Here is a 234,574-nt window from a genome sequence, read left to right as displayed (position 1 = left end):
CTCAAAAAGTTCTACAGCTTCACCATCAAGAGCATCCTGAACGGTTGCATCACCGCCTGACATGGCAAGTCCTCGGCATCCAACTGTAAGCTGCTACACAGGGTAATGAGTATGGCCCAGTACATCACTGCAGCCAAGCTACCTGCCATCCAGGACTTATATACTAGGCAGTGTCAGAGGAAGCACCAAAAAACTCCAGTCACCCAGGTCATAGACTGTTCTCTCTGCTACCGCACGGCAAGCGGTACTGGAGCACCAACCTATTATCCCACACCGTGACTGGGTACCGGTAGCCCCTGTATTTAGCCTCGTTATTGTTATTTTATTGTGTTACTTTTCATTTTCTACTTTAGTTTATTTTTGTAAATATTTCTTAACCAACGATGCAGTTCAATAGATAGAGTTAAGGGCTTGTATGTAAGCATTTCACTGTAAGGTCTAAAACTGTTGTATTCGGAGCATGTGAAAAATGTGATTTGATTTAACACATGTTAATGCAAAAATAACATGCAAAACAGGCAAACACCCACCACACACACACAAAGGTGGGACCCAAAACAGATGAGGCTCTGCCCCACCTGCCCTGAATGACGGGTCGCCTCTGAGCCCGAGACACTCAATATGTGGTCTCAAGACTGGTCTTGAGTACTACAACACTGCAACAAATATTATGGTTGAATGGAGCTATCAGAATTGTTTGGGAAGGTCTGCTCAATCCAAGATTACAACCAATCGATTACAGCACTACTCTAAAAATGGAGAAGGCAGATGGCAGTGGGAGGAGGTGGGGAACTGCTCTGTCTGCCCAATATAAAAGATCAAAACTGGCGGAAGAACAAAAATAGGATAAATAGGAAAGTTTACCAATGTCATTTGAGGACCAGGATGTTGACAGCTGTGCCATACAGATTGCAAAATAGCTGGGAGGAGATTTTTGATGTACCTATTCCATGGAACAGGGTGTATGAGTTTATATATAAAACGACGCAAGATTCAAGACTTTGCTTTTCAGCTAAAACTATTGTACAGAATTCTTGTAAGGGGGTCTAGGATGGTTGAGGGGCAGCTCTTGGGGGGGAACTGTGGGGGGATCTTGGGTGGTTGGTGGCTTGGCGGTCGGGAGCTTACGCCAGTGGCTGAGAGGTCGCTGATTCGGGTCCCTGATTCATCTTGGTGGGAGATCTGTTGATGTGCCCTTGGGCGGGGCACTTAATCAACCCTGGTTGCTCCTGTAGGTTGCTCTGGATGGAAGTGTCTGCTAGATGACTGAATGTAATATAAATGTTGAGCGACTTCACTGCAGGTAGATTGTATGTTTTTAAATTATATTTAAAGAAATGATATAAAATAGATCAATTTAAATTATTCTGTGACTATTTAAATTGTTCATCTTGATAGTTGGTAAAGAGGGCCTGCAGAAGTAGAGCCAAAGATTCCAAAGTATCCTAGAAACTGAAACTGTTTTGTGGATGTTGATACCCAGTTTAAGTACAGGCAGGGTTAATGAGATAGGACTTTAAATGTACACACTTGGTTTGCAGCTATATGCGGTTCACACACAGCCTTTGGCTTCCTCACGTACTGAAGTGAAAGAGTCTTATCAAATGTTTTTCAAAGCGTTTTGCTGTTCTCTTCAAAGTCATATTTTCATGCTTCCACAGATGTTATCATGTCATTTACTATGTAGGTCCATCTTTATAGGTGGGTCCATTTGTGTTGGTTTTATTGCAGTCTTCGATATAATTTTCAAGAGTAAAGGTTTTATGTCTATATTTTTGTGATATTGCTGCTTTGTGTTTTGATGGAAAGATAACTGTCATCTGAGAGCATTTTTAAAACAGAGTTTTTTTTGTTTATATGTGTCATTGTAGTGAATGTGTGTCCAATCCATGCTCAGTGTTTGCATGTCAGAATACGTGCATTTGTGCCTACATGGTCAGCAGCATGCATAGGCCTTGTGGATATCTGAGGCAGATAATGACATATACAATTGTGTGCCAGGAAACATAACTTGATTAGCAGCTAATGCTCCTTGCAGCGAGCCCATCGATCTTCATCACGGCCGCCCATACCCTTGTGCTGAGTATGTATTTGGACAAGTGTAGTTGGTATATGTAGAGAGTGAACAAATATAATAAACATGTAGATTAAAACCCATTTGAACCTAGCGGTTTTAAATTGAGATCTGATTGTTCATGAAAGGGATGACACTTTCCTATACAAGCTATATTTCTCTCACTGTTTATTTGAACCCACGCCGATTCATCAAGCCTTGTCAACTCAATCTCAAACAAGTTATGGTGAGGAGATTCAACTTCGATTCATAGAGCTATGAGTGTGAACCACACCCTTAAACCTACATTACGATATATGCCTCATTACCCCACCATTCACCAATAATAATCGTTTCATCCACCCATATATCTTCCCTGACAGCCCTCCATTTGACTACTGCGGCCTTGTCCCACGGAATGATGTCATGGAGTCTCTTCCTCGTAGGTGGTCTGGCAATTGGTTAGAGGAAACAGAGTAGCCAACAGTTGATTTTAGGGGTTACTGAATCCACACGATTCAGTGAGCTTACCTGATTACCTACAGTTTGGGTCTTGAGAAAGAAATTGACAGTCATTGGTGTTTCAGTCTGACATTGTGCACTATTGCAATTGGTCTAGTTGGTAGTAGAGTAGATCGGAAATATCACACCGGGAACACAGCATTCATCTCATTGAAGAGAAAAGTTATTGACGCAGAGAGCTTTCAGATTTGTTTCCCATGAAAATAGATAAGAATGAGAGGACTACATATTAGTGCTGGAGCCTAAATGTGGATCATGTTTTAAATCAAACACTTAGAGGGGTCAACAGATCATGCATTTGTGTGCCTTAGAAATTGAGACCAGAGTGTTGAACAGTTGAGCCAGTGGGTGACACTAGAACATTCAGCCATCTTGTTATGATTGTCTCAAGATCACCACTCTCTACAATTAACCAACGTTACAGTTGTTGGTTGAGGAGTTTGCTCTAGAGAGACTAGAAATGATTTGTAATATATGCTGATCATAAGGCTTAGAAGTCATTATGTTAGAGAGTGGTATCTCAGACCAGTAGAAGTGTGTTTAGATGTGAACTGAAATTGGTTTTCAATCATTTACTTAGTCACAATATTTAAATTAGAATAATATTGAGAAGGAAGATTGCCATATTTTAATCAAATGCATAACATTCAGGAAAATGATACATTTTGTGTGCAGCACATTTAATCAAAGAAATTCTTTCAAATATGAATATATGATGTTGTTTCAGATGCTTAGTTCTTGTTTGTTGATGATCGTCAGTTTAGCAGAGCCACGGTGCCTTACAGAAGGTCCTACAGAATTTGTCCATAGAGCTGAAGCCTAAATGGGCTGATGACCATTTGAGCTGAGCAGGCTAGGGAATGCAAACTCTTTTTCTCCTCTGAGGTTTTCAGCATGAGGTTTTATTTACACATCTGACCAAAATAATCCTATACACAGGAAATTCTTGTGATTGTGAGTTCCTCTCCTCAAATGGTGGGAAGTGTATTTATTTCTACAGGCATTCCTGATTTGCTCTCTCAAAGTCTACAGTGAAGGTTTCAGAGGAATATAAATGTAAGCTATATTTAGAAGTCTGAGTTTTTTTGTCATATGTTTCATGATTATGTTGTCAATAATGCTCTGATTTCATGCAGGTGTCATAGAAACCCCTACAAACCCACTGCTTATTTATACAGTATGAAACTTTACAGTTCAATACCATAACAACTTTAATTCACAGTAAATCACATGTGGCCTCAAGGAAACAGATGGCAATGCTCTGATTGATTCAGTATTTGTGTTAACAGCACTTTTTGCAATGGGGAATTTGTTTAACTGATAAACAAATGAATGTTTACTAGTGCCCATAGCTCTAATCCTGGTGTAGTATGCAGTGCAGGGTTATTAAAAATGTTTCACTTTTCCCTTCAGAATGTTGGTTTATTATTCAAAGGTGTAAATCTGTTTGAGGAAGAACATTGAAAACCAGCTGCAGGATTATATTTAAGCAACAAGGCCCGAGGGGGTGTTGTATATGGCCAATATAACACTGCTAAAATATGTTCTTATGCACAACACAACACGGAGTGCCTGGATACAGGTGCCCTGAGGCGTCTTATTGCTACTATAAACTAGTTTCCAAGGTGATTAGTAAAAATACATGTTTTGTCATACCTGACCTGTGGTATATGGTCTGATATACCATGGCTTTCAGCAAATCAGTATTCAGGGCTCGAACCACCCAGTTTATAATAGAGTACATGACTGTAATGATCTTTAAGTTTAATAGGCTAAGATTGAATGTGTTACTTTGTACTGTCCTTTCTTTCAATTTACTTATGTCTATTTTCATGGAATAAAATCAAGCTGACTTGCGATGTATTTTTTTAGTTTATTACACTTTTATTTTACATTCAAGATGGAAAAAAAATAACATTTTACATACGTTTTTTTCAGCTACCTTCTAAAAAACTATTTCCACTTTAACATCTAAATTCAACATCTGAGAAGCAGAACAGAATATAACACACACAACAGTCAAATGGCAGGCACTCAGATGACAAGCTCAGAGCTCCTACATATAAACCATAGTTTTCCTAAACATTTACATTTACTAAAACAACATCCGTACACTCTTGGGCGTTTATTAACTGTTCTCTCATGACGATAAATCAACTGAAAGACGAACTGCAATGGTATTTTATGCGCAGCTGCACATCGGAAGAGAAGTTAGCCTATAATAACAATAATCGCAATCATGTTTTAATCACAGTCTTTATTGGCGCCTGAAAAAGATAATTGTCGAAGTCATTTTCTCTCTCCCCACCGTATCAAAATGGTGACACTCGCGCGTAATATCTTGCAATATATATTATTTATTTTTTAGATATTCCCATTATATTATTATTCAGATATTACCTATTTTGTTTTTAGCATATCACTCTGCCTATTTAAAATGTAGAACTTTCTCAGGGCACGTGAGCGATAAGTAACTGCAAAGCGGGAATCCCATCAGCTTGAATTGGTGACTTTGGGGGTACAAGCCTGCCTCTGTTGTTACACCAACGCTGCTTTTGTGCATTTGGTTTCCCTTTTTTGATAGGATACTGTCTATGCTAAAACCTTTGGATTTGTCCGTTGCTCTGCTAGGGACAGTGGGTATAATTTCCATTGTTCTATACAGCATAGATGAGTTCAAGTTCTCCGTGCAACCGGACAGGATAGGAGGCCCATTCTCCCTCCCATCAAAGGCTAGTCTACTGTTGTCTGCTTCACTCGCATGGAGGGAAGACGCTCCTGACAGATGCGCTGTGTCCAAACAGACCCTGTGCTCCTGAACGGGTATGCACCTTGGACCGTGTAGCGCGTCAGCTGATTGTGTGCCATACATGTCCTGCATGGATTCAGTTTGGATTTGATTCTGCACATTACATTTTTGTCCATGGACAGACCCACTTTGCTGCATCCCAACATTGTTGAACTCACCAAGAACATGTTTTAAATCTGAACTACGTTGCTCAAAATGTCTATGTTGTTGTTTCACCTCCGTGCCCACCACAGCCCAATCTCCAGCTGACATAGGCCTACCCATCCTCGGGTGAGCATCAGCTGGAACGTTATGAATGGGCCTCTTATCCTGTCCTGACGGGTTCGTGGAGACTGGACCTCTTTTCCTCTTGTAAGTAGTTTTGTACTCTGCGGTCTCTTGGCCCTTTAGTTTTCTCTTCCTCCGTCTATAGTTCCCGTTCTCGAACATGTCTAGACATTTGGTGTCCAAAGTCCAGTAGCTGCCTTTCCCGGTACGGCCCTTTTCTCTCGGTACCTTGATGAAACAGTCGTTTAGAGAGAGGTTGTGGCGTATTGAGTTCTGCCAGCCCTGCTTGTTGTCATGGTAATAGGGGAAGCCGTCCATTATGAACTGGTAAATGCCGCTCAGCGTTGCGCGCTTGTCTGGTGCGCTCTTGATGGCCATAGCGATAAGTGCAATGTAGCTGTAAGGAGGTTTTTGCAGAGATTCCTGCCGAGTTGGGAGGAAGCCCAAAGCGGGAAGAATGGTACCGCCGTCGCCTCCATACAAGTAAATCAGGGACGAATTGGGGAAATTGAGCGCCGAGGGTGGAACTCCAAGCACTCGACTGTGGTAAAGGCTCATGATGCTGGAGCGCTATCTGCTTCCCAAGGAACTTCAGCTCGTGGGGAGAACTGCTCTTGGAATGATGGGATCCCAGTGTCTGCCTCACGAGTCAAACAATGTTAAATAATTGTTTAACATGTTTTATGTTGACTTTTCATTGGAAAATAAATTGTCTATCATAAACACTGGTTGTGTTCTCAGCCCACCCACATTAATTAAAATTTCATTGCTGAAAGCCCCAGCTCTCTCCCCGCGTGTCCCCTGCGTAGGCCTACCAGCCAATGGTGTTCTTGGTTATTCCCACATTTGTTTATAGAATTAGTCTGTTGATAAGTCTGCCCACCCAAGTTGAATCAAGCTGTGTTTATTTGGAAAAATTTCAGGGCACCCAATACATAAACGCACTGATCTGATGTTTGAAATATCACGTCCACCCTTGACGCTGAAAGTTGCTCACACAGAGAGAACAAGCAAACACGGCCGAGTTCTTTCTGGGAGTTGCTGTGGGTTACTTGAAATAAAAACAAAGTGTATAAAAGGAAAATAACTTAAACCTTTTTTATTTTAAAGGGATAGTTCACCCAAATTACAAAAGTACACATTGGTTTACAAAGTTACTGTTGAGTAACTGATTACATGTGGGGTGACACAAAACATTTGGTCAAAAATGAGGTAGACCTATGTGGATAATGGTCATGCTTAAACAAACAAACTATGAAGGGATATAAGTGGCTACAATCTACACTTTTTTTGTAATATAATTAAATGTGTTTGGCCAAATCATCCTCAAGTTTCTAAAAAATGACTGTGTATTTGTATTTCTTAAGGATCCCTGCCAAGGCAGCAGTTACTCTTCCTGGGGTCCTGCAACATTAAATCAGTTATATACAATTAAAAATATTTCATGACATGACATTTCATAACACTTTACCCAAAACATTTAGTTTATTCCCTCAGGCCACTACTCCACTATCACATATTTACAATACAACATCCATGTGTATGTGTGTGTCTTATCGTATGTCTGTTCCTGTGTGTGTCTCGTCACAATCTCTTTAAGGTCTATTTGTAGCTGTTTTTAAAAATCTGATTTTACTGTTTGCATCAGTTACCTGATGTAGAATATAGTTCCATGTAGTCATGGCTCTATGTAGTACTGTGCACCTCCCATGGTCTGTTCTTGACTTGAGGATTGTGAAGAGACCTTTGGTGTCATGTCTTGTGGGTAATGAATGCATGGATGTCCGAGCTGTGTGCTAGTAGTTTAAACAGACACCTCGCTGCATTCAGCATGTCAACACTTCTTACAAAAACAAGTAGTGATGAAGTCAATCTCTCTTCCACTTTGAGCCATGAGCGATTTACATGCATATTATTAATGTTAGCTCTCTGTGTACAGTTAAGAGCCAGCCGTGCTGCCCTGTTCTAAACCAATTGTAATTATTTTACGAGGTCTCTCTTTGTGCCACCTGATCACACAACTGAACAGTAGTCCAGGTGTGATAAAACTAGAGCCTGTAGGACCTGCCTTGTTGATAGTGTTGTTAAAATGGCAGAGAGCTCTGTATTATGGCCAGACTTCTCCCCATCTTAGCTATTGTTGTATCAACATGTTTTGACCATGACCGTTTAAAATCCAGGGTTACTCCAAGCAGTTTAGTCTCCTCAACTTGCTCAATTTCCACATGATTTATTCCAGGACTTAGTTGAGGTTTATGGTTTAGTGAATGATTTGTCACAAATATATTGTGTTACTAAATTAAGTTACACTATATATAGAAACATATGTGGACATCCCTTTAAATGAGTGGATTTAGCTATTTCAGCCACACCTGTTGCTGACAGGTGTATAAAATCGAGCACACCGCCATGCAATCTCCATAGACAAACACTGGCAATGGAATGGCATTACTGAAGAGCTTAGTGACTTTCAACAAGGCACCGTCATAGGATGCCACCTTTCAAACAAGTCAGTTCGTCAAATTTCTTCCCTGCTAGAGCTGCCCCGGTCAACTGTAAGTGCTGTTATTGTGAAGTGGAAAAGTCTAGGAGCAACAACGTCTCAGCTGCAAAGTGGTAGGCCACACAAGAATGGGGCCATCAAGTGCTGAAGCACGTAGTGAGTAGAAATCATCTGTCTTCAGTTACAACACTCACTCCCGAGTTCCAAACTGCCTCTGGAAGCAAAGTCAGCACAATAACTGTTTTGTCGGGAGCTTCATGAAATGGGTTTACACAAACATTTGAATGAAAAAGACTGGGTTAAAAATGGGAATCCTTCTGAGTAACATTTCCTTAGGAAAAGCTTATATTAGCATAAGGTTGTTGGTTGAAGTTTGTGTCTTTATCTCTTTGTTCAATTAATGTCAGTGGTATTCATAATTTACTCAAAAGTAAGGCTATTTTCCTGTTTTGCAAAAGGTTTAATGCAGACTTATACTTTCTACAAGAGACTCATGCTTGTTCTTCTGATCTAGCTTTTTGGAAAAATCAACAGGGTAACAATATCTGGTTATCATATGGCAACAACCACTCTGCAGGTGTAGCAGTTTTAAGAGGTGCATTTAAAGGGAAGGTCATCAATAGTAAGACTCACCACTCTGGACATTCGTTAATTTGAACAGTGAAATGTTTTATTAGGGAATATCTATTCAACAAAAACAAACAAAACAACATGATATTATTTGAAGAAGAGATGAATAGTTAAAGGTGTATTTCAGGTTATCCAAATTATCTTAGGTGGAGATTTATTTTAATTCTGGGGACTAATGTGATGTGACAGATATCCCCCTCCTAATGGAGCCAGCATGGTTAATTCTGAGTTTAATCATCTATGTCTTGGTCTTAGATTATTTGATATTTGGAGATCTAAATATTGAATAAAAAGGACTTCACCTTGTGTAACAAGGGCATGTCCAGACAGTAATGAATTCATTTCTGGTTTATTTCTAATTCATTAGATAACACTGTAAGCAAGCTATCCATTGAATCATCAATTCTTACTGATCATAAAGTTATATTCTTATCTGTAAATATGAATGGCTCTGAAGTTAATAAACCGAATCAGAGTTTTTGGAAACTCAATAGTAGGCTGTTGGAAGATGATAATTTAAGATGGGATTCTAAAGATATTATACAAGAAAATGTCAATCTTATGGGAACTATTGGGAATTAATCCAGCATGAAATAAGACAAACAGCCATGAAGAAAGGTAAATAAATTGCTGAACTTAAAAGATTGAGGCAATAAATACTTTCTCTAATCTCTATGGAGGACCTTGATGAATAGAGAAAGGGTCTGAATGTACAAAGAGAGAGCAAAAGGGCATTTGTATGATCAAAAAGGAGATGGTTGGAGGAAGGTAAAAAATGTCAACATTTTCACAATTTAGAGAAAAAAAATCAAAATCTTTCTTCTACTAATAAGCTTAATATAGATTGCAAAGAAAACGAAAACCTCTATTTTTGTAGGTATTTTTCTTAAACTGAATTGTTGGTTAAGGACGTGTAAGTAAGCATTTCCATGTAACACCTGTTGTATTCGGCGCATGTGACAAATACAATTTGATTTGATGTCTGCTTTTCATGACTCAAATACTATGCAAAATTCATAGAAAAAGAAGACTTCAATACTGTAAGTCTTGTGATTAATTTGTTTCATTTAATGAAATTTTAAAAAGAATCTCCAGTGAATGATGGCCTTATTAGGGAATTCTATAGATATTTTCATGAGGATATTGTTGAATTTATATGTAATGTCTTTAAGGAGGCAATTGATTTAGGGTTCCTGCTTGTTTCTATGACAAAAGGCCTCAGTTCTGTAATCCCCAAACCAAACAAAAATCCTATGATGTTAGAAAATCGGAGACGAATGACATTAATGAACAATGATGAAAAGCTACTTGCATCCATCTTTGCAGAAATACTTTAAAAAGGTATTAACCAAATCATTGATGATACCCAGTCTGGTTTTATGGAGGGCAGACATACAGTTGAAGTCTGAAGTTTACATACACTTAGGTTCGAGTCACCTGTTGCTCCTACCCTCTACTTTTTTGAACATTTTGTTAAAAATCGCACAACATTTCAGCGCCCTGCTACTCATGCCAGGAATATAGTACGTTCATATGGTTAGAATGTGTGGATAGAAAACACTCGGACGTTTTTAAAACTGGTTAAATCACGACTGTGGCTATAACATAACGTGCGTTACATCGGAAAGCGCAGGAAAACCTGATCACAGAAAATGGAAATAAATATCCTTGCGCCACTTCCAGCAATTGTTCACAGTGAGCCGAATTAGATAAGACCGAGGATTCAACTCCCACGGCATCCCCATGTTGTCTAGAGTCTTGTGAATTGAATCATCTTTGATTCTTGGTTGAACCGAATCAGGGGAACCACTTACCTCCAGTCTCCGCCCAGATCATTTGGAAGAGCTCTCTCGTGAAATTTTTTCCAAGACGACAGCTAATGATTTTTACATCGCCTCCTGATGATTTTTATCGCTTATTAACGTTTACTAATACCTAAAGTAGCATTACAAACGTATTTCAAGTGTTTTGTGAAAGTTTATCGTCTACTTTTTGAATTAAAAAAATGACGTTACGTTGTGAAAACGCTGTTTTTTTCGTTTATCACACAGTCTACATATAACGATATCTTGGCTTTATATGGCCCGATTTAATCGAAATAAAGACCCAATAGTGTTTATGGGACATCTAGGAGTGCCAACAAAGAAGATGGTGAAAGGTAATGACTGTTTTCTATTTTATTGTGCGGTTTGTGTAACGTCGAAATGCTAATTATTTTGTTTACGTCCCCTGCGTGGCCTTTGTGTTGTAGTGTATTGGTGCATGCTATCAGATAATAGCTTCTCATGCTGTCCCCGAAAAGCATTTTAAAAATCTGACTTGTTGCCTGGATTCACAACGAGTGTAGCTTTAATTCGATACCCTGCATGTGTATTTTAATGAACGTTTGAGTTTTAACTAATACTATTAGCATTTAGCGTAGCGCATTTGCATTTCCAGAGCTCTAGTTGGGACGCAAGCGTCTCAGGTAGAAGCAAGAGGTTAAAACTTGTTTTTCAACCACTCCAAAAATGTCTTGTTAAACAAACTATAGTTTTGGCAAGTCGGTTAGGACATCTACTTTGTGCATGACACAAGTCATTTTTCCAACAATTGCTTACAGATATATTATTTCACTTATAATTCACTGTATCAGAATTCCAGTGGGTCAGAAGTTTACATACACTAAGTTTGGCTGTGCCTTTAAACAGCTTGGAAAATTCCAGAAAATGATGTCATGGCTTTAGAAGCTTCTGATAATAATTTACATAATTTGAGTCAATTGAAGGTGTACCTGTGGATGTCAATTCAAGGCCTACCTTCAAACTCAGTGTCCCTTTGCTTGACATCATGGGAAAATCCAAATAAATCAGCCAAAACCTCAGAAAAAAAGTTGTAGACCTCCACAAGTCTGGTTTTCCAAAATGTCCAAATGCCTGAAGGTACCACATTCATCTGTACAAACAATAGTACACAAGTATAAACACCATGGGACCACGCAGCCATGATTCCGCTCAGGAAGGAGACGCGTTCTGTCTCCTAGAGATGAACGTACTTTGGTGCGAAAAGTGCAAATCAATCCCAGAACAACAGCAAAGGACCTTGTGAAGATGCTGGAGGAAACAGGTACAAACGTATCTATATCCACAGTAGAACAAGTCCTATATTGACATAACCTGAAAGGCCGCTCAGCAAGGAAGAAGCCACTGCTCCAAAACAGCCTTAAAAAAGCCAGACTATGGTTTGCAACTGCACATGGGGACAAAGATCTGACTTTTTGGAGAAATGTCCTCTGGTCCGATGAAACAAAAATAGAACTGTTTGGCCATAATGACCATCATTATTGAGCAAGCAGCATACCACCCTGCATACCACTGCTGGCTTGCTTCAGAAGCTAAGCAGGGTTGGTCCTGGTCAGTCCCTGGATGGGAGACCAGATGCGGATGGAAGTGGTGTTGGAGGGCCAGTAGGAGGCACTCTTTCCTCTGGTGTAAAACATATCCCAATACCCCAGGGCTGTGATTGGGGACACTGCCTTGTGTAGGGTGATTTTAAATGGGTGTCCTGACTCTGAGGTCATTAAAGGTCCCATGGCACTTATTGTAAGGGTGTTAACCCTGGTGTCCTGGCCCTAAAAAAATTTGCAGGGCCTCCCAGGTGGCGCAGTGGTTAAGGATGCTGTACTGCAGCGCCAGCTGTGCCACCAGAGACCCTGGGTTCGTGCCCAGGCTCTGTTGTAACTGGCTGCGACCGGGAGGTCCGTGGAGTGACGCACAATTGGCCTAATTTTGTCCGGGTTAGGGAGGGCTTGGCCGGTAGGGATATCCTTGTTTCATCGTGCACCAGCGACTCCTGTGGCGGGCCGGGAGCAGTACACGGTGTTTCCTCTGACACATTGGTGCGGCTGGCTTCCGGGTTGGATGCGAGCTGTGTTAAGAAGCGGTTGGGTTGTGTATCGGAGGATGCATGACTTTCAACCTTCGTCTCTCCCGAGCCCGTACGGGAGTTGTAGCGATGAGACAAGATAGTAGCTACTAAAAACAATTGGATAACATGAAATTAGGGAGAAAAAGTGGTAAAAAAAAATCACGGTCACCTAATAATCCCCAGTTTACAATTGGCTCATTCATCCCATCCCCTGTAACTATTCCCCAGGTCTTTGTGTAAATGAGAATGTGTTCTCAGTCAACTTACCTGGATAAATTACATTTAAAAAAATGTAATTATGTTTGGAGGAAAAAGGGGGAGGCTTGCAAGCCAAAGAACACCATCCCAACCGTGAAGCACGGGGTGGCAGCATCATCTTTTGGGGGTGCTTTGCTGCAGGAGGGACTGGTGCACTTCACAAAATAGATAACATCATGAGAATGGAAAACTATGTGGATATATTGAAGCAACACCTCAAGACATCAGTCAGGAAGTTTAAGATTGGTCGCAAACGCCAAGCATACTTCAAAAGTTGTGGCAAAATGGCTTAAGGACAACAAAGTCAATGTATTGGAGTGGCCATCACAAAGCCCTGACCTCAATCCCATAGAGAATTTGTAGGCAGTTCTGAAAAGGTGTGTGTGAGCAAGGAGGCCTACAAACCTGACTCAATTACACCAGCTCTGTCAGGAGGAATGTTATTGTGGGAAGTTTGTGGAAGGCTACCCGAAAGGTTTGACCCAAGTTAAACAATTTAAAGGCAATGCTACCAAATACTAATTGAGTGTATGTTAATTTATGACCCACTGGAATAAATCATTTTCTCTAATATTATTCTGACATTTCACATTCTTAAAATAAAGTGGTGATCCTAACTGACCTAAGAGAGGGAATATTTGCTAGGATGAAATGTCAGGAATTGTGAAAAACTGAGTTTAAATGTATTTGGCTAAGGTGCATGTAAACTTCCCACTTAAACTGTACATGTAATAATGTCTGACTAGTATGGGACTTGATAGACTACAATAAGCACATTAGAAGACAGCTTTATTTCATTTGTAGACTTTTACAAGGTTCAATATGGAATATTCCTGTAAAATATGTGATCACATATTTTGGTATTAAAGTTTGAAAAGATCAGAAAGAACCAATTAAAATGTATCCCCTATTGTAGAGAAAATTGGAAAAATATTTTTCCAAAATACTTTTGCCAACATCTGCTAAACACGTGTATGTGACAATTACATTTGATTTGATTTTGATTTAGCTAGCTTTAGCCCACCATTTAGCTAGCTAGTTAACGTTCTCACCAGTCGTGTAGTCAGACTTGCTAGCTAACATTAGTCCAGCACCAGGGCAAGGATAGTTGGTTAGCTAGAATGTCACCACTTACAAAAGTCTGACTACACGAACGGTGAGCTAATGTTAACAAGCTAGCTAAATATCACCAGGTTACCTAGCTAGTTAGACACCTTGGTTGACTAGTTATCTACATCAGCTAAAGTTGGCTAGCTAGCTCACAAAGGACTTGCGGGCTCAATGTTTCCCCATACATAACACAAACGTTTTTGTTCCATGAGTGCATCTGTACATGACGAATCAAATGACCTGTGAAGTCAGTTATACATATCAGCAGGGATATAAATTAAGCTAGCCCGAGGCTAGAACTTTTCTGACACAGCAGTAAAATACTTAGTAGAACATGTGCCAAACTAGCCTAACACAGCAGTGAAATGTTGCCTTTACAAACATCACATGCCACAGATTTAGGACCTGAATGTAGAAATCATGGTCGGCTGGCCGGTGCCCAAAATCCTTATGTTACATCCCTGCATGTCAGTCACTTCACAGCTAACGGTTTAAACTTTCCTCTTGAGAATTAGAATCAGAAGTACAGTTGTATATGTAACGGATGTGAAACGGCTAGCTTAGTTAGCTGTGGTGCACGCTAAATAGCGTTTCAATCGGTGACGTCACTTTCTCTGAGACCCTGAAGTAGTGGTTCCCCTTGCTCTTTTCTTTTTTTATCTTACAGATGGGCCTACCCGAAACCCAGTGACAACACTCGGGTCTGCAGCTGCCATTTTTCGGTGGGAAAGAAAAAGGGCCCTATATTTACCAGAAAAGGAAGCTCATCCACCATGGCAGAAGTGGAAGATCCAGACTGATGATTGGGAAACAAAAACAAACAATGAGGTATGAGGATTGAGTGTTGATGGACCACTTGGCAAATTGTCCAAGGGGGGTTTGTGTTATGATAAACAATGCATTTTCTGTCCAGATAAAGATGTTGATACGGCATTGAAAAATACCCATCATTGATTAAATGTATCTTTGTTTTTCCAACAGAACATCCTTTGGACCATCTGATGCATGGACATCCTGTGCCGGGGTGATCTGAGCATGAGCGTCCAGTTGTGGAGACTACAGCACATCGAGCCTGTGGACAGATAGGTCAATAACTCATCAGATACGATACAATATTGTGTAAAACATTGAATTTGTAGCTGCATCAAAATTCTGACTTCATGTCCCCTTTACCCCATGTTTTAGACAGGAGGCTTGACCTGCGGAACATCAGGCGCACCCCACGAGAAGCAGTGCACGATCAACACCACACTCAGCAAGGAGATCTGCTGGAAGTGATGTACTCTTTCATTCTGGGGGTAAGATATACAGTACTCGTCAAATGTTTGGACACACCTACTCATTAAAGGGATTTTCTTTATTTGTACTATTTTCTACATTGTAGAATAATAGTGAAGACATCAAAACTATGACATAACACATGGAATCATGTAGTAACCAAAAAAAAGTTAAACAAATCTAAATATATTTTACATTTGAGATTTGTCAAAGTAGCCACTCTTTTCCTTGATGACAGCTTTGCACACGCTTGGCATTCTCTCAACCAGTTTCATTGGTAGTAGTCACCTGGAATGCATTTCAATAAACAGGTGTGCCTTGTTAATTTGTGGAATTTCTTTCCTTCTTAACCTCTCTAGGGTACGTGGGATACTAGCGTCCCATCTGGCCAACATCCAGTGAGGTTGCAGAATGCCAAATTAAATTACAGAAATGCTCATTATAAAAATTCAGAAAACAAAACATATTTTACATAGGTTTAAAGATGAACTTCTTGTTAAACCAACCACAGTGTCATATTTATAAAATGCTTTTCGGCGAAAGCATACCTAGCCCAGAACATAGCCCAGTTGACAAATGATTACAAACAGTAACCAGCCAAGTAGAAGCGTTATAAAACTCAGAAATAGAGATAAAATTAATCCCTTACCTTTGATGATCTTCATATGGTGGCAATCAGAAGACATTAATTTACTCAATAAATGTTCCTTTTGTTCGATGAAGTCTCTTCATATCCAAAAACCTCTTTTTTGTTAGTGCGTTTTCTTCAGTAATCCACAGGCTCAAACTCAGTCAAAACAATCAGACAAAAAATCCAAATTGTATCCGTAAAGTTCATAGAAACATGTCAAACGATGTTTATATTCAATCCTCAGGTTGTTTTTTTAGCCTAAATGATCTATAATATTTCAACCGGACAATGACATCGTCAATATAAAAGGTAAACAAGAAATGCACATGCGCCTGAAAAAGCTCTTTGACACGTTAGGGTCCACTCGTTCATACTGATCTTACTCCCTCATTTATAAGAATAGAAGCCTGAAACAATTTCTAAACACTGTTGACATCTAGTGGAAAGCATAGGAACTGCAAATGGAGTCCTAAATCAATGGATACTGTAATGGCATTGAATAGAAACTACAAAACCAACAAAAAAAACTACTTCCTGAATGGATTTCTCAGGTTTTCGCCTGCTAAATCAGTTCTGTTATACTCACAGACACTATTTTAACAGTTTTGGAAGAGTGTTTTTAGAGTGTTTTCTATCCAAATCTACCAGTTATATGCATATCATATATTCTGGGCCCGAGTAGCAGGCTGTGTAATTTGGGCATGATTTTCATCCAAAACTCAGAATGCTGCCCCCTACCCTAGAGAGTTTAATGCATTTGAGCCAATCAGTTGTGTTGTGACAAGGTAGGGGTGGTATACAGAAGATAGACCAAGTCCATATTATGGCTAGAATGAAAAGGAAGAGCCAGAGTTACCTCTGCTGCAGAGGATAAATTCATTAGAGTTAACTGCACCTCAGATTCCAGCCCAAATAAATGCTTCACGGAGTTCATGTAAGAGACACATCTCAACATCAACTGTTCAGAGGAGACTGTCAGAATCAGGCCTTCATGATTGAATTATTGCAAAGAAACCACTACTAAAGGAAACCAATAATAATAAGAGAATTGCTTGGGTCAAGAAACACGAGCAATGGACATTACACCGGTGGAAGTCAAAATTTGAGATGGTTTGGGATGAGTTGGACCGCAGAGTGAAGGAAAAGCAGCCAACAAGTGCTCAGAATATTTGGGAAATCCTTCAAGGCTGTTGGAAAAGCATTCCTCATGAAGCTGGTGGAGAGAATGCCAAAAGTGTGCAAAGCTGTCATCAAGGTAAAGAGTGGCTACTTTGAAGAATCTAAAAAAGTATTAACACATTGTTGGTTTCTACATGATTCCATATGTGTTATGGAATCACAGTTGTGATGTCTTCACTATTATTCTACAATGTAGAACATTGTAAAAATAAAGAAAACCCTTGAAGGAGTAGGTAGCCTAGTGGTAAGAGCATTGGTCTTGTAACCGGAAGGTTGCAAGTTCAAACCCTTGAGCTGACAAAGTATAAATCTGTCGTTCTGCCCCTGAACAGGAAGTTAACCCACTGTTCCTAGGCCGTCATTGAAAATAAGAATTGGTTCTTAACTGACTTACCTAGTTAAATAAAGGTAAAATAAATAAAAAGGTTTATCCAAACTTTTGACTGGTACTGTAATTTAAACATCACAGATATACATCCCCAATGTGCCCATGATAACATGCAATGTGAATCGTGTTGTACTACTGAATGAAACTGAAACTTGCTACTTGCCTTCAGCAAGATGTACATTCCCAATGTGCCCATGATAACATGCAATGTGAATCGTGTTGTACTACTGAATGAAACTGAAACTTGCTACTTGCCTTCAGCAAGATGTACATTCCCAATGTGCCCATGATAACATGCAATGTGAATCGTGTTGTACTACTGAATGAAACTGAAACTTGCTACTTGCCTTCAGCAAGATGTACATTCCCAATGTGCCCATGATAACATGCAATGTGAATCGTGTTGTACTACTGAATGAAACTGAAACTTGCTACTTGCCTTCAGCAAGATGTACATTCCCAATGTGCCCATGATAACATGCAATGTGAATCGTGTTGTACTACTGAATGAAACTGAAACTTGCTACTTGCCTTCAGCAAGATGTACATTCCCAATGTGCCCATGATAACATGCAATGTGAATCGTGTTGTACTACTGAATGAAACTGAAACTTGCTACTTGCCTTCAGCAAGATGTACATTCCCAATGTGCCCATGATAACATGCAATGTGAATCGTGTTGTACTACTGAATGAAACTGAAACTTGCTACTTGCCTTCAGCAAGATGTACATTCCCAATGTGCCCATGATAACATGCAATGTGAATCGTGTTGTACTACTGAATGAAACTGAAACTTGCTACTTGCCTTCAGCAAGATGTACATTCCCAATGTGCCCATGATAACATGCAATGTGAATCGTGTTGTACTACTGAATGAAACTGAAACTTGCTACTTGCCTTCAGCAAGATGTACATTCCCAATGTGCCCATGATAACATGCAATGTGAATCGTGTTGTACTACTGAATGAAACTGAAACTTGCTACTTGCCTTCAGCAAGATGTACATTCCCAATGTGCCCATGATAACATGCAATGTGAATCGTGTTGTACTACTGAATGAAACTGAAACTTGCTACTTGCCTTCAGCAAGATGTACATTCCCAATGTGCCCATGATAACATGCAATGTGAATCGTGTTGTACTACTGAATGAAACTGAAACTTGCTACTTGCCTTCAGCAAGATGTACATTCCCAATGTGCCCATGATAACATGCAATGTGAATCGTGTTGTACTACTGAATGAAACTGAAACTTGCTACTTGCCTTCAGCAAGATGTACATTCCCAATGTGCCCATGATAACATGCAATGTGAATCGTGTTGTACTACTGAATGAAACTGAAACTTGCTACTTGCCTTCAGCAAGATGTACATTCCCAATGTGCCCATGATAACATGCAATGTGAATCGTGTTGTACTACTGAATGAAACTGAAACTTGCTACTTGCCTTCAGCAAGATGTACATTCCCAATGTGCCCATGATAACATGCAATGTGAATCGTGTTGTACTACTGAATGAAACTGAAACTTGCTACTTGCCTTCAGCAAGATGTACATTCCCAATGTGCCCATGATAACATGCAATGTGAATCGTGTTGTACTACTGAATGAAACTGAAACTTGCTACTTGCCTTCAGCAAGATGTACATTCCCAATGTGCCCATGATAACATGCAATGTGAATCGTGTTGTACTACTGAATGAAACTGAAACTTGCTACTTGCCTTCAGCAAGATGTACATTCCCAATGTGCCCATGATAACATGCAATGTGAATCGTGTTGTACTACTGAATGAAACTGAAACTTGCTACTTGCCTTCAGCAAGATGTACATTCCCAATGTGCCCATGATAACATGCAATGTGAATCGTGTTGTACTACTGAATGAAACTGAAACTTGCTACTTGCCTTCAGCAAGATGTGACATTCCCAATGTGCCCATGATAACATGCAATGTGAATCGTGTTGTACTACTGAATGAAACTGAAACTTGCTACTTGCCTTCAGCAAGATGTACATTCCCAATGTGCCCATGATAACATGCAATGTGAATCGTGTTGTACTACTGAATGAAACTGAAACTTGCTACTTGCCTTCAGCAAGATGTACATTCCCAATGTGCCCATGATAACATGCAATGTGAATCGATGTTTCCCAATGTACTACTGAATGAATGAAACTGAAACTTGCTACTTGCCTTCAGCAAGATGTACATTCCCAATGTGCCCATGATAACATGCAATGTGAATCGTGTTGTACTACTGAATGAAACTGAAACTTGCTACTTGCCTTCAGCAAGATGTACATTCCCAATGTGCCCATGATAACATGCAATGTGAATCGTGTTGTACTACTGAATGAAACTGAAACTTGCTACTTGCCTTCAGCAAGATGTACATTCCCAATGTGCCCATGATAACATGCAATGTGAATCGTGTTGTACTACTGAATGAAACTGAAACTTGCTACTTGCCTTCAGCAAGATGTACATTCCCAATGTGCCCATGATAACATGCAATGTGAATCGTGTTGTACTACTGAATGAAACTGAAACTTGCTACTTGCCTTCAGCAAGATGTACATTCCCACTGTGCCCATGATAAAGTTTTGAGCAAAGCTTGTATATATTATAACCTATTCTGGGAGCCTTGTGTGTGTGTTTGAACTAAGTGGAATATTTTTGGACCATTCACTTCCCGAAAACAGGTACTGACAGGAGGAGCAATATGAGTCTGCTAGAGGCTGTCATGCTCGATGGGGTGTGTGATGGAAGCTTTGGGGTTCCACACAACGAAGAAGCAGGTGTCCATTCCAGGGATGTGGAGCTGACCTTGAACCTGGTGCCAGTAAGGATGGTCTTCACGGATAAAATCCTTTGACTTCACTGCCTCTTCAATGGTAAGGTCCCTTGCACCATAGGTACACTTGACCTCCATCACTGCTGTGGAGTTCACCAGACCATCTGGTGGGGCACCCAGGATCCCAGATCCTGTGACCCAAAGCCCTGAATCCTGCACATGCATCCCTAAAGCCATGTTGAATGCCTTGATGCCCTCCTTTTTGTTATCTGAGCCCCACATTACAGACAAAACCCCTTCCAAAGACTGAGACTTTTTAGCAGCGATGGAGTAACGCTCTTGGCACTAACCACAGATTCATACTTGCTGGCCGTCGACCTCCTCCTCATTGTGTGCCAGTTGCGGTTGGTGCGCTGTCCAACTGTTGCCTGCCGTATAGCCTCCTACTGCTCCACTGAGAGCGCCATGACAGCCAGGATGCCTGCATGCCCCAGGTGCTCTTGAACAATGTCTGGTACAGAAAGGGATAACAAGGAGGGTAGCAGTTGTTCTGGCTCAGGTTCAATGAGATATGCCATTCCACTGAACCTGCCCCAGAGACGGTTCCTTAGCCACTGAAGATCCTCCTCTGTGGGCTCTCAGGACAGAGGGTTGTAGTCTTTGGCCAGGTACAGGTCCTCCATTGACGGCACCTGGTTGGGCACGGCTGGCTTCCTCCACTCGCATTCCACATCCATATGGCCGATATTGTGAACCGCCAAAATAGCTGCATGGCTACCTGTATGAGTTCCACGGAGGCATTCTCATGTGGTAGAGAGAATCCCCTGGTCACCTATAGAGACCTGGCAAGGGGAAGGATGTGCCACATGCCTTTCAATGTGTGACTTTGAACACATTACCGTTAATTGGTAAGAAATGTGCTATATAAATTAAGTTTGATTTGATTGATTACATTACAGATGTAGAATATTGAATAAACTGTCATTTTCAAGAGAACAAGTGCAGTTTTTCCATAAATGTATAATTGGTAACTTTGTCACGGCTTCAATAAGTAGTGAGTGCAGGAGTCAGGCGCAGAGAGCAGGGTAGTTCAAAAGATGTGGATCTTTAATATTCCAACAAAACCAGAGAGACGGTCACGCCACACACACAAGGGCGCGTAAAGTCCCAGTCCAAACAAACAGGACGAAACTGATCGGAAAAAACCACAGGAATAATCAAACACCATAAACAGAAAAACAAGCCCGCACAAAAGCCGGCGGGCCTACTGGGTTTAAATAGCCCACAATCAAAACCTAAACACGAAACAGGTGCAACAAATCAGACACAACTAAATGAAACAGAAAAGGGGATCGGTGGCAGCTAGTAGGCCGGCGACGACGACCGCCGAGCGCCGCCCGAACAGTAAGAGGCACCATCTTCGGCGGGATTCGTGACAAACTTGGGATTTTAACACTTGACTTATCAAACATATAGTGGGAAGGATTCTATAAAGCAAGATTGTGTGAATGCATGTACCACTCCGAATAAATAAATGCTTTGCCTTTGAAGATTTGTCTCTGGTCATGAAACTACAATACAGGCTGTATGTCTAAACAAAATCAATTCTGAATGTCAATAGATTTTTTTGATTCATTCTCATTAATGACAACACTCTGGTATCCATATCCTCTGGTTAATGATTATATAATTTATTAAAAATGTTGATAGCCGTATTCAACACATTGTGTTGCTAAGATGCTCAAACTGAACTTAATAGCTACACTCACCTACACAGGATAAACTTTATCCCTCATTCTGGCCCTGACCAAATCGTTAAGTTGCCCCTCACTTTAGCTGCACTTCTCCACAGGAGTAGACTTATAGTGGTCTTCTCCCTTTTTAAAGCTCTTATGCTCATCCTTGAAAATTGTCTTAAGGTCTGAAGTAGACATGGTTTACAAACAATCATCTAGGCTATTTTGTTTGTCTACTGCTCTGCTAACTAGCTAGCTAACGTGTAGTTTGTGGCTAGCTAAGACAGAGAAAGAGGACGCAAGAAGTTTAACACTTTATTCAATTAATTTCAATACAGCACATGGATTCATCATGGATTGGGTACAGGTCTCTGATCTGGTGGTGAACGTCAGCTGAAGTGCAGGAGCTTCCTGCAGGAATTTGTAGTCTTGCTGAGGTATTTTCTGTTGCTAATTAGCATTTTGACATTTGAGTAAATTGAGGCGAATATATTGATCAAACTTACCTTGTCCGAGAGAGAATTACACGGTTATCAAAACGTCACATCAATGTAAGCCTACACCAAAGTTAATTTGAAATGTTTGTAAAATTCACAATGTGAAAAATGAATGGCGGAAAAATCATTGGAACCATTTCCGTGTTGTTATGGGTACTGTGGCGGACTATATGGCCAACCGGTGGCTTCAAAGCCTCTCATCAGCAATCCAGGGTTTATATACATCATTGGTCAATGACATTCAAATCAGCATTGGAAAAAAGCACGAGTTTAAGTTTGTTCTACCTGAGCAAGTCTGACCACAAGTCAAAGACCACTATGATGACACACCAAATGCATTTGATCGATCCTTTTTTGTCTTCTTCTAATGTAATCCAAAAGTAACTGAAAGTAATCAGATTACATTACTGAGTTTGGGTAATCCAAAAGTTACATTACTGATTCAAATGTTGTAGAGGTAACTAGTAACTGTTACATTTAGAAAGTTACCTACCCAACACTGTTGGTTTAATCAGTCTATAGACAAGGTATGACAGCAATCAATGCTTTGGTTTTGTTTCCCTGGCACTGTTTCCACATGCTAACATTTTAACATGCCAAATCATGAGACCGATTTTAACATTGTTTGTGCGTCATGTCCAATTAATCCCTAAGTACAATATCTCAAATTGATTGTGAAGCTCAACAAAGTCACTTATAGATGATTTGAACACAAATGCTCAAATGTTAGTACGTGAAAACAGTGCCAGGTAAACTAAACCAAAGCATAGATTGCTGTCATACCTTGTCCATAGACTGCTTACAGGTTAAAGAAACCAATATTTCATTTTTTTATTTGGGTGAACTATCCCTTTAACCCATGTTGTGCAGATCCCCCTTCCATCTTAAATTAGGAATTTAAAAAGAGAGAAGGTATAGCCTATACTTTACTTACTTAATTCCCCGACCTGCTGTTTTTATTTAATTTATTACTATACATAAAAATATACTTCAGGTATTGTTTTATAATGGAACATATCCCTCTGCTATGTTTGATTTTTTTTATATACAGCGTTTTAACTGTTTTAGCAACAGATGAGTGAGAAAGCAGTCAACCACTGCCATAAAAGGACAACTTGGCAGGACGTCAAAGTAAACTGTATTATTTGTGCATGATGCTTTATATTATGTATTTTCCTGTTTATAAAACGGAAGAGGATTATAACAACTTTACAAGTGCACACAGCTGGCCGGTGCTTACATTACAAGTTTGGAGGTTTCAGCATCTAAACTACTGAGTTTTCCTGAGTTTGTCTTTTTTCCTCGCCTCACAGATGATGATTCATTAAGAAATCAGCCAACCAGTGGAGGCTGCTGAGGGGAGGACGGCTGATAATAATAGTTGGAATTGAGCGAATGGAATGGCATCAAACACATGGAAAGCATATGATTGATTTATTTGATACCATTCCACTGATTCCGCTCCAGCCATTACCACGAGCCCGTCCTCCCCAATTAAGGTGCCACCAACCTCCTGTGAGGCCATCGTGTCCAAAAGCAGCCTATAGCCTAGGTAATAATAATAACATGGGGGGTGCTTATATTTGTCCTGTTACACACTTGTACAATGTGTTTTTTTGTGTATCCCAACTCCACCTGAGACACCCACAGGGAGTGGGATCACGACCAGGGTCACCATTGTCCAGTGTCTCTGGAGAAATTTGGGTTAAGTGCCTTGCTCATGGGCACCGTGACAGGTTTTCACCTTGTCAGCTCTGGGATCTGAACCAGTGACCTTTCAGTTACTGGTCTAACGCTCTAACCTTGAGGCTATGTAGTCTCTCTCAAGCGTTTATCCCATACACTCATCTGATATTGGAGGGTGCTATTGCAGCCCATTCCGTTAATTGACCAATAACAAAATACGGAGGCACAACTTTCAGTAGGGACGGTGGGAATATGTCCCCCCCACATTCTGAAATTGCATTTTTGTCCCCCCCCCCAGTTTTATCATTGGAATGTGATACAAAATGAGGCGACGGTGTGCTTCAGGACCATGAGGACGCCTCTGAGCGGTGTTTGGAGTGTTTATCCGACTGGATAAACATTTATTTTGAATATTATGTCCCCTCCACCTTTAAAACCAAAGTTGCGCCCCAGACAAAATATATAGACATAAAGTCCGCTATAAGTGACAAATATTTAACATTTAAATATAATAGCTGGGGTAAATGCAAAAATGGAAATAATGCGGTCAATGAGCATATAGTCTACCTACAGTAGGCTATTTTTTCTAGGTTGTTTTGTGGACATCAAAAACTTGTCCTACACTACTCTGTTGGTTTGGTTAGTGGGGAGATGGCTCTTAGACAATTATAGTGTAACCTATAAGAAGTATTTATATTTTAAACAATCAATTGAGTAGCAAAACATTTACATTTGATAGAGAAATGGGCTACAGAGGTCACTATAAATATTGCATCGACAGGGACAGTGTTAGACACTATATAAATATTTTACCTCCAAAAGAGGTCAGAGCAACCCTGACAAGAAGGGTTCCAGATTTGGTTAAAGATAGTATCATACAGCATGTCAAACCCTAGCCTATGGACCTGGCATTCCCAGGAACAAAATAAAGACATTTGGCAACACCTAATGGTGAGAAAGAGAATCGTGTGCTTTTTTTTGCCTGACTTGTGAATTATATACATTTTTTAATAGTTTACTTATTCACACACACTTTAATACGGAAGTCCAGAACAGACATGAATAAAAAAGATCACAACATAACAAAAGTTCTCGTGATCACGACATAATTTTCTCACGGTCAAGACATAACAAAGGTTGTAATGTCGAGATTAAAAACATAACTTGTATTCAAAGAAAAATCTCAAAACGTATTTGATTTTACTCAAGACTTCTAAGGATTGGTCTTAGTGCACTTCCCCTGTACCTGACAAACACTCAGAGATTCTGTTCAATCCAACTTGCACACAATCGAAACACCCTATAAATAGGAGTGATTTTATAATTGCTACGCTAAGGGATGACACATTTCATGCTAAGATCATGCTTTAATTTGTGTTTGGAGCTCATTATCAGTTTATAAGTTAGAATGTTTGCAAGCTAAATGTCCTTACCTTGAGCTAAGAGCTTGTGAAAGAGCTAAGTAAGACCTGGTGGGGCATTTAAGCTCTGAACAATGCCTGACAGGCAGCTCTGTCTCTCAGGCTGTGTGCCACCCCCAAGACCACAGCCAAATCGCATGCAAGCAATGCAGCTAACTTGGCTAGTCTTGTGAGTGAGTGAGCTAGTTAGCTAGTTAGGTAGGTAGTTGTGTTACCTAGATAGCTAACTAGCTTGTTTATTATCAATGCTTTTTTTTAGCTTGCGTAACTGATATGTGTATAATTATAAGGGACACTTCATGTTTTATGGATAATATTTGCTTAAATGCCCTTCAAGCACAGCCACAGGGCTCTTTGATAAGGTGGTTATCGTGCATCTGATGGCGCCAAAGTTGATGGCTATTTTGTTAGTTTGTAACTAGTTTTTGTACATAATGTTGCTGCTACCGTCTCTTATGATCTAAAATAACTTCCGGACATCAGAACAGTGATTACTTACCCCAAACTGGAAGAAGCTTTTTCCTTTAGCAAGTCTGAAGAGAAGGATATACTGCTTTCCCGGGAACAGGCCCAAATCCGGATCATTTGCGTCAAGAAAAGATGGAGGAAAAGGGGGCGTAGGTCGGGCTGCCTTCTGAGAATCCGTAGGCGAGTGAGTAAACTCCCACTGCCATCTGTTCTACTGGCTAACATACAATCATTGGAAAATACAATTGATGACCTACGATTAAGATTATCCTACCAACGGGACATTAAAACTGTAATATCTTATGTTTCACCGAGTCATGGCTGAAGACGACACAGATAATATAGAGCTGGCGGGATTTTCCATGCACCGGCAGAACAGTGAAGCTGTGTCTGGTAAGACGAGGGGTGGGGGTGTGTCTTTTATTAAAATATATATATACATATTTATATTATATTGTTTTTTTTCTCCCCAATTTCGTGGTATCCAATTGGTAGTTACAGTCTTGTCCCATTGCTGCAACTCCCAAACGGACTCTGGAGAGGTGAAGGCCAAGAGCTGTGCGTCCTCCGAAACACAACCCAGCCAAACCGCACTGCTTCTTGACACATTGCCCACTTAACCCGGAAGCCAGCCGCACCAATGTGTCAGAGGAAACACCATACACCTGGTGACCGTGTCAGTGGGCATTGCGCCCGGCCCGCCACAGGAGTTGCTAGTGCGCGATGGGACAAGAACATCCCTGCCGGCCAAACCCTCCCCTAATCTTTGTTCTGGGATTTTTGCTCACCGTTCTTGTGATCATTTTGACACCACGGGGTGAGATCTTGCGTGGAGCCCCAGATCGAGGGAGATTATCAGTGGTCTTGTAGGTCTTCCATTTCCTAATAATTGCTCCCACAGTTGATTTCTTCAACCCAAGCTGCTTACCTATTGCAGATTCAGTCTTCCCAGCCTGGTGCAGGTCTACACTTTTGTTTCTGGTGTCCTTTGACAGCTCGTTGGTCTTGGAGTGTGACTGTTTGAGGTTGTGGACAGGTGTCTTTTATACTGATAACAAGTTCAAACAGGTGCCATTAATAAAGGTATCGAGTGGAGGACACAGGCACCTCTTAAAGAAGAAGTTACAGGTCTGTGAGAGCCAGAAATCTTGCTTGTTTGTAGGTGACCAAATACTTATTTTCCACCATAATTTGCAAATAAATTCATTAAAAATCCTACAATGTGATTTTCTGGATTTTTTTTTTCATTTTGTCTGTCATAGTTGAAGTGTACCTATGATGAAAATTACAGGCCTCTCTCATCTTTTTAAGTGGGAGAACTTGCACAATTGGTGGCTGACTAAATACTTTTTTTGCCCCACTGTAAATAAGTCTTGATCTTGACATAATGAGGGAATATCTGTTTTTATTCATATGGCCTCTCTGGACTTCTGTACTTTTATGTTATTGTTTTTCTACAGGCATATTGTTTTTCAGTATTGTTGCAAGCTGCTGCACAAGGATGGTATATACGAAAACCATCATAATTATTTTCCTTCAAAACGATCAGGTTTGGCTCATTCTGACATGTCTTTATTTATTGTTCTTGTTATATTTATTGTTTTTGTTCTATTTCTTGTTGATTGATATTGCTGCATAGTTGGAAATAGACACATAAGCATTGCACTGCACCACGAAAATATCTACAAAGCTTTGTACACGACCAATACATTTTATTTGATTTTGTGTCGGTTATTTCTTGCATATGTTTTATGAATTTCTGATATATATTTTTTTGGTGGGGGGTTATTTCTCTGGTCCACGCGCATGAGCAGGATGAATAGAGACGCCTCTGACTGCAGTGTGCAGTTCCCGGCTGTGCTCAATGTGGGCGGAGTCAAACGCGTTTAACCCGAACCCTTCCCGTCTCTTTCAAGATCACCCAAGTTGAGGTAAACGTCGAAGGCATCAACGTCAGCGAATCTTAATCGAACCTAACCTACATGGATAAAAATATCAACCATGGAAGTAAGTGAGACTGTCGTTATGCACGTTGTAATATTCATGTTATACCAGTGCAGTGATATATTTGTATATGACCAACTATCACACCGATGTTAGCATAGAGTTAATTAGCACCCATTTGCACCTGAGCTAGCTAATTGCTCACAATGAGGGAATCTTATTTGGTCAAGTTTTACATGTACAGTTATGTAATCGATTTGATCGTTGATTTTCTGTGTTTCTTCAATGTATGCCTTATTGTGTTTGGCTGGCTCTAAATGTGTGTCGTTGATGCCATTCCCTTAGGTACACAGCAAGTCTACACAGCATACACATAATATGTACAATAATGAAATCACCTGGTCCCAACATACATGGCAAGTCAAGAAACGTCTTTGTAACTTGTTCAAATAAATACAATTAAGTTAAACACATTTTACGAAAACATTCGCATTGCTTTGAAACAGTGTCCAAGGAAATATCTTTGGCATGTGAGTGCATTGATGTGAGAAATTGGGTTTGCAGTCGAAAATACATTTTCGGGTTCAACAACACCCATAATGATGTGAAAAATACTTGGGCTAATTCAGTTCCAGCTGTGTACAAAAATGTTATGCATGCTGGAGCATAAAAAGCTGTTGAATTGTACTTTTTCTTTACTTCCACATACACTGTTCACAGAAACATTGCTCGGACCTTGGACCTTGGATAACTTTTGGTGTGGATGATCAGGTTAGATATCCCTTTAAATGATTCCACTGAACTGTACCATTTGATTGTCATTCCTTTATTGACAATTGTACCTTCTTCACACCACAGGATCTACCAAAGCAAGGTTTCTCAAACAACTGTGGGGGTTTTGTTTTGATGGTAAGATGCTGGCTATTCAGTATATTATATTAGTCCTATTTTCTGTTATAACATATGAAAATATATTCTTATTTCTGTGCTTGTAGCATGCAAAGCACACTTGTTATTTCTCATACTACTTTTTCTTTATTATTCTTGACTCTTTTTTTTAACCTATTTCCTACAGTTTTTACACGACATACAATTCATACATCAAACTCCTGCAGAGCTGGATGCTGATGTGACATACTGTGACTTCTTGGCGGGGTGGTGTGTGTGTCTTCTACATCCTGAAATATATTCCTGGGGGGTGGTGGTATTATTATTTACTATTATCATTATTGTTGTTATTACTATCAAACTTAACAACCTACTATTTCTTAACTTACAGTATGCTCTGTACATTGCAATGGAAGCACAGTGTGATTTCACTGAGGTATGTATAAATTATGAAATTCTCATCACTAGTGGATATGTTTTTTGGGATCCCCATCCGACTGTGATTTTCTTTTTCAAAGGAAAACATGCAGCAAATTATGCGACGGTGGTGCCTTGTTCTGCAGAACTTTCCCATGCCGTAAGTCTTGAACATTATAAAAACTTTTTAATTTGCATCCTTAAAATCACTTGTTTCACTAGCCAGACTGACCTGAATATATTTTCATATTGAATGTATGTCATTCACTCACTAAGGTCTGAAGAAGAGAGGTTGAAAGATTGAAAAAGGTGGCGAAAACAAAACACATTACAGGTAGGTGTCATATGATGAGTGGTATAGTCTTAAACCAATGTTTAATGTCTTAAACCCTCCCTCCAATATATTTCAGGTTGATGTAGAAGATGTCCACCCCCCCAAGCATGTCACATCAGCATCCAGCTCTACAGGATCAGGTACTGTATTGGCTATTAGCAGAAGTAAGATGCATTCTTGTACACGCATCCCTAGAGGTTCCCTTACATTACTTAATGACCACAATCTGTTTTCTTTCTAGATGATACTGAAAACAAAATGCACGGACAACTGGGAGCTATGAACTGGCTATGTAGTCTACTGTATGTAAGGCTTGATGCATGGCAAGATATAATAGTTGTGATGACTTGTTGAGTAGTTATAGATATCACTGAACACCCCTTTAGTAATAGTGTTTTTGTTTGCATGGTGGTATTGTGAAAGTGGGGTGTAATTTGTCTTGATCACCCAATGAGGCACTGCTCTTAATATTTTTTCTTCAAGGAAGCAGATGTTATTCTAAGGGGCACCTTAGAGGCAGCAAGGTGGTGTGAACTCAACATATAAAGGCATTGTTTCCTTCCATAGTGTAATTGGGATGGAAGGGGAAGACCGCATTACAACCCTTAAAGAACTACGGTTGTATGATGGCCAGGATGAAGAGGAAAATATTCTCCTCAAGGAACCATTCATGTTACAGAGATTATGATATGTTCTATGTGGAGGCAGTTGACAACAAGAAAATTACTGTCTTTGCCTCTTGAGGAGCAGGAGTGAAGCCATTTTTGAGGAGTGGTCAAACCTTGTTTTTGTCTGCTGTTTTAATTGTGTTATGTGGTTTCGTAAAGATGACGTAGAAGTCACCCGAGTCTCTGATCTCTTTACTGGAGCTGGTATAACTTAATGTACAAAGCACATTCAGCTTGTCTATATGGTATAGTCTGTCTCCATTCTCATGAGGAAAGTAAATAGCATCAGGATAGGTAGTGTGTGTGTTCAATTAAATAATATAATTACAAAGTTATAACACTTATCAATGCAATTTTAACAGTATATGACATACATAACAAGTCTGTTCACTGCAACAATATCAGTAGCTTGTCTCAAATATAGCATGAAGCAAAAAGTGTTACAACACATCTGCTGGTACCACATTAAATAATATTTCTTAAGATCTTTAAAAATGAATTACGTTTGTATTGAACGTGTGCCTTGTGCAAACGTGTGTGTTTCTATTCAGTGTGACTGCCAAACTTCAGATGGACAAAAAAAGGTGGGTGGTGTCAAACTTTTGACTCCGCCCGTATGGAGCCGGGCCTCGATTTGCACACTGCAGTCGGGTACTCGGAGAAATATGCGCAGCTCGTATGCTGCGTTCACAACCAAGTGGGAGGTGGTATTTACCACAAACGACTGGGAAAATACACGATGCGCATCCAACTCGTCTATCATGCCACGTTCAAAACAACTGGGAACTCAAATCTCTGACTTCCGACTTTAGTGAGTTCAAAACAACTGGGAACTCTGGGGGAAAAATTAGCTCCGGCTGGGAGAGATCAATTTGAACGGTCACCCAACTCGGGGAAATCGGGCCTCTTTCTATAGCTTTCTGACGTGAACATTGCTGACTTCATGATTTGACCTTGTATTTTTCCTGAGTTCCCAGTTGTTTTGAATGCGGCGTCATCCTTCCGACTTCTCCCACATGCTGACTTCATGTCACCTACTAAGGAAATTACCTCAATAACAGCATTTTCGGCAGTTACATGTAACAGCAAGACATTCTATATACATACAAAACAATCTATTAATATGATTTTTGAACACTACCAGTTGTTTACAAGCATAATAGACATACTTTTAGTTAATGGTTGACACAGCTTGTTGGCCATCAGCCAATCGGCGTTTCTCAACGCGTTCAAAGCATATGAATGTATTTACGACTTCACCACTGGTAATTACTACCTTTTCTTTTGGTTATGAATGCAGCATTATTGCCTTTGACACATGCGCTTGGACCATTTGTGTGAAAACACTGTAGTGCTTTTTTTGTGGGCGCAACATGGGCTGATCCAAAATACAGTACATTTTGTTTGTTCGATTACTTTGAAGATGTATCCAACCTTTCTTCCTCGAGGTTTATATCTTCATATATAATGTAAATCAATGGTGCACACACTAATCTGTTTGAAAGGTGAAAGGAAGGATTCAACATATATATCTCGCAGGTCTGTGATTGCTCCAATTAATGTATGGTTTGCTCAAAAGGAAGGACATTAAACGTTTTTCATTGGAGCCTGCTGAAAGCTTCTTCACGCCTACTTTACAGAAACTCACCGTCTGCCTCTGATTTGTGGTGATCCATGCAAGGTAACGTAATGCTACTGTGAATTGGGACGCACCTTGTTCTTTGTCTATGTCTAGCCAGCTAGCGGTAAAGTAGGTTACTATTATAACGTTAGTTAGCTATGCATGTCGCCGAAACTGTCTGTTTTTATTGAAATGTGTGTGACCCTACCAAGTGTAACGATGTCACTTTTAATATTCAGCCAAAAATTCAGTTCAGTCATTACTTATTGCTACAGTAACTAATTTATTATGCTGACGTTAGCATAGCCTACGTAGGCTAATCCTGTGTGAAACTAACACTGGCCGGTTAAATTGATTTATTCTCTGTGCCCTCATCCGGGCAGCTGTGTTAATAATAACGGGGTTTTCATCTGTAGGTACACAATGTCCACCTCTGATCCAGTGGTTAGCGCTGCAGGTTCGGTGGTATCGGACCCACAACACTCTCAGAAACTTCTCAAGGCCCTTCGCTCATTTTGGATAGAACAATGCTTCCAAGACGCAGTGTTAGTACTGGAAGGGGAAAAGATTCCAGTCCAGAAAAATATTTTGGCTGCGGCTAGTCCATATATCAGGTAATCAGCTTTTGACATGCCATGGTTTAAAAAAAAATGTTGACAGGGCTAGTTGTGTAACATAGTTTCCCAGCTGTCAAGGGTGTGTCCCACTCTGTGCTTGTAGACTGTCAGTGCCCTTTCCTGTCATTCTGATACAGTATTCTGACATCCCATAGAACAAAGCTGAACTACAACCCTCCAAAGGAAGATGGATCCATGTACACCATTGAGCTCCAGGGAATCTCTGTCACTATCATGAAGCAGATCTTGGACTACATCTTTAGTGGGGAGGTAAGCAGTATGCAAATCTGTAGTAGGCCTACAGTAAAGTGAACACAAGTGGGATGGGTCAGATTACTTAACTGACCAGTACGTGTGATTCTTATACTGGTTTTTAAATTGCCAGTACCGATATTGTCCAGTAGGTTATATGCCTAACTCTTTTGAGAGAATTCATATCTATTTTAGAATTGTATAATATTCAAAAACATTATGATACCTAGAACAATCCTAATGTTACACTTCTCCTTCCATCCCGCTCCTTGTTGTCTGTGTGTAGATCAGTCTGAGTGAGGACACCATTCAGGACATGGTCCAGGCCGCTGACCTGCTGCTCTTGACAGACCTGAAGTCCCTGTGCTGCCAGTTCCTGGAGAGCTGCATTGCTGCAGAGAACTGCATTGGGATCCGTCTTTTCTCTCTACATTACTGCCTTCACCATGTTCACCATGCTGCCACAGACTTCCTTCAGACACATTTCTGTGATGTGGCCGTCACGGAGGAGTTTACGGAGTTACCTCCAGACCGGCTGTGCGAGATCCTGTCGATGGACAAGCTCAACGTGGGCAATGAGAAACATGTCCTGGAGGCTGTGGTGCGCTGGCTTGGCCATGACCTGGAGGAACGGAGGGTGAGGGCCTGTTCTACTGCTAGGGTGGTGGTGGTCCTGCCCTTATTTCTGTCTGTCTGTGTTATTTATTTAACTAGACAAGTCAGTTAAGAACAAATTCTTATTTACAATAAAGGCCTACCCTGGCCAAACCCAGACAACGCTGGGCCAATTGTGCGCCGTCCTATGGGACTCCTAATCACGGCCGGATGTGATACAAACGTCTGCCTAAAGCATGGCTGTAGAATTACTACAATTCTGGTCGAAGACTACTAAATAATTTGAAGGAATGTGTTTTTCGCACACAATTTGCCTATGCATTACTATTGGCCTTTTAGTTTATCCCCTGAGTAACATCTTCTTGGTGTGTCCCCCCCCCTCCCCTCCAGGTGCACATGAAAGAGGTGATGTCATCGGTGTGGTTCCAGGGGCTGGACCAGGGTTACCTGAGGGAGCAGATGTTAGGAGAGCCCTTGATGAGGGAGGTGATCCGGGATTACTGCAACACTCCACTGGGGGGCGCAACACTGCAGGGCGAGGCTCTGTTAGCCGCCTTCAAACCTCGTGGCTACTCTGAGTGCATTGTCACTGTAGGGGGGGAGGAGAGAGTGTGAGTATCTTTTAAGTCTCTTACTCTGGGACGATGTCCAGACATAAATGTCTATGATGTTGAATGTGTACAGTGTCTTCAGAAAGTATTAATACCCCTTAACTTATTCCACATTTTGTTGTGTTACAGCCTGAATTCAACACACAATACCCCATAATAATGACAAAGTGAAAACATGTTTTTAGAAATGTTAGCAAGTTCATGGAAAATGAATACAGAAATAACTTATTTACATAGGTATTCACACCCCTGAGTCAATCGTTTTTTAGAAGCACCTTCGGCAGCGATTACAGCTGTGAGTCTTTCTGAGTAAGTCTCTTAAGAGCTTTCCGCACCTGGATTGCCATTTATTCTTTATCAACATTATTTAAGCTCTGTCAAATTCATCTCCCAGTGTCTGGTGGAAAGCAGACTGAACCAGGTTTTCCTCTAGGATTTTGCCTGTGCTTAGCTCCATTCTGTTTCTTTTTTAAAATCCTGATTAACTCCCCAGGCCTTAACAATTATAAGCATACCCATAACATGATGCAGCCATCACTATGCTTGTAAATATGGAGAGTGGTACTCCTAACACTTTGTTTTCAGGGAAAAAAGTGAATTGCTTTGCCACATTTTTTGCAGTGTTACTTTAGTAATGCATGTTTTGGAATATTTGTATTATGTACAGGCTTCCTCCTTTTCACTCTGTCAATTAGGTTAATATTGTGGAGTAACTACAATGTTGATCCGTCCTCAGTTTTTTTCCTTTCACAGCCATTAATCTCTAACTGTTTAAAAGTCACCATTGGCCTCATGGTGAAATCCCTGAGTGGTTTCCTTCCCCTCTGCCAACTGAGTTAGGAAGGATTCCTGTATCTTTGTTGTGAGTGGGTGTATTGATACACCATGTAAAGTGTAATTAATAACTTCACAATGCTCAAAGGGATATTCAATGTCTTTTTTTATCTACCAATTGGTGCATTGGAGAACCTTCCTTGTCTGTCACTTGTTAAGAACATTTTTACTCCTGAACTTATTTAGTCTTGCCATAACATAGGGGTTGAAATTTCAGCTTCCCATTTTAAATGAATTTATAAAAGTTTCCAAAAACATCATTATACTTTGACATTAAGGGGTATTGTGTGTGTGTGTGTGTAGGACAGTGACAAAAAAAATCTAAATTTAATCAATTTTAAGTTCAGGCTGTAACACAACGAAATGTGGAAAAAGTCAAGGGTGTGAATATTTTCTGAAGGCATTGTATATGACTCATACAATGTGGTCATAACACATGGATTCTCATTTTGCGATATGCTGTGGTTTTGTGCACATGCTTGATAGATAAACAGTTTGTAATGGAAATTCATGCAAAACATTTAGATATCTGCAAGAAGAGAATGTATTAAGGACAGGAAGGGGAAAAACTGAGAATAGTGTGTGGTTGATCTACTGATAGAGCACATGGTGATTGAGGAGACTCTAGACAAGTAAGTAAAGTTGAAGGGGTGTTCTGGTGACACATAGACAGCGGATGAGGTTAGAGAAGGAGCCAGTGTGTCAGAGATAAAAACCAACAGGACTGACCACAATTGACGTCCTGTTATCTGGTTCCTGTTTAGAACGAGGAAGCCGTCAGCCATGATACGTTGCATGTGTCCACTCTACGACCCAAACCGCCAGCTGTGGATCGAGCTGGAACCAATGAGCATTGGGCGAATAGGGCATGGGGTGCTGGCAGCAGGTTGGTATTGGATCCAGACACAGTTTTACTGTTACATATGCACATACTTATACACAGTGCAGTTTTCATGGCAGCTAATGATTAGTTGATGGCTCCAACAATTCTCATGTAAGGCAAACCCAACCTAGTCTTAGTAATCAACAATAGATTAACCCCATTCTTTGTCCTCTCAGAGGGCCATCTCTTTGTGATGGGTGGCATGGATGAAACCAAGACAGTCCTGAGCAGTGGAGAGAAATATGACCCAAACACAAACACTTGGACCCCCATTCCTTCCATGAAACAGGTATTCTACAGTACTACTCCACACAACATTAAAAACTGCAATGTTTTTTTCTTTGCAATCCTTTCAACCTTTTCATTAGCACCATTCAACCCGCTTGGTTCATAGACATTTCAAGTGGTATCATCTGAAGTTCTCACTTCAATTGGTTATGTAGACAAAATAAATGTCTTCCACTGAACTAAAGTGAATATTGTGGTATGTACATACATGACAATTTATTTAATCTATCAAATGTTCCATCTGTCCTTTTTACTTGTATACTCCCACTGGTAGCCATTTGTTTTGTTCTTCTCTACCCTCCTAAAGTGTGTTATTGTTCCAAGTGATGCCACTAGGGGTCAATGTTTCTCAGTATTATTAAGGCTTCTGCCATTTTGTTTGGTCAGGCGAGGCAGAACTTTGGTGTTGCTGAGCTGGATGGGATGATCTATGTGTTGGGAGGAGAGGAAGAGGACATGGAGCTCCTGACTGTGGAGGTGTTCGACCCTCACTACAACACCTGGACTACCCAAACCAGCATGACCATGGTCCGCAAGGTGTGACATGACATGAACATTTCCGGCTTCCAACTGAAATGTATAACAAACACATTCACAAATTGCAAACTTTCCAAATCTCTCACGACTTGCCCAACGATCTCTCCTCTCCTCAGGTTGGCTGCTATGCCACCATGAAAAAGAAGATCTATGCCATGGGTGGTGGGTCATATGGAAAGCTGTACGACTCAGTAGAATCTTATGATCCAAAGACCCAGCAGTGGACTGCAATCTGCCCTTTGAAAGAGAGAAGGTACATAATCAAGTCAGTAGTTTGAATATACAGTATACAGTGGGGCAAAAAAGTATTTAGTCTGCCAACAATTGTGCAAGTTCTCCCACTTAAAAAGATGAGAGGCCTGTAATTTTCATCATAGGTACACTTCAACTATGACAGACAAAATGAGAGAAAAAAAATCCAGAAAATCACATTGTAGGATTTTTAATGAATTTATTTGCAAATTATGGTGGAAAATAAGTATTTGGTCACCTACAAAAAAGCAAGATTTCTGGCTCTCACAGACCTGTAACTTCTTCTTTAAGAGGCTCCTCTGTCCTCCACTCGTTGCCTATATTAATGGCACCTGTTTGAACTTGTTATCAGTATAAAAGACACCTGTCCACAACCTCAAACAGTCACACTCCAAACTCCACTATGGCCAAGACCAACGAGCTGTCAAAGGACACCAGAAACAAAATTGTATACATGCACCAGGCTGGGAAGACTGAATCTTCAATAGGTAAGCAGCTTGGTTTGAAGAAATCAACTGTGGGAGCAATTATTAGGAAATGGAAGACATACAAGACCACTGATAATCTCCCTCGATCTGGGGCTCCACGCAAGATCTCACCCCGTGGTGTCAAAATGATCACAAGAACGGTGAGCAAAAATCCCAGAACCACACGGGGGGACCTAGTGAATGACCTGCAAAGAGCTGGGACCAAAGCAACAAAGCCTACCATCAGTAACACACTACGCCGCCAGGGACTCAAATCCTGCAGTGCCAGACATGTCCCCCTGCTTAAGCCAGTACATGTCCAGGCCCGTCTGAAGTTTGCTAGAGAGCATTTGGATGATCCAGAAGAAGATTGGGACTAATGTCAGATGAAACCAAAATATAACTTTTTGGTAAAAACTCAACTCGTTGTGTTTGGAGGACAAAGAATGCTGAGTTGCATCCAAAGAACACCATACCTACTGTGAAGCATGGGGGTGGAAACATCATGCTTTGGGGCTGTTTTTCTGCAAAGGGACCAGGACGACTGATCCGTGTAAAGGAAAGAATGAAATCGTGAGATTTTGAGTGAAAACCTCCTTCCATAAGCAAGGGCATTGAAGATGAAACGTGGCTGGGTCTTTCAGCATGACAATGATCCCAAACACACCGCCCGGGCAACGAAGGAGTGGCATCGTAAGAAGCATTTCAAGGTCCTGGAGTGGCATAGCCAGTCTCCAGATCTCACCCCCATAGAAAATCTTTGGAGGGAGTTGAAAGTCTGTGTTGCCCCAAAACATCACTGCTCTAGAGGAGCTCTGCATGGAGGAATGGGCCAAAATACCAGCAACCGTGTGTGAAAACCTTGTGAAGACTTACAGAAAACATTTGACCTCTGTCATTGCAACAGGGTATATAACAAACTATTGAGAAACTTTTGTTATTGACTAAATACTTATTTTCCACCATAATTTGCAAATAAATTCATTAGAAATCCTAAAATGTGATTTTCTGGATTTTCTTTTTCTCATTTAGTTTGTTATAGTTGAAGTGTACCTATGATGAAAATTACAGGCCTCATCTTTTTAAGTGGGAGAACTTGCACAATTGGTGGCTGATTAAATACTTTTTTGCCCCACTGTATGTAGTGGGGTTGGAAATTGAAACCCTTGATAAAAATGACTATATAAAATAAGTACTGAGCTATATTATATGCCAAAAGTATTTTATACTAATACAATTGCTCAGAGAAATGTATTTTGTTTAACAAGTAATATAGGTTTTCTCTCCCGTTTTCAATTACTTTCAATATCTCACTTTGTGAGGATAACAGCACTGACCCTTTTTCTAAAATGTCTTATGAGTTCGAGAACACATTAGGAGGATCATAGACCATTCCTCCATACAGAATCCTTCCAGATCCTTGATGTCCTTCGTCAACTGGTGTGCATGGTCAAAGAGCTCAATTTTCATGTCATCCAACAAATGTAAATGCCTGGAGTTTGTTAAACGACATGGACACTTGGATTGGAACTAGTGCTTTGGTCAGATGACATTAAAATAGAGCTCTTTGGCCACGCACACCAGTGGTGGGTTTGGCGCCGAAATGAAAATGCACAAGCAGAAAATAACCCCATACCTACTGTAAAATATGGTGGTGGATCTTTGATGTTTTAGCATGTAAATCTTGGTGGGGGAAAAAAACATTAAGTGGGCTGCATGCCAGCAAAGCCACTAAACAATACATTAATTGTACAAACTATGGCACAAGGGGACAACGAGCGGATAAAAGGCAATCCGTAATTTCGATTTAAGACATTAATGAGGGAGCTAGGACGGACATAGTCAATATAACTATTTGTTCAGCACTTTTGAAATGTACAGAGTCAGAATTCAGAACATTGGCTGCTCTTAGAGTTCTCCCTGTACACCAATTCAGAACCGTAGGATAGATAAAGGGGGCCTATAAGCAGACAATGAAAGCGCTTACAATTTTCAATGATTACATTTCTCAAAAACAGGTCATATGTGCACCACCAAGTCGGAAGAGTAGGTGAAATTAAGAGGTGAAAATAGACCAAATTATTAGGGTGAGGCACATGGGCTACTAACAGCTTTACTGCACAACATACTCCTAGTATTACTTTCTTAGCTACAGTATACATATCTCCCTGGCATATTACAATTGATGCAGCAACATATAAGACATTTTTGGACTCACATTGTTGTGCTGTTCTCACGTGAACAGAGGAAGGTGGCGCGGCGGTCCTTGGTGGGCAAATTTTGTCATCAAACTCTGTCATCAGTCTGCCATTCTCTGGATTTATGGTGCTTTCAAGACTGGGAACTCAAAGAAAGAAAAAAAAGTTGAATCATGACAATGTCAGTGATCTTCAGGTCGTAGCTCTAGAAAAAAGGCTTGCGTTCCGGATTTACAATTCCGAGTTGGATGAAAATTCAAAACTTATTTTCCCAGTCTTAGCTAGTTTTTCCCGAGTTCCCAGTTCTCTTGAACTCCCTAAAGTCAGATTTTGCAGTTCAGAGTTAAGTTGTTTTGAGCGCGGCACAAATCATGCTTCATTGACCGCATGGCCAAAGTAGAATTTGTATCATTTTAAACTAGGAAAAGAGACCCTTAGACTTGGGACCACACAGCCACTCCACAGAATAGCAGGCTAATGATTGCTTTGCAATGTAGAGCCTAGTGGTTAGAGCATTGGACTAGTAACCGAAAGGTTGCAAGTTCAAATCCCCGAGCTGACAAGGTACAAATCTGTCGTTCTGCCCCTGAACAGGCAGTTAACCCACTGTTCCTAGGCCGTCATTGAAAATAAGAATTTGTTCTTAACTGACTTGCCTAGTTAAATAAAGTTTAAAATAAAATCAAAGCTACTGTAGATATAACGTGATTTGACAATTTTATGTGGCCAAAGACCTTGAGCCTTCTTAAATGGGCACTTCTAATGCAGCACCCAACGCGCGAGGATTTTCGAGGTCTACCCTTAGACTTGGCTCTGACGTAGTGTCCCCATGAGTGACAGAACACCGAGCCAATCGCTGCTCAATGCTCCATATTTGAACTGAGCGTCTCAGCGTTGCAGTGCTGATCTAGGATCAGACACTGTTTTCCAAGATGGCATAGCAGTTCAGACGTCTTTTGTCCTCGTCTTGTCGTGTCCCATATATATATATATATATATTTACAACTTTTTTCACATACATTTTATTTTTATTTTCCATCAACTCATCTTCAAAACACTCTCCTGCAACCTGCCTCACCAATTTATATTTATAAAAAAGTATTATTTACCTCAAATCTGTAATCCTCCAAGAAACTAGCCAGAAACTAGCCAGGAGCTAGCCAGAAGCTAGCCCAGAAGCTAAGCAGAAGCTAGTTCAGAAGCTAGTTAGCTTCTTTACTGGCAAATCGTTAGTATTCAGCTAACCACGGTTTGTGGTCATCAGCTATCCTTTAGCTCGAAAATCTATCGCCAGTTTTGTGCGGCTCGGAACAGAACATACCGGACCAATTTCAACTGCTCTCTGGACATTCATACCTGGATCTCACAGCTAGCTAGCTGCTATCCGTGTGACTATCGGCTTTCGTCGATTCCGGAGCAAACATCAATTATTCCGGAGCTAGCCAGCTCCGTCAATCACTCCTGAGCTGCAGTCACCTATCCGGACCCGTTTTACTGCCTACGCGGAGCCCCACCGGGCCTTCACAACTGGACTGCCAACGTTATCTACCCGAAGGAGTTATACGGCTGGCTCCTCCGTCGCAACGTTACCTGAACGCCCATCAGCGGCCTGCTAACCGTTAGCTGTCTTACCGGCTGCTATCTGAATAGACAATCGGACAATTAATTTATTTTTATTATTATTATGTTTTCTTCTTGGGCCTCTATAACTATCTATTGTTTTTATTTTTGTTGTTGTTGTGCGATTTGGATTAATCCCCTCTACCACACGGAACCCCACTAATCTACTGACGGAACGCAAGAGGTGGCTAATAACAGACCTCCATCCTATGCTAGCTTGCTACCGATGGCCTGGCTAGCTGTCTAAATCGCCGTGACCCCCAACCAACCTCTCCACTCACTGGACCCTTTTGATCACTCGACTAAGCATGCCTCTCCTTAATGTCAATATGTCTTGTCCATTGCTGTTCTGGTTAGTGTTTATTGGCTTATTTCACTGTAGAGCCTCTAGTCCTGCTCACTATACCTAATCCAACCTACTAGTTCCACCACCCACACATGCAATGACATCTCCTGGTTTCAATGATGTTTCTAGAGACAATATCTCTCTCTTCATCACTCAATACCTAGGTTTACCTCCACTGTATTCACATCCTACCATACCTTTGTCTGTACATTATACCTTGATGCTATTTTATCGCCCCCAGAAACCTCCTTTTACTCTCTGTTCCAGACGTTCTAGACGACCAATTCTTATTGCTTTTAGCCGCACCCTTATTCTACTCCTCCTATATTCCTCTGGCGACGTAGAGGTGAATCCAAGCCCTGCAGTGCCTAGCTCCACTCCTATTCCCCAGGCGCTCTCTTTTGACGACTTCTGTAACTGTAATAGCCTTGGTTTCATGCATGTTAACATTAGAAGCCTCCTCCCTAAGTTTGTTCTATTCACTGCTTTAGCACACTCTGCCAACCCAGATGTTCTAGCTGTGTCTGAATCCTGGTTTAGGAAGACCAACAAAAATTTAATTCCAAACTACAAGATAGAACTGCCAAAGGGGTCGGTGTTGCAATCTACTGCAAAGATAGCCTGCAGAGTTCTGTCCTACTATCCAGGTCTGTACCCAAACAATTTTGAACTTCTACTTTTAAAAATCCACCTCTAAAAACAAGTCTCTCACCGTTGCCGCCTGCTATAGACCACCCTCTGCCCCCAGCTGTGCTGTGGACACCATATGTGAACTGATTGCCCCCCATCTATCTTCAGAGCTTGTGCTGCTAGGCGACCTAAACTGGAACATGCTTAACACCCCAGCCATCCTACAATCTAAACTTGATGCCCTCAATCTCACACAAATTATCAATGAACCTACCAGGTACCTCCCCAAAGCCTTAAACACGGGCACCCTCATAGATATCATCCTAACCAACTTGCCCTCTAAATACACCTCTGCTGTCTTCAACCAAGATCTCAGCGATCACTGCCTCATTGCCTGCATCCGTAATGGGTCAGCGGTCAAACGACCTCCACTCATCACTGTAAAACGCTTCCTGAAACACTTCAGCGAGCAGGCCTTTCTAATCGACCTGGCCGGGGTATCCTGGAAGGATCTTGATCTCATCCTGTCAGTAGAGGATGCCTGGATATTTTTTTTAAATGCCTTCCTAACCATCTTAAATAAACATGCCCCATTCAAGAAATTTAGAACCAGGAACAGATATAGCCCTTGGTTCTCCCCAGACCTGACTGACCTTAACCAACACAAAAACATCCTATGGCGTTCTGCATTAGCATCGAACAGCCCCCGTGATATGCAGCTGTTCAGGGAAGCTAGAAACCATTATATACTGGCAGTTAGAAAAGCCAAGGCTAGCTTTTTCAAGCAGAAATTTGCTTCCTGCAACACTAACTCAAAAAAGTTCTGGGACACTGTAAAGTCCATGGAGAATAAGAACACCTCCTCCCAGCTGCCCACTGCACTGAAGATAGGAAACACTGTCACCACTGATAAATCCACCATAATTGAGAATTTCAATAAGCATTTTTCTACGGCTGGCCATGCTTTCCACCTGGCTACTCCTACCCCGGTCAACAGCACTGCACCCCCAACAGCAACTCGCCCAAGCCTTCCCCATTTCTCCTTCTCCCAAATCCGTTCAGCTGATGTTCTGAAAGAGCTGCAAAATCTGGACCCCTACAAATCAGCCGGGCTTGACAATCTGGACCCTTTCTTTCTAAAATTATCTGCCCGAAATTGTTGCCACCCCTATTACTAGCCTGTTCAACCTCTCTTTCGTGTCGTCTGAGATTCCCAAAGATTGGAAAGCAGCTGCGGTCATCCCCCTCTTCAAAGGGGGGGACACTCTTGACCCAAACTGCTACAGACCTATATCTATCCTACCGTGCCTTTCTAAGGTCTTCGAAAGCCAAGTCAACAAACAGATTACCGACCATTTCGAATCTCACCATACCTTCTCTGCTATGCAATCTGGTTTCAGAGCTGGTCATGGGTGCACCTCAGCCACGCTCAAGGTCCTAAACGATATCTTAACCGCCATCGATAAGAAACATTACTGTGCAGCCGTATTCATTGATCTGGCCAAGGCTTTCGACTCTGTCAATCACCACATCCTCATCGGCAGACTCGACAGCCTTGGTTTCTCAAATGATTGCCTCGCCTGGTTCACCAACTACTTCTCTGATAGTTCAGTGTGTCAAATCGGAGGGTCTGCTGTCCGGACCTCTGGCAGTCTCTATGGGGGTGCCACAGGGTTCAATTCTTGGACCGACTCTCTTCTCTGTATACATCAATGAGGTCGCTCTTGCTGCTGGTGAGTCTCTGATCCACCTCTACGCAGACGACACCATTCTGTATACTTCTGGCCCTTCTTTGGACACTGTGTTAACAACCCTCCAGGCAAGCTTCAATGCCATACAACTCTCCTTCCGTGGCCTCCAATTGCTCTTAAATACAAGTAAAACTAAATGCATGCTCTTCAACCGATCGCTACCTGCACCTACCCGCCTGTCCAACATCACTACTCTGGACGGCTCTGACTTAGAATACGTGGACAACTACAAATACTTAGGTGTCTGGTTAGACTGTAAACTCTCCTTCCAGACCCATATCAAACATCTCCAATCCAAATTTAAATCTAGAATTGGCTTCCTATTTCGCAAACAAAGCATCCTTCACTCATGCTGCCAAACATACCCTTGTAAAACTGACCATCCTACCAATCCTCGACTTTGGCGATGTCATTTACAAAATAGCCTCCAATACCCTACTCAACAAATTGGATGCAGTCTATCACAGTGCAATCCGTTTTGTCACCAAAGCCCCATATACTACCCACCATTGTGACCTGTACGCTCTCGTTGGCTGGCCCTCGCTTCATACTCGTCGCCAAACCCACTGGCTCCATGTCATCTACAAGACCCTGCTAGGTAAAGTCCCCCCTTATCTCAGCTCGCTGGTCACAATAGCATCTCCCACCTGTAGCACGCGCTCCAGCAGGTATATCTCTCTGGTCACCCCCAAAACCAATTCTTTCTTTGGCTGCCTCTCCTTACAGTTCTCTGCTGCCAATGACTGGAACAAACTACAAAAATCTCTGAAACTGGAAACACTTATCTCCCTCACTAGCTTTAAGCACCAACTGTCAGAGCAGCTCACAGATTACTGCACCTGTACATAGCCCACTTATAATTTAGCCCAAACAACTACCTCTTTCCCAACTGTATTTAATTTATTTATTTATTTTGCTCCTTTGCAGCCCATTATTTTTATTTCTACTTTGCACATTCTTCCACTGCAAATCTACCATTCCAGTGTTTTACTTGCTATATTGTATTTACTTTGCCACCATGGCCTTTTTTTGCCTTTACCTCCCTTCTCACCTCATTTGATCACATTGTATATAGACTTGTTTATACTGTATTATTGACTGTATGTTTGTTTTACTCCATGTGTAACTCTGTGTCGTTGTATGTGTCTAACTGCTTTGCTTTATCTTGGCCAGGTCACAATTGTAAATGAGAACTTGTTCTCAACTTGCCTACCTGGTTAAATAAAGGTGAAATAAAAATTAAAAATTAAAAATTTTGGCTGGCTTGCCCCAACAACACCCTGAATGCACTGAGCTAGGCTGAAACGCCTGCATTTTGGAGCTGCCTTACTCAAGAAAACAAAAAAGAGACCATGTTTGTATGCTGCTCTATTAACTCAATGATGTGTATATATACAGTTCCTTGCGAAAGTATTCGGCCCCCTTGAACTTTGTGACCTTTTGCCACATTTCAGGCTTCAAACATAAAGATATAAAACTGTATTTTTTGTGAAGAATCAACAACAAGTGGGACACAATCATGAAGTGGAATGACATTTATTGGATATTGCAAACTTTTTTAACAAATCAAAAACTGAAAAATTGGGCGTGCAAAATTATTCAGCCCCCTTAAGTTAATACTTTGTAGCGCCACCTTTTGCTGCGATTACAGCTGTAAGTCTCTTGGGGTATGTCTCTATCAGTTTTGCACATCGAGAGACTGAAATTTTTTCCCATTCCTCCTTGCAAAACAGCTCGAGCTCAGTGAGGTTGGATGGAGAGCATTTGTGAACAGCAGTTTTCAGTTCTTTCCACAGATTCTCGATTGGATTCAGGTCTGGACTTTGACTTGGCCATTCTAACACCTGAATATGTTTATTTTTGAACCATTCCATTGTAGATTTTGCTTTCTTTATGTTTTGGATCATTGTCTTGTTGGAAGACAAATCTCCGTCCCAGTCTCAGGTCTTTTGCAGACTCCATCAGGTTTTCTTCCAGAATGGTCCTGTATTTGGCTCCATCCATCTTCCCATCAATTTTAACCATCTTCCCTGTCCCTGCTGAAGAAAAGCAGGCCCAAACCATGATGCTACCACCACCATGTTTGACAGTGGGGATGGTGTGTTCAGGGTGTTGAGCTGTGTTGCTTTTACGCCAAACATAACGTTTTGCATTGTTGCCAAAAAGTTCAATTTTGGTTTCATCTGACCAGAGCACCTTCTTCCACATGTTTGGTGTGTCTCCCAGGTGGCTTGTGGCAAACTTTAAACGACACTTTTTATGGATATCTTTAAGAAATGGCTTTCTTCTTGCCACTCTTCCATAAAGGCCAGATTTGTGCAATATACGACTGATTGTTGTCCTATGGACAGAGTCTCCCACCTCAGCTGTAGATCTCTGCAGTTCATCCAGAGTGATCATGGGCCTCTTGGCTGCATCTCTGATCAGTCTTCTCCTTGTATGAGCTGAAAGTTTAGAGGGACGGCCAGGTCTTGGTAGATTTGCAGTGGTCTGATACTCCTGCCATTTCAATATTATCGCTTGCACAGTGATCCTTGATGTTTAAAGCTTGGGAAATCTTTTTGTATCCAAATCCGGCTTTAAACTTCTTCACAACAGTATCTCGGACCTGCCTGGTGTGTTCCTTGTTCTTCATGATGCTCTCTGTGCTTTTAACAGACCTCTGAGACTATCACAGTGCAGGTGCATTTATACAGAGACTTGATTACACACAGGTGGATTGTGTTTATCGTCATTTAGGTCAACATTGGATCATTCAGAGATCCTCACTGAACTTCTGGAGAGAGTTTGCTGCACTGAAAGTAAAGAGGCTGAATAATTTTGCACTCCCAGTTTTTGATTTGTTAAAAAAGTTTGAAATATCCAATAAATGTCGTTCCACTTCATGATTGTGTCCCACTTGTTGTTGATTCTTCACAAAAAAATACAGTTTTATATCTTTTATGTTTGAAGCCTGAAATGTGGCAAAAGGTCGCAAAGTTCAAGGGGGCCGAATACTTTCGCAAGGCACTGTATATATTTTTTTACATTGTTTGCAAACTGATATGTGACACGTATTATTGGTTTTCTGCCCCACCTGCCCTGAATGACGGGTTGCCACTGGATCAGTGTTTGCATTGCATTTTCAACTCTACCAGTAGTTTTGTCACAAATTGTTGCGTTAAATAGCAAATATGCCTACTCTGGTCTTGGCATGTGCACTCTAGCCAACAGCTCGCAGATACAGTGGTGGTAAGCTTGTCTACACGATGAGATTATGGATAAGTGCAAAACTGTTTTTATTTGTCAATTGCAGTCAAGCATTGTTCATCATCACCAGAATAAGATTCTCAACATTTATTGGAAAGGAGCATCAAGTTCATACCATGCACTTTCACCACCCTGTGAAGTTCATATTAACTTATTTCATCTGTAGCCTAATTTAAACTGCATGGTTTCCCGAGTCGTAGTGGAAGGAGCACACACCATATCATCGCGTGACTACAAAATCACATCGATATGATGGTTCACTATCACTATTTGCGCTTGGTTTCCATCACCATTTCTTGCATAATTTATTTTACAGACCAAAAAAATCTCATTGTTGAACGAACAAATTATCTGTCTGCATCTATGAAATTGTACACAGCTGTCATAATTTTATTTTATATGGTATAACTTTACTCGTATAAAAACTGTAGATGGAAACGTGGTTAGTAAGGTATTTAATTGTTACCCAGAAATGGTTTGATATTGATATAGAAATGTCTGCATTGGGCCTTTTTTTAAGGTCAATGGCATCATTAACTTTACCCAGTAGCAGGATATTTTAGGCAAAAACCTGGTTGCCTCTGCCAGGAGGCTGAAACTTGGCTGCAAATGGATCTTCCAGCAAGACTATTTGCCCAAGTACACATACAAATCCACAAAGAAATAGTTAATTTGGCCACAAAATCAACATTTTGCAATGGCCATCTGTCTCCGGACTTGAAACCCCATTGAAAACCTGTGGTTTGAATTGAAGAGGGCAATCCATAAGTACAGAGGAAGGATATCAAGGATCTGGAAGGATTCTGTTTGTATTGTATAAAAAATAACTTACCAGTTTCTTTTGCATACAATACAGCTCAGTATTTGAATTATTTATTTTATACAGTCATTATTGCTAATATTTTTCAAGGGTGTCAATTTATGACCCCAGTGTGTGTGTGTGTGTGTGTGTGTCTGTGTATATATTTTACCTGTCAGATGTCAGGTTTTACTTGAGAAATGATTCAACTTTATTGTCCACATTTAGATGAGAGGTGAAGCCAAATGCTATTTTCCAAGTAACACATTTATACATTGTAATAAAGTTTATTTGATTTGATTGCTTATGTACTATTTTCTAAACTCTTAGTACGAAACTCCAAACTGGTAACTTGTAACGCAGCCATTCTTACATTCAAAACCTTTCATCGAGCATTAATTTTGTTTGTAGACATATTTCACCACACAACCATTGATCCAAAATATGAGTTTACTGTGAAATATAATGAGTACATTGGTTTAAACACAACATAATGATATATTCTCAATTGAGTTATTTTTAACAACCAGTTAATCCAATAGCAAAACATGTAATGTAGCATGCTACAGTCCTGTAAATTACAGTACATTACACTGTTTTCACATTAGGCAATACACTTGCACAACTGAACATCACATTTCCATCATCTCTATCCCATGTGTGATCATCTTTCACAATTTTGATTTTATTTTGATTGAACCTTTATTTAACCAGGAAGGGCTCATTGATTTAAAATCTCTTTTTCAAGAGCGTCCTGGCCAAGATAGGCAAGCACCAAGTCATTACAAAAATTACAGACAAACAACATGAAAAGCTACAAGTAATCTAGTAAAAACCATAGAATTCACAGGAGTATAACAAAATCAAAAAGAGCAAATTAAAAACATTGACAGGTCAGGGAATCAGTCTCAAGATCATTCATCAGTGATTAAAAAAGTTCTTACAGTTTAAAAGTATTTTGCAAGGAGTTCCAAGACTATGGCGCAGAGTACATAAAAGCCCTTTTAACAAATTCAGTTCGGACATTTGGAACAGTTAGCAGGATAATGTCCAGCGACCGAAGAGAGTACCCACCACATTTCTGAACAATAAAATGACCAAATAAAAAGGTAGTAAACCCAAAATGGCTTTGTAAATAAAAGTATACCAGTGACTGAGCCTACGATTGACTAGAGAAGGCCAGCCAACCCTGGTATACAAAGTGCTTTGCAGTTTTAAAATAAATCTCAAAGTGCAATGGTAAAGGGTGTCAATTGATCTCAAACACTGAGCGGAAGCATTCATATATAAAATATTCCCATAGTCTAGTAAGGGCATAAATGTAGCTGATACTAGCCTCCTTCTGGCTTCAAAAGAAAAACAGGCCTTATTCCTAAAATAAAATCCCAATTTCAGCTTCCATTTTTTTTGTAAGTTGTTGAATATGCAATTTAAAAGAGACCGTCATCAATTAAAATTCCAAGATATTTACATGAGGTTAGTCTCAATCTCATTGCCCTGACAGGTAATAATAGGTGAAAAGTTCAGAGGTCTATATCTTGCTTTAGAAAACGCCATTAGTTTAGTTTTGTCAGTATTGAGGATAAGCTTCAATTGACACTAGGTATGTTGAACAGTATAAAAAGCAGTTTGCAAGTTCTGGAATGCTTTTGTAAGAGACTAGGCATAACAGTATCATCAGCATAAAAATTAAGTTGTGCATTTTGAACAATTTTGTCTAAATTATTTATATAAATAGTGAATTAGAGAGGACCAAGTACAGAGCCTTGGGGCACACCATTAGACAGACAATTTAACAGACATGAGCCCATCAAATTGAGTGCACTGAGTTCTATCAGACAGATAGTTAGCAAACCATGCAACTGCATGCTCTGAAAGACCTACACTCGATAATCTATGCCTGAGCATGATCAACTGTATCAAAAGCCTTAGAGAGATCAAAAAAAAAGTGGGACACAGTGCTGTTTTTTGTCAAGGGCTTCAGTGAAATCATTTAAAACCTTCATGGCTGCTGTGCTATGCCTCTTCCTGAAGCCCGATTGGTACATTGATAAAAATAGAGTTAGTAAATAACTCTTTTAGCTGTTCACTTACAAGGGTTTCAAGTATTTTCACCAGGGGTGACAGCTTTGCGATTGGCCTATAATTATTTAAAATAGTTTGATCTCCCCCTTTTTAAAAGTGGTGGGACCAAAAAAAATCCAAAGATCTGGAAATCAGCATTACATTCCAGGGTTAGATTGAACAGATGTGTAAGTGGTTCAGCTATGAAATCAGCTGCCAGATTTAAAAAGCAGGGATCCAGAAGATCAGGACCTGTAGGCTTTCTCTGATCTAAGGAGTTCGGGGATTTATGTACCACCTGCACTGAGAATGGCAAAAAGCAATGTAATCAAATTAAAGAAACATCATGTTTAGCAGACACTAGTTTGCAGCAAGCCTGTCTTGAGCATTTGGCCAAAGGTTCTCTCATCGAAATTGCAGTAAATATCCTCATTGTTCATGCACCTGGGGAAACCCCTTTTGGCATGGCGAGTCCAAACCTGACATGCACTGTAGGTCTGGATTGAAATCATTCCATGCCTCGTCCATGGCCTTTTGGATACATGTTTACTGTATAGGGGATGCATTTCTTTCTTGTTTTGGACTTTCTGGCTTATTTGAAATTGTAGTGACAGAAACACAAGCATTTTGCTGCAGCTGCTGTAACACCTGCTAATCTGTCCATGTCTGATCTTGTCAGATATGATTTTACTTGCTGTGGCAAGTTTAAAATAGTCATAGTAGTACATTCGAGTATATATCGTACGTTTTATGTTTATACATCAGACATACAGAACTAGTCAAAGGTTTGGACACTCCTACTCATTCCAGGGTTTTTCTTTATTTTTACTTTTTTTTTGTAGAGTAATAGTGAAGACAAATTATGAAATAACACATTTAATCATGTAGTAACCAAAAAAGTGTTAAACAAATCAAAATATATTTTAGATTCTTCAAAGTAGCCATGCTTTGCCCTGATGACAGCTTTGCACATTCTTGGCATTCTCTCATCCAGCTTCATGAGGTCATTATCTGGAATGCATTTCAATTAACAGGTGTGCCTTGTTAATTTGTGGAATTTCTTTCCTTAATGCATTTGGGCCAATTAGTTGTGTTGTGACAAGGTAGGGGTGGTATACAGAAGATGGCCCTATTTGGTGAAAGACCAAGTCCATATTATGGCAAGAGCAGCTTAAATAAACAAAGAGAAACGTCAGTCCATAATTACTGTAAGACATGAAGGTCAGTCAGTCCGGATAATTTTAAAGAACTTTGAACGTTTCTTTAATTGCAGTCACAAAAACCATCAAGCGTATGATGAAACTGGCTCTCAGGAAAGGAAGACTCCGAGTTACCTCTGCTGCAGTGGATAAGTTCATTATAGTTAACTGAACCTCAGATTGTAGCCCAAATAAATGCTTCACGGAGTTCAAGCAACAGACACATCTCAACATCAACTGTTCAGAGGAGACTGCGTGAATCAGGCATTCATGGTCGAATTGCTACAAAGAAACCACTACTAAAGGACACCAATAGTAAGAAGAGACTTGCTTGGGCCAAGAAACACAAGCAATGGATATTAGACCGGTGGAAATCTGTCCTTTGGTCTGATGAGTCCAAATTTGATATGTTTTGTTCCATCCGCTGTGTCTTTGTGAGACGTAGAGAAGATGAACGGATGATCTCGGCATGTGTGGTTCCCACTATGAAGAAAGGAGGAGGAGGTGTGGGTGTGCTATTCTGGTGACACTGTGATTTATTTAGAATTCAAGGCACACTTAACCAGCATGGCTACTCCAGCATTCTGCAGCGATACGCCATTCCATCTGGAATGCGCATAGTCCCACTATCATTTGTTTTTCAACAGGACAATGACCCAACACACCTCCAGGCAGTGGAAGGGCTGCATCAGATTCACATTTCACATTTAAGTCATTTAGCAGACGCTCTTATCCAGAGCGACTTACAAATTGGTACTTTCACCTTATGACATCCAGTGGAACAGCCACTTTACAATAGTGCATCTAGGTCTTTTAAGGGGGGTGAGAAGGATTACTTTATCCTATCCTAGGTATTCCTTAAAGAGGTGGGGTTTCAGGTGTCTCCGGAAGGTGGTATTTGACTCCGCTGTCCTGGCGTCGTGAGGGAGTTTGTTCCACCATTGGGGGGCCAGAGCAGCGAACAGTTTTGACTGGGCTGAGCGGGAACTGTACTTCCTCAGTGGTAGGGAGGCGAGCAGGCCAGAGGTGGATGAACGCAGTGCCCTTGTTTGGGTGTAGGGCCTGATCAGAGCCTGGAGGTACTGAGGTGCCGTTCCCCTCACAGCTCCGTAGGCAAGCACCATGGTCTTGTAGCGGATGCGAGCTTCAACTGGAAGCCAGTGGAGAGAGCGGAGGAGTGGGGTGACGTGAGAGAACTTGGGAAGGTTGAACACCAGACGGGCTGCGGCGTTCTGGATGAGTTGTAGGGTTTAATGGCACAGGCAGGGAGCCCAGCCAACAGCGAGTTGCAGTAATCCAGACGGGAGATGACAAGTGCCTGGATTAGGACCTGCGCCGCTTCCTGTGTGAGGCAGGGTCGTACTCTGCGGATGTTGTAGAGCATGAACCTACAGGAACGGGCCACCGCCTTGATGTTATTTGAGAACGACAGGGTGTTGTCCAGGATCACGCCAAGGTTCTTAGCGCTCTGGGACGAGGACACAATGGAGTTGTCAACCGTGATGGCGAGATCATGGAACGGGCAGTCCTTCCCGGGAGGAAGAGCAGCTCCGTCTTGCCGAGGTTCAGCTTGAGGTGATGATCCGTCATCCACACTGATATGTCTGCCAGACATGCAGAGATGCGATTCGCCACCTGGTCGTCAGAAGGGGGAAAGGAGAAGATTAATTGTGTGTCGTCTGCATAGCAATGATAGGAGAGACCATGTGAGGTTATGACAGAGCCAAGTGACTTGGTGTATAGCGAGAATAGGAGAGGGCCTAGAACAGAGCCTGGGGGACACCAGTGGTGAGAGCACGTGGTGAGGAGACGGATTCTCGCCACGCCACCTGGTAGGAGCGACCTGTCAGGTAGGACGCAATCCAAGCGTGGGCCGCGCCGGAGATGCCCAACTCGGAGAGGGTGGAGAGGAGGATCTGATGGTTCACAGTATCGAAGGCAGCCGATAGGTCTAGAAGGATGAGAGCAGAGGAGAGAGAGTTAGCTTTAGCAGTGCGGAGCGCCTCCGTGATACAGAGAAGAGCAGTCTCAGTTGAATGACTAGTCTTGAAACCTGACTGATTTGGATCAAGAAGGTCATTCTGAGAGAGATAGCGGGAGAGCTGGCCAAGGACGGCACGTTCAAGAGTTTTGGAGAGAAAAGAAAGAAGGGATACTGGTCTGTAGTTGTTGACATCGGAGGGATCGAGTGTAGGTTTTTTCAGAAGGGGTGCAACTCTCGCTCTCTTGAAGACGGGAGGGACGTAGCCAGCGGTCAGGGATGAGTTGATGAGCGAGGTGAGGTACGGGAGAAGGTCACCGGAGATGGTCTGGAGAAGAGAGGAGGGGATAGGGTCAAGCGGGCAGGTTGTTGGGCGGCCGGCCGTCACAAGACGCGAGATGTAATCTGGAGAGAGAGGGAGAAAGAGGTCAGAGCACAGGGTAGGGCAGTGTGAGCAGAACCAGCGGTGTCGTTTGACTTAGCAAACGAGGATCGGATGTCGTCGACCTTCTTTTCAAAATGGTTGACGAAGTCATCTGCAGAGAGGGAGGAGGGGGGAGGGGGAGGAGGATTCAAGAGGGAGGAGAAGGTGGCAAAGAGCTTCCTAGGGTTAGAGGCAGATGCTTGGAATTTAGCGTGGTAGAAAGTGGCTTTAGCAGCAGAGACAGAGGAGGAAAATGTAGAGAGGAGGGAGTGAAAGGATGCCAGGTCCGCAGGGAGGCGAGTTTTCCTCCATTTCCGCTCGGCTGCCCGGAGCCCTGTTCTGTGAGCTCGCAATGAGTCGTCGAGCCACGGAGCGGGAGGGGAGGACCGAGCCGGCCTGGAGGATAGGGGACATAGAGAGTCAAAGGATGCAGAAAGGGAGGAGAGGAGGGTTGAGGAGGCAGAATCAGGAGATAGGTTGGAGAAGGTTTGAGCAGAGGGAAGAGATGATAGGATGGAAGAGGAGAGAGTAGCGGGGGAGAGAGAGCGAAGGTTGGGACGGCGCGATACCATCCGAGTAGGGGCAGTGTGGGAAGTGTTGGATGAGAGCGAGAGGGAAAAGGATACAAGGTAGTGGTCGGAGACTTGGAGGGGAGTTGCAATGAGGTTAGTGGAAGAACAGCATCTAGTAAAGATGAGGTCGAGCGTATTGCCTGCCTTGTGAGTAGGGGGGGAAGGTGAGAGGGTGAGGTCAAAAGAGGAGAGGAGTGGAAAGAAGGAGGCAGAGAGGAATGAGTCAAAGGTAGACGTGGGGAGGTTAAAGTCGCCCAGAACTGTGAGAGGTGAGCCGTCCTCAGGAAAGGAGCTTATCAAGGCATCAAGCTCATTGATGAACTCTCCGAGGGCGATAAATGATAAGGATGTTAAGCTTGAAAGGGCTGGTAACTGTGACAGCATGGAATTCAAAGGAGGCGATAGACAGATGGGTAAGGGGAGAAAGAGAGAATGACCACTTGGGAGAGATGAGGATCCCGGTGCCACCACCCCGCTGACCAGAAGCTCTTGGGGTGTGCGAGAGCACGTGGGCGGACGAAGAGAGAGCAGTAGGAGTAGCGGTGTTGTCTGTGGTGATCCATGTTTCCGTCAGAGCCAAGAAGTCGAGGGACTGGAGGGAGGCATAGGCTGAGATGAACTCTGCCTTGTTGGCCGCAGATCGGCAGTTCCAGAGGCTACCGGAGACCTGGAACTCCACGTGGGTCGTGCGCGCTGGGACCACCAGATTAGGGTGGCCGCGGCCATGCGGTGTGGAGCGTTTGTATGGTCTGTGCAGAGAGGAGAGAACAGGGATAGACAGACACATATTTGACAGGCTAGAGAAGAGGCTACGCTAATGCAGAGGAGATTGGAATGACAAGTGGACTACACGTCTCGAATGTTCAGAAAGTTAAGCTTACGTAGCAAGAATCTAATTGACTAAAATGATTAAAATGATACAGTACTGCTGAGGTAGGCTAGCTGCGTTGTTGACACTACCCTAATCAAGTCGTTCCGTTGAGTGTGAAGTTTCTACAGATGAACTGGCCTCAACAATCACCTGACCTCAAACCAATTGAGATGGTTTTAGATGAGTTTGATCGCAGAGTGAAGGAAAAGCAGCCAACAAGTGCTCAGCATATGTGGGAATCAAATCAAATGTATTTATATAGCCCTTCGTACATCAGCAGATATCTCAAAGTGCTGTACAGAAACCCAGCCTAAAACCCCAAACAGCAAGCAATGCAGGTGTAGAAGCACGGTGGCTAGGAAAAACTCCCTAGAAAGGCCAAAACCTAGGAAGAAACCTAGAGAGGAACCAGGCTATGTGGGGTGGCCAGTCATCTTCTGGCTGTGCCGGGTGGAGATTATAACAGAACATGGCCAAGATGTTCAAATGTTCATAAATGACCAGCATGGTCGAATAATAATAAGGCAGAACAGTTGAAACTGGAGCAGCAGCACGGCCAGGTGGACTGGGGACAGCAAGGAGTCATCATGTCAGGTAGTCCTGAGGCATGGTCCTAGGGCTCAGGTCCTCTGAGAGAGAGAAAGAAAGAGAGAATTAGAGAGAGCACACTTAAATTCACATAGGACACCGAATAGGACAGGAGAAGTACTCCAGATATAGCAAAATGACCCTAGCCCCCCGACACATAAACTACTGCAGCATAAATACTGGAGGCTGAGACAGGAGGGGTCAGGAGACACTGTGGCCCCATCCGAGGACACCCCCGGACAGGGAGTGCCTTCAAGACTGTTGGAAGAGCATTCCAGGTGAAGCTGGTTGAGAGAATGCCAAGAGTGTGCAAAGCTGTCATCAAGGCAAAGGGCAGCTACTTTGAAGAATCTCAAATGTAAAATATATTTTGATTTGTTTAACACTTTTGTTGCTTACTAAATGATTCCATATGTGTATTTCATAGATTTGATGTCTTCACTATTAGTCTACAATGTAGAAAAATAAAGAAAAACCCTTGAATTAGTAGGTGTGTCCAAACTTTTGACTGATACTGTACATTTTCATGAATACATTTTTGCCCGCATAGAAAGTGCTAACAGTGCACAAAGTCTGGAACCAACAGGATTCTGAACAGCTTCTAAACAACATTGCTAAATATCTAATCAAATTGCTACTCTGACTACCTGCATTGACCCTTTTTTTGCACGAACTCTCTTGCACTAACTAACTCTATGCACCCACACTGGACTTTACCCACACACTCATACATACTTACACTGGCACCTCAACACACACACTTTCACACTCACCACATAAGCTGCTGCAACTGTCTATTAACTATCCTGTTGTCTAGTCACTTTACCCCTACCTATATGTACAGTACGTCGCTACTTAAATTACATCGTACCCCTGCACATCGACTCGGTACTGGTACTCCTTGTATACTGAGTGCACAAAACATTAGGAACATCTGCTCTTTCCATCACATAGCTTTCACCTGGTCAGTCTACGATCCCTTATTGATGTCACTTGTTAAATCCACTTCAATCACTGTAGATGAAGGGGAGGAGATGGGTTAAAGATGTGTTTTTACGCCTTGAGACATGGATTATGTATGTGGGCCATTGAGGATGAATGGGCAAGACAAAAATGTAAGTGCCTTTGAACAGGGTATGTTCGTAGGTGCCAGGCGCACAGGTTTGAGTGTGTCAGGAACTGCAACCCTGCTGGGTTTTTCATGCTCAGCAGTTTCCTGTGTGTATCAAGAATGGTCCACCACCCAAAGGACATCCAGCCAACTTGACACAACTGTGGGAAGCATTGGAGTCAACATGGGACAGCATCCCTGTAGAATGCTTTCGACACCAGAGTCCATGCTCTGACGAATTGAAGCTGTTCTGAGGGCAAAAGGGGGTTCAACTCAATATTAGGAGGGTGTTTCTGTTTTGTACACTCAGTGTATATAACCACGTTATTTTCTACTCTGTATCTAGCCATGGTATTTTCTACTCTGTATATAACCATGGTATTTTCTACTCTGTATATAGCCATGGTATTTTCTACTCTGTATATAGCCATGGTATTTTCTACTCTGTATATAACCATGGTATTTTCTACTCTGTATCTAGCCATGGTATTTTCTACTCTGTATATAGCCATGGTATTTTCTACTCTGTATATAACCATGGTATTTTCTACTCTGTATATAGCCATGGTATTTTCTACTCTGTATCTAGCCATGGTATTTTCTACTCTGTATATAGCCATGGTATTTTCTACTCTGTATATAACCATGGTATTTTCTACTCTGTATCTAGCCATGGTATTTTCTATATATAACCATGGTATTTTCTACTCTGTATATAGCCATGGTATTTTCTACTCTGTATATAGCCATGGTATTTTCTACTCTGTATATAACCATGGTATTTTCTACTCTGTATCTAGCCATGGTATTTTCTACTCTGTATATAGCCATGGTATTTTCTACTCTGTATATAACCATGGTATTTTCTACTCTGTATATAGCCATGGTATTTTCTACTCTGTATATAGCCATGGTATTTTCTACTTGTATCTAGCCATGGTATTTTCTGTATATAGCCATGGTATTTTCTACTCTGTATATAACCATGGTATTTTCTACTCTGTATATAGCCATGGTATTTTCTACTCTGTATATAGCCATTGTATTTTCTACTCTGTATATAGCCATGGTATTTTCTACTCTGTATATAGCCATGGTATTTTCTACTCTGTATATAGCCATGGTATTTTCTACTCTGTATATAACCATGGTATTTTCTACTCTGTATATAGCCATGGTATTTTCTACTCTGTATATAGCCATGGTATTTTCTACTCTGTATATAGCCATGGTATTTTCTACTCTGTATATAGCCATGGTATTTTCTACTCTGTATATAGCCATGGTATTTTCTACTCGTCATTTTTATTATTCGATTTTCTATCTTATCTTTAACTCATGCATTGTTGGAAAAGGACCCGTAAGTAAACATTTTCACCTGTTGTCTACGAAGCATGTAACAAATAACATTTGATTTGAACTAAGAGTTGTGGAGCAGTTCCACATACTTGTAAAAATTGCACCAAAGTGATTAAAAAACTAACAGTGAACAATTGCATGCACTTATTATACTGACTATATACAGTGCCTTGCGAAAGTATTCGGCCCCCTTGAACTTTGCGACCTTTTGCCACATTTCAGGCTTCAAACATAAAGATATAAAACTGTATTTTTTTGTGAAGAATCAACAACAAGTGGGACACAATCATGAAGTGGAACGACATTTATTGGATATTTCAAACTTTTTTAACAAATCAAAAACTGAAAAATTGGGCGTGCAAAATTATTCAGCCCCTTTACTTTCAGTGCAGCAAACTCTCTCCAGAAGTTCAGTGAGGATCTCTGAATAATCCAATGTTGACCTAAATGACTAATGATGATAAATACAATCCACCTGTGTGTAATCAAGTCTCCGTATAAATGCACCTGCACTGTGATAGTCTCAGAGGTCCGTTAAAAGCGCAGAGAGCATCATGAAGAACAAGGAACACACCAGGCAGGTCCGAGATACTGTTGTGAAGAAGTTTAAAGCCGGATTTGGATACAAAAAGATTTCCCAAGCTTTAAACATCCCAAGGAGCACTGTGCAAGCGATAATATTGAAATGGAAGGAGTATCAGACCACTGCAAATCTACCAAGACCTGGCCGTCCCTCTAAACTTTCAGCTCATACAACATTTACATTTAACATTTAAGTCATTTAGCAGACGCTCTTATCCAGAGCGACTTACAAATTGGTGCATTCACCTTATGACATCCAGTGGAACAGTAGTGCATCTAAATCTTTTAAGGGGGGGGGGGGGGGTGAGAGGGATTACTTTATCCTATCCTACAAGGAGAAGACTGATCAGAGATGCAGCCAAGAGGCCCATGATCACTCTGGATGAACTGCAGAGATCTACAGCTGAGGTGGGAGACTCTGTCCATAGGACAACAATCAGTCGTATATTGCACAAATCTGGCCTTTATGGAAGAGTTGCAAGAAGAAAGCCATTTCTTAAAGATATCCATAAAAGTGTTGTTTAAAGTTTGCCACAAGCCACCTGGGAGACACACCAAACATGTGGAAGAAGGTGCTCTGGTCAGATGAAACCAAAATTGAACTTTTTGGCAACAATGCAAAACGTTATGTTTGGCGTAAAAGCAACACAGCTCATCACCCTGAACATACCATCCCCACTGTCAAACATGGTGGTGGCAGCATCATGGTTTGGGCCTGCTTTTCTTCAGCAGGGACAGGGAAGATGGTTAAAATTGATGGGAAGATGGATGGAGCCAAATACAGGACCATTCTGGAAGAAAACGTGATGGAGTCTGCAAAAGACCTGAGACTGGGATGGAGATTTGTCTTCCAACAAGACAATGATCCAAAACATAAAGCAAAATCTACAATGGAATGGTTAAAAAATAAACATATCCAGGTGTTAGAATGGCCAAGTCAAAGTCCAGACCTGAATCCAATCGAGAATCTGTGGAAAGAACTGAAAACTGCTGTTCACAAATGCTCTCCATCCAACCTCACTGAGCTCGAGCTGTTTTGCAAGGAGGAATGGGAAAAAATGTTAGTCTCTCGATGTGCAAAACTGATAGAGACATACCCCAAGCGACTTACAGCTGTAATCGCAGCAAAAGGTGGCGCTACAAAGTATTAACTTAAGGGGGCTGAATAATTTTGCACGCCCAATTTTTCAGTTTTTGATTTGTTAAAAAAGTTTGAAATATCCAATAAATGTCATTCCACTTCATGATTGTGTCCCACTTGTTGTTGATTCTTCACAAAAAAATACAGTTTTATATCTTTATGTTTGAAGCCTGAAATGTGGCAAAAGGTTGCAAAGTTCAAGGGGGACGAATACTTTCGCAAGGCACTGTATTAGGTTAGATTACATAACTGCATTCTGTCTATTGTATTTCCACCCAAGAGGTCGAGAATAAGGTCAGAAGCATAGCTGCGTCCCCAGATGAACTCATATTTTTGAAGTATATTTTTCATCCCTTCAAAGACCACAGAAGATGAATGTTACACAAAGTCTCCTGTGGTGGATTTGTTTAGTGTTGGTTTTATTAGTGTTATGCTTTTGATGAGTGACCCCTGACCTGATATTACGGTGGGGATGTCTCTGCCTGCAGGTTTGGCTCAGTGGCGTGTGGTGTGGGTCAGGAACTCTATGTGTTTGGAGGCGTGAGGAGCCGTGACTCAGACAACCCAGAATCCAGCACCATGACCACCTGCAAGTCCGAGTTTTTCCATGATGAGATGAAAAGGTCAATAATAGGGCTTACTTTGATCAAATACATCCTTGTTTTCATTCATGCTTTAGCCAGAACGGTTATTGACTGGGTGTATCCTTGTTACCTAAAGACGAAGAGACCTTATATTTACTGTGTTTGTAGATTATCAACATCTTTCAATCTTTTTTTTTTTTTTTTTGCCCAACCACACTGTCCAGATGGATATACCTGGACGACCAGAATCTCTGTGTTCAGACCAGTTCCTCCTTTGTGTATGGAGCTGTCCCCATTGGAGTCAGCATTTATGTGGTGGGAGACCTAGACACTGGTGAGTTAAAGGCTGTGCCAATAGAATGTAAATATTATGATATGTTATGTAATGGACTCCTGAAGCATATTACAACAACTTGGCAAGCATTTGCAAATACAAGTTACTGTGTGTATACATTCTCTAAAGGGGGGGGGGGGTGTACACAGCTGGCAATCCCCTGAGGGCAATATCAATATATGTTTTCCTCCCTCTGCGTAGGTACAACCTATGACTATGTGAGGGAATTCCGTCGTAGCTCGGGGACGTGGCACCGCACCAAGCCCATGCTGACATCTGATCTGTGCAAGACGGGCTGTGCAGCCCTGCGCATCGCTAACTGCAAACTGTTCCGTCTGCAGCTGAAGCAGGGCCTGTTTAGACACAGGGTCCCATCGTCATAGAAAGCACCTAAAGGAGTGGCATTGTCTCCATATCTTTTGGCTATGGGCACAGCAATGGGACATAAGAATGGAGGTTGAAGAAGGGACCCTCCAATGGGGATGTTTGGAGTATTTATCTGCATATTTTGCTGACTTTCTTAGGGTTCATGAGGGTATTATTGTATGTGCGATCTTGCTTGAAGAGGGATCACTTTTTAAACATGGCCTTATTTCATTGCAATTTAACAGTGGGAATGATTTGTAAATACATTTTTACTGACATTCCCCATTTGCTTTTTATGTTTACTACATTTTTGCTGCTGCTTGGTGGATTTTAGAGAATGTAACACTATTTTTAAGGGGTGAAAAGGAAGAATTACATTTTAGCAGACATGCTTATCCAGAGCCACTTACAGGAGCAATTAGATTAAAGTGCCTTGTTCAAGGGCACATCTACAGATTTTTCACCTAGTCGGCTCGGGAATTTAAACCAGCGACCTTTCACTTAACCACTAGGCTCCCTGCCGCCAAGTAGTACTGTAATTTGTAATCACCTAGCCTGTAATTTTTAAGGAAAATCTAGACCCATGTCTAACACTGTATTTTTTTTGTTATGAGTCAGTGAATGTCAACTAGAGATGCATAACTAGATTCACAAAAGGACAAATGCTGTTTTTGGCCTATGACAACTAGAGATACACAAGGAGACTTATAAAATAACATGTGGTTTTAGTTGTTCCCTTAGCTAAGGGACTTGTGGCCTATAAAATAATCTTTACTCAAAATCTTAACTTAAAATAGACTTTCTAAATAGACAGTTTATAGTGCTTAATGCCAAAAGCTGGAGCATAGCACATATTTCAATGGTTACTGGTGATATACTGTATACACTGAGTGTATAAAACATTAGGAACACCTGCTCTTTCCACAAGACTGACCAGGTGAAAGCTATGATCCCTTATTGATGTCACTGTTAAATCACTGTTAAATCCACTTCAATAAGTGTAGATGAAGGGGGGAGACAGGTTAAAGAAGGATTTTCAAGCTTTGAGACAATTGAGACATGGATTGTGTATGTGTGCCATTCAGAGGGTGAATGGACAAGACAAAGGATTTAAGTGCTTTTGAACAGGGTATGGCAGTAGGTGCCAGGCACACCGGTTTGAGTGGGTCGAGAACTGCAACACTGCTGGGTTTTTCACACTCAACAGTTTCCAGCCTATCAAGAATGGTTGACCACCGAAAGGACATCCAGCCAACTTGACACAACTGTGGGAAGCATTGGCGTCAACATGTGCCAGGGTCTCTGTGAAATACTTTCCACACCTTGTAGTTCATGCCCTGACGAATTGAGGATGTTCTGAAGGCAAAAGGGGGTGCAACTCAATATTAGGTGTTCCTAATGTTTTGTGCACTGTGTGTGTATATATAAACGGTACTGTATCCTAAGTGAAATCTCTTCATGACATGAATGTAAGGCTGAGTTAAGCATTTTCCTGCAGTGCCATTGGTTTCTCTTCAACCAAGCACTCCAGGAACAGCGTGGGTCAGAAAAAGATGTAGAGTTACTAGTGTCGCTCTTAAAGTTGCTGCATGGTCAATCCAACATCTGCATTGGCCATGCAGCAGTTACGGTGATAAGGCCTCTGTAAAAGTCCAGGCAACCATACTTCTTGCGCTTCGCAGAGCTGTTGTCAAGTAAGTGTGTTTGTTTAAACAGGACCTCCCGCCCCCACCTACCGTCAACCAATCATGTAAATGCGGAGCTACAGTTGAAGTCGGAAGTTTACATGTTAGCCAAATACATTTAAACTCAGATTTTCACAATTCCTGACATTTAATCCTAGTAAAAAGTATCTGTCTTAGGTCAGTTAGGATCACCACTTTATTTTAAGAATGTGAAATGTCAGAATAATAGTAGAGAGAATTCTTTCAGCTTTTATTTCTTTCATCATATTCCCAGTGGGTCAGAAGTTTCCATACACTCAATTCGTACTTGGTAGCATTGCCTTTAAATTGTTTAACTTGTTTAAAATTGTTTCAGGTAGCATTCCACAAGCTTCCCACAATAAGTTGGGTGAATCTTGGCCCATTCCTCCTGACATAGCTGGTGTAACTGAGTCAGGTTTGTAGGCCTCCTTGCTCGCACATGCTTTTTCAGTTCTGCCCACAAATTTTCTATGGGATTGAGGTCCGGTCCTTGCGATGGCCACTCCAATACCTTGACTTTGTTGTCCTTAAGCCACTTTGCCACAACTTTTGAAGTATGCTTGGGGTCATTGTCCATTTGGAAGACCCATTTGCAACCAAGCTTTAACTTCCTGACTGATGTCTTGATGTTGCTTCAATATATCCATATCATTTTCCATCCTCATGATGCCATTTATTTTGTGAAGTGCACCAGTCCTTCCTGCAGCAAAGCACCCCCACAACATGATGCAGCCACCCCCGTGCCTCACGGTTGGGATGGTGTTCTTCGGGATGCAAACCTCCCCCTTTTTCCTCCAAACATAAGTTATATTTTTGTTTCAACAGTTATTTTTTTGGTCATTCTCCAAAAAGTCAGATCTTTGTCCCCATGTGCAGTTGCAACCCGTAGTCTGGCTTTTTTATGGCTGTTTTGGAGCAGTGGCTTCTTCCTTGCTGAGCGGCCTTTCACGTTATGTCGATTTAGGACTTGTTTTACTGTGGATATAGATACTTTTGTACCTGTTTCCTCCAGCATCTTCACAAGGTCCTTTGCTGTTGTTCTGGGATTTATTTGTACTTTTCGCACCAAAGTACGTTAATTTCTAGGAGACAGAACACGTCTCCTTCCTGAGCGGTACAACGGCTGCGTGGTCCCATGGTGTTTATACTTGCATACTATTGTTTGTACAGTTGAACGTGGTACCTTCAGGCATTTGGAAATTTCTTCCAAGGATGAACCAGACTTGTGGAGGTCTCCAATTTTTTTTCTGAGGTCTTGGCTGATTTCTATTGATTTTTACATGATGTCAAGCAAAGGGGCACTGAGTTTGAAGGTAGGCCTTGAAATACATCCACAGGTGCACCTCCAATTCACTCCAATTATGTCAATTAGACTATCAGAAGCTTCTAAAGCCATGACATCATTTTCTGGAATTTTCCAAGCTGTTTAAATGCACAGTCAACTTGGTGTATGTACACTTCTGACCCACTGGAATTGTGATACAGTGAATTATAATCTGTAAACAATTGTTGGAAAAATTACGTAAAAATAGATGTCCTAACCAACTTGCCAAAACTATCTTTTGTTAACAAGAAATTTGTGGAGTGGTTGAAAAACAAGTTTTAATGACTCCAACCTAAGTGTATGTAAACTTACGACTTCAACTGCTTTTGGAGCCCTCTGCATTGTTACAAAATTTGGGAGGTCCATGGCGATGCGGTACAGATCTCAATTTGGCATCTTTATGCCTCCGGAAGCTCTGCAATTGAGTCGCACCCTCCATTAGGGAGACTCGGACCACATTTTCGGATCAAGCATAAATTGGATTTTAAGTTGCTGGGTGTAATTGGCTGATGACCTTTGAACTGGCTTTTCAGTCAGTGGACAAATTTGGCATCTGTTGACCCCATTTGTTCTGTGTGAGTTACAGCTGTTGCTTTCCGTCTCAATAGAAGGGCAACTCATCACCTATACACTACAGCACTCACAGACACATACAGTATTAGAGAAAATGCATTCACACACACACACGTAATGCCTTATTAATGCAGCCAACAGAGCTCAGGACACCTCTGAAAAGCACCAAGAACACATATTATACTGTATCAAAATCTCCACTTAACACTGTTTACTTGCAGCATGTTACAGTGTATTGCTGAGAGATACTCAACATTCCAGTGTCCCTCACACAGTTTAAACACTATCCACATTCAGTGGTCGAAACAGTGCTTTCACAAAACATTCACCCATTGTGTAGCTATCAAAACACTTTGATGCACTTAAGCACTGTTCTTCGGGGAATTCTGCAATAGTACCATCAAGTGATTGTTAACCAAAATAGGGATGTGGGAGAAACATAAATTCAAAGCTATTTGTATTTTGTATTCAATTCTGTGGAGTAGCAAGGAAGGTGTCATGGAATGAGCTCAATCATGAGTGTCTTTTGGTTTAACAAAATGGATTAAACACGACTCTGTGTGGTCAACTGGGTAGTTATTCCTCTGTGACTTCAGCCCTGCTTGAAGTGGTTTAAATCAAGTAGCATTCAGGATGTTATTTTTATTTTTTTATTCAGGGGTTACTGAGGAGTTATTTCCCCAAATAATCCATTATATTTTGGTTATTGTTGATTTTTTGGGAAACAATAGTTAACCAAGAGAATCCACTCCAGAAGTGTGTGTATGTCAGATACAGTCCAAAAATGTTTCTCATGTCATCAGTCAAGTTAAGATATTGGACTTTTAAGAAGCAAAAGAAAACAGCCATATGGTGCATTTTAAATGATGACGATGTGGATGGTGACTCTTTGCTTCTTGAAAGACCAATATCTTTAAAACTTGACTGCTGTGGACTCATTTTTTATAAAAAATTGCCAAATAAATCGTTTTTGAGTGGAGTTTCCCTTTAATACAACAGGATTACTGAAGATAATCAGGATGGAGTTAATTAATTTAAACCAAGCTGCTCTCATTACATCCTCGTAATTTAACAAGAGATCTTGATGAGTAGCTAATGTTAAACTGAGACCTGAGAGACTGTGCTGCCGGACAACTTGATGAGACTTGTTCATGTCCACCAGTAGCATGTGAAGGGAAGCGTAACAGAAAGCCACCAGCACTCTACACTCATTGCTTTGACAAAGCCTGTTTTGAGATTTACATTGAGTGTAATCTATGTTTAAATATTAATGCTGATTGTAAAGGAATTAATTCATCAGAAATTAGGAAACTATCTGTTATGCCCTAAGGTATTGGGACCTCCTTATGTTTGTTTGCATTTGAATGTGGTTTATCATTTAAAGAACAGACTACATAGGGGGTTATTTAACTTCCTCTTATATCTGAAATGTCTAAACTGCATAATGACAGTCACATTGTCTTTCACTTTCAGCTTTACTAAGCGTTCAGGCATGACAGACCAAGGCTTGCTATTGTGTGATGCAAATATGGAGCACAATTGTTAAGAGTGCTATCTCTGCAATGTTGTGGTCAAGTTGCATAATGGGAGTGGGTGGAATTGAAAAAGCATTCAGAGAAATGTGTTCAGCTCCCAATGGGAGCATCTAGACCTTAGTGGAGAGACGAAGCAATATGTAACTTTTTGGATGACCCCGACCAAATTTACAGAAATGTTAGTTATAGATCTAAGATGCGCTAGATATGTTCTATGTACGCTATTTCTATGCTTCCCGTTCTTAAGTTTCGTTTTGTACAGCGCTGAAAATACAATATTTTTGGTTATGTAAAATATATTTCACAGCGGTTTAGATGGTACAATGATTCTCTACACTATACTTGCTTCTTTTGTCATAAACTGAAATTAGGCAAACTATTAGAATTTAGCAACCCGGAAATGGCGGAGTGGTTTCTGCATTGTGCATCTTTGGAGAGCTGCTTGTTTTTGACAGTGTGACCCATGAGTTTAGTGTCCAAAGTACTGTATATTTCACATTATAAACTGGGCAGATTGAGCCCTGAATTCAGATTGGCTGAAAGCCATGGTATATTTAAGCAATAATGCACGAGGGGGTGTGGTATATGACCAATATACCATGGCTAAGGGCTGTTCTTACGCATGAGGCCTCGCGGAGTGCATTAATACAGCCCTTAGCCGTGGTATATTGGCCTTGTATCACAAACCCTGAGGTGTCTTATTGCTTTTATTAACTGGTTACCAATGTAATTAGAGCATTAAAAATAAACGTTTTGTCATACCTGTGGTATACAGACTGATATACCACGGCTGTAAGCCAATCAGCATTCAGGGCTCGAACCACCCAGTTTATAACAGACTATACCACGGATTTGACAAAACATTTAGTTGTACTGCTCTAATTAGGTTGGAAACCAGTTTATAATAGCAATAAAGCTCCTCAGGGTTGGTGATACATGGCCAATATACCACGGCTAAGGGCTGTATTAAGGCACTCCGTGTTGCGTCGTGCCTAACAACAGCTGTTAGCCGTGGTGTATTGGCCATATACCACACCTCCTCAGGCCTTATTGCTTAACTCTGGTCTACCTGCTGTGTCCCTCCCCACAAACAAAACATAATTTCCAAATGTTAATGAAAAGAACCGATTACTTAAGACAATGCTGCATTCGTAACCAAGTGGGAGATAGGAATTTACCAGTTGTGATGCCGTAAATACCAGTTGGATGCATTCACATGCATTGAATTCATTTAGAAATGCTGATTGGCTAATGGCCAACAAGCTGCATAAACCATAAATTAATAGTACAGCTATCATGCTTGTAAATTTACATTTACATTTAAGTCATTTAGCAGACGCTCTTAAATAAGTTACTCCATTCAAAAACCATATTAATAGATTGCTTTTTATAAATGTTTTGTTGCATATAACTACTGAAAATGCTGTTAGCAAGGTGACGTCAGAGCTCATGATGATATGAGTTCCCACTTGTAATTACCAGTTGGAGGTCGGTTTAAGTGGATTTTTGCCAGTCATATGTGGTAAATTCCCACTTCCCACTTGGTTATGAACGCAGCATTAGAGGTCCCTCTTCTATCTCTGCAATACTTATCCTTCTCAGTATACCCTTCAGCATGCCCATACTGTATTGTCAACAAAGGCTGTTACATACAGTAGGTTTGTGACAACTGTTTTCTTAGATTTAATCTGGAAACATCAATACATACTGTCACTGTGGGTCAAGAATGTGACTGGGAGTCTCTGACCCATTGCTGAAACAGTTTTAATGGGTATATGTTGTGCAGTCCCCCATCACAGACCGTGTGGATGCTAATCAATCAATTCTGGGAATGAAGTATCGACATTGAGCTCACAGTTAAAGGGAAACTGTCAGTGATTCATGTTTATTATAATGTGAATCAAAACGCTAAATAATTTGCAATAAAATGAAACTATAGCCTACAACCGTTTTCAGGTTGTAATTGAAACAGTAGCCTACCGACAATTAGGCGGATATCCTCATATTAAATATTGCCATATGTTTCCCTCAGTGTCCTATCGGGTATTCTTATGATTCATAACGCCCGTGATTCCAGCAACATTTATTAAGTAGAATGATTGATTTCCGTGTCAAACGCAGTCTTCTTTAACAAAAATAGAGACAACACTGCTAGACGAGAAAATTGACATGTAGGTCGTGCGCCCTCCATTTTTGTGTTGAGGAAACTGTACACCCTCCTATCACATAGTAGGCAGCAGACAGTGGAGCTAAAAGACGCACAGCGCATCCGCTTGCCTCCCCATTGACGTCACTTTGGTATCACATGAACGAGAAGGGACCAATCCAAGTGGCTCTATCGAAGTGCTTCGGTTCTTTCACGAAGATAGAAGAAAAAGACAGTAAAAAGGAACCATGCCACTGACCGTTTAAAGACCAAGAAACACGTCGCCTTTGGATTTGGGTGTTTTCTATCAAAGCTACGTGACTTGTATGAGTTCAATCTGTGGAAGATGTTATCTGGACTGGAGCTGGCAGAATGGACATGGCCCGAACATATTGAGTAGCTCGTTGGGGGTGCTAAACGCGGACAGGATAGACATTACAGTGGCAATGGTGTGGATATAGGATTATTTGCCTATCCAATAACTGCTCCTTTACTTTTCCGTTCTGAAATACCCCCATCAAAGACTCGTTCATGGCTTTTCTATCAGTGGCTCCGCCGTGTCTGTTTTTCGCCCACAACACTCTTTTAACAATTGAGGTCGTATCGCGGTAGCTTTGCTCCCAAGGTTTACAATCCAATTGGCTTTTCTTTTGAAATATATATATTTAAACTAATATTAGATAGGCCTACATTGTTACCTATAGGATCTTTTTGCGACTAGTTGAATATGGATTTTAACAGCAGCGGCGGGGGTAACGAGCTACATAATAAACAATTCTATCAATCTGAGGAGAGCAAGCCTTTGCTGGGGGAGATGTCTGCGCCGACGCCACCGGAGGGGAATAATATTAAGTTAGGCGCCGGGCCGTGCAAGAGAACCCTTCTCCATTGCAGCAGTGGGATGCGATATAAACTACTACAGGAGGGGGACATCCAGGTGTGTGTGGTCAAACACCCTCGGACCTTCCTCAGCAAAATTCTAACCTCAAAATTCTTACGGAGATGGGAACCGCACCACCTCACCTTGACAGACTGCAGCCTGGCGTCTGCGACGGTGAGTTGCTACTGTTGTTGCAACATTGTGTGCACGTACAATGTTTATGCTGTCTTTTTTTAAACGTGGGCTTTGTTATCACTTGTAATAATCCGTTTAAACACGACGATTGACGCATTTTCTGTGATTAACAGCAGAAAATGTAGCCTATCAGTTTCCTTTGTTACCTTCCAAGTTCCATTTGCTCAGCTGATAATTAGATCGCAACATTGTTGCTTTATTTCCCCCTTCGGTGACACTATTGTCGCTACACCTACACACATCCTCTGACGACTGTGCAGTGGACTCCTATTTGCTACGCTTTTATTTTAGTTGGCTCCGATTTCCATATCATTATAACATTTGATAATCTCTAGGACTATTGGTTCATCAAACATGTATGGCTGTTGATATGGTTTCAGTCCTCGGCGGCCTAGGCCTACTGTTGTCCTCACGTTGGATACATAGGCACGGACTGACGTGTTATTTCTGTATTAAAGCATTGTTTTGTGGGCAGTGAGTGATGGCATGCTCACAAATGTATTGGATGACATTTTCTGTAGTCTAATGAAAGCCGAATTGGGCCTAATGTTAATCTCCCAACAGCTGCCTCCTATGGATTTGTATCACATTAAATACAGTTGGTCCAGGCCAGGGCAGGGATCAATTCAGTTTTTAATAAAGTGAATTCAAGAAGCAAACAATAGGCATTTATCATATTTAATTCCAATGCACTTCCTGAATTGATCCTAACTGTGATGTAAAAATGACTGTCCTCATTGGACTCTGATCTCCTGTGTAAACCTTGTATGAAGCCATAGCTCATAGATGAAAACTGTTTTCAACAGGAATGCCATACGAAATATGAGTTTTTAAACCAAACAAATAGTATTAATATTACTCTTCCTATAGTTACAAGTGCCTGGTCTCTTAAAACGGTTCACACCTTATTAAGACACTTCCTGGTTAAATGCATCTAAAATGGTTGAAAAAAATATGATCATGATCACTGTTAGGCTATTATTATTGTTACTGTTGTTTACTGGTGGCAGTGGGACAGTTGTCATAAGGCGTAGGGAATTGTTTTATCAACAGGTCTTCTAAGAGGACATTGTTTTTTTGTTTTACATGTTCACCCATTTGAACAATTTCACCCATGCTGCATGCAGTAAGCTAATAATGCAACATTTGATATTTTTCAGATTTGATTATGAATAGACTTCATATAGTAAACAATGGTGGGGATAGTTAATTATGTATTTAATAAGTTACTTAAATAAGAATATGAACATACAGTGTGTTTTGAATGTATTACACTTATGCACAAGGTATAATTTAATTGCAGTACAATTGGCAAGTCACCCATGGGGCTGTTCACAAATGTTTTGTCTTGGTAGACTGCATTACAATTTACAAAGACATACTGTCAAATCTATTCTTACAACTCATCTTAACTTGTGGATAATCACACTAATGCCGCAGTGCTTCAATGAAAAGCACAGTACAGTTACAAGTGTCAAACACTCCCAGACAAGACGTCTTTGTCAGACATCATGACAAATTAGACAGTATTTTGTGGCTTGACCTAGTTGTTGATGAGAATGTATGTATATATATATATATATATATATATATATATATCCCTAAAATATGGTAGACTACATAACTTTACAAAAAAGTTATGTCTTCCTTCACAGCTCATTCTATCAGATGTGAAGAGTAAGGTGCTGACTAACCACCTCACCCCATTATCAATAACAGTCCCTCTCAGCAACAGGGTCACTAATAGGTGTCCAACAGGTGCTCAGTGTCTGGCGGAGCGTCACTAATGGAAGTGTAGTTGTCTGTGGCTAATGGTCTCTTTGGGCCACAGTCGGTGTCTTACTTTTAAATCTGTAATGTCTGTCTGTCTTTAGAAGTGAGCCGTTACATGTATTGTTTGATGTGTCAATATAGTATTCATAACAAGGTACTGTTCTCAATAAATTGCACATTAAAGCCCCAAGGAAATTATTTCTCCCCCATACATTGTAATTCCACAGTTTGACTATATGCCCGACAATTCAGGTCTATAACTAGTTCAATCGCAAATTATCGAGTGCAGAACTGTTGTTGTTCTGTACTAAAAACAACTTGAATTATATTTCCTTTGTGTATTGGGTCACCAAACTGTGACTGAAACTTGAGCCATGCCACACAAGTTCAGGTGCATTTTCTCCTATCAGACTTAATCCTTTCCTGTCATAATTTACATTAGGACAAAACCCCAAGCCATGTGGATGCTTCAGTTTCAACAAATGAGGTAGGCTACAGTATAAATAGAGGCCTGATATGAGAAAAGTGAATCATTCCTCTTCTTAAGCATAGGCCAGTCACTATTGAGAACCTGCATCATATTTGCGTAACACCAACCCATTACAAGAACTTCCTGTCACGCCTCCTTCACAAAGGCCTACAGATTAGCTTGCAGTTCTGATATCTCAAGGGTCCTATTATGTCTTGAAGTGAACACGAACAGACAGAAACTAAGAACATGAGGTTGAGCAGGGTTAGGCCATACTACTCCCCAAAGAGCTCAGATTAGACAGAGATACCTTACTATCAGCAAGCAACTGAAAACACAAGATGAGGCAACTTTCTATCTAACCTTTACATACAAGGGTTGGCTGGCCTTCTCTAGTCAATCGTAGGCTCAGTCACTGGTATACTTTTATTTACAAAGCCATTTTGGGTTTACTACCTTTTTATTTGGCCATTTTTGTTGTTCAGAAATGTGGTGGGTACTCTCTTCGTTCACAGGACTTTATCCTGCTAACTGTTTCAAATGTCTGAACTGAATTTGGTATAAGGGCTTTTATGTACTCTGCGCCATCGGCTTGGAAAGCCTTACAAAATACTTTTAAACTGGAATTGGTGATTTTTAAATAATTGATTAGGGATTTTGAGGCTGATTCCCTGACCTGTCAATATTTTATTTTATTTGTTGTTTTATGATCTTGTGAATTCTTTTTTTAATTTTATTTTTACTAGATTACCTGTAGTTGTTCATGTCTGTAATTGTGTATTGACTTGGTGCAGCCTATCTTGGTCAGGACGCTTTTGAAAAAGAGATTTCAAATCTCAATGAGCCCTTCCTGGTTAAATAAATAAAAAATACAATCTAAACACTGAAAGTCAGACTGAAAAACCAAACTATTTTTCACATCATACTCCATCATAGCTATTATTGTAGCGTAAAATGAAGTGAAGACATTTATAATACACAGTTGTGACACACACAGACGCCTCAGAGAGCCTCTTGGCAGACACATGTGTTCACATTCAAATACAGGATCATCCTCCTTTTGTTGGGATAATCACCCATTAAGAGAATATTTTAATTATTGTCTGGAATTAAGATGCAGTACCCTGACATATGGTTTCTTATTATTAACCTAAATTTGACTTTCCCCTTTGCCAGAACATTCAGTAGAGGGAGAAATAAAGAGAACATGTGTGCAATAATGAAATAAATGTGATTTTATCATAATTTTAGACATATAGACTTAGGCCTATTTGTCACCTACCCAGTAAATACGTTTTCGGCCTCATTATAAAAGTGTACAGTAGCCCGCTGTATGCCATAACTATGATCAGCAGTGGTTTTAGCTTGTGTGCATTTGACCAATGGGTGTTGTTAATCAGAAATCCCTTTAAATCAAATACAGATGTTACAACAAATGTTATAGATTTTCTAACTGAAGTGGTACTAAACTACCATAAGTTTGCCACCTTTGTTGTAACCCAATCTGTACAGTAACAGTGGAACGGGTGCTATTAAGTATTAACATTTGTATAGCCCAGTACTCAGACACGGTATACAGTACATGGGATCCTTGGCAGTTCAGGAGGGAGTAACAGAGTGGTGAAAGGAAGGGCAGTGAGCTGGTCATGTGGCATCAGAACTAGATTATCCCCCTCCCTTACATGGTTCATCATATGAGAACCTCTGCTGTGGTGAGGTCCTGGCTGGGCTCTATTTTGTCAGCGTCACAGTGTGATTGTCTCAGCTCTCACAGTGCATTTCCCAAAGTAATACCTTTAATGTATTTTGTTTGTTTTGTCATGTTCATAGAGTGAAATCCCAGTACATTTAAAAATATATATTTTGTCACACGAATGGGTGCAGTGAAATGTGTTGTTTTACAGGGTCAGCTATAGTAGTACAGTACCTCTGGAGCAAATTAGGTTTAAGTGCCTTGCTCAAGGGCACAGACAGATTTTTTTCACCTTGTCGGCTCAGGTATTCAAAGTCCTTCACACTTAAACTAGAGCTTGTTGATCAGACTGCAGCCTGGTTGGTAATTTACAACCTACTGGTTGGTTCCTTATTATGCAGTTACAGTAATAATAATCTGTTTTGTTACAACTTGCTGCACATAAAGCCGATTTACTGTATCATTCATTTTGACACATAGAAAAGTGGTCATTTGCATGATATTTGGGAAGGCATGTTGGCACAATTGTATTGTTTATTTTTCATTATTGAATCTAAGCCAAGAGACAAATATTTCTGTGAGTTACATAATAGTATGTTCCAGCATTGTATGATGAAATGCTTACACCCCATTTGCCCTGTATCCCATAATCCATTTCACTTTTATTTGACCATCTTTCACACTGGAAGCCTTCATGCCTGCCGGACCAGATGTGAATGCTTAAAGTACTCGGCTAGTATAACATTACAAAAACCAGTATAAAGTTTATCAAGTTATTGGCAAAAAGAAAAACACAGCTTGTCAAATGTGTGTTTTTGTTTGAAGAAAACGGGGTAATGGTTGCTATCACATGCACGTCCACTACAGCCTGACTCTTATTAGATCAAGCCATATTGTGCAGGTCACAGTCACTATATGGAGTTGTCCACATACACCAGTCAGAATCCCCCAATGCGTCATGGCTTGACTTTATTAACCTCAGGTCCACTAGGTCATGCCTGATGAATAATCCTCCATACCTCACCTTCTGCAAACTGATGCTGTGTTACAGAGTAGCCTAATGTACCTTTCAAACCACTGTGTTCTCTGTTTCTCTAATCACTCATAGTTTCAGGCTGCCATTGAAGTCTCATTAATTGGATATCCTTCATACAAGCTGTCCAGAGGCAACTGCCATCTACTGGTCTCTGATGTTCATAACATGTGCAAATGAGAAAATGGTGGAGAGTACTTGGCTAGCAATACCCATAATGCCTATACAATGGAAGGAGAGATTTGATGCTGCATTTTGTGAATAGCTGTTTTCATATTTTATTTGCATCGGTATGTAGAAGCGCCTGGCAGTATTTGTGTACCTTCTATACATACTCAAATTAATTTACAATGAATGCTTTTTACCATGTTTTTTTGGTGTGATAAAAAAATGTTGCTGCCAAAATACATTCATCCTCAAATTGAGTTGATATAAACATCCTATAAAGACACGTGGGGTATAATTGAATAAGGTGAGCACAGTGTTGGTAAATTCATTGTGTTCATTACTAGAGCTAAATAATTGATCATGAACACTGACCACTGAAACCTGCTATGATTGTTAGACTATATCATGAGCAAGATCAACATTGATTGTCTTCATCGTTCATATGATCAGTTTGCCAGTGCACCTGAATACAGAGATGCTTTCCACCTGGTTCTCCCTGGAAACAACAAAAACATGTCTCCATTTCACCTCCTTGTTTCCATGGCAACATAGCTGTGTTGGTGAGAAGAGCTGTACTCCACTTCTCCTCAAGGAAGAAAAGCTGAATAAAAAGAGACACAATTAGATGAAGAAAGACCATAAGCAAAAGTGAAGAAAACAGCATGAGGGATGAAGATCGATTGATGCAAGTTACCACAGCAAGCTCTTGTGCAGGATATTGCATCTGACAATTTATGGTAGTTCCCAGTGAGCAAAATTGGTTGAAAGATGGCTTTTCAACGTCTTGTGCTCTAGGGGATTCAATTAACCCTATCTGTTTGCTCCTGTAATATATATACTTTTTCATTTGAATTTCTCAGAGATGCAAGGTTCCACTTCTCGAGTGACTAGTTTTTTGTCTTGCGTTGCTATTTGTGTGCATGCATGCATATGTGGTGCACCTGTGTCCAGATACACGCACAATAAGTTAAATTAAAAATGGTATTGGACAGTGCCTTAAGTATTCATACCCCAACTTTTCCCACATTTTGTTGTTACAGCCTGAATTTAAATTGTTTTAACTTGAGATTTTTTGGGCCACTGGCCTAAACACAATACCACACAATGTCAAAGTCAAATTATATTGAAATTTTCACAACTGAAAGTTAATGTCTTGAGTAAGTATTCAACTCCTTTGTTATGGCAAGCCTAAATAAGTTCAGGAGTAAAAATGTGTCACCTAAATTTCATGGACACACTGTATGCAATAATAGTTAACATGATTTTTGAATGACTACTTCATTCACCCCACACAATTACCTGCAAGGTCCCTCAGTCGAGCAGTACATTTCAACCACAAAGACCAGGGATGTTTTACAATGCCTCGCAAATTTGGTTGATGGGTAAAACATTTTTTTTAAAGACATTGAATTTCCCTTTGAGCAATGTGTATTAATTACACTTTGGATGGTGTATCGATACACCCAGTCACTACAAAGATATAGGCGTCCTTCCTAACGCCGTTGCCGGAGAGGAAGGAAACGGCTCAGGGATTTACGAGATAGAAAACTGATCAACAACATTGCAGTTACTCCACAATACCAACTTAATTGACAGGGTGAAAAGCTTGTACAGAATACAAATATTCCAAAATATGCATCCCGTTTGCAACAAGGCACTAAAGTAATACTGCAAAAAATGTGACAAAGTAATTGTACTTTTTGTCTTAAATACAAAGTGTTATTTTTGGGGTAAATCCAATACAACACATTACTGAGTACCACTCTCCAATTTGTCAAGGATAGTGGTGGCTGCATCATGTTATGGGTATGCTTGTAATCATTAAGGACTGTGGAATATTTCAGGATAAAAAAAAGCTGAATGGAGCTAAGCACAGGCAAAATCCTAGAGGAAAACCTGGTTCTGTCTGCCTTCCACCAGACACTGGTAGATGAATTCACCTTTTAGCAGGATAATAACCTAAAACATAAGGCCAAACCTACACTGGAGTTAGTTTTGACTTAAATCTGCGTTAAAATCTCTGGCAAGACTTGGAAATGGTTGTCTAGCAATGATCACCAAATAATTTGACAGAGCTTGAAGAATTTTGAAAAGAATGGGAAAATCTTGTACAATCCCAGTGTGCAAAGCTCTTAGGGACTTACCCAGAAAGACTCACAGCTGTAATTGCTGCAAAAGGGCTTTGAATACCTGTAAATTAGGTATTTTCATTTTCAATAAATTTGCTAAAATGTCTAAACACATGTTTTCACTTTCATTGTGGGGTATTGTGTGCACTTAGACAGGTGAGGGAGAACATCTATTTAATCCATTTTGAATTCGAGCTGTAACATAAAATGTGGAATAAGCCGAGGAGTATGAATACTCTCTGAAGGCACTGTAAAATGTATTTTGTTCTTAGACAAAAAAAATCTATATTTGATATAGGGATGGTGTAATGCAAATCACTCCTGATTTCACAATCTGGCTACGGCATGTCAAACAGCATCCTCCCGGATACTCTAGACGCACTCCAATTTGCATACTGCCTCAACAGATCCACAGAGGACGCAATCTCTATTGCACTCCACACTGCACTTTCCCTCCTGGACAAAAGGAACACCTATGTGAGAATGCTGTTCATTGACTACAGCTCAGCATTCAACACCATAGTGCCCTCAAAGCTCATCACTAAGCTAAGGACCCTGGGACTAAATACTTCCCTCTGGAACTGGATCCTGGACTTCCTTATGGGCTGCCCCCAGGTGGTTAGGGTAGGCAACAACACGTCTGCCGTGCTGATCCTCAACACTGGGGCCCCTCCTGTACTCCCTGTTCACCCACGACTGCGTGGCCAAACATGACTCCAACACCATCATTAAGTTTGCTGACAACAACAGTGGTAGGCCTGATCCCCGACAACGATGAGACCAGCCTATAAGGAGGTCAGAGAACTGGCAGTGTGGTGCCAGGACAACCACCTCTCCCTCAATGTGAGCAAGACAAAGGATCTGATCGTGGACTACAGGAAACGGGGGTATAGGGGAGCGGGTTGAGAGTTTCAAGTTCCTTGGTGTCCACATCACCAACGATCTATCATGTTCCAAACACACCAAGACAGTCAAATAGAGGGCACAACAAAACCTTTTCCCCCTTGGGAGACGGAAAGATTTGGCATGGGCCCCTAGATCCTCAAAAAGTTCTACAGCTGCATCATCGAGAGCATCCTGACCGGTTGCATCACCGCCTGGTATGGCAACTGCAGGGCATCTGACCGTAAGGCGCTACAGAGAGTGGTGCGTACGGCCCAGTACATCACTGGGGCCAAGCTTTCTGCAATCCAGGATCAATATAATAGGTGGTGTCAGAGGAAAGCATAAAATTGTCAGACTCCAGTCACCCTAGTCATGGACTGTTCTCTCTGCTACAGCACGGCAAGTGGCACCGGAGTGCCAAGTCTAGGACCAAAAGGCTCCTTAACAGCTTCTACCCCCAAGCCATAAGACTGCTGAACAATTAATCAAATGGCCACCGGACTATTACATTGACCTCCCCCCTCCATTTGTTTTGTACACTGCTGCTACTCACTGTTTTATTATCTATGCATAGTCACTTCACCCCTACCTACCTGGACAAATTACCTCTAACCTGTGCCCCGGCACACTGACTCGGTACCCCTTGTATATAGCCTCGTTGTTACATTTTATTTTTTTAAACTTTATTTGGTAAATATTTTCTTAACTCTTCTTGAACTGCACTGTTAGTTAAGGGCTTGTAAAGTAAGCATTTCACGTTAAGGTCTACACCTTGTATTCGGCGCATGTGACAATTTGATTTGATCTCTATCTCAGAGCGAGGGAGACGTTGAACCGCCAGTTTGCTCTATCAACCAGGGAGGGAGATTTAAATAAAGGAATTGCCTGTTTGTTCTTTTGCAGGGGGAGGGAGACGCATGGAGCAACTGCTTGTTTGTTCTATCACACAGGAGAGATTGAGAGAGATGCAAATAAAGGAACAACCTGTTGGCTTGACTGAGGGCGACGTTAAATAAGGAACTGTGTTTGAATTTACAAGGAAAAACGTCACAAATAAAGAAATGGCTCTGGTATGTTAATGCAGAGGGAAGGTATCAGAAGTAAAAGGAAGAGCCTGTTGGTTTGACTGATGGGAGGGTGTCACACAAAACAGAACAGCTCTGGTCTCCTATATTGTAGAGAGATGAAGACACAGCACAGCCTGTTGACTTTTCGGGCCATGTGACCATAAACAGTCAGTCATGCAGCTGAAAAACGTCTATTACCAGTAGTTTATTGCTTTCTGTGTATATCATTTACTTTACCAGTATCAATTCCCAAATATCCAAGGATAGATGTCTAAGTCTAACTGTAAATCAAATCACTTTTTGACAACACCTTTTTTTTTAACCATACAACCTTCCATACAGATGTGCCCATTGTAGCTCAGAAAGTGGACCTGAATGGTAAAACATTCAAGAGATAAAGGTGCTCAAAGTTAACCTATTTTGCAAACCCCATCAGACCATAAGACATGTCTTAATCACTGGAAAATATATAATTTTAAAAGTTTAACTAGGGATGGGCATGGTTATTCAAATAACCTGAACGGATGGTAGTATTCGATTACTTGGGAGAGTATTAATTCCGAGAAGAAAAAAAAAACAAAGTTTGTCAAAGTAAATTATCTATGTAACATTGCTACATAGACTACAAGGATAGACTATTACATTCTACATTTTTATAAAACAAGTTATGAGCTACCCATACAAAAAGACGCACTACTAGCCTATACACGTTTCACACATGTAGCTTGTTGTTATTGTCCGTCAATCAAAGCTGCTCAACTATCCCAGGCTCCATTTCTAGTCAACGCAAAATATAATGAAAATTACGGAATTAAATTGGCTAAATTAGGAGTATGCTACAATGATCACGAACAGGTACTATCGGCTGTTGTTTCATATGAATGGAGTTGTAGACATACAGGGAGCGCAGCAAAATAGACAATGTGCCTTAATACTTTAGCTAGCTTCTTTACAACAAATTGATGCAGTCAAGACAGGCACGACCAGATGTTGCAGCCATATGTTATTTATCATACCAAGTTTGTCTATCGCTCTCGCTCCTTTCCACACGGACTGTCACACACACCGGTCGCTGCGCCTCCCTCGCCCGCACCCTTCTACTGAAACAATCAGAGCGCCGCGCAGCGCAGCGCACCCTCGCTCTTGAGTCTCGTGAGTAAAGGCGTTTGCTTACTTCAGTTCGGCGGGCGGCTATCCGAAGTCCGCTAGGCGAACCGAAGGAGTGTGCTCGCAAACTCCCAAAATAGCTTTTTGTTAGGAAAAAGTATTGACAAAAGCGGCAATCGTGCTGTAGCCAGTATACACTTCCTCAAAATAGCCCGAATTAATCTAAGAACTCTAGAAATCTTTCATGTTTATTAGTCGCGCAATTTTACATCAAAGATGTTTGGTGCATTATTTTCATTTAAAATATTTTGCATGAAAAGGAGTTCTCTCGTTGAATGACAACAGATTTGATTGAAGAATCTCTACTGTTGACCAATCACCGACGAAGGGGTGTCGACTCCAGCGACCTCAAGGAAAAAAAGGTGTGTCCGAACAGCCGGATGTCCAAAACTTCACAAAAGTTGTCATAATATATGCACGAACTCTTCCGAACTGTTTCGGCTGGGAGACTCCATTTGAAGTTAGAAAAACGTGTTTTCTACTATTTAAGACAGTTTAAAAAAGTGTAACCTTTATTTAACTTGTCAAAACAAATTCTTATTTACAATGACAGACACATGTTTTTGTTAGCTCGGATTTCGGTTGCTGGCCCAACGCTCTAACCAAATATCATATTATTAAAAATAGTGAAACTATTTCAAATGCCCATTCTTTTACAAACAGGGTTGTCAAATTATTTAATTTTGTATAACATTTTTTTAATAAAAATATTTTTTTAACCTTTAACGTCTAAGATCAAAAAATGCATAAATAGATTTTTTGTGTATATACAATAGTATGTGGACACCCCATTCAAATTAGTGGATTCTGCTATTTCAGCCACACCCGTTGCTGACAGGTGTATTAAATCAAGCACACACCCATGCAATCTCCATAGATAAACATTGTTAGTAGAATGGCCTGTACTGAAGAGCTTAGTGACTTTCAACGATGTAATGTCATTTTTTAAATTTATTTTTATTTCACCTTTATTTAACCAGGTAGGCAAGTTGAGAACAAGTTCTCATTTACAATTGCGACCTGGCCAAGATAAAGCAAAGCAGTTCGACACACAACGACACAGAGTTACACATGGAGTAAAACAAACATACAGTCAATAATACAGTATAAACAAGTCTATATACGATGTGAGCAAATGAGGTGAGATAAGGGAGGTAAAGGCAAAAAAAGGCCATGGTGGCAAAGTAAATACAATATAGCAAGTAAAACACTGGAATGGTAGATTTGCAGTGGAAGAATGTGCAAAGTAGAAATAAAAATAATGGGATACAAGTCAGTTAAATCAAATTTCTGCCCTGCTAGAGCTGCCCCGGTCAACTGTAAGTGCTGTTATTGTGAAGAGGAAACTTGTAGGAGCAACAACAGCTCAGCCGCAAAGTGATTGGCCACACAAGCTCACAGAATGCGACCACCGAGTGCTGTAGCGAGTCCTCTGTTGCCACACTCACTACCAAGTTCCAAACTGTCTTTGGAAGCAACGTCAGCACAAGAACTGTTCGTCCGGAGCTTCATTACATAGGATTCCATGGCCGAGCAGCGCACGCAAGCCTAAGATCACCATGCGCAATGCCAAGCGTTGGCTGGAGTGGTGTAATGCTCCCTGTCATTGGACTCTGGAGCAGTGGAAACACGTTCCCTGGAGTTTATTTTATTTCTTTTTTATTTAACCAGGTAGGCCAGTTGAGAACAAGTTATCATTTACAACTGCGACCTGGCCAAGATAAAGCAAAGCAGTGCGACACAAACAACACAGTGTTACACTTGGGATAAACAAACATACAGTCAATAACACAATAGAAAATATACAGTTGAAGTCGGAAGTTTACACGTTAGCCAAATACATTTAAACTCAGTTTTTCACAATTCCTGACATTTAATCCGAGTAAAAATTCCCTGTCTTAGGTCTGTTAGATCACCACTTTATTTTAAGAATGTGAAATGTCAGAATAATAGTAGAAGGAATTATATATTTCAGCTTTTATTTCTTTCATCACATTTCCAGTGGGTCCGAAATTTACATACACTCAATTAGTATTTGGTAGCATTGCCTTTAAATGGTTTAACTTGGGTCAAACGTTTCGGGTAGCCTTCCACAAGCTTCCCACAATAAGTTGGGTGAATTTTGGCCCATTCCTCCTGACAGAGCTGGTGTAACTGAGTCAGGTCTGTAGGCCTCCTTGCTCGTACACGCTATTTCACTTCTGCCCACAAATTTTCTATAGGATTGAGGTCAGGGCTTTGTGATGGCCACTTCAAAACCTTGACTTTGTTGTCATTAAGTCATTGTCCATTTGGAAGACCCATTTGCGACCCAAGCTTTAACTTCCTGACTGATGTCTTGAGATGTTGCTTCAATAAATCCACATACTTTTCCATCCTCATTATGCCATCTATTTTGTGAAGTGCCACCCCACGTGCTTCACAGTTGGGATGTTGTGCTTTGGCTTGCAAGCCTCCCCTTTTTCCTCCAGACATAACGATGGTCATTATGGCCAAACAGTTCTATTTTCGTTTCATCAGACCAGAGGACATGTCTACAAAAAGTACAATCTTTGTTCCCATGTGCAGTTGAAAACCGTGGTCTGGCTTTTCTTATGGCAGTTTTGGAACAGTGGCTGCTTCCTTGCTGAGCGGCCTTTCAGGTTATGTCGATATAGGACTCGTTTTACTGTGGATATAGATACTTTTGTACCCGTTTCCTCCAGCATCTTCACAAGGTCCTTTGCTGTTGTTCTGGGATTGATTTGCACTTTTCGCACCAAAGTATGTTAATTTATAGGAGACAGAACACATCTCCTTCCTGAGTGGTATGACGGCTGTGTGGTCCCATGGTGTTTATACTTGCATACTATTGTTTGTACAGATGAACGTGGTACCTTCAGGCGTTTGGAAATTGTTCCAAGGATTAACCAGACTTGTGGAGGTCTCCAATTTCTTTCAGAGATCTTGGCTGATTTTCTTTGGATTTTTCAATGATGTCAAGCAAAGAGGCACTAAGTTTGAAGGTAGGCCTTGAAATACATTAGCCTAACAGAATCTTCTCAACCTATGACATCATTTTCTGGAATTTTCCAAGCTATTCAAACTTCTGACCCACTGGAATTGTGATACAGTGAAATAATCTGTCTGTAAACAATTGTTGGAAATATTACTTGTCATGCGCAAAGCAGATGTCCTAACCAACTTCCCAAAACTATAGTTTGTTAACAAGAAATTTGGAGTGGTTGAAAAACAAGTTTTAATGACTGCAACCTAAGTGTATGTAAACTTCCGACTTCAACTGTGCATACAGTGTGTGCAAATGTAGTAAGATTATGGAGGTAAGGCAATAAATCGGCCATAGTAGTGAAATAATTACAATTTATTATTAACACGGGAGTGATAGATGTGCAGAAGATGATGTGCAAGTAAAGATACTGGGGTGCAAAGGAGCATGAGGATAAGTAACAATACGGGGATGGGATAGTTGTATGGGCTCTTTACAGATGGGGTGTGTACGGGTGCCATGATCGGTGAGCTGCTCTGATAGCTAGTAGATATAAATCTCCAGCTTCAGTGATTTTTTTTTTTTGCAATTCGTTCCAGTCATTGGCAGCAGAGAACTGGAAGGAAAGGCGGCCAAATGAGGAGTTGGCTTTGGGGATGACCATTGAAATATACCTGCTGGAGCGCGTGCTACGTGTGGGTGTTACTATGTTGAGCTGAGATAAGGCTGGGTTTTACCTAGCAAAGACTTATAGATGACCTGGAGCCAGTGGGTTTGGCGACGAATATGAAGCGAGGGCCAGCCAACGAGAGCATACAGGTCGCAGGGGTGGGTAGTACAGTGGGGCAAAAAAAGTATTTAGTCTGCCAACAATTGTGCAAGTTCTCCCACTTAAAAAGATGAGAGGCCTGTCATTTTCATCATAGGTACACTTCAACTACCGACAAAATGATTTTAAAAAATCTCCAGAAAATCACATTGTATGATTTTTAATGAATTTATTTGCAAATTATGGTGGAAAATAAGTATTTGGTCACCTACAAACAAGCAAGATGTCTGGCTCTCACAGACCTGTAACTTCTTCTTTAAGAGGCTCCTCTGTCCTCCACTAGTTACCTGTATTAATGGCACCTGTTTGAACTTGTTATCAGTATAAAAGACACCTGTCCACAACCTCAAACAGTCACACTCCAAACTCCACTATGGCCAAGACCAACAAGCTGTCAAAGGACACCAGAAACAAAAGTGTAGACCTGCACCAGGCTGGGACGACTGAATCTGCAATAGGTAAGCAGCTTGGTTTGAAGAAATCAACTGTGGGAGCAATTATTAGGAAATGGAAGACATACAAGACCACTGATAATCTCCCTCGATCTGGGGCTCCACGCAAGATCTCACCCGTGGGGTCAAAATGATCACAAGAACGGTGAGCAAAAATCCCAGAACCACACTGGGGGACCTAGTGAATGACCTGCAGAGAGCTGGGACCAAAGCAACAAAGCCTACCATCAGTAACACACTACGCCGCCAGGGACTCAAATCCTGCAGTGCCACACTTAAGCCAGTACATGTCCAGGCCCGTCTGAAGTTTGCTAGAGAGCATTTGGATGATCCAGAAGAAGATTGGGAGAATGTCATATGGTCAGATGAAACCAAAATATAACTTTTTGGTAAAACCTCAACTCGTTGTGTTTGGAGGACAAAGAATGCTGAGTTGCATCCAAAGAACACCATACCTACTGTGAAGCATGGGGGTGGAAACATCATGCTTTGGGGCTGTTTTTCTGCAAAGGGACCAGGACGACTGATCCGTGTAAAGGAAAGAATGAAGGGGGCCATTTTGAGTGATAACCTCCTTCCATCGGCAAGGGCATTGAAGATGAAACGTGGCTGGGTCTTTCAGCATGACAATGATCCCAAACACACCGCCCGTTCAAGGTCCTGGAGTGACTTAGCCAGTCTCCAGATCTCACCCCCATAGAAAATCTTTGGAGTGAGTTGAAAGTCCGTGTTGCCCAGCAACAGCCCCAAAACATCACTGCTCTAGAGGAGATCTGCAAAGTATTGAGAAACTTTTGTTATTGACCAAATACTTATTTTCCACAATAATTTGCAAATAAATTCATTAAAAAATCCTACAATGTGATTTTCTGCAGGCGGTTGCGGGCAGCGATCGGTGGAAGAGCATGCATTTAGTTTTACTAGCATTTAAGAGCAGTTGGAGGCCACGGAATGAGTGTTGAACGGCATTGAAGCTCATCTGGAGGTTGGTTAACACAGTGTCCAAAGATGTGCCAGAAGTATACAGAATGGTGTCGTCTGCATAGAGGTGGCAAGAGCAACATCATTGATGTATGCAGAGAAGAGTCTGCCTGAGAATTGAACCCTGAGGCACCCCCATAGAGGCTGCCAGAGGTCCGGACAACAGGTCCTCCGATTTGACACACTGAACTCTATCTGAGAAGTAGTTGGTGAACCAGGCGAGGCAGTCATTTGAGAAACCAAGGCTGTTGAGTCTGCCAATAAGAATGTGGTGATTGACAGAGTCGAAAGCCTTGGCCAGGTCGATGAAGACGGTTGCCCAGTACTGTCTTTTATCGATGGTGGTTATATCGTTCAGGACCATGAGCATGGCTGAGGTGCACCCATGACAAGCTCTGAAATCAGATTGCATAGTGGAGAGGGTACGGTGGGATTTGAAATGGTTGGGGATCTGTTTGTTAACTTTGCTTTCAAAGACTTTAGACCCAAATTGTTCCAGACCTATATCCTATCCTACCCTGCCTTTTCTAGAGGGGGATGACCAGTGAAACTTTCCAATCTTTAGGGATTTCAGACGATACGAAAGAGAGGTTGAACAGGTTACTAATAAGGGTTGCAACAATTGCAGTGGATAATTTTAGAAAGTAAGGTCCAGATTGTCTAGCCCAGCTGATTTGTTGGGGTCCAGATTTTGCATCTCTTTCAGAACATCAGCTATTTGGGTGAAGGAGAAGTGGGGGAGGCTTGGGCAAGTTGCTGTGTGGGGTGCAGAGCTGTTGACCGATGTAGGGGTAGCCAGGTGGAAGAGCCGTAGAGAAATGCTTATTGAAATTCTCGATTATCATAGATTTATTGGTGTGTTTCCTATCCTCCGTGCAGTGGGCAGCTGGGAGGAGGTGCTCTTATTCTCCATGGATTTGACAGTGTCCCAGAACTTTTTGGAGTTTGTGCTATATGATGCAAATTTCTGTGAAAAAGCTAGCCTTTGCTTTCCTAACTGACTGTGTATATTGGTTCTCAACTTCCCTGAAAAGTTGCATATCGCGGGGGCTATTCGGTGCTAATGCAGTACACCACGGGATGTTTTTGTGCTGGTCAAGGGCAGTCAGTTCTGGAGTGAACCAAGGGCTATGTCTGTTCTTAGTTCTAGATTTTTTGAATGGCGCATGCTTATTTAAGATGGTGAGGAAAGCACTTTTAAAGAATAACCAGGCATCCTCTACTGACGGAATGAGGTCTATATCCTTCCAGGATACCCGGGCTAGGTCGATTAGAAAGGCCTGCTCGCTGAAGTGTTTTAGGGAGCATTTGACAGTGATGAGGGGTGGTCGTTTGACCGCAGACCCATTACGGATGCAGGCAATAAGGCAGTGATCGCTGAGATCGTGGTTGAAGACTGCAGAGGTGTATTTAGAGGGCAGGATGGTCACGATGATATCTATGAGGGTACCCGTGTTTACGGATTTAGGATTGTACCTGGCAGGTTCCTTGATAATTTGTGTGAGAGATTGAGGGCATCTAACTTTGATTGTATGACAACCGGGGTGTTAAGCATATCCCAGTTTAGATAACCAAACAGTACGAACTCTGAAGATAAATGGGGGGGCAATTAATTCACATATGGTGTCCAGGGCACAACTGGGGGCTGAGGGGGGGTCTATAACAAGTGCCAACAGTGAGGGACTTATTTCTGGAAAGGTGGATTTTTAAAAGTAGAAGCTCAAACTGTTTGGGCACAGACCTGGGTAGCATGCAGTAGATTGCAACTCCACCCCCTTTGGCAGTTCTATCTTGACAGAAAATGTTGTAGTTGGGGATGGAAATCTCCGATTTTTTTTGGACTTCCTAAGCCAGGATTCAGACACGGCTAGGACATCAGGGTTGGCGGAGTGTGTTAAAGCAGTGAATAAAACAAACTTAGGGAGGAGGCTTCTGATGTTAACATGCATGAAACCAGTGATTTTACAGTTACAGAAGTCAACAAATGATAGCGCCTAGGGAATAGGAGTGGATCTGGGGGCTACAGGGCCTGGGTTAACCTCTACATCCCCAGATGAACAGAGGAGTAGGATAAGACTCCAGCTAAAGGCTATAAGAACTGGTTGTCAACTGCGTTGGGAACAGAGTAAGAGGAGCAGATTTCTGGGCGTGGTAGAATAGATTCAGGGCACAATGTATGGGTATGGTAGGATGTGAATACAGTGGAGGTAAACCTATGCGTTGAGTGAAGATCTGAGAGGTTTAGTCTCTTGAGGCACCAGTTAAGCCAGGTGAGGTCTCTGCATGTGTGTGGGGTGGGACAAAAGAGCTATCTAATCCATGTTGAGCAGGACTGAGGGCTCTACCGTGAAATTAAACAATAAGAACTAGCCAAGACAGCAGTAGACAAGGCATATTGACATTAGAGAGAGGCAATAAGCAATCACAGGTGTTGATCAGGAGAGCTAAGAAAACTACGGGTAAAGGGAGATGAATGGGCAAAGCGGGTCAGTTATGTACATACAGGACTTGAGTTCGAGGCTGGGGCCGACAGATAAACATAATGAGGTACCGTGTTATTGAAACAGACCAGAGGGCATCAGCTGTGTAGCCGAGTGATCATTGGGTCAAAAGAGCAGCAATAGGTGAGTCAGGGTGCCGTTCGGTAGTCACTATTACGCTAGGTGAGCAGGGGACACAGCGTTCAGAAAGCTAGCGGGCTGGGGCTAGCAGATGGTTCTTCGGTGACATCGTAACAGAATAGCCGGTTGAGACCAAATTGTGCGATCACGTCGGCAGTCCAGTCGTAATGAATCACGCTTCACCATCTGGCAGTCTGATGGACGAATCTGGGTTTGGCGGATGCCAGGAGAACGCTACCTGCTCCAATGCATAGTGCCAACTGTAAAGTCTGGTGGAGGTGGAATAATGGTCTGGGGCTGTTTTTTCATGGTTCAGGATCTTTAGTTGCAGTGAAGGGAAATCTTAAAGCTGCAGCATACAATGACATTCTAGACTATTCTGTGCTTCCAACTTTGTCAACAGTTTGGGGAAGACCCTTTCCTGTATCAGCATGACAATGCACCCATGCACAAAGCAAGGTCCATACAGAAATGGTTTGTCGAGATTGGTCTGGAATAACTTGACTGGCCTGCACAGAGCCCTGACATCAACCCCAACAAACACTTTTGGAATGAATTGTGACACCGACTGCGAGCCAGGCCTAATCGCCCAACATCAGTGCCTGACCTCACTAATGCCTTTGTGGCTGAATGGAAGCAAGTCCCCTCAGCAGTGTTCCAACAGTCTTGAAGGAGTTCCCACATATGCTGAGCACTTGTTTGCTGCTTTTCCTTCACTCTGCGGTCCGACTCATCCCAAACCATTTCAATTTGCTTGAGGTCGGGGGATTGTGGAGGCCAGGTCATCTGACGCAGCACTCCATTACTCTCCTTCTTGGTAAAATAGCCCTTACACAGCCTAGATGTGTGTTGGGTCATTGTCCTGTTGAGAAACAAATGATAGTCTCACTAAGCCCAACCCTGATGGGATGGAGTATTGCTGTGGTAGCCATGCTGGTTAAGTTTGCCTTGAATTCTAAATAAATCACAGACCGTGCCACCAGCAAAGCATCCCCACGCCATAACACCTCCTCCTCCATACTTTACGGTGGGAAATACACATGTGGAGATTATCTGTTCACCCACACCGCATCTCACAAAGACACGGAGGTTGGAACCAAAAATGTCACATTTTGACTCCAGACCAAAGGACAAATTTCCACAAGTCTAATGTCCATTGACCGGGTTTCTTGGCCCAAGGAAGAATCTGTTCTTATTGGTGTCCTTTAGTAGTGGTTTCTTTGCAGCAATTTGACCATGAAGGCCTGATTCACACAGTCTCCTCTGAACAGTTGATGTTCAGATGTGTCTGTTACTTGAGCTTTGAAGCATTTATTTGGGCTGCAATTTCTGTAGTTGGTAACTCTAATGAATTTGTCCTCTGCAGCAGCGGTAACTCTGGGTCTTCCTTTCCTGTGGCGGTCCTCATGAGAGCCAGTTTCATCATAGTGCTTGATGGTTTTTGCGGCTGCACTTGAAGAAACTTTCAAAGTTCTTCAAATTCTCCGTATTGACTGACCTTCATGTCTGAAAGTAATGATGGACTGTTGTTTCTCTTTGCTTATTTGAGCTGTTCTAATTCCACAAATTAACAAGGCATACCTGTTAATTGAAATGCATTCCAGGTGACCCCGTCATTAAGCTGGTTGAGAGAGAGTGCAAAGCTGTCATCAAGGCAAAGGGTGGCTATTTGAAGAGTCTCAACACTGTTTTGGTTACAACATGATTTCATATGCTATTTCATAGTTTTGATGTCTTCACTATTATTCTACAATGTAGAAAATAGTAAAAAATTAAGAAAAACCCTTGAAAGTGTAGGCTTGTCCCAACCTTTGACTGGTACTATATATAGATAGAAAGATTTGTGTATGTTCTAGTTTAGACCCTACTTTAGACACAACGTGCTTTTGAATGCAGGGTGGGTGTCATTTTTTGTCTAATAAAAGTACATCAGAGAATGTTGACTTGAATGGGAATATCTCTTTTAAATTATGCTTTCAATCTTCCATAGGAATCCCATTGAAATCATAGAAATATAGATAATAGAATAGTCATGACCACTTTAAGTTGACATTCAGCAGTGGGTGGACCGTGGGCCATATTTGTAGTAGTAATTAGAAGTTAAAATTTCAAATAAATTTCAATAGTGTACCTGTACCAACTAAATTGCAGTGGTTTTTAGTGATAGGTCCATTCTGTACATTTTCTTTGTTTGACTGAAATGACACCCGCCCTGTATTCAAGAGCATGTTGTGCCCACCATCGGTTGAGACACAACACAAAAACCTCAGATGATGGAAATTAGGATTTAAGCTACAACATATGTGAAAATATGAAATAAATCAGTGTTTACGTGTTTTTAAATAATTGATGTTAAATGTTAACACTTATTTTTTAAAATGTTTTGAACATAAAAATATGCCCCCACCCCCATCAAAGTTGCCCATCCCTGTGCTCTATGAACAGCTATGTTGGGTGTTGAATACTGCCTTGTACAAGTCGTCAGCAATGCCTCTTCTAATTATTTCCATCACTGGGCAAATTTCAGGTCTGCTGAGCGCAAACATGAATGTTGTGAAAATTCTGTGCAACTTCCGACGCACGTTTACTGTGAACACTGAGGCTGTACCTGCTTTAAGTTAGTTTTAACAGTAGTCAAGTAGGCTTCTGGGGCTATTTGATCATAATGTAGTCCTAACAGAGTAGCCTACCATCAAAAACAATGAAGAAAATGCATCCAATAACATTTTAACATGGCAATAGCTGTTCTATTGTTCAGCCTGTGTGTTGTGTTCGATGTAGGATTACATTCCATTAGACTTTTTTGAAAAAAAAACCATGCAGTGCTGGACATTAACCTGTTTATCCACTTGTCCTTTAGACAAGGTGACTAAAAATGATGTTGTGGTGTTTGATGCAAAAAAAACAGTTTAAAATGCATCATTATTACATTACCATTATGGATATTGGCTACTTAGCTTATTCAAGCCTGTCTCAAAACCCAACTGCCCCTTACAGGAAAAAAAGCTCTTTACCTGACTCGCTTTTCAAAGATAGAATCCTACTCCGTGCGTTCTGCCCACAACAAAATCTCTTACATAATTAGTTTTACATATTAAGTCTTGCATAGTAGTTTGTTTTGTTTTGGTATGTTGCATTGAAAGTGGCTAATATTGTGTTGATTCGATCACAATTCCCACAGTAAAGAGAAAGGTTGATAGTGTTAAGAGTGGAAAACTCAAGAAAGTGAACTTCACTCAAATCTCGTGCTTCTCTGCCCGCTCTGATATTTCTTCTGTGCGCAGCTTTGAGGAAACATTGGTCATCAGTACAGTGATCATTATGACTTCCCAATGAGAAATTGTTTGGAACACTGTGATAGCCTGTCTGTTGGCCTTGTATTTGTCTATTCAAATGTGCAGCCTGCGTGTGTAGCATGTACGAATGAGTGGTTGACATTATTTCTCTCATGGTCTCTAGCCCACGGGGTACATGGAGGCTGCCCTGTCCTACAGTACCATAGAGGACCTGCAGCTGCTCTCCTGGGATAATGCCCCCAAATATTGTGTGCAGCTCAGCTTCCCCGGGGGCACCGTCCTCCTGCAGGTATGCCCTGTACCCTCCCTCCCTCTTCATGTAACATGACGTGCATGTGTGCTTTCGATCTGTTACCTGATGGTCTGTGTGCCCTAACAGGCAGCCAACAGCTATCTGCGGGACCAGTGGTTTCATTCCCTGCAGTGGAAGGTAGGATTACTATGATGAAGTATTCATTGGTTTGTGTTCATGGGGGTTCAACAAGACTCACAGTACTTTGCACAGAGATTTTATTTGTAGGCTATACAGAGAGCTGCATGGGCAGGGCACGTGGGAAGAGGTCCCACTGGAGGTCGGGGGCTCCCCAAATAGCATGTGATAGGAAAATGTGTAGAATTAAAGGAAATGTGCTTTACAATTCCAAAATGTTCTCGTAACTTCAAGGCAAAATGTGTAGAATAGCAGGGAACTTGCCTTAAAACTGAAACATTTTCTCTTGACCTCATGACAAAATGTGTAGAATAGCATTATAAAACTGCACAAATGTTTTGAAAGTTACTTTTTATTTAAATATTATTAAATCAAATTATTTTTTTCTTATTTGGGGCCCCCTCGGAGGTCGATGCCCAGGGGCCTCAGATGCATTCGTCCTGTAATGCATGCATTTCCCTCATGTATCTTTGCATTGGTTTGATAAGCCTATAAAGCAACATATTGTGTCCCAAAGGCTTGAAGCCTATTGTAGTTCATCTGTATGTGGTTATGTGTGTGCCTCTATTTTCTAACCAGAAAAAGATCTATAAGTACCGTAAGGTTCTGAACAACCCGAGTCGCTGGGAGGTGGTTCTGAAGGAGATCAGATCACTGGTGGACATGGCCTTGACCTCTCCCCTGCAGGACGAGTCCATTCACCAGGCCCCGCTGCAAATCATCTCCACCCTGCTGGCCGAGGTATGCCCATCTGCTGGCCTCGCACACACGCACGCCCGCAGTCATCTCACACACACACACACACTACAATACACACACTACAATACAGCCCCCCCCACCACTACAATACACACACTATAATACACACACCACAATACACACACCTGCTGCTGGGAGCTCCGCTCAAAACACACAGATGCCTGCTGTTTGGCAGAGTCAGAACTGTTCGTCAGTTTGAGAGTGGCTCTATTCAATTTGTTTGTCTGCTCTCGCTCTCTGATCATACCTGTCCCACTTCTGTTGTCACCTCTGCCTCCCCAGAACACCAACCTCAGCTCTCAGGACCATGAGAACATAATTGTGGTGAGTTTAAAGGGGAATGGAAGCACTAGCTTCTAGAACGCCAGCTTCCTGTAACTGTAAATAGCCATGCTTTCTTTGTTCATATTATTACGTCAGTGACTGGACAGAAACAATTTTGTAGTTTAGCAATGGTGAAGTTTAGTGAAAGTGACCTGTTCGACAGGTAAAACCTGGTCAAACTGCTGAGACTGCACATTTTTTTGCCTATTATTGCAGCTCAGAAGGCGTGTCGAGCAGGTTAGAAATAGGCCCCTGGATAGCAGCTTTGATGATGGACAGCTACTCTGTAGCAGCGGCACCCACTGGTGTTCGTGTGGATGCTGTCAGATTATGCCCACTTACTATTGTTACAGTGTAATGGTGTATTCATCTGGATGTGTTTGTATCCATACCCCCATGGACCCTGGCCACTTGAATCATAGGATGATTGCATTATTAAACTGTTGCAGCACACGAGGTATAGTTAAATCTACACTTGTTGCATACGAACAGCTGCTCACCTTATTTACCTGTCTTGAGGCGAATTGAGAGCTAAGATAATACAGCCCTAGAGGATAATAGGGACAGCTGTGTACTTTTAAGTTGACTTCTGCACTAACTCTTGGGAATTATACTAGGATAGCAGAGTTTATTGGCCCATGACGGGTTGCTGGCAAAGGGCCATTGTAAATACAAGATAGCATGGCTGGGGAAATTGTGAAGTTGTATTGATCAGTCCTGTCTCTGATATCTCTGTGTGTCCCTAGGCCATTGCTCCTCTCCTGGAAAAGAACCACCCTCCACCGGACCTGTGTGAGTTCTTCTGTAAGGTAAAGATGGGGTCCAAACATTTCACCTCAACCTGTTGTCAAAATCATATCTCATAACTGTCTTGGCCCTTAGTTAGAGCTAGTGGTAATCTCACTACTCAGCTTGAAATGCCTCTACCCGCCCCATAGAATTGCTAGCTTTTCGGGGGCGTAGCTGGCTGAAGGGCCCTACACCCTATGCAAACAGAGCGACGGAGCGTAGTTTGCATGAAGTGTGTAGAGGCCTTTAGGCATTGTCAAGAGGGCGGTCTTGTGTGTTTTTGCAAGACAGAGGATCCGAGATCTAGGCCCGGTAGGACTTGAGGAATCAAACACACTGACGTCCCTCACCCTAGGGCCATTGTTAGAGCAGAAGATTTCAACTCTTTACAACCATGGCGATCATTAACAGCACAGTTAGTTTTTCCGGGCCTAGTTAATAGAACATTTAGACGGCTGAGATGGAAACGGCGTTTCGGTACAATTTTATAAATGCCGACAGATCCTTTGTTAGTCTGATATGGTGTGATCTTTTTATGCCAGTAAAATCAATTACGCAAGAAATGGCGGTCGAAACCCCTGTATGTGCAAATATTGATATAATAACCATCATATCGAAGTAAAATTGGAGTCACGCGATGACATGGAGTGTGTGGTCCTCCCAGTACGACTTGGGAAACCATGCAGTTTATTAGGTTATAGATTAAAACTTATAATGAACTCCCACCACTGGTGGGAAAATGTGCATATTTTGTTTATGCGGATTTTAGAATATTGACATGAAAATCTGTCGCAAATTGGATGGACATCTAGCTCCTGTTAAATGGTGTTTGTGTGTTTGTGCAGCACTGTCGGGAGCGTCCGCGGTCGATGGTTGTGATTGAAGTGTTCACCCCTGTGGTCCAGAGAATCCTCAAACACAACATGGTGAGCTGAGTTTTCCATCTTATTTCCTGTCAAGGGTCACGCTCAGTTTGTTTATGTCTGTTTTCTTCTGTGGTCATATATTGGAGTGAGTCAAAGCTCACTATACTGCCTCTTGTCCTCTCTATCCCCATGTTTATTTCCCTGCCTCCTCTCTCTGTCAGGACTTTGGGAAATGCCCCAGACTGCGTCTCTTCACTCAAGAGTACATCTTAGCTCTAAATGAGCTCAACGCTGGGATGGAGGTCGTAAAGAAATTCATTCACAGGTGAGTCAGTGACAACATGTTTTTAGGACTGGAATTTTCTCTACCAACCCAAAACTCAGGACCTAGATATATCAACAGTGTCCCCTTGTTTATTTTGTGTTTTCTCCACGTTCGATGGAGGGTGTTTAGGGTATTGAATGCTAATTGTGTGTGTGGCTGTGTTTCAGCATGCATGGTCCCTCCGGGCAATGCCCTCACCCCCGCGTCCTGCCCAACCTGGTGGCAGTGTGCCTGGCTGCCATCTACTCCTGCTACGAGGAGTTAATCAACAGGTGAGTGATGTACTGTTACTGTAATGTTCTGTAGAACCACCACACAGACTAGACTCAATGGCCAAATAAACCTCCCAGGTTAGCGTAGGCTATTCTCCTCTCCTTTAAACATTTTAAATGAGATGTTGACTTGAGTAATGAGTCATCTAATTGGTTATCATAACATCATCACCCTGAGCCACTGGGTCCTCGGCCCCCGTGAGAGGACATTTGCTAAATTTCCGTGACATTGTCACCCCAGAGAATCATCGCTCGGATACATGGCTCTCCTCACTCTCCCTCTAAATACACAGGGGTTGTAACAGAGACATACAACCCCAACAGAATGACATGCATTCTTACTATGGACCTCAATGTTGTAGTCTTGAAATTATTATTCAATGTGTGATACAGTGACTTTCTCCATTCCTCTCTTACACAATATTGCCCCCTCTCCATCAATATCTCTCTCTCCTCTTGCCCCCTCTCCATCAATATCTCTCTCTCCTCTTGCCCCCTCTCCATCAATATCTCTCTCTCCTCTTGCCCCTCTCCATCAATATCTCTCTCTCCTCTTGCCCCCTCTCCATCAATATCTCTCTCTCCTCTTGCCCCCTCTCCATCAATATCTCTCTCTCCTCTTGCCCCCTCTCCATCAATATCTCTCTCTCCTCTTGCCCCCTCTCCATCAATATCTCTCTCTCCTCTTGCCCCCTCTCCATCAATATCTCTCTCTCCTCTTGCCCCCTCTCCATCAATATCTCTCTCTCTTCTTGCCCCCTCTCCATCAATATCTCTCTCTCCTCTTGCCCACTCTCTCGCTGTCTAGCCGGGACAACTCCCCAAGTCTGAAGGAGATCAGGAACGGCTGCCAGCAACAGAATGAGCGTAAACCCCCTGCCCCTCCGCCTGCTTCGCCCAGAGCCCCCACACCTCCACCAACATCCCTGCTGCCCCTCTCCCCCCCCCTCAGCTCCCCTCTCCCCTTCCCCCACACTGCCCCTCTCTCCCCCGCCCTCCATCGTCAACTCCAGTGAGATCCTGGTGGAGTTGGAACGCAACAACAACACTGCCAACGCCAGGCGGAAGGGCCCAGCGGGAAGCGACAGTGAGCCCAACCTGATCGACTGTTTGCTGGTCAGCCCCGCCCTCAACGCCCTGTCAATCCAGCTGCCTGCCCAGGCCGACCGCGTGTTGGGCTGCTTCGCACTCATCCTCAAAATGCTGTGAGTTACCACTACTGTTACTTAGGGCTGTGACGATACCAGTATCGCAATACTTTTTCCTTGGAAAAAATGAAAACACAAAGCAGAACAAACTCTTTGGTCCTTTAAAAACCTGCTGTATGTAAAATATTGTGCTATAGCTTGGAAAATAAATAAATGTGACTCTGTTTCCAACATCAGGGCTGTTTTTCTAAAGAAGTTAAATCTGCTTCATGTTTTGTTTCCTTGCCTGATATTAACGAGTATCGTCTCGGCCCTGTAATGCCTCTCCCTTACTGCCTGCCTTACTATGTCTGTGTGTGTCTAAGGGGGCTTTCACACCAAGTTTGTTTTAAGCAGGGTTTTTTTCTTACTCTGGTACTTTTACCCACTACATTCGGTTTGTTTGGACAGAACACAATCTCCACTCGGGTGACAACACTGTGGTTTGTTCAAATAGGGTGGTCTCGAATCCCATTCCATTCATACTGTGGTGCAGTTCGCTGCAGGTGAAAACGCAGTCTGGTCGAAACACAGGAAAAGAATCAGAGGTGCGCAGTATTATCGGTTGTTTGACTGCAAGCTTTTGATTAAATGCATGCAATATTTTAACTTGATATCTCTGAAACGTTTTGTGTGTAGCGGTGTGCATTTATGAGCGCATCTGATGCAGAGTCATGTCTCCTTTGTTGGCTGCATGTCACAGTTTCCTCACACATGTTACAAAGCGGAAGTAATATGAAGGTTGGGGCCAATGTTCCCTCTAAGCTGCGCGCGGGCATGCAGCTCCCTCAGGACTGCCACGCAGAAGTATCAGACCGCGCAGAGAAGTGCGAGATTGAACTTCTCATCTTTCTAGTTTTCCCCTTTAGTTAACACTATCAACGTTTCCCTTTGTGTTCCTTGTGATCGAATCAACTCAATATTAGGCACTTTCAATGTAACATATCGAAACAAAACAAACTAAGCAAAATATTTTCTTGTCGGCAGAGTGCATTGGAGTAGGATTCTATTGCATTGACAGGCACTAATCAGGCCTATACTCTACACAGACTGGTGTACCATAACCAATCAGAGCTGCAGTATACCTATAAGCAAATAGACCATTGCCATATATGGATCTGTGCCATTCACTTTGAACTGGACTGTGTTTACAGCATGACTGGTAGCGAGTAGATGCACTTGTTTTGAGATCAAAGCAAGAGCTGCATGTAGCCAGGTGTGTACATTTCTTCATATTCTTTCCTAGTAAGTGAGTTATTAGCCCAGTTATGGCTCATTTCTAGTCAGCAGTGAGGGAGTGATTGCTTCCTACAAGAGCACAAAACATGTACATTACTAGATATCTTTGAAAAGCGAGTCAGGTAAAGAGCATTTTTTTCTGTCTGAAAGGGGCATTGTTGTATTTTGAGACAGGCTTAAATAAGCTAAGTAGCCAATAGGCAGAGAGTAGCATAATGTGTCTGATTCTCTGTTATAATTTTATGGGAATAATTAATTACATTTTGTAAACTGGTTTCTTGCATCAAACAACACAACATTTTCAGTCACCTCATTTGTCTGAAGGACAAGTGGATAAACAGGTTAAGGTCAATCCCTACATGTTTTTTTCTTAAGTCTCATTGAATGTAGTCCTACATTGAACACCACACATTGGCTGCTACTGTAGGCTAAATGGTAGAACATCTATTTCCATGTTAAAATGTTATGGGATGCATTTTCTCCATTGTCTTTTATGGTAGGCCAGTCTGATAAGCCTACAGTGCCTTCGGGAAATATTCAGACCCCTTGACTTTTACACATTTTGTTACGTTACAGCCTTATTCTAAATGGATAAAAAAATACAATCCTCAGCAATCTACACACAATAACCCAGAATGACAAATTGAAAGCAGGTTTTTAGAATTTTTTGCAAATGTATTAAATATAAAAGGCAGAAATACCTTATTTACATAAGTATTCAAACCTTTTGCTATAGGACTCGAAATTTAGCTCCGATGCATCCTGTTTCCATTGATCATCCTTGAGATGTTTTTACAACTTGATTGGAGTCCACCTGTGATAAATTCAATTGATTGGACATGATTTGGAAAGGCACACTCCTGTCTATATAAAGTCCCACAGTTGACGGTGCATGTCGGAGCAAAAACCAAGCCATGGGGTCGAAGGAATTGTCCATAGAGCTCTGAGACAGGATTTTGTCGAGGCACAGATCTGGAGAAGGATACCAAAGCATTGAAGGTCCCCAGGAACACAGTGGCCTCCATCATTCTTAAATAGAAGAAGTTTGGAACCAGACTCTTCCTAGAGCTGTCCGCCCGGCCAAACTGAACATTTGGGGGAGAAGAGCCTTGGTCAGGGAGGTGACCAAGAACCCGATGGTGACTCTGACAGAGCTCCTCTGAAGAGATGGGAGAACCTTCCAGAAGGCACTTAAGACTTGCAGACCATTTTCCTGCAATTGTACACATTTCTCCAAGGAGCCAAGACATTTTGGCCGTTTTAAAGCTGATTTCCTACAACTCTATGTAGAGTCCCTTGAGAAAGTATTCATACCCCTTGACTTACTCGACATTTTGTTTTACAGCTATTGTGTGCCGCCCTATGGGACTACCAATCACGGCCGGTTGTGATACAGCCTGGATTCGAACCAGGGTGTCTGTAGTGACGTCTCTAGCACTGAGATGTAGTGCCTTAGACCAATGCGCCACTCGGGAGCCCCAAAAAAACCTGGAATGAGTGGCTGTGTCCAAACTTTTGACTGGTATTGTAGGCCCATTATCTTCCCTACATAATTTAAAAGACTAAGAGATAAAGTGACACTGAAAGCATTTTTCGATCCCGATAATGTATTTGATTAATATACATGTATACAGTTTATTACAGAAACGCATGTCATACACAAACAAAACATACAGCAAATGCATCCAACCAATTTGTAGAGTAACAAACTTGACGTAGTCATTGAGTGCTATGAATATGGGAACAAATACATAACTTTTTAATACTTTAATACGCAAGTGAATTTGTCCCAATACTTTTTCTCCCCTAATATGGGTGTACAATAAGTGCTGTAATTTCTTAACAATTCACCCGATATGGATGGAAATACGTTCAAATTAAAGCTGACAGTCTGCAATTTACCGTTATAGTCATTGTTTGATTCCAAATCAAAAGTTAAGTATAGAGCCAAAAAAAGAGGAGGCTTCACTGTCCCAATAATTATGGAGGGCACTGTATATATAAATATATATATTTTCTTCTCTATTTGTCTCTATTTTTCACTGTTATGAGCGAGCATATGTGGCCCAAAGAAAATGCATAGGCCCTGCCCGTCCAAGGATTTCAATGTCAGAAAAATCCCTGCAAACAAAATTTTGTGAAAAAGCCCTAAGTGTAAACAAGAATGAATATGTGGTGCTATCTGTGTGGGCTGTGCTGAGCAGCTGGACACAGCTGCTGACTCTGTCCTACTGAGGAATAATTCAAAAGGAGGGAGGGCTGCTTAGTGTGTCTCTCTGAATGGATGGATGACATGGATGTGACGCTATCGAGCAAGATGTTATATTATGTGTGTGGGAATAGGGGGAATGAACTAAATAGTGTGTCTGACACTGTTACTTAACAGACATGAATCTGATCCTTGTACCATTTGAATTAATGGATTTTTTGGCATCATGGGACTATACTCAGGTTACCTCTTGTGATTCCCTTGGTGACCAGCCCTTTGCTCTCATTCTGTGTACCCCTTTCTGTTGTGTACCTCTTTCTATCATTCACTTTCTCTCTCCAACCATTCAGGTCTGACTACGATGACTGGAGACCAGCCCTGGCCAGTCTGCTGCAGCCCATCCCCTTCCCCAAAGAGTAAGTATATTGCCCTTAAAGCATTAGACATTTCACTAAATTCTTCAGTCATACAGAAGCTATACTTAAATCCAAACTGGTTCTCTAGCAGATTAATAAGAATTGCTGACCCAGTGTTCAACCATGGCCTTTTTCCCTTCATTCAGATTACAACCATTCACTTTCAGTTATTTGAAAATGAAATCATTTCCACAACATCGCTATTTTTAAAAGAAGAAAGTTGGTTGCAATTTCAGTTTAACCAGAAAAGACAGAACAAATATTACGGTTAAACTCAAATATACTAATTGATAAAATGAAAAGTATAATCTTTGTAAATTATGTCATAATTATGACTGGTGGCGTTGTATCACACATGCAGCTAGCAAAATAATATGTACATGTCTGCTCTTTCCAAAATTACAACCAACTAATGGCAGCATTACTGCAAACATTGAAGAGGCAAGTGGAAGTAGGAGAAAGTAAGGAACTTGTCTGTTGGCCCAGCATTAAAGACCAAAATTGGTTGAAGAAAATTGTAATGAATAAAAAAGTATACCAGTCTAATTTAAGGACCCAAAAATTGACAGCTGTGCCATACAGATGCCAAAATAGTTGGGAAGAGATTTTCGATGTACTGACTCCATTGCACATGGTTTATTTAAATTATTATACAGAATTCTTGCAACCAATATAACGTTATATACACTACATGGCTAAAAGTATGACACCAGCTCGTTGAATATCTCATACCAAAATCTTGGGCATTAATATGAAGTTGGTCCCCCCTTTGCTGGTATAACAGCCTCCACTCTTCTGGAAAGGCTTTCCACTAGATGTTGGAACGTTGCTGCGGGGACTTGCTTCGGTTCAGACACAAGCATTAGTGAGGTCGGGCGCTGATATTGGCCGATTAGGTCTGGTTCGCAGTAGGCGTCACAATTCATCCCAAAGGTGTTTGTTGAGTTCAGCGATATCGATATGGCCGACGCTCTCCGCTGGTTCCAATAAAGATAGGCTACTGTTTGCTTAATTGGGAGTTGATCATTTTGATAACTGGAAACCGATTTAGTCTTTTCTTTGTTTTCCCATTTCATTAATAGCCATTGCTTTCTAAGCTGTTTTTCCCACGATTGTATTTTTAAATATTGTGATTTGCCTAGGCCTATTTAACTGTTTTCCACTGACCGCTGCAACACAACAATCAGTTATCTGGTAGGCTCGTTTTAAAACATGCTAATGATCTTCTTTGGTGTAGGATTTTTCATTTGTATTTTTATGTATAGGCACAAGTCATTTTATATAGCCATTTTTAAAAACTTTCGGTGAAGCTTAACTTCCCCAAGCCTATCGCCTATGTTGACATCAATGTGAAAGTAACCGGTGAATAAAACAGCTGGCCATGAGACTTCCAAGGCCTAGTTCAAATGCCGACATTAAATTCAGAGCCATCGGCGCACTGCCTTAACGGCAGACCGGCAAAGCAAACTGTCTGACACAGTTTCTGCTTTCTACTTTCTTAGTGAGAGAAAAGCATGTAGGCTGGCAGCTTCTCAGAGCGACACTCCGCATGGTCCTAAAGGCAGCTCCAATACGCTTAACTGTCGTTGCATTTTAATTGTGATTGGAATGATTTTAGTCAACTTTTTTTGTCAACAATTTTTATAGCCTACTTCTTTTTTTAATGGCCTTTTACATTTTTGGTCTTGAACTAGGGTATGGCGATTGCCCCTGAATTGTACAACAAAACTTATTTAGATAAAAAATTATACACAGTATATATTGTGAATCGCCCATAAGTTCGCCCTCACCCACGGCTGGGACTGTGGGTGAGGGCCTCTCTCTGAGGTGTAGGATCCTGGGATTGGTGTTGACGTGGGTGTGCTGCTGAGGGGCCCTGCTGGGGGATGGGATGGGCTCCGGGCTTGCTGCTGTAATTGGCTCCTCAGCCCTGGCCCTCATTACCAGTCACCTAAAAAGGACTGTTGTCACAGCCGGGAGACTCACCTGCTGCTCACCTGCGCACCAGAGCCTAATCTAAGCATTCAGGCGTCGTTAGAAAGGGCAAAACACTCCGACACAACTCCCAGAATGAATGAGTCAGACAGAACCCCCACACACACCCTAAGAGCTTCACATGGACATGTATTTATTTGTGTGTTTTGAAGATGCGTTCAAACCAACAACAAAAACGGTCTGTATTTCCTATGCAATCCAGCTGCTATCTGTTCAATACCTTACTGCATGTTTGAGTGTAAACATGGCAGAAGTGTTTAAATGTGTTATTTTCCATTTCATCATGATTAGTGTATTACATGTTTTAATGATTATTCTTACCTCTCTCCTCTTTAGGGCCCTTGCACATGCCAAGTTCACAAAGTAAGTATCTACAGCCATGACGTTTATTTAACGAATGTTACATTCAGTTACCGTCCAGATGAATCTGTAAGGAAAGCTTGAGGATTGTGCCTGACCTGTCTGTTTGTTTGAACAGAGAGCTGAAATATGTTATTCAGAGGTTTGCAGAAGACCCCAGACAGGAAGTGAGTGTGGCTCTATTAATCACTGTTTCACACTTGTTCTGTGCTAGGTTGGGGTGTGTGGTACTCATGGTTGTGTGCTTGTTGCAGGTCCACTCCTGTCTGCTCAGTGTGCGCTCTGGAAAGGACGGTTGGTTCCAGCTCTACAGTCCAGGGGGTGTGGCCTGTGATGATGATGGGGAGCTCTTTGCCAGCATGGTGAGTGTTTGGTGTTCTTACCCTAATAATCCTAACCCTCATGCCACCTTCTGTACTAATTGGCTGGACTTGACCTTTGATCCTTTCCTCCAGGTCCACATCCTTATGGGTTCCTGCTACAAAACGAAGAAGTTCCTCCTGTCCCTGGCTGAAAACAAGCTTGGACCCTGCATGCTCCTGGCTCTGCGTGGGAACCAAACCATGGTTGAGGTGTGTGTGTGTGCACCCGTAGCACAGAGCTGACCGGTTTTTATTAGTGTGTGAGTGTGTGGCAGAGAGGTATAAGTGTACAGGAAGGAGAAGTGACCCAAGTGTGTGTGTTTCAGATCCTGTGTCTGATGCTGGAGTACAACATCATGGAGAACAAGGACACCCAGCTGCAGATCATCTCCACCCTGGAGAGCACTCCGGTGGGCCTTCACATGTACGAGCAGCTGTGTGACAGGCAGAGGGAGCTCAAAGAGCTGGTGAGTTACTACTGTAAACCAACAAAGGCTCAAACACCACACGCTCAACCTCGCACCGCGTTCACAATTATTCTGCAATGTTTCTGCAAAATAAACTAGATATCTGGTTCATCAGAGGACAGCTGTGGTATCTGCTCAGTTAAAACTGTTACTACTCTACACCGTCGACACAGCTAGAGATATCTATTCATTATTCTGTGTTACCTAATCTTTCTCTGTTGTTACTTCATGGAAATATTAACCCTTTATCTAATTTAAAAGACCTCATATATTTCATCGGTGGCACATTGTTCACAGACACCACCTGCTGTCTGAATGAAGAACTGCAATGCCTGCTGTAATCAGTCAACATTTTTGTTTCCCTTTCTCCCTCAGCAAAGAAAAGGAGGCCCAACCCGACTTACTCTGCCCTCCAAGTCTACGGTGAGATTGGCTTTTATTGTGCTACTCCCATTCCCTTAAAGGTTCTTTGTTTTTCTTTCATATGAACATATGAATAACTAAATGTTCAAATGTTGTAGGATTTGGTTTCTTTTTTCTTAATGTCTCTCCCAGACCCTCCATCTCAATTAAACTCAAACCGCTTTATTATGTCTCTCACTGCCTCTGTGTCTGACCATGTCTTTCTGTCTCTCTGTAGGATGCAGACCTTGCAAGGCTACTGAGCTCTGGCTCCTTTGGGAACCTGGAGAACCTGAGTCTTGCCTTTACCAACGTCACCAGTGCCTGTGCTGAACAGCTCATCAAGCTGCCCTCTCTCAAACAGCTCAACCTGTGGTCCACCCAGGTCAGAACACACACTCCCAATCGCAAGTATTCACACACACGTACATTGAACAAAAATATAAACTGCAACAATTTCAAAGATTTGACTGTGTTGCAGTTCATACAAGGAAATCAATCAATTGAAATAAATTCATTAGACCCTAATCTATGGATTTCACATGACTGGGAATACAGATATGCATCTGTTGGTCACAGATACCTTTTAAAAAAATAGTAGGGGTGTGGATCAGAAAACCAGTCAGTATCTGGTGTGACCACCATTTGCCTTATACAGTGCGACACATCTCCATCTCCCCAGTAGAATATTGTCCCACTCCTCTTCAATAGCTGTGCAAAGTTGCTGTATATTGGTGGGAACTGGAACACGCTGTCGCACACTTCGATCCAGAGCATCCCTAACATGCTCAATGGGTGATATGTCTGGTGATATGCAGGCCATGGAAGAACTGGGTCATTTTCAGCTTCCAGGAATTGTGTACAGATCCTTGCGACATGGGGCTGTGCATTATCATGCTGAAACATGAGGTGATGGCAGGCGGATGAATGTCACGACAATCAGGTCCTGTCATGGTATCTGTGCATTCAAATTGCCATCAATAAAATGCAATTGTGTTTGTTGTCTGTAGCCTGCCCATACCAATACCCCACCGCCACCATGGGGCACTATGTTGACATCAGCAAACTGCTGACCCACATGACGCCATACACGCCCGGTACAGTTAAAACCGGGATTCATCCGTTAAGAGCACACTTGTCCAGCGTGCCAGTGACCATCGAATGTGAGTATTCGCTCACTGAAGTCGGTTACGATGTCGAACTGCAGTCAGTGAGGACAGCAAACACTCAGATGAGCTTCCCTGAGATGGTTTCTGACAGTTTGTGCAGAAATTCTTTGGTTGTGCAAACCCACAGTTTCATCAGCTGTCTGGGTGGCTGGTCTCAGACGATCCCTCAGGTAAAGAAGCTGGATGTGGATGTCCTGGGCTGGCGTGGTCACACACACAGTCTGCAGTTATGAGGCCAGTTGGACGTGCTGCTAAATTCTCTAAAACAACGTTGGAGGGGGCTTATGGTACAGAAATAAACATTCAATTATCTGGCAAAAGCTCTGGTGGACATTCCTGCAGTCAGCATGCCAATTGGACGCTCCCTCAACTTGAGACGTCTGTGGCATTGTATGTGTAAGTATAGTGGAGTGGCATTTTATTGTCACCAGCACAAGGTGCACCTTTGTAATGATCATCCTGTTAAATCAGCTTCTTGATATGCCACACCTGTGAGGTGGATGGATTGTCTTGGCAAAGGAGAAATGCTCACTAACAGGGATGTAAACAAATTTGTGTTTTTTTTAAATAATCTTTTTGTGCATATCTTATTTCAGCTCATGAAACATGGAACCAACACTTTACATGTTGCGTTTATATTTTTGTTCAGTTTATATTTAACATTTTAGCCATTTAGCAGACGCTCTTATCCAGAGTGACTTTCAGGAGCAATTAGGATTGTGTGCCTTGCTCAAGGACACATCGGCAGATTTTTCACCTTGTCTGCTCAAGGATTCAAACCAGCGACCTTTCGGTTACTGGCCCAACGCTCTAACCGCTAGGCTACCTGCCACCCTACACACGCACACTGGTATTAGCACACTCACACACACATACACACACACACATTTAGTTGTTATTTGAATTGGATAAGTAATACTGTGCAAGACATTCTTCCTTTTGTCTTTCCTTCAGTTTGGAGATACAGGATTGCGGTTGCTGTCTGAACACTTGGCGTGTCTGCAGGTGTTGAATCTGTGTGAGACACCCGTGACCGACGCCGGCCTGCTGTCCCTCAGCTGTAAGAACTTGTCTCAATCATTTAACTATATACTTCTCGCATACCGTATACTTCTGGCCTGCCACACGACCTCATGCATTCAGTATAGATCAGGCTTCCCACACAATATCCTAACTCTATATACACTGAGTGCACAAAACATTAGGAACATTAACTCTTTCCATGACATAAACTGACCAGGTGAATCCAGGTGAAAGCTATGATCCCTTATTGAGGTCAACTGCTAAATTCACTTCAGTCAGTGTAGATGAAGGGGAGGAGACCTGTTAATGAAGGATTTTTTGGGGCCTTCGAGACAATTGAGACATGGATTGCGTATGTGTGCCATTCAGAGGGTGAATGGTCAAAAAACAAAAGATGCCTTTGAATGGGGTATGGTAGTAGGTGCCAGGCACACCGTTTTTTTGTCTAGAACTGTTATGCTGCTGGGTTTTTTACGCATAACAGTTTCCCGTGTGTATCAAGAATGGTCCACCAACCAAAGGACATATACCCAACTTAACACAACTGTGGTAATCATTGGAGTCAATGTGGGCCAACATCCCTGTGGAACGTTTCAACACCTTGTAGAGTCCATGCTTCGACAAATTGAGGCTGTTCTGAGGGCAAAAGGGGGGTGCAACTCAATATTAGGAAGCTGTTCCTAATATTTTGTAGACTCAGTGTCTGAACGGTGACTTATTTATGCGTGTCTCTTCCAGCCATGAAGAGCCTGTGCAGTTTGAACATGAACAGCACCAAGCTCACAGCAGACACATATGATGACTTAAAGGTAAGATGAACCTTCATTCCCTCTCTGACAAGAACATATTAGTATATCAACAAATATCACATTTGTTTTGGTCTCTTATCTTCTTTCTGTTCCTGTCAGGCAAAACTACCCAATCTGAAGGAGGTTGATGTCCGCTACACCGAGGCCTGGTGAACACATCTTGTATGACATCACTAGAACACCAACTCCCACATCATCCAAACATCATCGGAACACATAGCCTCTCTTACATCAACAATAAGAGGATCCTCTCCCATCTCTAGATGAGGACACTTTTATCTGGAGATGACATCAAAACGCCACGACCTCTCTAGTAACATGTCCATGGAAAATTACTATCTTTCTAGTGACATCATCAAAATACAAGGACCTGTTCTTTCTTGTGAAATCAACATACAAGGACCTCCTTTTTAGTGACATCATCAAAATGCAAGGACCCACTTTCTTGTGACATAAGGGACCCTCTCTTGCTCTCATTCTCTCTCATGTGTTGTTGCTCACTCAGTCCCTGTCCACATCCTATTTGCCCTCAATAGACTCATCATAGATTTCCTCTGTGTTGTGTCATATGTACACAGAACAAAGTTAACAAATGGTGGATCTTGCCCCTTTCCCCCCTCTCCCTCTCCTGCTCTCTCTAAGGACCTTTGAGTTTAAATTACCTCTCTTCCCTCCATTTACTGGGAGCTATTCTACCCTTGTCTGATGAAGGCTGGATAACCAAGTCACATTCCAGTACATTTTTTTGATATTGCCTCTAGTCAATCCAAATGTAGCTTTAAAAGACTATTCAACTGTCATTTTGGTCTTGTTGTTTTGTTTGGGTTCTTTCAGGTTAAGAGTCGGGCCTTTCCAGTCCTTCATTGGGAATGAGGTGCTACCTCAAAAAAATAAAAGTTGCAAGACTGTGCCTAATGCCTTGTATAACACGTTCACTCTCAATCAATTTTTATCAACTTGAATGAACGTATTTTTCCAGATATCTCTGCTTTCACATATTGTTTATATATAGATATATCACACACACACACACACACACACAGTACCAGGCAAAAGTTTGGACTCACCTACTCTTTCAAGGCTTTTTCTTTATTTTTACTATTGTCTACATTGTAGAGTAATAGTGAAGACATAAAAATGATGAAATAACACATATGGAATCATGTAGTAACCAAAAAATATTTTTTTGATTTCTTCAAAGTAGCCACCCTTTGCCTTGACAGCTTTGCAATCTTGGCACTCTCTCAACCAGCTTCACCTGGAATTATTTTCCAACAGTCTTGAAGGAATTCCCACATATACTGAGCATTTGTTGGCTGCTTTTCGTTCACTCTGCAGTCCAACTCATCCTAAACCATATCAATTGGGTTCAGGCCGGGTGATTGTGGAGGCCAGGTCATCTGATGCAGCACTGCCATCACTCTCCTTCTTGGTCAAATAGCCCTTACACAGCCTGGAGGTGAGTTGCGTCGATCTCCTGTTGTAAAACAAATGATAGCCCCACTAACTGCAAACCAGATGGGATGGGGTATCGCTGAAGAATGCTGTGGTAGCCATGCTGGTTAAGTGTGCCTTGAATTTTAAATAAATCACTGACAGTGTCACCAGCAAAGCACCATCGCACCTCCTCCTCCATGCATCACGGTGGGAACCACACATGCGGAGATCATCTGTTCACCTACTCTGCGTCTCACAAAGACACGGCGGTTGCAACCACAAATCTCAAATTTGGACTCATCAGACCAAGGGACAGATTTCCACCGGTCTAATGTCCGTTGCTCGTGTTTCTTGGCCCAAGCAAGTGTCTTCTTATTGGTGTCCTTTAGTAGTGGTTTCTTTGTAGCAATTTGACCACGAAGGCCTGATTCACGCAGTCTCCTCTGAACAGTTGATGTTGAGATGTGTCTGTTACTTGAACTCTGATACATTTATTTGGGCTGCAATTTCTGTGGTTGGTAACTCTAATTAATTTGTCCTCTGCAGCAGAGGTAACTCTGGGTCTTCCTTTCCTGTGGCGGTCCTCATGAGAGCCAGTTTCATCACAGCGCTTGATGGTTTTTGCGACTGCTCTTGAAGAAACTTTCAAAGTTCTTGAAATTCTCTGTATTGATTGACCTTCATATCTTAAAGTAATGATGGACTGTCTTTTCTCTTTGCTGACTTGCCATAATATGGACTTGGTCTATCTTCTGTATACCACCCCTACCTTGTCACAACACAACTGATTGGCTCAAACGTATTAAGCGTGTGCAAAGCTGTCAAGGTAAATGGTGGCTACTTTCAAGAATCTAAAAAATATTTTGATTTGTTCAACACTTTTTTGGTTACTACATGATTCCATATGTGTTATTTCATAGTTTTGATGTCTTCACTATTATTCTACAATGTAGAAAATAGTAAAAATAAAGAAAAACCTTTGAATGAGTAGGTGTGTCAACTTCTGACTGGTACTGTGTGTATGTATGTATGTTTTATTTATATATATATATATTCCCTGTTGACATTTTAAAAGCAGACATTTCAGGAGCTCTGCTCTGCGGTTGCAACATCCATTTAAAGGAAAACATGTTTGTACATAACTCCCATATTTAATAGAATGGTTGTGCAGTAGGTGGTCTGAGACTGCCTTGTATTTATGATTTCTCTCTTCATATCCCGTTTTTCTGCCTCCCCTAATTTTGTCATATACCTTTTTTTCACTTTCTAGGCAATTTATCCATAATCCATGTTGTGGCTTCGACAGAGGCCCCATGTACACCTTGCATCAACCTCTCAATGTTGCCTTTTTGGCATGATGGGGGCATGTTTTTATAGAGATGAATATTAGACACTTTTTGCTAGTGGATGTAGATATACAGGCCATGGTCATCCTTAATGGGATAGGAATATTTTGTCATTGTCAGGAGTGAAGAGGCTCTGTAGAGGCAACAGCATGGTGTGTAGATGACCCTGATAAAAAAAAAGGGGCACATTAAATGCCCAAAGTGTCTAGACTAAGATTTTAATTCACAATTGTTTGTCATACTGTACTTCAAAAAAGAAACTATTGCATCAAACATCAGTACTGTCTGAAACGTGACATAACGGTGGATTCTAATGTGCTAATCATTCATTCACAGAACCACATTTCTCTCTACTCCCCATCAAGCATGGAGAGAGGGCACTGTTTGGAGCATCCTCACCCATGAAAGTAGTACATGTTTCTCGGTTAAAATGTTTTGCATTCAATCTTTATTTGAAATCCTAAGAACACTTTCTGTTTACATGGGCATACTGTGGACAAGTCCTTTTTTTTTTTAAACCACCTGTTTTGAATTGATTTGCCATATTGTTACCAAGGAATGTTATTTCAGCATTCAGGTATGTGACTTTGCCCACACAAACAGCAGAACAGTGTTGTCCTCTGTCGCTTCTCTTCTGCTGTAGGTGGCTTTGATCAATCTGTCCCTTCTCTGTGCCCTTTCAGGGTGTCTTACACAATCAGATCGTTCTTTTGACTGCCCTACTCTGGTCCCATCCACTTCTTGTTTTTTCAGAATTCTCTAGAATTCTGTTCAGTTTTGGCAGAACTTAAAGAACACAGAGTTGGACACCGTCCAATAAGAGTTCAATGCTATGTTTATTTTGAGTGCCATTACGGTTACTGGCACTACATTTCATTGTGTATGGGCATCTTTGGTCTGGCTTAGGACCTCATGCTGTCACTTCCTGTATAGTGTATGTATGTGTGTGTGTATAATATATATATATATATATATATATATATTACACACACACACACGTGTATATAATTTTCTGTGCTTCTTAGTCTCCCTGTTAGGGAGGCTGTCATTGCCTTCATCTTAAGGACATGTGCGTGTGGTCATTAACTTTTTATTTTCACACAAAGTGCACTGTAATCTGTTGTGTTTTCATGGTTAGTATCTTTTGATTTGTTTGTCAACTGTTTATTTGATTTGATCACGTTATCAGTTTATTTACCGCCTGACTTTGTTTTGGCATGTACATTTTGCATCAGCTGATGTTTTTTTATTTTGTAACTTTATTTTAAAGATTTGAATATGAAAAGGGTCAGATCACTAGCTCTAAAGTCGACCTACACCCTTTGTCCATGGGTTACCACAATGTTCTGATCGAAGCTCAATGATAAGCAGTACATGTCATAAACCAGCGATTTAATCACCTTGGTGTGTGATTACAGACCTTTTGTATTGCTGGACACATTAGCTCGTGCACAAAATACTGTGTAATGATATGAACATAGTATGTATGTATGTATGCCAGTGAGTGTACTGGTTACTGTACCGGTTGTACACTGGTGACATACTGTGTGTAATGATATGAACATATGTATGTGGGAACCTGACCTGAGGATTTCTTTTGTAGCCCTGATGTTCCTCTAGTTTTTAACATTGAAATGTATATCTGCAGCTGGCTAAAGAGGGAGACAGAGGTTGGAATGTGGAGGGTTTTAGTACTGGAGAGGAAATTGTGACAAAAACGAATCCATTTGTTATCACTTTCCTGTGGAGCTCACTGTGCTTTGCTTTGGTTTATGTCTCCTCTAACTCTCTCTTCTCTCCTCATTCCTCTCTTTTCAGAGGTCATATTACAACCTGTACTCATTTTTCTGAATTTGTAAAGATTTCTATCATTTTGAATTGTGACTGCGGCTTGAGTCTTAATGTGGTTGACAGCGGGGCGCCTGCTGCTGTAGCACCCCTGCTAACGCAGTGGATGGACATAAACTCGATTTCTGTTCCCCTCATTTCCTCTCATCTGCGTTATCTGCTTCTACAGCTGGGTTACTACTGCTCTGTGGCTGTTGTAATAAAAAACAAGACCTTCTACAGGACAATAAAATACTATGATGTGAAATCATTTCAATCAAAATAAACTGTCTGTGAATATGTTCTTGCATAGTTATTTATAGGTTCTGTGTAAGTTTCACTCTTTTCAAATGCCATAGTTTAATCTGATCAAATGAAGCGAAGATAGTCAGCAGAAGAGGTCATGTTTTATTGACTGAAATTACGCAGAGGAACCATAAAAGAAAATATAAACAGAAGGATTATCAAAGCAACATAATGTGCTCTAAGCCACAGTTTCACCTGCAAAATAGCCCTGTATGTCTACAATATATCAGTAGTTAAAGAATGCATTTGTTGAAAACAAAAAAAAGAAACAAGCAATACACTGGTAACATGACTTTAATGTTTCCTCAAACTCCAGAGAAATTATCAGCATGATGCTGCTAAGTGCACCTTTCACTGTTCATCTTAATAACCCATTAACACCCAAAATTATGCAAATGTTAAACACATCACACATTTTCTCTCTGTTGTTGGCCTTGGCTTTGTAAGACGGAAGTTCGGGATGCAACCACGCAGGCTCAGGATGAGCTGCCCTCAGGAATAAAATTTACTGTTGTTGATTTTCTTTTCCTTTATCCTAGGACCAGATAAGTTAAATGAATGTATCATCATGACATTTCTGTTCACAATTTTTATTATTATTTTCATATAAGCATTTCGCTGCACCTGTGATAACATCTGCAAATCTGTGTACACAACCAATAAACGTTGATTTGAATAGAGCACAACTCCGGCTTACTTCTGTTTGCAGGTATCTTGGATCTTCTGTAACTGTGTCTCATTGGTGCTGAACTCTCTCATGAGATCGTCACGGAGCTGTGGGGGGGCGGAACGCTGCAGGCTGGCGTGGGTGTCGTACAGGAAGATCTCGTTGTTTATCTCAGCCTGCCGCCTCCGCAGTTGGTTGGACGACGAGTACAGCTCCTCCTCTGCTTTCTGATTAGCAGACAGACACAGGCTCACCATCCAGATGCACAAACACCACCACTAACACCAAAGGCTGTCAACATGCAGCGTGTCTCACCTCCACCTGCTGCACATCGATGTAGACCAGTAAAGACGCCAGCTCTATGCTCTCATTGAAGCCATTTTTCAGAGGAACAGAACGGTACCCTAAGATGAAACAGTGTAGAAGTGTGTAAATGAGGGGCTTAAGGTTTCATGCACCACATATTAGTGGTTGTGTGTCCTACCTGAGCGGATGCCCTTCACAGGGAAGGTAGCCTGAGCCAGGAAGTTAGGGTCTGAGAACATGTCCTCCTCATTCACCACAAAGCGCAGGAAGGTGAGCTCTGGCTCATGGACTGGGAACGTCACCGGCTCTGGAGGAGCCTTCCACACCGGGTTCAGCCCATTGTCACCTGAACAAATATAAGCCACATTACCAACATCCTTTCATCTTTAAAACAACACACACAAGCTGATATTCTTTAATTAGCTGGACGGCATTGTGGAAAGAATGTAATTGTATCCAGTCCCACTCCTTACGATAGACCACGGTCTTAAACTTGTTATCTTCTGTGTGTCCACACAGCTCCGTCTCTACAAAAGGGCTAGCAATGCTACGGCCTGGCTTAGGCAGGTGTCTGGCAGCAATCACCTACAGGGGGAAGCACAGCAAACTCAGTGCTCAACAGTAACCAGTTTACCATATGAAAGATTAGCAGGGAAATGTCAGTGTAAATAAATACATTTGGACAATGAGCAGAACCATACCCTGACAGTAAGGGTGAACTTGACTTTCCTCTTCTCCAGATGTGGATCATAGCTGTCTGAGCGCATCATCTCTGGCTGTAGCACGTAGCCTGTATGTCCGTTAAGGCTGAAGAGGGCACTGTTGAGTTGAGTGTACTTATCTGGAGACATAAACAAACATGAACATCACTTGGACACCGAGCAAGCAATTTCCTAATCTATGTGAACACATTTTTTTGTTGTCACATACACTGGATAGGTGCAGTGAAATGTGTTGTTCGACAAGATCAGCCATAGTAGTAGAGTCTCTGGCGCAAATTAGTGTAGCTCAGTTGGTAAAACATGGTTCTTGCAACACCTGGGTTGTGGGTTCAGTTCTCATGTGGGATCAGTACTTAAAAAGTATAAAAATGTATGCACATAAGTTGTCCTAAAATGTTAAGTGTCTTGCTCTACCAAGGGCACGTGGAAAAAGTATTGAATCGTCAAACTTGAGTAAAAGTATAGATACCTTAATAGGAAAGGAGTGAAAAGTGAAAGCCACCCAGTAAAATACTACTTGAGGAAAAGTATTTGGTTTTAAATATACTTTAAAACCTCTTAAGTATCAAAAGTAAAAGTATGAATCCTTTAAAATTCCTTATATTAAGCAAACCAGTGGGCACAATTTTCTTATTTAAAAAAATGTACGGATAGCCAGGGGCACACTCCAACACTCAGACATAATTTACAAATGAAGCATTTGTGTATTGTGAGTTTGCCAGATCAGAGGCAGTAGGGATGATATGTGTGAACTGGACCATTTTCTGTTCTGCTAAGCATTCAAAATGTAAAGAGTACTTTTGGGTATCAGGGAAAATGCATGGAGTGAAAAATACATTATTTTCTTAAGGAATGTAGTGAAGTAAAAGCAAAAGTAGTCAAAAATATAAATAGTAAAGTAAAGTACTGATACCCAAAAAAACTACTTAAGTAGTATTTTAAAGTAGTTTTACTTAAGTACTTTACACCACTGGGCACATGGAGGGGGAATGAAAATCTGTCCATCTTTAACACATGCTCATCAAACCCACCTGCAGTCTGGAAGTTGAGCGCCACCATGTGGCAGCCACAGGCCCACAGAGGGTAAGGGTCGTAGTTTGACGAGTCTACACGTTGGCCCTTGGGGTAGGTGCGGCTCAGGGACTTGCGGTTGTACTTCAGGAAGTCTGGAGTTTTGTTCTTGGCCGGGATCTTGTTCTCCACAAAGGAGCGGATCTCTTTGTAGCAGTAGCTCACTGTGGGGGCATGATTGGTAATGGGCAGACTAAGTTTGATCAGAACAATACTGAGAGGAGAGAGTCTACCACATCTGACTGTGGTGGAGGGTGACATATTCTGGTAGTAATAATATGAGTGTGAGAAAAGGATGGATTGAATTTAATTTGAAAACACACAGTTGAAATCTCTAATGTGTATTGCAGTGCATGTCATAGGATGAATGCCTTATGTGGGTGTTAAGGGTGGTAGGGCTGGGGATCGTACCAAAGCGGTCCTTCTCCTTGCTGCGAGGCTGGCAGTACACCACCAGGTCAGACATCTCCATGGCAACCTCTTCACTCTTCTCCACCTCCTCCTGCTGCTTGATCTGGAGGACAGAAAACACACAGCAGCTTCCTGTCAGCATGACATCACTGAAGACAGCTTCCTGTCCCTAATCTGTGCCCCGCACATTGACTCAGTACCGGTACCCCCTGTATATAGCCTCATTATTGATATTTTATTTAGTAAATAACTCTATTTTCTGAAAACTGCATTGTTGGTTAAGGGCTTGTTAGTAAGTATTTCAAGCATTTCAAGGTAAGGTTGTTGTATTCTACGCATGTGAAAAATACAATTTGATTTGATTTATCAGTATGATATCACTAAAGACGCCTGGCTGTGTAGCAGCTTCCTCTCAGCATGACATCACAATATACGCTGGGCTATACATCTTTGGAGTGGTAGATATAAAGATATCATACTAGCCTCTTACGTATAGATGTCGTTGAGTTATTTAAGAAATAAGGCACGAAGGGGTGTGATATATGGCCAATATACCATAGTTAAGGGCTGTTCTTATGCACAACGTATCGCGGGGTGCCTGGACACAGCCCTTAGCCGTGGTATATTGGTCATATACCACAAACCCCGATGTGCCTTATTGCTATTGTAAACTTGTTAATTTGTGCAGTAAAAATAAATGTTTTGTCATACCCGTGGTATACGGTCTGATATACCACGGCTGTCAGCCAATCAGCATTCAGGGCTCGAACCACTCAGTTTATAAATGGAATTATATCATGATACTAGCCTCTAACTGCTTGTTGTGCTGCTTGGTGATCTCTCTCTGGGTGATGTCCCAGGCCACCTGGTACCACTCAAACAGATCTTCCAGTGACTCTGCCGCAAAGTCAAAATTAATCTTACTGTCATAATCACTCATCTGAAGTGTCATGACATGGGACTTCCCATTCTTTGCAGATCTCACTGAGAAGAGAGCGGGATGGAGGGAGCATGGGGAAGAGAATGTCAAATATTTATTATGTGGAATGTACTGTATATATAATACACTGTTGTGTTTGGGTACAGGACTAGACTGTGTCTACACGTTATGTACCGTCAATGGTATATTTATCCTGTGTAAGGTGTCGTGGTCTAAAACGATCCATTTAGAAATGTATGTAGTTGTGTGTACTGTTGATATGGGGTATGTTTTAAGAGCAGTCGATCTAATGAGCATGTGCTGCGTGGAAGGACTGGGGGTTTGTTATTTAGTGTGTTAATCATGTGAAGATAGCATGTTTCTGATATAGATGATCTGTGTTTGGACAGCATGTAAAACAGATGTAACAGAATGACTGTACTCACCAACGTTACACTTGGAAATGTCAACAACTCCTTTACACATATCCCCCAGAGGATTGTCCTCCATGACCTGTGAGACAAATGTGTACACTGTAGATCTCTAAAAATGCACTCTTACCACACAAGAAATATACAGCACAAATGCACAATGTCATTGACAGACTGACCCCACACCAGTAATACAGTAACACCATGCAAAATACTGATCACTCCTCCTACCTGATCCTGTGACTCAGCTTTGATATTGTTGGACACTTCCTCAACATAGTTGGCAGGGAAAAATAGCTGCAGCTTTCCCCCATAGTCCCCTTTCCACCTATAGGGAGCAGCAGAGAGAGGTTAGTATGTTCCTAATCTGACCTGGGATCAAATTGTGTGTGTCTGTGTTCTGAGGCCTCACCATCCATCGCTGTCTTTGGACACACTGTGGATCAGAGCCCCCTTGCAGAAGTTCAGTTCATCCGGTCTCATGGGTCTGTAGTCGTACAGAGCTTTAACAGTACTCTTCGGCTGATGGGGTTAAACATACAGTACATCAACAGGTACATACATTAATACACATACAAACATAGATACACACACTACATTGACATTGCCTGAGAAAATCTATAAACATAATTTCAATGAAGCGAAACAAGTCAACATAATATGTGAACATACCAGTGACGGCTCGATTTCATTTGGCTCCACATACATCTTAATATCATAGAGTGAGGCGCAGTCTGTCTCCTACACAGACAAACCATTGAAAACACTTATCAGTAAACATACTCTACTTAACCTTTCCTCCCCCAGCAGTCCAGTCTCTGCCCCCTCTTCTCCCTCCCTCTGCCCTCCTCTCATCCCCATTATATCTCTCTCCCATCCTCTCTTTTCTGCCTCCAGTCTCTCCCGTCCCTCTCTCTTACCGTGCTGAAGCGGCTGACAAGTTCCAGTGTGACAGGGTAGCGTAGTTTGATCTTGCGATACAGAGGCTTCTTACGGAAGTAGTTGACCAGCTCCACCAGGCTCTCAAACTCAGTGGTGGTTCCCAGCACGTACATAGAGCCATCCTTCTGGATCCGACAGTGCTTCACCTTGCCATCACCTCTGAAGGTGATAGCGTAGGAGTCGCTCTCCTCTCTCTGTCTGATGAGGAAGGCTCCGTCCCGGGGGATTCTCAACAGATAGTCCTCTGCCTCCCCTCTGCTCAGGTTACTATAGAACCACCTGACCACCACAGCACACAGAGAGAGAATCTACGTGTTAAGTGTGTGCATTCTTGCGTACCTGTGTGCATGTTTAAATTCAGACATACTCTATGTCAGATGACCCTATGTAACTCACCCTTCCAGTAGGTGTGGGTTGGGTCGAGGCACAGCCTCAGTGAGGCGCAGGTCAAAGTCGTGGCAGCGGAGGGGCATGTCGCGATAGTGCTGAATCAGTGAGTACACACTGGGGAAGTGCAAGTTGTCAGTCAGGAAGTAGAAAGTATGTCCTCCCTCTGAGCCAGAGCGGATACGACAGTGCTGGACCCTCCCACTGCGCCTACAGTATAACACACCGAAAACAGGCATCAGCACAGCAGAGATCTAAACACAGGACACGTACTGGCAGTAGAGCTGAAGACAAGCTGGCGTACCAGAACGAGAGGGTGAAGTCTGTCACAAAGGTGTCACTTTCTCGGACCAGGAAGGTGCCATCCCTGCCTCCCGACTCAGCACAGAACTCCTGAAGCAGCCTCTCTGCTGTCTGCCTCCCTTCACTCATCCTCCCATGGAACCAAGGCTCAGACGTGTGGAGCTCTGGGGACTACAGCATAGAGGGAGGGGGACGGAGGCAGGCAGGGAGGCAGGGCGGTAAAAAACAGTCATAATTATGTAATAATTAAATACGGTGACAATGATCATTTGTTTCTCCTACAATTATAAATGAACTATTCTCTGTTGTTTACCTTCCTGAGCTCATCCTCCTCCTCCTCCTCTGCGTAATAGAGCGTGTCATCTGAAATCACACAGTAGTGCTTGTTCCATCGCTACAGGCAGACAAACAGGCACAATGTCAGAATAGTTGACAACGGCAACCATCACAACAAAATATACACTAACAATGCTATGACTATGAAACAAATACAATAATATACAACACACTTCCTGAACCAAATAGGCCTACAGACTTATAAGGAACTAGCTTGGAACCATATCATGTTAACAGGACAGGTGGTCTCTAAGTTACCTGGTCCACTGGATCCCAGATATGCAGGTCTCCTTGCTTCTCTCCCTTCCGGAAGTCCTTTCCGCTGATGCCTCCCTCCACACTCAGTTTCTTGTGCTGTAGGGGAGAGGAGTTGAGGGGTGTTGGACCACCACAGACCCACCACGCAGGTAATAACTGACTGTCATCTGAAAAGCCCATCATATCATGATGATGAATCACTTTACTATAACATGCTGTACCATATACTACATCGGAAACCGTTTTGCCCTGTGACCCAATTCTTCACATTATTCCCTCCCACCACCATCCCCATTGTATCCTCTGGGCTGGCCCTCACCTTGAGGATGATATCATACCACCACCCCCATTGTATCCTCTGGGCTGGCCCTCACCTTGAGGATGATATCATACCACCATCCCCATTGTATCCTCTGGGCTGGCCCTCACCTTGAGGATGAAATCATACCACCACCCCCATTGTATCCTCTGGGCTGGCCCTCACCTTGAGGATGATATCATACCACCATCCCCATTGTATCCTCTGGGCTGGCCCTCACCTTTAGGATGATATCATACCACCATCCCCATTGTATCCTCTGGGATGGCCCTCACCTTGAGGATGATATCATACCACCACCCCCATTGTATCCTCTGGGCTGGCCCTCACCTTGAGGATGATATCATACCACCATCCCCATTGTATCCTCTGGGCTGGCCCTCACCTTTAGGATGATATCATACCACCATCCCCATTGTATCCTCTGGGATGGCCCTCACCTTGAGGATGATATCATACCACCATCCCCATTGTATCCTCTGGGCTGGCCCTCACCTTTAGGATGATATCATACCACCATCCCCATTGTATCCTCTGGGATGGCCCTCACCTTGAGGATGATATCATACCACCACCCCCATTGTATCCTCTGGGCTGGCCCTCACCTTGAGGATGATATCATACCACCATCCCCATTGTATCCTCTGGGCTGGCCCTCACCTTGAGGATGAAATCATACCACCATCCCCATTGTATCCTCTGGGCTGGCCCTCACCTTGAGGATGATATCATACCACCACCCCCATTGTTTCCTCTGGGCTGGCCCTCACCTTGAGGATGATATCATACCACCATCCCCATTGTATCCTCTGGGCTGGCCCTCACCTTGAGGATGATATCATACCACCACCCCCATTATATCCTCTGGGCTGGCCCTCACCTTGAGGATGATATCATACCACCACCACCATTGTATCCTCTGGGCTGGCCCTCACCTTTAGGATGATATCATACCACCATCCCCATTGTATCCTCTGGGCTGGCCCTCACCTTGTGGATGATATCATACCACCACCCCCAGTGTATCCTCTGGGCTGGCCCTCACCTTGAGGATGATATCATACCACCACCCCCATTGTATCCTCTGGGCTGGCCCTCACCTTTAGGATGATATCATACCACCACCCCCATTGTATCCCCTGGGCTGGCTCTCACCTTGAGGATGATATCATATCACCATCCCCATTGTTTCCTCTGGGCTGGCCCTCACCTTTAGGATGATATCATACCACCATCCCCATTGTATCCTCTGGGCTGGCCCTCACCTTGAGGATGATCTTGCCCTTGAGCTGTGTGGGGGATGGCAGCTGTTCAGCCATCAGCTCTACAGGCTCCATCAGCAGCTTGTCCTGGAATACCTCTCTGAAGATACGAGCCATCTGCCTCTGCTGCTCTATGGGACAGTGCTCCTCAATGGAGAGAACCACAGGGTATCTGACAACAACAGCACCACAATGCTCAGTCAACACAGGCAGAATGTTCTAGAAACATTTACAGTCCTCAGTTGTAAAGCACCTCAGGTGTGGGTATGTTTATTAGTTTGGGTGAGTTTTCTCAGACAGATTCAGACTCACTCAGATGTGACAAAGGCATGGTCATTGATGGCCTTCACCACGTCCTCAAACTTGATCTTGGTGGTCCTGGTCCAGCCATGGTATATGATGGGCTCACCTGGCCCTTCCCAGCAGTCCACTACAGGGCCACACAACACAAAATAATCCTTCCCAACTATAGAAGTAAATGGATAATGTAACGAGGGCAAAGTAAAATATGTCAGGGACTGTTTCAGTGAGGTTTAAGGTGTACAACTAACACTCAACACAGCGACATCCCAGACGCAGGCAGCGAACGTAGGCCTCGGTGGACGACTCGCTCCGCAGCTGGTCTCCAGTCAAGTACCTGATGGAAACACATAACAGCATTATAACAAGAAATACAACATGCAAACAAATCATAAAGAGCATTTGTGTGTTTATTATAATATGAGTCATAGCCTATTCAGAGGTGGCACCACAGATCCAAGAGTGGTCTGGTGAAAAAACATTCTGGGGCCGTAGCTTTTCCTGATGTGGTAAACTAACCAGGTAAAACTCCAGACCGTATACGGTATGATGTGATTAATCTGTTGTAAAAAGGTTTAATATGGGCTATGATAGGAAAATAGTTTTTCTAATCAAGTCACGTTTTTTTTTATTATGGAAAAACTCCTGGTCTTGGTGAGGATGAAAATCCTATCAAATTGCCTCAACCCTGTACTTGTTCATATTAATTATATTTTATTTAACCAAACCACTCTGGAAAATCAAGTTGCTAGCAATAGGCATTATTTTTTTCGCTCCAAAAACTCAACAACAGGTTTGCTAACATTACTAGCTAACTGTAGTAGCAGCAGCCAACTAATAATTGGATCATTTGGACAATAACTTGATTATTGAGGATTAATTGTTCATATTCATTATATTTTAAGGACTAGAGGTGTTTCCTATACACAGACACGGAGAAAGCAACATGATTGGGCAATAAAACTAACTGGGCTGAGCTTGCTTTATGCAGGTTTGCATCGTGTAGTTCTGCCCTATGCAATTGTAGGCCTAATAAAACATGTACTCACAGTCTATGTCAGCTATTGTGTTTAGGCCTATTGATTAATTCCAGTTTTGGTTTGACAAAGTCTAGGTAGCCTAGTCAGACCAAGTTTGAATATAAACGGCATTTTATTCCATTCAAATTTTCTCACAAACAAATGGGCTATAAATACATGTTTCCTTTTTGTTTACCCTGGCCAGAGTGACAAGAGCACATAGGCTAGACTTTTCAGCTGCTGTTGTTAGTAGCCTACAATTGATCAGACTGAAAAATAGTCTTGTTTCCATGCAATACAGCAAGTCTTATCGCTAATGTTTAGCTCTATAGGCTGCTGCATTTATGTAAGAGCTTTTGCTCGTGTCTATTGGGAGTGATGTGCTATCACAGTTGCTTAGTAAATACAGGAGGATATTGGAGATCCCGCTTTGAGCTTTGTGCTTTGCGCCCCACCCACGCGACCTGCGATTTCCGCAAATCTGATTGGTCAAGACGTGCAAAGAGCCTGCAGCAGCACTCCGATTTGATGGACAGCGAAATTGTACGGGAGTTGACAAATCATGAGGCAAATCGGTGTTAAGTAGTGTTCATTTCATAGTGCTGTGTTGTATTTTTGTGTTATGTGGCGGTACTGACGTGTTGTGTGAGGAATTGATCCAGTAGTGGGACAATGGGTTGTTCATATCCAGGTTGCACATCTCTGAGTATTTCTCATCCCAAATCGAGTTCTCCTTAGAGAAGAGGAAACTGAGGAACTAAAGTGAGAGAAGAGAGAGAGAGCGCTTTGACAAACATAAAACATCGTTCTCCACTCCCCATTCACACACACATCAAACACTGTGTCCCACCTCGCTGACTGTGAACTCTGGATCGTTGGTCTTCCTCATGGTGTCGTCTATGAAGGTGGTCATCAGCTCTCGAACCTGGTTCAGGTCATTGGCCCATGACTCCTGAGAAGGAGAAACGTAGAGAGTGAGGAAAATATAGATACAAATTACAATAAAGGTAATGATAACAGGTAGCAGGTTAAACACTGACAGAAACAGACCCAGTTTTACCAATTTCATAATTGATAGATAGATTGATCATACCTTCTGCTGGTACAGAAGAAATCGTTGGAAATCATGGAGAAGAACTGCAGAGGCATCAGGTTTATCTGTACTACTACAGTAGGGAAAAACCACATCACCCACCAACATACCGTCAACAAGAATTCAAGTTTACCGGTATAATAAAGCTGAGTAAATGATTATTTGTGATTGTTGAACTACATCTTTCAATGAAAGAGAAAGACCCACCCCATGATGAAAGCACATGACTCCCTTTTGAACTCCTCGAGAATCTGATGAAACATATCCACACACCAGTTACAAGTCAATACACAGTCTCACACACACACACACACACACACACACACACACACACACACACACACACACACACACACACACACACACACACACACTGGTTGACAGCCAGTGTCTGTCTAATCATATTTAACATGCAAAATGTGATATGCTAGCTAACACTTCCGATGTGAACACACATATCAATACATACTGTAAGAGAAGTTAAATTATCGGTAATTTATGGTATCTGTTCAACATTTTCTACTTAGAGAGTGTAGTAGTGCAGTAAAATTATGACTCACATCTTTCTGATCAAACATTAGAATATTGTAGAATTTATGAAACTGCTCAAAGTTCAAGACATCTTTCCTTGCTCCAATTTCCTGGAACAAAAGAGGGAGATGGACAATGTTTGGTTCAGAATACTTTTTTTATATTTGTTATTTGTTTACCCCCTTTTTCTCCCCAAATTCGTGATATCCAATTGGTAGTTACAGTCTTGTCCCATTGCTGCAACTCCCCTACAGACTCGGGAGAGGCGAAGATCAAGAGCCCTGCGTCCTCTGAAACATGACCCTGCCAAGCCTCACTGCTTCTTGACACACTGCTCGCTTAACCCGGAAGGAAGCCGCACCAATGTGTCGGTGTCAGCTTGCAGGCGCCCGGCCCACCACAAGGAGTTGCTAGAGCGTGATGGGACAAGGAAATCCTGGCCGCCAAACCCTCCCCTAACCCGGACGACACTGGGCCAATTGTGAGCCACCTCATGGGTCTCCCGGTCACAGCCGGCTGTGACACAGCCTGGTATCAAACCCGGGTCTGTAGTGCCCTTGGTTCAGAATACTACAATTAATTTTATTACATACATACTTCAATTCTGTTACAATTGAGAAATCACTTGAGTGCCCAAGACCACTTACTATCATCTAAAATAACTCATGAATAAAATGTATTATGCTGCCCAAGTTTTTATCTGGCCAAGGAGGAAGGGAAACTTCAGCTCCTTGGTTCTACAACTCATTAAAGTTTTGGCAGGAGTGAGGATGAGGGTGTGAATAGGGATGAAAAGGGGATGAGTACCGAGAACTTTTCCTTCAGGGAACGTGTGCCGGGGACCTTGTAGTTGAGCTGTGGCAGAAGAGACTTCACCTCCTTCAAGGTGATACTGAGGAGAACAAATTAAAAGAACAATGGATTGAATTGTGGAAATTACTAAAGGGGCAGAATGGGAATTTGGCACAAAAAGTGGTATAATTAAGTAGAGGATTAAATAAATGTTTGAGTGTTGAAACTGTTCTTACCGGTTCTTTTTAGTTTGATTGATAGAATACATCTGTTTCCTCAACCAGCTGGAAACAACAAAAAATATGCTCCGTAATTGTCAGTTATCGTCCATATAATGTGTGTGTACAGTATATGGGTTTAGGTTTGTGGTCTTTTCACGTGTGTGTGTTCACCTCTCTATGATGTCTGGTGTGGGGGCCACCAGTGTCTCCTGTCTCAGTAACTCCAGGCCTGTCAGCCATTTATCCGCGTCATCCACAGTGTCAGCTGTCAATCAACACAGACTATTACAAGCTATATTATCCAATATAGCCTAAGATAAACCATCCATATTTAATCAGTAGGCTATCATCAACAAAATGTGGTTGTATGGCATCAAATAAACACAGAAAAGTGGACATACTCTGCACCCTCCCACACACACTTACCGCCAAGGCTTATGGTGTTAAGAACAAATTGGGACCCATAGAAGATGGTGAAGCAGGTATTGTCATCATGTTTGTCCCTGCCATCTCTGAACCTCTCAAAGTCTTTTGAGTTCCTCCCTGGGCGAATCTCCCGTATCTCAGACAGATCCACTGAAACCGTACTCATCATTGTTACTCACTCTCTCACATACTCAACAGTTTTTACACTTTCCCTCACACACCCTATCCACACACCACATCTCTTAATGTACTCACAGCCCTTCTCTTCTCATTGTTTCAGTGTTAGGGTTGGGATTTGAGTTAGACTTAGATTCAGGTTTACTCACAGACACCATCATTCTTGTCTGCTGTTCGGGTCCAGGCCACCTGCCTGGTCTCCATGATGACCTGCACAGTAAGGCGCTCTACCTTCTGGCGGAACACGGTCATGACGATGCCCATCTCCAGGTCCCTCTTGATCAGACTCTTCTTGTACTCCGTCAGCTCTCCCTGCTGGCTTCGCCCCGGCCCCGCCATTTCTGGCCCTGTGGAATGGGCCCATACTCTACTTATAGTAGGGATGCAATGGGTCACTAGGTCCACGGTTTAGTTCAGTGACTCATTAAACCCCTACCTCATAGCCTCTCCATAAAGCTGTTTCAGGATTCATGGTTTCATCATGTCAAACAAAGGACGAGGAAGCAACTACAGGCCTGCACAGTTATAAAGCATGCTTTTATTTGACCACTTTAAATATTTCAGGAGGTGCATAGTGTACAGTGGCAGTATATTATGTTCATTTGCATTGATGACTTTTTAGGAATGTCTATGTTTATAACATGGAAACATGTTTTTATTTTATTTGCTTAATAACAGATATGTAACTTATAACAACTTTACTTTGCATTGTATATTAGCTTATTTATTTTCAATTATAAAACTGGTTGTTTGGATCGTGGATGCTGATTGGACGAGCAGTGTTCCAAGCCGTGCTGTTTTGGCGGGAAACATGTCTGCTAACATTTCTATCTGAAAATTATCACTGTGCCTCCATACGAATATCATGTTCAAGTTGGTGTCCGAATCATGTCTTATATTTATCTCATATATTTATTTATCTAATCTCAAATTGTTTCCCTTTGCTTCCAGCCTAGCATTTACTTTGGTACAGCGGGGGTTAATATAAACCTTGCTGTCTGTCTGTTCAACATCGGAAACAATGTTTCACTTGTGAATTTCAATCTCTAGTACTACCATACATAAAGTAAAATGTCCCCAGACGAGACAACTTTTTCTGAGCCAGTCGAAATCCCGCATCAACGTCATTATCATGGACATATACAAGTAAATGCCAATAGATAAAAGCTCAAACAAACCGAAATGCAGCTCGTGTATTGTAATGCAGGTTCAATGTATGACGTCACGGAGTTAGCTGAACTTGGCTTGCTACCTAGCAAGTGACAAGAAAACTTTCCAGCCTGGAAAGCAACCCGTTTGTTAAGAACTGACGACCAGTCCTTTCACATAGCTACTAACCAACAATTATTAATGACTGGGTTGGGTCCTTTAGCAACATGAACAAAATAACTAACAACCAGATTTTTGTCCGGACTATAGCCTATCTTCTGGTGGAAGAATGACATTGTATTTAATTGACTTATCAAAATAATGTTTTAATGAAAATATGTCATTCATTGTTATTTTAATATGTTGGTAACAGTTCTATTTAAGCAGAGATGGAAAAAGTACTCAATTGTCATACTTGAGTAAAAGTAAAGGTACCTTAATATAAAATGACTCAAGTAAAAGTGAAAGTAACCCAGTAAAATATTACTTGAGTAAAAGTCTAAAAGTATCAGATTTTAAATGTACAGTGGTGGAAAAAACACTCAATTGTCTTACTTGAGTAAAAGTACAAAGTAAAAGTAAATGCTATACATCAAATTCTTTATATTTAGCAAACCTGACAGCACAATTTCCTTTTTTATAACTTTTTTTGACAGCCAAGGGTCCAACATAATTTACAAGGGAAGCATTTATGTAGTGCATTTAGTGAGTACAAGAGATCAGAGGCAGTAGGGATGACCAGGGACGTTCTCTTGATAAGTGTGTGTATTTGATATTTTTCCTGTACTGCTAAGCATTCAAATTGTAACTAGTACTTTTGGGTGTCAGGGAAAATGTTTGGAGTAAAAAGTACATCATTTTCTTTAGGAATGTAGTGAAGTAAAAGTAGTCAAAAATATAAATAGTAAAGTACAGATACCCCAAAAAAACAACTTCAGTACTTAAAAGTATTTTTACACCACTGTATTTAAGTGATAATGCCAGAGAAACCGGTGTTTGGAGGATATATTGGCACAAAGGGTTGATAGGCCCGAGACAAAGTCGATATATACCCTCCAAACACCAGCTTTGAGGGCTTTTAAACAACGGGTTACCAACATATTCAAATAAGCATGGACATATTTTCATAAAAATCATTTTGTATCTATGGACGCGACCCAGTCGTTCTCTCTAAATGTTCCATTGCCCAACTAGCTGGCAACGTTCTTATCCCTTGCTCGCTAGCTAGCCAACTACGGCTAACTTACAGTCACGTCAAACAGTGCAGCCGACAGAAAAATAGCTGCATTTGCATGTGTTTAAGCTGTTTTCTAGTGACATTTATTTGGATACATCCATAACAATGAGCTAATGATGTACGATTTCATCTGGCATTAAAAATGTGCTCTCTCGTCAGGACACTATTGTTCAGAGGAGCGAGCCAACAACACAGCTAACACAATCCCTTCAAACTGAAGCTAGTTTTACCTGTTTTCTATTGATATTTCTTTGTATATATCCATAAAAATAATGCCAGCTGATTCATGATTTCGACTGGCTGAGAAAAGCTGTCTGCCTCGTCCCGACACATTCATTTCTATGGGACAGTGGAGATCGAATTTCAATATTGAAACAATGTTGCAAATGTCGGAGACAGACAGGGTTTATACAAATCTCTGCAGTTGAAACCCAAATGCTAGTCTAAAGGAAATGGGAGATAATGTCTAGATGCTTTTTATAGTGGAGATCAAGTTTATAAATTGCCTGGCTGGGCTGATGAGACAGTGGATTGTGCAGTCAGATGGAACAGTTTAAATAGGCATTTCAACATCACAGCTAGCCGATTTGGAATAGACACGTGCTGGATTGCGGTTTTAACCAATCAGCATCCAAGGATTAGACCCAATCTTTGTATAAAAAAGTAATAAGGCACACTGAGGCAATGCTGTATCATGAATACAGCCACAGGTAAATGGGTTGACTGGGTCATTCCAACTGTGCAGTGCCTTATCTGTCCCCAGGATATATCACTTCTTATTTTGTGTAAAATGTGGATTCCAAATGGCTTTAAATATACGATAAAGTGTCATTTACCCTAAAAGCATAAAAATATTGATCTTGAAAGGGAATTCTATGCATTTTGTAGAAAAAAAATTCTGTGAATGTCGGCATTATTGCTATGTCCCAGTTGTTATTCCTCAACCTCCATGACAAATATAAGGCTTAAAATAATAAAAATGTTATTATCTTTCTTCATTATTTTATAGTCCTAGCTAAATTCTCTATCATCATAATGTTGTTTTTATGATTATCGTATTTATTGTTATTTAATTTAAGATGTTCTGTGTGTCCCTGATATCACTTTCCATCCTGTTAGTTTGTTGTAATTCTCCATTTAAGAAAACCACCCCTTTCTAAAATGACACCACATTCAGGAAATGTCATAATTTCTTTAGTTGGAAAACAATGGTTCAACTGTAAAACAATATACTGTACCAAGCAAAAATATAAATGCAACATGCAACAATTTCAAAGAATTTACTGAGTTACAGTTAGTGAAATCAGTCAATTGAAATAAATAAATTAGGTCCTAATCTATGGATTTCACCTCTGGAAATAAAGATATGCATCTGTTGGTCACAGATACCTTAAAAAAAGGTACGACAATGGCAAGTCAATGGGACTCGTTACAGTATCTCTATGAATTCAAATTGCCATCGATAAAACACAATTGTGTTCATTGTCAGTAGCTTATGCCTGCCCATACCATAACCCCACTGCCACCATGGGGAACTCTGTTCACAATGTTGACATCAGAAAACTGCTCGCCCACACCACGCCATATATTTGGTCTGCATTTGTGAGGTCAGTTGGACGTACTGCCAAATTCTTTCAAATTATGTTGGAGGTGGCTTATGGTAGAGATATGAACATTAAATTCTCTCTTCTCTTTCTCACTCACAGAGCTCTGGCTAATTTAGGCTCCAAATGTCCACGCTGTTAGGTTCTGACCTGTTAGGATTATGCACCTAACAGGTTGGAATATGTACATTAAAAAATATATATAATTGCCTGAGCTTGACTAATATGTTTTTCTGAAAGTCAGTAGGAATGACCCAACTGTGTTACCTGTGACTGTATTCATGATACAGCACTGCCTCTTGTGCCTTTCAATTTTCACCTAAAATTACATACCCAAATCTGCCTGACAGTAGTTTAGGACCTGAAGCAAGGACATGCATATTATTGATACCATTTGAAAGAAAAACATGCGTTGATTAAACCTGTAGAGGTTTAATCAATACACCTACAGTGCATTCAGAAAGTACTCAAGACCCTTTTACTTATTTCAAAATGCTGTTACAGCCATATTCTAAAATGTATTAAATAGTTTTTTCCCTCATCAAATCTAGACACAATACCCCATAATGACAAAGTAAAAACGTTTTTTTTAAACATTTTTGCACATGTATAAAAAAAACAGAAATATCACATTTACATAAGTATTCAGACCCTTTACTCAGTACTTTGTTGAAGCACATTTGGCAGCGATTACAACCTCAAGTCTTCTTGGGTATGACGCTACAAGCTTGGCACACCTGTATTTGGGGAGTTTCTCCCATTCTTCTCTGCAGAGCCTCTCAAGCTCTGTCAGGTTGGATGGGGAGTATCGCTGCACAGCTATTTTCAGGTCTCTCGCCACTCAAGGACATTCAGAGACTTGTCCTGAAGCCACTCCTGCATTGTCTTGGCTGTGTGCTTAGGGTTGTTGTCCTGTTGGAAGGTGAACCTTGGCCCCAGTCTGAGGTCCTGAGCTCTCTGGAGGAGGTTTTCTTCAAGCATCTCTCTGTACTCTGCTCATCTTTCCCTCGATCCTGACTAGTCTCCCAGTCCTTGACGCTGCCACAACCATGCTTCACTGTAGGGATTGTGCCTTGTTTCCTCCAGACGTGATGCTTGGCATTCAGGCCAAAGTGTTCAATCTTTGTTTCATCAGATGAGAGAATCTTGTTTCTCAAGGTCTGAGACCCCAAGCAGGCTGTCATGTGCCTTTTACTGAGAAGTGGCTTCCATCTGGCCACTACCATAAATAAAGGCCTGATTGGTGGAGTGCTGCAGAGATGGTTGTCCTTCTGGAAGGTTCTCCCATCTCCACAGAGGAACTCTGGAGCTCTGTCAGAGTGACCGTTGGATTCTTGGTCACCTCCCCCGATTGCTCAGTTTGGCCGGGCGGCCAGCTCTAGGAAGAGTCTTGATGGTTCCAAACTTCTCCATTTAAGAATGATGGAGGTCAGTGCGCTCTTGTTGACCTTCAATGCTGCAGAAATGTTTTGGTACCCTTCCCCAGATCTGTGCCTCGACACAATCCTTTCGCTGAGCTCTACGGACAATTCCTTTGACCTCATGGCTTGGTTTTTGCTCTGACATGCACTTTCAACTGTGGGACCTTATATAGACAAGTGTGTGACTTTCTAAATCATGTCCAATCAATTGAATGTACCACAGACAGATTCCAATCAAGTTGTAGAAACATCTCAAGGACGATCAATGGAAACAGGATGCACCTGAGCTCAATTTTGGAGTCTCATGTAAATAAGGTATTTCTGTTTCATCTTTTTAATAAATTTGTAAAAATGTCAAAAAACCTACTTTGTCATTATGGTGTATTGTGTGTAGATTGATGAGGATTTATTTATTTTTAAATCCATTTTAGAATAAGGCTGTAATGTAACAAAATGTGGAAAAAAGGAAGGGGTCTGAATACTTTCCGAATGCACTGTTCATTTCAACCAAGAGCAACAGCTCTAACAGCTATGTGGTCTACTTTCCAAACCACAACATTAAACAACCAATCTTTTTATTTTTTCTGTTAACCCGGCGGTCTCTGAGTGTGAGGGAGAGAAAGTTATTTGCATCTCTACGTTTTTAGGCTTCATGGAATGGTGGTTGTGTACAAATGGAAGCAAACTTTGTGCAGGAATACTGAGGGGTAATATTATATGAGTGTGTCAGACCTGATTCCATGTAGCACTCATTATTTACATTGCAAATGAGCAGCAGGCGCAGTGGATGGATGGACCCAGAGAGAGAAGTGAAGTATTAACCCAGAACTATTTCAATATCTTTCCTGAGGAAACCTTTGCTCTCAACCGGTGCCGTCCCCTTAAAGGGCTATCCACAAAATGTACACAAATTAGTTTCCTGATACACCACAAGAACATAGTCAATAACACACACATAAATTATAAGCATAACTGATGGTCCACTACTTCCTTCTGTAAAAGATGTATCCAGTGTAGCATAAACCAAATGTGAAACCAATCAACACTGTGGCACTCCCCAGGTCTTGATGTACCATATGAGAGACAATGCAATACAGGTATGTCAAAACATGATGTAAAGTAACCCTGGTTACATTAGGCACATAATAGATTCAAATCCCCACTGTTTTAGGTTAATGGTGTTTTGCTATCCACAATTTAATTATCATGAAAATAGATACCGTTTGCTGGACAGTTACTCCAAGTGTTAAAATGAATGTAGGGTCTATAACATAACGGGTTCTTTGGAAATGCATATTCTAATGGATTGGGGAAAATTAGATCGACATTTGGATGCACAACAGGTGTTCTGTCTAGACTAAAAATTATATTAGGAAGGTTCACACAATCACACCCCACAAGACCCCTGCCACAGACCATTACGGGCGCAGAAGATCCATCACCATCAACGCTCCACTTGAAACTAAAAGCGGATTTCCCCATTGTCACTCTGCTCTCACTTTGCTCTACATTTGCACACCCACAAAAAACGGAAAAGTTTTAAGACTTACCCAATAAATGAAACAGTCAATGTTATAGCTGTAAAGTAGCCTGTTGTATAAATTAATTCATGGTTTTTAGGCTTGAGATTCTAAAAATGATAGAGTCTTTCAAACAGTCCTAACCCAGCCGCGAAATGGTCAGTTCCTCAATTCTATGTGTATAAGGAAGTAAAGTTAATTTGCGTTATAGGCATAGCAGTAATAAAAAGATCCGGAAGTACGCATATCTATGCAAATTCCCTTTGTACGCAAGAGTATTTGGCGACACAGCTGCATTGAAAGGTTTCAGCTTTTTGGTGAAATCAAATTATTAGCCTATTGTAAAGTAGTTATAGAAAGTCCTTTGACTGTCTATACATCGGCAAATTGTTGTAAATATATATAATGGTCACTGGTGGCAATGTTTCTCTCAAACTCTATTTCTTAAGTGAAAGCAGCCCTCCTGGTTACAGTGATAGGCTGAAAAGATCTAAACCATCTACTGTGCTTGTTGAGAAGCAGGAGAGCGAGTATATTTTAGAGCAGCAGCGCTGCACCGCACTCCGCTGATCATTTGAGAGATGTCGACTACAGTTTGTTTAATCTGTTGATCATTTTAATGTATATTATTTACTAATGAGCCATTACTATTAACCCATTCACGTCATTGTACTATATTTAGTACAATATCAAAATACGACGCTGTTTGGTGTACATGCATGAAATTTGATGTCAACACTGTTAGTACAAGTGTCTAAATAGGCCACATTTAAATTGTAAGATTGTCATTATCTATCATATTTCCAGTGTCAACCAAGGTTGCTATTTTTAGGAAATTTGGAGAAGAAAAAAATGACTTCAGCACATGTATTTTGAATGATAAAATGGTTGTTTGGATCCCGGATGCTAATTGGACTAGCAGCGTTCCAAGCTGTATTTGCCATCACAGGAACTCGATGCCTGCTGAAAGTTCCATGTGAAATGATCAATGCACCTCTATAAGAATATCATGTTCATGTTGCTGTCCGAATAATATTTTGTATTCATCTCAACTCGCACATTATTTCCCCTTGCTTCCAGTCTAGCTTTTAGTTTGGTACAGCGGAAGTTAATATAAGACTCGCTGTCGACCTCGGAAACAATGTTTCACTTTTGAATTTCCATCTCTACCATATATGGGGAGTGAACGGTGCCCAGACAAGCCTAGACAACTTTTTCTGAGCCAGGCAAAATCACACACCAAAGTCATAAATATGGGCATATCCAAGTAAATGCCAATAGAAAAAAAGCTCAAACAAACATGTGTACTGTCATTCCATGTTTGACGTGACTTAGTTAGCTGGAGTTGGCCAGCTAGATAGCTAGCAAGTGACAATAATATTATCATCCAGCCTGCATAGCAACCATTTAGTTTAGAAAGGACGAGCAGTACTTTTGCATAGCAACTATGCAACAACAAAAAAGTATGACTGGGTCGCTCGCGTCTGTAGCAGCCAAAATAACTAACAACCAGATTATTGTCCAGACTACATTTTCTGGAGGAAGAATGAAATTGTATGAATTTACTTGTCAAAATAACGTTTTAATGAAAAAATGTAATTCATTGTTATTTTAATAAGTTGGTAACAGTTTATAAAAACATTGTACAATGGACATAATGTCTATTTACTGTGTTCCATCTGACTGCACAATCCACTGTCTCATCAGCCCAGTCAGGCAATTTCTAAACTTGATCTGCACTATAAAAAGCATCTAGACATTATCTCACATTTCTTTTAGACTAGCATTTAGTTTTCAACAGCAGAGATTTGTATAAACGCAACATTGTTTCAATATTCAAATTCGATCTCCAGCTGTCTCATAGTAATGAACGTGTCGGGAGTCGGGATGAGACAGACAGGCAGGCAGCCTTTCTCAGCCAGTAGAAATCATGAATCAACATCATTTTTATGTACAGTCATGGCCAAAAGTTTTGAGAATGACACAAATATTAATTTTCACAAAGTCTGCTGCCTCAGTGTCTTTAGATATTTTTGTCAGATGTTACTGTGGAATACTGAAGTATAATTACAAGCATTTCATAAGTGTCAAAGGCTTTTATTGAAAGGCTTTTTATTGGCTTTTATTGCTGTCAATTAACTTCTGGGCCACATCCTGACTGATGGCAGCCCATTCTTGCATAATCCATGTTTGGAGTTTGTCAGAATTTGTGGGGTTTTGTTTGTCTACCCTCCTCTTGAGGATAGACCACAAGTTCTCAATGGGATTAAGGTCTGGTGAGTTTCCTGTCCATGGACACAAAATATCAATCCTCAGTGTCTTTAGATATTTTTGTCAGATGTTACTGTGGAATACTGAAGTATAATTACAAGCATTTCATAAGTGTCAAAGGCTTTTATTGAAAGGCTTTTTATTGGCTTTTATTGCTGTCAATTAACTTCTGGGCCACATCCTGACTGATGGCAGCCCATTCTTGCATAATCCATGTTTGGAGTTTGTCAGAATTTGTGGGGTTTTGTTTGTCTACCCTCCTCTTGAGGATAGACCACAAGTTCTCAATGGGATTAAGGTCTGGTGAGTTTCCTGTCCATGGACACAAAATATCAATCTTTTGTTCCCCGAGCCACTTTTGCCTTATGGCAAGGTGCTCCATCATGCTGGGAAAGGCATTGTTCGTCATCAAATTGTTCCTGAATGATTGGGAGAAGTTGCTCTCAAAGGATGTGTTGGTACCATTCTTTATTCATGGCTGTGTTCTTAGGCAAAATTGTGAGTGAGCCCACTCCATTGGCTGAGAAGCAACCCTACACATGAATGGTCTCAGGATGCTTTACTGTTGGCATAACACATGACTGATGGTAGCGCTCACCTTGTCTTCTCCGGGCAAGCTTTTTTCCGGATGCCCCAAACAATCGGAAAGGGGATTCATCAGAGAAAATGAATATCAGTCTGTCCCTGATGTTTTTCCTGGAGAGAAGTGGCTTCTTTGCTGCCCTTCTTGACACCAGGCCATCCTCCAAAAGTCTTCGCCTCACTGTGCGTTCAGATACACTCACACCTACCTGCTGCCATTCCTGAGCAAGCTCTGTACTGGTGGTGCCCCGATCCCGCAGCTGAATCAATTTTAGGAGACGGTCCTGGCGCTTGCTGGACTTTCTTGGGCGCCCTGAAGACTTCTTCACAACAATTGAACCGCTCTCCTTGAAGTTCTTGATGATCCGATAAATGGTTGATTTAGGCGCAATCTGACTGGCAGCCATATCCTTGCCTGTGAAGCCCTTTTTGTGCAAAGCAATGATAATGGCACATGTTTCCTTGCAGGTAACCATGGTTGACAGACGAAGAACAATGATTCCAAGCACCACCCTCCTTTTGAAGCTTCCAGTCTGTTATTGAAACTCAATCAGCATGACAGGCATCCTCGTCAACACTCACACCTGTGTTAATGAGAGAATCACTGACATGATGTCAGCTGGTCCTTTTGTGGCAGGGCTGAAATGCAGTGAATTTTTTTTGGGGGTGGGGGGATTTAGTTCATTTGCATGGCAAAGAGGGACTTTGCAATTAATTGCAATTCATTTACATTTACATTTAAGTCATTTAGCAGACGCTCTTATCCAGAGCGACTTACAAATTGGTGCGTTCACCTTAAGACATCCAGTGGAACAGCCACTTTACAATAGTGCATCTAAATCTTTTAAGGGGGGGGGGTCACTCTTCATAACATTCTGGAGTATATGCAAATTGCCATCATACAAACTGAGGCGGCAGACTTTGTGAAAATTAATATTTGTGTCATTCTCAAAACCTTTGGCCACGACTATACATACACAAATAAATATCAATAGAAAAAAGGTCTAATGAAATGCAGCTAGTTTGAAGTGATTTGTTAGCTATGTTTTTGGCTAGTTCCTCTGAAACAATAGCGTCTTGACGAGAGAGCACATTTTCTATACCAGGTGAATTCGCGTATCATTAGCTCATTGTTATGGATGTATCAAAAAAATGTCACTAGAAAACAGCTTAAACCACTGCCGGCCCGCTCATTAGGTCACGTCCTGCAACACATAAACCTCACATGAATCTACCCAAAAACAATGACAATTTCTCTCAACCAGTGGCATATGGGCATTTTAGGTGAACACTGATGACACCCTTTGATAAGCAGTGCCCACTTTATCAATGGCAAGGGCGCAAAAACAGGTTGCTGTTGGAGAGATGCATGTCCGCAGCTCTCCACCAACGTTCCGTCAAAAAAACTATCCAACTTAAAAAAGGATATGGTAGAAAGAATATGTCGCTTTTTCTGTAGTCTATAGGCTGGAGATAAAATGTATGACAATATAATGAGAATGACACTTTTTACATCATGCAGGTTTCTCCAATCATTTAGCCTAACCTAAATGGCGCTCAATCAAAAAAAGAAAAAGTGCTGTCATGTTAACAAACAACATATCCCTGACCAGGTGAATTCAGGTGAAAGCTTTGATCCCTTACTGATGTCACTTCAATCAGTGTAGATGAAGGAGGGGAGAAAGGTTGAAGAAGGATTTTTAAGCCTAAAGACAATTGAGAAATGGATTCCTGTGGAACACTTAACACCTTGTAGAGTCCATGCTTCGACAAATTGAGGCTGTTCTGAGGGTAAAAGAGGGTGCAACTCAATATTAGGAAGGTGTTTCTAATGTTTTGTACACTCAGTGTGTGTACATTTACATTACATTTAAGTCATTTAGCAGACGCTCTTATCCAGAGCGACTTACAAATTGGTGCATTCACCTTATGACCTCCAGTGGAACAGTAGTGCATCTAAATCTTTTCAGGGGGGGGGGTGAGAGGGATTACTTTATCCTATCCTAGGTATTCCTTAAAGAGGTGGGGTTTCAGGTGTCTCCGGAAGGTGGTGATTGACTCCGCTGTCCTGGCGTCGTGAGGGAGTTTGTTCCACCATTGGGGGGCCAGAGCAGCGAACAGTTTTGACTGGGCTGAGCGGGAACTGTACTTCCTCAGTGGTAGGGAGGCGAGCAGGCCAGAGGTGGATGAACGCAGTGCCCTTGTTTGGGTGTAGGGCCTGATCAGAGCCTGGAGGTACTGAGGTGCCGTTCCCCTCACAGCTCCGTAGGCAAGCACCATGGTCTTGTAGCGGATGCGAGCTTCAACTGGAAGCCAGTGGAGGGAGCGGAGGAGCGGGGTGACGTGAGAGAACTTGGGAAGGTTGAACACCAGACGGGCTGCGGCGTTCTGGATGAGTTGTAGGGGTTTAATGGCACAGGCAGGGAGCCCAGCCAACAGCGAGTTGCAGTAATCCAGACGGGAGATGACAAGTGCCTGGATTAGGACCTGCGCCGCTTCCTGTGTGAGGCAGGGTCGTACTCTGCGGATGTTGTAGAGCATGAACCTACAGGAACGGGCCACCGCCTTGATGTTAGTTGAGAACGACAGGGTGTTGTCCAGGATCACGCCAAGGTTCTTAGCGCTCTGGGAGGAGGACACAATGGAGTTGTCAACCGTGATGGCGAGATCATGGAACGGGCAGTCCTTCCCGGGAGGAAGAGCAGCTCCGTCTTGCCGAGGTTCAGCTTGAGGTGGTGATCCGTCATCCACACGGATATGTCTGCCAGACATGCAGAGATGCGATTCGCCACCTGGTCATCAGAAGGGGGAAAGGAGAAGATGAATTGTGTGTCGTCTGCATAGCAATGATAGGAGAGACCATGTGAGGTTATGACAGAGCCAAGTGACTTGGTGTATAGCGAGAATAGGAGAGGGCCTAGAACAGAGCCCTGGGGGACACCAGTGGTGAGAGCACGTGGTGTGGAGACGGATTCTCGCCACGCCACCTGGTAGGAGCGACCTGTCAGGTAGGACGCAATCCAAGCGTGGGCCGCGCCGGAGATGCCCAACTCGGAGAGGGTGGAGAGGAGGATCTGATGGTTCACAGTATCGAAGGCAGCCGATAGGTCTAGAAGGATGAGAGCAGAGGAGAGAGAGTTAGCTTTAGCAGTGCGGAGCGCCTCCGTGATACAGAGAAGAGCAGTCTCAGTTGAATGACTAGTCTTGAAACCTGACTGATTTGGATCAAGAAGGTCATTCTGAGAGAGATAGCGGGAGAGCTGGCCAAGGACGGCACGTTCAAGAGTTTTGGAGAGAAAAGAAAGAAGGGATACTGGTCTGTAGTTGTTGACATCGGAGGGATCGAGTGTAGGTTTTTTCAGAAGGGGTGCAACTCTCGCTCTCTTGAAGACGGAAGGGACGTAGCCAGCGGTCAGGGATGAGTTGATGAGCGAGGTGAGGTAAGGGAGGAGGTCTCCGGAAATGGTCTGGAGAAGAGAGGAGGGGATAGGGTCAAGCGGGCAGGTTGTAGGGCGGCCGGCCGTCACAAGACGCGAGATTTCATCTGGAGAGAGAGGGGAGAAAGAGGTCAGAGCACAGGGTAGGGCAGTGTGAGCAGAACCAGCGGTGTCGTTTGACTTAGCAAACGAGGATCGGATGTCGTCGACCTTCTTTTCAAAATGGTTGACGAAGTCATCTGCAGAGAGGGAGGAGGGGGGAGGGGGAGGAGGATTCAGGAGGGAGGAGAAGGTTGCAAAGAGCTTCCTAGGGTTAGAGGCAGATGCTTGGAATTTAGAGTGGTAGAAAGTGGCTTTAGCAGCAGAGAGAGAAGAGGAAAATGTAGAGAGGAGGGAGTGAAAGGATGTCAGGTCCGCAGGGAGGCGAGTTTTCCTCCATTTCCGCCTCGGCTGCCCGGAGCCCTGTTCTGTGAGCTCGCAATGAGTCGTCGAGCCACGGAGCGGGAGGGGAGGACCGAGCCGGCCTGGAGGATAGGGGACATAGAGAGTCAAAGGATGCAGAAAGGGAGGAGAGGAGGGTTGAGGAGGCAGAATCAGGAGATAGGTTGGAGAAGGTTTGAGCAGAGGGAAGAGATGATAGGATGGAAGAGGAGAGAGTAGCGGGGGAGAGAGAGCGAAGGTTGGGACGGCGCGATACCATCCGAGTAGGGGCAGTGTGGGAAGTGTTGGATGAGAGCGAGAGGGAAAAGGATACAAGGTAGTGGTCGGAGACTTGGAGGGGAGTTGCAACGAGGTTAGTGGAAGAACAGCATCTAGTAAAGATGAGGTCGAGCGTATTTCCTGCCTTGTGAGTAGGGGGGGAAGGTGAGAGGGTGAGGTCAAAAGAGGAGAGGAGTGGAAAGAAGGAGGCAGAGAGGAATGAGTCAAAGGTAGGCGTGGAGTGTATATATATATTTGGAGTGTATATATATATATTAAAAAAAAGAAAAAAAGAAAGGGAACACTAAAATAACACATCCTAGATCTGAATGAATGAAATATTCTTATTAAATACCTTTTTCATTACATAGTTGAATGTGCTGACAACAAAATCACACAAAAATTATCAATGGAAATCAAATTTATCAACCCATGGAGGTCTGGATTTGGAGTCACACTCAAAATTAAAGTGGAAAACCACACTACAGGCTGATCCAACTTTGATGCAATGTCCTTAAAACAAGTCAAAATGAGGCTCAGTAGTGTGTGTGGCCTCCACGTGCCTGTATGACCTCCCTACAACGCCTGGGCATGCTCCTGATGAGGTGGCGGGTGGTCTCCTGAGGGATCTCCTCCCAGACCTGGACTAAAGCATCCGCCAACTCCTGGACAGTCTGTGGTGCAACGTGGCGTTGGTGGATGGAGTGAGACATGATGTCCCAGATGTGCTCAATTGGATTCAGGTCTGGGGAACGGGCGGGTCAGTCCATAGCATCAATGCCTTCCTCTTGCAGGAACTGCTGACACATTCCAGCCACATGAGGTCTAGCATTGTCTTGCATTAGGAGGAACCCAGGGCCAACCGCACCAGCATATGGTCTCACAAGAGGTCTGGGGATCTCATCTCGGTACCTAATGGCAGTCAGGCTACCTCTGGCGAGCACATGGAGGGCTGTGCGGCCCCCCAAAGAAATGCCACCCCACACCATGACTGACCCACCCTCAAACCGGTCATGTTAGAGGATGTTGCAGGCAGTAGAACGTTCTCCACGGTGTCTCCAGACTGTCACGTCTGTCACATGTGCTCAGTGTGATCCTGCTTCCATCTGTGAAGAGCACAGGGCGCCAGTGGCGAATTTGCCAATCTTGGTGTTCTCTGGCAAATGCCAAACGTCCTGCACGGTGTTGGGCTGTATAAGCACAACCCCCCCTGTGGACGTCGGGCCCTCATGGAGTCTGTTTCTGACAGTTTGAGCAGACACATGCACATTTGTGGCCTGCTGGAGGTCATTTTGCAGGGCTCTGGCAGTGCTCCTCCTGCTCCTCCTTGCACAAAGGCGGAGGTAGCGGTCCTGCTGCTGGGTTGTTGCCCTCCTCCTCCTAATGTTTTTCCCATATGCCCAAAAAATGTATTTCTCCCAAATATTGCGCACAAATGTGTTTACATCCCTGTTAGTGAGCATTTCTCCTTTGCCAAGATAATCCCCCTGACAGGTATGGCATATCAAGAAGCTGATACCCCTTGTATATAGCCTCATTATTGTTATTTTTTTGTGTCACTTTTTATTATTTTTTTACTTTAGTTTATTTTGCAAATATTTTCTTAAGTCAATTTCTTTAACTGCATTGTTGGTTAAGGGCTTATAAGTAAGCATTACACGGTAAGGTGAAATGTTGTATTCGGTGCATGTGACAAATACATTTGGATTTGATTAGCACACTCCTTCAACTTGAAATGTCTTGTCTGAGAAGAAATTGTGATAAATCCCCATAATTTCTACACGTCCATTTGAAAAGCAGAAAATCCTCAATCAGAACCTTAAGTCATTCCTCTTTTATTTTTTATTTCATCTTTATTTAACCAGGTAGGCTAGTTGAGAACAAGTTCTCATTTGCAACTGCGACCTGGCCAAGATAAAGCATAGCAGTGTGAACAGACAACACAGAGTTACACATGGAGTAAACAATTAACAAGTCAATAACACAGTAGAAAAAAAAGAAAAGAAAAAAGAAGGGGAGTCTATATACATTGTGTGCAAAAGGCATGAGGAGGTAGGCGAATAATTACAATTTTGCAGATTAACACTGGAGTGATAAATGATCAGATGGTCATGTACAGGTAGAGATATTGGTGTGCAAAAGAGCAGAAAAGTAAATAAATAAAAACAGTATGGGGATGAGGTAGGTAAAAATGGGTGGGCTATTTACTGATAGACTGTGTACAGCTGCAGCGATCGGTTAGCTGCTCAGATAGCAGATGTTTGAAGTTGGTGAGGGAGATAAAAGTCTCCAACTTCAGCGATTTTTGAAATTCGTTCCAGTCACAGGCAGAAGAGAACTGGAACGAAAGGCGGCCAAATGAGGTGTTGGCTTTAGGGATGATCAGTGAGATACACCTGCTGGAGCGCGTGCTACGGATGGGTGTTGCCATCGTGACCAGTGAACTGAGATAAGGCGGAGCTTTACCTAGCATGGACTTGTAGATGACCTGGAGCCAGTGGGTCTGGCGACGAATATGTAGCGAGGGCCAGCCGACTAGAGCATACAAGTCGCAGTGGTGGGTGGTATAAGGTGCTTTAGTGACAAAACGGATGGCACTGTGATAAACTGCATCCAGTTTGCTGAGTAGAGTGTTGGAAGCAATTTTGTAGATGACATCGCCGAAGTCGAGGATCGGTAGGATAGTCAGTTTTACTAGGGTAAGTTTGGCGGCGTGAGTGAAGGAGGCTTTGTTGCGGAATAGAAAGCCGACTCTTGATTTGATTTTCGATTGGAGATGTTTGATATGAGTCTGGAAGGAGAGTTTACAGTCTAGCCAAACACCTAGGTACTTATAGATGTCCACATATTCAAGGTTGGAACCATCCAGGGTGGTGATGCTGGTCAGGCGTGCGGGTGCAGGCAGCGAACTGTTGAAAAGCATGCATTTGGTTTTACTAGCGTTTAAGAGCAGTTGGATCTCATTGTCAAAGTAGCCTGGCTATGAAGGGTCTTCACTGCAATCTCCATTGTGGCCAGTATCAAGGATGCTCCTCTTGCCTCCTGTCTCTACCTTCAACAGAACACCCCAACCTGACTGTCATCCACTAAGTATATGTGGTAGGTTACTTCCTTTAATAAATGTGCCTCTATCTCCACCTGCAGGTAGAAATGAGAAACACAATGATACTTGCACAGCATTAAGAGACAGAATAAAACAAATAATATAAAAACATATGTGGGAAAGGAGAGAGGTGAGAGACCGTCCTGGTTGATACTGACCTCTTCCTCCTCAGGGAGAGTCCAGGGTGTCCAGAGAGTCATGGGTGAAGTCCTCCTCAGCAGAGAGCCGAGGGCTGCTATAGCTGGTGCAGTGAGGCCGTGCTCGGCTATGCCCACTGCCAAAATCGCTGTCCAGCCACAGGCCAGAGTAGCCATGCTGACCAGCCATGCCCTGAAACACACACCGACAAATTACACAAGTGACATTGCTTGGGTCAAGAAAAACAACAGTTGAATTTAGCTCAATTTGTAAATTGGGAGGTGCCGGAACAAAAAGTGAGCCCTGTGGGGCTCTTGAAAAAGAAAATCACCTTTTATAATAAAGAATTGCATGCATTATCATCGCTTTTGTGTACTGGCATAGAGCAGTAAAGTAGAGGCACTTGCAGAAGTTGCCCATAGGAAAACACTTTTGTAGCCTGGGTTCCAGAAAAAATGTGCCCTTTTATAATCAATTCTACATACTTTTATTTGACTGGAAACTTAACGTTTTAATACCTCTCAAATGATCGAAATGACAGGCTACTTTGACAATGAGATCAATAAAACGACCATGTCTTGAATCCATCAATAGCATAGGTGTGTGGAGACATATTGTACAATATGAGGAGGGATTTTTTTTTTAAGCATTCAATTTTCACTGACTCACCCAATGATGCCCAACTCACTCACCGGTAAAGGCCGAAGTGCTACTGCCAAAACCTTGTCGATCTCTCTCTTGTTTTACTTTGTAAAACAATGCTGTTTGCTCAATAGCGCTATTTGTAAATTGATCACTTTCGTAGCTTACAGACAGATTAGTCTTCTCTTTTCAGCAGAATACATTTGCTTTACAAACTGTGTTTTCACGCGAATGTATTTGAAATACTTGTTTTACATGCATACTGTTCCCTGACCGTATGCCCGGTGTACCTTGCGGTGAAACACCGCTTCTGATTCATTTTCAATGGAAGGTAAAGAAGCGGAGAGTCTGAGGACATTTGGGTGGTGCGTGGTAGCTGGTGAAAAATATACAACTTTTCCCAACTTTACGCAAATAACCAGCGGCGACCGCTGTGCGATGACCAATCATATCGATTGGTTCCCATGACGAATTTGACGCGTTGCGACCCAAGGCTGGAGACTTCCTCCAGATCACTGTCTATTTGTGTACTTCTTGTATGTATACAGCCTATTCTACATTAAAGTTTTTTTTTTTAAATGAGACTTTCTTCAGCGATGGAAGTAAATGTAATTGATTATAACGTCATTACGAATCATGCAAAACAAATGTACAGTTGATAGGAATATGTTAGTTAATGTAGACAAACGATTATGCATATTGTTATATCATTAAGTTCATTTACGAAAATCGCGATTTAGCAAACTAGCTGGCTAGCTTTATGGGTGTTGCGACATGAGTATGAACTTGTCATCCTGGTTGTTTAATGTTTTAGGGACTCCTGAAACAACTAGCAAACCATACTGTCGTCTTGTGAAATAATCTAGCTAGCTAAAGCATTTACTGCGAATCGAATGTACAATCTTGTAATCTTGCCTTGCTGATATATGCAATTCAGATCGATGAAATAACGTAGCTAGCTAACTATGTTCTTGCTTATTGTACAGTGGAGGATAAACATACCTGTATTCCCATGGATGTGTAGCTAGCGATGTAGCCGATCTGTGTATGGACCCTAAAACGTTTGGTTTTACATAGTAGTTCAGAACCTAGCTATGAACCTCAACTATCATAGCCAGTTGTATCAACTTCAAAACAGTGAATGACATTGACGAAGCTGATGGATTGACTAGAATGTAACTTTGTGCCAAGGATGCAAGTCGTATATACGTGTAGTTATTACCATACATGAGATCCCCACATTGTAGCCCGTACATTTAATATATTCTCTAATCATGTACTCTACCATGGCAAATAGAGGTGCAGTTCAGGTATGAATTAATGTCATTTCAGTCATATCCAGTACCAGGAGTATCAAATTCCAGTCTTTGAATGATGCTGTGTCTGCATGTATGCACTTCAACAGTGTTTGCCAATCTTGGTCCTGGGACATCAATGGTTACACATGATTTAACTAGTTAAAGGTTGATTTGTAATTCATATAAACAGAAATAGAATATAATTGAAAAACATTACACTACACTACACTTCCTATGCATCATGTAAATACTCTAAAACCGGTTCATCTCAATATCTAATTTCCTTCATTTGCGTTGATCTAGCACAGAATAGGTGTAGTATTTCATCAAATGAGACTTAATTTCAACCAGTAGAGAATGTGAAATGCTTTATTGAAAGAAGTTAATTATCAAAGTGTTATAAATATTATAATTGTAATATTATATTATAAATACAAGTTCAATCTTTACTTCAATGCACATCTGTTGTGCATTATAAAAACAGAGGAAGAAAGAGGTGGCAAGAGAGGTGTAAAAGACAGAAAGGGAAAGAGGTAAGAACAGAGGAGCAGGGAAGGCAGCATATGATTAACGAATCACAGTGCTACCCTAATATTCTCTCAGTTCATCATAATGACATAACCTTTGGGGCTGACTAGAGACACTATTATTTTAAGAGCGGGTGAGATGGCGATGACTGGACTGGGGGTTGGCATCCTCTCTCACATCAAAACATACCTGTAGACGAGAGAGAGAGAGCATGTGTTTTTTTTAGTCTAACACTGTCAGTCATAATCAGGAGGTGAAATGCAAAACTGACCTTGGATCATTAACTCTGGTACTACTGCATCTCTATCTGTATTTCAATGTAAAGCATCTCTTTAATAATACTTCCTCTTGGCCTGACCAAGTAACCTCTCACCTCTGATCATTCTGTGCACTCTATGTAGCAAGTTCAGATGCAGGAGGGGTTCACAGACACGGCTGATATAACCTAGAAGTGAAGGCGAGAGACTGTTATTGAGAAAACAAGGTCGTTAAAGGGACAGTGTTCAACAAGAATCTGTGTGTGGCCTCACCTGGTGTCCACACAAAGTGGCTGCAGAGTACTTTATGCTGAAAAACATGAACGGACACACGAGGACAAGCAATATAGAGTAGTATGACCGACAAGAGCTTCTGGACATCAGAACTGCGATTACTCACCTCCAGATTAGACTAAGAGTTTTTCTTCAATGAGTCGGACAGGAGGGAGATACTACAGATCCACGACCAGGCCCAGATCCCCAGCCTTCGCTGGAGAAGGAAACAGATTTTGCGGGAAAAAATCAGGGTGCCGTGTGAGGATCAGGCAACGAGTGGCTAATCTGCCTTTGCCTTCCGTCCTGCTAGCTAACGTTCAATTGCTGGAAAATAAATGGGACGCACGGAAAGCACGTATATCCTACCAACGGGACATTAAAAACTGTAATATTTTATGTTTCACAGAGTCGTGGCTGAATGACGACATTAAGAACATACAGCTGGTAGGTTATACACTCTATCGGCAGGAGAGAACAGCAGCCTCTGGTAAGACATAGGGTGGGGGCCTATGCAGACTGAGCACCGGGAGAATTCCTGGTGGGCTGGTCAACCGGTGGGCCGCCTGCCTTTTACATTTTTTACTACTAATAAAAAAGTTGGCAGAATGTTGAGCAACACGGGCCAACCCCCTTCCCCCAGGGCCGTTGGTCTGTTCCAAACTAATAGGCTGACACCACACCGCTCGCATCGCGTGCGCAAGCGGTGCAAAATAAATTTAGAAATCTATGTTATTCAATTATTGCGCCAACGAGCGTCTGCGTTGCCACGGGCTAAAATAGAACTCCTTTTTATTTCTGACGCTGATCGCGTTGCCTCTCCCATCTCCTCATTGGTTTATAGAAGCAGGTACCCACGTGCCATCTCCTCATTGGTTATACCCACGTGGGGGATTGAAATACTAACTGTTTTGCCGGTCAGTGTGGTAATACTATGAAAGTTTAGATGCCAATCACCATATAAGTTCAAAGATGAAAAAGCCGGGAAGGAAGAGAGATGACTAGAAACGATTCGGTTGGCCATTTATGTGTGGATTAATTGTCGGAGTAGAGGACCTTGTGCATTTCAGGTAAAATAACAACTCAATGTTTATATCCCAGGACAAATTAGCTAGCAACAGCAAGCTAGCTAAATTGGACAAATTAGTTATCAAGTGCATGCTAACTAGCTAAATTGCCATACATGTTTAATGCTTTTCGACCTGTCCCCAAATTAATTTACTTGAGAGTTAAATATTAAAAATATTTTTTAAATATTTTAACCTGTGTGTCATGATCGCATTTGGTGTAGGGGGACAAAATAAATGTATGCATGATAGCGCACGATGGCACACTCGCGCAGCCGGTTTGGGTTCCGTATTATGTCTATGCAACCCTTAGCCCCGCTCCCTTTGTCTCGCTCACACTCACATTGACACTGACAGTGACAGCTCAAAAACTAGCTACAATAGAAAATGGAAAAGCAGAGTAAAAAGGGTGGGGTTGAAAATTTAAGAGACAAAAGAATCAAAAGTCTTCACTCAAATGCAAGTAAATGTAAAAAAGAAAACTACTTATTTGGTACTATTACTACTAGTACCACCGATTCTAACATCAAAGTGCTAGACATTAGTTGCAAATAGTATACATATTGTAAAAACAATCAAGTCCTTTCCCTCTCAAATTTATATTTTGTGCGGGAGAATATGGCTACAGTGATTTGCTACTGTAGTTATGATCCTCATCACCTACCACTTCACCTCTTACTAGACAACGCATTGAAACTCAACATTATGCCAACAGTCCGGTGTGAACGGCGAGTAAAGCCACACAAAAAAACTTGTGTTGTCATTCATTCATTCACTTGATATTAAATAGTGGGGCTGCTGCAGTGTTTTTTTAGTTTTTCACAATTGGGCCTTTATTAGTTAATTTATATATTATTTTATTTGAATATTGAATATTGAATATTCAGTTTGATGATAGGTCCAGTCCAGTTTCAGTGGAAGTGAGCATTGATGTTGATGACAGGTCCAGTCCAGTTTCAGTGGAAGTGAGCATTGATGTTGATGACAGGTCCAGTCCAGTTTCAGTGGAAGTGAGCATTGATGTTGATGACAGGTCCAGTCCAGTTTCAGTGGAAGTGAGCATTGATGTTGATGACAGGTCCAGTCCAGTTTCAGTGGAAGTGAGCATTGATGTTGATGACAGGCCCAGTCCAGTTTCAGTGGAAGTGAGCATTGACGTTGATGACAGGCCCAGTCCAGTTTCAGTGGAAGTGAGCATTGATGTTGATGACAGGCCCAGTCCAGTTTCAGTGGAAGTGAGCATTGATGTTGATGACAGGCCCAGTCCAGTTTCAGTGGAAGTGAGCATTGACGTTGATGACAGGCCCAGTCCAGTTTCAGTGGAAGTGAGCATTGATGTTGATGACAGGCCCAGTCCAGTGGAAGTGAGCATTGATGTTGATGACAGGTCCAGTCCAGTTTCAGTGGAAGTGAGCATTGATGTTGATGACAGGCCCAGTCCAGTTTCAGTGGAAGTGAGCATTGATGTTGATGACAGGTCCAGTCCAGTTTCAGTGGAAGTGAGCATTGATGTTGATGACAGGCCCAGTCCAGTTTCAGTGGAAGTGAGCATTGATGTTGATGACAGGCCCAGTCCAGTTTCAGTGGAAGTGAGCATTGATGTTGATGACAGGCCCAGTCCAGTTTCAGTGGAAGTGAGCATTGATGTTGATGACAGGCCCAGTCCAGTTTCAGTGGAAGTGAGCATTGATGTTGATGACAGGCCCAGTCCAGTGGAAGTGAGCATTGATGTTGATGACAGGCCCAGTCCAGTTTCAGTGGAAGTGAGCATTGACGTTGATGACAGGCCCAGTCCAGTTTCAGTGGAAGTGAGCATTGATGTTGATGACAGGCCCAGTCCAGTGGAAGTGAGCATTGGCGTTGATGACAGGCCCAGTCCAGTTTCAGTGGAAGTGAGCATTGATGTTGATGACAGGCCCAGTCCAGTGGAAGTGAGCATTGGCGTTGATGACAGGCCCAGTCCAGTTTCAGTGGAAGTGAGCATTGATGTTGATGACAGGCCCAGTCCAGTGGAAGTGAGCATTGACGTTGATGACAGGCCCAGTCCAGTTTCAGTGGAAGTGAGCATTGATGTTGATGACAGGCCCAGTCCAGTTTCAGTGGAAGTGAGCATTGACGTTGATGACAGGCCCAGTCCAGTTTCAGTGGAAGTGAGCATTGATGTTGATGACAGGCCCAGTCCAGTGGAAGTGAGCATTGATGTTGATGACAGGCCCAGTCCAGTTTCAGTGGAAGTGAGCATTGATGTTGATGACAGGCCCAGTCCAGTTTCAGTGGAAGTGAGCATTGATGTTGATGACAGGCCCAGTTTCAGTGGAAGTGAGCATTGATGTTGATGACAGGCCCAGTCCAGTTTCAGTGGAAGTGAGCATTGATGTTGATGACAGGCCCAGTCCAGTGGAAGTGAGCATTGATGTTGATGACAGGCCCAGTCCAGTTTCAGTGGAAGTGAGCATTGACGTTGATGACAGGCCCAGTCCAGTTTCAGTGGAAGTGAGCATTGATGTTGATGACAGGCCCAGTCCAGTGGAAGTGAGCATTGGCGTTGATGACAGGCCCAGTCCAGTTTCAGTGGAAGTGAGCATTGATGTTGATGACAGGCCCAGTCCAGTGGAAGTGAGCATTGGCGTTGATGACAGGCCCAGTCCAGTTTCAGTGGAAGTGAGCATTGATGTTGATGACAGGCCCAGTCCAGTGGAAGTGAGCATTGACGTTGATGACAGGCCCAGTCCAGTTTCAGTGGAAGTGAGCATTGATGTTGATGACAGGCCCAGTCCAGTTTCAGTGGAAGTGAGCATTGACGTTGATGACAGGCCCAGTCCAGTTTCAGTGGAAGTGAGCATTGATGTTGATGACAGGCCCAGTCCAGTGGAAGTGAGCATTGATGTTGATGACAGGCCCAGTCCAGTTTCAGTGGAAGTGAGCATTGATGTTGATGACAGGCCCAGTCCAGTTTCAGTGGAAGTGAGCATTGATGTTGATGACAGGCCCAGTCCAGTTTCAGTGGAAGTGAGCATTGATGTTGATGACAGGCCCAGTCCAGTTTCAGTGGAAGTGAGCATTGATGTTGATGACAGGCCCAGTCCAGTTTCAGTGGAAGTGAGCATTGATGTTGATGACAGGCCCAGTCCAGTTTCAGTGGAAGTGAGCATTGATGTTGATGACAGGCCCAGTCCAGTTTCAGTGGAAGTGAGCATTGATGTTGATGACAGGCCCAGTCCAGTTTCAGTGGAAGTGAGCATTGATGTTGATGACAGGCCCAGTCCAGTGGAAGTGAGCATTGATGTTGATGACAGGCCCAGTCCAGTGGAAGTGGAAGTGAGCATTGACGTTGATGACAGGCCCAGACCAGTTTCAGTGGAAGTGAGCATTGATGTTGATGACAGGCCCAGTCCAGTGGAAGTGAGCATTGGCGTTGATGACAGGCCCAGTCCAGTGGAAGTGAGCATTGATGTTGATGACAGGCCCAGTCCAGTGGAAGTGAGCATTGATGTTGATGACAGGCCCAGTCCAGTTTCAGTGGAAGTGAGCATTGACGTTGATGACAGGCCCAGTCCAGTTTCAGTGGAAGTGAGCATTGATGTTGATGACAGGCCCAGTCCAGTGGAAGTGAGCATTGACGTTGATGACAGGCCCAGTCCAGTGGAAGTGAGCATTGATGTTGATGACAGGCCCAGTCCAGTGGAAGTGAGCATTAATGTTGATGACAGGCCCAGTCCAGTGGAAGTGGAAGAGAGAGTCAGGGAAGGCCAGGATGCCAGACCAACTTTTGATTATTTCAAGAGACTGTCACACCCTGGCCATAGAGAGGCTTTTATTCTCTACTTTGGTTAGGCCAGTGTGTGACTAGGGTGGGCATTCTAGTTTCTTTATTTCTATGTATTCTATTTCTTAGTTTTTTGCCGAGTGTGGTTTCCAATCAGAGGCAGCTGTTTATCGTTGTCTCTGATTGGGGATCACATTTAAGTTGCCATTCTCCTTTTGGTGTTTGTGGGATCTTGTTTTTTTTTTGTTAGCTATGTGAAGCCTGCAGAACGTAATGTTCGTTATTCTTTTTGTTTGGTGTGCAGAGTAATTAAAGAATCATGAACACTTACCACGCTGCACCTTGGTCTCTTTCTGACAACAAACGTTACAGAGACCCAAGTCAGATGACCTAAAAACTTTTTTTTGTTTCCACCCTATGCATGAATCTAAACCTTTTCTGTTTGGAAGACTGCACCAATCGGAAATGGCTGTCTTACAATGAAGAAAGCCATGCGTTATACTGTTCAATTTGTATGGCATTTGCAAAGCCTACTGACAGCAGTATTTTTATGAGTGGAATGATTGGAAACATGTTCACCAAAGGGTAGAAGGGCACGAGAAGAGCAACATGCACAGAAGTAGTGCTGAGGCATACTGTTTAAGGTCCTCCAAAGCAGACACTCAAAGTCTGCTCAATGGCAGTCAAATGGAAAGTGAAGTGAAGCCCCAAAATTGCCCTACCTGGAAGCCAAGGAAGTGGATGGTGGCAAATGTTCTACTTTTAAACTCGGACAAAACAGAGATGCTAGTTCTAGGTCCCAAGAAACAAAGATCTTCTATTGAATCTGACAATTCATCGTGATGGTTGTACAGTTGTTACTCTGGGCCCTGATCTCTCTTTTGACAAACATATCAAGACTGTTTCAAGGACAGCTTTTTTCCATCTACATAACAATGCAAAAATCAGAAATGTTCTGTCCACAAATGATGCAGAAAAATGTATCCATGCTTTTGTCACTTCTAGGTTAGACTACTGCAATGCTCTACTTTCCGGCTACCCGGATAAAGCAATAAATAGACTTAAGTTAGTGCTAAACACGGCTGGTAGAATCTTGAATAGAACCAACATTTTCTATCATATTACTCCTAACCTAACTGCTAACCTACAAAGCATTACATAGGCTTGCTCCTACCTCCTACCTACAAAATAGCTTCCAATACACTACTCAGCTAATTGGATGCAGTCTATCACAGTGCCATCCGTTTTGTTACCAAAGCGCCTTTTTCCACCCACCACTGCGACCTGTATGCTCTAGTCAGCTGGCCCTCACTACATATTCGTCGCCATACCCACTGGCTCCAGGACATCTACAAGTCTATGCTAGGTAAAGCTCTGCCTTATCTCAGCTCACTGGTCACGATAACAACACCCACCCGTAGCACACGCTCCAGCAGGTATAGCTCTCTGGTCATCCCCAAAGCCAACACCTCCTTTAGCCGCCTTTCCTTCTAGTTCTCTGCTGCCAGTGACTGGAACGAATTGCAAAAATCGCTGAAGCTGGAGACTTACATCTCCCTCACTAACTTTAAACTTCAGCTATCTGAGCAGCTAACCGATTGCTGCAGCTGTACATAGTCCATCTGTAAATAGCCCACCCGATCTACCTACCTCATCCCCATATTGTTTTTATTTACTTTGCTGCTATTCTGCACACCAGTATCACTACTTACACACCATCATCTGCTCATCATCATCTGCTCATCTATCACTCCAGTGTTAATCTGCTAAATTGTAATTACTTTGCTACTATGGCCTGTTTATTGCCATACCTCCTCATGCCATTTGCACACACTGTATATAGACTTTATTATTTTTCTATTGTGTTGACTGTACGCTTGTTTATTCCATGTAACTCTGTGTTGTTGTTTCTTTCGCACTGCTTTGCTTTATCTTGGCCAGAAAAATAATTTCAGTTGTAAATGAGAACTTGTTCTCAACTAGCTTACCTGGTTAAATAAAAGGGAAATAAATCAAATAAAAACATCTTTCCGATTTGGTCCTGTCGTACATACGTACACTACGGTCACAAGACGCAGGCCTCCTTATTGTCCCTACAATTTCTAAGCAAATAGCTGGAGGCAGGGCTTTCTCCTATAGAGCTACATTTTTATGCAATTGTCTGCCTATCCATGTGAGAGACGCGGACTCGACCTTTAAGTCTTTATTGAAGACTCATGTCTTCAGTAGGTCCTATGATTGAGTGTAGTCTGGCCCAGGAGTGTGAAGGTTAATGGAAAGGCACTGGAGCAACGAACTGCCCTTGCTGTCTCTGCCTAGCCGGTTCCCCACTGGGATTCTCTGCCTCTAACCCTATTACAGGGACTGAGTCACTGGCTTACTGGTGCTCTTCCATGCCATCCCTAGGAGGGGTGCGTCACTTGAGTGGGTTGAGTCACTGTCGTGATCTTCCTGTCCGGGTTGGGCCCCCCCCTTGGGTTGTGCCGTGGGGGAGATCTTTATGGGCTATACTCGGCCTTGTCTCAGGATGGTAAGTTGGTGGTTGGAGATATCTCTCTAGTGGTGTGGGGGCTGTGCTTTGGCAAAGTGGGTGGTGTTATATCCTGCCTGTTTGGCCCTGTCCGGGGGTATTGTCAGACAGGGCCACAGTATCTCACGCCCCTCCTGTCTCAGCCTCCAGTATTTATGCTGCAATAGTTTGTGTCGGGGGGCTAGGGTCCGTCTGTTATATCTGGAGTATTTCTCCTGTCTTATCAGGTATCCTGTGTGAATTTAAGTATGCTCTCTCTAATTCTCTCTCTCTTTTTCTCTCTTTCTCTCTCTCGGAGGACCTGAGCCCTAGGACCATGCCTCAGGACTACCTGGCCTGATGACTCCTTGCTGTCCCCAGTCCACCTGGTTGTGCTGCTGCTCCAGTTTCAACTCTTCTGCCTGCGGCTATGGAACCCTGACCTGTTCACCGGACATGCTACCTGTCCCAGACCTGCTGTTTTCAACTCTCTAGAGACAGCAGGAGCGGTAGAGATACTCTGAATGATCGGCTATGAAAAGCAAAGTGACATTTATTCCCGAGGTGCTGACCTATTGCACCCTCTACAACCACTGTTATTATTATTATTTGATCCTGCTGGTCATCTATGAACATTTGAACATCTTGGCCATGTTCTATTATATTCTCAACCTGGCACAGCCAGAAGAGGACTGGCCACCCCTTATAGCCTGGTTCCTCTCTAGGTTTCTTCCTAGGTTCTGGCCTTTCTAGGGAGTTTTTCCTAGCCACCGTGCTTCTACACCTGCATTGCTTGCTGTTTGGGGTTTTAGGCTGGGTTTCTGTACAGCACTTTGTGACATCAGCTGATGTAAGAAGGGCTTTATAAATACATTTGATTGATTGATTGAGATGTCTGCCCATAGAGAGCAGGTAAGCAGGAGAAGGCAGGTGTCTGCCCATAGAGAGCAGGTAAGCAGGAGAAGGCAGATGTCTGCACATAGAGAGCAGGTAAGCAGGAGAAGGCAGATGTCTGCCCATAGAGAGCAGGTAAGCAGGAGAAGGCAGATGTCTGCACATAGAGAGCAGGTAAGCAGGAGAAGGCAGGTGTCTGCCCATAGAGAGCAGGTAAGCAGGAGAAGGCAGGTGCTGGAATGTGTCGTAGACATAGTGAAAGTCATTGGCAAGAGGGGGCTCAGTTACAGGGGGATGCAGTCTGAGGCTGTGTATACATTAGAAGACACCAGCATCGATCATGTTAATTTATTGGAGATGATAATACTGCTGGTAAAGTATGATGTCTGCTTGAAAAAACATCTCACCGAATGCATTGAGAAAAGAACCTACATCAGTCTGGGGCAAGAGGTTCTCTAATCACACTCTCAAAAAATACTGTCAACACCGTCATTCACACAATTCAGAGCATTATCCAAGTGAAATCGAGTAAGCTGGAATGTTCTCTGTCCAGATCGACACAACTCAGGACATAACTTCTCAAGACCAGTGCTCTGTCATGGTGAGAAATGTGAAAGATGTCGTACAAGAAAGGCTTGTGGCTGTTGTGAAGTATGAGGCATCCACTGGACAGTAATTTGTTCAGCTGTTGACAGATGTCGTGGATAAACTAAAATTCCACATGAGCAAGTGCATTGGCAATGCTACCGATGAAGCATCCAATATGCAGGGAAAATATAAGGGTTTCTGTACTCTGCCTCAAAGTCCCCCAATCAAGTGCATGTATGGTGCTATGCACATGTCTTTAATCTGGTTTTGTCTGACACAATGGAAATTGTCTAAACAAGTGGGTAACTTTTTTCTCTCCTTAACGACATTGCTGTGTTACTCCGTGAATCCTACCAGGATTGGTGGATGTGTGAGAGAAGTAGAGCCACGACACAAGACACCTATCTCCAATCAGAGAAACAAGCTGGTGGGCTAAGGATAGTGCTTTGAAGAAGGTCTTTTGATCCTTTGGAAAACCAGACCAGGGTCTCTATGTTGAAGTACTCCTCACACTATCAGCCATACAAGGACAGGCCAACAGGAAGACAACTGTTCGGGTGAAGGCAAGAGGATTTACTGAGGCTCTTCTCCGGTATGAGACGATACTGACAGCTCAAATATTTCTTAGGATATTTGAGAACACATCACTGTCCAAGTACCTGTAGACAAGTGGGATGGACATCCTGTCTGCCGATCAAGTGGTTGTGGCTACACAGGAAACGCTGAAAGGCATGTCAAGATACTTTGGCACCATTAAGGCAACTACAGACACATTTGTTCAGTTTGCAAATAAGAAGATCAAAGAACAGGATGAGGACAGAGCTGGAGGAGGTAGAAGCCACTGCCACAGCAAAGGGCAAGAAAGAAGAAAATCATGTCTGGAGAGATGGCTCAAGATGAATCTTTGACAGGGGCAGAGTGCCTATAAAGTTGAAGTCCACAATCAAATTATGGATAGTCACAGATAGTAGACCACCTTGACTCCACACACAGACGCGTACAAAGCTCTCCCTCGCCCTCCATTTGGCAAATCTGACCATAATTATATCCTCCTGATTCCTGCTTATAGGGCAAAAATTCAAGCTTGAAGCACCAGTGACTCGGTCTATAAAAAAGTGGTCAGATGAAGCAGATACTAAACTACAGGACTGTTTTGCTATCATAGACTGGAATATGTTCCGGGATTCTTCCAATGGCATTGAGGAGTACACCACATCAGTCACTGGCTTTATCAATAAGGGCATCAAGGACGTCGTCCCCACAGTGACTGTGCGTACATACCCCAACCAGAAGCCATGGATTACAGTCAACATCAATTAGTGGGACTAACCTGGAAGCTTATAAGAAATCCCACTATGCCCTCTGACGAACCATCAAACAGGTAAAGCGTCAATACAGGACTTAGATCGAATCGTACTACACTGGCTCCGACGCTCGTCGGATGTGGCAGGGCTTACAAACTGTTACAGACTACAAAGGGAAGCACAGCCGAGTGCTGCCCAGTGACACGAGCCTACCAGACGAGCTAAATAACTTCTATGCTAGCTAATTTTCTCCAGTTGCGCCGTGATTGGCTCAGTGTTCTGTCACTCATGGGGACACTACATCACCGCAAAATCTATGGGTAGAGCTCGAAAATTCAAGCCCTTTCATTAACTTTGCTGATGACACAACAGTGGTAGGCCTGATCACTGACAACTATGAGACAGCCTATAGGGAGGAGGTCAGGGACCTGACCATGTGATGCAAGGACAACAACCTCTCCCTCAACGTGATCAAGACAATGGAGATGATTGTGGACTACAGGAAAAGGAGGACCAAGCACGCCCCATTCTTGTTGACAGGGTTGTAGTGGAGCAGGTTGAGAGCTTCAAGTTCCTTGGCGTCCACATCACCAACAAACTAACATGGTCCAAGCACACCAAGACAGTCGTGAAGAGGGCACGACAAAACCTATTCCCCCTCAGGAGACTAAAAAGTTTTGGCATGGGTCCTCAGAACCACAAAAGGTTTTACAGCTGCACCATTGAGAGCATCCTGATGGGTTGCATCACTGCCTGGTATGGCAACTGCTCAGCCTCCAACCGCAAGGCACTACAGAGGGTAGTGCGTACGGCCCAGTACATCACCGGAGCAAAGCTTCCTGCCACCCAGGGCCTCTATACCAGGCGGTGTCAGAGGAAGGCCTTAAAAATTGTCAAAGACTCCAGCCAGCCTAGTTATAGACTGTTCTCTCTGCTACTGCACGGCAAGCGGTACTGGAGCGCCAAGTCTAGGTCCAAGAGGCTTCTAAACAGCTTCTACCCCCAAGCCATAAGACTTCTGAACAGCTAATCAAATGTCTACCTATTTTTACCCCCCATTCTGCTGCTACTCTCAGTTATGCATAGCCACTTTAATAACCCTACCTGCATGTACATAATTACCTCAACTACCTCGACACCGGTGCCCCCGCACATTGACACATTGACTCTGAACCAGTACCCCCTGTATATAGCCCCACTATTGTTATTTACTGCTGCTCTTTAATTATTTGTTTTCTTATCTCTTACATTTATTTTTATTTTTTGGGGTCTTTTCTTAAAACTGCATTTGTTAAGGGCTTGTAAGTAAACATTTCACTGTTGTATTCGACGCATGTGACCAATACAATTTGATTTGCTACCATAGTTACAGTGGGGCAAAAAAGTATTTAGTCAGCCACCAATTGTGCAAGTTCTCCCACTTAAAAAGATGAGAGGCCTGTAATTTTCATTATAGGTACACTTCAACTATGACAGACAAAATGAGAAAAAGAAATCCAGAAAATCACATTGTAGGATTTTGAATGAATTTATTTGCAGATACTATTTTTGACTGTGTGAGAGTGAAGTCTCGCAATATTTGCGTTGCTGCACGTGCAACGTCATTTTGCTGACTCTCCCGATTACCTAATTCTCCTAACCTGCTGCGTAAGTTCTCCTAACTTGCTACGAAAAGACAATTTTGAAAAAAGCTGTATCTCATCTAGACAAAACCCTTGTGCATCACACCTTTACTTCAGCCATGACGGAAAAGCACATGTGAAGTAATAGGATAACCACTATGATACCTAGTTAAGGGATATATCCTCCAAAGACGGTGTTTGAAGGATATATTGGCACGGTGTTGTTAGTGCCAATATATCCTTCAAACACTGGCTTCGAGGGCATTATCACTTTTATACAATGGGTTACCAACATATTAAAATAATGATTGACGTATTTTCATAAAAAATGTTATTTTGATGAATTTATTCATACTATTTCATCCTTCAATGAGATATACAGTTGAAGTTGGAAGTTTACATACACCTTAGCCAAATACATTTAAACTCAGTTTTTCACAATTCCTGACATTTAATTCTTGTAAAAATTCCCTGTCTTAGGTCAGTTAGGATCACCACTTTATTTTAAGAATGTGAAATGTCAGAATAATAGTAGAGATGATGCTGCCACCCCCGTGCTTCACGGTTGGGATGGTGTTCTTCGGCTTGCAAGCCTCCCCCTTTTTCCTCCAAACATAGCGATGTTCATTATATCCAAACAGTACTATTTTTGTTTCATCAGACCAGAGGACATTTTTCCAAAAAGTCCGATGTTTGTCCCCATGCAAACCGTAGTCTGGCTTTTTTTTATGACGGTTTTGGAGCAGTGGCTACTTCCTTGCTGAGCAGCCTTTCAGGTTATGTCAGTATAAGACTTGTTTTACTGTGGATATAGATACTTTTGTACCCGTTTCCTCCAGCATCTTCACAAGGTCCTTTGCTGTTGTTCTGGGATTTATTTGAACTTTTTGCACCAAAGTACATTCATCTCTAGGAGACACCGCGCAGGAAGGAGATGCGTTCTATGACGGCTGCGTGGTCCCATGGTGTTTATACTTGCATACTATTGTTTGTACAGATGAACGTGGTACATTCAGGTGTTTGGAAATTGCTCCCAAGGATGAACCAGACTTGTGGAGGTCTACAATTTTTTTCTGAGGACTTGGCTGATTTATTTTGATTTTCACATGATGTCAAGCAAAGAGGCACTGAGTTTGAAGGTAGGCCTTGAAATACATCCACAGGTACACCTCCAATAGACTCAACTGATGTCAATTAGCCTATCAGAAGCTTCTAAAGCCATGACATAATTTTCAGGAATTTTCCAAGCTGTTTAGTCAACTTAGGGTATGTAAACATCTGACCCACAGGAATTGTGATAAATTGAATTATAAGTGAAATAATCTGTAAACAATTGTTGGAAAAATGACTTGTGTCATGCACAAAGTAGATGTCCTAACCGACTAAAAATATATAGTTTGTTAACAAAAAAAATTGTGGAGTGGTTGAAAAAATAGTTTTAATGACTCCAACCTAAGTGTATGTAAACTTCCGACTTCAACTGTAGTCCCGACACAAATATAGGTTTGCTACCCAAGCCGGCTGGTCGTTCTATTGGTTCGGTTGCTAGAGACGCGAAAAAAATTGTGGAGTGGTTGAAAAAAAGTCGTTACGTCTTTTTGTTCTAAATCCAGTCGTTCGTTCCAAATGTTGCGTGCCATGAAGGCGGGCAACGTTCTTATCCCTTGCTTGCTAGCTAGCCAACTTTGGCTAATGCAGTTTTGTAAAACAGTGCAGCCAGAATAACAGTAGCTTCATTTGCGTTTGTTTAAGCTGTTTTCTTTTTTTTAATACATCAATTAAATATTAGCTATTGATGTACGATTTCACCTGGCATAGAACATTTGCTCTCTCGCCAGGCCACTGTTCAGAAGAGATAGCCAACTACACAGTTAATACAATCACTTTAAACGGAAGCTAGACTGACAGCAAACGAAATCAAATCAAATACAATTGTATTTTTCACATGCGCCGAATACAACAGGTGAAATGCTTACTTTACAAGCCTTTAACCAACCATTCAGTTTTAAGAAAATATCCCCAAAAAAGTAAGAGATAAGAATAACAAATAATTAAAATAGCGGGGCTATATACAGGGGGTACCGGTACAGAGTCAATGTGCGGGGGCACCGGTGTCAAGGTAATTGAGGTAACATGTACATACATGTAGGTCGAGTTATTAAAGTGACTATGCATAGATAATAACAGAGAGTAGCAGCAGCGTGGAGGGGGGGGGGGGCAACGCAAATTGTCTGGGTAGCCATTTGATTAGAACTAGCTGCATTTCGTGTTTTCTATTGTCATTTCTTTATATATCCATAAAAATTATGCTGATTCATGATTTCGACTGGCTGAGACATTCATTACCATGGGACAGCTGGAGATCGAATTTCACTATTGAAACAATGTTTGAAATGTCAGAGAGACAGACAGCAAGGTTATTACAAATATCCGCTGTTGAAAATCAAATGCTAGTCTAAAAGAAATGGGAGACAATGTCTAGATGCTTTTTTCACCCTCATCAATCTACACACAATACCCCATAATGACAAAGGAAAAACAGGTTTTTAGAAATGTTTGCAAATGTATTAAAAACAAAACAGAAATACCTTATTTACATAAGGGTTCATATTGGGTTCATAAGGTTCTATATTGAACTTAGTCTTTGAGATGCTCTAACAAGCATGTGTATCTGTAGTTGGTGCTCTTCAACTCTAAAATGCACTAGACTGTAGACTAGAAGACAAAACTTACAAAGAAAAGACGACAGGCAAATAAATACATATGTGGTCTCAATGAGTACGGTTACATGCACACAATAATACGATTATTGTGGATAGTCAGATTAATATAATAGTTCATTTAAAACATTTATATGATTTGCACGAAGAATGATTTCCCTAAAAATCCTGTTTACATGGACACATCTGAAATCAGGCTAACTGATGGCACTTAAATAAATGCAGAAAATTGCCAATCAAAATAAAATAAATAAATGTTTTACCACAATGTCCATGTTATTTTTACGAAGCCTTTTTTATAGGCAAACCTGTAACGTCCTGTAATGGATACCAACAATCATTGGTTATACTCTATCACTTTATCTGGTGTACAATCTGTAGTCAACTCCAACTAAGCATATTGGCAGGGATGTGTAATTGTCACGACTTCCGGCGAAGTCGGGTCCTCTCCTTGTTCGGTCGGCGCTCGGTGGCTCAGGTCTTCTAGCCATCGTCGATCCACTTTTCATTTTCCATTTGTTTTGTCTTGTTTTTTCTCACACAATTTCCTCATTTACTTTTTGTGTATTTAACCCTCTGTTCCCCCCGTGTCTTTGTGTGGGATTGTTTATTTTAGTGCTTGTGCACGTTCCCCGGGAGCGCACAAAGGGTTATTTTGTGCCCATTTATCTTGTTGTTCTGGATGCCGTTGGTTTTGCTTTATAAATCTCCGGTTATTACCCAGTTCTGCTCTCCTGTGCCTGACTTCTCTGCCACCTATTACACACCCCGATACAGAACCCCACACCCATACTCCCGGCCTCCTGCCTTGTGGCAGTGTGGGAGCTGGACGCGGACATTGAGCAGGCATTACGTGCAGAGCCCGCTCCCCTCCAGTGTCCCGCTGGGCCTCTGTACGTTCCGTCTGTTGTCCGTGGCCGGTTGATCTATTGGGCCCACACGTCACCCTCCTCTGGTCATCCTGGGATCGGTCGAACGGTGCACTGTTTGGTTGGGAAGTACTGGTGGCCTACCTTGGCCAAGGACTTGAGGGTTTATGTTTCCTCCTGCTCGGTGTGCGCTCAGTGTAAGGCACCTAGGCACCTGCCCAGAGGGAAGCTACACCCCTTACCCGTTCTACAGCGGCCTTGGTCGCACCTGTTGATGGAAACACCACGATCCTGGTCATTGTGGATCGGTCCTGCCGTCTCCTCCCTCTGCCCGGTCTCCCTACGGCCCTACAGACTGCGGAGGCCTTGTTTGCGCACATCTTCCGGCACTACAGGGTGCCTGAGGATATAGTGTCTGATCGAGGTCCCCAGTTCACTTCGAGGGTCTGGAAGGCGTTCATGGAACGTCTGGGGGTCTCGATCAGCCTTACCTTGGGGTTTCATCCCGAGAGTAATGGACAGGTGGAGAGAGTGAACCAGGAGGTGGGCAGGTTTCTGCGGTCGTATTGCCAGGATCGGCCGGGGGAGTGGGCAGCGTTCGTGCCCTGGGCCGAGATGGCTCAGAACTCGCTCCGTCACTCCTCCACTAACCTCTCCCCCTTCCAGTGCGTACTGGGGTACCAGCCGGTTCTGGCGCCTTGGCATCAGAGTCGGATCGAGGCTCCTGCGGTGGCGACTGGTTCAGGCGCGCGGAGGAGACATGGGACGCCTTCCATGTTCACCTCCAGCGGGCTGTGCTGCGCCAGAAAGCCAGCGCAGACCGTCATTGCAGTGAGGCAAACACCGGGGGACCGAGTCTGGCTCTCGACATGAAACCTGCCCCTCCGTCTGCCCTGCCGGAATCTGGGCCCGCGATATGTGGGGCCATTTAAAGTCTTGAGGAGAGTGAACAAGGTTTGTTATAGGTTATAGATTACCGTATTAACCCCTCGTTCCATGTGTCTCTCCTCGGGCTGGTGGTGGTTGGCCCACTCCAGGAGTCTGAGGTGCGGGAGGTTCCTCCGTCCCCTCTGGACATCGAGGGGGCCCCGGCATACTCCGTCCGCTCCATACTGAATTCGAGGCGTTTGGCGAGGGGCCTTCAGTACCTCGTGGAGTGGGAGGGGTACTGCCCGGAGGAGAGGTGCTGGGTTCCAGTGGAGGACGTGTTGGACCCTTCAATGCTGCGGGAGTTCCACCGTCTCCGTCCGGATCGCCCTGCGCCTCGCCCTCTGGGTCGTCCCGAGGCCGGCGTCGGCGCGCTGCTGGAGCTGCGCCTCAAGGGGGGGTACTGTCACGACTTCTACCGAAGTTGGGTCCTCTCCACGACGGGTTATTTTGTGCCCATTTATCTTGTTGTTCTGGATGCCGTTGGTTTTGCTTTATAAATCTCAGGTTATTACCCAGTTCTGCTCTCCTGCGCCTGACTTCTCTGCCGCCTATTACACACCCCGTTACAGTAGTTTGTTTGAAATGAATGAGTCCTGCCTTGATGACTGTGTATTAGCTTTACAATACTTGTCCTATAGATGTTTGTAGTCTTAAATTATTACTTGGAATAATGATAGCTAAAGGTACCTGTCTCGGAATGGAATGCTAGTGATAAAGCTATCTGCTCCTGCTAGCTAGCAAAAGGTCTACTTGCTATAGCTACAATAGCTAGCTACATTGCTACGGTTGCTGCATTCTAAGAAAGTTGAAAGAGTTTGGTACAGCTTGCATTGATGGTATCATGTTTCTATAACTAAATAGATTACAAATATAAAAAATACTTTACACATAGCAGTTTCTTCTTCTTCGGTGGAGTTTAACGGCGGTTGGCATCCAATATGTTGCATTACCACCATCCAACTGGACTATAGTTGTCACGATCGTCGTAAGCATACTCGGAACAATGTGCAGCGAGGCACATTGGGTTCCACATATTTTATTATAAGGGAACCGCACAACAAAGAATAAACAAAACATGACGTTCTGGAGTGCTCACAGGCAACTACACAAAAACAAGATCCCACAAAACACAGTGGGGGAAAGGGCTGCGTAAATATGATCCCCAATCAGAGACAACGATAAATAGCTGCCTCTGATTGGGAACCATACCAGGCCAACATAGAAGCAAACAACCTAGATAAGAACATCCCCCCCCCCTAGTCACACCCTGACCTAACCAAAATAAAGAATAAAAAGGCTCTATATTGTCCGGACGTGACGGTCCCATCCCCCCCGTCCCCAAAAGTGCGGACTCCGGCCGCAAAACCTGAAACCAACTGGGGAGGGTAGGGGGGTTGACTAGTGGCGGTCGCGTCTCCGGTGCAGATCTTTGCCCACCGCCTAGACCACGGGTCCGGCCATGGAGCCGGGCAGAACGGCGTGCCCGCCCTGGGCCTTGGCGCAGAGGAGGGCCCCGGCCATGGAGCTGGGTTGAACACCGCACCCGGACTGGGCTCCGGCCATGGAGCTGAGTTGGCCACCGTGCCTGGACTGGGCACCGGCACAGAGGAAGGCTCCGGCCTTGGAGCGGGACTGGACGCCGTGCCTGGACTGGGCACCGGCGCAGAAGGAGGCTCCTGCCATGGAGCAGGACTGGACGATGTGCCTGGACTGGGCACCGGCGCAGAAGGAGGCTCCTGCCATGGAGCAGGACTGGACGATGTGCCTGGACTGGGCACCGGCGCAGAAGGAGGCTCCTGCCATGGAGCAGGACTGGACGGTGTGCCTGGACTGGGCACTGGCGCAGAAGGAGGCTCCTGCCATGGAGCAGGACTGGACGGTGTGCCTGGACTGGGCATCGGCTCAGAGGGAAGCTCCTGCCCTGGAGCTGGAGGTTCTGGACCGTGGACCGTCGCAGGAGGTTCTGGACTGTAAACCGTCGCCGGAAGCTCCGGACTGTGAACCGTCGCCGGAAGCTCCAGGAATGTGAACTGTCACCGGAAGCCTGGTGCATAGAGCCGGCACAGGTGGCACCGGACTGGTGACACGCACTTCAGGGCAAGTGCGAGGAGGAGACACAGGACGTACCAGACTGGGGAGACGTACTGGAGACCTGGTGCGTAGAGCCGGCACAAATTGTACCAGAATGATGACACACTCTGCACGGCGAGTGCAGGGCAAGTGCGAGGAGGAGACACAGGACGTACCAGACTGGGGAGACGTACTGGAGACCTGGTGCGTAGAGCCGACACAAATTGTACCGGAACGATGACACACTTCGCACGGCGAGTGCGGGGAGCTGGCACAGGACGTACTGGGCTGTGAAGGCGTACTGGAGACTTGGTGCGTAGAGCTGGCACAGATGGTGCCGGGCTGAGAAGGCGCTCTTCAGCGCGCATGCGCTGCAGCATACTCCTTGCCAAAACCTCTCTCCGGTATCTCTCATTACCTTCCTATATCGACTCCCACACAGGCTTTGGCCCTCTCTGCTGCTCGACCGCTAGCTCCGGCACCCACCCCGTATGCCGCCCACCCAGTGTGCCTCCCCCCCCCAAAAATGGGCTGTCTTTTGGGCTTTCTCTGTGGCCGCGAACCCCGGGGTCGTCGCTGTCCTCCCTTCTATCCTTGCGTCTGCTTCCAAGGAAGGCTTTCGTGTCCTGACATGATTTCCTCCCAAGCCCAGGATACCTACCGGGCTCGCTGCTTGGTCCTGTTGTGGTGGGATCTTCTGTCACGATCGTCGTAAACATACTCGGACCAACATGCAGCGTCATCTGGGTTCCACATATTTTATTATAAGGGAATCGCACAACAAACAATAAAGAATAAACTAAACATGACGCCCTGGAGTGCTCACAGGCAGCTACACAAAAACAATAGTCCAAAAAATACAGTGGGGGAAATGGCTGCCTAAATATGATCCCCAATCAGAGACAACAATAAACAGCTGCCTCTGATTGGGAACCATACCAGGCCAACATAGAAACAAACAACCTACATAAGAACATCCCCCCTAGTCACACCCTGACCTAACCAAAATAGAGAATAAAAAGTCTCTCTATGGTCAGGGCATGACAATAGTATAAAGCCATTATACTTTGTAATACAAAATGAGAAAAGGGGACAAGGAAAAAAACATCCTTCCAATTAAACCCACTACCCCATTCCAATACTTTGACCCTATCTGCAGCTGCACCATGCCAATGGCCTGGGAGGACGACTGAACACGACCCACTACTTAACCCACTCTGTAACTCTTCAGAAGTCGTCAAATCTTGTACACCCAAGTACCTCTCTGCAGCTGCCACCACAATATCTATTTTCTGTGATTTATGTTCCATTTCTGCAATATAGTTGATACCCATTGCTATGAGCGCTAAGAAGCCAACCTTACTGAAGCATATATCACTCGTAGGCCTATCCCTCTGTGCTGGCACAGATCTACTACTCAGAAGGATCCTCTCAGGAGCCCTCACCCTTGACCCATCCTCCTCTACTTTCTTCACTTCCTCAGCATAAAACACCTAATTCAGCCAGGAGAGCCAACTCAACCTCTGACTGTGGACAACTCAACCTGCCTCTCTGGCACCGGACACTCCCGATCCCCAGCAACATGGGCACACCTACAGTTGAAACACACAACTTTTTCCGCCAAAACTACAAAATCCTCCACAATCCATGTTCTCCTACACACTTCCCACATCTTGGAATCACCCTCCAACAAACTGCTGTGGCATGACCATAATCGTGGCAACTGAAACACTGCAGTGGATTTGGCACAAAAACTCTAACAGAATAACTCATATATTCTAACATGACTTTGTAGGGTAAAGACTGATTAAAAACTCAAAAGGCCAGAATGTGACATCTCTGTTCCACCACGTTCCCCACCGGGTTTGCATCACACCAAACAACAGGCGTCACAAACACCAGGGATCTTCAACTTCAATTGCTCCACCTCTACACTTAACACTACTCCAGAAATCACTCCTTTCAATAGTACCCTATTCCTAAGAGCAAAGCATGAAACAGATCTTGACCCGAGTTGCGTGGCACGGAGCACCAGCTCCCTCTGGGTGGAAGAAACACAAACAAACATCATAAGTCCACTTCGGTTTACCTTCACCGATTTAACAGTACTTTTCCACCAAACCTGATACCACATATGGATCAGCCAAAAGGCCTGGATCCACTTTCTCCAAGAATCTCACTCCCACTGGACCAAACTCATCTTTATCATAACTATGTCCATCGATGCAAGGCTTGGGCTCCGAGCTCCTCATCACACCTTCCAACTCACTTAAATCTCCCTCATTCACTTCCATTTCACCTCCAGAACTCAGTCTGGCAGACATCCCACTGTGTTTGTACTTGACCCCAGTCTTCTTTGACACACCATCTCCCTTTTTATTGCCATCTTCATAAAATTCTAATTAAACCTCTGCTTTCCTCATTCTCTTTGACCTCTTCTTCCTCTTTTCCTCCTCTGAAATTCACCCTTCCATGTCCCTGTCCCAATATTCCTCTTGTCCTGGCTTTGCTAGCGGCCCGGTGGCATCCCGACGTAAATCCATCTCATAATCGTCCTACTCACCCCGGAAACATGTCTTCTCCGGGTAACTTTCAGAGCATGAGCAGTGGCACAATTCCCTCCCATAGCAGTTTGTTAGACGGAGGTCTCGTTCAAGCTGTAATCAGCTGTGTTTAGTACCTTACATACGGAGAACGTGATTGGCAGATGTGATCAGCAGAGATGGTACCTGGATAGTACACAAGTTTTCTTATTAATTGTATTTAATTTTTCTGATTTTTTTTGTGGGGTCTGCAGCACCCTCAGCACCCCTACTTCCCGTGGCTATGGGTTAGAGGTTTAGTACTTGGCAGCATTTGCCTGTCCAGATAGCGAACATAAAAGTAAGTATTTAGAAAAAAATTGCAAGAATTGACATTGCCAACAAACGGAAATGTGTTCAGAATAAATAAATATATCGAATATGTAATAAAAACAAAAAGAAATAGCTCCTCCCTTGCCAGAGACCGATCATCTCGAAAACTACAGCTTTGGCCACTGAGCTAGCTATAGGCTTCGTCCCTCCACCTATCACAAAATATACTTAATTTAATCCATGCTCGAAATAATACAAAGGGTTACAGTACAAGGAGCAACAAAAACCATACATTTCGGCATTATGCTTCATCAGTGCTATACAAAGCATTGATTACGTCTCCTTGACATTATCGTTTACCTGATGCTGTTTTTGTTAATGTATGATGGGAGTCCATGGGTCACCGGTTTGCCTGGGGGGGGTCCCTGGGCAAGAAATGGTTGTGAAGTCACCCTGAATGATTGTGGTAAAAAAAGAACAAATGACTATGAATTTAAACAAACATGTTACCTGATCATGTAATATAACGCAGTAATAACGTTACAGGGAACAATAGGAACTACTACTAACAGTAATAGTAAACACACACAAATCTCAGCCTTAACAACAATAACCACTACTCACTTTTACACGCGCAGCCCATGAATACACTGCCATAAATCCCACTCTTATGTCAACTGAAAGGAACAGTCATGGGGACTGACTGCATATATAGGGATCAAAGAGCACCGGGCCTTATTAGCTAGTGCAGATATCAATAACCAATCCGAGGGTGAATGATCAGTTCATGTACAGAGTGGGCAACTGGGCACCAGTCGCTTGTCTGAGATCGCGGCTATGCGCTGATCGATATTTCCTCACTTGAGGAGAGCCAGACTCAGCGGAGCCAAACATAAATAATTGCGCACAAAAAAACTCAGTCAATTAAATAGTGTCATGCAGTGCCCTCAGTAGGGGGAATTCTCTACTACAGTGTAGTAATGTATGTAACGTTATTTCATATACACATACTATTTTTTTTGTCAAATATGGTTGCTGTTGAGTCGAGACGTCTATCTAGTAGTCCATGATTAAAGTGGGGAATAATTTAGCATTTTGTTTACTACATTTGATATACATTTATTCTATATAATTGTACATAAAACTTTCCGACTAACAGAATATTCTCTGAAGAGCAGCTTGTTTCCATTGAACGGTCACTGCTATTCCCTTATTCGCCAGAAGAGTGTGCAAAGGAGCACATAAAAAACGGAACCAGTGTGTTTAGCATCAGCTCATATTGAAACTGTCGTAGACTATGAAAAACGCCTTTTAAGGGCATGAGATTTACCGTGCGAGTGGGCTGGGTGTTATCAAGTCGGATGCAGTACAGTGGGCGCGATCCTCTGTCCAGGCGTTGTTGACGCATGCCAGATCATACAACGCCTGGATAGGTATTTTAAAACTGCAATATGTAGCTTTTTGGGCGTCCCGACCAAATTCATATAGAAATGTTCGTTTTAAATCTGTCGGTAGATATGTTCTATGTGTACTATTTCTTTGCTTCCCGTTCTTCAATTTCATTTTTTTGTCTTTTACTTTCGGTTTTGTACACCATCTTGAAACAGCTGAAAATACAATATTTTTAGTAATGGAATATATATTTTTACAGAGGTTTAGATGGTACAATGATTCTCTACACTATACTTGATTATTTTGTTACATACACTGAAATTAGGCGAGCTATTAGAAATTTAGCAAATGGGAAATGGTTGATCGATTTCTGCATGGTGCATCTTTAAGTATCACTATCAGCTAACCACATCATAATATGTTATAGCAATCTGTCAGTCGATGACACGCTGTATCTCATCATACGGTTCTCATGGCAGATATGCCGGTTTTGACTAGCAGGTTGTACAGGTTAAGAGAATTAACATGACAGGTTAGGAGAATGAGGTTAAGGTTAAGAAAAGGGTTAGCGTTAGCTAAAATGCAAAAATTGGCCCCAACGAGACTGAAACATATCTACTACAACAAAGCCTGCCCTGAGAACAGTCTTGTGCCGCATTCATAACAACTGGGAATTCAGAGTTTGGAAATCTCCAACTTCAGTGCATTCAAGACAACTGGGAACTCGGGGGAAAAAACGATCTCTGTGGGAAAAATAGTTTAACGGTCCTCCAACGCAGAATTCAAAGTCGAAAACTCAGGCATCTTTCTAGAGCTACGACTGACCTTATGGTTTGACCTCGTTTTTTCAAAGTTTCCAGTTGTCGTGAAAGCACCATTGGTTTCCACTAATGCCATGCTGCCGAGGACACAGTTGATGACGTGGCACGCAACCATTGGTTGATGCATGCAACATCTGAGCAAGGGAACGCAACAATTGACTGATTCGGGCTCACTCCATTTGTATAGGTGACGTGCCACTCATTTGTATAGGTGACGTCTCCAGGTGTCTCTTGCACCTATCTGCAGACTGACGTTTATTCCTCAGTCAAAAACCAAGAACATTACAGGATTTGATTTTATATTCAGTTACAGTTGAAGTCGGAAGTTTACATACACCTTAGCCAACTACATTTGAACTCCGTTTTTCACAATTCCTGATATTTAATCATTGTAAAAAAAAAAATCCCTGTCTTAAGTCAGTTAGGATCACCACTTTATTTTAAGAATGAGAAATGTCAGAATAATAGTAGAGATAATTATTTCAGCTTTTATTTATTTCATCACATTCCCAGTGGGTCAGAAGTCTACATACACTCAATTAGTATTTGCTAGCATTGCCTTTAAATTGTTTAACTTGGGTCAAATTGTATTTATTTGATTTATTTCACCTTTATTTAACCAGGTAGGCAAGTTGAGAACAAGTTCTAATTTACAATTGCGACCTGGCCAAGATAAAGCAAAGCAGTTCGACACATACAACAACACAGAGTTACACATGGAGTAAAACAAACATACAGTCAATAATACAGTATAAACAGGTCTATATATGATGTGAGCAAATGAGGTGAGATAAGGGAGGTAAAGACAAAAAAAGGCCATGGTGGCAAAGTAAATACAATATAGCAAGTAAAACACTGGAATGGTAGATTTGCAGTGGAAGAATGTGCAAAGTAGAAATAAAATGGGGTAAATAATGGGGTGCAAAGGAGCAAAATAAATCAAATAAATACAGTAGGGAAAGAGGTAGTTGTTTGGGCTAAATTATAGGTGGGCTATGTACAGGTGCAGTAATATGTGAGCTGCTCTGACAGTTGGTGCTTAAAGCTAGTGAGGGAGATAAGTGTTACCAGTTTCAGAGATTTTTATAGTTCGTTCCAGTCATTGGCAGCAGAGAACTGGAAGGAGAGGCAGCCAAAGAAAGAATTGGTTTTGGGGGTGACCAGAGAGATATACCTGCTGGAGCGCGTGCTGGTGGGTGATGCTATGGTGACCAGCGAGCTGAGATAAGGGGGGACTTTACCTAGCAGGGTCTTGTAGATGACATGGAGCCAGATGACATGGAGCCAGTGGGTTTGGCGACGAGTATGAAGCGAGGGCCAGCCAAAGAGAGCGTACAGGTCGCAATGGTGGGTAGTATATGGGGCTTTGGTGACAAAACGGATTGCACTGTGATAGACTGCATCCAATTTGTTGAGTAGGGTATTGGAGGCTATTTTGTAAATGACATCGCCGAAGTCGAGGATTGGTAGGATGGTCAGTTTTACAAGGGTATGTTTGGCAGCATGAGTGAAGGATGCTTTGTTGCGAAATAGGAAGCCAATTCTAGATTTAACTTTGGATTGGAGATGTTTGATGTGGCTCTGGAAGGAGAGTTTACAGTCTAACCAGACACCTAGGTATTTGTAGTTGTCCACGTATTCTAAGTCAGAGCCGTCCAGAGTAGTGATGTTGGACAGGCGGGCAGGTGCAGGCAGCGATCGGTTGAAGAGCATGCATTTAGTTTTACTTGTATTTAAGAGCAATTGGAGGCCACGGAAGGAGAGTTGTATGGCATTGAAGCTTGCCTGGAGGGTTGTTAACACAGTGTTCAAAAAAGGGCCAGAAGTATACAGAATGGTGTTGACTGCGTAGAGGTGGATCAGAGACTCACCAGCAGCAAGAGCGACATCATTGATGTATACAGAGAAGAGAGTCGGTCCAAGAATTGAACCCTGTGGCACCCCCATAGAGACTGCCAGTGGTCCGGACAGCAGACCATCCGATTTGACACACTGAACTCTATCAGAGAAGTAGTTGGTGAACCAGGCGAGGCAATCATTTGAGAAACCAAGGCTGTCGAGTCTGCCGATGAGGATGTGGTGATTGACAGAGTCGAAAGCCTTGGCCAGATCAATGAATACGGCTGCACAGTAATGTTTCCATGCTTTTGTCACTTCTAGGTTAGACTACTGCAATGCTCTATTTTCCAGCTACCCGGATAAAGCACTAAATAAACTTCAGTTAGTGCTAAATACGGCTGCCAGAATCCTGACTAGAACCAAAAAATGTGATCATATTACTCCAGTGCTAGCCTCTCTACACTGTCAAAGAAAGGGCTGATTTCAAGGTTTTACTGCTAACCTACAAAGCATTACATGGGCTTGCTCCTACCTATCTCTCTGATTTGGTCCTGCCGTACATACCTACACATACGCTACGGTCACAAGACGCAGGCCTCCTAATTGTCCCTAGAATTTCTAAGCAAACAGCTGGAGGCAGGGCTTTCTCCTATAGAGCTCCATTTTTATGGAACGGTCTGCCTACCCATGTCAGAGACGCAAACTCGGTCTCAACCTTTAAGTCTTTACTGAAGACTCATCTCTTCAGTGGGTCATATGATTGAGTGTAGTCTGGCCCAGGAGTGGGAAGGTGAACGGAAAGGCTCTGGAGCAACGAACCGCCCTTGCTGTCTCTGCCTGGCCGGTTCCCCTCTTTCCACTGGGATTCTCTGCCTCTAACCCTATTACAGGGGCTGAGTCACTGGCTTACTGGGGCTCTCTCATGCCGTCCCTGGAGGGGGTGCGTCACTTGAGTGGGTTGATTCACTGTTGTGGTCATCCTGTCTGGGTTGGCGCCCCCCCTTTGGGTTGTGCCGTGGCGGAGATCTTTGTGGGCTATACTCAGCCTTGTCTCAGGATGGTAAGTTGGTGGTTGAAGATATCCCTCTAGTGGTGTGGGGGCTGTGCTTTGGCAAAGTGGGTGGGGTTATATCCTTCCTGTTTGGCCCTGTCCGGGGGTGTCCTCGGATGGGGCCACAGTGTCTCCTGACCCCTCCTGTCTCAGCCTCCAGTATTTATGCTGCAGTAGTTTATGTGTCGGGGGGCTGGGGTCAGTTTGTTATATCTGGAGTACTTCTCCTGTCCTATTCGCGTGTCCTGTGTGAATCTAAGTGTGCGTTCTCTAATTCTCTCCTTCTCTCTTTCTTTCTCTCTCTCGGAGGACCTGAGCCCTAGGACCATGCCCCAGGACTACCTGACATGATGACTCCTTGCTGTCCCCAGTCCACCTGGCCATGCTGCTGTTCCAGTTTCAACTGACCTGAGCCCTAGGACCATGCCCCAGGACTACCTGACATGATGACTCCTTGCTGTCCCCAGTCCACCTGGCTATGCTGCTGCTCCAGTTTCAACTTCCACCTGACTGTGCTGCTGCTCCAGTTTCAACTGTTCTGCCTTATTATTATTCGACCATGCTGGTCATTTATGAACATTTGAACATCTTGGCCATGTTCTGTTATAATCTCCACCCGGCACAGCCAGAAGAGGACTGGCCACCCCACATAGCCTGGTTCCTCTCTAGGTTTCTTCCTAGGTTTTGGCCTTTCTAGGGAGTTTTTCCTAGCCACCGTGCTTCTACACCTGCATTGCTTGCTGTTTGGGGTTTTAGGCTGGGTTTCTGTACAGCACTTTGAGATATCAGCTGATGTACGAAGGGCTATATAAATACATTTGATTTGATTTGATTTGTTTCTTATCGATGGTGGTTAAGATAACGTTTAGGACCTTGAGCGTGGCTGAGGTACACCCATGACCAGCTCTGAAACCAGATTGCATAGCAGAGAAGGTATGGTGAGATTCGAAATGGTCTGTAATCTGTTTGTTGACTTGGCTTTCGAAGACCTTAGAAAGGCAGGGTAGGATCGATATAGGTCTGTAGCAGTTTGGGTCAAGAGTGTCCCCCCCTTTGAAGAGGGGGATGACCGCAGCTGTTGTTTGACCGCAAATGTTTTGGGTAGCCTTCCACAAGCTTCCCACAATAAATTGGGTGAATTTTGGCCCATTCCTCCTGACATAGCTGGTGTAACGGAGTCAGGTTTGTAGGCCTCCTTGCTCACACACGCCTTTTCAGTTCTGCCCACAAATTTTCTATGGGATTGAGGTCAGGGTTTTGTGATGGCCACTCCAATACCTTGACTTTTGTTGTCCTTATGCCATTTTGCCACAACTTTGGAAGTATGCTTGGGGTCATTGTCCATTTGGAAGAACCATTTGCGACCAAGCTTTAACTTCCTCACTGATGTTGCTTCAATTTAGCCACATAGTTTTCCATCTTCATGATGCCATCTATTTTCTGAAGTGCACCAGTCATTGCACCCCCACAATGCACCCTGCAGCATTGCACCCCCACAACATGATGCTGCCACCCCCGTGCTTCACGGTTGGGATGGTGTTCTTCTGATTTTCCCATGATGTCAAGGCACTGAGTTTGAAGGTAGGCCTTGAAATACATCAACAGGTACACCTCAAATTGACTCAAATGATGTCAATTAGCCTATCAGAAGCTTCTAAAGCCATGACATCATTTTCAGGAATTTTCCAAGCTGTTTAAAGGCACAGTCAACTTAGTGTATGTAAACTTCTGACCCACTGCAATTGGGATACAGTGAATTATAAGTGAAATAATCTGTCTGTAAACAATTGTTGGAAAAATGACTTGTGTCATGCACAAAGTAGATGTCCTAACCAACTTGCCAAACCTATAGTTTGTTTAACAAGAAATTTGTGGAGTGGTTGAAAAACGAGTTTTAATGACTCCAACCTAAGTGTATGTAAACTTCCGACTTCAACTGTATATCAGGGACCAGTTATATCAGGGAGCAGTTATGTATGTTAAAGATGATATAACTTGATTTCTCAGTTACTGGTATTAATGCTATGTGTGTTTAGTTTGCTCATTTTAATGTGTGTACATTTGATGGGTGTGTTGAAAGGGTAATGGTTGCCTACACTGGACGCAATATGATATCTCTCAAAGGCCTCATAACCTTTCCCTATTGTTATAGAATGAGACACACACAAAGAGCATCCATTTTGGTGAGCCGTCACATAAAGTAGGACAGACACTTAAGGACATAGAGAAGAGGGAGGTGGGAGGAGCTATAGGGGGACGGGCTCATTGTAACGGCTAGAATGCAATCAATAGAACAGTATCAAACACATGAAACATATGGAAGCCACATGTTTGACTCCGTTCCTTTAATTCCATTCCAGCCATTACAATGAGCCTTTCCTCCTATAGCTCTTCCCACCAGCCTTCACTGACATAGAAGTAGTAGTGATCCTTTTCAACAGGTTGATGGTGTGTGGTGTCCAAGAGAGAAGGCTGACTGTTCTAGACATTCTGTAATTTCAGTATATTAAAAGGCTGACTATAACCTACTGTATTGAAATATAATGGAAACAGCAACTGACAAACAGTATGACAGATGTGTTATGTCCATTAAAATTGAAAGTACACATTTAGAAGCATGTGAAAAGCCAACATTACCATGAAAGTGAAAGTTAAGCTGAAGTTCAGTCATAACCAAATGCTATAAATCTGAAGGGAACTTCCTTTACACAATGGGTCTCTTTTGGAGCATCTGAAACCCAGCATTGTTGTTGTACATTGATTCAGTTGTGCAGTGTATGCCATACCAGGGGCATTATCAGGTAGTGAATATGTCATGCTATCCATGTTAAAGCGAACTCTTGATGTGCTTGAATGCGAGTAAACAAGGCCAAAGTTTCACTGTGAAGTCATCTCCTCTCTCCAGGTACAGACAAACCCAGAAAGAAACAAAAGTTCTGACACTGAGTGCACATGTAGATGTTCCAATAAACGTTTCTTGGCATGATAGGTATCTCTGGCAGTCTCTACTTTGTTCCTCTCTGCTGCTTCGTCTAGCTGCAAGTTGAGACTTGAGGTTTTTCTCTCCCCTCTCAACAGTTATTCTTTCCTCTTCCCCTGCCTGCCTCTTTCTACTCACAGCCCTATATGGTAAAATACTCACTGTTGACTGAGTGCACAGGAAATTAATCACCCTCAAACACTCATGCGCAAAAACAAGAACATAAAGTACATTATAATAATAGTATCACTCACTTTTTGTTGGGGTTCAAATCCACTGAAAACTCTTGTTTGGAGTTCATAGAATGAAGTCCAGCGGATAGGTGAAATAATTGTTCCATTTGATGATACAAGTATCAATCTTGGTACACTAATACTAGATACCTTAAGGAACATTTTAAAGATTTGAGGCAGTCTGGAAAGCCGGTCAGTCAAGCAGGGTGGCCATTTCAATAAAATGGCTGCTTACGGATTTCTTGCTCGAAGAAAATAGGGTCAAATCATTCCAAACAATATCAAAATGACTTTGTAATGTTCTCTACCTACTAAATAAACACTAAAGATAATATAGACAATTCTGATCATAAAGTACTCTTTTGACCTTCGTGGGGGTCATATTGAAGTAATTTTGACCATAGTCCAGTAGCTACTGGATCTTTTGGGGGGACTTTGTGATAGAGCCACCAAATTTCACACACAGCTAGGGCATGTCTAAATATGTCATTTTGGCTATAGCACAATTGCAGAATTTGTCCAGTAACCCCCTGGTGCTGGAAAATAGGCCAAGAAAGGTAACTCGTTGGATAGATGTCACCAGGGGTACTCCGCTCTGGTCAGAGAGCAAGCGAACAAACTTACTCTTAACTTGGACACACAGCTTTAAAAAAAAAAAAAAAAAAATGAAGGTGTGAAGGGACCTATCACTAATTATCAAGTCCTGATAATTAGTGACAAGTGTGTGGCATTTAGAAAGAGTCAACAGGTGAAATCAACTCGTTTAATCAAGTTCATCTCAGTAGAATGCTGATCCACTCTGAGTGTGGATCAGCTGCATGGGGCCATATTGTACTAGATTCACTTGGCCATATCTTCGTAAATAATTGGTACATACAACCCAATGATGGCTTAAAATGTTTGAGGGGGTATGGAAAACACATTGAAATGGCCCACACATGCCATATATACGTATTGAGATTTTAGAAGAAAAGTGGTGAAAACGTGTGACAACTGACTGTTTTTTGTAAATGTTTTCATGGCAAGTTCCAATATGTTTTTTGGAAGTTCCAACATGTAAACACTCTAAAACATTAGATTGGTGTTCCCTAAAGTCTACTAATTGTAATGATATATAATATGATATTCTGTTTTATGTCAATTTGAAGAAATGTGAAACCTGCCCTGTACATGTCACTTTAGGTAAAATCCCATATGAATGCATTATGTCCATCAGAGAGACAGATAACTCATTATGATGAGCACAATAAAATTACCCAAGTATGCCTTATGTATGTGTCCTTTAACTACACTTTATGCAGAAATGTGGTGGAAATGTCCCCTAAAATGACTTTTCTGTCATTTGAATTGGCCATAACTAAGTAAGTGGCATATTAAGCCTAATGATTCCTTGGACACTGCTATCTAACCTCCAAACGAGCTTCAATGCCATACAACACTCCTTCCGTGGCCTCCAACTGCTCTTAAACGCTAGTAAAACCAAATGCATGATTTTCAACCTTTCACTGCCTGCACCCGCACACCCGACTAGCATCACCACCCTGGCTGGTTCCTGACCTAGAATATGTGGACATCTATAAGTACCTAGGTGTCTGGCTAGACTGTAAACTCTCCTTCCAGACTCATATCAAACATCTCCAATCCCAAATCAAATCTAGAATCGGCTTTCTATTTCGCAACAAAGCCTCCTTCACTCACGCCGCCAAACTTACCCTAGTAAAACTGACTATCCTACCGATCCTCGACTTCGGCGATGTCATCTACAAAATAGCTTCCAATACTCTACTCAGCAAACTGGATGCAGTTTCTCACAGTGCCATCCGTTTTGTTACTAAAGCACCTTATACCACCCACCACTGCGACCTGTATGCTCTAGTCGACTGGCCCTCCCTACATATTCATCGCCAGACCCACTGGCTCCAGGCCATCTACAAGTCCATGCTAGGTAAATCTCCTCCTTATCTCAGTTCACTGGGTCACGATGGCAACACCCACCCGTAGCACGCGCTCCAGCAGGTGTATCTCACTGATCATCCCTAAAGCCAACACCTCATTTGGCCGCCTTCCCTTCCAGTTCTCTGCTGCCTGTGACTGGAACGAATTGCAAAAATCGTTGAAGTTGGAGATTTTTATCTCCCTCAGCAACTTTAAACATCTGCTATCTGAGCAGCTAACCGATCGCTGCAGCTGTACATAGTCCATCGGTAAATAGCCCACCCAATTTTACCTACCTCATCCCCATACTGTTTTTATTTATTTACATTTCTGCTCTTTTGCACACCAGTATCTCTACCTGCGCATGACCATCTGATAATTTATCACTCCAGTGTTAATCTGCTAAATTGTAATTATTTGCCTACTTCCTCATGCCTTTTGCACACAATGTATATATACTCTTTTTTTTCTTTTTCTTGTAACTCTGTGCTGTTGTCTATTCACACTGCTATGCTTTATCTTGGCCAGGTCGCAGTTGTAAATGAGAACTTGTTCTCAACTAGCCTACCTGGTTAAATAAAGGTGAAATAAATAAAAACATTTAAAATTATGGCTTAATATGTTCAAGGTAACGTGGAAAATACAATCAAATGGATCATGTATGTTTTTTTAAGATGTTTTTGAAAATACGGAAAATAAATTGCCCAAAATGCTGTCCAAATCACAGACTTTTGTTGATATTTTAATCCTTCGATTAAGAGGATCACATTTCAGCATGCTCCTAATAATTTCAAAGTAGTGTGTGATATCTGTGGATTAGAATGATATATAACATGTACCAAAACATTGCTTGCATAATAAGTAATGGCAGTATCGTGTCCCATACATCAAGGTAGAGTTCAATGGGAATGGCTTCATGTCCATGGTTTCATTTTCAACATTCTAAGTACAGGAAAGTAAGTACTTGGAAGGTTTCTTGTCACATTTCTTGAAATTGAAAAAATACAGACTCTCATATTTTATATCATTGTAATTAGTCAACTTTAAGGAACACACATTTGACAATTTTAAGTGTTTTAAAGTAAAATACAGAAAATGAGAATGAAAGTATTTTATATATTCAAAATATTTAAAGTCTACATATACACTGAGTGTACAAAACATTAGGAACACCTTCCTAATATTGAGTTGCACCCCTTTTGCCCTCAGAACAGGCTTAATTTGTTGGGGCATGGACTCTACAAGGTGTTGAAATGTTCCACAGGGATGCTGGCACATGTTGACTACAAAGCTTCCCACAGTTGTGTCAAGTTGGCTGGATGTCCTTTAGGTGGTGGACCATTATTGATACACATGGGAAACTGTTGAGTGTGAAAAACCCAGCAGCATTGCAGTTTTTGACACACTCAAACTGGTGCGCCTGGTACCTACTACCATACCCCGTACAAAGGCACTTAAATATTTTGTCTTGCCCATTCACCCTCTGAATGGCACACATACACAATCCATGTCTCAGTTGTCTCAAGGCTTATAAATCCATATTTAACCCATCCCTTCATCTACACTGATTGAATCAAATGTAACAAGTGACATCAATAAGGGATCATAGCTGCACCTGTATTCACCTGGTCAGTCAATGTCATGGAAAAAGCAGGTGTTCCTAGTGGTCAATTGAACATTAAGTGTATATGATATATTTGGGCCATTTTATTGTGTTCTTGTGACCCCCTCAAACATTTTTAAGCCATCATTGGGCTGTATGTACCAATTATTCATGGAGATATGGCCATATAAATCCGGTCCAATATGACCCTATGGAGCTTGTTGGTGGTCATTTTGGAAAACTGAGTATATTCACAGGTGTGGTGCTGCTGGAGCACACCGGAGCAATGAATCAATCACTTAATGAATGATTAATTAGTATTCTGCATAACAGATTGAATATAACAGAATACTATAACGTTACTGTACATTACTGGACATTTTACCCGTAAAATAAGAAGAATTATCATTCACGATTTATATTGATGGTATTTTTGCTATTTTGAAATTAGGTAGGCCTAATTTGATGTATGAGGGTATTAAAAATACAAAAAAAAATTAATGCAATGTCTGAATATACAAGTGTGGCATTTGGATGATGCGTTTTATGCATATAAAATGATATTATTCAACAGACTACGGTGCAAACATTGATTGGCAGCCAGGGGGGTAATGGACAAAATCTGTGATGGTACTATAGCAAAGAAAATACTTATTTAAACATAACCCAACTGTGTGTGAAATTTGGTGGCTCTAAGTCCAAAAATGTTTCCCCATAGCTGCTGGACTATGGTTAAAATGACCTCAATTCGACCCCCATAAAGGTCTTAAGAGTGATTTATGATCATAACTATTGTCTATGTTACCTGTGGGATTTATTTAGTGGGTATATAACATTACAAAGTCATTTTGATATTGTTTGGAATTATTTTTCTTCTTACAGGAATTGTATTATGTTGACTCCCGAGGCGTCACTACAGACCCTGGTTTGAATCCAGGCTGTATCACAACCGGCCGTGATTGGGAGTCCCATAGGGCTGAGCACAATTGGCTCAGCGTCGTCCGGGTTTGGCCGATGTAGGCCGTCAATGTAAATAAGAATTGGTTCTTAACTAACTTGCCTAGTTAAATAAAGGCTCAATTTAAAAAATAATAATAATAATGGCCTCCCTGGTTGACTGACATGCTACCCACACTGCCTCCCATGTTTAAAATGTTCTTTAAGCTATCTAGTATTAATGTTACCAAGTTTGATACTTGTATCATAAAGTGGAAAGATCTCAGTATATTTGGTACTTATCCTCTGGACTAAATCACCATTTGGGAACATACTGCATAAGATCACTATCAAACACACAATCAAGCTGAAGAACATATGTACATATGCAATGCGTATGAATCACAGGTAACTTATTTTGAAGCCTTGGATATTTCTTATATTATAGGACAAGCTCAGTGTATGACCTGCTTAGACACTCAGATTGTTATTCAGGTTGTTGACAGTATTGAGACAATATTAAGCAGTAATGAAAACAAATATTTTGTTAGTTTACCTTTGTAATTCACACAAGTCAGTTGTAATGTGCATCGTTTGGAACTCTAGCGCTAAATAGCGTGCTTATTCTGCTCTGCTGGCACAGACCACTTCCTCATTCTGCTTTATGCTTGAGAGGTTCATTAGGCTCTTCAAAGTTTTCAAATGTCATCGTCTTTCATGTGGTTAACCTTGAACATTACTGACCAATTCATCAGACTTGTAAATGCCACACTCCTCAGTGCAGGAAAAAAATGAAAATGTATATGACGTTTTAAATGTTCTATCTAATGCAGCATCTGCCGGTGCAATATACTGTATCGGTAGCTAGCTATAGAAAGGTATAATGGCATTTTTACAATAGTCAATAATTGAAGTGTTGCCTCTGAAAAAGCCAGTCATGCTGTAGGGAGATGCCCTTTCTTTATAAACTATGTCTACTGACTGTGTTTCACATCTTATTAGTCTGTGTGCAACTTGAGCAGGATCAAGAAATGAATAACTATTTTGCTGGGGTCATTGATCCATGCAGAGGAGTTGAGTTATAGTTTAATTAAATAGCGAATCCAGCAAGAAAGGGATGCTGGATATATTGTTGAGTGAGTATGAGCTGGAGAAGGAAAGAATGAAAGAGAGAACATTTGTTTCCTCAAGTCTGTGATGTATATCAAGGAGACTAGAGTTGCTCTAAAGTAGACATGTGACGTTGACATGTAACATTCAGAGGGGTTTCTGGGAAGAATAGTCTCTTCTGAATTAGATCGTCAAACTGTACTCCACCTTCATCACTTCCTCTTCTGTTTCTGTCTTTGTTTGAGCTCTTTGGAACAGCACTTCTGCAATTCTGTAACCAGACAACAGTTGAGAAACTATCCTACATTTTTCGAAGTAAATGAAACTACACAATCCTATTCCTCACTTCATTGGCCACGATGACAGATCATCTGATTGACTATTATATTTTCTACTAGTGGGAAATAGCATTTCCATAATTTCCCAAATTAAGTCATTAGAGTGTGTATATGACAGGGATGACAGAGAGAGAGGAAGGTTTGATCTGCGGAACAGAACAGTGACCTGAACAGCCAATGCAATCACAGCACTGAGGAGACAGATAGAGGCATCAATTTGGATTGAGTGGATGGAGTGCAGCTCAGCTCATTAGGCCCTGACAATGGCCGCTCTGTGCCAATGCTGGAGTGGCACACAGGGGCATTGAGAGTTGACCCATTCACACTCACATTCCCTCTCCCATTCACACAGGCTGAAAGGGCCCGAATACCCCCCTTGCTCACCCCAATTTCTCTCCTCCCTAAACTCACCCCCCTCCCCAACAAAAATAACCCCATCAGTCCCCATGAACCGTATTCGGTACTCCCAGCCCACCACTCCCCCTCACTCCCCTTCCCCCTCTTGCGCCTGAGGAGACGAGATATAAGAGAGTGATGAGATCATCTGCACAGCAGGGGTTGGTTAAATATCCCGTAAGTACACAATCCAGCCGTGCTCGTCACTTTGTTAGCTCATGTTGTGATATTTGGATAAGTGACTGGGGAGTCCTTTTTCTTTGAATCCAGGGAGGGACATTGATCATGTAAACTGCTGCAGTGAATAATGCAGTTCAATGACATTTCAGTGATATTGGCAAGATATTAAAACAGACACCATACTCTTTACATTTTTTTTTTTTTTTGTCAAACGTGATATCTGGTTTGAATTATATATTTTGACACAGACAACAAAAGAACAACAGACAAAGCCTCCCTCTCAGAGTGGAAGAACATTGCTGGGATAAGATGGATCACACAGGAATTCAAACACACACACTCACTGACATAGACACAGACACACAAACAAGCACATGACTTTGCAGTGATGTGTGGGATATGAAATATGCTGGATATGGGAGGCTTCTGGAATGCAGGAAGGAGCTGAGTATTGCTGGCAGGAACTTCCTTGTGAATCCCAGAGTGAACAACACTTCTAGGACTCGCATACTCACTTATTAAGCAACTCTCCCTCACTCTAATACACAGAGGAGGCTGGTGGGAGGGACTATAGGAGGATGGGCTCATTGTAATGGCTGGAATGGAATAAATGGAACAGTATCAAACACATATAGCTCCTCCCACCAGCCTCCACTGATGTACTTTCTCCCGCCCTCTCTCCCGCTCTTTCTTTCTCTCCCTAGCTTACATGCAAGTAATGTATAGTTACACACTCCCACAGCACAGGGGATAAAAGCTGGCTTTACCTTTGGCCTAGCTGTGGAACTGTCAGAACATGCACAACGTAAATATGATACCGTAAACAGGCTAGCAGGTAAGTCTGTTTGCCTGTGAGCATGATCGTCTCAGGGTAAATTACCTGAAAGAGTCAGAAAGGAGTCTGTCCAGCAGAGTGACAAGGATGCAAATTAACACCCTAAAGTCATTAATCTAATTAATATGGTCCCCTAAGACACCACACAACACCATCTTACCCATTCTCCACTGGGCTAAGTCTCCAACTGGGCTAAGTCACACACACACACACACACACACACACACACACACACACATACAGTACATCCCACACCAGATCTCCCTAACAGATCACACACACGTGAGCACACACATGAACGTACACACACACATCTACTTAAAAGCAAACACAATAAATAACAGTTGAAAATGTAATCTCACCCTGCATCCTCAATGATTGGAGTCTGTAGGCATTACTGTGGCAATACTGAAACCTGACAAGAAGGCGCCGGAGAACAAGGCTGACGTTTTATGTATTCCTAACCAACAGTTTCTTTGTTTGTTTTTTTGCAATGTTTGTAACTTATTATGTAACTTATTTTATACGTAATGTTGCTTCTACCGTCTCTTATGACCGAAAATAACTTCTGGGCATCAGAACTACGATTACTAACCACGGACTGGCAGAATCTTTTTTTTCCTTTAACAAGTCCGACGTGAATGATATACTGCTTCCCCGGGAACAGGCCCAGTTCCCCGTCATTTGCTTGAAGAGAAGGCGGAGAAAAAGGGGCCAGAGGGCGGGCTGCCATCTGAGAATTCGTAGGCAATCGAATAAACCCTTCCATCTTTCCATTCTGCTAGAAAATGTGCAATCTTTGGAAAATAAAATTGATGACCTACGAGGAAGATTAAACTACCAATGGGACATATCTTATGCTTCACGGAGTCGCGGCTAAATTATGACATTATCATCATACAGCTGGCTGGTATTACGCTGTATCAGCAGGACAGAATGGCGTATCTGGTAAGACAAGGGGCGGCGGAATATGTATTTTTGTAAATGACAGCTGGTGCATGATATCTAAGGAAGTCTCAAGGTTTTGCTCACCCGAGGTAGAGTATCTCATGATAAGCTGTAGACCACACTATCTACCTAGAGTTTTCATCTGTATTTTTCATAGCTGTCTACATACCACAACAGACTGATGCTGGCACTAAGACCACACTGAATGAGCTGTATTCCGCCATAAGCAAACAGGAAAACGCTCACCCAGAGGCGGCGCTCCTAGTAGCCGGGGACATTAATGCAGGGAAACTTAAATCCATCTTACCAAATTTCTATCACCATGTTAAATGTGCAACCTGGGGGGAAAAAATCTGGACCACCTTTACTCCACACACAGAGACGCATACAAAGCTCTCCCTCGCCCTCCATTTGGCAAATCTGAGGATAATTCTATCCTCCTGATTCCTGCTTACAAACAAAAATTATAGCAGGAAGCACCAGCGACTCGATCAATAAAAAAGTGGTCAGATGAAGCAGATGCTAAGCTACAAGACTGTTTTGCTAGCACAGACTGGTATATGTTCCGGATTCCTCCAATGGCATTGAGGAGTACACCACATCAGTCATCGGCTTCATCAATAAGTGCATCGATGACGTCATCCCCACAGTGACCATACGTACATATCCCAACCAGAAGCCATGGATTACAGGCAACATCCGCACTGAGCTAATGGCTAGAGCTGCCGCTTTCAAGGAGCAGGTCTCAAACCTGGAAGCTTTTAAGAAATCCTGCTATGCCCTCTGATGAACCATGAAACAGGCAAAGCGTCAATACAGGACTTAGATCGAATCGTACTACACCGGCTCTGATGCTCGTCTGATGTGGCAGGGCTTGCAAACTATTACAGACTACAAAGGGAAGCACAGCCGCGGGCTGCCCAGTGACACGAGCCTACCAGACGAGCTACACTACTTCTATGCTCGCGTCGAGGCAAATAATACTGAAACATGCATGAGAGCACCAGCTGTTATGGAAGACTGTGTGATCACGCTCTCCGTGTTTTAAGCAGACCACCTTAGTCCCTATGCCCCAAAACACTAAGGTAACCTGCCTAAATGACTACCGACCATTAGCACTCACGTCTGTAGCCAGGATGTGCTTTGAAAGGCTGGTCATGGCTCACATCAACACCATTATCCCAGAAACCCTAGACCCACTCCAATTTGCATACTGCCCCAACAGATCCACAGATGATGCAATCTCTATTGCACTCCACACTGCCCTTTCCCACCTGGACAAAATAAACACCTATGTGAGAATGCTATTCATTGACTACAGCTCATTGTTCAACACCATAGTGCCCTCAAAGCTCATCAATAAGATAAGGATCCTGGAACTAAACACCTCCCTCTACAACTGGATCCTGGACTTCCTGACGGGCCGCCCCCAGGTAGTAAGGATAGGTAAAAACACATCCGCAACACTGATCATCAACATGGGGGCCCCTCAGGGGTGCGTGCTCTGTCCCCTCCTGTACTACCTGTTCACTCATGACTGCACGGCCAGGTACGACTCCAACACCATCATTAAGTTTGCCGATATCTCAACAGTGGTAGGCGTGATCACCGACAACGATGAGACAGCCAGGACAACAACCTCTCTCTCTCTCAACGTGATCAAGACAAAGGAGATGATTGTGGACTACAGGAAAAAGAGGACGGAGCACACCCCCATTCTCATTGACCGGGCTGTAGTGGAGCAAGTTGAGAGCTTCAAGTTCCTTGGGGTCCACATCACCAACAAACGAACATGGTCCATGCACAACAAAACAGTCGTGAAGAGGGCACGACAAAACCTATTCCCCCTCAGGAGACTGAAAAGCTTTGGCATGGGTCTTCAGATCCTCAAAAGGTTCTACAGCTGCACCGGTATGGCAACTGCTCGACCTCCAACCGCAAGGTTCTACAGAGAGTAGTGCATACGGCCCAGTACATCACAGGGGCCTAGCTTCCTGCTATCCAGGACCTCTAGACAAGGCTGTGTAAGAGGAAGGCCCTAAAAATTGTCAAAGACTCCAGCCATCCTTGTCATAGACTGTTCTCTCTGCTACCGCATGGCAAGCGGTACCTGAGCACCAAGTCTAGGTCCAAGAGGCTTCTAAACAGCTTCTGCCCCTAAGCCAAAATACTCCTGAACATCTAATCAAATGGCTACCCAGACTATTTACATTGCCCCCCCCCCCCTCTTTTACACCGCTGTCACTCTTTGTTGTTATCATCTATGCATAGTCACTTTAATAACTTTAACTAGATGTACATATCAGAGCCCCTGGACATTGACTCTGTACCGGTACCCCCCATGTGTATAGTCTCGCTATTGTTACTTTACTGCTGCTCTTTAATTACTTGTTACTTTTATTTCTTATTCTTACTCATATTTTTTTTAAACTGCGTTGTTGGTTAGGGGGGCGGCAGGGTAGCCTAGTGGTTAGAGCGTTGGACTAGTAACCGAAAGGTTGCAAGTTCGAATCCCCGAGCTGACAAGGTACAAATCTGTCGTTCTGCCCCTGAACAGGCAGTTAACCCACTGTTCCTAGGCCGTCATTGAAAATAAGAATTTGTTCTTAACTGACTTGCCTAGTAAAATAAAGGTAAAATTTAAAAAAATTCAAAGGGGCTCGTAAGTTAGCATTTCACTGTAAGGTATTCTTAACTGACTTGCCTAGTAAAATAAAGGTAAAAAATTAAAAGGGGCTCGTAAGTTAGCATTTCACTGTAAGGTATAAGCCTGTTGTATTCGGCTCAAGTGACTAATACAATTTGATTTGAATCGTTATCTTAACCTGACTAGTTTCTTCCAGAACTCTGCAATCTATTTGTCTCTCAGTCCCCTGCTCTCCCTCCCCCTTTACCACTCAGGCCCCATGTCTGGACCTGAACCAGTTTTGCTGGAGGCTATTAAGGCTGTGTTTACACAGGCAGAACAATTTGGATATTTTTTTCACTAATTCGTATTTCGACCAATCATATCAGCTCTGAAAAAGATTTGTGTAAAGATCTGATGTGATTGGTCAAAAGACCAATTAGTGGAAAAAAGATCATAACTGGGCCAAATTAACCTGAGATAAACATTCAATGCTCAAACTGCACAAACAAACATTAGTATTCAAATTACACATAGGGTTAAGCCTGTCTTACTCCCCGCGAACATTCTCTTACCCACTACAAGCTAAACTACAAGTCATAAAAGCAGACTGCTAGAGGTTTATAGATTACTAGATTAAGTAATTAGGCAGTCGAGTTCACATCTGTTGAACAAAACTACCGGCAGAGAGGGGGAAAGGTGGAAGGGATGGGGGTGGTGAGAGAGCATAGTGGCAAAAAGAAAGTGGTTGGAGAGAGAGAGGAGAGGGAATAGTCAACAGAGGGATTGAGAGAGTGGGAGTAGGGGGGGCCTTCTTATTGACAAGCTTTAGAACAGAACAGCTCACCCTGAGGCTGTGATTGGCTGAAACTTACAGAAGTGGTGACCGTGACAACGCATGCTACTACCATAAGACCCAAGAGACAGTGGGCGTCGTTCGAGCGGATCACTTTGGTCAAGTTGGTGACCGCCTTTCAAAGTGTGTTGCATTATGGGGATCAGAATTGTCCGACTTGCGCCTACATGTTGATTGCATGAACTTAAGAAAAATCATGTAATTAAAGGTCATGAAGTTTTGACTGCAAGTTTCTACACTTGCTCTTCACCAACATCATTCTGCACTATCGCCTGCATTGTGGGAGGCTCTTATTGTCCACCGATCATTGGGTATTTGTTTGACCCACGCAAATGTGACCAAAGACGTGACTGAAACAGGAACCAACTTCGCCGAAATTCATGTATATAGTGAATATGTACAAATGAATGTGATATTTAAGGCTCTCGCCAATTAATTGTACAACATTATTTACAGTGTGTGATATGGGGGTTGAAGACCTGTATATTTCAACATTATAAAGAACAACTTTTATAAACAATGGCAACACTGCCATGTTGCACGGAGCCTTGCTGTTGGAAAACCACACCAGTGTCTGACTTTCAGCTGTAGCAGATGCACCTCCCCCGACTTTACTCCTCAAATTTGTATAGTCGGTTGCTTTCACTTTACCACTCAAACGAGCCCAGTTACTATGTGTACTCTGGACTACTTTAGCACAATGCCAAGAGCTTCCATTACATCACTGCCCTCCCTGAGTCTCACCACCACCTCAAAACTAATTTACCTTATTCTCACATCACCCAAAGAGCCCTCCTGTCCATGTAAATGAGAGCTTTAGACACAAACAAAGAGACCAGCGAGCTTGAAAAAACATTTTTTTATTCTGAAATGATTGATCATGTGCCCAAGTTCAGTTTTTAAGTCTCCTCAAATCTCCTAGATACATTTGCTCTCAATAATAAATCAAAGGTTATAGAAAATAAAAGTAATCTTTAAAAAAAACATTCCTTTTTGGAGTTTAATCCAAATAAAAAGAGAGGCTACACTAGAGAAATGGCTGCTCCTGGGTTGGGCTAACTGAAAGTGCTTACAGCCCTGTCCCATTGGTTTGTGGGCCATAGGCAAATCATAGTCTCACCCCCATGAGTGGAGGATAGCCAATCACAGTGTAGTGTCCACAAACACACACACCTCCCATGATGCCCCTCTCTCCATGGGAGATTAAGGCAGTTAACACAGTGGGGTATATATTGGGGGTGGATTGGGAGATGAGAAAAGCTGGGCAGGAAAGACCTCTATTGCCAAGGATGCATGTTTGGACTACAACCACAGAAGAATACAGTAAAAGCACAATGATGACAAGTCAAATCAGATAGAGGCCCTTGCCCTTGTTCTGACAAACAGTACAGTAATGTGTCTTTTCCAGTTGTAACACAAACACAGCCCCCCAGATTGAGAGAGTTCATAACGTTGCTCTGCAGCTGAGATGATAGTGAGATGATGCACAGTACAGTAGATAATCATCCATGACCGTACAGGTGAGAGGGCTGAGGATAGGACTATAGCCATATATATGTCTGAGTGTGTCTCAACATGCTTTTTTGCGAGAGTGTGTGTGTGTGTGTGTTGCTGTGTTTTAATGTGTGTACCTGTGTGTAAGTGTGTGTACATGTGTGTGTGTATATATATCCCCCTCTCTCCCTCATCCAGGCATGAATACCCCTCCCTCCCCCAAAATGTAGCAGCCGCTCCCCTGCCCCGCCCTGGTGGACTCTCCTCTACTCTCCCTGGGCGTCATAGTTGGCCCCACCTGCCTTCTTCAGCTCGGTGCGAATGTAGTCCTCCTCCAGCTCACGAGGATCACTGATCATGAACTCCTTGGCAAAGTTCTGCAGGAGACAAACAGATGAGGAATTTAAGAGAAAAAGTGTTGAAAAAAAGATAGACAAACGAAGGTAATTTTTTATACTTTATTTGCCATTTAATGTACTGTATTTTAACAGAACATTAATATTTGATATTTGTAAAGGAATCATGTGAGTATGTGTGAGAACAGAGTCCCTAACCTGGACAATGTCTTTCACCAATGTCTTGTCAGTGCTGATCTTGGCACGCTGCAGGCCGCTCACGTTTTCCCCTATCCAGGTGATGAGGGTGAACTTGGCACGCTTGCTCATGGCGTCACCCGTCGTGATCCGCACAAAGCCAAAGAGACGCACATCATCTGATAGAGAGAGAGAGAGAGTCAGAAATTAGACTGACCATCAGACAAGCAGAAACATGCAGAGAGGCTGAGGACACAATTTCCATTCCCAGCTGCCTCATGACAGGTAATTACAGTATAGTTGTTAGAGAAATGGATTTGCCTCCATGTCCATGTTGGCAAGGCTTGATTCCTGTGTACTGTGAGTTGATTGAGCTTTGTGAGAGTGTTTCTATGCTGCTGTAAGAAGTATGAATGGCTTGTTATGGTGACACTACCGTGGCCATGCACCAAATCCAAAAGTGTGATAAATCGGTGAGTACAAGAGAGGAGAAGGTATTCAGGTCAACAGACTAAATAAAAAGGGGCTGGAGTTGTGAGCAATACCGAGGAGACTGGGGAGGCAGTGATTCTGGGTTCACTCTTTCACGCTCTGTCTCTCTCACACAAACACATCACATGTTAGCCCTACATGACCAGCTGCATTGTCTTGGAATAGAGATGTTTTTTTTCCTGTATAGTCCAACACACCAAATATGTGCCAAATCAGTTCCCTAAATAGATTATAGTAAAGGTAATAACACATTTATGGCATGATTCTGCTCTGGTCTGGGCCCTAGCTATTCCTTACCATTAATAATGCCCCATTGGTTCCCTCTGTACTAGAGGTTGACCAATTAATCGGAATGGCCGACAATCGGAAATCGGTATTTTTGGACACCGATTTTGCAGATTTAAAACTTTTTATTTTATTTTTAACACCTTTATTTAACTAGGCAAGTCAGTTAAGAACACATTCTTATTTTCAATGACGGCCTAGGAACGGTAGGTTAACTGCCTCCTTCAGGGGCAGAACGACAGATTTTCACCTTGTCAGCTCGGGGGATCCAATCTTGCAACCTTCCAGTTAACAAGTCCAACGCAATAACGACATGCCTCTTGTTGCACTCCACAAGGAGACTGCCTGTTACGCGAATGCAGTAAGCCAAAGTAAGTTGCTAGCTAGCATTAAACTATCTTATAAAAAACAATCAATCAATCATAATCACTAGTTAACTACACATGGTTGATGATATTACTAGATATTATCTAGCCTGCGTTGCGTATAATCTGACTGAGCATACAAGCATCTAAGTATCCGACTGAGCAGTGGTAGGCAGAAGCAGGCGCGTAAACATTCATTCAAACAGCACTTTAGTGCGTTTTGCCAGCAGCTCTTCGTTGTGCGTCAAGCATTGCGCTGTTTATGACTTCAAGCCTATCAACTCCCGAGATGAGGCTGGTGTAACCGAAGTAAAATGGCTGGCTAGTTAGCGCGTGCTAATAGCGTTTCAAACGTCACTCGCTCTGAGCGTGTGGTTGTTTCCCTTGCTCTGCATGGGTAACGCTGCTTCGAGGGTGGCTGTTGTCGTTGTGTTTCTGGTTCGAGCCCAGGGAGGAGCGAGGAGAGGGACGGAAGCTATACTGTTACACTGGCAATACTAAAGTGCCTATAAGAACATCCAATAGTCAAAGGTTAATGAAATACAAATGGTATAGAGGGAAATAGTCCTATAATTCCTAATAAACACAACGACAACAGCCACCCTCGAAGCAGCGTTACCCATGCAGAGCAAGGGAAACAACCACACGCTCAGAGCGAGTGACGTTTGAAACGCTATTAGCGTGCACTAACTAGCCAGCCATTTCACTTCGGTTACACCAGCCTCATCTCGGGAGTTGATAGGCTTGAAGTCATAAACAGCGCAATGCTTGACGCACAACGGAGAGCTGCTGGCAAAACTTCTTACCTGGGAATATTGAAGACTCATGTTAAAAAGGAACCACCATATGTTCTCATGTTCTGAGCAAGGAACTTAAAAGTGGCACATATTGCACTTTTACTTTCTTCTCCAACACTTTGCTTTTGCATTATTTAAACCAAATTGAACATGTTTCACTATTTATTTGAAGCTAAATTGATTTTATTGATGTATTATATTAAGTTAAAATAAGTGTTCATTCAGTATTGTTGTAATTTCCATTATTACAAATATATATATATTTTCTATATTTAAAAAAAAAAAATGTTTTATTTTATTTATTTTTTAAATCGGCCTATTAATCGGTATCGGCTTTTTGGTCCGTCAATAATCGGTATCGGCTTAGAAAAATCATTATCATTCGACCTCTACTCTGTACTGATCGGTACCATCTCAGCGTGATATCTGTGTTTACCTGTGCCTTGCTGATAGAGATTTTCCTGGCAGAGCTTCACAAGCAGCATACATCTAAAGGCTTTTGTTGTGCATGAACAATAATCAGTGTTCAAACTGTTATCAGCATGGTTACAAAGGCCATTGTTAGTTTCAACACCTACCCTGCATGTCCCCTACATGTCACATGACTTAGCCATGATCTCCACCAGACCATACACAGGTTTATGCTGTTTCTCCGTATAACAAACCACAAATTGGATGTTTCTAGTACTTAAAATCTTAAAAAAGGTCAGATTTTTTGTGCTTATTTCTATATTTGTCACATTGTGGCAGACAAGTAATGAATAAGCATATTCCACTGTTGAAAGAAAACACTAATTCTGCTAACTCCTGAGTATCAAGCCTGACCTCCCCTGTTGAAAACTTTCTGGTTTGTCATACTAATATCTCTTCCCTCTCCAAGCCATTCATTCTAGTTGTGCTGACACAAGTGCCCAGAAAACTGCTGCACTACTGAAACTATGATGATGTAGCAAAAAGACAAATATAATGCTTTAGTTTAGCCCTTTAATTGATAAGAAATACAGATGTTTATTTTAGCACACTATGTCTATCTAAACAACAGATGCAATTACTGAGCCTTCCCATATAAGTATCCACTACTTTTGACTGCAACAGTCTATGGCCCTCAAATACAGGATGAGACTTTCACAGTTTTTGTTAAAGCAGACTCATCAGAATGTATGAAACTTCTTATACAGTAGGATTAGGGCAACAATATTCCCCCGGGCAAAGACAAGGTTCAAAGTGAGGAGAGACAATGGTAGTATGGGACAGCCAGAGGTACTATTTGGGTAGTTAGTATAGCAATACATCAGTTCTCCTATTTAAAAAGGGTAATACATCGGTAATGGGCCTAGATCGTAATAAATCCGAATTACATCATTGGAATGCATGTCCTGAAACATAAATAAACCGGAGCAGCCTACAGACATACAGGCGCACCAGCGCTGGAGTATTTACCCACCACGCCCTACACTCCATATCTAATTAGGGTGGTGAGAGAGTGTCAGGAAAGGGTGCTGATAGGGTGGTGACAGCATGATTGGCTCACTAGGGGTGGGCACATTTATATTATGTCCTACATAGTGGGATAAAGACCCTGCGCTGAGCACAAGAAACAGTGGACACACTTTCAATGTTACTAATATTATAAGGCTTTATATTTCACACTTTTGAAGAACCCAGAAAGGCCTACTTCCTTATGAAGTCACGAGACAGATAGGCTATTAAAATGGTCACTGGGTCGCAGTACTTCTGGATTAAGTAGCCTACTGACGGCCAATAGACAGAGTTTTCTAAAATTATTGCTCTGGTAGGCTACAGAGCGTCACAAATCGGAAGTTCCTTCAAACGCTGAAGGTCTACTTCTTTACAAGCAACACAATTTCAGATAATATAGGTTTCCAACAACTCAATGAGCCCTACTGACTGACATGGCAACAAATCGTAAAGATGTGTGTGGTCTATAGATTATTACAGCGCTGTTGCCATTACGCAGGACCATTGCGGCCAATTTGAAATAACCGCATAAACTCAAAAATGAATGAAATCCCGGCCTTACCTGTGCACTGACTCTTGAATTCTTCATAATCAGTCCCCTGGCCCGCCGGCACAATCATATGACCCTCATATTTAAACGCGGCCCTAAAAGAACATAAAAGGCACAGTAAACGAATGCATTTCCACGTCCATCATCCGACATCTATCGGATGGGATTACAATGCATCTATCTAGTCGAGACCAGGCTGCGTAGGCTATTCATTCAAAAACCGGTGTCAAATGAGGGGCAGACTTGTCAGGTTTTGTGTCAACATATACGTGTCATTACCACTGTATTTTCTTGGATAGGCTAAATAAATGAAACACTGGATGAATGAATGAGAAGTGCGCAGTTTGATTATTCATCCATTGTTATTGATTTTATAAATATATTTTTAGGATGCTCTGTAAAATATCAGATTCCCACAATTGCCTATGCCCAACAAAGTCACCACACTCACCAGTTTATCTCTGTGTTATCGTCTCTGACGAGGTTATAAGCGTCCCTGCAAGCCTCTTTATCGATTCGTGTTGCCATTTTGGATGGACGCAAATGGACAGTAGAAATGAGAACGCAGAACAGATATGCTACCGGTAGTCGAAGTGAAAAAGCGAGGCGAAAAGATAAATCAAAAAGGAGCAGAACGAGAGTTATACAATAGAGACACCTCTAGTCTGAAATCACCAGCCCCTATTGAGCAGTCGAGTCTGTGCTATTACACGAGGAGCGCGCTGAGCAGGGTGTATCTTTTCTCAATTATCTGAGAAAGAGACTCTTTCCACGACTTGATTCATTTCCTATAGCCAATTTATGGGCGTTGGTGATGTTTGTCAATCAGGTTGCCGTACTAGTGCGGCGAAGTCCCCAGACGCAGTATTCACCTCCCAATGGTTAACTGAGGTATTCGGTTAAATTAAATCCACCCTTTTTCTATTGTTGCCGTTTTACTGCGCTATCGTGCCACCTTGTGGTCTGTCAATGTGATCGATGCTGGAGAACAATAGCCCGCAGCAAACAGTTTCCCAACCAATAACCACAGTGTGATTATAGCCGAGAGACAATTAAACATTCATAGAAAATAATAAACCATGGAAAGTATAGCTAGAAAACACAGAGATTTAGGTCATTTATTTCAAGCTATATGAGGGGACCAAGCGAGAGAGAAGGATAAATAAAATAAATAGAGAGATTGTGTGTGTGTGTTAGTCATTTTCCAATGGCTGTACATGCATGACCACATCCCCCATGAATTGATGAGCCCAAAATATCTAGAATAAAAACATGCAAACTAAAAGTTTCTACACTGAGGGATATGACTGCATGGAGATACCTTTAGCAGTGCAATGCTCACACTAACCTTTTAGATCTATATCTAATAGCTTTACGTTTTCAGCAGTTTCTGAATGCATCCTAAGTGGGCTCATGCACTCGCCATATGATTGGTTGGATTCACATACAGTCCACGGCTACTCCCTGGATGAGATCATGACTGCTGCTGAACAACAAAATAATACATTTTCAAACTGCTTTTGATCAAGCATGATATACCAATTGATTATGCTTTTTGCCCTGTTTATCAAAAGTGCTGTAAAAACGTGTCAATAATCAACTGACTGTCTTCCTTTATGTGTATAGTGTATGTGTATTCTCTCTGGTATGCAATCTGGTTTCCGTTCAGGTTATGGATGTGCCACTGCAACCTTAAATGTCCTAAATTATGTCACCATTGCCCTGGATTCTAAGCAATGTTGTGCTGCTATTTTTATTGACTCGGCCAAAGATTTTGATACGGTAGATGATTCCATTCTTGTGGACTGGCTAAGGAGTATTGGTGTCTGAGGGGTCTTTGGCTTGGTTTGCTAACTACTTCTCTCAAAGAGTGCAGTGTATAAAGTCAGAACATCTGCTGTCTCAGCCACTGCCTGCCACCAAGGGAGCACCCCAAGGCTTGATCCCCATCAACAACATAGCTCAGACAGTAGGAAGCTCTCTCATCCATTTATATGCAGATGATACAGTCTTATACTCAACTGGCCCCTCCCTGGATTTTGTGTTAAACGCTCTACAACAAAGCTTTTTTAGTCTCCATCAAGCTTTCTCTGCCCTTAACCTTGTTCTCAACACCTACAAAACAAAGGTCATGTGGTTTGGTAAAAAGAATGCCCCTCTCCCCATCGGTATACTTACTACCTCTGAGGGTTTAGAGCTTGAGGTAGCCACCTCATACAAGTATTTGAGTGTATGGCTAGGTACACTGCCCTTCTCTCAGCACATATCAAAGCTGCAGGCTAAGGTGTCACAATCATCGTAAGAACATTCGGACCAAAGCGCAGCATGATATGGGTTCCACATATTCATGTGAAACGCACAAAACAATAAACCACAACCGATACATGCCGCTATGGCATGCTCACAGGCAACTACACATTAACAAGATCCCACAAAACACAGCGGGGAAATGGCTGCCTAAATATGATCCCCAATCAGAGACAACGATAAACAGCTGCCTCTGATTGGGAACCATACCAGGCCAACATAGAAATAAAACAACCTAGATTACCCACCCTAGTCACACCCCGACCTAACCAACATAGAGAATAAAAGGTTCTCTATGGTCAGGGCGTGACATAAGGATAAATCTAGACTTGGTTTCCTCTAACGTAATCGCCCCTCTTTCTCCCCAGCTGCCAAACTAACCCTGATTCAGATGACCATTCTACCCTTGCTAGATTACAGAGATTTATAGATTTATAATTTATAGATCGGCAGGTAAGGGTGCTCTCGAGCGGCTAGATGTTCTTTACCATTCGGCCATCAGATTTGCCACTAATGCTCCTTATAGGACACATCACTGCACTCTATACTTCTCTGTAAACTGGACATCTCTGTATACCCATCGCAAGATCCACTGGTTGATGCTTATTTATAAAACCCTCTTAGGCCTCACTCCCCCCTATCTAAAATAACTATTGCAGCCCTCATCCTCCACATACAACACCCATTCTGCCAGTCACATTCTGTTAAAGGTCCCCAAAGCACACACATTCCTGGGTCGCTCCTCTTTTCAGTTTGTTGAAGCTAGTGACTGGAACGAGCTGCAACAAACACTCAAACTAGACAGTTTTATCATTCAAAGACTCAATCATGGACACTCTTACTGACAGTTGTGGCTGCTTCACGTGATGTATTGTTGTTTCTACCTTCTTGCCTTTGTGCTGTTGTCGGTGCCCAATAATGTTTGTACCATGTTTTGTGCTGCTACCGTGTGCTGCTGCCATGTTGTGTTGCTTCCATGTTGTTGTCATGTGGTGTTGCTGCCATGCTATGTTGTTGTCTTAGGTCTCGCTTTACGTAGTGTTGTGGTCTCTCTTGTCGTGATGTGTGTTTTGTCCTATATTTGTATTTTTAATCACAGCCCCGGTCCCCACAGGAGGCCTTTTGCCTTTTGGTAGGCCGTCATTGTAAATAAGAATTTGTTCTGAACTGACTTGCCTAGTTAAAAAAAGGTTAAAGAAATCAAAAAATATTACAACAAATGCTGTGGTAAATTCAGAATCTGTGGTTTTATTCTCACACGATCAATATCACTGTTGAACATAAAAGCGTCTCATGTAGATCGTTGCTAGATCTCAAAGTTACTGTTGAATAGCTGCTACAATGTAACAAGAAGCCAATATAATCTTCCAGTGTCCTCCCCTGAGAGGTCAAAGTGAGGTGATACATTGTGGCATGATGTCATTGTCAAATTTTCAGTTCAGCTCTAGTCCAAGTTATGCAGTGGTGGAAAAAGTACCCAAACATCATACTTTAGTAAAAGTAAAGATACCTTAATTGAAAATGATTTAAGTAAAAGTGAAAGTTAGCCAGCAAAATACTACTTAATTAAGTCTACAAGTATTTGGTTTGAAACATACATAAGTATCAAAAATAAAAGTAATTGCAAAAATATACTTAAGTATCAAAAGAAAAACTATAAATAATTTCAAATTGCTTATATTAGGCAAACCAGACAGCATAATTTTATTTTTAAATTTACAGATCACCAACAGCACACTCCAACACTCAGACAATTAACAAACAATACATTTGTGTTTAGTGAGTCGGACAGAAACGAGGCAGTAGGGATGATCAGGATTGTTCACTTGGTAAGTGTGTGAATTGGACGAATTTCCTGTCTTGCTAGGCATTCAAAATTGAACCCATGTCAGGGAAAATGTATGGAATAAAAAGTACATTATTTTCTTTAGGAATGTAGTAAAGTAAAAGTTGTCAAACATATAAATAGTAAAGTACAGGGCCAGGTTGCATAAAACATCTTAAGTTATTTTCCCCCTTATCTTTCCCCTTAGTTTCCTTAACTTTAAGTCAGTTGCACAAAACATTTTAAGTTGAATTTCCCCCTTAAATGAAGTGAAAAAGTTAAGGGTGCCAATGAGGTCCCTTAACTGCTTCATTCAGTATGGATATCAATGTAAACAGCATTTGTGGAGATGAATGTTGCTTTCATCTGCTCTGGTTAGCTACAAAAGGAACACATCAACCAGCTAGCTACTTAGCTAAACAACGGAAGGTGCACAATCTATGGCTACAAAGTCATCTGGCTAGTTAGCTATAGCTACTCTGTAAGCTAGCTTAATTTAACTAGACAGTAAAATAAACAAGTTGAGAAAAAAGTAAGTCCAATAAATGTGGATTATTATCTTCTGAAGCAATTTGATTATCTGTCTTGATTGTATGAGTTCTATTTTGCTATCTCCCAAAATAAAAGCAATCTCTTTGATGAGAAGTTTAGTCAGTGAATCAGGCTGTCTCCATGGTAACCATATACTCTTTCTGCCATACATGCCTTCAAACTACCATAAAACATCTTAAGTATGACCTTACCTAAGGAAACATTTGATAGGCTCTATGTAACCGCCTTAAACACAATTCTCTTAGGTAAGGGACATTCATTCCTTAAGGTAAACACTTAAGATGTTTTATGCAACTGGGCCCAGATACCCCCCAAAACTACTTAAGTGGTACTTTAAAGTTTTTTTACTTAAGTACTTTCACCACTGAAATGATGTAGCTCACTAGCCCAAGATGTACTCTTAAGGAGCCTATGGTTACTCCTTAAGGTCCATGGACCTTCTGTTATTTTCAGAGGTAGACTTACTCTGGCAGCCAAAACAGCCAAATGCTCCATCTAAACATGAATTGATTCTCAATTGCGATATGGTTCTAGAAACATAAAGCCCTTTACGTTCGTATCCCATCCAAATAATTTTAAAAAATGCAAAAATATACACTTACTGTACACTGTTTTAACCTGTTTTGCAGCCAACAGTATTCTTCAGTGACAACATGTTTCTGGCGGCCTTCTTCCATTACACACAGGTGTTCAGAGCATGCTGGATAGCTAATTAGCACAGGTGGTCCCTCTGTCTTCTGTAAACGTTATGTAACATGGATATATGGCCTTGTGGGAACACTAACCCTAACCGTATGTAATGGAACTGAGAACCATGGGCTAATAGCCCACTTATGATTTCTCTGAATTCTATCATACAAATGTCACTGTCCTTTAGATTGTGTTGGATTAAGAGCACACAATGGATGATGGAAGACAAAGCCGTGCTTCACGGCCTCAACGGATAAGTGAGTCATCCAAAGTTAGTAGCATGATGTGACCTATCTAGCTACAGTATTAGTTTTGTCTTACCTGACTAACTTACTTCAACTATCACTTTTAATGTCATATTATCTGTTGCTATATGTCTCAGGTCTACTGTTGGGCGGAGCAAGCAGACTTCCTCCTGCAGGGTCTGAATGAGCAGCGTCAGCGCAGCCAGCTGTGATTCGTGGTGCTGGTGGCTGATGAGCAGCGTATCCCAGCCCACTGCGCTCTACTGGCCGTCTCAAGCCCTTCCTTCCAGGCTATAGTCACCCTGCGAATGAGGGAGGAGCGACAGGCAGAGGTGGAGCTGGTGGGGGCCTCCTTTAGGCTGTGGTGGACTTCCTCTACAGTGGGGAGGCTCTGATCAGGCCCTACACCCAAACAAGGGCACTGCGTTCATCCACCTCTGGCCTGCTCGCCTCCCTACCACTGAGGAAGTACAGTTCCCGCTCAGCCCAGTCAAAACTGTTCGCTGCTCTGGCCCCCCAATGGTGGAACAAACTCCCTCACGACGCCAGGACAGCGGAGTCAATCACCACCTTCCGGAGACACCTGAAACCCCACCTCTTTAAGGAATACCTAGGATAGGATAAAGTAATCCTTCTCTCCCCCCCTTAAAAGACCTAGATGCACTATTGTAAAGTGGCTGTTCCACTGGATGTCATAAGGTGAAAGCACCAATTTGTAAGTCGCTCTGGATAAGAGCGTCTGCTAAATGACTTAAATGTAAATGTAAATGGGAGCTGCTGCTGGATGGAGGAAACATTGACCGTGTTCTGGAGACGGACCACCTGCTGCAGGTGTGGAGGGCAGTGGACTTCTGCTGCCAGTACCTGGAGAAAGAGGTGAGTGAGGACAACTACCTGTAACTGCAGGAGCTGGCTCTGCTCTACAGCCTGGAGAGACTAGATGCCTACATCGACCATTTCATCCTGGAACGCTTTGCCACCCTCTCCTTCACCCCAGGCTTCCTGAGTGATGTCTGGCTGCCCAAGCTCCTACCTGGCCAGCAGGCAGGTCCAGCATGAGAATGAGCAGGCTCTGCTCCAGGCTTCTCTCCAGTGGCTGAGCCACACGCCAGACCGCCCTGAACACGCCTGCCAGCTCCTCTCCCACATCCGCTTCCTCCCTGCTGTATGGGCTCTGCTGCCCCTGGAGGCCAGCTGTGAGGTGCTGGTGGAGGAGGCTCTGGACTACCACACAAGGGCCAGTGCCTAACCAGTTTTGCAGACAGGTGGCAGGGAGGGGAGGAGCAGTTCCTACTTGTGGGTGGGGAGATGTCAGAGCATGGGGGAGGAGCTGATTGCAGATGTTCGCTGGCTAGATTTAGACTCTGGTGGGTGGATGGTGGAGATCCAGATCCCAGCCCAGAGGAGCCACCACCATGTCACTGTACTGGGGGATTTCATCATGCAACTCATCACAAGTTAATGGAGGTGATGCTGCCAGGAACCTGCTGTACTGCTACAAACCCAGAGACAACTAGTTGATCAAGGTAAAGCTCTGCTCTTACACTGCAACCCAACCTAACATTTCCAAAATGACTCCAATTATGTTTAATCTCTTCTCTAGAGTGCCCCAATGAACCAGTGATGTGTGGATTTCTAACTGGGAGCCATTGGGGAGTGTCTGATTGTGCTTCTACACCTGCATTGCTTGCTGTTTGGGGTTTTAGGCTGGGTTTCTGTACAGCACTTTGAGATATCAGCTGATGTACGAAGGGCTATATAAATACATTTGATTTGATTTGATTTGATTGCTGTTGGAGGGCGTAATAATAACGGGCTCTGTTGTCAGTGGAGATTTACACCCCTACAGACGACTGCTGTACATATGTAGCAGGACTGCCCAGGGGAGAATTCAACTCACCCTGATTCACAGTCACACTACTCCTCAATGGTCTCCCAAAGCGTCACCTGTACTCCTGTCTCTGACATTACTTCCCCCTGTTAAGCAGCAAGACAACAGAGTAAGGAGAACAACACTCTGCCTAAGGGGTAGCTCTCTGTTGTCACGGTTCCCAATACAGATACTATAACTATTGTGCCTCTTTGCCTGGCAGGCTGGCACAACTCACATCAAAGTCCTTTCTCTCACTTGTCCCTCTCTACTCCATTTCTCTGCAGATTCACCTATGGCAATGCAGGCACATCTCATAAAGGATTGGTCTACATCTCAGGCGGCCATATCTACCAGATCGGGCCGTACCGGCGAGTCATTTTTGAGCTATGACCCCAGAGGAGGAGACGTCTGGGTGGAGCGCCAGGCACGGGGGTGGCACTGCATGACGTCACTTCACCACCTCATCTATGTAATCGGGGGCAGCAATGACCACGAGGAGAGCATTGAGTGCTTTGACATCCTGGTGGTGGAGGCCTTTGACCCCCAGAGTGAACAATGGATCTGTATAGCCCCCCTCCTCCAGCCTAACAGTGAGGCGGTCTGTGGGGGTAAGATCTTTAACAAAATATATATTTTACCCTTATTTTACCAGGTAAGTTGACTGAGAACACATTCTCATTTACAGCAACGTGCTGGGGAATAGCTACAGGGGAGAGGAGGGGGGATGAACGAGACAACCTACGTGCTGGGGGGCTACAGCTGGGAGAGCATGGTTTTCTCACAGGTCACACAGGGGTTTGACCCCGAAAATGCCAGTGGGTGCGGGATCCAGACCTTTCCAAAATCATTATAGGCAGGGGAAAAGAGCTGTGTAGCTGCCAATGGAACACAGTGGATGACAGAACTACCTATATCATATCACATCATCTCTAAAAGCACAAAACCTCACAAAGGGACTAGTTCTGTTTCAGCTAATTTGTGAAGACTTCCAACATGCTTAACATTGGGGACTATGTGAAAAAGTTTTACTTTGATGTGCTTCCTATTACAATTGAAGCATAATCTATACTGAACAAAAATGTAAATGCACATGTAACAATTTCAAGGATTTTTACTGAGTTAAGTAAATTGAAATAAATTCATTAGGCCCTAATCTATGGATTTCAAATGATTGGCAGGGGCACAGCCATGGGTGAGCCTGGGAGGGCATAGGCCCACCCACTTGGGAGCCAGGTCCACCCACTGGGGAGCCAGGCCCAGCTAATCAGAATGAGTTTTTCCCCACAAAAGGGCTTTATGACAGGCAAAAATACTCCTCAGCACCCCCCTTCCCCCTCCTCAGACGCTCCCGCAGGTGAAGAAGCTGGATGTGGGGGTCCTGGGCTGGTGTAGTTACACGTGGTCTGCAGTTGTGAGGCCAGTTGGATGTTCTGCCAAATTCTATAAAAATGATGTTGGTCGAGGAAGGATAAGTGCACCTGTGTAATCAGCTTCAGACCAACACTTTAAAAAAATTATTTTATCTTTATTTAACTAGGCAAGTCAGTTAAGAACAAATTCTTATTTTCCATGACGGCCTAGTGGGTTAATTGCCTTGTTCAGGGGCAGAACAACAGATTTTTACCTTGTTATCTCGGGGATTCGAGCCACTAGGCTACCTGCTGCCACTTTGTGTTTATATTTTGGTTCAGTATATGTGTTTTAAACTAAACGTTTTGTTTGAGTTATGATGATAAGAAAAAATATGGCATCCCTTCAGAATCAGGCAGACAGGGCACAGTGTTGGCACAGAGGGCATACTGTATATCTATTCAAATCATGTCAACAAAAAAACAATAGCATCCATCCATACCTTCAGCGCCACATTTCTATTTATCATCACAATTTCACATTATAGGTAAACAATAAACACTGATTGAAGACCATTTGCAGGCCAATGTTGAGGAGGTGGATAGTAATCTGGCCTTGTTCTCAGGTTGAGAAACAGTTATCTTATTCTCCCAAGTGATTTCTCTGTCTCTTGTCTCTGATCCCCAGGGACTCTCATTCAAAGGGGTAGTATGGATGAGACTTCAAGCTGAAGAACAGAAACATGTCAGGGTAGGAGCAGTTGTTCTCTACATGGTATTATTGATGTATTAAGTATTTGATTAAGGAAGCGTTGAACCTGTCTTACGAGTCGATGATGCAGCTCTTCCAGCCTCTATTCAGTCCTCTCAGTGCCGACATGTCCTCTTCAGTCAGAGAGAAGTCAAAGATCTGCAGGCAACACACTTTCTTTTTGAGTGTTTATTGTACCATTGACACATTTGATTTATGTTAGTGAGTAATGTATGTGAAAGTTCAGTTAATAACTAAATGTGTAAACCAAGACATTGATCTGACATTGATCAAACTAGCCCTAAGACTGAATACTATATCAGTCAAAGTCATATTGCTCAAACTGAACTTGATATGAACTCATGGTATGATTGAGCAAGAGCTACATGTAGTACAAATTAGTAAATATAATCTATATTGGGTCAGAGAGAGAGTTCACCTTAGTGTTTTCCAGAATGTGATTGGGTTTCACACTTTTGGGGATCACTGCAATACCCTGCTGCACATGGTACCTCAGCAGTACCTGAAACACACACACATAGTCCTTAGATGCAGAGCCCAGATGCACACCCACACACTAGATGTGTGTTTCTACTGAACTATCTAGTCTAACCTGAGCGGGGCTCCGTCGGTGCTTCTTAGCCACGTCTCCTACCACAGGGTCTTCCAGCAGCTTCTCAGGATCAGTGTCTCCACAGTGACTGTAGGAAGTATTGACACAGTCAACTTTTGGAACATAGGGAGGGATGTTTACTCGGCCAACCGTGGGGTCAATAGTGCAGAACAGAGCAATATAGTGCAGGATCATAGTCCAGTCGCTAATGTCTACATGTTATTGTCAGGAGCACTCACAATTCTTTGGGTCTTCCAGGGGAACCTAAGGGGCTGTAGGCAGTGAGGGTGATGTTGCGAGACTTGCAGAAATCCACCAGGTCAGACTGGACCAGGTAGGGATGCAGCTCCACCTGCAGGAGCGGAGGGAGAGAGATAATGAGATTACAGAGTTGTAAGAACGCTCTTTCGGCTGTTATCCATTCTTGTCTACTACCCTCTGACCCAGTAGCGACACCCACACACTCTTTCAGAATGGTAAACACACCCGTTTGCACATGTAGTGTCCATGCATAAACACAGTTAACTGTGTATTGCACTGGTTGAGCTGGTTAAAGGTGGTGAAATAGCTTTGTGACACAGGAGGTTGGTGGCACATTAATTGGGGAGTACGGGCTCATAGTACTGGCTGGAATGAAATTAATGGAATGGTATCGAATTCATCAAACACATTCCATGAACTCCATTCCAGCCATTATTATGAGCTGTCCTCCCCTCAGTAGCCTCCTGTGGTTTGTGAGGTACTCAGGGTTTCATAATAGTGTATTTGAAATAGCTAAAGTTGCAGTGTAAAGCCTTGAAGAACCTGGTTGACTGCAGGGGGAACCTTGGCCACAGAGAGCAGTCTCTCCAGCTGGAGGACGTTGAAGTTGGAAACGCCAATGCTCTTCACTTTCCCTGAGGCCTGCAAGGCCTCCATCCCCTACATCACATAGCAGACATTACAGCACAGGCACAGTAATACACCACACTTCAAGATACCAAAAATAGACCACGAAAAAATACAAATAATTTTGTTGTTAGGAGACAGTATAATGATGTTGATGAAGAGGAGATGATAGTGTTTTAACCTTCCACACGTCCAGATAGTCAATGTCAGTGGTGAGCATTTCTCCATCTCTCATAGGGAAGAGCTCATCATCCACTTTCTGGAAGGAATGAAAAAGATACAGTGCATTCGGAAAGTATTCAGACCCCATGACTTTCTCCACATTTTGTTACGTTACGGCCTTATTCTAAAATGGATTCAATTGTTTTTTCCCCCTCATCAATCTACACACAATACCCCATAATGACAAAGCAAAAACAGGTTTTTAGAAATTTTAGCAAATGTATAAAACTAAAAAAACTGAAATTTCACATTTACATAAGTAATCAGACCCTTTACTCAGTACTTTGTTGAAGCACCTTTGGCAGCGATTACAGCCTTGAGTCTTTTTGGGTTTGACGCTACAAGGTTGGTACGCCTGTATTTGGGGAGTTTCTCCTATTCTTCTCTGCAGATCCATTCAAGCTCTGTCAGGTTGGATGGGGAGCGTCGCTGCACAGCTATTTTCAGGTCTCTCCAGGGATGTTCGATTGGGTTCAAGTCCGTGCTCTGGCTGGGCCTCTCAAGGACATTCAGAGACTTGTCCTGAAGCCACTCCTGTGTTTACTTGGCTGTGTGCTTAGGGTTGTTGTCCTGTTGGAATGTGAACCTACACCAGTCTGAGGTCCTGAGCGCCCTGGAGCAGGTTTTCATCAAGGATCTCTCTGTATTTTGCTCCGTTCATCTTTCCCTCGATCCTGACAAGTCTTCCAGTCCCTGCCGCTGAAAAACATCCCCACAGCTTGATGCTGCCACAACCATGCTTCACTGTAGGGGTGGTGCCATGTTTCCTCCAGATGTGATGCTTGGCATTCAGGCCAAAGAGTTCAATATTGGTTTCATCAGACCAGAGAATCCTTTTTCTCATTGTCTGAGAGTCCTTTAGGTACCTTTTGGCAAACTCCAAGCTGGCTGTCATGTGACTTTTACTGAGGAATGGCTTCCATCTGACCACTCTACCATAAAGACCTCATTGGTGGAATGCTGCAGAGATGGTTTTCCTCATGGAAGGTTCTCCCATCTCCACAGAGGAACTATGGAGCTCTTTCAGAGTGAACAGGTTCTTGGTCACCTCGCTGTCACCCCGATTGCTCCGTTTGGTTCAAAACTTCTTCCATTTAAGAATGATGGAGGCCACTGTGTTCTTGGGGACCTTCAATGCTGCAGAAATGTTTTGGTACCCTTCCCCAGATCTGTGCCTCAACACAATCCTTTCTCAGAGCTCTATGGACAAACCCTTCGACCTCATGGTTTGGTTTTTGCTCTGACATGCACTGTCAACTGTGGGATCTTATATAGACAGGTGTGTGCCTTTCCAAATCATGTCCAATCAATTGAATTTACCACAGTTGGACGCCAATGAAGTTGTAGAAACATCTTAAGAATGGTCAATGGAAACAGGATGCAGCTGAGCTCAATTTCGAGTCTCATATCAAAGGGTCTGAATACTTATGTAAATAAGGTTTTTCTGTTTTTTATTTTTAATACATTTGTAAAAAATAAAAAAATAACCTGTTTTCGCTTTGTGAGTATGGGGTATTGTGTTTCGATTGATGAGGGGGAAAATATATTTTTATCAATTTTAGAATAAGGCTGCAACATAACAAAATGTGGAAAAAGGGAAGGGATCTGAATACATTCCAAATGCTCTGTATGTGAAAGTAAACCGAGATTTGTTGTTGAAATGTCAAGAACTGTATCATTACAGTCCATTAGTCCCTGTATCATTCATGTGACTATTTGTGCCAGTGTCAGTGTGAACTGTAAGCCCACCTTCAGTCCTACAGGGAAGTGCATCAGATACAGGTCCAGATAGTCCAGCTGCAGGTCACTCAGGGACTTGTTTAGACACAATGGGATGTCATGGGTCGCATGGTGTGTACTCCACAACTACACACAAAGAAGTGGTCACAGGTCTATTCAGCAACACAACACAATGATATAGCAAATCAACCATGAATACAGAGAAGAGCCCGTAGATAGAAACCAGTTCTGCTTCCAAGTCAGTACATACAGTGCCTTGCGAAAGTATTCGGCCCCCTTGAACTTTGTGACCTTTTGCCACATTTCAGGCTTCAAACATAAAGATATAAAACTGTATTTTTTGTGAAGAATCAACAACAAGTGGGACACAATCATGAAGTGGAATGACATTTATTGGATATTGCAAACTTTTTTAACAAATCAAAAACTGAAAAATTGGGCGTGCAAAATTATTCAGCCCCCTTAAGTTAATACTTTGTAGCGCCACCTTTTGCTGCGATTACAGCTGTAAGTCTCTTGGGGTATGTCTCTATCAGTTTTGCACATCGAGAGACTGAAATTTTTTCCCATTCCTCCTTGCAAAACAGCTCGAGCTCAGTGAGGTTGGATGGAGAGCATTTGTGAACAGCAGTTTTCAGTTCTTTCCACAGATTCTCGATTGGATTCAGGTCTGGACTTTGACTTGGCCATTCTAACACCTGAATATGTTTATTTTTGAACCATTCCATTGTAGATTTTGCTTTATGTTTTGGATCATTGTCTTGTTGGAAGACAAATCTCCGTCCCAGTCTCAGGTCTTTTGCAGACTCCATCAGGTTTTCTTCCAGAATGGTCCTGTATTTGGCTCCATCCATCTTCCCATCAATTTTAACCATCTTCCCTGTCCCTGCTGAAGAAAAGCAGGCCCAAACCATGATGCTGCCACCACCATGTTTGACAGTGGGGTTGGTGTGTTCAGGGTGATGCTTTTACGCCAAACATAAAGTTTTGCATTGTTGCCAAAAAGTTCAATTTTGGTTTCATCTGACCAGAGCACCTTCTTCCACATGTTTGGTGTGTCTCCCAGGTGGCTTGTGGCAAACTTTAAACAACACTTTTTATGGATATCTTTAAGAAATGGCTTTCTTCTTGCCACTCTTCCATAAAGGCCAGATTTGTGCAATATACGACTAATTGTTGTCCTATGGACAGAGTCTCCCACCTCAGCTGTAGATCTCTGCAGTTCATCCAGAGTGATCATGGACCTCTTGGCTGCATCTCTGATCAGTCTTCTCCTTGTATGTCCTTGTATGAGCTGAAAGTTTAGAGGGACGGCCAGGTCTTGGTAGATTTGCAGTGGTCTGATACTCCTTCCATTTCAATATTATCTCTTGCACAGTGCTCCTTGGGATGTTTAAAGCTTGGGAAATCTTTTTGTATCCAAATCCGGCTTTAAACTTCTTCACAACAGTATCTCGGACCTGCCTGGTGTGTTCCTTGTTCTTCATGATGCTCTCTGCGCTTTTAACGGACCTCTGAGACTATCACAGTGCAGGTGCATTTATACGGAGACTTGATTACACACAGGTGGATTGTATTTATCATCATTAGTCATTTAGGTCAACATTGGATCATTCAGAGATCCTCACTGAACTTCTGGAGAGAGTTTGCTGCACTGAAAGTAAAGGGGCTGAATAATTTTGCACGCCCAATTTTTCAGTTTTTGATTTGTTAAAAAAGTTTGAAATATCCAATAAATGTCGTTCCACTTCATGATTGTGTCCCACTTGTTGTTGATTCTTCACAAAAAAATACAGTTTTATATCTTTATGTTTGAAGCCTGAAATGTGGCAAAAGGTCGCAAAGTTCAAGGGGGCCGAATACTTTCGCAAGGCACTGTATGTCAACTGAGGTCCAGCTTGTTTTTGGGAGGTTTTCTGAAAAATCACTTAGTCAATATGACTTAACTTTTTTAGTGTTACGTAATAGACATTGACCAATAAAACTAGTGTATATATCAACAAATACTCTACAGTAGAGGTCTTCACGTGTCCACCCAAACCCAAATACCAGAGACCAGCCCCGTGACCCGAGCAGGTCTGGGTCCAAAATGTATACTTTTCCCTCGGGTCTGGGTCAGGTCCTGTTTGATTGTCATCGATTCTCAGGTCTATGTAACTACAGCTGATAGACCCGAGTGGACCCGAATGGATCCGACCATGGCTCTGCACAGCATATAGCATATTAATTTTACGCTAATAAGGTGAATATATTGATTATAGAAGGCCTAGCCAACATATAAATACCTATTCATTAACCAGAAGAGCAACTTGGCTGATAAACATAATTTTCTTGTCACTAGGGTTCAATCGGTTCTGGTCTAGGTTGGTTGTTGTCGGGTCCATATGGGTTCGGGTCTGAATACCCCATTTATTTTATGATCAGGTCTATTCGGATCCTGGTCTGATTGTCCTCGTATACGTTCGGCTCCGGGTCCACTTTTTGGACCCGAGAAGATCTCTACTCTACAAGCAAAATTCATATCAGATTGCATGTATTTGAACTTTGTATTGGACAAAAAGATCAAAGGGCAAGCTCATGTCCACCTGGAACAGTGACAGCCAGCCCACATAAACACTCAGCCGCAGCACCCACCTTACTGACGACGTACATGTCTTGTCGTTGGATGATGCCTTGCTGCATCTTGGAGCGGAGGGCCTTGCTGATCTCGACCTCATTGCAGTAGCTGTAGGCTGTGTCTATGTGACGGTAACCAGCAGCTATGGCAGCTTCCACCGCACTTTGACACACTGCTGCTGAACTGCCTGACTGAACAACACAAAGACACCGTAATGACCATTTAACCCACTGTGTAATAACAGCAATCACCACTGTAATAACATACACCTTTCATACTTAGAGAATAATACATAGACACTATATATACTGAGATTTTGAGATAACCTTCAATGTGTGGTTGAGGTAGGGAGTGGGAGTGGGAGAGAGAGAAAGAGAGAGCAAGAAAGAGAGAGAGAGTACCTTCCATGTTCCCAAGCCCAGCAGGGGCATGCGTGTGCCATCATTCAGCTCTACTGTCCGAACAACACTGGTGCTCACCTCCATGTGGTGGGTTAAAACAGCATAGAAAGACAGGAAGAGCCTTGTGACAGGGACTTGTGACTTATCCTTCCTCTTTACCAACTACTTTGTTACCCGCATACCCTTCTCTTTCTATTTCTACCTCTCTCTCTCTCTCTTGCGTCCTTCCTTATCTTTCTAGTTAATCATTGAACTATGTAAGAAGTACTTCACCACAATTGTGTATTTATGTGTACACTCAGTAACTGAGGGCTGTTGTAAAGACTCAGGGGAGGAAGGAGAATGTTGTAAAGGTCACTTTCTTCAGACAGGAAATACTCATGTGCACACAATATGTGGTAGGAAAGGTGTGGCCTATGCACTGTGAGATATATGTGATATTGTACCAAAGTGTACATTTTAAACTTGAAGTGTTTGGTGATGCAATGCAAATACATTCAGACATGCAAGTCCTGGATGCAGGCCAAATAATGTGTCCTTGTTGAATCTGCTCAGCAACGTCCCAAACTGCAATACACACATCCAACAGTAGGATGTGCTATAGTGTCAGCAATGAATGATTTCATGCTACAGTCAGTCATCAAAACAATTTTTTATTTTATTTTTTACAAATGAGCTGTAGAAGCATACCATTGAACCATACCATTGTGTGGAGTTAGACTGATAAATGTATCTGTGTGTAGTATGAGTAAAAGTATTCCATTGTAATATTCATTATTTGTGAGGACGTTTGTTTTCTTTCTTTAAAACCAAAAGAGCCTTCATAGGGATTTGAAACTGAAGGTCACTCAAGGTGTGTCTAGGCCCTAGGGAATAACATTTTAGTATGAGAAAGTTCTGGGTGAAAATCAATAAAAGTGTACTGAATATACTGACATAAAGCATTTACAAAACATTATACTTGAATTAGAAATGACAACAGTTCAAGACTGAATAATATTGTTCAATACTGTATTTAATAATAAATATATATTTTAATTATCTTGAGATTGTTTAGCAGAAGATTTACACCTGATGGAAAAGCATTCCAGGTGAAGCTGGTTGAGAGAATGCAAAGCTGTCATCAAGGCAAAGGGCAAAGGGTGACTACTTTGAAGAATCTCAAATATAAAATATGTTTTTTATTTTTGTAACACTTTTTTGGTTACTACATGATTCCATATGTGTTATTTCATCGTTTTGATGTCTTAACTATTATTCTACAATGTAGAAAATAGTACAAATAAAGAAAAACCCTTGAATGAGTAGATGTGTCCAAACTTTTGACTGGTACTGCATATCATTGAGTTAATAAAGCCGCATACACATATGGTTTCTTTTTTTGTTTTCTTGAGTAAGGGTGCTCCAAAATGCAGGTGTTTCAGCCTAGCTCAGTGCTTTCTGAGGTGGTGGGGCAAGCCAGAAGTAAATACGAAGCGTTGCACCGTGATTGGCTCATTGTTCTGTCACTCATGGGCACATTATGTCACTGCCAATTCTAAGGGTAGAGCTCAAAGATCCAAGCCTCTTGGGTGGTGCCATAGAGTTACATTAGACGTGTCCATCCAAGAAGGCAGAAGGTCATTGGCCACAGATAAAATGACGTCAAATCACATTGTCTACAGTAGCTTTGATTGGACTGATACGATGATAAATAATGAAGAGAAATTATAGATAAAACGTATCAGTGCTCATCGGCTATGGACATAAACATTACACAAGAAGATGGAAATCTCAAATTCAACAATGAGTGGTTTGGAAGGAATATATGTGGCTAACTACAAGCATTGCAAAGCAATCATTAGCCTGCTATTCAGTGGAGTGGCTGTGTGGTCCCAAGTCTAAGGGTCTCTTTTCCTAGTTTAAAATGATAAACATTCAATATTAGCCATGCTGTCAATGAAGCATGATTTGTGCCTCGCTCAAAACAACTGTTAACTCGGAACTGCACAATCTGACTTTAGTGAGTTCAAGACAACTGGGAATTCAGGAAAAACGAGCTACGTTTTGAACTTTCATCCAACTCGGAATTGTAAATTGGGAACTCGTGCCTCTTTCTAGAGCTACGACCTGAAGATCACTGACGTCATCATGAATCAACCTTTTTTTTCTTCTTCAGAGTTCCCAAGTTTCTTGAAAGCATCATAAATCCAGAGAATGCCAGACTTTGATGATAAAATATGCCCACAAAGGACCGCTGCGCCACCTTCCTATTCAAGTGAGCACAGCACAACAAGGGGAGTCAAAAAATGTATTGTATGCTGCTGCAAAAATGTAATATGCCAGGGAGATATGTATACTGTAGCTAAGAAAGTAATACTAAGTGTATGTTGTGTAGTAAGCTGTTAGTAGCCCATGTGCCTCACCCTAATAATTTGGTCTATTTTCACCTCTTACTTTCACCTACTGTTCTGACTTGTTGGTGCACATGTAGCCTATAACCTGTTTTGGCGAAATGTAATCATAGAATATTGTAAGAGCTTTCAGTGTCTGCTTATATGCCCCCTTTATTTATTGTATGGTTCTGACTTGGTGTATGGGGAGAATACTGTAAGAACGGACCATGTTCTGAACTATGTTGCTGTACATTTCAAAAGTTCTGAACAAATAGTTATATTGATTACGTCCGTTCTAGCTCCCTCATTAATGTCTTAATCGAAATTACGGATGGCCTCTTATCCGTTTGTTGTCCCCATATGCCATAGTTTGTACATCTCAATTGTCAGTAGAAACCACATTTGTTTAAGCAAGTCAGTCATATCAGCTATGGTTTTTTTAAAGACAGTAAATGAGACTGAATGAACTGTTTCACTGACAGACAAGGCTCTGCTGTTAGCCAGGTGTAGCAGTGGTAATGTGTTGGGACTCTGCTGTTAGCCAGGTGTAGCAGTGGTAATGTGTTGGGACTCTGCTGTTAGCCAGGTGTAGCAGTGGTAATGTGTTGGGACTCTTCTGTTAGCCAGGTGTAGCAGTGGTAATGTGTTGGGACTCTGCTGTTAGCCAGGTGTAGCAGTGGTAATGTGTTGGGACTCTGCTGTTAGCCAGGTGTAGCAGTGGTAATGTGTTGGGACTGTATCCCACTTCTTTTTTTTTTTTGCCCCACCAACATTTTTACATGCTAAAATCGCCAATAGTTACAACAAACAAATAAGTATTTTATAGCTTTAATTTGGTTTAAATAACTTTTTATATGAACGTGAAAAAAACATTCAATATTACATCAACATAACAAATAGATTATATACATAGGAAAAGTGTTGGTTAAGCATGCAATATATCAGAATGTATACTGAGTGTCATCATAATTCTAACACATGCAAGAAAGAGTATGTAACGCTGACTATGGAAAGCACTGTAGATCATCTTATCCATGCTGGTGCTTCAGTTCCATCTGTTTCAATGGTGGGATCAACCCAACCATGAACCCCATCATGGTTTGAGGAATGGGGAGGACCCCCGGTCCCTGGTTCTATACGCCCAATGGTGTTCTGGTCAACCCAACATATAGAATAACATTAAGAATTCAAATAGTTAGACAAAATAAGGTTAACATAAGATGGCCATACAAAATATAAATATCAGGTCTGCTCATAAGTTGGGGTACCAAAGATGGACCACTACCAATGACATTGCAGAAACCTTTGTTCCTGCGGTGCAACACGATATTTTAACCCATCTTCTCTCTCCTCCTCTTCCCTAATGTATTTTATTTTCCTCTCACCCTTTTCCCATTCTCTTTTTTTCACACTGACTTTTGTCACATTCTGTGCCCATACTCTTTGGTCTTCCCCTCTCTCAGGCTGTGTCTCTCATTATTGGTCTAGCTCGTTGCTGTCTTGGCTGCAGGTTCTGTAGTGGCGCTGGCAGAACTCCCGAATCCGTGTACACGCCTCCACCATCATCTCCTCTGGTACGGTCACCACAATCCGGAAGTAATTTGGGTACTCAAATGCCTGCAGGGAAAAGAGAATTGTAAACAACAAAACAAGGTAATTTCTCTTCCCATGGTAGACAGAGAGGATGGATGAGTCCATTAGATGGATGGATAGATAGATAACAACATGTAAACTATATTTAGTCTCCAAATGTATATTGAAAACATCAATATATTTGCACAATGAGCTCTTGTTGTCTCTCAAATACATCGTTACAGTTATTGGTTAGCTAGCTAGTGAATCAGTCAAACCACCTTAAAACAAGACATGGTATCAAGAACAAGATCAAACTAGCTGAAACGAGCCACCTACGATTCCCTACATGGTAGCTTCTTGTCATGTCCTTACAAAAACAGATTGCAGTTAGAGTGCAGTATTAATTGCAGTATGTTTCAAATACTGCGTCCAAAATACCACAGTGCAGTTATTCTGGAATTACTGCGTTTAAAATACCACAGTGCAGTTATTCTGGAATTACTGCGTTTAAAATACCACAGTGCAGTTATTCTGGAATTACTGCGTTTAAAATACCACAATCGACTGCAGTTACTGCACTTTTACTGCAGTTTCAAATCTGCAATCTTTTTTGTCGCGTTGTTGCTAGCTTTCTGACTGTTCAGAATCATAACAAATCATGGCTTCCACTCACATCGATAGGCATGCATAATTTTCTTGACGTTGTCAGCCAACGCGTCGATAGATAGATAGATAGATAGATAGATAGATGTGTGTGTCTGGCGTTACCGTAGCGGGCAGGCAGAAGACGGACTGCTCAGTTACCAGACGCTCAGTGAACTGCACATCGTTCTGGAACTCTGGGAAGTGTTCCATCTCAATTCCCACCTAGAAATACCAAGACACACATTAAGTAACCTACTAAGCATTTAACGACAGCAACGCCTTTTTTTGGTCCTGTCCGGCCGCCTTGATTTCAACGTCCCCAGACAACCTATAATTTGTTAAGATTTGGTCTGGTCCAGACCAGCTTTGATTTGGCCCGAACATTAGAATAATACCTAGCATGCTTTGCAAGTGTTTGTTTTTACATTTACATTTTGGTCATTTAGCAGATGCTCTTATCCAGAGGGACTTACAGTCAGTGCATTCAACTAAGGTAGATAAACATATCACAGTCATAGCAAGAAAATAAAAAATAAGTAACCGTTAATGAGAATGTTATTGTAGTTGAAGTGGTCTTTTGGTTTGTTCTATAGTTTGGATTAGTTTGAACATCATTGCTTCCTGTTTTAAAGGTTTGAAAAAACTATCATAAATGCATGTGACAGGAGGGTGCTAGAATAAAATATTCTGTTGCAATCTTCAATTGTTTCCTATTTCCTGTAAATTCGGTCAGCAAGGAAGAAGCCACTGCTCCAAAACCGCCATAAAAAAGCCAGACTGTGGTTTGCAAATGCACATGGGGACAAAGATAGGACTTTTTGGAGAAATGTCCTCTGGTCTGTCGAAACAAAAATAGAACTGTTTCGTTATGTTCGGAGAAAAAAGGGGGAGGCTTGCAAGCCGAAGAATATCATCCCAAATGTGAAGCACGGCGGTGGCAGCATCATGTTGTGGGGGTGCTTTGTTGCAGGAGGGACTGGTGCACTTCACAAAATAGATGGCATCATTGAGGGAGGAAAATTATGTGGATATATTGAAGCAACATCTCAGGACATCAGTCAGGAAGTTAAAGCTTGGTCGCAAATGGGTCTTCCAAATGGACAATGACACCAAGCATACTTCCAAAGTTGTGGCAAAATGGATTAAGGACAACAAAGTCAAGGTACTGGAGTGGCCTCAAAGCCTTGAACTCAATCCTATAGAACTGAAAAAGCGTGTGCGAGCAAGGAGGCCTACAAACCTGACTCAGTTACAACAGCTCTGTCAGGAGGAATGGGCCAAGATTCACTCAACTTATTGTGGGAAGCTTGTGGAAGGCTTCCCGAAACATTTGACCCAAGTTAAACAATTTAAAGGCAATGCTACCAAATACTAATTGAGTGTATGTAAACTTCTGACCCACTGGGAGTGTGATGAAAGAAATAAAAGCTGAAATAAATCATTCTCACTACTAATATTCTGACATTTCACATTCTTAAAATAAAGTAGTGATCCTAACTGACCTAAGACAGAGAATTTTTACTAGGATTAAATGTCAGGTATTGTTAAAAACGGATTTTAAATGTATTAGGCTAAGGTGTATGTAAACTTCTGACTTCAACTGTGTTTTCAACGTCCAGAAAAGCCATGTTTTTGCCTTTTATTCAGCACATAAAATGCACCTGATTTTAACATCGGAAAATATGTATTTTCAATGTCGGAAAAGACGTGTTTTCAACATCTCAAAAAAAAATATTTTTACCTGTCATTTAGCACCTAAAATGCACCTGACGACAACATCTGGAAAATACGTTATTTTCCTTATGGGGATCCTGTTCTGTTATCTCCCCACCTACCACTCTGGACACATAAGACTCACCATGAGGTACATGGCTCCTGATGGCATCACGGGGGTCAGCCCAGGAACAGTGGACAGTTCAGAGAAACAGATCTCGGAGTTTGACTGAGAAAGAAGCAGGAAACTAGTCAATAGACAGTCAGTCATACAATCAGACAGATATCCAGATAAATCAAAATGTTAGACTACTACCATCTGCATATAAAGTAATTGGGGAAGGTTCAAGGGAGAGGGACTCACCTCGAGGAAACTGATGGTTCTGTGGTAAAACTCCTGGGGCGTGTCGTTCAGGATGCTCTCTATCGCACCCTGGACAATGGTGCAGGCACCCAGAATCCTCTGGCTAAGCTTAACCAGACCCTGACGAATCTGAAAGCAGAAGAGAGACAGATTAGGTACATTCGAAGTGATTCCAAACCCCAGAGGACACAGATGAATCTTACCGTACGTGTACTGGTGTAGCGTATGTGTATAGATAAACTGGACTGCACATTCAGTATGCGAGTAGTGAGAGGCTGAAGGACTTACCTCTTTTCCGAAGATTTGATTCTTGTCATGGATGAGGATCCAACCTAGCCTCCAGCCAGGGACTAGCCATCGTTTGGCCAGACCACCACACGCTAGGATGGGCACATCACTGCTGAGGGACGCCATAGATTGGTATGTGCAACCCGGAAACACCTGATCATGGAGATACAGTACACACTCGCATCAATACAAAACATACTGTAGAAGACGATGTAAAATAATCAGGGTTAGTTTAGATTGAAGGGGAAATGTTTTAATATATTGATTCTATTCATAATACAGAGCATTACACTCAGGGTTGGGCAAATTACTTGAAAAATACACCAAGCAGAATGTGGGCAGTAAAAAAAGAAAACGGTAATTTAAATGTCTGACCCTCCCTTAAGGTAACTGTCTGGTACGATAAAAGATGGCAATAGACAGATGCAACAGATGCAAGAGAAATATGATTATATTCCATCTAAGTGTTTGGGCAGTGAACAGGGTGGAGCTGTGTTGACTAACCAAAGATGTCCTATTGACACAAAGACCCTGATGTTTCAGTTCCCAGTGAAAGTGGGGAACTGACTTTTTTGGTTAAAATAAGTTTCTGTGGAAAGCAACCAAGGAGAGCAAATGTGGAAGTTTTGGAGATTTCAAATATATTAGAACAGAGCTTCCATTCCTACCTGAAGAAGACTTCTGAGCTGTGTGAATCAGCACAGCTTTCAATGATGTTAAAACATCTGCCATTTCAGTGTTTGAGGCAAACACTTGCAGCCCACATAGTGATTTTAGATCAAGTAAATCAACATGTATTCAGCTGTTTATAAGTATGTAACTGTAATCCAATTACAATTTTTTTTTAAGAATTTAGATAACTCCAGTTGTACCGAACTCTTGACTACAGTAGTGCAAATATGGTCTTTCTTCATCCATTGAACAATTAAGCACTTCAACTTAATCAATCAATACAAACAACACCATAAAAGACATAAACATGACAAAAAATGTGTATCAATAGTTAAAAATGATTAAACTAATTTGACCATAACAAAGTTTGTGAGGGATTTCATAACTTTATGTTATGCAATGTATTGTTATGCACTGCTCGTCTAAGACAAAAAGACAACGAGATGGAAGGAGAAAAGGAGAGAGAGAGCAGAGAAAAAAAGTGGTGGTATGGTAACCGTAGCAAGCTGGCTTTCATTAGAGCTGAGGCCTTGATGACGGGTGGGAGATCCGCCCCGCGTGCTATTGGTCAGAGCACAATGACTGACAGTTCAGAAAAAGAACATACCAAACCTCACCTCAGATCTAATTTACAAACAGAGTTGTTTTTTTCACAGAGAGGAGCCCATAGGGGCCCATAAGGAGAGAGCCTGGCGCTTGCCAAACATTCCCCTCTAACCATGAGATGGAATTGATGCTGCCCAGACACATAATGCCTCCACGCAGCCCCTAAACAGGCACCCCTCCACACAGCCCCTAAACAGGCACCCCTCCACACAGCCCCTAAACAGGCACCCCTCTACACAGCCCCTAAACAGGCATCCCTCCACACAGCCCCTACTCAGGCCCCCCTCCACGCAGCCCCTAACTAAACAGGCACTCCTCCACACAGCCCCTATAGAGCCACCCCCCACACACACACACACAGCCCCTAAACAGGCCCCTACACAGCCCCTAAACAGGCACCACTCCACACAGTCCCTAAACAGGCATCCCTCCACACAGCCCCTAAACAGGCATCCATCCACACAGCCCCTTAACAGGCACCACTCCACACAGCCCCTAAACAGGCACCACTCCACACAGCCCCTAAACAGGCACTCCCACCCCCACCCACTTCTTCTCCCCCGCTCTCGCACTATATTACCCTCACATCTGCATTAATCGCAAACACATGCGGCGAAAAGTGCACAGTCATTCTGAGTACTTCTGTTCTAGTGGTTAGTGTGTTGGGCTAGTAACTGAAAGGGCCTTGTTTTGAGTCAACATTGTGAAAAATCTGTCGATTTGCCCTTGAGCAAGACGCTTAACACTAATTTGCTCCAGGGGCTCTGTACTACTATGGCTGACTGTAAAAAAAAAATAAAAAAAAATTCACTGCACCTATCCTCTGCATGTGACAATACAACATATTATTGTATAGTTTTTTGTACTGAGCGAGACATTGTTGAATTCTGAGCCCATGTGATGTATGTACTCAGCGACCCCAATCACCCCCCATAGTGTTCCCAATCACCCCTCCCCCCATAGAATTTTAGCAACCAGGACATATCTTCATATTGCTCCTTTAAATTCATAGACAGAGCTACTGATGCATTTACAATGTTTACAAACATTGGAGTAAACAAGCTTATATTTTGGGTTCCGATGGGCTACGACAGTTGATGAGCTGATGAGGCATTTATAAGTTATGTTTTTTCAAGAATCAATGAGTATACAGTATATCATTCATTTATAAGTACAAAAATAGATGTAGCAACTGCGAATTTCCTTTTAAGCTATCCAAAAGTCATTCTCAACACAGCTCTCAGAAATGACAGAGCAGAGGAGCGCCTCTTGTCTACAGTTTACCTCTGTGGCTCATTCTTCACTTGCCCTGGCTGACCTAAACCCAGCACTGCTGCCCCGCCACTACCAGCCCCCCATTCAGCCTGTAACACCCCTAATCACCCCAGTGCTGATGTGGACTTGTCAGACAGGTCTCCTTGGATACCCAGCAGAGCTAAGCCAGAGAAAACCTCCCTGTAAATGCTATAGAATGTTAAAGAAATGTGCCTTGCTGGTATTATGTATTACATGGGGCCTAGTGGCCAGGATGTAGGCTATACCCCAGAAACAGCAGCCCACTCCTGGACGCATGACCAGTCTACTACTGTATTGCACACCTCCATAGACCAATCCTCCTCCATGCCAGAAGACAATCCAATTTAGATTCCTCTCCTTAGTCTCCTATTATGCAATAGACTCAATGCCAGTTTCTGTATTAGTCTGTAGGAGTGTCTGTCTCTGTTGTGTTTGTCTCCGAGAGTGCTTCTGTGTTTATGAACTCACCATGTCACCATAGATCTCATCAGCCAGGATTGGGACGCAATGTTTGGAGGCAACTAGACAAGAGAATAGACACATTTAAAAAATATTACAATTAGAAGTGGATTCATTATAGGAACCAAATGCTAGTATTGTGCTATAGTGAGAGGGAACACTGTGGCCGGGGGGGGGGGGGGGGGGGACAGGGCTCACCAGAAAGGATGTTCTGTAGATGCTCTTTACTGTAGACGGAGCCACAAGGGTTGGAGGGATTGTTGACAATCAGGCAGGTTGTCCTGTCATCTATCAGGCTTTCCATGTGTTGGAGATCGATCTCCCAAGACTTCTCTGGCTGCAAGGACAGACAAAGTCACCACGAGTCAGAGAGCAGACATAAGGCATGCAATGTACATGCACTACACAGACGCTGGAAAACAGACAAATCTGCAGATTCTGCACCGTCCTAACTTTTAACTGATCTTTGATCTCATAGGCTGCATTTACACAGGCAGTCCAATCCTGAACCTTTTTCCGCTAATTCGTCTTTTGACATCAGATTAGCTCTGAAAAATATCTGATGTGAAAAGTAAGTCGCTCTGGATAAGAGCGTCTGCTAAATGACTTAAATGTAAATGTAAAAGTTCTGATGTGAATGGTCAGAAGACCAATTAGTGGAAAAAATATCAGAATTTAGTCAGGATACTCTGTGAAAATGTAGGTTTTCAGAAGATGGGCAGGAACTCAGCTGTCCTGACATTAGGAAGAAGCTCTGTAAGAGTTCTAAAAATGTATAAGTGGATTGTATAGGTGAATCAATAGCAGCACTTAACACTGTGTGCAGTTGTCATATACACCTCAAGAGTCACGACATTCCACTGTGTGCCTGAGTTACCTCATGTTTTTTATGGATGTAATTCACTAAAATGTTATGTAGCTACTATTTATCTGTATTTGTGTGTGTGTGTGTGTGTGTGTGTGTGTGTGTGTGTGCGTGTAAGCCTAGAGGAAAGAAAGCCATCCAAAATTATTTATAAGTGCCATTTTACGCCTTCTTCGCTCTCTCTCTTGCTAACATCCAGTTTTTCTCTTTGATATATTTTCCCTCTATTTTGCTCCTCCCCCCGTGTCCAACACTCACCAGCAGTGTGTACAGTTTGACCTGGATGCCCAGAGACACAGCCAGAGTCTTGTAGAGGGAGAATCCAGGGCAGGGGACTAGGATGTTGTCTCCAGGGTTACACAGCACTGTGATGGCCAGATCTATAGCCTGACTGCAGCCACTGGTCAGAAGCACATCCTGCATGGAAGAGAGAAGAAGATTACAAGAGATTTTTTTATGTCCTCTAGTTTTGGAGAAAAAATAATTACAGTAGAGAGACAGGTGAATATATGATGACGCAAAAAAGAGAGTTTGAACGAGTTAAAGCAGGTAAACGATGAGAGGTAAACACACCTCTGCCTCCAAGGGGGCCTCGGGGCAACTGTAGAAGTTTGCCACCACCTCTCTGCTCTTCTGATAACCTGTTGATGAGTAGAAGACAACATCTTATATTTTGTACTGTAGTACTGTATACTGTACTCGGCAGTCTGCTGGGAGAAAGGGAGATTTCGCCTGCCTCCGTCCTTAGAGCTACAATCATCATTAATCATAGTGGAACACTTTCAGTTCATCTTCAGACAGTTAATTGGCCCTATTTTACGTAGCTCTCTCAACTTCCCTGACTGAAATTACTTTAGCCTCCAACTTCTCATCCCCTTGCAAGCTGCCCAACTCGCCTATAGCTGTGTCTCATCTCATATCCTCCCAATTTCTATCTAAATAAAATACCAAAAAATCACTTCATCCCTAGTTTTTTTTGCACTTGACAAGCTTTTTGAAATGTTGGTGCTGTGGTGAGAAAGTGCTTGCATGAGTCTTACCAACAGATGGAGCATAGCCGTTGTATTTGTTTGAGTCAATGGCATCCTTCATGGCCTGGAGAACTTTGTCATCAGTAGGCAGGTTCCCGAACACAGTAGGGTCCCCTGATGGAATGACAGGACAAAGGAGTACATAAGAAACATAATTCTGAACAACTGCACTTCACAAGTGAACACACTGAGCATATGCAAATGAGATAGTGGTGTAGCATCTCACCAATGGACAGAGCAATCATGGGTTTCTCAGGGTTGGGTGTAAGCTTCATCCCATCCACAATGGCACGGATGGGATTCAAGGTGTTGATTGACATCTCTGAGGGCCGGATGTTCCATCGCTGCCTGCAGCTCTTCTGCTTGGCCAGACAAACAATGCCTTTCACAGCCTTATGATGGTTACCGTTTCCATTAAGAGCTTTTCCGTTGACACCAATGAGAGCATTCTTCTCATTAATTCCACTCCCATTCATTTTCACCTCATAGGACTGGTTCTCCATGTTGCAACTGCAGCTGAAGATGGGAGAGATAGGAAGAAAAAAGGCGAGGGGAAAAAAGATAGGACAAACAAATAGATTTTCATGAATAATTCCTGCATTATAAATTGTTGTAAAATATCATACAAATAATATAAATGAGGATTATTCGTTAATATACAAATGACTAGCCTAATAATCAATTGGAAAACTGAAAATAAACTTGTTGGATAAAAAACCAAATCAGTGCAGAGAAGTAGGCTAGCCCAGGTGTTCAATTACCCATGAAAACACAACAGGTGCCATGTTTATATAATCCAGTTTGAGATCAAAAGCGCTGCACGGGCTGTTCTGAACTAATTCAACTTTGTGCGCAGTTAGTTGAACATCTGAGTAATGAAGATCAATATACTGATCAGACTGGGACACCTCAAGTTATTGATATTATCATATTAATGGCTATCTTATCACAACGCCGTATAAATAGCAGTATATAGTCCATTAGCAATGAAAACTATGTATATTATACAAAAACAATACATCAAATCTATCCTAATCAACTCAAATCTAACCTAATAAAATGTCATCTAAACAAGTCTGTTCTGATACAGCCTGAAAAAATATACAAACAATACAATTGAAAATAAGACAGAAACAACAAATATTATAAAACTACCTATAATAGGCATCTCTTTGGAATAAGGTCATATTTGTTTGTGCATGCGTAATAATAAACATGTGATCTATACCTCAAATTAAAAGCTATAATACATTTACCAGGCGTAGCTTATTTGAAATTGCCTCTAAATTAAATTGGACACTTAGGCTACTTGCTAGAGGTAGTTAAATGCGTTATCATACATTTAAATAACAATAGTCTTTTAAATACCTTTACAATCTCAAAAGAATTTCACACTGCAAATGAAGGAATTCAGGTAAAATACTGAATATGAACAAAGACTGACTGATAAGTCCGTTATAAGCCGGCTTTATAGCAAGCCCCCCGAAAAGGGTTGCTGTTGAGCCCTGCCCATTTTTTCATTGGTGGAGACTGAGGGTTGTGCCATACACCCCCGTTACATCATTCCCAAAAATGTAAAACACTGCAAGGTTTGGGTTAAACAGCATGAACTCTTTCCAAAAGACAGATACCAGACTCATGAGAGGAGACCCATGGGACCCCAGATGTCCTTGTGCGTAAAATGTGTGGAAATGTCCGGCCATAACATGTTATTGGTTTCCCATTTATGTTTGCAAAATCCCAAAGGCACATCCGGTCGCCTCAAGTCAAATCAATATGTATGCCTTTCAGTGGAGGCTGCTGAGGGGAGGACGTCTCATAATAATGGCTGAACGGAATGGCATCAAATACATGAAAACTGTGTGTTTGATGTTTTTGATACCATTCCACGTATTCTGCTCCAGCCATTACCATGAACTCGTCCTCCCCAACTAAGGTGCCACCAACCTCCTGTGAAGCCTATAGCCTATACAACATCATTGACCAAGTCATGGATAGATGGCCTCTGATTTTCCTACCTTTCATGATTGGAGAAAAGCTTTTTAAAATTCTAATGAAGCATAAATATGTTTATATTTATAAAAGTAATTGATTTCATCCTTTATCAAAGGTCCATAGGGTCTCCAAGAAACTTTTTGAGGCTCAATCAGCTTGAGCGTAGTTTAGGATGAGCCTGCTTCTTCCTCATTAAAAGCAAGCAAAACGTAAAAAGTGGAGGTACACTATATATACAAAAGTATGTGGACACCCCTTCAAATGAGTGGATTCGGCAATTTCAGCCACACCTAGTGCTAACAGGTGTATAAAATCGAGCACACAGCCATGCAATCCCCATAGAGAAAAATTGGCAGTAGAATGGCCTTACTGAAAAGCTCAGTGACTTTCAACATGGCACCGTCATAGGATGCAAGTCAGTTCGTCAAATTTCTGCCATGCTAGAGCTGCCCCGGTCAACTTTAAGTGCTGTTATTGTGAAGCGGAAAAGTCTAGGAGCAACAACGGCTCAGCCGCGAAGTGGTAGGCCACACAAGCTCATAGAACGGGACCGGCAAGGGCTGAAGCGCATAACAATCATCTGTCCTCAGTTGCAACCGAGTTCCAAACTGCCTCTGGAAGCAATGTCAGAAATGGTTTGTTCGAGATCGGTGTGGAAGAACTTGACTGACCTGCAGAGCCCTGACCTCAACCCCATCGAACACCTTTGGGATGAATTGGAACGCATCAGTGCCCAACTTCACAAATGCGCGTGTGGCTGAATGGAAGCAAGTCCCCACAGCAATGTTCCAACATCTAGTGGAAAGCCTTCCCAGAAGAGTGGAGGCTGTTATAACAGCAAAGGGGGGACCAACTCCGTATTAATGCCCATGATTTTGGAATAAGATGTTTGACAAGCAGGGGTCCACATATTTTTTTGTCATGTAGTGTAAGTAGACCCCAATCTATGGAACATCTCAACTTTGCATAATAATAGTCCTTCCAGAGCTTGTTTTGACAGTGCAGCAGTGTTTAGTGCTCCATGCATTGGGTGATTTTGCAACCCAGTTGCTGAGAGTAATTATGATAGGGATTTCTGGCAAATGTCCCAAATACCCACAGCATAATGTACAGTATGTGCACAGTAATACATAAAAGCTAAATAGGTATATAGAGTAAAATACAGATAAGTAGCATATGATACAGCGCAATTGCTTCATGTATGTAAAATATAGCTTTCATTTATACATGTAATTTCACACAAAAAGTTTATTGAACACAGTAATGTAACAGGTAGCCAACAGCATAACTTCTGATTCACTCTGGGGTTGTTTACTCTCATGATGGGTAACTCAGTGAACAGAGACTGAACAACTCATTATGCAATATTGGTACAGCCACTGTGTCCTGAAAAATTTACAGAAGAATGTAGATAAATAAATACACATCCTAATAAAACCTTATGCAGTGGTCCAACACACACAAACATCCCCTGGAACTTTGTACCCCACCATCCCCTTATCTGGCTAAGGACCCTGTGTCCTATCCGCCAGCAGGCATGATGGGGTTGAGTCAGTTAAAGACCCTGTCACTCCATGTCCCTCTGTTGACCACGTACCTATCCACATATACATTCTTAATAAATAAAACATGTCACAGAACTCAAGCTCACCTACCTAAAAGTGACTCGTAATTGTATGAGTCAAGTACCTACTCACTTCACAACAACCGTAATTTACCTCAACACCTTGCTGCTCACCAATCCATTTCCCACACATGATTTTAAAACTGAAGTAAACACAGACTGCTACATCATGATTCACATGTCTCTTAATGATGAGGTGTTAATAATATGTATGACCCTATTTGTAGGCTTTTGGCCCAATGACCCTCTTCTGGGTAAAGGAGAATCCCTGGCATCTTCTCTCTCTATGGAAGCCCTCTACTAGCTTCCCATCCTATGAATATGTTGCTGAGTCATCTAACATCTGTCTTCTCATTGGCCCACATACCCTGAATCTGTGTCACTTGACCTACCCCAAAATTGCCGTGGACTAACTAATATATGGATTAACTAACAACGGTAGTGTGTAAGCACAAATGCATAGGTGGCTTACACTGACAGCATGATGACCCTGAACCCTCACTTCACAAGATGAGCTGCCTATGACACAATCAGGAATGATTCACAGCTTTTCCATTTGTACAGTGATGTACGCAATTCCCAATGACGTCATCATCATTGATTTGTCAACAAAAGGAGGTGCACAATGACTGGTCAACGGATTTTGGTTGCATGCTATGGACAGTAGCAGTCCACTCAGAATATCTGAATAATATTTAATCCATGTCACACCATCAAACAGACCCCTCTGAATCAACATGAAATATTGGGGACGATACCAGTATAATATCGTGGCTAGGAAACAATCCACAAAAAGAATGTAACTTTTTTAGGAAAAAATAACCCTAATGTTGGAAATAAAAAAATCCCCATGTCATCCAGTCATGTTTATTTTCCAAGCTATAGCACACAATATTTTACAGAGTTTGGTGTGCCACATATTTTCATTTTTGCCATGGAAAAAAATAGAGATACTGGTATTGTCACAGACCAAGAACCTAGGTCAGTAAGAAACTGGTGCTGTGTATTATGGTATGTAAAAGGTTATTATACCAACATTACACCTGGTTGAACTGGGCATATTGAATACTGTTTTACTGAAATTTAACCTGAATTCTGATGCTGAATAATTATGTAGCAGTTTGTTTAACCTCAGCTATACATTTCACCGCGGCAAATGGTGGACACCACCCTGATACCTCAATCTAATCCCATACCTCATTGTCAACCCCAGGATCATGCTTCTTCCTCCATCACACACTTTGGTTGTACATCCTCTTTCCATATCCAGGAACATAGTCAGGATCTGAATCTTGTGTTTCGGGATCTTCATCAGAGCTTGACTCAAAACTAGAATAGAGCGTGTTTAAATCATAATAAGAATACACTGGAGTTTTTTCCACATGTTCTTCATCATCCTCCTCTTCACCATCACAGTCTTCCTCAGTGGTCTTGGTTCCTCTTAGCTCTGCAGCCATGCTACACTCCTGCTGGGTCAGTTTTCGGAGCCGCACAAATGGCTGTAGAAACTTTGACATAAGCAGAAGAGCCTGACTCTCCATAGACAGTCTCAGCTTGACCTTAAGTGTTCTACTGGCCTCTGGGCTGTCTGCTGGTTCTCCAGCCTGTTCAGAATGGGCTCTGTCATCGAGGGCCGTAGGTTGGGATACAGCCACTGTTTGAGGAGGGGAAGGGCTCTGTGTGGCCAGAGTTAGATGTTGGGGTTGACAAAGGGTGAGGAGGGATGGGGTCAAGTCCTGTGATGAGGTGGAAGAGGACCCCTGACAGTGCACTGGTGTATCACTCTTTTCACACAGCAGTTCTTCAGAGCACTCCTGCAGAATGCTCCTCACCCATTTCTGGTGTTTAGAGCACAGCTGCAGTGGGGAGGCCTCAGGCACCTCCTCATTGTTCTGCCTGTCCTCCACCTCCGTCCTGCCTCGGCTCCCCTCCTCCCCATCAGAGACTTCCTCCTCCAGGAGGAGTGGACTGTCTTTGGACAGATCCACCCCCCGCTCCACGATAAGGGCCTGTGGCTCTAAACTTTGCTCAGCTGCACAAGCATGGTGTGGACCCAACCCCAATGAGTTGGATCTCTCCTCTCGGTTATCTTGACAGATACCCTGGAATGCGTAGAGACTTGTCCTGTCAAGCTGTGACTGCCCGTCTTTGTGTGTTCTCTCCTTGGGCGACCTTAGCACAACTTTCGAGGTCACAGGACCATCCAGATCCCGGCCTATTCCCCTCTCCTGTGCTGATACCTTATGGGCTCCGTGGCTGGGATGGCATCTTGAAGAAGACTCGTCTGAAGGAATAGAAAGACAACATATTTATCTACAGTACTATAGGTTCCTGGTGGTCTTACATACTGTACTGTGTTTACATCTGTATGTCATTGTTAATATGCTGAGTTTGTTGACCAGAGTGGAATAGCCTCTTCAAGGACGCAGCAAGGGAGGTGGAGTCACAGGTAATTAACGGCAATAGTAACTCCTCTTCGTATGCCATTGGACCCTCCTGCTTCAACAGCTATAGGCACATTCACATGGATAACAAGGACATTAACAGTTATGTAATAGCATGAGAACATACATTCTCTATTTGATTGAATCCTCAAACAATCTCAATAATTATTGTATGTACACACACCTGGTCAAAATAGGTATCACTCTGCAGCGTCGACTCCAGTACCTGAAGGTAATGCAGCAACCTGTCCTCCAGTTTCTGGGCATAGCATTCTCCATATTGGTCCTCCATCAAATCCTGAAAGAGAACCTGCAGATCAATACATATACTCCATCCTACACACAATACCTCAACCCTAGTGGTTTGATGGAGCAATGCCTGTCGCCTGACAGGCATTGCTCCATCAAACCATCTCCATTGTTTTGGAGTTTCATCACAAGCAACTAAAGGCTGAGTGTAGCAAGAGGCTGGGTATATAGCATCCCCTACTGGACAGCAAAGGAACTACTACCCAGACTTTATAATGGCACTATCATCTCAGACTGGCCTATTACATATTCAGCATTGTACGTCTTCTTCAGGAACCACTGAATACAGGAATAGTTGAAGGTCACAGTTCACATAGTTGAAGATCACAAGGCATAAAGATGTCAATTACACCTATGTAATCATGCCAGTGTTCATTCTGGCACTCTTTTAGATTTAGTCTAGTCTTAGTCATTTTATATAATATTATTAAGTCTTAGTCACTTGAATAATGATTTTGTCTAGTTATTGTCAAAATGACAAAAACAGTGGGCCATTTTAGTAAACTAAACTTTTATTTTAGTCACATCACATCAGTAAAGTAAACACAAATGACTGTCTTCCATGTGCACAAACATAAATAGCCTTGTCTTACCAACATATTTTTCTGCATACCATCCTATTCTCTTCTCTTCCCAACAGCAGAAATATGACAAACATACACTGTATAAGAATTATCTGGCCATGTAAATTCCTAATTCAGCCGACATAGATATTGTACATTATATACAAAAGAAAGACACCCAATCGCAGAGAGAGACAAAGAGAGTAGCTCAATCACCTCAAAGTATTATGGGTTGCACCGCCGTAACTCGTCTCTCATCACTGCCAATGTTAGCAACATTCCACAGATGCCGCGGCCACATTGATGTCCAAAAGTAGAATGGAGATATTTTTTGGTACCCTTCCCCAGATCCATGGCACGACACAATCCTCTCTCAGAGCTCTATGAACAATTCCTTCAACATCATTTTCGGTTTTTGCTCTGACATGCACTGTCAACTGTGGGACCTTATATAGACAGGTGTGTGACTTTCCAAATCATGTTCGATCAATTTAAATTTACCACAGGTGGACTCCAATCTAGTTGTAGAAACATCTCAAGGATGATCAATGTAAACAGGATGCACCTGAGCTCAATTTCGAGTCTCATAGCAAAGGGTCTGAATAGTTATGTAAATAAGGTATCCATTTTCACTTCGTCATTATGGGGTATTGTGTTTAGATAGATGATGAAAAAAATATATTGAATCAATTTTAGAATAAGTCTGTAACAAAATGTGGTACTAGTCAAGGGGTCTGAATACTTTCCAAATGCACTGTATATAGCTAGGCAATGAGGTAACATGACTGAACAAGGTGTAGCCTAAACAAATATTTAACGGTCTGGTCTGTAAGCAGCCTAGTTGTAGAATGGTCGCGCTATGCTTTATGAATGTCAAATTTGGCGCCAATGCACAATAGAAATAAAAATAAAATGTAACACCGGTATGAGTCATATCTTTTGAATGGTAATGGCTAGAATCAAACCGTTTTCTCTGAGGAAAGACTTCGCTAGGATGTTGGCTACATAATGGGGAAAGTGCAAGGGTTGAGCGAAACTACAAATTCAAAAACGTTTCTATAGTCAACAGGGATAAAAACATACTGTTGTGTCCTTCCCACTGATTAACAGAACTGCGCAATCTGTGCTGCTAATATTAAAATTGTGCTTACCACTGAAAAGCTCTCAATCTCGCAAAAACTCTTGTTCTGTCCCCTTAGTAGTCAGATTTTAGTCAAAGAGAATTTCAACTTGTGTACACTAAAATAAAACATTTGCTTTGTTCTAGTTCTTTTCTGGGTGTATTTAGTCAGTTATAGTCTTGTCAATTGCCACTGAAAAATAGGGGTTTGATGAATATTTGTCACTATTTTTGTTGACGAATTTAACACTGAATCGTGTGAGACAAAGAGGGGAATAGAAAGGGAGTGTTAAACAGACGATGGGGATTTAGCTAACCTTGATATAAGAGTTGCGCATGGACATGTCCATTGCAAGAGTCTGGGCCAAAGCCTTAAAGTCCTGGTGGTTCTTCCTCATTAGGTGCATCTCTTGTCGGCTCTGAAGAGGAGCAAAGAAAGGCGACATTTAGCTCAGCAACCCAATACTCACTGGGTCGGTCAGAGATGCTGATACTCTGATATACAACTGATTCAGTTTAGTCAACAGTGTCATCCAAAGTAATCAAATTAGGCAGTTATAATGCATTTACTTACACATTCATGGTACTGAGGTAGTCTACTTGGAAAAAACGTAATGATCTTCAAAACAGTGTTGACAATACCTTGGTCTTCCCGAAGCTTCCACATAATTATCTGTACCAGAATACAAATCAAACACAGCTGCTCATTTTGTTACACCAAAACTCAAATCAACAAACACAGCATAGTTAAAATAACTGTACCTGAACAAGTCAGCCAAACTTATTAGTAGGCATACATGGCCTTGGAAACCTCTCTATGCATCCACATATTGCGATTTCCCACCCCTTTCCTGTAACGGTTCTCTACCTTATGTGAAACGTCTACATACCTTGGTCTTGAGGCCAAACATGATTTTCATATGTTTGATAGGGGGCACCAGTCGTGGCAGCAGTGTATAAGTGACATCCATGAACTCCATCACCCTCTCAAAGCTCTTGATGTCTCTTGTCTTCATTATAGAATACGCCTGGGCTGCTGCCACCCGTAACCTCCATGGCTCATCTAGGGTGACAGATTGTAGGTCATCCTCTGGCCATCTGCTGGGGTCCAGAGCTAGAGAACACACACAAACAGGGATATAACAAATAGGTAAAACTTTTAAAGGAATGTCACCTATCATGTCAATTTATCAGCTTGGGGTTATTAATACCATGTTTCAATTCCATTTTTACCATCTTATTGACAAAATTTAACTTAATTATGTTTTGCATGTCCTATATTAGCCCATATAGGTCTAATAATATAATTTAATTAGTGTCAACTATTTAAAATAATATATTCTGTTTATAAACGGGTGATTATGCAACTTCGGCACTTTGACAGTGCAAAATTAAAACTGGTTCAAACACCATTTTACCAGTATTGTACTTGTCTTTGATTTGTCTAGAAACTATATATGATAATGGCTACGATCGTACTATTCAGGAATTTATATATTTTTGTCATTTTTCCCAAACAGCCATACACAAATGTCATTTCCATCACGTCATTAAACATACATTTTAGTTGAAAATGAAATATCATACAATTGATTTATAACATATTTCTTATACATTTGTACATGAACTTGTATTGAATATTATTTAAAGTGATTAAGGTTTTCCTAATATTAATAATTCAACATGACGCCTGAATGTATAAACTTGCCTTGGTGACAGCTGAAAACATTTATTTATCATGAAAAATAAGATATTTCCACCCAACCTTTTTGTGAGATTATGATAACCATATGATTTCCATATCTAAAACAAATAAATGTATGTAAATTATACATAATATACGCATTTACCTCAAAATATGGGTTGTGATGGAAATTACATCTATGTTAAAAAAAAACGTATGAAAACAATATTTTATTTGCAAACATTTTGAACAACTATTGTTAAACATTTCAGACCTATACTGGTTTGTAGGCCCATCACTCACAAAGTGTACAGCAGTAGCCAATGGGCAGAGCTCAAGGAAGTAGGCCAGTGTTTTTGAGAGATGGGCCCAGACAGCAGAGAGGTCATGCCGCATAGAAGAGCTCAGTGAGCAAAGTGAAACTGTATCATTTGTGGTATATCCAACACAGGTGTGGAGGGTCACCTGCTTGTGAGAATCACCAAAGTTAACTGCCTGGATTTCACTGGTGTATTTACACAGGTAGTTCTCTGCAAAGTCAATATGCACAATGATCTCCTCTTTCCCCAGATTCTCTTAATTCTCTCATTTGAGTATTGGTGTTGAATGTTGTACAGGTGTTTCCCCAACTTCTCTTTCAATCCTTTGGAGAAGTCCTCCAATAGAATGTGCAGTGTGCCACATACCTTCTCTATTACTGTCAAATGTACAGTGAACTTCTCCATGTTTCCCTCTGTTTTTCTTCTCTCTCTTCAGCTTTGTTTTTCCACTCAAACTACCATGTCTGCTCACCAGCATCAAAGTCAGATGTTTTAAGCTCTTTTGCTTGGCGAAGGGGGCACTCTCTCTATACATGAGCTCTTTCTTCAGGTTCTCACAGCACAAAGACTCAAAAACGTTCTCAATGTTGCTGCAGCTGATCACTTTGTGATACTGTAGTTTGTCCTCCATGAACTGGAGGTTGGCGTGGGTTTTGCAGAGAAATTATATTTCTCAGCATTCCGTAAAGCATTATCAAGTTTGACATTTGTCATTCTAAGATCTCTGTATGCTTTTGTGCGACCTCTTCCAACCTTTTTCCTTCCAGCAAGTATTCAATTTCTCATTCATGTTGCAGACGATGAGGAATGGGTATCAGGGTGAGCATCAGGGGCAGGTATGTTAGCCTCATGTTCTGGCTGCAAGTCATCTGGTGACTGAGGTGATGTGTTGCCTGATAGGTAGGTCTCCTTTGCATCTGTTCTCTTTAAGTCTGTCTTCTATTCCGTTGGTTACATTTTCATCTCTTGTTTCTTTTTTCTTCCAGTATCTCTCCCTGTCTTTTTGCAGATGTTCCTGGTATCGTATAGGATCGGTTTTTATTTTGTTTCTATGTCTGTGACCTCTGTGCTGTTTTATGTGGCATCTTCTAAAAATAAAGACAAATACTACTTAGTTTCCAATGTGTGCACACCTTGGAGCATTTTCTAGATTCAATTAATTTAAAACATGATTAAATAAGCCTAAAGTTAAAAATATATATATTTAAAAAATAAAGTAAAAACGAATAAAATAATGGTTTGGGGCGTTTTCACCACTTTCTGTAATTTCCACCACACTTAAGTTTGTGATGGAAATGACTGTGATGGAAATGACATTTCTACAGTTTCTGGAAAAATCGACAGACAGTTTAGCATGCTTTGATTAGTATTACAGCTAGCATATTGTTTACCTTAAATACATAAAATATATTTTTTTAATCAAAAGTTCTACCACAAATTAAAGAAATTATAGCCTGTTGGGAAATGACTGACAAAAATTGACCGAGGACATGGAAGTGCCCGTTGTTGCATAATCACCCAAACACGGATTTGAACAAATTGATTTTGTTGTTGTTGCTTACCATCCAATGTGTCCATCATTCTGTGAGCCCAGGCATATTCAATGATCCACATTGGCAGCGTTGGGATGATCTCCAAACATTTAATCTCAGACGGATTGAAATGATTCTCAAGGCTTCTTCCCTCCATCTATTTGAACTGCTGCAAAACGTCCCCAGCAGCGGAATCAGGTGCCTGATTAGATTCGTGTAATTTTAGTCAATCTACTTCTTTTTTTTTGGGGGGGGGGGGGGGTTAATTTCAGAAACACAAAGACTGTCATTTGTCCTCGATGAATATGCATGTCCGGCGGGTTGGACATGTACGGACAAGTTGAGAATTCGCTCGTTAGCGAAAACGTATCCAAAATGTTTCCGGGTTAAGACTGGTCCGTGCTATCCGGGATCCTTGGGACGTCCTTGCCCTATTGAAGTTGATATGTAAAATGGTTACGGTTAGGTAAGGTTTGTGGTTAGGGTAGCACTATTCGTCAACTGGGAACCATCTGACCAAACTATGTATAAAACATAATCGCGAGAGGTATATACAGCACAAACTATTCCCTGATTATCAACCATTTAAAGGGCCAATCAGTAGTTGAAACAATAAAGTGAACTCACCACTGATTTGGCAAAAACCTGAGGGATGGGGCTAGAGAAATTGAATCACTCTCAAATTCATAGACAGAACTGACCATCCCTGATATCAAGAATCATAGTTTTAACCATGTTTTGAGGCTATACATACATATACTTTGTTTACAAACATTGGGAGTAAAACAAGCTTATATTTTGGGTTATGATGGGGTATGGCAGTTAAACTAAGCTCATGTGATAAGTTATAAATTATAGTAAAGTCCAAAAATGTATGTAGCAACCCCTTTAAGCAATCTCAAACCCTTTCAAATAATTCCCGTTTCCACCGTTCACATAGACTATTGTGAAGGCCTGACCAAATAGTTGACTCGGGAAGTGATTATCTGGTTAAACTGTAGTAGGTATGACATGATTGTGTGTATTTTCATTTAAAAAAGTTAACTACAGTATAACAATGGCATCACTGTCCATACTACAATCAATATAGTAATATGTACATTTAAGGGAAACGTAATTATGTTATGAAAACGTGTAGCACTTGCATGGCATAGATACTCGTGTTAGTCAGACTTTAGTGTTGGTTCAATGTCATCTAGTCTAGTGCGCTAATTTAGCTAGCTGCTGTAGCTATTTGCTTGCTAGCTAGCTTCTCAGTTATGTGATAATGTGAAAGGATTTTGCTCATACCCGGGCCAGAAATACTGATTTGGTAAGCAGGCCATCTTTTATGTACATATCAACCTTTCTCTTTCACCACTATGTTGTTGACCATATTTTGTTGAATTACTTCTTGACAGTTCTTTGCTTGTCTCTTGTAGGTGGGCTGTAAGTTAGCTGACTGACTGTGCTGCCATGACTGGACCCAGCCATGAATATAACTCTGTACTTCAGCGCTGTCGACTAGGGCCTAAAGAATGTGTGTTTCAAAAGCCCCATGGCCCCATTTCACTGTCTCCATTGGCTGGGTAGTCCCCGTCTCATTTGTGGCCCCTTCTCGGTCTCAACAAGCGTCAAGGTTCGTTCATACCTACAGTATATGAAGCAGAAGATCCAGCCCCCGTCAAGTCCTTCATAGTCATACCCCCATGTCTGCCAGGTGGGTGACCCGGTGCTTCGAGTCCAGGCTGCAGTGGTGGACCCTGGGACCGCACAGGGTCCGGAGGCTCAGGAGGTGATCCGCACCATGGTGAAGGTGGTGCAGAAGTTCGAATGTGTGCATCTCAGGTTGTGAAGGTGTTGCGGAAGTTTAAATGTGTGCGTCTTAAGTTGTAGTGTCACTAGCTCTGTCACTAGTATCTTAGCTCTGGAGTTCCCAGAGCGCATGTTGGATCACAGCTTGCCTGCTGCACATGAAGTCCGTGGTCTCACCACTGTGCCTCTGCGGATCTTCATCAACCACCAGCTGCGGGTCCTGGATGGGCGCACTGTTAACCTGTTCTTGACGATACATTTTTCTTCCGAATCGAGAACGAAGAAAGTATCTTAAAAAACTGTGTTCAGTTGCTTCTCCAAAAACCAGAGAATATTCAGAAAGATAGTAAAATCTTTGCCATTTTAGCTGTCAAACATCTTGCATTTCCCAACATTCTTTGCAGGAACTAGTTGTTTTATGTAGATGACAGTGCAACTTGAACAAAGATCTACACACATGGAAGAGGCATTTCTCACTCGATAGTAAAATCCACGTTTTGAATATTCCGTTTTTTTGGAGAACCACTTGCAACTGAACACGGACATTTATAAGATACACTTTTCTTTCGAATTGAGAACGAAGAAAGTAAATTAGTTGAAAATTGGTTCCGACCCTTTCTACTAGCCAAGGTATAACAGCTACTATAGAAGAATTCACATATCGCCGTTCTAATGTATAGTTACTTCCACAGAGCAGCTAAACTGAGAAATTGAAATAAACTTGCCCAGATTTAATCTACCCAAACCTGCTATCTGACTTCAATCACTGGACCCATGGCAGGTCAACATTAAATGAATTATGCATGTGTGTGTGACTGCTTTTATTAATAAGGTTTTCATTTTTGTTTCAAAGGCCTGAATGAGAAGGCAGAGCCTGTGACCTGGCAAGTGAGCGGGTGGCCCGCACGCATCCTACAGCTTGAGATGGATCACTTGGATGGAGTCCGGTACATTGACCGCATGGACAGTAAAACCTTCAACGTGAAATGGGCAGCACAGAACGAGTAGCAGTTTCAAACTAACCTTGTCACCCTGATTGAGCACTAAGACAACTTCTTGGACATAATATACAACAGACCATGAAGAAACCTTTCTTACTGATTCTTTATTAATAAATGTATTTATGAAGACAGATTTGTAGTCTGAATGAATATTGAATTATCTTGCAAGTTGTTTCAAATGTCCACAAACATTAGAGCTAAAATATTGACTCAACTGTGGACTGTCACCCGAGCGGTATACTACGACGCTAGGTTTTCTAAAGCTAGCTAGCTTCACATTACAGCTCAGGCTTCATCCGTATTACAACAGTGGATATTGCTCATCCGGCGTGTGCATGTCGCACATCATACTCATCATTGAGACAATACTAAAACGTCCATCCTTGGGCGATTTCATTTTAGCAGGCTGTGGTGTGAAATAGGCAATTAGAAGTTCTGTATTTTATGCTGTCATTGGTGTGCACAGGCACCTTTAAATAATTGTATGAAGTCATACAAGTTTTACTGTGCATGAAGTTTCAAATTCATCCTGTCTTTAC

The 234,574-nt window shown here is 42.3% G+C and overlaps 9 protein-coding genes, 2 long non-coding RNA genes and 1 pseudogene across 28 annotated transcripts; 5 read left to right on the top strand and 7 right to left on the bottom strand.

Annotated features, from left to right (window-relative positions):
- Window positions 1-4,436: 4,436 nt before the first annotated feature.
- On the bottom strand, window positions 4,437-6,461 carry LOC115109338 (forkhead box protein I2-A-like). Its single transcript, XM_029634131.1, has one exon. The coding sequence runs from the start codon at window positions 6,207-6,209 to the stop codon at window positions 5,004-5,006; it is 1,206 nt and encodes a 401-aa protein (XP_029489991.1). The 5' UTR covers window positions 6,210-6,461; the 3' UTR covers window positions 4,437-5,003.
- Window positions 6,462-13,114: 6,653 nt separating this feature from the next.
- On the top strand, window positions 13,115-21,843 carry LOC115108895 (uncharacterized). The gene is made up of 4 exons (XR_003860427.2): window positions 13,115-14,886; window positions 15,040-15,144; window positions 15,244-15,356; window positions 20,244-21,843. It is a non-coding gene; the product is annotated as an uncharacterized LOC115108895 (long non-coding RNA).
- A 6,146-nt stretch (window positions 21,844-27,989) lies between these two features.
- LOC115109336 (gigaxonin-like) lies at window positions 27,990-65,722 on the top strand. 7 transcript variants are annotated; one of them, XM_029634126.2, is made up of 21 exons: window positions 27,990-28,150; window positions 28,808-28,858; window positions 28,946-28,996; window positions 29,163-29,245; window positions 29,367-29,411; window positions 29,494-29,552; window positions 29,669-29,726; window positions 29,803-29,866; window positions 29,968-30,028; window positions 30,294-32,075; window positions 32,432-32,629; window positions 32,788-32,902; window positions 33,171-33,521; window positions 33,890-34,110; window positions 35,709-35,830; window positions 36,004-36,116; window positions 36,503-36,652; window positions 36,769-36,905; window positions 60,345-60,479; window positions 60,665-60,774; window positions 60,976-65,722. In XM_029634126.2, the coding sequence occupies exons 11-21, from the start codon at window positions 32,439-32,441 to the stop codon at window positions 61,155-61,157; spliced, it is 1,827 nt and encodes a 608-aa protein (XP_029489986.1). In that variant the 5' UTR covers window positions 27,990-28,150; window positions 28,808-28,858; window positions 28,946-28,996; window positions 29,163-29,245; window positions 29,367-29,411; window positions 29,494-29,552; window positions 29,669-29,726; window positions 29,803-29,866; window positions 29,968-30,028; window positions 30,294-32,075; window positions 32,432-32,438; the 3' UTR covers window positions 61,158-65,722. The 7 variants fall into 7 exon arrangements, with proteins under 7 accessions (XP_029489986.1, XP_029489988.1, XP_029489985.1 ...); XM_029634128.2 differs by having other exon boundaries at window positions 29,669-29,701; window positions 29,968-32,075; XM_029634125.2 differs by having other exon boundaries at window positions 28,433-28,858; window positions 29,968-32,075.
- Window positions 65,723-68,565: 2,843 nt separating this feature from the next.
- Window positions 68,566-111,361, top strand: LOC115109335 (C-Maf-inducing protein). The gene is given in 22 exon segments (XM_029634123.2): window positions 68,566-69,478; window positions 91,212-91,337; window positions 91,428-91,478; window positions 92,058-92,219; window positions 92,520-92,561; window positions 93,308-93,370; window positions 94,196-94,276; window positions 94,438-94,541; window positions 94,709-94,813; window positions 95,622-95,759; window positions 95,761-96,018; window positions 99,799-99,864; window positions 102,196-102,222; window positions 102,338-102,386; window positions 102,474-102,581; window positions 102,675-102,791; window positions 102,908-103,048; window positions 103,424-103,471; window positions 103,689-103,835; window positions 105,574-105,679; window positions 106,381-106,451; window positions 106,551-111,361. Coding segments are annotated over 22 exon segments (2,391 nt in total). The 5' UTR covers window positions 68,566-69,151; the 3' UTR covers window positions 106,605-111,361.
- Window positions 111,362-111,449: 88 nt separating this feature from the next.
- plcg2 (phospholipase C, gamma 2) lies at window positions 111,450-131,373 on the bottom strand. Its single transcript, XM_029634122.2, has 32 exons — window positions 131,222-131,373; window positions 124,410-124,607; window positions 124,084-124,233; window positions 123,829-123,922; window positions 123,673-123,720; window positions 123,452-123,536; window positions 122,674-122,754; window positions 122,321-122,364; window positions 122,114-122,186; window positions 121,871-121,972; window positions 121,659-121,777; window positions 120,253-120,338; window positions 120,014-120,131; window positions 119,705-119,873; window positions 118,121-118,216; window positions 117,840-117,920; window positions 117,528-117,697; window positions 117,233-117,433; window positions 116,815-117,115; window positions 116,567-116,635; window positions 116,307-116,416; window positions 116,126-116,222; window positions 115,910-115,976; window positions 115,353-115,528; window positions 114,545-114,647; window positions 114,094-114,297; window positions 113,042-113,181; window positions 112,814-112,925; window positions 112,519-112,686; window positions 112,350-112,438; window positions 112,065-112,261; window positions 111,450-111,902 (listed from the first exon to the last, which is right to left on the bottom strand). The coding sequence occupies exons 2-32, from the start codon at window positions 124,597-124,599 to the stop codon at window positions 111,860-111,862; spliced, it is 3,783 nt and encodes a 1,260-aa protein (XP_029489982.1). The 5' UTR covers window positions 124,600-124,607; window positions 131,222-131,373; the 3' UTR covers window positions 111,450-111,859.
- A 12,343-nt stretch (window positions 131,374-143,716) lies between these two features.
- On the bottom strand, window positions 143,717-179,043 carry LOC115109333 (uncharacterized). 3 transcript variants are annotated; one of them, XR_003860508.2, is made up of 4 exons: window positions 178,960-179,043; window positions 165,974-166,066; window positions 144,263-144,636; window positions 143,717-144,078 (listed from the first exon to the last, which is right to left on the bottom strand). It is a non-coding gene; the product is annotated as an uncharacterized LOC115109333 (long non-coding RNA). The 3 variants fall into 3 exon arrangements; XR_003860507.2 differs by lacking the exon at window positions 178,960-179,043 and adding an exon at window positions 167,831-167,954; XR_003860509.2 differs by lacking the exon at window positions 178,960-179,043 and adding an exon at window positions 166,238-167,797.
- An 8,063-nt stretch (window positions 179,044-187,106) lies between these two features.
- LOC115109332 (coactosin-like protein) lies at window positions 187,107-192,558 on the bottom strand. The gene is made up of 4 exons (XM_029634120.2): window positions 192,139-192,558; window positions 191,700-191,782; window positions 187,741-187,898; window positions 187,107-187,563 (listed from the first exon to the last, which is right to left on the bottom strand). Exons 1-4 carry the CDS (start codon window positions 192,213-192,215, stop codon window positions 187,453-187,455), a joined length of 429 nt encoding a protein of 142 aa, XP_029489980.1. The 5' UTR covers window positions 192,216-192,558; the 3' UTR covers window positions 187,107-187,452.
- Window positions 192,559-197,614: 5,056 nt separating this feature from the next.
- On the top strand, window positions 197,615-200,996 carry LOC115109784 (kelch-like protein 36; annotated as a pseudogene).
- zgc:56622 (uncharacterized protein LOC326033 homolog) lies at window positions 200,684-207,988 on the bottom strand. 2 transcript variants are annotated; one of them, XM_029634117.2, is made up of 10 exons: window positions 207,761-207,988; window positions 207,377-207,550; window positions 204,752-204,868; window positions 202,962-203,039; window positions 202,697-202,813; window positions 202,132-202,244; window positions 201,893-201,980; window positions 201,719-201,802; window positions 201,347-201,438; window positions 200,684-201,256 (listed from the first exon to the last, which is right to left on the bottom strand). In XM_029634117.2, the coding sequence occupies exons 1-9, from the start codon at window positions 207,842-207,844 to the stop codon at window positions 201,352-201,354; spliced, it is 942 nt and encodes a 313-aa protein (XP_029489977.1). In that variant the 5' UTR covers window positions 207,845-207,988; the 3' UTR covers window positions 200,684-201,256; window positions 201,347-201,351. The 2 variants fall into 2 exon arrangements, with proteins under 2 accessions (XP_029489977.1, XP_029489976.1); XM_029634116.2 differs by having other exon boundaries at window positions 201,356-201,438; window positions 207,761-207,985.
- Window positions 207,989-210,947: 2,959 nt separating this feature from the next.
- Window positions 210,948-224,665, bottom strand: tat (tyrosine aminotransferase). 2 transcript variants are annotated; one of them, XM_065009714.1, is made up of 12 exons: window positions 224,465-224,665; window positions 219,876-220,165; window positions 219,659-219,763; window positions 219,192-219,259; window positions 218,877-219,035; window positions 217,952-218,090; window positions 217,763-217,815; window positions 214,721-214,873; window positions 214,433-214,561; window positions 214,214-214,297; window positions 212,479-212,577; window positions 210,948-211,752 (listed from the first exon to the last, which is right to left on the bottom strand). In XM_065009714.1, exons 1-12 carry the CDS (start codon window positions 224,578-224,580, stop codon window positions 211,612-211,614), a joined length of 1,536 nt encoding a protein of 511 aa, XP_064865786.1. In that variant the 5' UTR covers window positions 224,581-224,665; the 3' UTR covers window positions 210,948-211,611. The 2 variants fall into 2 exon arrangements, with proteins under 2 accessions (XP_064865786.1, XP_029489974.1); XM_029634114.2 differs by lacking the exon at window positions 224,465-224,665 and adding an exon at window positions 221,018-221,123.
- Window positions 224,666-225,459: 794 nt separating this feature from the next.
- Window positions 225,460-232,950, bottom strand: LOC115109327 (TERF1-interacting nuclear factor 2). 2 transcript variants are annotated; one of them, XM_065009715.1, is made up of 7 exons: window positions 232,871-232,950; window positions 231,271-231,671; window positions 228,595-228,818; window positions 228,279-228,377; window positions 228,022-228,123; window positions 225,897-226,010; window positions 225,460-225,776 (listed from the first exon to the last, which is right to left on the bottom strand). In XM_065009715.1, exons 2-7 carry the CDS (start codon window positions 231,395-231,397, stop codon window positions 225,627-225,629), a joined length of 816 nt encoding a protein of 271 aa, XP_064865787.1. In that variant the 5' UTR covers window positions 231,398-231,671; window positions 232,871-232,950; the 3' UTR covers window positions 225,460-225,626. The 2 variants fall into 2 exon arrangements, with proteins under 2 accessions (XP_064865787.1, XP_064865788.1); XM_065009716.1 differs by lacking the exon at window positions 225,460-225,776 and adding an exon at window positions 226,801-226,965 and having other exon boundaries at window positions 225,925-226,010.
- On the top strand, window positions 231,985-234,166 carry LOC115109331 (peptide deformylase, mitochondrial-like). Of its 7 annotated transcripts, none has more exons than XM_029634119.2 (4): window positions 231,985-232,244; window positions 232,662-232,858; window positions 232,940-233,054; window positions 233,888-234,166. In XM_029634119.2, the coding sequence occupies exons 2-4, from the start codon at window positions 232,778-232,780 to the stop codon at window positions 234,040-234,042; spliced, it is 351 nt and encodes a 116-aa protein (XP_029489979.1). In that variant the 5' UTR covers window positions 231,985-232,244; window positions 232,662-232,777; the 3' UTR covers window positions 234,043-234,166. The 7 variants fall into 7 exon arrangements, 2 of the variants coding, with proteins under 2 accessions (XP_029489979.1, XP_029489978.1); XM_029634118.2 differs by lacking the exon at window positions 231,985-232,244 and adding an exon at window positions 232,251-232,552; XR_003860505.2 differs by lacking the exon at window positions 231,985-232,244 and adding an exon at window positions 232,251-232,552 and having other exon boundaries at window positions 232,662-233,029; window positions 233,888-233,977.
- Window positions 234,167-234,574: the final 408 nt, after the last annotated feature.

Source organism: Oncorhynchus nerka, linkage group LG25 (genome assembly GCF_034236695.1).
Source record: "Oncorhynchus nerka isolate Pitt River linkage group LG25, Oner_Uvic_2.0, whole genome shotgun sequence".
Lineage (NCBI taxonomy): Eukaryota > Metazoa > Chordata > Actinopteri > Salmoniformes > Salmonidae > Oncorhynchus > Oncorhynchus nerka.
Note: the sequence above shows the minus strand (reverse complement) of the source record. Positions and strands in the feature narration are given on the sequence as shown.

Bases quoted from the DNA above. Each gene is read 5' to 3' on its own strand.
- LOC115109338 (XM_029634131.1), bottom strand. From the start codon at position 6,209: ATGAGCCTTTACCACAGTCGAGTGCTTGGAGTTCCACCCTCGGCGCTC.
- LOC115109336 (XM_029634129.2), top strand. From the start codon at position 32,439: ATGTCCACCTCTGATCCAGTGGTTAGCGCTGCAGGTTCGGTGGTATCG. The intron at 33,522-33,889 runs GTGAGGGCCTGT...CCTCCCCTCCAG, and splicing joins ATGACCTGGAGGAACGGAGG to GTGCACATGAAAGAGGTGAT. The intron at 60,775-60,975 runs GTGAGTTAAAGG...CCCTCTGCGTAG, and splicing joins GGTGGGAGACCTAGACACTG to GTACAACCTATGACTATGTG.
- plcg2 (XM_029634122.2), bottom strand. From the start codon at position 124,599: ATGGCGGGGCCGGGGCGAAGCCAGCAGGGAGAGCTGACGGAGTACAAG. The intron at 114,648-115,352 runs GCTAGTATCATG...TCTGTCCTCCAG, and splicing joins AGCACAACAAGCAGTTAGAG to ATCAAGCAGCAGGAGGAGGT. The intron at 113,182-114,093 runs GTGGGTTTGATG...TTATGTCTCCAG, and splicing joins GCTCAACTTCCAGACTGCAG to ATAAGTACACTCAACTCAAC.
- LOC115109332 (XM_029634120.2), bottom strand. From the start codon at position 192,215: ATGGCAACACGAATCGATAAAGAGGCTTGCAGGGACGCTTATAACCTC. The intron at 191,783-192,138 runs GTGAGTGTGGTG...ATGTTCTTTTAG, and splicing joins GATAACACAGAGATAAACTG to GGCCGCGTTTAAATATGAGG. The intron at 187,564-187,740 runs GTTAGGGACTCT...TGTCTCCTGCAG, and splicing joins TGGTGAAAGACATTGTCCAG to AACTTTGCCAAGGAGTTCAT.
- zgc:56622 (XM_029634116.2), bottom strand. From the start codon at position 207,844: ATGGAGGTGAGCACCAGTGTTGTTCGGACAGTAGAGCTGAATGATGGC. The intron at 203,040-204,751 runs GTGGGCTTACAG...CATTCCTTCCAG, and splicing joins ACTTCCCTGTAGGACTGAAG to AAAGTGGATGATGAGCTCTT. The intron at 201,439-201,718 runs GTGAACTCTCTC...TGTTGCCTGCAG, and splicing joins ACATTCTGGAAAACACTAAG to ATCTTTGACTTCTCTCTGAC.
- tat (XM_065009714.1), bottom strand. From the start codon at position 224,580: ATGAAGATCCCGAAACACAAGATTCAGATCCTGACTATGTTCCTGGAT. The intron at 219,260-219,658 runs GTAAGACTCATG...ACTCATCAACAG, and splicing joins CGGCTATGCTCCATCTGTTG to GTTATCAGAAGAGCAGAGAG. The intron at 214,298-214,432 runs GTGAGTCCCTCT...CTTCTTTCTCAG, and splicing joins GAACCATCAGTTTCCTCGAG to TCAAACTCCGAGATCTGTTT.
- LOC115109327 (XM_065009715.1), bottom strand. From the start codon at position 231,397: ATGGAGGGAAGAAGCCTTGAGAATCATTTCAATCCGTCTGAGATTAAA. The intron at 228,819-231,270 runs GTAAGCAACAAC...TGTGTTCTCTAG, and splicing joins AATGATGGACACATTGGATG to CTCTGGACCCCAGCAGATGG. The intron at 228,378-228,594 runs GTATGTAGACGT...ATTCTGGTACAG, and splicing joins TGTTTGGCCTCAAGACCAAG to ATAATTATGTGGAAGCTTCG.
- LOC115109331 (XM_029634119.2), top strand. From the start codon at position 232,778: ATGGCCCCATTTCACTGTCTCCATTGGCTGGGTAGTCCCCGTCTCATT. The intron at 232,859-232,939 runs GTTCGTTCATAC...CATGTCTGCCAG, and splicing joins CGGTCTCAACAAGCGTCAAG to GTGGGTGACCCGGTGCTTCG. The intron at 233,055-233,887 runs GTGTGCATCTCA...TTTGTTTCAAAG, and splicing joins GGTGGTGCAGAAGTTCGAAT to GCCTGAATGAGAAGGCAGAG.